Source organism: Antennarius striatus, chromosome 22 (genome assembly GCF_040054535.1).
Source record: "Antennarius striatus isolate MH-2024 chromosome 22, ASM4005453v1, whole genome shotgun sequence".
Classification (NCBI taxonomy): domain Eukaryota; kingdom Metazoa; phylum Chordata; class Actinopteri; order Lophiiformes; family Antennariidae; genus Antennarius; species Antennarius striatus.
In genome coordinates, this window is record NC_090797.1 from 13,672,501 (window position 1) to 13,922,500 (window position 250,000).

At 42.4% G+C, this 250,000-nt stretch overlaps 12 protein-coding genes, 1 long non-coding RNA gene and 1 other non-coding gene across 25 annotated transcripts; 7 read left to right on the plus strand and 7 right to left on the minus strand.

Annotated features, from left to right (window-relative positions):
* The first annotated feature begins 2,043 nt into the window (after positions 1-2,043).
* LOC137589593 (lymphoid enhancer-binding factor 1-like) lies at positions 2,044-4,574 on the plus strand. The gene is made up of 7 exons (XM_068307445.1): positions 2,044-2,581; positions 2,705-2,782; positions 2,928-2,995; positions 3,083-3,175; positions 3,434-3,584; positions 3,999-4,106; positions 4,245-4,574. The coding sequence occupies exons 1-7, from the start codon at positions 2,231-2,233 to the stop codon at positions 4,311-4,313; spliced, it is 918 nt and encodes a 305-aa protein (XP_068163546.1). The 5' UTR covers positions 2,044-2,230; the 3' UTR covers positions 4,314-4,574.
* A 12,963-nt stretch (positions 4,575-17,537) lies between these two features.
* On the plus strand, positions 17,538-19,379 carry LOC137589409 (uncharacterized). The gene is made up of 4 exons (XR_011034173.1): positions 17,538-17,565; positions 17,965-18,115; positions 18,993-19,100; positions 19,239-19,379. It is a non-coding gene; the product is annotated as an uncharacterized lncRNA (long non-coding RNA).
* Positions 19,380-38,694: 19,315 nt separating this feature from the next.
* Positions 38,695-50,705, minus strand: adm2a (adrenomedullin 2a). Its single transcript, XM_068307463.1, has 3 exons — positions 50,618-50,705; positions 49,976-50,294; positions 38,695-43,031 (listed from the first exon to the last, which is right to left on the minus strand). The coding sequence occupies exons 2-3, from the start codon at positions 50,071-50,073 to the stop codon at positions 42,620-42,622; spliced, it is 510 nt and encodes a 169-aa protein (XP_068163564.1). The 5' UTR covers positions 50,074-50,294; positions 50,618-50,705; the 3' UTR covers positions 38,695-42,619.
* Positions 50,706-62,649: 11,944 nt separating this feature from the next.
* sbf1 (SET binding factor 1) lies at positions 62,650-106,477 on the plus strand. Of its 5 annotated transcripts, none has more exons than XM_068307167.1 (42): positions 62,650-62,845; positions 80,729-80,814; positions 82,064-82,201; positions 82,893-83,030; positions 83,699-83,809; positions 84,930-85,007; positions 89,375-89,480; positions 89,887-90,019; positions 90,139-90,247; positions 90,464-90,577; positions 90,863-90,940; positions 91,188-91,301; positions 91,420-91,548; positions 91,895-91,993; positions 92,073-92,280; positions 92,940-93,052; positions 93,221-93,370; positions 93,684-93,752; positions 93,890-94,051; positions 94,243-94,508; positions 95,311-95,483; positions 95,564-95,637; positions 96,976-97,168; positions 97,270-97,397; positions 97,476-97,651; positions 99,041-99,177; positions 99,600-99,807; positions 99,891-100,087; positions 100,173-100,310; positions 100,399-100,494; positions 100,621-100,695; positions 101,093-101,265; positions 101,340-101,516; positions 101,630-101,731; positions 101,851-102,036; positions 102,426-102,552; positions 102,670-102,800; positions 102,890-103,237; positions 103,329-103,534; positions 103,653-103,740; positions 103,821-103,952; positions 104,233-106,477. In XM_068307167.1, exons 1-42 carry the CDS (start codon positions 62,791-62,793, stop codon positions 104,329-104,331), a joined length of 5,820 nt encoding a protein of 1,939 aa, XP_068163268.1. In that variant the 5' UTR covers positions 62,650-62,790; the 3' UTR covers positions 104,332-106,477. The 5 variants fall into 5 exon arrangements, with proteins under 5 accessions (XP_068163268.1, XP_068163269.1, XP_068163270.1 ...); XM_068307168.1 differs by lacking the exon at positions 84,930-85,007 and adding an exon at positions 87,683-87,712; XM_068307169.1 differs by lacking the exon at positions 100,621-100,695.
* ppp6r2a (protein phosphatase 6, regulatory subunit 2a) lies at positions 106,227-126,628 on the minus strand. Of its 4 annotated transcripts, none has more exons than XM_068307175.1 (24): positions 126,224-126,628; positions 123,256-123,425; positions 121,764-122,018; positions 121,367-121,553; positions 121,058-121,195; positions 120,778-120,843; positions 120,557-120,669; positions 119,975-120,088; positions 119,525-119,651; positions 118,773-118,925; positions 117,480-117,704; positions 117,327-117,391; positions 117,071-117,186; positions 116,910-116,995; positions 112,254-112,334; positions 112,067-112,164; positions 111,900-111,957; positions 111,632-111,759; positions 111,395-111,519; positions 111,161-111,305; positions 110,898-110,986; positions 110,669-110,825; positions 109,910-110,020; positions 106,227-109,610 (listed from the first exon to the last, which is right to left on the minus strand). In XM_068307175.1, exons 3-24 carry the CDS (start codon positions 121,988-121,990, stop codon positions 109,562-109,564), a joined length of 2,658 nt encoding a protein of 885 aa, XP_068163276.1. In that variant the 5' UTR covers positions 121,991-122,018; positions 123,256-123,425; positions 126,224-126,628; the 3' UTR covers positions 106,227-109,561. The 4 variants fall into 4 exon arrangements, with proteins under 4 accessions (XP_068163276.1, XP_068163274.1, XP_068163275.1 ...); XM_068307173.1 differs by having other exon boundaries at positions 109,910-110,023; XM_068307174.1 differs by having other exon boundaries at positions 110,669-110,828.
* Positions 126,629-127,981: 1,353 nt separating this feature from the next.
* Positions 127,982-132,639, plus strand: cbll1 (Cbl proto-oncogene-like 1, E3 ubiquitin protein ligase). 2 transcript variants are annotated; one of them, XM_068306784.1, is made up of 6 exons: positions 127,982-128,016; positions 128,855-129,040; positions 130,159-130,265; positions 130,912-130,995; positions 131,110-131,183; positions 131,343-132,639. In XM_068306784.1, exons 1-6 carry the CDS (start codon positions 128,004-128,006, stop codon positions 132,340-132,342), a joined length of 1,464 nt encoding a protein of 487 aa, XP_068162885.1. In that variant the 5' UTR covers positions 127,982-128,003; the 3' UTR covers positions 132,343-132,639. The 2 variants fall into 2 exon arrangements, with proteins under 2 accessions (XP_068162885.1, XP_068162886.1); XM_068306785.1 differs by having other exon boundaries at positions 128,855-129,019.
* An 882-nt stretch (positions 132,640-133,521) lies between these two features.
* Positions 133,522-142,877, minus strand: LOC137589231 (chloride anion exchanger-like). 2 transcript variants are annotated; one of them, XM_068306838.1, is made up of 19 exons: positions 142,691-142,877; positions 142,395-142,534; positions 141,730-141,840; positions 141,354-141,514; positions 141,108-141,272; positions 140,356-140,508; positions 139,944-140,026; positions 138,991-139,138; positions 138,661-138,774; positions 138,407-138,484; positions 138,204-138,299; positions 138,010-138,116; positions 136,205-136,274; positions 136,030-136,122; positions 135,852-135,947; positions 135,551-135,673; positions 135,119-135,173; positions 134,906-135,042; positions 133,522-133,870 (listed from the first exon to the last, which is right to left on the minus strand). In XM_068306838.1, exons 1-19 carry the CDS (start codon positions 142,816-142,818, stop codon positions 133,850-133,852), a joined length of 2,079 nt encoding a protein of 692 aa, XP_068162939.1. In that variant the 5' UTR covers positions 142,819-142,877; the 3' UTR covers positions 133,522-133,849. The 2 variants fall into 2 exon arrangements, with proteins under 2 accessions (XP_068162939.1, XP_068162938.1); XM_068306837.1 differs by having other exon boundaries at positions 135,551-135,760.
* A 993-nt stretch (positions 142,878-143,870) lies between these two features.
* LOC137589176 (chloride anion exchanger-like) lies at positions 143,871-159,830 on the minus strand. 2 transcript variants are annotated; one of them, XM_068306735.1, is made up of 21 exons: positions 159,649-159,830; positions 154,927-155,103; positions 153,739-153,878; positions 152,804-152,914; positions 152,533-152,699; positions 150,967-151,131; positions 150,731-150,883; positions 150,321-150,403; positions 149,205-149,352; positions 148,995-149,108; positions 147,786-147,863; positions 147,614-147,709; positions 147,427-147,533; positions 146,878-146,947; positions 146,364-146,456; positions 146,150-146,245; positions 145,354-145,581; positions 145,228-145,282; positions 144,732-144,877; positions 144,571-144,630; positions 143,871-144,247 (listed from the first exon to the last, which is right to left on the minus strand). In XM_068306735.1, exons 1-21 carry the CDS (start codon positions 159,663-159,665, stop codon positions 144,221-144,223), a joined length of 2,331 nt encoding a protein of 776 aa, XP_068162836.1. In that variant the 5' UTR covers positions 159,666-159,830; the 3' UTR covers positions 143,871-144,220. The 2 variants fall into 2 exon arrangements, with proteins under 2 accessions (XP_068162836.1, XP_068162837.1); XM_068306736.1 differs by lacking the exon at positions 159,649-159,830 and adding an exon at positions 155,433-155,709.
* Positions 159,831-164,152: 4,322 nt separating this feature from the next.
* slc26a5 (solute carrier family 26 member 5) lies at positions 164,153-181,946 on the plus strand. Of its 2 annotated transcripts, none has more exons than XM_068307476.1 (18): positions 164,153-164,359; positions 170,984-171,251; positions 172,319-172,458; positions 172,791-172,901; positions 176,021-176,196; positions 176,456-176,620; positions 176,910-177,145; positions 177,238-177,385; positions 177,856-177,969; positions 178,280-178,357; positions 178,468-178,563; positions 178,919-179,025; positions 179,495-179,564; positions 179,648-179,740; positions 180,194-180,298; positions 180,531-180,752; positions 180,827-180,881; positions 181,238-181,946. In XM_068307476.1, the coding sequence occupies exons 2-18, from the start codon at positions 171,031-171,033 to the stop codon at positions 181,387-181,389; spliced, it is 2,289 nt and encodes a 762-aa protein (XP_068163577.1). In that variant the 5' UTR covers positions 164,153-164,359; positions 170,984-171,030; the 3' UTR covers positions 181,390-181,946. The 2 variants fall into 2 exon arrangements, with proteins under 2 accessions (XP_068163577.1, XP_068163578.1); XM_068307477.1 differs by having other exon boundaries at positions 180,194-180,286.
* psmc2 (proteasome 26S subunit, ATPase 2) lies at positions 181,914-192,106 on the minus strand. The gene is made up of 12 exons (XM_068307478.1): positions 191,944-192,106; positions 191,623-191,660; positions 191,446-191,527; positions 189,003-189,102; positions 188,577-188,708; positions 188,398-188,470; positions 187,756-187,851; positions 187,476-187,640; positions 187,309-187,396; positions 182,793-182,995; positions 182,612-182,708; positions 181,914-182,183 (listed from the first exon to the last, which is right to left on the minus strand). The coding sequence occupies exons 1-12, from the start codon at positions 192,011-192,013 to the stop codon at positions 182,026-182,028; spliced, it is 1,302 nt and encodes a 433-aa protein (XP_068163579.1). The 5' UTR covers positions 192,014-192,106; the 3' UTR covers positions 181,914-182,025.
* A 253-nt stretch (positions 192,107-192,359) lies between these two features.
* On the plus strand, positions 192,360-197,929 carry dnajc2 (DnaJ (Hsp40) homolog, subfamily C, member 2). Its single transcript, XM_068307384.1, has 16 exons — positions 192,360-192,551; positions 193,396-193,586; positions 194,020-194,095; positions 194,197-194,295; positions 194,378-194,600; positions 194,726-194,791; positions 194,875-194,966; positions 195,136-195,257; positions 195,517-195,666; positions 195,750-195,838; positions 195,919-195,988; positions 196,070-196,257; positions 196,872-196,972; positions 197,072-197,182; positions 197,472-197,632; positions 197,767-197,929. Exons 1-16 carry the CDS (start codon positions 192,497-192,499, stop codon positions 197,833-197,835), a joined length of 1,863 nt encoding a protein of 620 aa, XP_068163485.1. The 5' UTR covers positions 192,360-192,496; the 3' UTR covers positions 197,836-197,929.
* Positions 197,855-203,891, minus strand: pmpcb (peptidase, mitochondrial processing subunit beta). The gene is made up of 13 exons (XM_068307385.1): positions 203,796-203,891; positions 203,339-203,476; positions 202,770-202,856; positions 202,489-202,618; positions 201,775-201,973; positions 201,572-201,651; positions 201,370-201,482; positions 200,459-200,602; positions 199,635-199,795; positions 199,173-199,258; positions 198,997-199,085; positions 198,493-198,568; positions 197,855-198,045 (listed from the first exon to the last, which is right to left on the minus strand). Exons 1-13 carry the CDS (start codon positions 203,877-203,879, stop codon positions 197,981-197,983), a joined length of 1,452 nt encoding a protein of 483 aa, XP_068163486.1. The 5' UTR covers positions 203,880-203,891; the 3' UTR covers positions 197,855-197,980.
* Positions 203,892-205,235: 1,344 nt separating this feature from the next.
* On the plus strand, positions 205,236-207,113 carry phax (phosphorylated adaptor for RNA export). Its single transcript, XM_068307141.1, has 2 exons — positions 205,236-205,336; positions 205,557-207,113. Exon 2 carries the CDS (start codon positions 205,564-205,566, stop codon positions 206,770-206,772), a length of 1,209 nt encoding a protein of 402 aa, XP_068163242.1. The 5' UTR covers positions 205,236-205,336; positions 205,557-205,563; the 3' UTR covers positions 206,773-207,113.
* A 19,853-nt stretch (positions 207,114-226,966) lies between these two features.
* trnas-uga (transfer RNA serine (anticodon UGA)) lies at positions 226,967-227,048 on the minus strand. The gene has a single exon. It is a non-coding gene; the product is annotated as a tRNA-Ser (tRNA).
* Positions 227,049-250,000: the final 22,952 nt, after the last annotated feature.

Here is a 250,000-nt window from a genome sequence, read left to right on the forward strand (position 1 = left end):
CTGCGTCGCAGCAGCTTCCGCATTCAGTGGTCACGTGGGCGTCATACGTCACTGGGGCCAAACATAGTTTGACAGCCATAAGAAACAATGCAATTCTAGACGCGATTAACACCAAAAGTATCATGGTTACCGGCGCGGTGAATGGTTTTGACAACAGAACAGCTAAAAGACTCGAAGACAAGGACCTGTCGTTCTTTAGAATACCTTCTGGGAAGGCATCGCGCTAAAAATACTAACGCACTATTCCGTCAATGGGATTGTCCATACTTAACATATTAGCATTGAGCTAACCGCCATTTATTACTGTAGTTGTTATTAATTCCACAGTGAATTTATTTGAAAGTCGCATCTTACTGCTGTTCTGTTGACACAACCGTTCACCGCGCAGGTTATTAATTTCACACAGTCCAATAGTAATAAATGGCGGTTAGCTCAACTTAAAATTAACTTTACTGTCCCTTTAAGTCTGAAATTGCTGTGAATTGACCAGAAGTTGCTTTGTTTATTGTTTATTTTAAAACTATTTGCAGAACAGCCTCAAAATTGAGGTTCAAGTCAGTGTTTTTGATCATAAAAATAAGAGTACTATTTACAGAACAAGTTTTTTATGAACTCAGAACATGAATATTCTTAAGTGTATGAATGAATATTTACACAACAGCCTCAAAATTGACATTTAATGCTTTTGATCACAATAGTATAGGAACTATTTACAGAACAACTTTTTATGAACTCAGAATATGAAGTGCATTAATGAATACAATGCATGCAATAGGAAATTATGAACTACAAAGTATGCATGAACAAAAATTGTCACACTCAACACAACTTTCAAAAAAAATTTTTAAATAACTCACTAGGTTTGGAACTAACTAAGTTTTGGATTATTATTTGACATAAACATTGTATTTATACTTATATTTATGTTACTATTTATTATGTTTATTGTTTATGTTTACATTATAAATAGTGTAAACATAAACACTTTTACACCGATCTTGTTCTACTAATTAAGTTTTTTTGAATTGAATTGAATTATGGTTTACAGTTTACCAAAAATCTGGTATTTCAAAAAATATATATATTTCAAAAGGTCAGTAATAAAAAAGGATTTTCATGACAGAAAAGTTCAAGTTAAGACAACTATCTTCATTTTTGTGCATGATACTTGGTCAGACCTCTCTTTGCTTGAATTTACTGGATCAATGTAGCTAAAGGCCATCAGGCAGAAGAAGAAGAAATATACATTAATCATCCATGCATGTTAGGAAGTTATTTATCCACTCTTTTTATATATTTCACACATGTATGCAGGTATGCAGGCCCTAGCACACACACACAATGAGCAACTTGTTTTGGGGGGGTGCCTTGCACAAGGGCAACACAGCAGTGCTCAGGAGCTGAACTGGCACCTCTCCAAATACCAATTCACACACCAAATTTTTGGTCCACAGGCGAGTCTTGAACATGCCACCCTTTGGTCCCTAACTCAAAGCCTAGTGAACTGATTTACCGCCACCTCTTAAAAACGTTTGAAGTCCCATCGAGGTGAACCTGCACAACAAACATAACTGGCCTACGACAATATATGTTCGAGTACAAAGTGTGTCATTAGTCATCAGTGGCACATTCACAAGGTTGGTTTGAACTAAACATTGTGAGAAACCCATCTCAGTTCAGCCTGTCCTTATTTACGTTGATCACATTCTGTTAATAATTGTAATTAATAAATCAGAATCAGAATAAATCACAAATGTGCTCCTCCACATATCCACCTTTTCTGCATGATACCAATGGTACAACCAGAATATCTACGTGTTCCTTCACATGTAACAGCATCCAGCACAGAAGAATTACAACCTTCTGTTCATCAGAGCTGTTCATTCAGAACAAAAGGCCTTTCTCACACTTTCTTTACTAGTGGCATCTTTTATACGTAAAGTCCAAACACGGTGTAACTATAGGTGTCACATAAATGTAGTGAAATGTACAAAATATCCCTGAATGAGCCAACTTTGGTATTTTTGTGTTTTCCAGGTATTTGGACAAAGTTACCGAAGAGCTTCTAGAGTTTATATCACAGATTGATTTAACTCCTCTGGACAACACACTGAACAACCTGGATGATACACCCTTGCCTCCACCTCCTACGCTCAGCGCTGCTACTGAAAAGGCTAAGAGTGAAGATGGAGAAGGTTCCAGGTGCAGTATATCAGAAGCAGCCAGCAAGATGTTGGAGCAGGGAACAGTGGATGTCACTGAAACACTGAACCTGTTGGATCGTTGGTTTGATGAGAACTTCCCAACAGCAAATTTCAGCGCTCCACCTCCCGTCACTCCACCTCAGAACATGTGTCAGGGTCCTACAGTGGATGACCCAACCGCAGTGACCATCAGTAGCCCTGCTGCCACAGAACCAGAGAACATGCTGGGCCAGTGGCTTGGAGAGGTCTTCTCAGCTGAAGCGGCCGGTAACTACAGTCCTGCTGCTCCTCCACAGCACCTGGAGGGTTACTGGTCTGTCTCCAACACCCCAACAGCACCAATGATTGGAAACATTTGTGCTGCTGCTCCACAAGCAGTGAGTCTGTCTGTCTCTGTGTCCATCCATCCATTTTCTTATTGTGAATGTTCTTTTTCCTAAGTTGAATTGGAATCCTATCCACTTGTGGACCTGTCACATCTTTCTGCTGCGCTTCCACAGCACCTGGAGGACAATTGGTCTGTCCCCAACACCCCAACAGCACCAATGCATGGAAACTTTTCTGCTGCTCTACAAACAGTAAGTCCATCCAATCCTCCATTCATTTTCCCACAGTGAATTTTGTTTTTCTTACTCTAAATTGTAAGGAGAGGTAGTCCTGTCCTCTTGTGGACCTGTGACATCTTTCCAGCTCGTTTAATCACCTGTTCTGTTTGTACATCAGACTCCAGACATCCCAGTGGGGAGGATCCCTGAGAGCTCGCAGTACTCCATGGAATTTGTTGGAATGCTGTATGTGACACTCACCTAAATAATTGTGATAATTAAAAGTCTCACACTTTGTTTCTATGATCTAATGTGTTTATTTTCTCTGTGAAGGAATGGGCTACCAGTGTACAGATACCCACAGGTTTTAACTAACTCTGTTGTTGCTGCTCCTCCAAAGAACTACTCCATATACCAGTCAAAAAAGTAAGTTTGTTCTGGACACTTTCATGCTGAAGAAACTTTTCTCTAGTGTTAATGCAGACTCATGTTCGTTCCTTTGATTTCTATTCATGCATGCATCTCTGCATGAAACATGATTCTAATCACTTATGAATATTAATGTCCAGTACAGCACAGACAAGGTTGACTTTGACGCATACTGTGTCGTTCAGTTTCTCCCTACGCTTCTGTGTAGCTCTGAGCTACACAGAAGCGTAACCCAAGCTCTGCCATGTGTTTAAGGTGTCATACTAGGAATCAGCATCGCAACCATCCCTATGTCAAGAAGCCACCAAATGCATTCATGTTGTTCTTGAAAGAGCAAAGGCCATATGTCCACCCTGACATCCAGCGCCAAGGGAGTGGTGTTGTGAATAAAATTCTGGGACAGAAGGTAACAAACTTTTAGTTCTGGACATTTGAGACACTCAAACTTGCTAAGCCATCTCATTTCTTCAGCATTTTATTGCATTATCTACAACATAAATGCTCCTACTGTAATCTACAGACTTCAAACACATTTGCATATACTTTAAAATGTGTGAACAAATACCAACAGCATGTAGAGTGAGTGTAGATGGAAGGTTCTGTCTGTGTCCATCTGCATTTGAAGCATGAATGATACTTTATTGCATCCTTAGTGTTTGTTCATGTGTTCCTGCTCATGTCAGCATTAGACAGCTTGACAGTGTGTGGTTGTGGTATGACTAACAGTGTTAGGGACAGAGAACACATTCCAGTGGACATCTATCTATATGTGTCTGTCCACAGTGGACATCTATCTATATCTATATGTCTCTGTCCACAGTGGACTTCTCTGCCAAAAGAGGAGCAGGACAAATATTACAGAGAAGCCTGGACAGCAAGAGAGGAACACATGAAACAGCATCCTGACTGGTCAGCAATGCACAATTATGTAAGTACACATACACACACACACACACACACACACACACACACACACACACACACACACACACACACACACACACACACACACACACACGCACACACTTTTTCTGTGCTGACATTTCATGTGTTTCTGTCTGTACAGGGTAGGAAGATGCCCAGAAATCGATGCTGTCGTCCGTCTTTCACCGTTCAGAACCATCCATCAGTCTGAATTGGTGACTCTGTAGCCCGGACTTTTAAATTGAGGGACTCTGGTATAATGATTTGGAAGAAACAGACAAGCTGGATTGCTGTATACTTCTTTTACTTGTGCAGGGAGCGCGAGTGGAAGGCAGGTATAATTAATGAAACAATAACCAATCGCAGTGCAGATCACTAAACAATGTATCAAAATAACAACTAATCAGTTCACTGCTCTAAAGAAATGTTCTAGCAACATTATATCCCTCCTTTAATTTAAAATGAAAATAAACTTACAGTTTTAGGGGTTTTTTGTCCAAAGTCTACGCAGATTCTGAACTGCTGCACATGAACAGAATCAAACCCAAATAGAGTATCTTCACATAAAGGCACAGTCCATTCTTTTCTCATGTGGGCCTTTTTTGGTTTTTATTGAGTACCAGGGTTGGACTGGCATGTCAGTTAACATTAGTGTTTTCCTCTTGGTGATCAGGCTCCTCATCTGATGAATCTGAAAGGTGTAAATGCAGATTATCCCCTCCATCAGATATAGTGTGATCTGAGCCAATTGCAACTGAAGATGGAATTTGTTTGAAGTGAGAGGAGTTTCTTGTCACTTCATGTCCAGATCGGGCAGCTATTATCATTGACCCTTTGACCTTCACGACGGTGTAAGGCTTAGCATGATAAAGCGTTGGTAGCTTGCTTCTGACCAGCTAACAGCAGAGTACAGTGTCTACTGGTTTGAGAACAGTGTACCGTGCTCTATTCCGGCAGTCAGCGTGTTCTTTCATGCATTTCTTGGCACAATGATTTGTGTCATGCAGTTGAGTGTTAGACATGAAATAATGAAGATGGGTAGGTTGATATGTAGTTTCCTTCTGTACAGTAACTCAGAGTCTGTTGAGTGGTTCCGTGAGGGGTCGCACAGTAGTTTCTGACAAAAGTGTCAAGACTTTGTTTCCAAGGGTTGACCTCCGAATGATTGGCAGTAATGGTCTTCTTCAAACTTTTCATAAAGCGCTCTGCCTCGGCATTTGCCTATAAGGTGTTATTCTCCTGTATTTGAAACCGAGGTATTGGCTGAAGTCTTTGAAGGGTTGTCCATTGAACGGAGGTCCGTTATCTGTTTTGACAAGAATTGGAATCCCAAGGGATGAGAAGATCTTGTCGAGTTTGGGAATCAGAGTACAGTAGTGCCTGCTGTGGACTTGACTATTTCTACTTCCGGGAAGGACCAGTGAAATCAACGCATACTTCTTGCCATTGACTTTTAGAGAGTTCAGACATCTTGAGTGGCTCCATGCAATTCTAAGTGATGGCTGCTTAGCATGGAATACGGTGTTGTATTGCTTTTTCCACCATGTCATCTATGCCTGGAAACTTTTTCCTTCAGGAGCTGTTTGGTTTTGACAATGCCTAAATGACCAGCTTGGGCTAGGCTGACAGCTTTGTGGTGGAGAGATGAAGGCAACACAATTCTTGTACCTCTGAGAAGGATGTTCTCATCGGTGTTGACTGTTAGTTTGTGACGCACACGGTACAGGGGTTTCATTTGAAGATGAGAGTCTGTTTTGTCCATTGGTGCATATTGCTAGTTTTCTGTGCTTAAGAAGTGCATTGCCTCTCAAAGGACTGCATCTTTCTTTGTGTCTTTTTGCACTTCTTCGAGTATCATTGCTTTTAGAATAGCATTGTCAATTATGAAGTTGACGTATTCCTCAGCCATTTAAGAGGATCTGTGCGGAGTGTCCCACTCAGTAGGGTGTCTCGACATGTAGTCAACAGGGTTATCCGCTCCAGCTTTGTACTTGACTGTGAAACTGTAGGGTTGTAGTCTGAGTCGCCAGTGTTCAAGTCGAGCTGAGGGTTTGGCTTTTGGGCTGTTAAATATGAGTTCCAGCTCCTTTTGGTCTGTGATAACTTAGAGGTGATACCCATACAGATATAGGTGGAAGTGTTCACAGGCAATCTCTGGAGCTTCTCTATCTGTGAGTATGGCTGCTCCACAGCTCTCTCAGTGAGTAGTGCTGTTCCACAGCTTTGATTTCAGCTTTTTCATTGCTTTTCTAGCAATGGCAGGCATTTTTCCGGGTGAATTCTCTCAGGGGTTGGGAGATCGAGGCATAGTCTGCATTTTCACAGCCTACAGCCCACCTACATTCCGCTGGTGAAACGGCTGCCAGCAACAACACGGCAGGTCAGGAGGTGATCCCTGGAAGCTGAGGAAACGCTTAGGGACTGCTTCCAGACCACCGACTGGGATGTTATTGTGGGCTCACATGGGGAGGACATTGAGGGGGCAGCTCAGTGTTTTACAGATTACATGAACTTCATTGTGGACACCGTAGCTCCTGTCAGGAGAGTCAGGTGTTACCTCAACAAGAAACCATGGGTAACCACCGAAGTCAAGGCTGTCCTGAACAGGAAGAAGCGGGCGTTCAGGTGCAGGAATGAGGAGGAGATGAGGAAGGCCCAGCAGGAAGTGAGACCCTGCCTGAGGGAGGCCAAGGAGGCGTACGGGAGGAAGCTGGAGAAGCAGCTGGGGTGCAACCAGGTGCAGGAGGTCTGGAATGGGATGAGAACCATCACCGGACACGGGAAAGGGCGCGGCACTGTGGAGGGGAATAGTGAACAAGCGAATGAACTTTCAATCGGTTCAGCTCCCCAACCACTCCCAGCTCCTCGTCCCAGGCCTCTCCCAGCCCTCCAGACCACTCCAGTGTATGTCTTGTGGTATGTCCTGTGGTGTCAGTATTTCTTTCTATCCTGGTGTTTATCCAGTATTTATTCATTATGTAATACCAGAGCAATGGATATGTGCAATTTCCTCCGGGAAATGCTAGATACTATATATACTATATATCTATCTATCTATCTATCTAGTCATGAACTGTATGTTGTCATACCCAGCAGACTGCGAACCTCGGACATGTTTAGGGGTGGAGGAAGGTTCTTGATGGCTTCTGCTGATCCTTAGGCTCTTCTAAGGATCTTTGGGTCCAACTCCAGTGTTTCAGATCAAGCTTGGAGAACATCATAGCTCCATTCAGGTCATGGATGGGGTCGTCACCTGTGGCATAATATGTCTTTCACGCTGTATTGCTGTATTTAGGAGGCGCATTTTGACACATATGTGAACTTTGTCAGGATTTTTCGTTCTTGGAGCGACCACTATCGAGGATACCCATGGTGTTGGTCCGCTAACTCGCTCAATGATGCCTTGTTCTCCCAGCTTGTATAGCTCTTGTTCCACTTTTCTCCATATATGGAACGGGATCCTTCAGTGTGGCTGTACTGTAAATACGGCTGCACTGACTGATCAACATGCAGCTTCACTTGAAAGTCTTTGAGCTTCCCTATGCCCTGAAATATGCTCTGGATACTCACAGATGATCTGGCTGGCTGATTGAACATTGGTTTTCTGTTTTCTGTTACATTTGGCATGAAAGATGACCCAGGAGCCTGACTCTCCCATCATCACTATTATGTTTACAGTGAATCTTCTTCTCTTCCTTTCAGCTTTTCCCTTCTGGGGTTGTGAATCAGTTGCCTCGATAAACATGAAATTTACAGACACAAATAAATTCAATTAACTTACCTTGCTGCCACTCTCGACTGGACCTAAACTCCTTTACTCTCCCGTTTGTTTCTAATGTATTTATCACTCGTTTCTCCCCCCGTACACCTTGCCGTTTCTGCACTAATTACCTCATTTTTACCTTGTGATGCTACGCGCACTCTGCGACCTTCCAAAATAAACGTCCTTTTCCACAGGAAATGGCAACATCAGAAAATAACAGGGCCTTTCAAAACAAAACTCTTAAATGCTTTAAACAGTAAATTGGGTTTATTTACAGAATCCTTTCGTCCCCAAACCAGACTCCCTCCAGGTCCTGGCTGCACCTAAAAGTTCTTTCCATAAAGATTATGAGTAGAACCGGTGATACAGGGCAGCCCTGCCAAAGTCCAACATGCACCTGGAATAGGTCTGATTTACTGCCAGCAATGCAAATCAAGCTCCGGCTTCGAACATACAGGGACCAGACAGACCTCAGCCAAGGGCTCCCATACTCCCGAAGCATCGCCACAAGATGCAACGATACCAATCGAATGCCTTTTCCATATCATTCATTCATTTATCTTCAGAACCACTTCATCCGCTGTCGCGGGTCATGAGGAGATGGCCAACCATTGAATGAACTTTAAAAGTATGTACATCAGGGTAGGAAGAAAGGAGGATGAAGCCATGCACCCATCATGAGAGGCCCAGGACACTACAGGCAGCCGGGGTAGGGCCTTCTACTCCCTTGCGTCAGGAGATTTCAATTGAATCTTTTTGTGATGTTGTGACTGTAGACAATGATGTCCCCAAGGTCTTTGCTGCGTTACCATGATAAACAATATGGTTGAACTATTTGCCACTACAATCTTTCACTGACAGGGAAGCTTTACCCGTCTTGATTTCACAAACATTTTGTGTCTCTGGGATAACCAGTTTGATAACCAGTCTTGTGATTAAAATGGCTACATTTTGGCTCAATTTTGTTAAACTAAAAAACAAATAAACACATTTTAGTCTAAAGAAATGTGATTGATGTGACCCGTAGTAGTACTTCAAACTTTGCCAGAAAACTTGAGCTGTCTAAAGTTGTGGACACAGCCCCAAAACTAACTCTCCTTTCGCTCCTTTGGCGAAACTATATGTAAGAGATGCCAATAGATGATTGGCATCTCTTACATCAGAAACCAATGCCATATCGTTGATGCATCTTGGTTCGACCAAGGTGAAATTACAGTACAAGTCATCAGGATGGCCGGGCTGTCTAAGGCGCTGCGTTCAGGTTGCACAATTGAGTGAACCTTACAAGTATGTACAACAGGCTAGGAAGAGAGGAGAATGAACCCATGCACCCATCATGAGAGGCCAAGGAGACCACGGGTAGCCGGAGTAGGTTCTCCACCTGATAACTTGCGTCGCCAGATTTCAATTGATTCCTTTTGTGATGTTATGATTGTAGACGATGATGTCCTCAAGGTATTTGCCGCGTTATCATGATACACAAAATGGTTGAACTATTTGCAGTATTTCACTGAGACGACCTCTAGCTGCCTTGATTTCACAAACTTTCTTTGTCCTTAGAATTTTCTTTAGATAACCAGTCTTGTGATGAAAACATTTTTAATTAATCTTTGACATGCCTCGCCAAATGTTTTTTCATTTGCATGTCATTCACAAGTTTCTCAATATTCTTTATTCCTGGCAGCTCAAAACTCAGCATCCTTCTACCAATATATTCACTATCTCTCCTCTGGACATGTCCAAACCATCTCAGTCTGGCCTCTTTGACTTTATCTCCAAAACCTCTAACATGTGCTGTCCCTCTGATGTACTCATTCCTGATCCTATCCATCCTGGTCACTCCCAGAGAGAACCTCAGCATCTTCATCTCTGCTACCTCCAGCTCTGTCTCCTGTCTTTTCCTCACTGACACTGTCTCTAGACCAAACAACATCGCTGGTCTCACCACAGTTTTGTACACCTTTCCTTTCATTTTAGCTGAAACTCTTCTATCACACATCACACCTGACACTTTCCTCCACCCGTTCCATCCTGCCTGGACACGCTTCTTCACCTCTTTTCCACACTCTCCATTGCTCTGGACTGTTGAGCCTAAGTACTTCAAATCCTCCACCTTCTTGATCTCTTCTCCCTGTAACCTCACTCTTCCACTTGGGTCCCTCTCATTCACACACATGTACTCTGTCTTACTGTGGCTAACCTTCATTCCTCTCCTTTCCAGGACAAACCTCCACCTCTCTAGCTTCTCCTCCACCTGTTCCCTGCTCTCACTCCAGATCACAATGTCATCTGCAAACACCATAGTCCATGGAGATTCCTGTCTAACCTCGTCTGTCAGCCGGTCCATCACCATAGCAACAAGAAGGGGCTCAGAGCTGATCCCTGATGCAGTCCCACCTCCACCTTGAACTCCTTGGTCATACCTACAGCACACCTTATCATTGTCTTACAGTCCTCATACATGTCCTGCACCGCTCTAACATACTTCTCTGCCACTCCAGACTTCCTCATACAATACCACAGTTCCTCTCTGGGCACCCTGTCATAAGCTTTCTCCAGTTCTATAAAAACACAATGCAGCTCCTTCTGGTCTTCTCTGTACTTCTCTATCAACATCTTCAAAGCAAATGCTGCATCTGTAGTACTCTTTTTTGGCAAGAAACCATACTGCTGCTCACAAATGCTCACTTCTGCCCTTTGTCTAGCTTCAACTACTCTTTCCCAAAGCTTCATTGTATGGCTCATCAGCTTTATTCCTTTGTAGTTGCCACAGCTCTGCACATCTTCTTGAAAATGGGCACCAGCAATTTCGAGCCCTGCTATGTAACAAACAGGCCTATTTAACAAACTGTAACAGTTATTAAATGGTAACAAATATGCTACTCCACCACAAAGAATCAAAATAATATAGGCCTAAGTTCAACATCATGTTTTCTCTTTCGAGTACGAGTCTCATTGTGTTCTTTACCCCCTTCTCCTGATGAAGTGTCCGGGTGAGTTTTCTGTGTTCTGTGCTCCTCATTTCAAGTTTCCCCTGTCTCGTCATCATCACTCTCTTTTTCCTGCTCGATTTCTTCAGCCTGGTAGACTGCACAGCTCTCCGTTGTGGCCAATGTATCCTGTCCTCTTTCATTCCTCCCAGATTTAATACCGGACAGACTGCCCGTTTTCAACCAGTTATGCATTTCGGCATATTATTGTTGTTGCTATCACAACAAGCTAGCACGTAGCTAGGAGAAAGCCAAGTGCATTTTGGGTATTTTTTTTTTATTTAAAATTTTCCCAAAACGTTTTTTAATTGAAAATTACAAATGATTTCCGTGAATGAATTTAAATATTTAAACTGTTAATCCTCCATTAAAAAGTGTTTAAATTATTTATTTAATTATTTATGTATGTCAAGGTGCTCAGCTGCCATTGTACTCACGCACCCCCTAGCGGCAGCTCGCGCACCACAGGGGGTGCGCGCACCACACTTTGGGAATCCTGGATTAGGGCATTTGCATGGAAAACGCATCTCTAATTTCAAAATTTTCTCAAGAAATTTCTTCAGCGTGTCCTAGGTCTTCCTCGAGGTCTCCTCCCATTTGGACATGCCCGGGACACCTCCCCAGGGAGACCTAGGAGGCATCCAGAACAGATGCCTGAGTCACCTCAGCTGATTTTCAAGAGAACCTCAGCATCTTCTTTGCACCTAAATTGCACCTAAATAAAATAAATTAATAGACTCATTTACCTCTGTCATTTTATCATGACTGCAACAGACTACATTTAAACTTAAGCATTGACTTATATGCATGACTTGAAATCTGTACTTTGACTGCCATAAAGCACAGCAAAGCGTTTCTTGTCCGTCATCATAGTGAATTGTCAAATCGGGGCTCCATTTTTAGTGGTGTCGCAGCTGTTAAACTGCGGGTCACCTTGCCCTAGGTTAACAAAACTAACCCTGGACAGCCTTTGTGAAATCGGAATCCCTGGTTTTCCAACTTCAGGGTAAGTCAACCCAGAACCACAGGGATTACCGTATTTATTCGAGTATAACGCGCAAAATTTTCTACCTAAAAAAGAACTCAAAGTTTGAGTGCGCGTTATAAACGAGGACTGGGGTGACACGCTTAGATGTGTTAGCATACAGTATTATTTGCGCAATGACTTATTGGTCGCAGATATCGCTGACCACAATCGCAAAACATTGAATGCAGCCACATCTCTCGACCCACAAAACGTCCATGGTCGATTTTTAGTAACAGTATCCAAATCATTTGCGTGGGCGATCTAAAATAAATACCGGTAATTCATGATGGCTCATGCGCATCACTCCTGCAGAGGCGAGGCGCATCTAAGGAAATGGTATTCAATAATCAAATGCCTCATCAGCAGACCTTGTCGGATGGTGTCATTTCCGAGAATTCTTATTATCCGCTGTGACGTATGATATTTGATTATTGATTAGCATTTTATTAGCTACGCCTTGTCTCTTCATTTCCTTTCCTCGCCTCGGCCACACTGAAACGTGAGTTACCGGTAAGCATTGCTGGTGTATCTGATGATGAATCGGACTTTGAAGGATTTTAAATACCGGTAAATATTGTTAATTTTATTTCGGTATTGTGTTCATAGTTTACGTTGTCAATAAATGATTTTTATCATGGACGCACGTGTTTAACAATGCTTGGCACTTACAATGCTTTGTCTGAGCCGAAAAAAAGTGAAACAAAATTTTATACCGATTTTTAATCGAAAATTAGAGATGCGCGTTATACACGTGTGCACATTATACTCGAATAAATACGGTATCTCAGGGTTTGTTAACCCTGCCTTTTTGAAACAGGCCTAACGTCGATATTTGTTGGCAGGAAGAGGAAGAAAATATCTCGTCATACCTGTGGTGTCCGACGGACCAGTGACGGCATGACTGACTGAAGACCTGGCAGTGGAGGGACTCAGGCTACGTCCACACGCATTTGGATCTTTTTGAAAACGCAACTTTTTTTCCTCGCATAGAAAATTTTTTTCATCCACAGGACAGCGTTTTTGAAAAAATCCGTCCACTAGTAACTGCGTAAGTGCTGTGATCAACACGTTTGTAAGCAGAAGAACTCTGTAACAACTCCGGGAATGACAGGAGAGAGGACTGGGATGTGGGGAAATTCACACCATTCCTCCATGAGGACGACCTCCAGCAGACCTGACGCAGACCTGGTGTCGGGGTCTTAGGCGAGGAATGAATGGATGAATAAATACATAAACTTTATGACTCAAAGAAAGAAAGAGACAAACAAATATTCACTGTCAAGGATGTTTATCAACGCTTCTTCGACGTGGAGCTGTTACACTTCAGAAAATAGACGGTTTTAACTCCGTCCATTCTGTTTGTATGTGGAGAGACGGGTTACACACACTAACGTCACAGCGGTTTTTGTCGCAGGGAGAGTCACCCACGGGGCCTCAGACTCATCCTCCATCTTTCAGGACTCCCACCAGTCGTCCTCTTGAAGGTCATCGGTAGAAGAGCCCAAACAAAGATTTTTGTTTAGCTACATGTCATGTATGTAATTTCCATTATGTCCGAGTCACTTCTACACACCTAGTGTAACATCAGCATCACAATCTTGTTCCGGTCAACTAAATCTGATTAACAAGAACACCATACTGTAATGATACTGGTAACTCATAGACATGTTAACAGTGATTCTGTATGCATATATTTCTTTTATGTGTGTGTTCATTTTAAGTGTCTACTTTAAGTATTAAATTGAATTTAGATGTACCTATCAGAATGAATGAAGTATGCAGCCCTGACGCAACTCCAACTTTATCCTTGTTGAACATTGGGCCCATTTTACAAAGCCCGTTTAGTGGAAAACCTGGGTGAGTTTACCCTGAAATCAGAGAAAACCAGGGTTTTCAGTTTCACAAAGGGAGGTAACTTAACCCAGAGTTACAGCAGTAACCCTGACCAGTTTCATGAAGCGAGGTAAACTGAACCTCTGGGTTTGTTACCGCAGTAACAGACTGAAGCTGAATTTGAAATGATATTCTCTTTATGACATTGTGCTGCAACCTCAGAATTGGATTATTAACTTTAATATTTATTTTAGGATTTCCCAATGTCATTGGCTGCATAGAAGGTACTCACATTCCCATCAAGGTACATGTCGATTGAATACTACAGTATTTCAACATTTTAAAGACTGCATCATAGATAAACTAACATCTGTCTAGATCATGTGTGAGGCTGCAGACTACATTTTCTGATGTGGAGGTCTGGGTCTGTTCCCGACTCTCAGATGTATGGTCTTATCTGAGCAACAGACTGTAATGTGGTCAGTAACCTAAAGATTTTCACAATAATTCACTTGTCTTCATTGTGTAATCCAGTCCAATGAATCTACTATACATTACAGGAGAGAGCCTACGTCACCTCAGGATGATTCCTGCTACCCAGGACGGCAGAGCAGTGACAGACACCATCTGCCAGAATCAGAGACTAAGTCACCATCACCACCATCACAGCGGGCAATAAAAACATACAATACACATATGCTTTGGTCGTCTTTACTTCTTACCAATACAAAGTTAGTTTTCGTATCCTTTCGATAGTTAGCGTTTTAATAGTCAACATGATTCACATGTGACCATCACCCTAACTTGTGCTGTGCTCCAGTATTTCCATGTCCAGATCTGCCCTCCTCATCTGGAGATTATGATAAACCATTTATGTTTTCTGTATTTTTTTAATAAGTAAATTCTATGAATTTCTTTAGCAGATAGATGGGGATACACGAGGAGACAGGGTTAGATGGAGGCAACTGATTCGCTGTGGCGACCCCTGAAGGGAAAAGCCGAAAGAAAAAGAATAGACTAGACTTTCTTTCTTCTCAAAATGTCCTCAAAGCTCAGTGTAATGTCGACCCAGAACCGCAGGTTTACCTCAGGGTTTGGTAAGCCCGCTTTCGTGAAACTGGCCCGTTCACTTCCATTCATAGCGCCACCTGCTGGCTTCATGAAAAATACGTGTCAGATTGACAGAAGAATCTTCCATCTCCTGTCAGTTGCAATGAGTCACACACAATTGATGGTGATTGGCTGATTCAGTTTCACCTGGTTTATGATTGGTGGACTCCACTTGACTCCACCCACTTTGACTGTATTAACATAACACCTGAAGTGATTTCAGTCAGTCAGTCATTCCACATCAGTGAGGCCAAGACATCTGTCTGCGAACGAACTGCAGGATATCAGAGCATCAAACTGGGAAAACTGATTAACTGAAACCTGATATTCATTTTGTTTTGAACAACACATTTGAATCACATCAACAAATAAACAGCAAAATAAAAGACAGTTAAAATTGTCAACTGACATGCAGCCAGTAAAGTAAGTCACAAGTCTTGTACTACTAATGTAAAATTAGTATATCAAATTAATATTCCTTCAAATTTACAGTTAAATGTTCATATATTTTATATTTATCGCACAAATTGAAAGATTTTCATGATTTTTGTCTTAATTTTGAGTATTATGGTTCACAGTTCATGTGATAGAAGAGTTTCAGCTAAAATGAAAGGAAAGGTGTACAAAACTGTGGTGAGACCAGCGATGTTGTTTGGTCTAGAGACAGTGTCACTGAAGAAAAGACAGGAGAAAGAGCTGGAGGTAGCAGAGATGAAGATGCTGAGGTTCTCTCTGGTAGTGACCAGGATGGATAGGATCAGGAATGAGTACATCAGAGGGACAGCACATGTTAGAGGTTCTGGAGATAAAGTCAGAGAGGCCAGACTGAGATGGTTTGGACATGTCCAGAGGAGAGACAGTGAATATATTGGTAGAAGGATGCTGAGTTTTGAACTGCCAGGCAGGAGGCCTAGAGGAAGACCAAAGAGGAGGTTTATGGATGTAATGAGGGAAGACATGAAGGTAGTTGGTGTGAGAGAAGTGGATTCAAAGGACAGGGCTAGATGGAGGACACTGATTCGCTGTGGCGACCCCTGAAGGGAAAAGCCGAAAGGAAAAGAAGAAGAAGAAGATGGTTTACATTTCATGAACATCAAAATCTGGCATTTCAAAAAATTTTAATACAATAATCCTTCGCGTATTTGTGCTTCAAGATGCCGGGCTTCATTACATTGCAGATTTTTAGTAGTTGGTCACGTGATGCCGTATGCGCAATGCTACTGGCTGACATCATGACTCACGGAACGCAGTGCACTCCTTTGTATGCTTGTAGGCATTCAGAGGAGAGGATGATGGTGGGCAGCTCCTACCTGGTTTGCCCCCAATGAATTGGGGGATGATGCATTGCCCAAAGGCAACTCAGCAGTGCTAAGGGGTGAACTGGCACCTCCAGTTCTATCAGTGAACTACCAGTTCACATAGCAAATTTTTGGTCCACAATCAGGTCTTGAACAGGCCCCCCTCCGGTCCTCAGCCTAAGACCTACTGGAATGAGCTATTACATATATTGTCTACGATAATATATGTTCAAATACATAGTGCTTCATTAGTCGTTAGTAGCACATTCACAAAGTTGGTTTGAACGAAACATTGTGAGAGACCCATATTAGTTCAGCCTGTCCTAATTTAGTTTAAACACATTCTGTTAATGATTGTAATTAATAAATAAAATCATAAATGTGCCCCTCCTCCCCAAATTCACCTTTTCTGCATGAGATCAATGCTACAACAACATCTGAGTGTTCCTTCATATTTAACAGCATCCAATGCAGAAGGATTACAACCTTCTGTTCACCTAAGCTGTTCATTCAGAACAAAAGACCTTTCTCACTCCTTCTTATCCAGTGACATCTTTTATTAGTAAAGTCCCAACATGATTTAACTACAGGTGTCACATAAATGTAGTGAAATGTAAAAAATATCCCTGAATGAATCAACTTTGGTATCTTTGTGTTTTGCAGATATTTGGACAAAGTGACTGAAAAGCTTCTGGAGTTTATCTCACAGGTCGACTGCAGAGAGTTAACTCCTCTGGACAACACACTGAACAACCTGGATGGTACACCCTTGCCTCCACCTCCTATGCTCAACGCTGCTCCTGGAACAGCTAAGAGTGAGGATGGAGAAGGTTCCAGGTGCAGAATATCAGAAGCAGCCAGCAAGATGTTGGAGCAGGGAACACTGGATGTCACTGAAATACTGAACCTGTTGGATCGGTGGTTTGATGAGAACTTCCCAACAGCAGATTTCAGTGCTCCACCTCCTGCCACTCCACCTCAGAACATGTGTCAGGGTTCTAGAGTGGATGACTCAACAGCAGTGACCATCAGTATCCCTGCTGTCAAGGAACCAGAGAACATACTCCTGGTAGCTGGTAGATACACTCCTGTTGCTCCTCCACAGCACCTAGAGGGTTACTGGTCCGTCTCAAACACCCCCACAGCACCAAAGTTTGGAGACTTTTGTGCTGCTCCTCCAGAAAAAGTAAGTCTGTCCATCGGTCCGTCTGTTTGTTCATTCATTCCTCCATCCATTTTCTTGTAGTGAATTTTGCTTTTCCTAAGTGTAAATTGTCATCCTGTCCTCTTGTGGACCTGTGACATTTTTGCAGCTCATCTAATCACCTGTTCTGTTTGTACATCAGACTCCAGACATCCCAGTGGGGAGGATCCCTGAGAGCTCGCAGTACTCCATGGAATTTGTTGGAATGCTGTACGTGACACTCACGTGAATGATTGTGGTAATTGAAAGTCTTGCACTTAGTTTCTATGATCTAATGTGTGTCTTTTCCCTGTGAAGGAACGGACTACCAGTGTACAGATACCCACAGGTCTTGACTAACCCTGTTGTTGCTGCTCCTCCAATGAACCACTCCATATACCAGTCGAAAAAGTAAGTTTGTTCTGGACCTTATCATCCTGAAGAAACTTTTCTCCAGGTTCAATTCGGACTCATGTTCGTTCCTTCATTTCATGTGTGTTCTGTTCATGCAAACATCTCTGCATGAATCATGATTATAATCAGTAATGGATATTAATGTCCAGTAAAGCATTGGCAAGGTTAACTCTTACACATGCTTTGTGTCGTTGGGCTTCTCTCCACGCTTCTGTGTTAACCCAAGCTCTACCATGTGTTTAAGGTGTCATACAAGGAATCAGCATCGCAACCATCCCTATGTCAAGAAGCCACCAAATGCCTTCATGTTGTTCTTGAAGGAGCAAAGGCCATATGTCCACCCTGACATCCAGCGCCAAGGGAGTGGTGTTGTCAATAAAGTTCTGGGACAGAAGGTAACAGACCTATAGTACTGGAAATGTAAGACACTCAAACCTGCGATGCCATCTCATTTCTTCAGCATTTGTTGCATGAGCTACATCACAAATGCTGCTACTGTTATCTAGAGACTCCAAACACATTTGCATATACTTTAAAATGTATTAACAAATACCAACAACATTCAGAGTGAATGCAGGTGTATAAAACTGTGGTGAGACCAGCGATGTTGTTTGGTCTAGAGACAGTGTCACTGAAGAAAAGACAGGAGACAGAGCTGGAGGTAGCAGAGATGAAGATGCTGAGGTTGTCTCTGGGAGTGACCAGGAAGGATAGGATCAGGAATGAGTACATCAGAGGGACAGCACATGTTAGAGGTTCTGGAGATAAAGTCAGAGAGGCCAGACTGAGATGGTTTGGACATGTCCAGAGGAGAGATAGTGAATATATTGGTAGAAGGATGCTGAGTTTTGAACCGCCAGGCAGGAGGCCTAGAGGAAGACCAAAGAGGAGGTTTATGGATGTAGTGAAAGAGGACATGAAGGTAGTTGGTGTGAGAGAAGAGGATGAGAAGACAGGGTTAGATGGAGGAAACTGATTCGCTGTGGCGACCCCTGAAGGGAAAAGCCGAAAGGAAAAGAAGGAAAGAAGACGCAGAGTGAATGTAGGCTGAAGACTGTCTGTGTCCATCTGTATTTTTAAGCATGAATGATCCTTTATTGTGAGGGTAGCATCATTAGTGTTTGTTCATGTGTTCCTGCTCATGTCAGCTTGACAGTGTGTTGTGTGATAACTAACAGTTTTAGGGACAGAGACCACATTCCGGTGGACATCTATCTATATGTGTCTGTCCACAGTGGACGTCTATCTATATCTTTATGTCTCTGTCCACAGTGGACGTCTCTGCCAAAGGAGGAGCAGGACAAATATTACAGAGAAGCCTGGACAGCAAGAGAGGAACACATTAAACAGCATCCTGACTGGTCAGCAACGCACAACTATGTAAGTACACACACACACACACACACACACACACACACACACACACACACACACACACACACACACACACACACACACACACACACACAGTTTGTCTGTAATGATCTGATGAAATTCCATGTGTGTGTTTCTGTGCAGGGCAGGAAGATTCCCAGAAATCGATGCTGTCGTCCTTCAGAACCATCCATCAGTCTGAACTGGTGACTCCGTGGACTCAGACGTTTAAATTGAGGAACTTTGGGATGAGAGACGACCCAGTAGCTTCACTCTCCCACCATCAGTATTATGTTCACAGTATTATGAATTGAACAGCTGTCCAGCACAATATCACTTTGTAATTTTTGTTTTTTATACTGTATGTCTATGTAAATATATGCAAATGTATTTTTTTCAGATTTATTAAGCGAGTCTTTTACTTCCAATAAATCTATTTTTTCATGTGTTAAATATAACCAAACTTTGCACTTTGCATGTGTCCAGTCAAATTCAAACATGCGTCAAATGTCCTCAGCTGGTATTCAGTGCCAACACAAACTAGTAGTTCTACAATTCGTCTGCCTTGAGATCTTCTAGTTGCCTTCCACACGGCAGACCATAACATTCTCATCTCTGGCCTGGAGACCAGTGTGGGGATGAAAGGTCCAGCCCTAGAGGGGTTCAGGTCTGACCTGTCAGGGACAAGTTTCACTGGAAGCCTTCATCCATTGCCTCGCCCCCTACTGGAGTCCCTCATTGTTCTATCCTGGGACATCCTTTTTACACTTCGTCATCTCCCATTTGGATTGGTTTTTTAAAAAAAAGCATGGCATGAATTTCCACTTTTATTCAGATGACTCAGAATCTTATACATAAAGAAATATCCCAGATCTCAAACGATTTGCTTCAGTGTCTGGTGGGTTAGGGGTTAGGATTAACACAAGGGTAAGGGTTAGATATCTTTAACCTGTTAAGAAAAAAATGAGAGCACAGGAGGAGTTGGGGTTTTTAAACTCCTCTCTCAAACCATTTGTCTTCCCTGTCAAAAATCTGAACATTGACATGAGTGTCCTTCTTCCTTGAGGTGAAAGAAGACTGCACATTCCTTCTGAGTGTGGCGTGGGGTCTTTTGGGTCCACCAGTATTTGTCTGAGGGTGTTGGCTGGTTTAAAATACACAGGAATCTGGTGTTTGTTGAAAATCCTCCTCGGTTTTTCAGACACTCCAGACACATGTGGTATTACTATGCTGTTACGCCTGCTCTCTCTCTCTCTCTCTCTCTCTCTCTCTCTCTCTCTCTCTCTCTCTCTCTCTCTCTCTCTCTCTCTCTCTCTCTCTCTCTCTCTCTCTCTCTCTCTCTCTCTCTCTCTCTCTCTCTCTCTCTCACTTCTTCCATGTACAAATTGGCCACAATAGGAGACACCAACGAGGCCATGGTATATCCATGTTTCTGCCTGTTGAAGCTTCCTGTCAAGAAGCCCATTGGTGAGCATCTGTTGCAGAATATTAATGATCTGACAATTTTAACAATAAGATAAGTTTTGTTAATTTTCATGCACACGTCTTTAAAATTCAGCATTAGCCTGTTACAGATTAATATTTAGAACCAATGCAATCACAAACTGCAACATCCCGCGACACCCCTGAATTCAGAATTTTACCCTGACCTACTTGCATAGGTCAAAGATCAAAGCTAGTGCTCTGACCTACTATCATTAATCAAAGCACTAGCTTTGATCTATGGTCTTACTTGTTTGTCTTTCTATCTTATCAGGCTCCTGGGTGTAAAAAAGTTGAAAGTTGACCTTGACCTAGTTTTCTCAAGGTCAAGGTCTTCATCTCATTTTCATCTCCTTTGACGGCCAAGTAATTAACTTTTTGTTTCATCTTTCTATCTGCAATGGTTGCGAAGATATTTGGTGGACACACTAACGGACGGACAGACAGAAGAACACTAGAACACCGACAATTACAAAACTGTTGCTTCACGTCCTCCACCTGACAGAGCAGTCGTCTTTACTCCTGCTAGGAACGGGCTTTGTCTAGCTGTTAAGAGCAAAGGAAGGTTACTAAGCAGTTACTGTTTTCACGGTGCACTACAGTAGTAACATGTAAAAGGTACAGCGTTGACAAAAATCAACAGTGTGGCAGACTTCACTGAACTCCAGTAGGAGCTGCTCAAGGCTTCGGGGAAAAATCCATGCAGTTACCTGAGCTTATAACGGTAGAAATGTCTTGAAATAGGAGGTGAACTTTATTGCACGCAGTTGACAGGTTAATAGTAGTTTATTGGTGCTTTGTCCAAACAGTAAAAGGATTTCAATGTTAGTGAGAGGGTGACAAGTGGAGATGAGGTCATATTTATACTTATTTACATATTTTCTTCTTCTTCTTCTTCGACTGATGGTCTCAAATATCTCGGTGTGTACCTGGGAGATGAGACAACAACCAGGAAGAACTGGGAGGGCGTCATTGACAAAATAGAAGGGAAACTTAAAAAATGGAAATGGTTGCTCCCCAGAGTGTCGTACAGAGGTCGGGTTTTACTGATAAACAACCTGGTGGCCTCACACCTGTGGCACCGCTTGGCCTGTATAGACCCCCCATCAGGGTTTCTATCCCAAATCCAGACCAAACTTGTTAACTTTTTCTGGGATGGGCTGCATTGGGTGCCTCAAGGAGTGTTGTTTTTATCAAGAGAGGAGGGGGGACAGGGCCTCATCCACCTGGCTAGCAGAACAGCCACGTTCAGATTACAGTTCATCCAGCGGTTTCTGACCGGACCAGCGGATCTGACGTGGAGAGAGGTGGCCAGCTGCATATTCAGACGTGTGAGTAACGTGGACCTGGATGCTGCACTGTTTTTAATGGACTCTAAGCTTCTAAAGTTAAATGGTTTGCCTCCGTTTTATCATGGTGTTTTTAAGTCGTGGGCCCTTTTTAAAAGCAGCCCAGGAAAAAGCTCTGACTCTTTGTTCTGGTTACTGAAGGAACCACTAGTGCATGGAGCCAGGCTGGACGTCTGCAGTGGAGCCACACCTGGTCTGTCTACAGCGCTTTGCAGAACCAGGACCGTGACCCTCCAGCAACTGGTAGACAACGTCAGGCCTGCGCTGGCGGATGCCCAGGCTGTGAGCTCCCTGCTGAACATCCAGTCCACCAGGGTGGCTCAGAGGGGGCTACAACTGTGGAGGCAAAGACTTTCCTGGAAGGAGAAAAGCCTCCTCCTGGACTATAGTACAGGGACTGTACCAGACAGCAAAGATCCTTTCCCAGAGGTCCACATCAGTCCCCTGTTTGGAGAACTGGAGGGTCCTCTCCTCGGAGATGAACGACAGATCAGCCTGCACACGGCCAACAAAAAAATACTGTACAAACAATGTGTAAAAGTGATCAACAAGAAAAACCCATGTAACAGAGCACCTACTACCTGGGCCAACAAGATGACGGGAAATGGACCTGACCCACAGTGGAGACTTCTGTACAAACCTCCCCTCAAGAAAAAAACAGCCGACCTCCAGTGGAGGATTTTGCATGGTGCCGTCGGTTCCAATGCTTTTATCTCTGTTTTTGCCCCTGCGGTGTCCAGCCAGTGTCCCTTCTGTCCCCTTCAGGAGACAGTCTTTCATACTTTCAGTGAGTGTGGGAGACTTGCAGTGCTCTTCACTCTTCTAACGAATGTTTTTAACTTGTTCAATGAAAACTTTAGTATCAGGAAATTAATCTACGGTGCTGGGTACAATAGATCGAATCAGAGAAAGAGGCAGCTTTTAAATTTTATTTCTGGGGAGGCAAAACTTGCAATTCATGTGACCAGGAAGAGGAAAATTGAAAACAATACCGTTCAAGAAGCAGCTACTGTTTTTTGCTGTAACATCAGATGTCGCTTAAAACTAGAATTTGGTTTCTATAAATTGACAAAAGACCTGAATAACTTTAGGAACATCTGGTGTTACAAAAATGTCCTATGCACTTTAGTTGATGACCACCTCACTTTTGCAAACTTCCTGTTATAATGCACTAATTCTTATATTGTATTTCCCTTTGTTTCTTGGTGTTTAATGTTTTTGAGTGTTTAGTGTTTTTGAAATTTCATCTAATGAAAATTTGTAAAATGTTCTAAATGTTCTAAATGTTCTAAATGTTAAATGTGATTGAAGTTTGTTTGGAAAAGATGTTCTGAGGCACTTAAATGCTTTCATCTAATGTAAAACTGCAAAATGTTTGAATGAGATTAAAGTGTTTTTGCAAAAATCAAAAAAAAAATTCTTATTCTTCTTCTTCTTCTTCTTCTTCTTCTTTTGTGGTTTTAACAAATGTATTCAATCTTTTAACTGCTGCAAAAGTAAACTGGAACAAAAGGTAAGCCCTTGCTGTTGGTGAATGGCATGGCAACCTCCCGGTTCTTCCTCAAAATATGTGTTGGAAGACTGATGGTCTCAAATATCTCGGTGTGCACCTGGGAAATGAGACAACAACCAGGAAGAACTGGGAGGGCGTCATTGAAAAAATAGACGGGAAACTTAAAAAATGGAAATGGTTGCTCCCCAGAGTGTCGTACAGAGGTCGGGTTTTACTGATAAACAACCTGGTGGCCTCACACCTGTGGCACCGCTTGGCCTGTATAGACCCCCCATCAGGGTTTCTATCCCAAATCCAGACCAAACTTGTTAACTTTTTCTGGGATGGGCTGCATTGGGTGCCTCAAGGAGTGTTGTTTTTATCAAGAGAGGAGGGGGGACAGGGCCTCATCCACCTGGCTAGCAGAACAGCCACGTTCAGATTACAGTTCATCCAGCGGTTTCTGACCGGACCAGCGGATCTGACGTGGAGAGAGGTGGCCGGCTGCATATTCAGACGTGTGAGCCACTTGGACCTGGAGGCTGCACTGTTTTTAATGGACTCCAAGTTTCTAAAGTTAAATGGTCATGGGTCCTTTTTTAAAAGCAGTTCAGGAAAAAGCTCTGACTCTCTGTTCTGGTTACTGAAGGAACCACTAGTGCAATGGAGCCAGGCTGGATGTCTGCAGTGGAGCCACACCTGGGCTGTCTGCAGCACTTTGCAGAACCAGGACCATGACCCTCCAGCAGCTGGTGGACAACGCCGGGCCATCTAATGTAAAATTGTAAAATGTTCTAAATGTTCTGAATGTGATTGAAGTTTTTTGTAAAAAATCTTCTTCTGAAGCACTTTAGTGCTTTCATCTAATGTAAAATTGTAAAATGTTTGAATGTGATTAAAGTGTTTTTGCAAAAAATCGTCTTCTTCTTAGCCCCGCTTCTTCTTCTTCTTCCTGCACTTCCTGCTTCCACAGCACTAGTGCATTGACTTTGTGAAGGCCATATTGGAGATGGATCCTAATAAGACGATCACACCTCAGAAAGTCCTCCTTTATCCTTTTTTTTTTAACTGTCATGAAACGACATTATTTGTGGAGACCAAAGAAATAGCATAAAAGAAAATTTTCTTCTCGCACTTCTTTTTCAGGATGGGGGAATAAATCAAGCCCCTGCTGCAGTTAAGACTCTACCTTCATCATCCCAGGAGTTCACAAGGAATCTGAAGTCAACAGAGCTGCAAAAACAAACTGTGTGTCTCTCTGTTTTGTCTCTCGGCCTACCAGGGTGCTGTGGACGTAGCAAAGATGGAGTTTAAGTCTAATCCTGTCTCAAAAAACATCAGCAAACCTTGACTTCTGTCCAACTTCTTGGAATCTCTTGTGAATCCTCCAGAAAGCTCTCCCACAGTAACACCACCCTCATTTTGTGCTGACTAAAATTATACAAAAGACGTGTTATTCTTATAAGCAGGCTCTAAAATTAATACCCGCCAAGGGGCCAGTTTCTGGTCAAACTTCTGTTTGGCCGAGGTTATCTCCAACGGAAACAGGTAAACATTTCTACCAGTGGTACATAAAACTACGTCTCTTAGACAGACACACACACACAGCAGACTGGCGTCAAATGATAGCCACCCTCTCTTTCCTTCTACGCCTCTGATTGGCTCTAACTCCAACACGTTTGATTTGGCTCATGTCACATTTGACGTATTTCCAAACAAAGTGCTATTTTTTTCCCATGTTCCTGTTGGAGTGTTAGAAGTAATCAGTCAGTAAAAACATTTGAACTTTAGCTGATTTTCACCAGTTGAAAAGATGATGTTTTTGTTACACCAATGCTGTTTAAAAGAGTCAACATGTCCCATGTGTTTAAAATAAGCGGGTCTCAGTCTGGCTCTGATGGTACCGAGCCAAGATGACCTGGCCTCCTGTCCCTGTCTGTTCTCCACTCCCTTCTTTCTGCTGAGGTAAATGGACATTATTCCTTCTGCAGAGACAAATTTAGCAGCAGCCACTTGTTTCTGTTGACTTGGTTGTAGGCAGCTGCCAGGATTAAAAACACTCTCAGAAAATATCACACCAAACCGACTAAAAACCAGTTAGAAGACTGAAGAAGTCAGTGTCTTCATTACTGTAAAAACACGGAACACAGTCTCTCTGAGGTCAAGGAAAGGACACTTGTTAAAAACAGCAGGACTGAGGACAGTGGAGGCAATAGCACCATGTAAAATCCTCCAGTGGAGGTCCGCGATCCGTTTTTTAAGGAGCAGTTCGTGAAGGACCCTCCTCTGTGGGTTGGGTTCCCCCAGCCAGCCTCTTTATCCACACAGTATTGGTTTTGTTTCCCAGTCAGTTGCTGTTTTTGCACTTTACACAGATGTGGTAACTTGTCTTCTTGTCAGCTCTGTGTAAAATCAGGGTTTCTGGGTTGATGATGGTGAGTAGAGGGCCAGGTCTCTCAGGTTGATCTCTGGAAAGTGGTCTCCTGGGTCTGGTTTGATCTTTTCCTTGCTGTCATCCATTAGTCGTCGTCTCTCCTCGTCACACAGCTTCCTCCTCCAGAGTTCCAGGATCTTCTTGGTCGCCACCCGGACCAAGTGCCGACCCAGCAGAGAGCCCAGGGACTCAGCATCACATGGTCCCACTCCCACTGCATCCACCAACTGCTGCAGGCACAGAACCCTGGAATTACACAGCGGCGCCATCAGGCCAGGTGTGACACTGCAGTTGAAGTCCAGCCTGACTCCATGGACTAGTGGCTCTTTTAACAACCGATGCACAATTCGACTTTTGGCTCTTTTTCATCAAAATGTTCTAAGACTTAAAAACATCTTGATAAAACGGAGGCAGCCCACTTCATTTAAAAAACTAAATAAAATCAAGTAAAAACAGAGCAGCATCCAGCCCCGGTTTGTTGGCACGTCTAAGAACAGAGTGGTCACATCTCTCCACATTAAGTCTATTGGCCATGTCAGATGCTTTTGAATGAACTGGAGTCTAAAGGTAACCAGGTGGATGAGGCCCTGTTCCTCTTCCTCTCTAGTCAAAAACAGAACCTCCTGTAGCACCCAGTGTAGCCCACCCTAAAAGAAATCTACATTTTCATGCTAGAATTTCTTATTTATTATTTCTAATGTCATCTAACTTCATTAGATGTTGACATGTCCTTCACCTGTGGCTACAGGAGGAGCGAGCCTCCATCTCAGCCACCAGAGGGCGTGGTCGTCTTTAAATCACCTCTAAAGGCTCTCATGAGCTGCTTGTCACTGAAACATTATGAGCAGCAAGAAGCAGTCGGAGCAGCTTCTCCATTCTGAGATCATGACCAACAAGAGATTCCTGTCAGAATCACACCGAAGAAATGAGATTTGAACTTGTCAAGTGATTGAAGATTCAAATCTGCATTATTAATATGCCATGACTGCATGAAAAAACATTCATATAACATTCATATCACTCTTTTCATATCTGTCTGTGTGTTAGATGTATTTGACAGTGTGGACATTCTATATGGTGAATTATGCTGAAAATTCAAGTAACCAATTTGGGGTTTGTCCACTCAGTTCACTATTTCCCTCAGTTGGAGAAATTCTTTCTGTTTGACATCACAGAGTTTGGTCATAAATCTCCGCCAACATTATTTAAATCACTTGGTTTTGTTCTTGAGAAGTCATTCAAACTGGCTGAATGTAATCCTTTATTAAAGATACTGAATTCTCTGAGGATGCAGCACAACTGATGATCACACTCAGAAACAAATCCTACTTACACTGCAGAGAAATACTATCGGACTCCTGCGTGCATCATTTGATATATCTCTACTTCAGGAATCATGTCAACGTCCTTATCAATAATCAATAAAACTGTTTTAAACATCCTTCCAGTAATCTGGGTTTAAGGTTGCAGGTACTTTGTTCCCTTGCTGCAGATTAGACAGAAAGAAAGAAAGAATTTATTTTCATTGAGAACAGGATAAGAGAGTTTCACTATTTATCTCCGTGTTTATATTGACTGATACAGTCGTAGAGTCACAGCAGACAATCCAGTCAGAAAGATTAAGTTTCATGACTTGTGTGAGAAAAAGTCTGAGTAGAAGACGTGTCAGACGGCACGTATGCGCTCTCCCTCTCTTTCCCTCTCTTTCCCTCTCTCTCTCTCTCTCCCTCTCTTTCCCTCTCTCTCTCTCTCTCTCTCTCTCTCCCTCTCTTTCCCTCTCTCTCTCTCTCTCTCTCTCTGAGCCTCTGCTTTTAGTTTGATACATGTAAAAAATTATAGGTTTTATTTGCTCAGGAAAAACACAACACTGTTGAAAAAATTCTACCATTGTTTGTTTTTGAGAGGTGAATTCCTTTTTGCGTGAATCTCTTTTGGATTTTTGCGTCAACGTGATTACCTTGTAATTTGGCTCTCTCTCTCTCTCTCTCTCTTTCTTTCACACCGTCTCCTGGAATTGGAGTTTTTGTTTGACGTTGGGAGCTGACAGGGGAAGCAGAGGTGGTGGGATGTGGCGTTTTTGCATCATCAACGTGTCAAAGTTCAAGTTCAACTTGTTTTGGAGTCGTTTGACATTTACACACCACTTTGGAATGATTCCAGAGGGTGAAGAGACTTGAACTTTGCTGCAGTCAACAAATCACTGAACAATTTGAGGAAATATTTCCACTTTCAACGAAACAGCTGTTAATGTCAAGAAAATCTGTCAGTATGTGTAGACTCAGAAAGTACAGAACCTTGAGACAGAACATAATGAATCAACTTATATCTCTCCAATAAACAGTAGGTGTGTGTTTGTATTTTAGCAAGGCAAATCTAATGAAGCAATAATCAAGTTATGGGATCTGGGTTACCTGCCCTGACTCTGAATTAGCATATTAGCAGTGTTGAGTAAATATTTAGACCCAGAGTGTGATCCCAGCTTTTCTAGAACAGACGGTGTCTGAACATGAAAGGAACCACTTGTTCTTGTAGAGACGAACTGGAATGAAATCAGTTTCTTGGCTTTAGATTCTAAAAATCTCCCAAAACCTTCACTGGTGTTTGTTCTGATGTTGATCTGATGTCATAACTGGGTTCTGTTCCACAGAGGTCATGAATGCAGGCATGGGACAATGTCAACATTCAGTGAATGTCCTTCATTTCTGGAAAACACTGATCCGGATTGTGTGACCTTTGAAGATTTTGTTGAACGCCTTAGTGTAGCATCGATGGTTCTTGTTCACCATTAAACTGATGGCTCTAACTTTTGTTCGATTATCTGATCCAAATCAAATTCAATGTTTACATTCAATGAAAGTGTTATAAACACACAACCAAAGGAAGTTAGACCTGTCTGACATCATTTTTTCTCCATTCCTTCTGGTACCAGGGCCGCCACACGACCTCGCCTGTGTGAGGTCACCAAGACTCACCCAACGCTTGAAGCTTATTTGTTTATCTTGTTAAGATTTTAGTTACTTTTTAATTTATTTTACTTAAAGTACCATTTTGGGTTTTTGATTTGCGATCCTGACACAGTAACACGGCCTCTCCTTTCCCGTTCCTTCTCCCTCATGCTTCCCTCTGTTCTCCCCTTTTCCTTGTTTTCCAGCCTGTGTTTCTCTCTAATATACATCTAATATACGTCCTCCTCTCCTGTTCACCTGCAGTCGAGCAGTTCTTCAGCTACTCCTGCTCCTCACCACTGATCAATCCTGAAGGTCCACCTGAACTTCCCTGCCTTCTTGCTGGACATATTTTAACCCCGATTTCTGGTTGTTAACTTCTTTCTTTGTGCTTCTCACTGATGTTTTCAGTCTCGACGTGGAGGTCTGTTGGGTTTCGTGAGTTATCTACTTCTGGAACGAGATTCCTGGCTGCTGTCAGCCCAGTAGAACATTTAATCCTTACTGTTTCTGATAGACCAAAACTTCTTTCCCTCTAAGTGAACTGTCTGAACTTTCTCTGTTGTATAACTTGGGTTAAGTTATTCTGATACAAAATGAACAGTTTCTATATAATTACTTATTGCAATGGAGGTAATCCGAGGTCATCACCTATTATGTTTGAATGAATGTGGAATAGTGGCGAGGTTAGCGCCTGTTTCTGCATTGTCAGGCTATTAATGCTACATGTTAAAAAAAAAAAAAGGAAATATAAACCGAGGAAGCTGAAAAATCACTTTTGATTTATTTCTTTAAACATTTTCCCTGTCTACACATTTATTCATTTCTTTGGACTGTTGGTGCAGTATTTCTATTTTAGGCGTCACCATAGCGCCATAACAGAGGATCCAGTCATCCACATCTCGGTGAGGCTGGTCCTGTTAGGAGACGACATGTCAGACGGCACGTATGCTGCTAGACCAGGCAGGAGGAGGAGAGGCGCAGTGTGTTTGTGATATTCCACACCTTCCTTATTAATTTCCATGATCTTCTTTCTCCATCATAGAGACCTACAATCCTCTAAAACATTTGTGACTTGTGCAGACCTGGGATCTCCAGTGATTTCTTTAAAAACACTCATTCTCAGCTGTAGTTTTATTAGATGAAGCCATGATGGCTAAAAAAATCATTGTCCTTGGGGGGAAAACCCCACATTTACGTTTGATGAGTTACAGTTTACATCAACAAGTTAGGGCAAATATTTCCTTATAATCCACTTCGCTTACCAAATGAAGTTGCATCTATGTCATTCTTCTTCTATTATTTACCTGATCCTTTTCTTCCCTCTCCTTAGAGCTGATTGGCCATTGGGCCTTTTACCATTTCAGTTTGCTGTTTGATGCATTCTTTAAATAGAGAACATGTAGCAATGCAGCATGGGAAACAAGGAGGTATAAACTGAGTATCACTAGATTTCCTGAATAGAAACATAAACCTAGATAGCCAACACTGACATGACAATAATTATTGTCTCTAAAGCTGCATTGATGAGAGTGGTTTGTAGTCTGCTACCAGGGCACAGAGCTGGAAATCTGCATTCATCCCTTATTTTCTTTTGGCGTGTAAAATAATGACTCGGAAAGTCTGGAGTCATCAGGAAAAAACCAGCGTTGAGAGAAGTGTTTTCATTCAATAATGAAGCTAACCCTTTTTCTGCAGAGGATTAGGGTTAGGGTTAGGGTTAGGGTTAGTAAGTGATTTCCATTTTTATTAAATGATTTATAAAATTCAGCTCACTTTGCATGAGCTCACATAACGGACTATTATTGATGGAAAAGGTTTGAAGCCTGTCATGTAAATCATGACGTGCTGTGTTTTATGGCCCAGTGCATTGCAAAGTGTTTCAGAAACATGTTCAAACTCATGGTGATGAGTTGGTTGGTGACCGTCCACAGTGGCTCCACTAGATCCTGTTGTCCTGAGTTTTAAATCATTCATGATTGGAAGCTGCTGCTCCTTTTACGTGTTTGGTCGAGACACACTTCTGGAGCTGTAGCACTTCTTCAGGTGGTGCAATTAATCTTTTCCTTATTAATAATGAATTCCTGAGCCTCCACATCCACTCGCTTTCAGGGTCGAACAACCAACCGAGGACCACAGATTTACTGTAGTTGAACACAACCTGAAACACACCTACAGATTACCACATTTACAGCATTTAAATACATACAGTTTTTAAAGGTTGGAAGTTGCATTCTAAAACATGATGTTCCACACATCCCTTTGTCTTTCTCTTGCTATGTATATTCTCTTATGACTTCTCTATTATGTTACATAAAAAAGCTATTCTGACAGTCTGGAATTCCTGACTTTCGAATGTTGTGAACTGTGTGACCCTGAAACCTGTGATTCTTGCAGACGTCTATGTTTGCACCATGCTATTACAGCTGCAGAGACGTGGGGCAGGCGGTTACCTCCCTCTCAGGACAGACAGATTAAGTCTGACAGAAGCGACGGTTAGGTCTAGATTTGAGCCGACTCCAGGGGTACCTCATTGGGGATGTGTGGATCTTTCTTTGCATCTACATACACAACTTTGACACGATGATCACAGGAGGTCACTGGTATATCACTACATCTCCTGGGGTGGTAGCATTGAAACCATTCAAATGAAATGAAAAATGACTCCAGGAATCCATGTCTGTGAGTACAGTGAGTCTGAATGAAGCCACCACCTATCAGTAGTTTGAACTTGTATGTTTGGATCGACATTCTCTGGGAAAGTGCATGACTTTGAGTGGATCAGTATAATTGCACCGTAGTTTACCAAGCATTGTAACTTTTGTTTCTTTCCAAATCCATGAGCTGGCTGCTCTCCTTAAGTATAGTAACACATTCTTAATTCTCAGAATTTAACCACACTGACGGCAAAAAGGTTAAATTAAATTGAGGAGTACTGATTTGAATACTGCTGTTAAAACATTATTTTTAAGAGTTCGATGACAGGCTTCCAAGACACCTTAATTTAGCAAGGTGAATGGAATAAAATAGCTTGGTTTAATTTGAGAAGTTTAAAAAAACCTGCTGAGCAGCTCTTGTAATTCAGTCTATTTGTATCTGTTGCAGTGACGTGCAGTCAGGGGAGGCAAATGAGGCCTGGCCTCACCTGCTATCAAGAAGAAAAAAAAAGGAAAATGGAAGAAATACATTAAATAGTTATATTTATCCATTTATTTCTATTTAACATAACCAATTTTAGATTATTTTTACTCAAAATCACCGAATTATCACATTCAACACTGCGGCAGCAGCCAGCCCAGCCTCACCATGGGTTGCACAATGGCTCGGCTAGCTGTGCTGGTAGCTAAACAGTGAGACCGTAATGCTATCTCTCTATATTTCGCTATTAAAATGTTCACACACGTTTGCTCTATGAACTAAATTTCCATAATTTAGCTAATGTATATAATGTACAGGTAGTTTTTTTGTCTACAGCTGCATGTGTGTAACGTCTTTCTTGAGTTGAGTGATCCTAAAACAAAGTGAGACATGCAGTTCTTCTGCCTCATGGTAGGGGGCGCTAGAGATCCCAGTGATTCTTCGTGGGACTCCTTGGCCATAGAATAAGTGACAGCAAGATCCAAGCTATAGTCAGCGAGTCAGGTGCAACCATTAATTTGTGTTTTCCGCTCTCCTTGCCTTACAATAAAAAAAAAAGATGACATATCTCTACTCTAATTTTTTTTCGCTGCTTGTGTTCAGAAGGAGCTGCACATAGACTTTATTTATAAGTAAACACAACAATAAACAAACATGTAGGAGCCAAATGATGCTTTGGGTCTCCTGTGGATAATTGGTCATGAGGTATAAATAGAAACCAATTGTTGGGCCATGCGAGGTCTTTCCACCCGGAAGCATTAATAGTTTTTTGACTGTTGATTGCGAATTGATTGCGACCATGAAACGCCAAACATTGAGATGTTTTGATGTAAACTATTGGACAAGTTAAATGGAAATTAAACAGAACATTCATGCAAAAGGTTGGCGTGTCGAATCTTTATTGAGGAAGCACATCAATAAAGATTTGAATGAGCTGAAGAATCAGGACTCAATTAAGTTATTGATTGGCGGAGTGAATCTATGTGATATGACATTAACCTCTAATGATACTGGAAGAACCCAGGAGGGATCTCTAAACTGTAGCATGTTTTGTTATGGGTTCTTCTTATACGCCACACGTTGTGAAATATCAAGCTGACATTTTACTAACATGTCGCCCCTTTAGATAATTATTTTACAAACAATTTACAGAATTACCGGACTACAAATTCTGAAATTTTAATTTCATTCATTCATTTATTTTTTCAACCCGCTTCATACGCTTGCGCAGGTTGCTGGGAGCCGGAGCCTATCCCAGCTTGTCTTAGAGCGTGAAGAGGGGAAATATGTTGTGTGTGCTGATGTGTTGCTATGGTAACATCATAAGGGCCTACATCATGCTGGGTAGTGTTGTAGCATACAGTGTAAACTAATCCCGCGAGATGACATTTTATAGAATATTCATTTGTTTGAAATGAGATATGCAACTATTTTAACATTTATGAACAGGTAAGGCATCAGTTCTCACACATTTCTAGGTTTCTATTAGTAATTCTGAATGTGCTCGCTGTAGATTGCAGTATTTACAAGAATACTCCATTAACTGAATATCAAACGTGATATCAGAACAACCAAGATGACAACCTTTTCTGCTAGTGGAGAAATTTGCCTGTAAGTCGTTAATTAATCTGTCACATTTTCGTAATGTTTGCAAAACATGATGACCAGAAAATAAATAAATGCCACATAAATTTACAGTATCAAGGAATCCTTGCTTCATCCCAGTGTCACATGCAGTTATCTAGTCCTGCTTTGGTTGACTTTATCGAATCGGCTGCCCTGAACCCTGCCTGAAATGCACCACCGGGCCACTTCCTATTATAGATGCGTTGTCCAGCAACTATTTATTACAAGACCTTTGCCAGGAAAGGGGTTTCCAGTTTTATGGAAAGTATTTAATGAAATGTCAAATGTTCAAGAAATGTCTTCAGCTGGAGCAATATTTAATTGAGAGAACAGCTTTACGTAATTGACATAAATCAGGTCTATAAATGTTTTCTGCCAACTGATTCCATGACAGGAAATATAACATCTATTGGATTGGATAACAATCTTTGGATTTCTGGACTATTTATCATGTTTATTTGCTAGATAAATGGATTCAGTGGAGATAGAGTGACGTCACATTTAAATATTTGCTTCACTCCTACAATGAAAGCAGATAGCAGACATTTTTTAGAACAAATCGCCAGAGATTTTTCTGCAACTCAGATGTGATGTCACATTTCCTCACCACCAATAGCAGGAACAAGACCACGCCACATTTTCTTCACCTTGGATTTGTAAACCAGCTCTTTTATTTTCTAAAAAAACGGCAGGATTTGTTATGAGTATGAAGCAAATAAAAGAGGTTTTGATAGTCATGACGACAATTTTTTGAAGATGGTAAGCACAAGGACAAGCGGATCAATCCTGAACTTATTGGGTAGTCAGAGCTTTATTCTAATAATATACTGGCTGTTTAGATCATGAGTTACACACTAGCAGCTCAGCTGGAGCTGAGACACCAAAAGCCTTGAGACCAATCTTATCCAGTCTTCCTTATACCTGAATGTTGGTTTGGGAAGTATATCTTATCTTTTCCTTGGGTTACAACCCAAACTGTAGTCAGCTGATGGATACCCATGCATACTGTACCATATGGCTGCAACACTAAAGTCCTTGATATTTCTGTACAGACACTGTTTCCAGCTGAGCGATGAGCCAGCTACAGTCACTTCCCTTTGGATAATCCGATCAGAGTCAAAACAGCTCAGGGTTAGCTGTACTATCAAGGTCGTATTCAGGTTGTCCTGCTGATAGCTAATCTCACATGTTGGACCACTTGCACTGCTGAATCTATCCTAAAGGCTCACAGTGTCGTAACTGGAGGTGTGGGTTTGACAGGTGCAGGTTGACAGGTGCAGTTGGAGGTCACACTGGATTTTGTGTAAAAACCACTTTCAAATGAGGAGGGAGATGTGTGTTGGGCGTCCTTGTGGGTAGTTGTGGGTAACAAGCACAGAAGAGGAAATTCTACAAAAAACATTCAAACCACTTCAGTCAACGATTCTCTTTACATTTTCATAGAAACAACCGTAAACTTTGTAAAAACATGAAGGCCCACTCTTGCCTTTAAACATTTTCAGTGTACTACCTGCTACGTAACAGTACATAGAACTTAACAGTGTTATGGATTACTTTCATTTTTTACTCCATGAACTTTAAGAGTAAAATATTCTAATTTTTAATCCACTACATTTTTCAAGATTTAGCTAGTTTTCAGATTGATATTTTTCATAAAACTGATCACTTTATGAATGATTAGCTTTGGAGAAGCTGCCTGACAAAAACTACTCTCACTGGATGAAGACAAACTTTAGCTGTTTTCAAAAAGGTATTTTAAACTACTTTGTGATCAAAAATGTCAAGCAGACAATGATAATATTGAGTTTGTTTCAAAATGTTCACAGGTCACACAGGTCATCAGTATGGAGTGTGAACTGGAGAGGTGTCAGTTCACCTCCTGAACTGTACGGGTGCCCTTGAGCAAGGAACCCCAAAAACTGCTCCCAGTCCACTCAAATAGGCTCCAGCAACCCCGCAAATGACAGAAGCAGGTACCAAAGATGAATGAACGAATAAAAGATGACTCAGATAAAATACAATGCCATGCAAGAATCTATAAACATAAATAGTACGGCCTTCACTTTGACGCGTTTATTAGATTAATTAATTACGCTGCATATTAACGCGTTAAAAAAATTAACGCAATTAATCTTGAGTGGCAAGTCAATGCGCAAGCATTATAAATTTGTCCCATTGAGGGACCCGTAGGCTGCAGTGACGTCGCTCGTACCTGCGCCACGAGTGAAAAGCAGGGTGACTGACGACAGAGATGGACGCGACACAGGAGAACCAGGCAGGCCCACTCGGACCTTTGGGCAGAAGGTTTATTTATCAAAAGAACAAAGGTGGCATTACTGGGTGGCAGGGGCTCAGCGGTAGAGCAATCGTCTTGAAGACTGATCGCCCAGCCATCGGTAGTCCCACCATGACATCCATGGGAGCATGAAAAAGCTTCTCTCCTTGGTGTGTTCTATTGATTAGTCAAGCACTACAATTTTGTCATTTCCTAGAATTAAAATTCTTTATTTGAGGGCCTTTAGCAGGTAAGAGATTAAAATGCGATTAATTAGATTAATGAATTACAAATCCTGTAATTAATTAGATTAATTTTTTTAATCGCCAGACAGCACTAATAAATAGTGATAATCAAAAATAGTTAATAATCAATAATTGTCATGATTGAAGAATGTCTAATGTACTCAACAAACAAAGGTGTTGTCAGACACGTCTTCAAAATTACATTATGAGTGTTTGTGAAAGCACACAAGTAATTTATCAATTCAGTCACTTTGCCATTTGAATATGTCTAAACCAACTCGTGCAAAATCTGTGAATATAACTCCATGTGACGGTACCGCTTCCTCCACTTTTGTGGGTCAAGGGGGTTGCTGGAGCCTGTCCTAATAGACTTGCAGGCACGAGGCAGGGGGCTGCTCCGGACACGTTATCTGTGCATCGTGGAACCACACAAAAGACGAACAACAACTCACGCACACCTCCGGACAAATTGGAACCAGGCAATCCACCTCAAGGTCATGTTTTTGAAGGTGGGAGGAAACTAGAAAACATGTTGAATGATGGGAAATGTGTTTGGCCCAGCTGAGTGCAGACTGGAGGGAACAGAACCTTCCAGCCTGATCGGTTCAAAAAAGATATTTACACTTTACATTTTTTTTGCTGCCGATGACGTCGGTTGGGATTGTTGCGTGATTGGTGCGGCTCACAATGGAATCTGCTCTTTCACTTCTCGTGAGTAACAGTCTGAATAGTTGCTGCATTCCAACGCTGTCAAAAGTACACACATGTGCGTTTAAACTTCATGGATGTTTCAGTGCACAATTATTTACCAGAGATACAGTGTTGGACTCAGATAGTTACATAAAGCCTGACCCCGAGCCTCGCTTGCTGGAATGTAAATGTTATGACAGTGGTAGGGTTCCATGTAGATCCAGACCAGTCTGTGGACAGGTACATGAGGTGGGGCCAGTATCTGCTTCCTGTCTAACATGGTCACATGACCATATCCTTCCAATCATTAACTGGTTATCCTTTTTAGGAAGCAGAATGAATTTGTCTTCCATCTGATCAATAAAGAAGAAAACCGACGGGCACCATGTTGAGATCTATTACCCCACTTATTGCATTTTGGGTGGCTTTAATCGTCCTACTTATCCTATTAATTTGCTTTTATGACAATCAGCTCTAATTCTTATTAAGTCCCATTTCAAGCAGCTGTTTTCAGCAGACACAACATCTAAATGTCTGACTCCAGACGACTACGATCAAATACGTTTCGAACTTGTCTGAAAAAAGGCTTCTTCCATATTCCATCACTATTTAAGCTTCAGTTACATCCACAGGAACGGAAACAGCACAAATCCATACCAGCTCGAGGTTGTTCCAGATAAATCACCAACATATGAAGTATCTGTAGGTTGGCATTTAATTGCATGTTGTGGAACATTTTACTGTTTGTGTTGAGAGTGTCTGTATTTTTTTTTTCCTAAGGTACGTGATCCAGATCTACTCTCCTGTGAATTTAAACAAGGTTAGATGCTGTTAAAATGAATTACGACCTGACCAGCTCTTCAGGTTTTCAGTGTGGACGCGATGTGCTTTTGATCGTCCCTCCGGTTTACGTTTTTCCACATGGAGAATGTTAGTTATTTATCTGGTCTACAGATGCACATTAAGCCGTCAGCCTGCAGATTTAAGGCCAGTTCTCCCTCTGGTATGTGACACAGTTTCTACTGGCTGACATCCATCAGCAGCTGACAAACTGATATTACGTAGTTCACGCTGCTGGAATTTGGGCTATTTCATATTTACATAGCGATAAAATATAAGAGAAAAGTGATATCCGGGAAGCACTGGATAAGATATAAACAAGAGAAAAGAGTGATCGTTCTTTATTTTTGCAGATAATTTTTTAAAACGGATCCTTTATGAGGGGCCTTAAGACAAAACTGATCCTCTCAGTTTGGGGTAGAGTCAGTCATTTAGAATTGCATTTCTATGGGGACTCACAAGACCATAATAATAATAAAAATGGTCACAATTGATGCTAAAGAAGTAGCTTGAGTTTGGTTTCCATGTGTCAAACTTTAAAAATATGGTAAATTACAGGTTTTTACTTCACCAGGATACAAACAGCTCACCCAGAAATTACTTTTTAGTTCCACCCAGTTTCCATCAGCATGATCGCGTGTGGGCGTTGTTGTTTTCAGGTGAGCTGTTCCTGATGTTAACCGACCCCCCACCCCCACCCACCCCCCTGTCACTCATTAACTCTGTCCATTCGTGTAACCTCTACCGTCAGCGTGACTGTCGTCAGATTGTGTCTCGATGACGTGTTTGTCTGCGTCTCCTTCACCGTTGACCTCTGACCCCCTCACATGTGTTTTGTCACGCAGTGACTGGTAATGATTGACTCATTCGGTCACAGTCATTTGATCAAGGGCGCAGAAACAGCGATGAGGGTGGAGTAGATTGGGAAGTCTGTAACTATTTACACGGTTCTGAGTTATACTATATATTTAGGTTTCTGTAAATATTGTAATGATTTAGGGGTAAGCTGAAATGCCTTTAATATGATTCTGGAATCTACAGTTAGGGTTCAAACGCAGAAAAGGTAGCAACATTTTTTCCTCATTAGGCGTTTATTAGCAAATTCTACCATTTACCACTTGTTTGTGGTTAGCAGCTCACAGAAGATCCAGTTTGAATCACTCACAGACATTATGTTCCACCCAAATATGTCTTTTCTTTTACAGACTGCAGTCTTTAAATGATTCCGCCCTTAATGACAGCTTCTCTTGTATTCGTGGTGAATCTTAGCCCATTCCTCTGCAAAAAAAGGTGTCCAGGTCTGGAATATTCATGGTTTACCTACTGCATCCACCTTCTTCATATCCCATCATTTTGTATGAAGTGATGTCAGGTTACTGCAAAAGCATCTAGAATGATCCAGAACATCTTCTGGAACCAAGACGTGGTAGACTTTGAGGTCCGTTTGGACTCGTGATCTTTCAGAAACGTTCAGACAGCTTCAGCATCCTCATGGATGGACACCTTTTCTTATAAGATTTCCTCATCCTTGATCAAATCCATCCAACCCTCTGCATGCTGCAGGTTTCCAGTGTCGAAAGAACCAAAGCAGCTGCAGAGCATCAGTGACCCCACCACCACCACCCCCAATCCACCACCGCCATGCTTTACTGGACGTAGGGGGTTCTTTCAGCATCACTCATTCCTCCTCCTCTCTACCTACCACTGATGTTTGGAGTCTTTACGAAAATGTAAACCTTAACAGAATTTTAGCTGCATCGATTTATAAATATGTCCTTATGAGGAATGATATTCAAGAGTTTGAACAATTTAAAAACGGCAAGGGTCGATATGATGACTGTGGACAAAAATATCATTATAAAATGTGTCTCTGGTTACTGCAAGCATCTAACAAAATGTGTGTGTGATGTTTGTAACCTAACATTTAATTATGGTTGAATTATCCTGCTGTTGTAAACTTTATACCAAAATGTTTCATAGTGTTTGATGAATATTTATATATATTTGGGACATTTTGGAGCATTTTTCTTTAAATCGTAATGTTTCTGTTATGCATGTCATATTGGGATGCTTACACACACACACACACACTTTTAAAATCATACTCCATACTCCATTACACTACAGTACAGCTCTTTATTTTACAGAGTGAGGGACATTATCAGTAACATTCAGACTACAGTCAGAACATTTTATTGCTATCATATATTTAATGGAACAGTGGAAACAATAAGATAAATAGTCTTTGGTGACATTCAAATATTAAAACATAAAGATAACTTAAATACATAACTTTGTTTAAATAGTTTGTGTGTGTGCGCGTGTACGTACACATCGTCAAATACAATCACAAATAATCTCAAATGCAACATTTACAACAGAAATATTATCCATATTTTCACAAATTCATAATCTTGAGTGAAATTCAAGACACTGTTGACACGCGTGTCTGCGTTAAAGTGCGTTCTTGTGACCTAAGGGAGATCATGTGACAAATCTACTGAGCTCTACCTGCAACTAATGGACCTAAAACTAACAGAAACATTCCAACTCTGCACTCATTCCTCATTGCAATAGAGATCCGTGAAGGTTCTGGATGTTTCTGCGGGGAGGTATTAGCGGTCGTGCACAGTTTGCTCACACAACTCTACGTGATGCAACATCCGACGTCAAAAAAAAACTACACTACGTAAAAACCGGTTGGCACTACAACGGCCCGAAACACAGATCAAACACAGGAGATAAGTGTCCTGATAGGCCCACGTATAGAAAGTGGGCCACGCGCACAACGTCGTGCTTGTGGAAAAGTAGATGTTGAAAAGCAGAGAGATCCACCAACGTTCCAGAGCATTTGGAAAGCCTTTTAATGATCTGTCATGAGACATCGATGAGCTCAGATACATCAGGGAGAATTTTGTGTTTCACCTCAGCAAGCCTTTGAACAGATTAGAGTTAAGAAACCACCGATTATCAGCTTGACTCCCCAGACGTCCCATGATTCAAGACAGGACAGAGAAGAGAGCCAGGATGGGGCTGACGGATTGAACCAAAAAACAAAAAAAACAAAAGAAACAAAGATTCACAAAAAAGCAACAAAGAAGGTATAAAACAATACGATTTTATAGTTGTGTGATTTGTCAAGTATTGCCAGGTATTTGGTGAGTATCAACTGCCGTTTTGTTTTGTTTTGTGACGACCAAATTTGAATGTTTGTGAAATTATACCCAAAATAACGTAAGTTAATACATTTAAGATCTACCGTACAGTCATAAAATGGATAAATATAACACTCAAACAACCTCCCTGCACGTTAATATCTGGATACGATATGGAAATAGAAATTCAGAATCATGTAGATATAATGGATCAGAACTGTGTTCATGGGTTTTATCGATACAGTTGCATATTTTAGTTTAAATTTTAAGGCCTAAAGGTCAGATTTGAGCTGATTTTCTGCTCAACAATTTTGTGAAATGCAATGGGCATTCCAGCACCTAACATTTTGGTCACTACGGTCTCATTAGAATCCCACAATGCAGCAGTACAGCTTTCACCTCAACAAGAGAGTTCCAAGTGTCGCCTACAGAAAAGCTAAGAAACAGTTGGCATTTCTACAGTTAATCCTCTACAAAATGATGATGATGATGATTATTATTATTATTATTATTATTAATAATAACAATAATAATAATAAATGTATTTAAAATATAATTTGCTGACTGACCTCCAGTTAGATGTACTGTACTATACATAAAAAAAAATCTCAATGTTTCTAAATGATGTGACAAAAACGTCTGTTTTGAGTCACAATATTAAGACGGGTGTGTGAGTGTGTGAACACCTCAATACTCCAATGAAAATAGTTTTTCTACATCTCCCTGCATCAACGCTGCAGTAAGGAATTGGCCCGCTGGCATTATATTGTTCAAACAAAGGAGATTAATGTTAATTGTTAATGGTAAATAAAAATAAAAAGATAAAAGGGAAAAAGAAAAAGAATCATTTTTGTACAGACTGTGGGTGGAGTCTGGATCCCCCCCCCCCACCTTCTGCTGCTGTGGCAATAGACATGACTGAAGCAATTACGTCAAGTTTATTAAACTGCTGTCAAACCTAAGTCCTGACTTGTGGGGAACTCATGAATCATGTGACAGGATAAATATTTCAGCCTTTGGCCACCTGCAGAGAAAACACCAGCGGTGATGTGAAGAAATCCTGATCCACTGATTCCAGGTTCATGTGTCCACCTACTGTGTTGGCCAACTGGTGAAATAAGACATGTCACTGGATGTTAACAGTCTTCTTTCTCATTTTCAAGACGCAATTTTAAGTCCTGACTCAGTGCCATGGCTGGTTTGAAATGTAAACTGTGCTCCTGGAACACACACATCAGGAATGTAAGCAATCGTAAAAAAAAAATGTGTAGGTAGTTGTGAAATTACCTTGGTGTTCCAATGTCGATTAAAAAAACAATTCCACAAAAAAAAGGGTTCACTGGGTCATTTACAAGGTCTTTGGGAACATGTTGGGCTTGTCGACAGTCCTGGTCTGAGTGAAGGTTATGATCCACATCAGGGGCTTAAGGGGTTGATCAATGAGCCGCAGGATGACCAGTGGGTAGGTCGGCAGACAGGACCAGGCCCTCGAATGATGTTGAGGACGAGGATTCGTTCTTATATTAACAGGTTTAAGACATGAGAGTGAGCTTGGCTTCGTTTGAACCATAAGACTTTTGATGAGACCTGAATGCCCTCCAAAAGGCAAAAGGTTCCCAGGATGATGTTGGAACACAAGTTGAGGGTCAAAGATGAATCTGGGTCTACAAATCCATCAAATCCATCTTAGAGACACATCGCAGTCAGTTATCAACCGAGAAGAATAAATGTCACTGTAAGCAGACAAGCAGGTGGACTACAACTCTAAAGCAAAGGCTACCACGAACACATCAAGAGATAAATAAATGGATATATAGACAGACTGGCTTTGGGTGTTTGAAGATGTCATATATCTCATCCGTAACTATGGGGACTTCTGGGATTGATGGGGGACGAATCTTCTCGGCCACTTTGACCGATGAGCTGATAGAGTCGATGACTGAGGTTCTGCACTTGGCATGTTCCCAGTACGCAGCCCACTCTCATCAGCTGGGCATGCTGGGGGTAGTGGTGGCCACGCGACCCCACGTGAGCATGGCGACGAGCTCTCAGTGCCCTCCTCGTCATCTCCGACGCAGCGGTGGGGCGTGCCCAAGTCAGACTCGGTAAGTGTCTTCTCACTCTTGAAGCCGGTCGGGGTCTCAGGAAACCAGGAAGCCACTTTGGAGACTGGCTGGACGCTAAGAACCGGACAATGTCAGTCTTGATTGCCGATGAAGACGTTTCATCTTCCTTCTGGTTGGGACGCCTGTTGAAAAAGTCCAACCTGAAGAGAGAAAAAAGACCAGAGTTTAAAAAAAGGTCCTGGAATTATTATTTATTATTATTTTTATTATTCATTCATCAAGTTTCAAACCACATCCAAAAGGTGTTTCAAAAGGTGTTCAGGTTCAGGATTGGATGTAGATTATTTTACAGGAAGAGCAGAGAAGGACTGTACTTTCTAGCGCTTAGACTTATAATGATTCACCGGTGCTGAGGTGCGATGGGAAGATTGGTTTCCAACTGGGAATCTGTGATATGGTATCATGTAGCTGTGCTAATATCACATGTCTAGCATCATGTTGTTGAACCGCTCCATGCGCTCTGTGTGCATAATGACAGCTGTGAACTTGGGCATTGCTATGAGCTAAACGCTAGACTTAGCGTGCTATCAGGTTCACCATAACTATGTTATTCCGATTTTAGCAAGCAAATGACGTTTTCCCACATCCATCATCTTTGCAAAGAATTTTAGCGTGCTAACAGCAAAATATGGTGATTGATATCTGCCACAGAGTTTATTAAGTTTCTGATTGGTCAACTTGATTCATGCATGAACTAGCCAGCAATGCAAACACTGTGCAGCAACTAATGTACAGGTCATTCTGCAGAAATCCGATTAGCTGTACACAGCAGTTGTGGGAAACCACGTCATTTTGTTTGCTATCTGACCGCCTGGCTCTTTGAACAGTCATTCATTCGTGTGGACACCATGCTCATCTGGTAATGCACCACATAGCAGTAATGGATACGTTGCTTAAAACAACATGTGCTTCCAGTGAGCCGTGTTCATTACATTACACAATCAAAACCTGCACTTCTCTACATTTTAATGCCCACCTGGGTTTCAGTGGTAGCCACGGGAGATTTATCCTAGCCAGCCATGAAGAGGAGAACTCTAAAACCATAAAACATTACAATCTCTGCTGTATTAGTTTTTGATTAGTTAACATCTGAGGTGAATTAATCTGCAAAAACCAGACTCTACGTTGTCTTTTTTGTTTTCAGATACTTTGATTTAAGTAAAGCTATTTGGACATTACAAACGTCTAGAATTACATGAACGCTTCCAAAATATCCAACCCGAGCTTCAAAGAAATGAGGAATAACATTGGAACTTGCACAAAAAGACGACCATATGTTATTTCTCATACCAGACTGTCTTAATATCCTGCTATCGTGGGTCAAGTCAATCCAGTGACACAGCTTGATTAATATTTTGCAGCTGTCGCTTCAAATATTGCCAATTTAAAGCAAAAGAACTAGTGTTTGTATCACTAGGTCTTTCACACTGCTGTCATGTGCATCAGTGTCAGCAGAATCATCAGCCACCTCCACCACAAGTATTTGTACACAGGAAGTTTTCCTTACTATCACAAGAAACTGATTCTAACATCATCCAGTGCCAGTACCAGATATCTTTCCTTTTCTTTCTGAGATTACAGTTTTCATAGCGAGTATTAGAACTGTTGACAGTGATTTCTGTGAATTGTTTGGAGCAACTCCGGATGTTGTTTCTATGAAGACAAGACCTTTATGTACAGTATTGTTCAAATATCACAAAAAAGTCCATCAGATTACACATGAGATTAAATGACCTGTTAAGATGAACAAACTGTGCAGAGCGGTGAACCAGTTTGTACAGGCTGGTCAACAAACACGGCGCCGACCAACCGGCCATCTGTTCATTATTTGAAAAAGACAGTCACTCTTCTCCACACATCCCTACAGCACCTTATAGAAGCATCTCCACGCAGTCAGTCATTCATCACATCCAAGTCATACAGAAAGTAATGAGAAGACTTTGTTATACATAAAAATATAATGAGATCCCAACACGTCAGGTTAAATATATGTGACCTTTGCTTTATACAGTCAAAGGGACAATATTTCATGAGCTTTGGGACAAGTTCTGTAAGACAGGAGCCACATTTGTTCTACTATAAATATTGTCTTTGATGATTGAAATACTAACTCATGTTATTTCACCATGCACACTCACACATTGTGGTGGGATTGAGACGTCTCATACGGCCCATGCTGCGGTGGGTTCGGTGCTAAAGTGTGAAGTCGGCTCTGTTTCTGGCTCACTGCTGCGAATCAGTGACAGTCTGTGGTACCCAGACCACAGACGGCGGCAAAGCTCTATTTCCAAAGACAGGACTTGGTGTGTCATAATGCCACATCACCAAGTTACACCCACCGAGTCTGCAGACTGAAAGCGGAATTTTAACTGGTGAGCTATTTAAATGGGTCACAAGGCAGCAGTGGTGGCCGTGGACTACATTTCCCCTTCCATTTGTGTAACCCGTCACGGCCCAGTGATTAAAGGGACACCCATCCTTCATCAATGAAAAAAAAACAGTATTTTCAGCATCAAGTCACGCCTAAAAGCCTTTAATTTTCTCAAAAACCAACAGTGCACCTTATAATCCAATGCACCTTATATGTGAAAACCATTTTTAAAATTGAAGGTGCGCCTTATAGTGCAGAAAATACTGTAATTGATATCCTTGGCTATAGCCACCTTTTCAGTTTTGATGTGTTGTAATGGTGCATCAAGCATTAACAATCACAATCTTAGTGACAAAAATGAGTTTAAATGAACTTACTGTCCATGGCTCTTTCTAGGGTGCCGTTAATACATTTGCATTTGTTCTTGCAGCCGGACATATATACCCATTAACTTAAATTTCACACCAATGACCTTCATGCAGGATTAGGTTTTGCAGGTCTGCAGTTTAATCTCCAATTCGCCCCACGCCCACGGGTTCGTAAGCACATCTGAAAACGTACATTCTACTGGCTGATAATAAAGATGTAAACTATGCATGATGACCTATAACTGCTTCACTCGACTGCCCTCAAGAAGTGTTTCCACTGCTGTGCTTTTTCCTCCATCGGTTAAAATTTCTTTCACTCCGCTGCATCCGATCTCACCTGACAGCTGAGTCTGGCTTTCAAGAGTCTAAGAGTAACAGAAATCTCCGCGACTGGCAGACGTTCAAAGACATTCAAGTCACTTTCGTCTGATCGTTCGTGGTGTTGAGGTCTTTGATGTCCTGCACGGCTTCAGCTTCAAACTGAAGAAAAATTCTTTTGGACTAAAGATGATTTCTAAGAATTCTACAGTTTGCTAAAAGGACAAGCTAATCCTTTTCTGTGGCCTTGTTGGGTAGCTGTCTCTGGTGTGTAGAATCAAACTGCTCCCCCATGTTGATAGCAGGCTCCAGCTGCCATGCCCTCTGGAGCCCTTAATCCTAATCCTAACCCTGATGAATATGTTCTACTTTACCCTCAAGTACTAAGGGCTGTCAACTAATAGATCAAATTTACTATGCATTGTCTGCCTACATCACAGGATTTAAGGTGCAGTTGTCGAGTTTTTAGAAGTTCCTTCCACTTAGTTGTGATTTTCTTTATGCAAGTGACACTAAAGCAATTTCTCCAACTGAACTAGTCCTCTTATGCCGTACATATGGGGTACTACTGTACATGAGAATTCAGGCCCTTGCAGCAGTAAGGGGGGGGGGGGACCTGCTCTTTAAGGATGTGAAAGTGGGATTTAGATCTTAGCCATTAATCCACAGTGGAATTCTTAGCCTGTGTGGTCTCAGCTCCTCCTCAGCTTCAGCCTGGTTCTGGTCAGATTGACCCCATGAAACCATTTTTATACCGTCTGTGTCTGAACAGTCCAGGATTAAATTCTTGTTTTCAACATGCAGCAAATTACAGGAGTCATGAGAAGAGGCTTCTACTGCGATGATTTACAGCAGAGGCAGCGTTAGTTTGACTCATCCAGGAAGGATTTAAGTGGCTTTCTGAGTTGTGTTCTTCTGATTTGTGTTCTTGTTGTTCCTTGACAAGGTGTAAGCATGACAGAAAAACATGTTTAGTCAAGACAACAGACAGAGCGGCCCAGCAGACATCAGCGAGGCATGAGGTCACTCCACGTGAGTGGGATTCAGATAAATATCATGGTCTGAACACATGAAGGCTCCACTGGTCAAATCCATGCTTACAAAACTGGGTTAACAATTTAATTTGGGGTAAAGCATGACTTTGCATTTGCACCACATACCCAGCTTTGCATGACTACAGAGGGTTGTGCGGTGCATGTGATCCCATGAATATGCAATGTGTCCTTGTTTGGAAAAAGCCGGTATTGTTTAAGTATCTCTTTGGGATTTTGTCATCTCCTTATCAGGAGACGTGGGGACAACATGGACACAAACATGGAACAGTGAAGGAATGACAGATATCTGAGCCTGACAGACTCAAACAGGAGAGAAGAGTGCGGTCATGTCTTTTATTATCACGATGTTGTTATCTGATGGTAACAGAACGGGGTGTGCTCTGTGCAGTTAAGAAAAGAATGAGGATTTATTGTCCTAATAAAGGTCAGACTGGACATTTATGCGAGATGAGGGAATGTTAAATGTGGGGACTGAAGCTGAAGAAGCGACTTCTCATCATGTTCGTATAAACTGGGAGCAGCTACAACACAAAAGGGGAACTTCATGACACACAAAGCTGCCAAAAGAATTTTGGATTAGGATCCGTCTCCAAACCTAATGTCTTTCCAAAGCATCTGGTTTTGATTAATAAAGGAAATGAATGAAAAAAAAAAATGAATCAACAGCCAAAAGGAGAAACAAAGTCAGCAAAACGTGATGTCCAATGGAAAAGAATAAAAGCATATGAACTAGCATTGAAGAGATATAGCACATCTTAATTACACTAATATATTTTCACTTATAAATCCAACCTATTGTTGCATCGGTTTCCTGGAGCCACGTAACGACCTTGACGCTTTGAGACGGAGAAAGTAATCATGGGGGATTACGGTGCAGCGATGGAAAGGCCAAAACACGGAGGAGCGTCCTCATCATCTTACTTCGGACTCAGCAGCAGGTGTTCACCATTTGGTCACACTCGCACCATCACCGCTGATCTTTTTTCCTGATGTTTTCTTTAACAGCCCTCCTCTGCTCCTCTGTAGGTCCAGAACTACGTGTGGTCTATGCATCTGATGAATATGTTTAAATTCTTTGGTTGACTCACTAAGATTTCCACGTGAATAGCTTTTTTTTTTTTTAGGTGTTTATCAACTCCTCAGTATCTCTGTTATGTCTCAACTAAAGGTAAAATGTTAAAAATGTGTTTTAGAGGTCTAAGAATTGCCCCATTGGAATGTATTTGAGCTCCATTTGTCAGAGGGAACTTCAAAACAACTTCAACCTGCTGCTTCTGTCCCACAAGCTGTGCATCCAAACCCCCCCCAGAAGAGGGCGGTCACACACCGACTCATCCACAAACCTCACTGCCCTCCATCGGTTCAGCTGCAGGCCTCTCTGACACAATGGCAGGCTCTCCTGTCTGCGTTGGACTGTTAGTAATCAAACTGGTTGTTTGCTTTCACTTCATGTTTTATGGAATTAAAGCTCTCTCACTGAAGGAATGGAAAATTACAGCTGCCAATTATTGCATAACAATAGTCCATGTTGGTATTTCTGGCCAGTATGCATGGAGACAAACTGGTTTTCCTGCCTCACTAATAACAGCCTTTCACACAGAATGACGGATCAAACCAAACCAAACCTCTATGAACAGTTACTCGTATGACAAATAGCAGGGAGAAGAAAAGAGAACCGTCATCCTGACAAACATTTGGATTGGTTCCATTAATACGGGTCAGATTTGTTGTGTTAGAGTCTAGCATAAGCACGTTTAACTTTAACGCACTTTAGTAGAAGAGGAGGAGCAGCTGAACAAGATGATGCCCTATTATAAAGTAGAATAGAAATTAAAGGAATTTTCATTTGGTTTCTGATGTTTTAATGAGTCATATAAAAACTGTGCTTGCCTTTTTATGCTCTCCAGCACGGCTTCTCTCAAGGAGAGATAGGCTCAAGTCTTTTATTGTGTCAAGCCTTTGACCTTGCAGTCTTCTTTATCTGCCCGACACAACAAATATCCTTTCACTTTTATACACAGTAATTCTGATTTATTAACTCAGGCTAAAGGATGCAGCCTTTCAGAAGCTGTGTTGGCCGACTGAATTTAAAGTCAGCAAATAGTAGTGATCTCAAATAATAAGTTTTAAGAATGTCACATTTGTGTTCTCTTGAATGTCTGCTCATTGAAAGACAATTATTCTACTTGAAAACTGCAAACATTGACAACAATTACTGGCTTAAAATAGCAAAAACCGACACTGTCTTGAAGAAAAACTTAAAAACATGCCCTTTAAGGTTATTTATACCATCTTTGTGTTCAGTCTTACATTTAAACAATGGAAAAAGACACATAATTCAAAGCTCAACCTGACAGATCAGTGCTGAGTTCAGGTTTGTCAGAAAATTGTAACGTTTTACATCGAGTGAAAATGACCTGATCTTATAGGTGAACATTGATCCTCTTTCACCCGATTTGACGTGATAATCACGAGGTTCTCCGTGGGGATCTGTGACGGAAACACGACCAACACGTCTTCACTCGTCATTGCCACGCTGCGTCTTTATCGATGATAATTGGGCATTGATAAGACCATTTTCACCGGAGTTTACCACGATCAGGGAACGCAGCATTAAAACTGCCTTAAGTTTGATCAAGTCAGCTTTGTGTTCCATATTAGAATGGGAAAAAATCCTAATACAGTACATAAAAGCGTTTTGAACTAAATAAAAAAAAAAACTAAAATATTCAACACGATCTCCAGCAGCCTACCTGTGTCATTACAGGATATTGACAGTTTATCATAGCAACAAGATTTAGTGTTCGGTTAAAATGACCATTAATTATTAATATCCAGATGCGTAAAGACGCGCGTCAGACGCGCGTGTGTTTTGGGTTTAAAAGTCATTTTTATCCAATCAGAGAGGAGGAGCGGTCCCTCATAACGCCGGGGCCGAGGCTGGGGAGGGGGGGGGACGGGACATGTCCTACCTGTTCCTGTCGGGACGCTCCTCTGCCGGCAGAGCCAGGAGCTGCTGGAGGGAAACCAGGCTGATGCAATACACCGTAAGCGGGAGAAGGGACCGCATCTCCGGGCTGGCTTCACTTTACACCCTTTCTGCAAAGGAGGGGTGACCACTGACTGGGCCAAGTTGAAATCCCAAGGGTGGGGGGGGACAAAGTAATAAAAAAAATAGTAGAAAAACTATTTTATTTTTTTTAAATGATGATGATGATAGGAATAAAAGGAGTCAGTGGCCCCAAAAAGTTGGTGCTTGGTTCAGATATCCAAACTTGGCAGTGGTGATTTCTGAGGAAAGTTTTGGAGACATGAAAAATAATAAATGATCAATTAACCCAAGAAACAAAAATCAATAAAAACTTCCTGAATTCACACCCACTGCATTCATTCATGTCCTTCAGTGAACTGGAACATGTTCAAAATCAATCTGCACTTGATCAGATCCTCTGCTTATGACACTTCATTAAATATTACACCAGATTAAGATATTTTACTGTAAATGTAAAAAAAAAAAATGCACCCGAAATGTATTAATTTATTAATCTAAACACTTCTGTAAACTTTGATATTTTATCAGATCTGCGCATAGCAAAGGTAAAAACGAGCCTTACCTTCTTGAATTACAGCTCAGAATCTTTCTATAGTTGTAGGAGTTTATTTTCTATGGATCCAAACGACTTGGTCAAGATCAGATTCTCCTGTGTGAAGCTGAGCGCCGCTGACATTGTGGGTTTAAATAGTGAGTGGGAGGAGTCCACTTACTCACTTGCCGGTGGGCAATTTAGGAGGAAAAGGTGCTGTGACATCTTTATCCTCCATGTTCAGGAAATAACCTGCACTGATGAGGCTGTAAACCACCCACACCTCTGTCATGTGATCCATTTGGTAATATATGTTATTGAAATATGTCTTGATATCAATATTAATTTAATAATATTAATAAAGCCAGTATCAGCTGTATAGTATATATTATTATTTTATTATTAGTAATATTATTGTTCGCAATAATGATAATCATAAAAATATATAGTACTTAAACTACAAAAACACATAATCGATACATACAATCAAGATAACTCAAAGCTTTATTTTTTATCAAAAATATCAAGATTACACAAGAGGAAGGTGACTCAGATAAGGATAAACTTTTTTTAATAGAAAATTCTATTTTAAGATGATATTCTGTGGAACATTTAACCACCTTTTACTTACATAGAACTTCTCCTGTCTGACTCAAATAGCTGCATTCACCCATTCACACTAAGGTTGGTTTAAGACGTTTCACCGCTCATCCAAGAGGCTTCTTCAGTTCTACCAGACCCAGGTGTGAATGGTTCTTGTGGTTTTTGGGGTTGGAGGCCATCGCTGCATTGGAGGTCTTAATCCTGCTCCTCTGCTGAAAGACATTTCCTCCAGTGTGACAGAAATGGCTTCTTTGACTCCTTTCCTTTTTGACTCCTGTCTTCTCGCATTAAAAACTGGGTACGGCCTGAGTCTTTCAGGTGAAGGTGGACTGAGTCGAGTCCCGAGGAGCTGGAACTCCTGTGTTGAACCAGACACATGTGTGGAAGCCTGTGGGTGTGAGTGGGTGAATGCTGGTATTTGTGAAGAAGTTTGAGTGGCTGGATCATAAATATATCAGGTTAGTAAAACTAGTCTTTACTTATCAGTAAATATGGGAAACATACCGAAGATTCAAAGACGATAAAAAGTCAAACTGCTGCAAGTTAAATACTGAAAATATGCAGTAAAGGGTAACGAATAAATACAAATACTAATATACCATAAAGTTTACTGGAAAATCACAACTGCAACTTTATGTATGCGCTGGAGTCCCACTGATAGCTCAGGATGCTAACAGTATAATAAATGCAGTACTCGGCTACATAAAGTACTTCATTCTATCACAATCAGCTCCACACATACTGAGGGGAAATGTTCAGTTTTCATGAATTTCTTGAGTAGTTTGTCTTTGAGGCCAAACCGCCCTCCTAGCTCTTATCACCGGCGTCAGCCCAGCCTGCGACACAGATAGAGAGAAACACAGGAATCTTCTCAGAATCTTTCGTCAGGCCCATCATGAAGCATCGGTGATAATTTCTCTGAGATGTAAGTTTTCTCCATGCTGTCAGTGAGAAACTGACCCTTTCCATTTGACCTTGTTCCAGCAGATGCAAGGAAAATATGTCGAGTCTAAAGATTAATACTGTATAACAATACTGTTAAATGAAACAGACGAATTACAAAAATAACAATAGTAATCTATAATAATAATAATTAGCATATATACTGGTCTTGTCTCACATGCTGTTACACAGTATTAATAAATATCAGTAGCCCTGCCAAAGAGGAGGAGATGTAAATGATTAACTGAGGTATCCCAACACATAGTTTTGTTTTGTTCCTCATGTGTGTATATTATTGTTATTAATACATCCTAATTTTCATTTTACATCATGTGTTGCTGTTCTGGAGTATTTCATGGGATGATCAAAAACAAGTTTTCATAGCAGTAATATGAAAAGGTATTCAGTCTGCTGTATGATCAAAAGAGTTTTGACATTTCAAGGTAGATGTATGGAAATCTATGTGTACCAGTGTTGTCAGTGATATTGTTTTAACACCCTGTAAATTCTTGAAATATACATTTAATATCTTAAAATTATGCTTCACATATTTTAAAATCTTAATTTACAGTAGGATCACCCAAAACCTCCTCGACACATTTCTACAAAACTTTAGAAGCACTTCAGATTTAATGTGGATTCAGTTGGACCTTGTGTAAATTATGTACTCCTAAATGTCAGCTTTTGAACATTCACAGCCATCAGAGCGGCAGCTTAGGGGCCCCCGTACAGGAGTCAAGGATAAGACAGGAAACACAAATTCTATGCAGAAAGTGGATTTTTGAAGTAGTTTCTATGATAAAGAACAATATAAATATCTACATTACATAGTTATTTTTGTATAGTTTTTTTTTCTTGAAACTTTAATACTGTATATTTTTGTATTTGTTTTAATAGTAAATTTCCAGCCTTGTATTATATTGTTCAACCATTATATCACCGTATTTACAGGAGATGAATTTAAGTATTTTTTTTCCATTACACCACATTCTATATCATACAAAATGCTGTGTAAGAATTAAAGTTTGTTAAACCAGTGCACCCTCAACATAAAACCATATAGGGGAAATTATTGGATTGTGCTGTTTACATTATTGGTACAACTTAAACAGCACAATCAATACAAATGATGAAGGGCATATTAGTATACCATTAATAGAGATTTCTGGTTATGTGACTGATTTTTGAAACCAGCTCTGGTGACAGTCCTGCTGCCCTGAGTCTTTGAGCTCGGTGCCCCGAGCCCAGAGTCTAGGGGGGGTCGTGATAGAACCAGAGGTCAGCATTACAATGTGTTATGAATTCCCCGTTCTAGTGGTTACTGTGCTAGTGGTTCGCTGTCCGTTGGTTTTGACCTTAAAGTGCTGTAATCCCTGCCCTGCATGTAATGTGAAGCATTGCTTGAGTTATATTCGCTCAGACTCATTGGTCGGTGATGGTCGCCAAAGTCTCACCCCCACCCCTATCGTCTTACGGGTCAGGTTCACTCAAGGCGTCCTTTGATCGTCTCTTGAAGTCTCTCTGTCGCTCCTTCCACCAAATTCAGTGAACGACCTACCAGTGGCTCACTAATCCGGATTTGTAATCAAAGAATGATAATTATTTTCCACCGCTCTTGAATATCACCTCACTGGGTTCTTTTTTTAACTCCTGAATCACAGCAGGGTGGGGCTCCAGTTGGGGCTTGATTCATTCATATTAAATATCGACCTTCACCTACAGCCCACAGTGGTACCTGTTGATTTAGCTGTGACACAATGATCCACCAAAAATTTCCCAATGCTGATAGCAACTCTTTTATCTCTCAGCCTTGGCTTTGGAGAGAAAGAGGTCACCAATTCTGACCTGTTTATGTAAGAGTTCTGCGCTCATGTGACAACAGCTGAATCGGGTCCTTCTGGGCTCTGAACTCAGGCTTCCAACCGGGTTTGATCTCTCAGTCGTGCATTAGTTTTACTTTTGTTTTGGTGGCAATTAGCAAAAAATGACTTCATACTTTACGAGGCCGGACAGCGCGGCGCAGGATGGTTTTAAAAGAGCCGCCATCTGCCGCTTTGAAGCTCGTCCAGAAAGGAAAGGTTTGTCAGCCGATCAAAGAGCGGAGGGACGGTGAGACCTGATTGTGTGTCTCTTGTCTTTGTGAATTGTTGAATGGGTGACTTGACCTCCTTTAAAGGTTGCATAAACAGTACAAATAAGCAGTGTTTTCTCACAGCTAGCAGACGGGTAAACTCTCACATGAATTCAAGTTCACTTTAAGACTAAATGTATGATGCTTGTTGTTGTCCATACAGTTTGTCTTGCACAATAATCTACAGCAAACACTAAAGGTCACTGTTGGATGTGTCGCACTAAAACCTCATATTGGCCCATGCTTGGGAAAAAAATGCCCTTTTGGATGCTGCTGCGGTCAATGAAATGTGACAAAGTGGCCTCTCAGGTGGCCTGGTCAACTTAACTGCGTGTTTAGTTCTCATTAGGCTGCCCTGCCCGTGGACGAAACATAAGGAAGTACTCTAAAAATAGAGTAAACGTGATGAAGCATCTTCTAGGGTACGCCTGGAAAATCTATCGGTCCCCATATGAAGTTATTATTATTATTGTTATATTTTTCCTGTATTATGGTTGAATGTTAAAAAAAATAAAGCTTAATAAAACCACATAATATATCAAGTTTACTTAATTATATAACATGTATTTTTGTTGGATATATCCTGTATGGCTGAAGTGAAATAAAGAATACATATAGACTGACACACGTAATGATTTAACCCTCAGGAACCTATTAAAATGTCTACAAACATTACCTAATCGGGTCACAAAAGGGCCTCATAAAATTGTTAAAAAAAAATTTAATACAGAAATCTTTTTTTCTTTGAGTGCATCAGATCTTCTTCATTACTTCAGACCTATCCATAGATATAAAGTTTATTATATATTTTTTATTATTACATATGTTTATATGGACTTTGCCATTAGAACCCTGTTCTTCTTCCAGTGGGAAAAAACACAAAATATGGAATATTTCCATATGCAGACAATGAAGATCATGTTTCATTATAACATGTCGGCATTGTTGTATATAGTAATATATATCATATATGTAATATATAAATATTATATATATATATATATATGTTTATAGTGTATTAAAAATATGTGATTATAATGAGAGTCAGTTGAACCATTTTTGACCATTTTAGGAATTGTGTGTACAAAGTGAACATTTTGCTATTCTTTACACTTCCAATGACAGGCATTAAGGAATTTAGAAAATAAAGATGAAAGAAAATTACTGGCAAAATTTTACATATTTAGCCTTTTAACTGACAGATTTATTGGGAGAGAAAGACATAAAAGCAACAAAAATGTCACCCTTTGGGCCCAAACAGTTCCCAAGGGTTAATTAAATTGCATTAAAGTTTTTAAGGACTGATTTTGTTGAACTTACGTAAAAATTAAAGATTTTTCTTTCATTCAAGGAATAGCAGTTTCTGTGGGTTCTTCCTTCCTCTTCAATTTGACAAACTTGTCGCTCCAAAATTGTTCGTAGGTGTGAGTGTGTGCGTAAGTTTTCTGTCTGTATGTGGCCCTGAGATGCACTGGTGACACATCCAGGGTGTACCCCACGTCTCACTCCCGTAGCGAGCTGAGATAGGCTCCGGAAACCCCCGTGACCCACAAAACGGGGAAGTAATGAGACTATTATGGTTGTCTCATTTTCAAGAAAACATTGGATGAATGAATGGAATTGCAATTTGAGAAGAACAAAAACCCTCAAAGCCCACATAATAACTTTTTGCAGAACTTTTCACGTGCCTTTCATGGTTCCCGTAGAGGATTAAGGATTAATTATGCTAATATGGAAACTTGGAGGGTAGGAATTTGGGTGGCATGCTGAGATGTTATTCTGCTCCATTCATGAAGGTATGATGTAGATGAAAGTCTGGAAAAATCCAGTAAGTGGAGCTTTAAAAAATATGAATATTTGTTTTCTGTGGATGATCAAGAACAGATGGACATTGTTGTTGAATTTCAAAGTAATATTTCTGTTATATATGAAATCCTATTCACCTCAACTGTACATAAGTAGATGAAGACTTGTCAACACCAGTGCAGACACAAACATCTCATGATGCCACAGCTGTTTTTATGTTTTAAAGGTTCACTCCATTTCAGTTTTCTAAAAACAGCTTCAGCACCTGTTCATGTTTGTACTGCAGTGATTTGGGAGTTTATTGTGAAATAGCGCATAAACAGCAGCCTGACTCCCATCTCGCCATGACTCCTGTCAACAGTTTATTTTTAATTCTAGTCATTCTTAGTGTTTTCCTGCACTAATATCTCCTGTCATTCCAGAGCCTTCTCCACCTCCCTGCACTCACTCAGTTCATCCCCCTCACCTGTGTCTCAGTCACCTGTGTCTCAGTCACCCATGTCTCAGTCGCCTGTGTCTCAGTCACCTGTGTCTCAGTCACCTGTGTCTCAGCCACCTGTGTCTCATTCACATGTTTCTCAGTCACCTGTGTCTCAGTAACCCGTGTCTCAGTCACCCGTGTCTCAGTCACCTGTGTCTCAGTAACCCGTGTCTCAGTCACCTGTGTCTCAGTCACCCGTGTCTCAGCCACCTGTGTCTCAGCCACCTGTGTCGAAGTCACCAGTGTCTCAGTCACCCGTGTCTCAGTCACCCGTGTCTCAGCCACCTGTGTCTCAGTCACCTGTGTCTCAGCCACCTGTGTCTCGGTCACCTGTGTCTCAGTCACCCGTGTCTCAGCCACCTGTGTCTCAGCCACCTGTGTCGAAGTCACCCATGTCTCAGTCACCCGTGTCTCAGTTACCCGTGTCTCAGCCACCTGTGTCTCAGTCACCTTTGTCTCAGTCACCTGTGTCTCATCCATCTGTTTCTCAGTTACCCTGTCTCAGTCACCTGTGTCTCAGTCACCTATGTCTCAGTCACCTGTGTCTCAGCCACCTGTGTCTCAGTCACATTTGTCTCAGTCACCTGTGTCTCAGTAACCCGTGTCTCAGTCACCTGTGTCTCAGTAACCCGTGTCTCAGTCACCTGTGTCTCAGCCACCTGTGTCTCAGTCACCTTTGTCTCAGTCACCTGTGTCTCATCCATCTGTTTCTCAGTTACCCTGTCTCAGTCACCTGTGTCTCAGTCACCTATGTCTCAGTCACCTGTGTCTCAGCCACCTGTGTCTCAGTCACATTTGTCTCAGTCACCTGTGTCTCAGTAACCCGTGTCTCAGTCACCCGTGTCTCAGTAACCCGTGTGTCAGTCACCTGTGTCTCAACCACCTGTGTCTCAGTCACCTGTGTCTCAGTCACCCGTGTCTCAGTCACCCGTGTCTCAGTCACCTGTGTCTCAGCCACCTGTGTCTCAGTCACCTGTGTCTAAGTCACCCGTGTCTCAGCCACCTGTAACCCATCGCTCCATCAGTCTCCAGGTTGCTAGTGACGGTTCTACTTTCCAGCATTCATGTTCTCTGCCTGAAAATCTACCGACTCTGCCTGTTGCCTGCTCCTCATCTGATTTGTTTGCCTTTCTTGGATTGATGACGTACTGTTTTGAATTAAATGTGGATTTCAGTTCTACACTCCTGTTGTGCTTTTGGCTTCCGTCTGAAGCGTGACACAAGCGTCCCTGCTTGGTTTACTAAACCAGTGAATCCTCCCAGCAAAGGTGAAGCAATCTGTGGCGGCTGAGCTGAAGGACTTTCACACACAAACACCTTCACCTGAAGGTCTGAGGAGGATCTACAGCTCCTGTCACTGAACATCTGCTTCCTCTTCTTATTAAAGGAAATACTTTTCTTTCCTTGCCATTTCTGGTCTGGATGCATGGCCACAAATATTGGAACACATTATCTCCTGCTCCCTATTAAAGACACATTTAACACCAACGTGTCAGACTTTTACTCCTGGTTTTACCAGTTTATTTAAGTGGGACCACACCTTCAGCACACCCTCCACCTCCCATGAACGGGAGCTTTTCTGAACTGACTGCAGTACATTTGCTGATACTTGCACTGTGCTTTCTGTTTTAAGGGGTTTGGGCTGAAGCTAAGTCAACATGTGATTCCTCTCCATCATGAGGCACCAACTGGTCATCTACTGATTGCTGCCCTCTAGTGAACCTCGTGTTTCATCAACAGACCTCTGCAGCAGAAAAGATGAAAAGGGTGATGATACCACCTCCAAGACACAAAGCAAAAATTAATTTATCCACATATTACGACTAAAAAACACATTTATGCCATTGTTGTATTTTAATACAAACACACAAGCCAACGTCACATCCTTACAAAGAGTCAGTGTGAAGTAATTCTTTCATTCTTATTTTTTTACTCTGGTGTTGTGCTCATCATCCTTGTCACCTCAAAAAACTTCATTTATTTAGCTTTTTTTCTGTAATCGTGTACAGCCGCATTCATTTTAGGGTTTTACCCTCTCAGCTTGACTGCTCACTAGTGTAGTTGTGTGTGTGGGAGGAGGGAAGTAACGTGACAGTGTTATGCCAGTTTGGGAAGGGAAATTGGGATTTTAGTGTGGGAAAGATGGTGCTGAAGGACAATAGCGGCTGATAACAGAGCCACATTTGCAGGGATGATTTGTAAAAAGGCATTTCTGGAAGGTGTCCTTCTGCACAAATCCAGGCCCATTAGGAAACGCTTTACCCAGTTTGTTGTGGAGGACCGGGACCTGCCTGTTCCAACCATTGACCTCAACCCCATCCCTCAAGTGGTGGTGAGCGTACCCTGACAGGGCCTTGTCTCCATGGCTTCATTAATAGATTAAACGGCCATATATGGGTGTAATTCAAGTGTAGACCATGATGGATTAACACTTTGCATAAACCAATAGTTCATGTGGATTTGTTTGCCTCCATTCTGAGATATTTCTAAATATCCTGACTATTTGATTGATTGAAAAACATGTTTTTTTATATGTAGACATTTTGTGAACATGGATGCCGCAATAAGGTTATGCCATATTTGTGTTTAAACAACAGAATGACAGCAACTAGCTGCATCAAGTGCGGTTCGCCACACAGCAAGAAGGTTCTGGGTTTGATTCCTTTGTGTTCCGTGTCTGTGTGGGTTATCTCCAGGTTCTCCAGCTTCCTCCAAAAACATGCAATTTATGTGAACTGATCACTCCAAATTGATCATAGGTGTTTGTCTTCTTGGTGGTGTTGTGATGCGTTGGCGATGCATCCAGGTTGTACCCACCTCTCGTCCCCGGAGGAAGCTGGATGGATGGATGGATGGATGGATGGATGGATGGATGGATGGATGGATGGATGGATAGATGGATGGATGGATGGAGTGTGGTGATTGCAAGATGAGGTCATTCAATTGAAAGATTCATCTAGTTGAAGCGAAGTGTAGCATCTAAATCTCATACAGCAGCGCAACATCGGGCAACGAGCCTATCCCAGTCTGTGCTGTTTTTGTTTTTAAAAAAAGCTTTTTTAACTTCTTTAAAGCATTATAAAATCGTAGATTTAACGTTACAGCTTTTTGCAATTAAAGTTACAACACAACACTTCTTGTTTAATGGCAGAAGAGTCGTAACTAACAGATGCTGTGGTCAGAGTCTTGGCTGTTATGAATAAAAACACATTGGCTACCGAGCAGTTTACTGTACACTACATGTAGAAACAACTGAGCTCCAGTTACAGTGTGTGTGTGTGTGTGTGTGTGTGTGTGTGTGTGTGTGTGTGTGTGTGTGTGTGTGTGTGTGTGTGTGTGTGTGTGTGTGTGTGTGTGTGTATGTGTGTGTTGTTGTATGTGGCCATGCTGTCAGTAATCACAATAAAACACTGATGTTTCCCAGTTTGGGATAAATAAAGTATATGTATCCATCTAGTAGTTTGAGCATCCACCTCTCTCAGCTTGTGATGAACTGATGATCATAACACGTACTTAGTGAAGTGTTTTCATGTGCTATGCTTCACCTGAGCTGAAAAGTTAATTAGTACTGGAAGAGCTGTGATGTGCAAGAGGGCTTCCAACCACTTCCTGGCTGATGCTCAGTCTACAGGAAATCATGTGACTGTTACATCCTGCGTAGAGTGGCTCTGATTGGGTTGCATATTTGAATCAGATGCAAGTCACTCGCCTTGTTTCTTCATCATCTTCTCGGTTTGTAACATTAAAACTTCAGAAAATGTGACAAGAGAATTGTCAAACTGCAAAGATGCAACACATTCGTATTCATTAAATTGGTTTACTAAGTTTGGGTCATTTTCAACTTGTGCTTCAAATATTTTTGTAGGTCAAACCAGCTAAAATCTGTCTTAGGGTTGGAATCCCTCTGATTCCTTTGGTATTGGGATTTTTTTGGCTGGAGTTAGGATTACTGCACAAAGAAGCTCTATGGCAAATGAACATTATTGATTTGTCCACACTTTTTTGAACAAGATATTTCTCACACATGTGATCTAAAAATATTTTTTTTAAAAGATGCACATTCTAAAACACGGTTGCATAATTCCAGTGTTGTAACCTCTGAATTTCCTGGAGCAATAACCAAAAGTATGCTTTGTGAACAAGAGCGAAGATCTGTTTCTGTCATAGATGCGATGCCTTTAATGACCCCATAAAACTTCTGTGGTCTCACAGGTAGTTAGCTACATGATAGCAACCTCCAGTTTTGATTGTAGACTTTTGATTGTAGACTTACTTTACTTTACAAGCTGCCCTTGTCTTTGTCTCTTTCTCCCCCCCAGCTGCCTGCCTTCCTTGGCAAATTATCAAGTGTGTTTCAAGGTTAAGATACAGTTAACGTCTACTGTACAAAAACAGACCACAGCAGTGACCTCAGTGCGACTCCCCTGAAAATAATGTGAAGCTTGAGATCTGTGTTATCTGAATTGAACATAGATTTGTGTTGTCAGGAGGAGCCATGTTTATCAAAGAGTTGTCCTTCACTCGCTCGGGCAAGTCTCAGATAGCTCTGTGAGAAAAGAGAGAGACAAATTACAACAGAGAGTTAAGAAAACAAAGCTCTTCAAGAAAAAATGTGACATCCTAAGCTCAGGATTGTTTTCAACAAGTGAGCGATAAGCACTTTAGGTCAGAGGTCACAGTGCAGGAAGTGTCCAAATTCTCTAGAGACTGTTACAGTGCTGACAGCCAAGGACGGACCTCATGGATGTGGACCATCACGCCTTCCTCACATCCCACTAACGTCTTATCTGAGTGACACTACACCATCATGCCAAGGTTTCCCCCAGTTCAATGTTTTTCTGGTAATGGTTTCAATTTTCCTTACTGAACGTGTTCTGACTTTAGAAGAAGGAGCAGAAGGAAACAGTGGGGAAAATAGCCGAGGCAGTAGAAAGATCAATATTGAAGTCTGGGATTTATTTCATGTGGATAACTTTGACTAATGCCATCATCAATTTAATCAGATATACCTAATTAGCAATTTTTAATGCTTCAATCTGTGAAAGGAAGATCCATTAATTTAAGCGACAAGTGAATGTGTGTTTAGTCAGTCTATGAAATTATTTTTATAGTCATTTTATTTCCAACTGGTACTGCAATGCAATTCTCAAGCAAAATTGTGCTTCGCACACTGTGATACAAAAGTGAAAACTAGACAGATACTCAAATTAAATTTTACAAAGAAATACAAAAAAAGAAGAATTTTAAAAACAAAGACTATAGTATTACTCTTAAATCGAAAAAATGTTTTTTAAATTATAGATAGAGCTTGCTATTTTAATAGCAAATTCCATAGTTTTGAAGCATGAGAACAAAGCAGTCTCATCACTATTGTTATGAAACACATGAGGAGGATTTGAAAGAAAATTACCGTAGTGATATAATTTACACATTAAATAAAAGAACAGATTTAATGCAGTGAGAAACATTTAAAAAATTTAGTAATCAATTTAAAATTAAGTGGATCTTCTTCTTCTTTATCAAACAGTTTCACACACAGATTGACATTATGATCCTTTTTTGTCTGTTTCAATCAAATCTTCCCAGCATTTTGAACTATCTGCAACTTTCTCTTTGATGTTTTTAGACAAATCAGAGAAAAGGAAGCAGTAATGATCTGGACTACCGTTAATAAAGACTTGCATCACGGTTTCAGCACATCTGAATTAAAAAAGTGTGCCTTCAGCAGTATTTCTCAGATGAAAAGGAATATTTTTGATAACCTTTATAAAAAGGAACTCTATAGAAAGACAGAATTTACATACATTATCAACATTTTCTTCTCTAATGAAAACCTCACCTTAATCCCCAATAATAATGTTGTTCTTCTGGGCTTCACTTTTGTTTAGGGTCCCCTATAGTTTGGGGCTCCAGGAGTCATCACCCCTTCTACGCCCCCACGGCACCCACGGCCCCGTTGGGTTAATTATACGTTCGGGTCAGACTTTTGGCCCCCGGGCTGGTTTGGCTCCTCACATGGGACATTCCTGTCGAGCGGCCCCTCCCTTGAAGTCCCTCAGCGCGCAGACGCGCCGCCCTCCGCTGTCAGGGCAGATTTGACAGTATGGCGGCGGGGTGCAGCTGGAAGGATGCTACTGTCGCCAGTGATGTATCTGTCGCCGGCAGGACCTAAATGGATTATTGTCGGCGTTGAAACAAGAGGATTTTGCAAGAAAGGCCTGACGCCGTGAGCTGGAAAAAATGGCCAGGCTCGCCGATTACTTTTTAGTGGTCGGTTACGACCTCGACAACCGAGGTGGGTGCCGGAGTTAGCCTGTCCTGCTAGCTTAAGCTAGCCGTGAATAAACGGGGAGGCAGCCGGGGAGGCGGGGACGGGCCGGGCCGCCGCTCAGCGCTGGGCGTATCCAAGCGGTAGCTGCCAGCGGTTAGCTGGATACGCTAGGCCGAGGACGTGTAGGCCTTACGGGATTAGTGTACTTAAAAGCTCGTCTGTCAGGTGGTAAACTGCAACTCTGGCGGGGGTAAACACTGAATGCACAACTCCGTTTCACTCCTTATCCTAAAAAAATCTTTAACTTTACACAAACTAAACGAATGGCTGTCTTGACAGCAAACTTTGGCTAACTTTATCTGCTAAAGGCTAACGCTAGCCCCGCTAGCTGTGTGTGTGTGTGTGGGGGGGGGGGGCTGGCTCTGTCATAAGGCGGATTTATTTTAACGTTTCAGTTTCGGCTGCATGTTGTCCTGTTGTACCCCCCCACCCCCATCCCCACCCCCCCACACAAACGTCCCACCTGTCGTAGCTAGAATCTGAATCGGGGCTGGGGGGGGGTTGACAGGACTGTGGTTGCTGAAGCCTGAGCGGTTGGTTGGGACAGCAAAGCCACGACCCCCCCCCCCCCCCCCCCCCCCCCCAGCGGGTCTTCAGTCGGACTGAAGTTGGGGAAATGTTTCCAGAGGAGAACCCGATGCCCCCCCCCCCCCCGGTGGAGGTCTGGATTCTTGTGTTTGTGTGAGTTTTGTGTGGATTAACCCAGATAGCTGCGCCCCTCCCTGAGCCCCCATCGGACGGAGCTGGGTCGCCTTGTGTTGTTGGGGTGTTTTGGACCGTTATCTGAGCCCCCCCCCCCAGCTTTGGCCCAGATCGGTGTGGTGTGATCATGAAATATTCACCCCCCCATCGGATGGACGCCGTGGAAGACTCTTTTACTCAGAGTGGATTTCTGCCCATGATTTATTCAGAGGACGCAAACTGTAGCTGCACAAGTCCTCCTGTGGTTAAAAGCCTTTATTGCTTGAACAACCTGCATCGCTTCTCCAATTGCATGAACACACTTCTTGCATCTTGCCGTACTTTTTTCTTCTTCTTTTTTTTTTTTTTTTTTTTTTTACATAGGGGGAGTGAATACAGGATGTCATAAAGTAGACGCTGCCAACGCTGCAGAAACCCAGCTTCCTGCTCGAACGCAATGCGGAGCGAGCCTGTAAAAAGCATCTGTGAAGCAGACATTAAAGCCACAATAGCTTTAATGGATCAAGACCGCCATGCCTTGTAAAACCAAACACTTAGGTCTGATGATGATGATGATGATGATGATGGTTGGCCCACTGCTGCTGCCTCACTGTTTGCAGCAACGTTTCGCCACCAGTTTCTAGGTGGAGGCTTTGACCTCTGTGTTTGCTGGAATGAGGTAATTTCATTCTTTATCATCATCATCATCATCTCCGTCTGCATTAATTTCCAAAATGCATTCTCCTCAAGTCCTTCTTCTTTTTCCTTTTTTTGTTTGTTTGTTTTTAAACTTTCTGTTACCTGTCTGACCCCAAATCATGTGACACAAAGCACTGGCACCACCAACATGTCAACGATGGCGCAGTTTGTCAGCTGATCATTTGTTCCTACACATCATGCATGCGTCAACTACTAATTCATTCATTCATTCATCGTCTCATAAAAATTTTTTTTTTTTTGGGCGGGATGTAGATGACCGCGCAAAGACGAATCAGTGTGTACAGCTGCTGTTTCGTGGGACCAATGTGTACACATGAAAAGGCCTCTTGTAATTATGATGCTACACTTCCATGGTGATTTGTGAATGTAGCCTGAAAAAAGATGGAGAAGATTTAAATGTTATGCATGTGGGTTTTCTTTCTAAAGCAGGCTCGACAATCTCTGAACATCTGTCGGTATCGGTTCATCTCTGGGAGAAAGCGTGGATTTATAGTCTCACACTTTAGGTTTTCAAATATTTGTACATGCATGTGTTAGTAATTGGTTGTATTTGAATATTTCCAGCATCGGTGCTGCTTTCACTAAGTTGACTGTTAAAGAAAACACAGGAATGAACGCTCCTCGATCAGAAGAATACCAGGAATTCTGAAGCGCAGGAGTGCTTCCTCTAGTGTTTAATCCTTCGTGCATCCTGTCTACGTGTGTGTGTGTGTGTGTGTGTGTGCGCCGCCGCTTCACTCGCAGAAATGTTCTGCATGCGTTAGTCGCTGACAAGTTTTCAGCTCTGACATCATCGCCGATCGAGATCGCGGTCTCCGACAGAAACCCGGTGGGCGTTTACACCCAGAACATCCTGATGGCGGAGCAGATTTTTCTCTCTTATACTGGTTCATGTTTAAATGTCCAATGACACTTATATATATCCTATATATATCTTTTATTTTGTCTCTTTTGCTCACACTGCGTGGACGTTGTATCGAACCAAGATGGCTGCTTGTGGGTTTGAAGAGTTCAGAGTTTTTGGGGTGTGGTCATTCTTTCAAGGGGTCTCTTGAGAAACTCCACAGCGTGTCACTGTTTTGACAGCAATTCCCGCTGCACCTCGGACCCACAGCTCGATGGACTGGCAGCCCGAAGTCCAAACAGGAAACGGGGGGAGAGGACCCCGGGGGGAGACTCGTGTTTAGAGCGAGAGTCCAGATTGTCTCCCTCTGCGTGTCTCAAACCCCAGAAAGGGGTGTGTGTGTTTGTGTGTGTGCGATTTTGTGAGGCAGTGCAACTGAGTAGACGCACACACACACACATACCCACACACACACACACAATTACACACAGGCACAAACATACAGGCTCCATTGTAGCTCCATCTGTTTGCCTCCGGCGGAGCAGTTTTAGGGTACTGCATCAGGCTGGAGCGACAACTCGGACACACACTGAAGCCTACCCTCTTCTCCACGCACACACATGCACGCACGCACACACGCACACACACACATACACACACACAGACTTCCTGTAGCCCAGACAAGTCACAACCATTTACAACATCTTAATGCGGCGTTGACACAAAGAAGTGGACGTATGGCAGACGAAGCCTGGGGGGTGGGGGCGGAGGGGGTGTGTTTACTGATGTCAGGTTGTGTCTGTCACAAACAGTGTTGTTTCGTGTTGTGTTGTCATGATCGGGCAGCTGTTTCTGTGTGTGTGTTGCTGTAACTTTGGACCCTGACAGTTTTATCGTACGGTAGTGATTTTTGTGTGGGTTGGTTGTCAGCTGCTGAACCAATTCTTACTCTAATCTTTTTAGATTTAACCTTTAGTTAAGAAAATGATGACTGACATAGTTTAACTGTAGATAATTGAACAAAGTACTGAAAAAGCAGCTTATACTTTCACCGCAATTCATGAACGCATAGGTTCTGATTTAAACAATAATAGTTTCCAACATGGATTATTTTGTCCCGGCATAATGATCAGAGTCAAATTTGTTCACCGTCCATCAGTACTGTGACTCCTCTCATATTTTTTCTGGGTGTTTGAAGCCATATTAGAAATCACAATGTCATGATTTTTCCTTGTCGGTCGTCACACTTACTTCCACATCTGAAGCCGTGTTTGATGCCGTGTGACGATGACGATTGAGGGGTGACAGGAAGTGATGCAGAACGTTCGGTAGATGATGTCTGTGTTCGGTAGATGATGTCTTAAACATCAAGGCTATAATTGTGCCCTGAGGTCCGATGAACTATTAGACATCTGTAAAACGTGATCCTTACTGGTGCTTACACCATATCAACTCAAGTGTTTGTTATTGTGGCTGGGCTGTGACTAATCCGTGTGGTGCAGGAGGAGGAATGCCCCCAGCTCAGAGAGATTCAGAGACCTTTTGAAAGCGAGACAAATTGAGAGTGAGCGATTGGTGGTGTGGAGTGGAGGAGACAGGAGTGTGTGTGATGCTGCCAGCAGTGCCTGCCTGTGGGCAGCCACTTCCTCCGTCGCCTCGGAGCAGGACTGCAGCCTTTCTGGCCCTCCAGAAATAGCCCCTTCACAATCTGCCTTTCATTGGGGGACGGGGACAGAGCGCCGCTGGGTCACGGCCGGGGCCGTGCCGCACTGATGCTGGTGTGTCTGCGTTTTGGCACGAGCTGCTTCCTTCGACCAATCGGGACAGCTGGCTGGATGTCTCCATGGCGTTGCTGTGTTAGGATGGTATTGTTTTTCCCCCCCATGTGTGATGAGGTTTTGGTCAGCGCCTGTGTCTCAATTCAGGGACTGCATCATTTGTAGGTTTTGTTTGAAGACCAAGGGTGTGTGTCTCCAACCTGTAATCTTACTATTTCTACCCTGCTTTTACCTCTGCTTCTCTGCTAGTACTCACACCAATGAATTGTACCTGTCAGTGTGTGACTCGGCTCTGGGAGAGATGGTTTGTGATGCAAGAGTTTGGACAGGAACAGACGTTGACATAAACAGGAAATTCTGTGCAGACCGGGACGTCTCATTTAACAAAAGTCAGCCCGGCCTCAGAAGCCTTTGTGTGTTTGGAAGGATGGGAGAAGCTCTGGACTCGTTCACGAACAGTCATGAAGCTGGAATCATGGAAGCAGTTCTTTGTTGATATCCTTTAAATGATCACATTTAAGCAGTAGTTCTCCGTGTTTAGAGTCAGAGTAACTCAGTTACTGACAGTCATTTAGTGGTCCTGAGTTAGCGTCTGTTTTCAGTAGCAGGAAATAAGCAACCACAGAAAGTTGCTTATGTTTATATGTATGTATATACATGTATATGTAAGTATACATACACATGTATATACATATATAAAATACACACCCCTATACCTGTGTAAAGGTACAGTTATCCCTTGTTACTCACGGTCAATGTGTTCCAGAACCACCTGTGGAAAACGAAATTCCGCGATAAAGCGGTACACTTCATTTTTTATAGTAATTTAAACATTTATGAAACCCTCCCCATACTGATATTAAACCATCTTATATCTGTATTACCTTTTCCCAAACTTTTATAGACTGTTTAAAGCACTTTTGTATTCAAGAAAAGTATTTCTTTAAAGCACGGAAGTGTGCTGCGTTCCATGCCGTCAGCCAATAGAATTGTGCACACAGTATCACGTGACTACCTACTAAAAATCTGTGATTAAGTGAAGTCGTGCATTTTGAAGCGCGAATTAGCGAGGGATTACTGTACATCCTTTAATGTTTTTAAAACAAACTAAATGTTTTTCTGAAAGAGGAATAATTAGTTGTTTGTTTAAGACGCCTACTTTATTTTCGCTTTGGTTTATTACTATTACTTGACACACACTGTTTCTATTCATTTAATCATTGGATAATGAATAGAATCATTGCTTTCTAAACTAACTGATTAATGCTGCCTTGGTGAATGAGAGGATGATCAATAACCTTCAGGTTCTGTGTCAGAACTTTGAATGAGTAGTTTTGGGATGTGACTGGTTCCTTTTATCTCTGCTGTGCTGTATTAGAATCGGTATTTGACCAGACTAGTGATGGATCTGTGTGTGATAAACGTCACTGCAGGACTCCAGACCTGCTCAAGCAGAGTCAGTTGTGTGTGTGTGTGTGTGTGTGTGTGTGTGCGTGTGTGTGTGTGTGTGTGTGTGTGTGTGTGTGTGTGTGTGTGTGTGTGTCACAGCAGTCTGTCTGCTGTTCTGAATACTTGTTATTCATGAGGAAGACGATGGTGCCCCAGGGCCCCAACACTGCCCTCATTCCTACCACAGAGATACAGAGGAGAGTGTGTGTGTGTGTGAGAGGCACACATGCATGTTCGTACACTGCACTTGTACTGTAATCCTCTTCTGTTGGCAGACACACACACACACACAATCACACACACATGCATCTCTCATATACTGAATGCTCAAATGGTAACCCAGTGTGTGTGTGGCATTTTTTTCCATGTTTGTGTCTGTTGCTAAATGCGATGCAGCACGAGGGGCTCCGGGGTCGGGGGGGGGGGGCTCCGGGGCCAGTCGTGTGCCCCAGATTTAGATTGAGAAATGCTCCCTGTGCAGTTTGTTCCCAGCAGCACATGGATCCACTTTTAATGCAAAGATGCGTGAAACAGACTGAAAAGACTGGAGTGAGATGAAGTTCAGCAACAGTAATCTAAAAACACTTATGGCTGTTTTATAAGCGTGTGTGTGTGTGTGTGTGTGTGTGTGTGTTTTTCGAGGGGGTGCTTGGGATTCCCTTCTCCTTGATGATTTGATAGTTTATCTGGAATTCAGGGAATGTCTGCCGTCCCTCTCAGGGGCAAAGACTGAGTCAGCGTTGCTCCATGGAGCCGTCGTTGGGATCTCGACCCCGCTTCTGATTTGGAGATAAAGACTGTAAGGATTAGTGATTAATGTGGTGACTTCAACATGCTTGTCTCCGCACATCTTTATGTTGAATTTTTATTTAAAATTGCAGGGGTTTTTTGGGGGTTTTTTGCCACTCCTTCATTCATTACATGTTCTTCATTCATTCATTCATTACATGTTCTCCCCACGCAGACACAGGGAGAACAACGCGGGACTTGAACCGAGAACTCTCCTTGCTTTGTGGCAACAGCGCTGCTTCTTTATTGAATATGATGTTTAGTCTGTTTGTGGGAAACAGTAATATTGGGTTTTAGAAACAGATATTTTTTAAGTTTACAATCAATGTAAATATAAGGAGGGAACTGTTCTATAAAGGTCAGCTGTGTTTTCAATCTTTGAAAAAGCTTTGAATCATTTTACTGTAATTTTCTTTATGATTTTTAACTGACTGCAGCACTGACGCTGTGTCAGTGGCTGCTGGGAGAAGATTAAGTCTTGTCTTCATTAAGTCGACCTCTAGGTCAAATCTTTTGGGGGGGAGAAGGATATTTCCTTCCTAAATAATTACTGTGGTTCCTCTAATCTTATGCTTAGACGGTGATTGGTTTGAATGTGCTAAATAAAGGATGGTTATTGGTTCAGAGCTGGTTTACTGTCCCAGTCGTTACAGTACATCGACCGTCCCCTCCCCCAGAGAGGTCTGTGTTGAATATTGTACAGATTGTTCCAAACGACCAGTCGTGGGAAATACGACCAAAATGTTAGTTTGATTGAATAACTTTGATTCTGCATATTGGTCTTTTTTTTTTTTTTTTTACCTTTTGTGTCCCTTTCAGTAAGAAAACAGACGGATTGAAATGCTGTGAAGATAGAAAAAATTCTTTAAAAAATTGCCCCAAGACAGTTTTGCAATATGTAAAATATTAGTTTGCAGCTAGAACCATTTTTGAAAAATACCCCAAACCTTTTTTAACAAAGACATGGATGTAGATGATGTTTGTCTTGTCCTTCTAGCACAGGGACAACTTTCCAGCGAGCACAGATTCGCACATGTATTTTTTTGTGTGAGTAAATAAATGTCACATTAACACTTTAAGTGCTGAGCAGGAACAATAACGACTTTTTTTGGGGGGGGGTCAAAAGGTCAGAAATAGATCCAGCCTAACCTCTCTGCAGGCCTCTCATGTTTTTTGTCCTGCTGGTCTGGTTGCTGTGTCGTTGTGAGACATTCTCACGTCTGTTTCACGGCTACCGGTTGCCCAGGCAACAAAAAGCCATTTCCGGGGACATGAGCTCAGTGAGTCATGCTGTGGTCGGAAAAAAATAGTTTTGGGTTGATTTGCATCTTAGCTCTAGAACATAGTAGTGAAGGAGGAGGTGGGACACGGGTTTAGTCGCTAATGTGTTGCTGAGTGCAGGAGGATCAGCTGTGATCCAGCAGCGGTGTGCATCCCATCTGAGAACATAGATTTATTAAGATATGTTAAAAGCTGTTGTTGCCTTCTAGGCACAACTACATGTGGTTTCTTTTTGACAAATCAAAGCCTCTTGTGTAACAAATAAATGTATGTAAGACATTTCGTGGGTTCCTCATTGTGCTCCCCTTGTCCACTTGCTTCCTAATGAACGGTGGCAGCACCACGCCCCCCTGAAGCCCATGTGCTGGTGATCAGGTGACTGTCATATAGAATTGACTGCGATGCAGCTAATGCTTTGTCTTGGCTGTAGGCTGTAGGCTTATTTCACGTTAAGTTAACCTGCCGCGTCTTCCTGACCGTACGGTTCAGGAGAAGCTCAGGATTTACTCCCTTATCGTCTCCCATCACTGCTGGCTGTCTGATTATTTTAACTCACAGTTGAATTTAGAAACTTTCCACTGTCACTTTTTAAAATGTAGTTGATGTAATCTAAATTTATGAAGAGATGAAGGTTAAATCTGGTTTGCTTGGGGTATTCAGGCTGATGAAGCAGTGATTGTCTCATGAGGCTTCATTCTAATCATTAACTTTATGAGATGAGAACATTTCAGCCTCACCAAGGGAATGCAAGAGACGCATCCCAAACTGGGAAATTAGGACTTAAAGTATTTGTTTTTTATTAGGTGGTGTGTAGTTGTTTTTCTGCATGTGCATATATTGTAAATACCCGCTTCTTCCATTTTTTTTGGTCGGGTTAATTGGGAACGGCCAATTAGCCTGAAGCGCATGTTTTTGGAGGTGGGAGGAAGCTGGAGAGCCCGGAGAGAACCCACACAGACACAGGGAGAACATGCAAACCCCGCACAGAGCGGGACTCGAACCCAGAACCATCATGCTGTGAGAGGACAGTGTTACTGCAGACATTATTGTTATTTTGCGATTTGCCAGACGTACATTCAGATCAATTCCCCGGTTACCATTCACAACTACTGATGCATGTTTCAGTTTCAATTGAAGTTGAACTTCAGATTCAAATAAAATTAGGCAGTCAGAGACTGCAACATCCCGCGACAGCCCTGAATTGAAAATTTTACCCTGACCTACTTTCATAGATCAAAGCAGTACCTTTGATCTATGGTCTTACTCACACTGGCCTTCTCCCTCGTCTTTCTATCTTATCAGGTTCTTTAGTGTACAAAAGTTGAAATTTGACCTTGACCTAGTTTTCTCATTTTTATCCCCTTTGCTGCCAGAGTATGCACTTTTTGTTTCATCTTTCTATCCGCAACGGTTGTGAAGATATTTGGTGGACTAACGGACGAAAGAACGGACGGACGAACACCGACAATTACTACAAACAGAATTAATGCAACAGACAGAGAGCAGTTGGAGGACAAAGCAGTGGAGGTTTACCGCAAAGGAATTACGGTACATAAAAATTAGATGAAAGTAAGTTAGAAGAAGTAAAGCTCAGCACAGAATTCTGTCCAGCAAGATTAACATGCTAAATGAGGCTAATGCTTTAAATCCTGAATTATTGATGAGGTGAGAACACAACACAAATGACATGTAAATATTTTATTATAAGGCACACTTTGGCAATGAGGTAGAGGCACAGAATTCACATGGACTTGAATGAAATCACATACAGCATTACCCATGCTTTGTTTTGACTTTTCATTGTTTTAAAAAAAATACACAGAAAAATAAAAATCAAGTTTACGTCATTTTACCAACCAAATATTATTAAACATAAAGTCATCAGTAAAGTACAGCACATAACAGAGAATGGTTATCTACAGTTTAGCCTTGAGACGAGTTAAGTCAATTTAGGTTATTTTTAACGGCGTTGGTCGAGGTAAACCCATACTGGATATTGTGTTTTCTTGCAGCCAGTTCCCACGTACTAACATAGTATTAAAGACCAGGATGTGAGTGACTCCAGTCGAGGTGTGTTCGTCCTCAGCGGAAGTTCAGTCCTGTGCATCTTTTACTCACAAACCCTTTTCCCAATGACTGGAACATAGCTGACTTGTGTTCTCCGGTCTGCTGAGTGTTTGATGGCTCTGGTCAGAGGAAAAGCGACCACATTCAGAAGCTGAAACAGAAGTGAGATGAACTAAAACTCTCAATATCAATCAACTGTGTGACATTTTGATTTAAGCTGAAAAGAGCACACCCAACCTTCCTAAAACATGTTTAGTCATTGAAGCTGCTTCCTCTCCTGGAAAGCCTTTCTTAATTGACGTGGGAGTTCTAGTGATGTTGGTGTGTGTGTTTGTGTGAGTGTGTGTGTATTTGAGTGTGTGGATTTCGCAGGAAGGATGTGAGTTGCTAAAGAGCTTTTACACAAAGAAAACGTCCGAAAGGCGATGGTTTTTGCCGAACACTAACCCCCTCCCCCTTTATTTGGTTCCTAAAAGGCAGCTTCTCAGCTGGCTTAAAACATGAACTAATATTTATGCAAAATTATCATATTTACTATCATTTAATATGAAGATCACATGTATTTAAATGCTTGGAATCACTCATTGATGGGCTGATCCCCCTGTGGGGGAGACTATTGAAGGTTGATTCTTCTTCTTCTGTCGTGACCCAATAAGGAGCCTCATTCCATAGCTGCTTCCAATCAGAATGACACACACACACACACACACACACTGCTTCATACAGCATTACAGTACTTACACGCCTGTCCTGTAACTGTGAGCTCCCACATGTTTGTGTGCTGATGAAATCTGTGTGCAATGGCAAACTGGGTGGATAGCAGAGAAAGTGCTGTCATAGGGTGTGGTGCGTGAAGTCGTAACTCTTCGTGTCCTCACCCGGAGAGCTTTCTAAACGTTATCTTAACATCGTTTGGTTGTGTGACCGTTGAGGCCTTGTTGGCTTCACCAGTATTTAAGTTAGGTTGCTGCAAGCCTGCCACGTGGCTCCTGCTGTGGATGTTGGCTCGCTGTAGTCTTATTATATGTCAGCAATAATTGAGTTACAGCACTGAGTTACTGACGGGAAGCCGTCATGAAATAGTTGGACCCCTTGAGCACAAAGCTCTGCTGTTAATTCAGTTCATCATTGTTTCATTTCTACTGAATGCAGACCGTTATGCAGGAGTGAGTTTGCAGCAGCACATGTCACAGCCACAAATCTGCACACACACACTGTGCAAACACACAAAGACGCAAGGAACCACAAAACGAACCAAGCTTTTCTGTCCCGCCTGCTGCTGCTGCTCCCATGGAAACCAGCCGGTGTCGTTTCATTGTGGGTAAGAAGCCTGCAGATGAACGGCTGTGGTCTGGTTCAGCTCACAGAGAAGCAACAAGCACACTTTCAACTCCGACTGCCGTCACTCGTGGATCACATGACCGGTCAGTCTTCTCACATCCTGTGTCATTCTACCAGCAGTCATCTGTGTATGGAGTCATCAGCAGCTCGAACACACACACTCACACACATACACACACACACACACACACACACACACACACACACACACACACACACACACACGCACTACTTGTGACCCACATTTCCTCATTCACATGTATTTCAAACAAATTCTGGTAAACTTTAAGAAAGACCTGGCATCTCAAAATAAGTTTTGTTGTAATCCTGGTGACCAATTTTGGACCAGGTGGTGTTTATGGGTGAAAACCAAACCTTGGCGGAGGAGATGTTCCACAGCGTTGGAGGCTGCTTGGCTTGTCTCTCTCTTTTCCACCTGACTCATTAAATAGATAGAAACACAGGAAATAATCTTCTGTTTTCGTTTTTTTGTTTTGTTTTGTAAAAGCATTTCAACAGGAGTGAATCTTTATCTGTGTCCCAAACTTGGAAAAAATTAATCTGGAAAGTCCTTGAGAAAGGATTTGAACCTGAATCAGGACAGTTAACTATTGTTAGTCATGTAGTACCGACTTCCCAAACGAGTGGTCTTTGCATTAACTTTAGATCCTCAGCGTTGATTGATGGTGTATAGGAAGTTAATTATTGGAGCCTCACTGCGTCACACCAATCCAACCGCAGTGTCAAAGAAAACAGGTCAGAGGCTTGATGGAAGGAAATTGTGAAAATGGAAGTCGGGTAACAAAAAGGAAATGTACAGTCAACCAGAAAATGACTCAGAGAGCTATTAGACGACAGTCTGCATTGACATGAAACAGTTTAAAGACTGGTTTGAAATGAACCCTGAATGTTGTGCGATCAGTGAATTATTTTTCCTGGTAAACCAGGAATCTTTTGAAGAATCCCAATGTGTTGGGTCTGCATGACAGTGTCGTTTTGGTTGTACTGTAGGAACTGTAGGAACTCGGTACACTGACTGTGACTCGCTGATTGTGTTTGCTGTGAACTCACGGCTGCTCTTTCCCTCCGTCCAAACCATGTCATATATAAACGGAACCGAAGCACAAAGGAGAACAGTAGCAGTTGTACTTTGAGTGTTTGGTGGGTTTTCTTCTTGTCAGGCGTTCAGAAATGAGAAGATGGTTTGGACATGTCCACAGGAGGAGAGATAGTGAATATATTGGTAGAAGGATGCTGAGTTTTGAACTGCCAGGCAGGAGGCCAAGAGTAAGACCAAAGAGGAGGTTTATGGATGTAGTGAAAGAGGACATGAAGGTAGTTGGTGTGAGAGAAGAGGATGCAGAAGACAGGGTTAGATGGAGGACACTGATTCGCTCTGGCGACCCCTGAAGGGAAAAGCCGAAAGGAAAAGAAGGAGAAGGCGTTCAGAGGTGCTTGAAGATGTCAACAGTGGTTCTTTTAGGCTATCGGTTTACATTCCAATGGTCAGTCTAACTTAGTTGCTTTTTTTAATTTTGGTGATGCAGTTTTACCCCACGATAGAAGTGTCAATGAAGTTCTGTTTGGTTGTGCCTTTTTAATGAGGGGAAAGGTCTGCCAGAGTTTTACCAGTAGAACTAGTTTTGTCCTGTAGTGTTTTTGTTCTTGCTGCAGATGCAGGGACAGGGTGCTTCATGTCGTACCCTGAGAGGGAAGATATTAACATCACAATGTGTATCCAAGAACTGACACACGAATGAAATACCAGTGAAAATGTATCGGAGCAGCTGTGCGTCTGGTTCTGGCTTTGACGATGAATCGGGCTCAACCTTTACTTTTTGGCTTGAACCAGAAATTTTTTATTCAAACAATATATTAAAATTAGTTGTCTTTTAACCACAAAGTGTAACAGTTTGTTACAGCTGAACACATTAGAAAACAACAGTAAGACAACAGGTGTATTTTTGTTTGCTTAGAATGTGCTTCATTGAGGATCCCTGGATCCACTTTTGTCTTCTTCAAAGTCCTAGTTTCTCTGAAAATGTTGTCAGTTTTCTCTATTTTACATTGTGTGCTTGCAGAATGAATTGGTTTTGCAATCTTCAGTTGGCGGAGAGAGATTAATATTTCTCCCCGTGCAGGACGGTCTTGCTACTCCAGGGTTAATTTGACTGCTCAAGTGATAGTAGATGCAACATTGCACACCCTACATGCAGCGTCCATGGTTATATCCTGAGTTTCATGTTTGAGGATATACATTGTCGGATATCGTAAAGAGGATGCAAAGGCAGTCTGACACCAAGCAGAAACGTGGGCCGGTATAGAGCTGCTCATCGCTAGTCGTTAAATTTTGATCCAACCTTCAGAGATTCTCATCATAGGTGTGAATTTTCTCAAGCTGTAAGATATAAGACACTTTAAGTGTGACAATGACTGTGGAAATGAAACCCAAGACTGGAATTGTTTATTTATAAGGGCAGCTTCATTCTGCCTGTTGGCTTAGAATGTAGCTAAAGGAAAAATTAGACTGCATACTGTTTTATTTCAGTTGTCCAAGGCTGACAATGTACTTTAAAGTTGAGTAAGGAATGTTCTTCCGTTAAATGCGCTCTGCTCGCTGTAAATCATGCTGGAGCATTGATCCACCTGCGAGTCCGTCAAATGTCTTTTGTGAATCATACTTCAGTCATGTTCCTCCAAACAAGACCTCAACTACTTGAGCAATTTTAGCCAAACGCTGATAAAAGTTTTTGTCTCACTTGTTTTACACAAAGAGAATGCCAAGTCTGTTTTATGCTAATTTTAAATCTAAAGAAATTGATCTGTCCAGAAATGAATCGTAGAAGAAAGGATTTTTTAACTGATCACAATGAAAGGGACATTAGAAAGGCTGAAGTTTATTGCTGTGGATATCAGAAATGGTTTGTTGAGCTGTTTGGTACATTGTGATTTAGCTACATGAAGTACAAAGCATCTTTCTGTAATTTGCTTTCCTGTAACCAAAGTATTTTAGCTCTATGTTGGTAGTAGTAACTGTGTGCCATGTTTCACCATGACTCGGTTATCGTCTCGCTCTGTGTTATCTTATTTCTGCATGAAATTGTATTTTTGGGTCAATCGGAGTCCTCCAGAGTTTATTCACGCTGAATGGATCTTATTGTTCATGCACACCGACATTGTGTTTGTGTCCAGCCTTGTGTCTGACATGTCTCTACATAAACCCTCCCCAGTGAACTGGATTTGGGTTGAGTTGAGGCTTTTTGTGACGTAATGACTGTTGGGAGCTTGTCACTCCTACTCTCATTCCCCAGCTCCAGGATGTTGGAGTGGATGATTGATCCCCACCCTGCCTTGCTATTGGCTGACGGTGTCACTGGATCCACCTCTGGGCGATCCACCTTTATGTGTCCTCATCCTCTGGTGACGTATTGTTACACGAGGTCTCACAGGGTAGTACGTGCACCGCCTTTCAAAATGTCTGCAGGGGTAGAGGGACGGTGACATCAAGTCCCGGCATGCTTCAGTGGTGGCCTACTGTAGGCGGTATTTCATCATCGTAAACCAGGGGGACAGGATACGTCACTTGTTCTTATCCCGTTGGCAGCAAACTGAGATACGTTCACTTTTTTTTAGTAATGTTTAAGTCATGACAGCCTATTAAACACTTTGCTGTGTAAATTGATCTACATGTATGTAAATTGCATTTTTATATATATATATATAGTAGCGGGAACCCATGGAAATTCCATGATAAAACAGTAATATCAGACTTGGTATTACTGAGCACACCCAACATAGTCAAAAATCAACATGGGGATGTTACGACTTTGTGTTGGCAAATCATGGATTGCGCTGTGCGGGCATTGTGAAGCCCGCCCAACTTCTCAAGGCAGGCATTGTGACGCCAACTTTCTTTCTCCAGGTAGCCTTCTAACTGGAGAAAGAAAGCTAACTAATGGTGAGACTGGGAAAGGAGCTAATGTTAAAGGAAAAGGCACCTGTCAAAAGAGCAAGTGGAAAGGAAATTTTAGAGAAGTGGTAGTTCTGTTAGCTGACTACATGAACAGAACTGTATGTAGTTACTTAAAGAGCGTTTTTGTCAAATGCTTGAGGTGCGTTTTGGATACATTGATTGTCCCATTCCAAACGGAAACCATAGCTGGACAGACTGTTGGTGCTCCAGCTAGTTTCACTCAGAATTCATTGCCGTTTTCTGTGTCATTCCTGCTGTTTGGACTCTGCTCGAAAGCATGAAAATTGTTGGAACACTTATGACACTCTGAAATTATGTTAACTGGGAAGTCCATGTATAGTTAGTGATGGGCAGATGAAGCCCCATGAAGCATTGACGCTTTTCATCCCAATCAGTTCCCTGTGGTTCGCAGCTTCATGAGGCTTCATTTGCTCTAGTACGACATCTACTGGATACTAACATATCAGGTGGCATGAGTTTGACATGTGTGGCATTTTGTAGAAGGCCTGTGAATAAAACTGTCAACAAAATAAGGACGTTTGCAAAACGTGTATATTTTAGTGATGGCAGTACACTGTGTGTGTACAAAATGGATAGAAAGAGTATTAGATAGAGTATAGACGGAACAAGTTTTGATTACAGCATCCACACGATAACACATACCTGATGTTTTCAAAAAACGTTTTCATCCCCGGATATCTGCGTTGTCATATGGACGAAAGGCATAACCGCCACAAAAAGCCTCGCTGCCCGATGCCTAACGCAATACTGTTCATGTGATCCCTTCTGGCAGATGCGCCGTGATTGGTTGGGCGTTTGATTAACAGGTAGTGGGTGGAGTTAAAGAGTGTGACAGCATGACGTTTTCAAGTGCGCTTGTTCAAATATATAGATGGGGAGATATACTGTATATATCTCAGTTAATGTTAACCCTGTGATTATATGTGCTGTCGAACATTGTGCTCAACATTTTCTCTCTTATTGCTTGAGGGAAATTAAAAATAGAACACCCAAGCTGTCGAACTGAAACATGACTGAATTGATAGATTTTTTTGTGATACCAGAACTCTTGAGAGCAGGTTGGTCCGACACAAAAAGGAAGCTACCTTCCTTGATGAGAAGGCTCGAAGAACGGGATGGACTCACTCATCTCGTTGTGTTTCGGGACCTGCCCTACTTTCTGTTTGTGCATTGTGTCCGTGTGTGTTTTATTTCCCTCAGTGAAGGCCCACAGGCTCTGCTGTTTCCCTTGAGGCAGTGTATTGCCAACTCATCAGATCTAATCTAAATGCTGTTGAAAAAGTCTCATTTGTTTAGCGGGGGATAATACTTCGTTTTGTGCAGTTTTCTACTAAATTTACATCTTTTTGTATCGGGAGGATGAGTGTGTTCTCTGTGCGAATGAATGCTGCCATTAAGCAGCCTGCAGGACTTCAGATTGAGTTAAACTGAAAGACGAGTATGTGTTGGTTACATAAGTACGTCTTTGCTGCATCATTGTGCCATTGTGATGAGCCAGGCGCTGTCCAACAGTGGAAATGACCTCATTAACCAGCTGCAAGTACAAAAATCCTTCCCGGCCGTGAATTGGGTGAAGGTTTAGCCCACAAAACATTAGTGGAACTTCACATCCCAACAGTGTTGCGTCATTTTCCTGGATAACTGAGTGAGATGGGGACTTGCTAAGGCAAGCAAACATTTCAAAAGTCATGCATCCATCCCTTTCTGTGGATCCACTCCATCACTGGGATGATGCACATTCTTCCATCCAGTTTGATGCTAATCTGTCCAGTTTAAGCTTGAACGATATCGTTATCTCACTGACGACGTCTTCCTGGATCTGCCTTGTTACCCACATTTCCCGCCACATGACCAACCACCAAGGGAGTTTCTGTGAAATCCAACTGATGGACAGACAAACAAACCAAACTATCTCCTCCACGGAGATGGAAACGACCCTACCTTAAATGTTTGGTTCAGTCAATCTCTCCAGAAGCTCTAAAAGGCCAAACTGATTTGGATGAGTGTCTTTTTAGATCCCGCTAAAGCAGTGATGTATTGTAATTGTCAGCGTTTGTTAGTTTGTCCGTCCGTCCGTTAGTCCACCAAATATCTTCGCAACGGTTGCAGATAGAAAGATGAAACAAAAAGCACATTAGTCGGGCAGCAAAGGGGATGAAAATGAGATGATGATCTTGACCTTGAGAAAACTAGGTCAAGGTCACATTTTGACTTTTGCACACTCAGAAACTGGATAAGATAGAAAGACAAGGGAGAAGGCCAGTGTGAGTATGACTGTAGATCAAAGCGAATGCTTTGATCTATGAAAGTAGGTTAGAGCACTAGCTGTGATTTTTGACCTGTGCAAGTAGGTCAGGGTAAAATTTTGAATTTGGGGGTGTTGTGGGATGTTGCAGTCTGTGACTGCATTGGTTCTTTTTCTTTTTGGTTGTAGTTTCCAAGCGAGATGTGTTAACACCCTCTTCACATACCTGCAGCATCTGATAAGATCAACTGATCTGAGCTCTCTATCTGTGCAGACGGTTAACATCGAGGTATGCACTGATTGTAGGTTCTTATGGACCATGCCAGAGAATGCATTGCGCCTGCATGTTGGATTTGTCTTCAGCTTGTGTACCTTCTTTATGTGGGTGTACAACCACTTTATATCTGCAGTGGCAAATATGAAAATATTTAAATAAGGTTTTTAATCCAGTTTTAGATCTCTGGTCCTCTGAAGGCTTTGATAGCGGTAAAAGCCAAATGAAGTCATTTTATATTTGATTTGAGTTTTGTTTTTGTTTTTTTTACTATTAGGAGTGAGTTTCAGTCTTCTGGAAAGGTTTTAGAAAGACTCAAAAGAGACAACAAGCCAGTGAATTCTGGGCTAACCTCTCCATCTGACCCTCTCTGTGTCTCTGCAGTGGAGGGCGAAGGTCAAGGTTGCATTCTCCAGCGGTTTCCTGAGAAAGATTGGGAGGACAGCCCTTTCCCACAAGGCATTGAGCTGGTAAGTTAACACTTACATGTTTCACTGTACATCAGAGGATGTAACCAGACTCAGCCCCGTCGGGGTTAGGGGCCCCCGTTCCCTAGGCTCCTCAGTGGGTGGAAGGAGACACTAGCTGCCTCAGTGATGGGGGGTGTTTTTTGTGTGACTATCAGTTATGTGTAACGGAAGCTTTCAAGGTTTTAGCAGAAATACAAGAGTCTGTGGGATTACAGTTGTTAATCTCAGATAAATTGTTATTCGTTTAATAGACAGATTCCTGCGGTTTGTCAGAGGATTAGGTTCAGGTTATTTATAGACAGAAGAAAACAGATCTTTGTTCCACCGGCAGTTGAAGAAACATTTCCTTTAATGAACGACCATAAAAAAATTTGACCCAGAAGAGTTGATAAGAAAGAGACTCGATGGATTCTGACGTCCCAAATAATATTTCTTTACCCTTTTGAAGACATTGTCTTAATTTCTAGGAAATAATCCTCTAGCCTGGATCGTGTATCTTGTGTTGTAGGTTAGATTGTAATCCATTTCATTTTCATATGCTTATTTAAATTTATTTGATGTTTTGGGAAAAGCAGCGATCATATGGGTATTAAAGGAGAAGAGGAAACAGAAGGAGAACCTACAAACTTGGAAGATAAATAAAGCTGCAAAATGCCAGTGTTCATGCTGGTTGTATAATTTCTTTTCTTTTATTTATTCGCCACACCTTAAAGGCTGATTGGTAAAAGAAATTTCTGACCTTTATCCGCTTTGATTTAGAATGTTGTGAAAGTGACGACTGAATATCACGTGTGTACACTGTTTGTACATGTCAGTTATACATCAAATGAGTAGCTCAGTGACTGTTGTGACAACAGAATGAATGTCATGGCCAATAAGAACACTTAAATATTGACATTCTTTTCATTAGTCAACATTACAACAGTATGGAATGTTCTGTTAGCATTCATGTTTGTCAAGTAAATATTTAAAAATTCCTCTTTGTCTTTAAACCAACTACATTGTGATCAGACGGTTGGTATCATAATATGATGGCAGCGGATGGAAAGTTTCAGTGCGATAATAACAGCCCAGAATGAATCAGCCTGAGGTCCTGGAGGAACACGTGACCCGCTGTTGTCTCAATACGTCACTTATTTTCATTTATTTCTCTTCCTTTCTTCCATCATCATCTGATTCTGACCCATCTTCCTGTTTCCTTCCGACCCCCACCCTCTAACCCTCCGTCCCCTCCCCCCGCCTCCTGTAGTTCTGTCAGCCCAGCGGCTGGCAGCTGGTTCCGGAGCGGCAGCCAGCCTCCTTCTTTGTGGCGGTTCTGACCGACATCAACTCGGAGCGTCACTACTGCGCCTGCTTCACCTTCTGGGAGCGTCTGGACGGTTCAAAGGTGAGCCAGACATCAACTGTTCCCCGTCTGAGTTGTTGCAGGTCCATCAGCTGTGACCTCATCCCTCACTGGTTTCATATTGAAGCCACAGGCCTGGTGCTGGCTTCTGTTTTTTTCTGTTTGATATGTTTTGTGCCTTGTGACGTGAAAACCAGTTACATCCTGTTTGCAAAGATATTATATTTAAAGTCGGGATTTAACACATGCACAGAAAGCAAGTGCTGTGGGAAAAAAACTAGCATTTCATCCAGGCTTCACAAATAATCTATTGTGCAAACTTCCACATTCTGAACAGTTTACACCTTCAGAAACAGTGGATTATAACGGGGCTATGATTCAGTCACAGTGACGCTGTTATGCAGATATGTGACCTGAACAAAGAAGCACATTTCATTTTAAACATGTTGAAATGTCAGCAATTTCCACATTTTCCCTCCACCAGAGCTCATATATGTTAAATTGAGCTGAAAAAACTCATCATTATCAGGCTGGCACACTTCTGACATGACTGACTAACATCGCCTAGTGAGCAATAATCAAGTTATAGCAAAGTCTCGAAGACGCTACTGAAAAATTCATCGTCTTCCGATTGTTGTTATAAATACTAGAATCTACACCGTACACATTCAGAATTGTTTAATAAAGCCTGTGATCATAAGTGCTGCTGTAATCGATCCTTCTCCTTGTTCAGCTGCAGAAGGCAGACACCGGTGAGGCAGATGAGGTGGATGAAGAGCACGAGGAGTCGGCTGTCGTCCAATCAGCTCAGGTCTTTGCCCCTAAGAGCCTGGTGCTGGTGTCCCGCCTGGACTACACAGACGTGTTCAGGGTACGATCCAGACGCCAAACATCCAGGCGGCAGAGCTCTGCTCCTTCTGTCAAGTCTGTTCACAGCAGCTGAAACACGACTGAACATAAACTCAATGTGATTTGAATTATTCTGCTTGTCAACCATTTGTTGTGTTTGTTTTTTTTAACTTTTGGTAATCAGTATGAATATCATGTATTGATAAAGAAAACCTTGTGTTGAATAAGTGCTGCTGACTGTTGGCTTCACCATAAAACACACATTTTTGCTGTCTATTTCCCTCATCTTTTTGAATACATTTCACTACTACTAATTTCGAGTGGTGATGATTTCAGTCACGTGAAACAAACCCGCTGCTGCCCTGTTCACTGGTATGCACAGCGATAACAAGGCATGTCAGTTGATCTTTGCTTACATTAGTGTGTGTTCCACATGGTGTGTCCCTGGATCCCCCCCCCCGTATGTCTCCTATACTCCATTCAGCCAACCCAAAACAATTTTATGCTGCTCACGTCTCTTTCCCGCTTTCAATGTGATGCAACGTCACATTAAAGATGATGAAATGAATTCTTCAGGCTGCCTTAATGCTAGTTTTTTAATCTTAAAAATGACACTGAAGGTTTTGCTGTCATTTCCATGTGAAACTACCTTAATGGTGACCTTTGACCTTTGTGTTGTCTCTCGTACAGAACTGCCTTGGGCTGATCTACACGGTTCATATAGACAGTCTGTCTGTCCCTTTGGAAACGGTGATTGGAAACCTCCTGACGTGTGTCATTCCCATCGCTGGAGGCTCTCAGGTAACCGCTGGCGTTCACCCGGTCCTCACAGCTCTGTTAGAGGTAGAGTAGAGAGATTAAACATGAGCAGCTCGTCGAGGGTGAGGGTTAACCGTGACGCTGTATCTTGTGCTCTTACGGCTCTCTCATCTCATGCCTCGCTCTGCAGCATCCAGACTAAAGTCCTTATAGAGAAGTAAAGCTTGGTGCAGCTTGCTACTAAACTCTTGTTTAGCATGTGCAGCTAGCCCTGACTGCTGGCGGTCATAAATCTATCCTAGCTTGGTGCAGCAGGTGATGTTTTGACACTGTTGCCATGCCTGTATTTCTGTGTGTGAAACAGCGGAAGGGTATGTAGGGTACCTGACACGTCTTTGTTCACGGATGATTGAATTTCTCAGCTAGCTGTCCTGGTAGCGCTCGTCGGTTTCTATGTTTATTTCAGAGCAGGACAATATACGATTGAGATGCATGGATAAGTTTTACTAAGCCCCGCACCGTTCTCACCTTTCATTACAATCAGTCCTCACTGCTGTACCCTCCCACCCCAACCCTCATGCCAAAACATGTTGGTCAGCCATTTGAACCCAATCTGAGCTCCAAACGGCCAACTTTAAAGATTTTATCAGCAACGTCGTGGAGATGTGGGCCTTGGACAGGACTGGGTGTTGCGGTGCTCTCCAGGGTGCTGATCCTGCTGGTGGCTGCAGCTCAGCTCTTTGCTTTATGGAGAGATTTAGACTGACATAAACATTAAATTGTGTTCCGTTGTTGTTCAATACCAGCAAAACAAATCCCTTTTCTCAACCAAAGCACGGACGCCGTCTTAATCCTGTTCATGTTCATTTTCCTGTAATCTGACCCGGACCTGCCTTTTGCAGTCAGTGCAGATAAATGAGAACGTGTGTAGTTAGTTCTCATTATGTATCAGGTACTTTTATTTTTATTTTTAACACTTTTACATAAATTAATGCCCTCAGAGGAAAGTTATTTCTTTCTGTTTCTGTTGTTCAGATATTTGTGGTCCCGACGGCGATGCTGTTCATTGACACGGTGTACGTTTCTCTGCTCCACCTCTGTGTTCTAACCCTTGTGTGTTATTTTTGTACGCCTACTGTACATTGGTTCCTCTGTGTTACAGATAAATGTGTCCCCAGTTTGTAGTTTAGACAGAGTTCCTCAGGCCCTGGCCTGTGACTGGCTACTGGCCTGTCTCCAGGTAACTTTACTCTTTTGTAAGCTCCACCAATCAACAACCAGTACAGTCTTATTGATTTTTGCTCCTCAAGCAGACATCTATTTTCTTTACTTTAAAGGAATGTGTTCTTTCTTTCAGTCATTTCAGATCATGTGTGATTGATGGCGCTTCAGCTACTCCTGACCTGCTTCTTGTGTGTTTTGTGATCAAAGAGTTTCTTCGGGATTCCGATTTGAATATTTCATTTCTTTTTCTTCCCTGGTATTTGTCATCAACTTGATTTGTTGCAGCTTTAAAAAGCATTTTAAAAATCACATTTTTCGTTTCCCCCGTCTCCAAACCGAACACACACCCTCCAAAGCATCGCTGTGCCGGTTGTAGTGCGGTTGCCGAGTGACCATATGGAACGGCAGATGGGCTCGTAGCAGGCAGCGCCTGAATGAGAGAATCAGATCTAATCAGTATTAACACACACACACACAGACCCAAACGTTACACTGCTCACCTCACACACTAACACACACGTGAAAACACAGGCCGGACCCAGAGCTCAGACATCATACTGATCATTTTTCTGAAATGTCTTCTGTGGCTCCGTTACAGATCTGTGTAACTCCTGGAATGGAATGTAAAAACAAGGCACACGGTCTCCTCGCGTCTCACTCAAACATCCGTCCATATATCGACACACGGCTCAGAAACGACTCTGTGCTGCTGCTGCTGCTGCCCAGCCGAGCACAAACAGTTCTCAAGAGGAGGACATGCCACTTGTCAAAGAGACAGCAAGCATTCCAAAAAGTGTTTAGTCACACATCAGCCGCTCCAAAGCGCTGTGGTTACACGGAGGGTCTGTTCTGTCCACACACACGGCAGCAGGACACCAAAATAATCTCAGAAAACAAACTGTTGGAGCAACACCGTCACACCTCAAACACAGTTCTGTTAGCGCATGCAGAGCCTCTACGCGGTTTTCTATGCACGTGTTATGTGTTGGTTTAATAGGTCGCGTTACAAAGTACAGGTGATGTCTGTTCCAGGGTCTTCATATTGAGTTACATTATTGTGTTCTGAGTTAAATGTTATTGTTGCACCCTCTGGATAAAATTTTTTGACTTGATAGAACCCATAGAAGTTTGCTTCATTTGTTATCCATCAGAGCCGTGGACCGGTACCGGTCCGCTCAGAAAGAATCCAGAACTTACATTATTTCTGTTTTATTTATTATCTGATTCTCAACGATGTTTTGCTGAACCTATGACTAAAAAGAAAAAGCTGCAAAATTCCAGTTTTTGTGCTGGTCGTATCGTTTTATTTTGTTGTATTTATCCTCCACACGTTAAAGGCCGGTCTGTGGAAATATTATGTGACGTTAATCTGGTCTGTGACACAAAAAAAAATTAGGGACCACTCTAGTACTTTTACAATATATATAGAATATCAAGAGTGTGTTAACTTCCCATCGGTTTCAGGTCGAGCGGAACATGTCGACCTGTGGGGTGATTTTTCCTGAGTGGTTTTCATAACCCCGTCTGATGTGAGGAGTGGGAAATGGTTCATTGCAGGAATAGAGCAAAGGTCTGTGCGTGTGTGTGTGTGTGTGTGTGTGTGTGTGTGTGTGTGTGTGTGTGTGTGTGTGTGCGTGTGTGTGTGTGTGTGTGTATAGTTGTAGAGTTCACACACTTCACGCTGTTAGTTGTGTGATTACTGCATTGTAGGAAATGTAGTTTTTGGTCACAGTGCATTTGTGACCTATTTACTGACACATTTTCAGGTTCTGGTACAGTCAGAATCCGTCTTAACAGTCTGTGGATCCTTCAGGGCGGAACCACAGACGACCCACGTCAGACTGAGTTACACCAGTCTGTTCGGTTCGAGGCCTTTGGCCACTTGATGTCTTTTTTTGCACACAACCTGCAAACGTGGCGCTTATCCTGTCAGTGTGAGAATTGATTATAGGGCTGAAGGTGTAAGTCATGATATTGGTTTGAGAGTTCTGTTGTTTAAGCGGTCAGGAGCTGATGGTGTTGGAAAACCCAAACCCTTATCAGGTTTCAAGCTTAAAAGTAAAATATGGTTAGAAATGTCTTCATCACACTAGTTCTGTAGTAAAAAAGTGGTTTTTTAATCACAATTTAATATCACCCTATAGCACCACGTTACAACGTCTCATCTTTAACAAATGATTGACTGTCAGATCAACAGCGACCGCCGCGAGCAAAAGTGTTTCCATTTGAATCCGTATTATCAATACTATTATTGATCATAATTTTATTATTGGCCTTATTGCTGTTATATGACATTCTTATTTGTTTACATCGTATCTGTCTCTTTGTTTGTTTGTTTGTTTGTTTGGGTTCAGGAGTAAACGCTCCATTTGTTCTGCTGAATGCTCAATGATGGCTTTTCTTTGTTTTGCACGTGTCTCCAGCTCTCATCCCATCATGTTCTCACCCAGCCTTCGTCCTGCAGTTCATCTTCATCATGTCATTGTTTGTGCAGCTTCCTTTTGTTGCCATGGTGATGCATTACTGTTGATTTGTTGTCAAGTTTGGGCATCCTGTGCCCTCATTGCTGTTGTTTCTAACCTGTGTCTTATCCTGCCGGGTGTGTATGTGTGTGTGTCTCTGCTGGGTGTTTGTGTGTGTGTTCGTGTGTGTGTGTGTGTGCGTGTGTGTGTCTGCTGGGTGCTTGTGTAGCCGGGCCAGGAGGAGAGACAGGAGAGTTTGGTACGACAGCTTGTCTTCATTCTCCCCTCGTCACCAATCAGCTTCAGCTATTTCCTCTTCCTGTCCTCCACCCGTTCCCTTCAACCACTTCACACACACACACACACACACGTCCTGTGGCAGGAGAGCCAATCAGAATGCTTTGACACAGATTCAATATGTGACCCTCAGCTAATCATTTTAATTTCTTTAAGAACATCTTTGATAGTTTGGGCTCAACCTGGACTAGAATGATGATCCCTCCCTTTAATTATTACCCTGAACTTGTGATTAGTTCACTTTTTTATCACACTGTGAACACATAACATGAATTAAAAAAGATTACAATGCTGTGATATAGTTATTTGCTTATATAAGGTTGTTAAGTTTTATTAATGAACACTATTTGTAGTGTGAAGTTCTCATCTGAGCACATATCTCGGTATAAATATGCAGCGTTCTGCCTTTCTGGTTGCTCACAGGAGTTGATGACAAACACGTTAAATACATAAATACATTTCTTAAACTTTCAATAAATGTGTTCATAACCTGAATTAGCTTGTTGCTCTACGCTAGAAGCCTTTAGCCTTTTGTTTTTGAGTCCTCAACCTTCTCAGAACCCGTGATTTTTCCGTCCACCCGTTATCGTGTTCTAAGTCACAAAAGACCAAACGGTGAATTGAATTGTCCTGATGATCAGATGATGGATCACAGTATTGAATCAATAACAGCTCGCTTGTAGTTGCTGCTGCTGCAGGGAGCATGAAATATAAGCTGCACCTGTGCCTCTCATCTTTCCCAGAGTCCCCAGCGTCCCGACTGGGTCGATCTGAATCACCGTTACCGGTTTGTGAAAGAAAGATCTACGTACATCTAGGATACCTACCATTAAATATAAATACAGATAATCCATAAGTTTGTTTTCATGATGCACTAAGAAAAAAAATTTGTGATAAAGTGAGAAAAAGTCACTGAATTTTCTTTGTGAACAAATTGTGTTACCCCAAATGAACGAAGGCGGCGTGTTACACGATAAATGGAGACGTGTTCGCTCGAGGAGGTCGGGTCATCTTGCCTCAGATGTGTCATTTTGTCAGGGACACAGTAGATTCAAGTGGGACACAGTTATTAGACACAGCGGGGCTCGACTCTCCTGTAAAAATCAGCATTTGTGCTGTTTTAAGATCCTCAAAGACACGTCAGCCCTTAAACTCAACAAGCCTCTCCACAGGGGCAAATTTACAAATTTACCCTCAGGACTGATTTCCTGGCTTTAAATCAATCCGATCAATCTCCTTTCTTTCTCTGCTCACACTGAACTGTGATGGAAAAATCATCTGCATGACAGCTGCCGTGTGTGTGTGGTGTGGTGTGTGATCCCGCTCTGCCTTGAAGACTCACTGACGTTGTTGTTCGGGGGGGGGGGCTGTTGGCATGGAGCCCGCCCGGTCCCATTCACGTCCTGATCGGCTGGAATGGCTTGTGTTTGACCCGTCATGTACTCGCTAAGCCTCTGGGATTGTCCATCGCTCTGTCGCTGACTCACGCCGCTCTCTGGACACGCCTCGCTGATTAAACCGCCCTGATTTTCACTGGTTTCTTCGCTTTTTTTTTTTTTTCTCACCTCCCTTTTTTTGCAAATTGTCTTTTTTTTTTCTCTCTCCCTGTCGCTCTGATCCACAGAGGACGATAACGTTAGGAGCTGGAGACCGGCAAGTAATCCAGACCCCCATCGATGACTCCCTTCCTGTCAGCGGCTGCAGCGTGGCCCAGCTCTTCAGACAGCTCGGTACGACCGCGTCGAGCGCTGGCGGGCTGCTACCAGCGTGTGCGAACGGGGATCAGACGGCAGGAGTTTGGTTCAATACTGAGTTTAAAATCATGTGACGTCACACGCAGGAGAAAACTGACATTTTCTTCACTGTAAACTCATACAAGACATGTGATATTTGAAACTTCAACACTTAAATAGATGTAAAAATGTAGCTGATATCAGCCTCCATTGCTAACGTGTGCATCAAAAGCTTTAACGTCTGCATAACCAAAGACTTTAAAAGTTCCAACCCCCACCCCGGATGTTTCAGGGTTCAGTAAAACTAGATGTTTAGATTCTCTTACCTCCGTCTGACGACAGGTGTGTGTCGGTCCTGATCTGTGTGTGTGTGTGTGTGTGTGTGTGACCTCCTCTTCCTCAGGTATAGTCAACGTGTTGTATCTGTTCTGCGCCGCCCTGACGGAACACAAGATCCTGTTCCTGTCCAGCAGCTACCAGAGGCTAACGGACGCCTGTCGGGGGTTGCTGGCCATCATGTTCCCCCTCAAATACAGGTTGGGTTCGACTCCTTCCGGGTTCTCTGATTTTAATTTTAAGAGTCATGTGATTTGGTGTTGAACGGGTGCAGCGTGGCGCCGCCGGCGAAAACCTCTCTGTTTGTGTCTCTTACCAGCTTCACCTATGTTCCCATTCTGCCGGGGAAACTGCTGGAGGTTCTGAGTACCCCCACCCCCTTCATCATCGGCGTCAACTCATTCTTTCGCTCGGAGACACAAGAACTGGTGAGTTCACGTCACGACAACACGATATTTCGTAACCAGCGGTTACAGATGAGTTTACCGTCAGCTGTGAGGCAGGAGATCGGAGATCTGATTGATTATCAAGTCCTGGAACTCCAGGAGCAGCGTTTGTGTTCACGTGTAGGGCCAGATAATACATCTGGGCTGATGAAAACTGTGTGTGTGTGTGTGTGTGTGCGTGTGTGTGTGTGTTTTCAGTTGGACGTGATCATCGCTGACCTGGACGGCGGCACCGTGACCATCCCTGAGTGCGTCCACATCTCCCTGCTGCCGGAGCCTCTCCTCCAGCAGACCCAGACGGTGCTGTCCATGGTGAGAGCCCTGTGAACACACACTGGACACACACACACACACACACTGGACACACACACCTTAACAGACCATTCTGTGGTTCTCTGTACAGAAATATAGCGAAACGAATTCCTGTAACGTCCTCAAGTTTTATTCTTTTACTGCCTTTAATCACGTTGTGTTTAATGGCGGTTTTATGACACTGTTTACACAGTCTGACCACACCTCACTGCTGAGACTCCATTCAGTTTAATGAGCGTCAACATTTTGACAGTGATCTCTTTCCGTGTTTCTTGTTGGTTGTAGGTTCTGGATCCAGAGCTGGAGGTAGCTGATCACGCCTTTCCTCCATCGTCCATCCAACCCTCAACGCTCAAGATCCAGGTAAGGAGTCTGAAGCAAAATGTTCGTATCTTCAACCACAAACCGATTAATAAACAATTAAATTTAAGTTAACATGATTACATGATGAAGGTTTAAAAGAATAACTAGATTAACACGCATGTCCAGAATTCTTCAGGTTTTCCAGACCCTGAATCCAGTCGAGTTCTTCACTTGTGTGTCCGTGTGTGTGTCCGTGTGTGTGTGTGTGTGTGTGTGTTGGCTTCACCTGGACTGTTGTGTGTTTCAGGATAAGGAGATCCGGGCGGTGTTCCTGTGGCTGTTTGCTCGACTGTTCCAGGGCTACCGCTGGTGTTTACACATCATCCGCATTCACCCGGAGCCAGTGATCCGCTTCCATAAGGTCTGGGGGGTGTGACGACTGTTGGGTCAACTCTGACCAATCCTCTGTCGGTGTGTGTGTGCGTGTGTGTGTGTGCGTTGAGTTTCCTGACTGAAGTGTGTAACCTGTGTGTCCACAGGCTGCCTTCCTGGGTCAGAGGGCGCTGACAGAGGATGACTTCCTGATGAAGTTGCTGGATGGGATGGCGTTTGCTGGCTTCGTCTCGGAGCGAGGGCCTCCCTACAGAGCCACGGATCTGTTTGATGACGTGAGTTCGGTTTCCCATCAGCCCCTGTTGACCACAGGATGGAGTTCAATGGAGAGACTTCACTTCGTTTACATTTGATTTCTTCCATGCTGTCCGATAACGCGTTGAATGTCTAAAATGTAACAGTTAAATGTAGCCGTCGGGGTCTGATCCAGTTTAGATTTGATGGAAAGGGATTTCTGGGCGCTGATGATGATGATGGCGCTCTGCTTCGTCCCATTCTGCCTTCGTTTAGTAAAGGGTTAATTGTCTTCGCTTCAGTGGAGTTGATTTAAAACTACATGCTTCAGGTATCAGGTTGATGTTGATATTTAAGATGACATTTCTTTTTTTTTTTTGTCAACAGCTGGTAGCCAATCACGTGGGGAGGATACGGAAGGAGGAGGCGTGGCCACACAAAGTCCTCAACCACGTGAAGGAGCTGGCAGAGCAGCTCTTCAAGAACGTAGGTTCTCCAGAGGAACGGACTCCTGTCTTTCTCCAGGCACTCCTCTGTGACACTCTTCTTCACTCGCCCCCCCCAGGAGAATCCGTACCCCGCGGTGGCGATGCACAAAGTGACGCGGCCGTCAGAAAACAAACTGACCTCGGCTCACAATCAGAAGTCTTTCCCTGCGCTCGACGAGGTGGGGGTGCAGCTCTTCATCGACCACGCTGCTGCAAAACTCAAGACTGCACCGCCTGTGGTCAAGGCGGAGCTCAAGGGCATGGTGCCATCTGGGCCCCCACTGGGTGAGCTGGGGGGGGGGGGGGGGCAAGTGAACTGTTCATGTTTAAATTAAATGACACGAGCTGCTCTGTGGGCCCAATGTGGCTGCCCTATGCTCTACCAGCTTCTTCTCCATGAGGATTGATACATCAGAGACCGGATCTCGTTCTCCTAACTTATATATAATTACAGTATTTTCCGCACTATATAAGGCTCACCTAAAAGCCTTTTATTTTCTCAATTTGTTATAATACAATGTGCCTTATATATGACAAAAGTTTTAAAACAGACCATTCATTGAAGATGAGTTCTCAGATGCGTTTTATAATTCAGTGTGTCTTATGTACGAACATTACTTATACACAGATAAAGTCTGCATGTCTATTGGTTGATAAAAATATGATTTCTTATAATTTAGGGTGTTTAGGGATTTTTTTTAAAGGCTGGAATGGATTAAAATGATTTTAGTTATTTTTAAATAGGGAAACGTTTGACTTACGAGCTCAGTCACAGAATGGACTAAACTCAAAATGACACTGTATAAGAGTGGAAGAAATAATTCCCACAGGGATCAATGTAATATATATAAAAAAAACTCACCTGTGTGAGCTCAGACAGCCTGCCTCTCAGTGTGTGTTGAGTGGGGTTGATGCAGTGATGAATGAGTGTCTCGTCTCCACAGGAGACATCGTGGACAGGAATGGGAACGTGATGGCGAACAGCGCCCGCAGGCTGGAGGTGGTTCGGAACTGCATCACGTACATCTTTGAGAACAAGATGCTGGAAGCCAAGAAGGTGAGAGCGACAGATCCCCGCACGGGACGCGCCTCACCGTGAAGTCTCCTCCATGGTTTTAATCATCTCGTCTCCTGAAAATGTGTTCAGAATATCTTCATTTCCACGCTCCTGACTTGTTCTGCGGTGGGGGGCGGTTGTAATCCTGGGTTGTCTTTCTCTGTTCAGCTAATGCCGGCGGTGTTACGGGCGCTGAAGGGTCGGGCGGCACGCGTCTGTTTGACGCAGGAGCTGAATCAGCACGTCCTGCAGAACCGAGCCGTGCTGGACGACCAGCAGTTTGACTACATCGTCCGAATGATGAACTGTACCCTACAGGTGAGCCCGCAAACGCCAGGACATCACTAGAATAAGGAGGAGAGCTGATGACTCTCCACGTCACCAGGGAAAGTTTTGGCCTGGCAGGAAGCTCTGATCCTGTGGTTCGTCCCAAACTGCAAAAAAAATCAGCGCCTGGAACTAAAAAAAAGAGACTTCACCCAAAAAGAAAAATGTAGTTTACACGTTACACACTGAACCTACTGATGTGCATGTGTGCTGCTTAACGGTGAAGCATCACGAGGCCACGTTTAAAGCAGGTTTGACTGAGTGAACAGTCAGTAATAATAAACTTGTGGTGTGTTTCTATCAGGACTGCTCTCACATCGATGAACACGGTATCGCAGCTGCTCTCCTCCCACTGGTCACAGCCTTCTGCAGAGTAAGTTCATCACCAGCGCTTCAGCATAAGAATGGTTTGATGTTCACAAGAAATGATCTGGTTTTTAGTCTGGTGTATAGATTCTAATTCTTGCTATTCAGGATGTCTTCAGTGTAGTTTCTCCTTGTGCTCGACAGAAACTGGGCGCAGGCATCACTCAGTTCGCCTACAGCTGTGTCCAGGAGCACATGGTGTGGACCACCATGCAGTTCTGGGAGTCCATGTTCTACAGTGACGTCCAGAACCACATCCGAGCGCTGTACCTGGAGACGGAGGAGGGAGAGCAGCAGAATCACTCTGTGAGCACTGAACTGAAACAAGACAAATGAGGGTGTCGTGTTTTGTAAAAAAAAAAAAAAAAAAACAGTTTTCTGTGGAAAATCTCCCCACCTGAGCTTTTAGATGAATGAGTCAGCCTCCCACCCTGCTGAGCAGATTGTCACTCAGGTTCTGGAGATGATTAATGATACATCTTTGATTGTTTTGTCAGGAGCCGCAGGAGGTGTTAGCCGGCGGGAGGAAAATCAGTGCCTTGGAGCTGGCGTCGGAGCAGAACCGGCTGTGGCCGACGCTCAGCAAAGAGATGCAGGCGGAACGCGTGCAGAAGGAGGAGAGCACCGTGTTCAGCCAGGCCATCCACTACGCCAACAGGATGAGCTACCTGCTGCTGCCGCTGGACACCAGCAAGAACCGTCTGCTGAGGAGCTCCGGCCTCGGAGACGTGGAGAGCGTCAGCAACAGCTACGTCACCAACAGGTAGCCGCGGCAACCGTCAGAATGAAGGAAGGGATTAGACGTAAAACAGGGGGCTAAGATAAAGGAAGCCCGTCTTGTGATCAGCTTTTCATTCTGAGATGTCATCAGATGAGGCTGTGAAACAACTGCAGTATTTTCCGCACTATAACACGCAACTGAAAGCCTTTAATTTTCTCAATTTCTTATAATCCAAAAGTTTTAAAATAGACCCTTGATTGAAGATGAGTTCTCAGAAGCGTTTTATAACCCAGTGCGCTTTATAGTGTGGAAAATACTGTACTTGAATTAGTTTCTAGTTCAAAACGTTGCTGAACATCTACGATTAAGGCAGCTTTACGTATATCTCAAGTTCATGTCATCATTACACAATTCCACTGAATTTTATAAATACAGTATTTTCCGCACTATAAAGCCCACCTTCAATGAGTGGCCTATTTTAAATCCTTTTCATATATAAGGCGCACTGGATTAAAAGGCGCACTGTCGGTTTTTGAGAATGAGGCTTTTAGGTGCGCCTCATAGTACAGAAAATGCTGTACTTTCCTACTTTGTTTTCATTCCTTTAATATCTTAACTCAGATCTAAGTTAACTCACTGGCTGACAAAGACGTCTACAGACGTCCCGTTTTTCAACGTGGAGGGGCTAGGGGACAGTCTGCTGGAGCACGTCGGTGAAAGTCAGGCTTCTAATCGTGGTATTATTAGCGTCATGACGACTGATCCGGTTACGGAACAGAGGACGTCGAATTAGAGAAAGACTGTATTTATTCCTCCCGTTCTGATTGGCTCTCTGTTCTTGCAGTATCGCGGGCAGCATGGCTGAAAGCTACGACACGGAGAGCGGCTTTGAAGACGCCGAGAGCTCGGACGTGGCGAACTCGGTGGTGCGCTTCATCAACCGCTTCGTGGACAAAGTGTGCAACGAGAGCGGCGTGACCAACGAGCACCTCAAGGCGCTCCACACCATGATCCCAGGTAGGCGTCCCCCCCCCGCTTCCCCACGTCCGTTTGAACCGCTTAGAGAGGGATCCAACCGTCAGTCTGCTCCTCCACAGATATCGTTCAGATGCACATCGAGACGCTGGACGCAGTCCACAGGGAGAGTAAGCGGCTGCCCCCGATCCAAAAGGTAACCAATTCCTTTTTTTACCTTCCGCTGGACAAAGGCCTTGCAGAACCGCGGCCGCTCCCGCCCACCCCCCTCTCCACCACCAATCCCTACAGCTCAGCCTCACAGTGTCACGGCAGGTACGTCTGTCCGCCAGAGACAGAACCGTGTGACTCACAAGCACGCCTGAGCAGTGCATGCTGGGGTGATTGCTCTCCCCCTCGTTGTGCCGTTCAGTCTGCGAGGCCCCCCCCCCCAGCCCCGCCAAGCCGAGTGCCTTCATTGTTGAAGGGTGCTGTCAGTTCTGTGAGCTTGAAGTGACGCATTTTTTTTGTCATTTTCACTAAAGACGTGAGAGCGGAGCGTCCCGCTGTCTCCGTCTCCTCCGCTCTCACAACGCGCCATCAGCGTTTTTTCCGGCATGTAAAGTCGATGTCCTTGTGGGTGTGAGAATGGGGGGGGGGGGCTGAGCTGAAGCGTCAGAAACAATCGTGTTCACTTCCCACAGAGGAAACCCGGCCCTTTTCCCCACTTGCGTGTCCACATCTGGATCGCAGGCGTGTGTGCATGAAGTGTTGTGCAACAGATTGGTGATAGTTGTCATTTTTCACTTCCTAGCAGAGGTCGAGTTGCATAGGAAGCTCTCCAGACCCCCACTGAAGGGACAGGAAGTGATGTCAGGGGACAAAAGGAGTCATGTTTCAGCTCAGTGGCCCACAGACCTGCTGTCCCAGGACGGATTAAATGAATCACGCCCGTCCAGAAACGTGTAGCAAACTTCTAAATTATTCATTCATTCTTTTTCTTTGTGATATAACTCCTGTCAGCTCCCCAACAACTGATCTGTTGTACAAAGAATCATTTCCAACGTGTGGGTCCGGCCTTCTCACACAAACCTCAGCATGTTGTGGAAGCATGAACCTGAAGAGTGATTTGATTTTTATTTGATTTTTTTTTATTTGCTCATGTTATCTCAACAGCAGCGTGTCCCCATTTCACAGATGAGCAGCAGTAACCAGTATCATCTCCAACATGATTTAAGGTCGCCCCCCCCCCCCATCTGTAAAAATTCCACTTTAATACCTGAGAATAAGCTGTATAAAGTAAGATAATGAGGTTATTTTGAGAAAATTTACCGATTCCTTTCTGGAATAGAGAATAAAATGATGAAAAATATTGACACTAGTGCCATATTTATGAAATCAGAATAAAACGCAGTGAAAGTCAGATGTCAGCGTGTAAATAAATAAATGTTGGGGGGACTCTTGCCTTCTGTTGACAGTTGAACATGAGCTCCACTCGGGTCGTCTGTTCTTCATTAATCTTCCTCCATCGTCTTCTCTTTCTGTCCGCGTGCAGCCCAAGCTGCTGAGGCCCACGCTGCTGCCCGGCGAGGAGCTGGTGATGGACGCCATGCGGGTCCATCTGGTCCCCGACGGCCGCGAGGAGGCGACGGGGCTGATGGGAGGTCCGCCTCTGCTCCCCGCCGAGGGCGCCATCTTCCTCACCACGTACCGGCTCATCTTCAAGGGAACGCCCAGTGACCCGCTGGGTGAGACACGACGCACAACGCCAGAAGGATCCGAGCTTCTCCTCGCATCCCTGTGGGTTTTCCTAAACCCTGATCTTTGTCTGCGTGTCTTCCTCCTGCAGTGGGCGAGCAGGTGGTGACGCGATCGTTCCCCATCGCGTCTCTAACGAAAGAGAAGAGGATCTCCGTCAGCATCCCCATGGACCAGTACGTCCAGGAGGGGCTGCAGCTCCGCTCCTGCACCTTCCAGGTACCCCCCACCGCCCAGCGCCAACATTTCCTCTGCTCTCTGTACTCGTCTCACTGTTCTCCTTCCTCCTGACTGCAGCTCATGAAGATTGCGTTCGATGAAGAGGTGGCGTCGGACCTGGCGGAGGTTTTCAGGAAGCACATGCACAAGCTGCGCTATCCTCAGCACGTCCAGGGAACCTTCGCTTTCACCGTGGGACAGAGTGGAAAGATGGTGGTGGAGCACAAGACCAAGGACAAGAACCAGTCACTCAAGTAAGGAAAGGTCTGAGAAGAAGGAAAAGGTCTCATGCAGGAGAAGGTGGCACCGCCATCAGCATATTTACCCCATTTAGAGTTCTTCATGTCCTGCAGTACCTCGAGGTACGAGTGGAATCTGTTCATAAAATAACTAAAATCATTTTCCAGCCTCGTAAAAAAAGCCCCAAACACCCCAAAATTATAAGAAAAACGTATTTCGATCAACCAATAGACTGTATCTCTGTATAATTAATTATATATAAGTTACATGAACAATGATAAAGAATGGAAAGAAAAGCAAAAGTCACGAGAACACACCAGCTACCTCTTTACTCCACCGACCAGAACGAGATCCGGTCTCACTGATGTATCCATCCGCCGACACGCGAGGGAAGGAGATTCCTGTTAGATCATTGTGTTGCATTCACATCTGTAATGTCAGCTCACCTCCCCAGCCACTGCCGAGGTGCCCTTGAGCTAGGCGCCGTCCCACCTTACAAGCTGCTCATTTTGGGGGCGCACCCCGAAGTAGCGAGGTCAAGCTGATGAGCATCACAGCAGCTCCTTTTGGTTTACTTCATACTATTTCCCTGGTTGACCACGCCCCTCTGTTGTGGGTCTACGTCCCCAATAAGGACCCCCCCCCCACCCAAGTTTAAATAACACTGAACCAGTCTGCTGTGAGTTGTTGAACTCTGTTTGGGCCAGTTTTAGTACAAAATGTTGGGTTTCCATAATTGTGCGTCTACGACTCTATTCTTAGATGATTGTTGGAGAACCCAACACAAACACACAAACACACAACTAAAGTCTGTGTTGGTGTGTGAACACGTCAGTGTTAGTCTGTCATGATCCTTTCTGGGATTCAAACCTAGTCTGAGTCAAAGTGAGCACAGGAGGAATTCTTTTTTGTTACAAACGTTCAGCAGCCTGACTTTGGTTTTTCTGATAAACGATTTTGAAAATACTTCAGCTTATTCAGAGTCGTAGCATCTTACCCTCCGACCACACACTGACTCGACTCTTTTGTGGGGAGTGAAAGGAACATGAGCGAAGTCTTTGAATAATTCATCAGTGGAAAACGTGGCGGCCGTTTTATTGGCTGTAGTTCCCGTTTCCTTTGCTGCGTTTGTGCTAAAAACGCTCCATTCAGACGCATGAAGTCCGACCGTTGCGGCGCGGCGTGCTAACCTCGCTGCACGGCTGTCAATTATTCACCGAGATGTTCGCCGAGTTAAATCGGCTCATTGTGAGCTGGAGTCTTACGCAGCGTCCAATCTAAATGCGTGTTTGTGTGCTAAAGGGATACCATGTGACCGAATGGGGTGAGCTGTGGAATCTGCACAGTGACGCATTGTAAAACTGCCCCCCGCCCCTCCCCAACCCCCCTTTTGTCTTTGTCAGGACGCTTTCCAAAAACCTGGTGAAGACCGCCAAGAAGACTATTGGCCGGCAGTATGTGACCAGGAAGAAGTACGCCCCCCCCACCTGGGACAATCGGAGCAGCTTCCAGTCCGAACTGGACGAGGACGAAATCTCAGGTGATTCAGTTCAAATGGGGTTTTTTTTAAATTGTGGCTTTTATTTTTTTTATTTGCACAAGGAACAAAAACATTGTCTCAAGATAGAAAAGTTGTCTCACGCGAGCACGAAGGAAGGAAAAAAGAAAACCTCCCTTTAACAGGAAGAAACCCTGAGCAGAACCCAAGACTTAAAGTGGGCGGTCATCTGGAGAGAGAGAAATAAAACAGAAATGAACACATAAATTCAGTATTTTCCGCACTATAAAGCGAACCTAAATGCCTTTAATTTTCTCAAAAACCAACAGTGCGCCTTATTGTGCGGAAAATACTGTACATTTTAAAAAAGGACCTTGTATTGGTCCATCGTACGCGGGGGAGGCGGTCCTTTCTTCTGCGTCTTTTCTCATTCTGGAGTTCCTTGTTTTTTCTCTCCTCCACAGTTTCGGAGGAGGTGGAGCAGAGCTCCCTCACCCTTTCCTCCACCATCCGCTCGTCGGACAGACAGACCATGAGCAACGTCGTGGAGCGCGCCTGTTGTCGCGACTACCAGCGCCTCGGTCTGGGCACGCTCAGTAACAGCCTGACGCGCTCCAAGAACGAGCCGTTCAGGATTTCGACCGTCAACCGCATGTACACCGTGTGCAGGAGGTGAGGCGACGCTCGCCACATCGACACGTGTGTGGGAAGTGTGTGTTTAACGCCGTGTGTGTGTGTGTGTGTGTGTGTCCCAGCTACCCCGGCCTGCTGATCGTGCCTCAGAGCATCCCGGACACGACTATCCAGAGGATCTGCCGCTGCTACCGCCAGAACCGCTTCCCTGTGGTCTGCTGGAGGAACTCGCGGACCAAAGCCGTGCTGCTGCGCTCCGCCGGCCTCCACGCCAAGGGGGTGGTGGGTTTCTTCAAGTCCCCAAACGCGCCTGCTACAGGTAAGGAAAACGCCGTTCGGTCGCTACGCTAGCCTAGCGCTGCTGAAACGTTAGCCGAGGTGCGCTGACGGCGTCCTCTCTGCAGTCCCCTCCCAGGCCGACTCCACCAGCCTGGAGCAGGAGAAGTACCTGCAGGCCATCATCAGCTCCATGCCCTCCTACAGCGAGAGGAGCGGCAGGAACACGCTCAGCGGCTTCACCTCCACACACATGAGCATCTCAGGTGTGTGGATCAGCCCACACACACACACACACACACACACACACACACGCCTCATTAGCGCTGCGCTGACTCGCCCGTCTGACATCAGACTCCTCAGATAAACTCCGGCAGCCCAAGATCGGCGCTCTGATGAAGCAGGTGATGGGCGCCAAGGACGACGTTCCTGGAACCTTCAGCAGAGGAGGTGAGACTCGCTAGTGTGTGTGTGCGTGTGTGTGTGTGTGTGTGTGTGTGTGTGTGTTTGTTGAAACCATCCTCCATCCAGTGTGTGCTGTTGTGTTTTAACTGGCCGTCTCTCATTTGACCTCAGCTCTGGGTCAAAGGGCGAAAGTCATCTCCCTCTCTCAATCCAAAGCGTCTGGCAAGGCCAGGAATCCTCCCAGAGGTACAGTAGGCCCCGCCCCCTCCACCCCTCCTTCCTCCCTGCACTCCTTTCTAACCAATCAGATGTCGTCCAGAGTAGCGTCCTTGTGTTTGCCATGGTTCGTGGTAGCGTTGTGTCATTAGTGGACTAATGGTCTTCCTGCGGTGTGTGTGTGTGTGTGTGTGTGTGTGTGTGTGTGCATGCTGTTTGATTCTTCTTCTCTCTGGCGACGCTCTGAGTCGGCACCGAGTCGTCAGAACGTACCAAACTGGAGCGGCTAGTCCTTTCTGCCTCGTAGCCAAGCATGGCTGCTAGTCGCCGCGGTTAAACAGCCCGTCGGGACTGTTTAACGGGACGAGGGGATCCACGCCGGCGTTTCCTGCGTCCTCTTGAGCGCCTTACTTCCTGTGTCCCGTAGGGAAGTGGGGCAGCATCCGCGGCGGCGGCCGTCCGAGTGCCTACAATCCAGAAGTCGGGACGCGCCTGGCGGGGAAAGAGTCTCCGCAGCCCAACGGCGGTCCGACCGAGGCGCTGTTTCTCCGCCAGCACAAAGCCTACCTGTACATCATCGGAGACAAGGCCCAGCTCAAGGTACGCAGCCACACGGCAACCGAAGGGTTAACGGCGAAGAAGAAGAGGCGGGACCTAACGCTGTCTGTGTCCAGGGGGGGAAGCAGGACTCGTTCCAGCAGTGGGAGGTGGTCCCCATCGAGGTGTGCGACGTGCGGCAGGTGAAGAACAGCTTCAAGAAGCTGACGAAGGCCTGCGTGCCGAGCTCCGTGACCTCTGACCCCAGCATGAGCTTCCAGCGCTGCCTGGAGGACTCTGAGTGGATGGCTCTGGTGGGTTCTGGGGCGTCGTGTGTTTACAGTCTCCTGGCTCTGAGTGTTTGTGACTTACAGCGTGTGTGTGTGTGTGTGTGTGTGTGTGTGTGTGTGTGTGTGTGTGTGTGCAGCTCCACCGTGTGCTGCAGGTCTCCGTCCTGGTGGTGGAGCTTCTGGACACGGGGTCGTCCGTCATGGTCAGCCTGGAGGACGGCTGGGACGTCACCACTCAGGTGGGACACGTCGGAATGTTAAAGACGGAGCTGCTCCCAACGAAGCTCGGTGTGACACTGTGTGTGTGTGTGTGTGTGTGTGTGTGTGTGTGTGTGTGTGTGTGTGTGTGTGTGTGCAGGTGGTGTCTCTGGTGCAGCTGCTGTCAGACCCGTACTACCGAACGTTCGACGGCTTCCGGCTGCTGGTGGAGAAGGAGTGGTTATCGTTCGGCCACCGCTTCAGCCACCGGGGGGCGCAGACACTGGGGAGCCAGAGCAGCGGCTTCACCCCCGTCTTCCTGCAGTTCCTGGACTGTGTCCACCAGGTGGGGGCCGCACTGACGCTTCAGTCCTTCCTCTTCCTCTTCCTGTGGACGTAAACAAACGCAGTGCGGCGTATGTTTATCTCTATGTCCTGTTTTGCTGGTCAGTGGCGTTCTGCCGTACGATCACAGACAGGAAGTGTTTTCATTTAGCTTCCAAATGAAGCTAAATGCCCCCCCATTTAGCTTCAGGGGGGGGGGGTCCTCTGAAGTCACACAGACGGTTATATAAAGACGAAGCTCTCCACACGTCTGGATCGCCCCCTTGTGGCAGGATGCTAGCAGAATGTCGTCAATAGCAGGAAACGTGTCGTTCACCATGTTGTTCATCATGTGTGTGTGTGTGTTTGTGTGTGTCTGTGTGTGTGCGCCCGTGCCCCCCCCCCCCTCAGATCCACCTCCAGTTCCCCATGGAGTTCGAGTTCAGTCAGTACTACCTGAAGTTCCTGGCCTACCACTACATGTCCAACCGCTTCCGCACCTTCCTGCTGGACTCGGACTACGAGCGCATCGAGCTGGGTAAAGACACGTGTGTGTGTGTGTGTGTGTGTGTGTGTGTGTGTGTGTGTGTGTGTGTGTGTGTGTGTGTGTGTGTGTGTGTCTGTGTCTGTTTCTGACGAGCCATCATGTGTGCAGGAGTGCTGTATGAGGAGAAAGGCGAGAGGAAAAGCCCCCAGGTGTGTAAGTCTGTGTGGGACTACATCGACAGGCTCAGTAAGAAAACCCCCGCCTTCTACAACTACATGTTCTCCCCCGAGGACGACGAGGTGAGGCCCCCGCCGCACCGATCGGCTTTTTCTTTTCTTTTTTAATTGCCCGTCACGGACGCGTTGAAACGCAGCGGTGGTGTGTCCAGGTGCTGCGGCCGTACGCCTTCATCTCCAACCTGAAGGTGTGGGACTTCTACATGGAGGAGACCCTCTCCGAGGGCCCCTCCTACGACTGGGAGCTCAGGGGCCGGCAGGAGCGCGTGGCGGAGGAGACCGCCGACAAGCCCGACTCGGGCGGCGGCCCCAAGTCGCGGCGGCGCGTGGTGTGGCCGTGTTACGACAGCCTGAGCAAGGCGGCGCCGGACGCCATCACCAAGCTGCTGCACGACCTGCAGAGCCTGGAGGCGGAGCTCGGACAGACGTCGGAGAGGTGGAGGGAGACGTGGGATAAAATCAAGACGGCACAGAGGTCAGAGGTCAAGCTGGAGAGCAAGGTGGGAGTGGACTCGGCGAATATTTGTCGTTTATAGGTTTTGTCGCGTCGTCATTTGGACGTTTTTGTTTTTTTTGTCCTTCCCTCCCCAGCCGTCGTTCTCCAGCTCCCTGCTGATGTCGTCCAACCTGAGCCACCAGCGCCGCTCTCAGGGCGTCTACCTGCAGGAGAGCGGCGTGGGCTCCTCCATCAACTTGGCGCTGGAGTGCGAGGCCAGTGCCACGTCCACGCCCGTCGCCGGGCGGACCATCAGTAGCACGCTGTACAGCCAGTTCCAGAGCACGGAGAGCGAGAACAGGTCCGCAGCGCCGCCCAGAGGCAGTCTGGGAAACACCGGAGTGTCACGCGTCATTGTCGGTGCAGCCTCCAACCAGCAGAGGGCGCCGAGTAATTTTTGGTTCTGATTTGTCCCGCAGGAGTTTTGAAGGCATCCTGTTCAAGAAAGGGGCGTTGTTGAAACCATGGAAACCACGGTGGTTTGTGCTGGACAAGACCAAACATCAGGTGAGGAAGAAAACACCCCAAATAACTTGATTAGAGCCTAAACACACAGTTTATAACTCTGTTAACCCCTCGCTGCCCAGCTGAGGTATTACGAGAGCCGACAGGACAAAGAGTGTAAAGGAGTGATCGAGCTGGCCGACGTGGAGTCCGTCATTCCAGGAACGCCCACCATGGGAGCGCCCAAAAATATAGAGGAGAAAGCCTTCTTCGATGTGAGTTCACTGTGTTTAAAAGCCAGCAACCTCCGAGTACGGTGTCACGTGACTACCAACTAAAAATACACAATCTAGTGAAGCCGCACATCTTGAAGCGCTAATAAGCGAGGGATTACTGTACCGCTCACTGTAAAGGGATGGTTTGGGTTTAAAGGGGAGGTCCTGCCTCTCTGGACAGGTACCTGATGTCTGAGGCGCCCCACTCTGCTCGTTCAGAGCAGGAAGTCGCTGACACAAACCGATTCCTGCGTCTAATCCACTTCCTGTTCTCCTCCAGCTCAAGACGACCAAACGAGTGTACAACTTCTGCGCCCAGGACAGCCTGAACGCCCAGCTGTGGATGGACAGCGTTCAGAGCTGCCTGTCGGACGCCTAGAGACGCCTAAGGGAGACCCGAAGGACGTCTCTGCCGATTGGTCCCGGCTGGACGGAGAAGGGGAGGGGCTCCCAAGAGCTCTGCTCCGTTGGCTGGGATTGGACCGTTAGCGTCACGTCACGTTTCTGTGTTTTTGTTATAAAAGTAAGAAAAATATGAAAAAAAACAAAACGTCTCTGAAGAACCACTCGCTGTCATCTCACCAAGTAACCGCAGCCTCTCGCCCCCCCATCCCGCCCCCCCCTCGCCCTGTCAGCCACACGACGCGTATTAAAGCGTGAGGCGTCCCGCAGCTCGGACCAGCATGAAGATCTTTCCAGACCCTCCAACTTTGAACACAAACCTGAGGATCCCCGTGCCTCTCCAGCTGGGAGGGGGGCAGACGGACTTGTGTGTGTGTGTGTGGGGGGGCCCTCAACGGTTCATGAAGGATTCCTGTTGTTCCTTTTTTTGTTTTGTTTTTTTGTTTTCCACAATTTTAAATTTTTACCAGAAAGAGATCAACGGTCGTCGCCCGTCCTCCGCAGGCGACGGCGACTTACTGTGAAAGACGAGAAGCAGTCGTAGAGATCAAACCAGGAAGATCAGTCCGTCAGGAGTGTGAGCGAGTCCCCCCCCCCCCACGAGTGTGAGCGAGTCCCTCAACTCTGACTGAGAGTGTTTACAAAAGTAGATAACACTTCCCTCGCTGCTCCGGTCCTCCGCTGTGTTTCAATCCCCCAACAACCACTAGTGACGCTCAGAAGGAAACAGGAGGGATTTCAGTACAAATCTGTTGGTCTATCGCGGTGTGCACTGGTGACACTGCAGTTTTTTGGTGGTGACTCATCACTTTGAGCTCCAAGTGTCAGAAACTGGATGTTGGTCCAAAGGAAATTCAGGTGTTTTTTCCACCCATGTGTGGTGACATATCGTTGGGTCATGCTAACGCTGCTCTCACCTCCTCCAATCGGTTTGAAGAAGTCAAAGTCTTTTCTGACAAAACTGTAATAAATATGTGTGGAAATTATTTGAAAAGCATGTCTCCCAGTCCGACGTATGGCCTGTTAGTTCCTGGAGTGAAATAACCTGGGGGATTAGCATTTAAACCCAATAATCTGAAGAAAAAAAAATCAATCCAGGTTTTTATTGATTAACATTTCATGACAGTATTCATGTTTAAAAGGATAAAATATCCAGAAAGATTTTAACTTTCCCTCAAGATCTAAAACAGACTCGAAGCTGTTTGTCCCTCGCCTGCTTCCGTCCTCTGAGACGAACAGGCTCCGCCCACTGTTAGCTGTGCTGTTAGCCACTAAAGCTAAAGAGGTGACCAGCTATGCCGAAGGCCGCCATCTAGTGGACGTTGATGCACTTCTGCTTCAAATTCTTAAAATTATAATTAAAAGTGCTTTATTTTAAAATATGTAATTATGCAAAAGACATGAAAGCATGACTTCATATTTTGAATAATCTGATAGATTTGTTTGTTTTACCCACAAACTTTTTGTTGACTTTTACCTCATCAGAAAAAAAAACTGACAAGTTTGAGGATCCCCGATTGAGACGTTTAAATACTTTCTGCTCCGTTGAAGTTAATTTGGAATGTTTCAACTCTCAGCCGGATAAAATCTTTAATATCTCTTAGTTGCAGGATAACGAATTTTGTCAGCATTATTGTTTTTTTTTTGGTTTTTTTACAAAATCATCCAGTATTTTTCCATCGCGTTCCCCTTAAGGCGGTGAAGGTAAAGTTAGCACGACTCACTGGCCACCTCCCACAGCCTCCATTTCCCAGCATGCTTTAGTTCAAGCTCTGTCTGGTTGACGTGTCGCCTGGTGTGTATTCCTGTCCTGTCTACCACACACACACACACACACACACTCAGCCCTGCTTTGTAAGATAAGGTCTACTGCTGTCTTTGTTGAACATAAAATTTGATATTGTAGATTTTTTTTGTGTCTAATAACTTTTTTTGTATATACTACTCCAGATTTGTATGTAACGTTTATGGTAGTAATTTATTTAACTTGTCCTCAGTAAGAAAGTTCCTCAAGCACCACTTTATTTTTTAAATTAGGAATTCAATGTGCCATTTGTTTATTTCTGTATTAATGTGACTAATGCTTTTTTTTAAATGTACAAGTAAACCATCAATGTCTTTTTTTTTTTTGTAAACGTGGTTACTTACTGTGGAGTGTAACGGTCTGTTAGTGGAAGACGAGGCCTCTGGGACGACTCAACACACACACACACACACACACACACACAGTGTTGGGACGCTCTGGACGAAGGTTACACTCACAAGAAATTTCAAACATTATGAAGTCTTCCTGGTGCTGGGTTCTGCTGCGGTCGCATAGGAAACATTTCACACTGAATGAAAACTCATTATTACCAATCCATAGAACGTCTGAGTGGCTGCGGCGTTCTGCTGAAAGACTAAAGATGAGGACTTGTCTAAAGTTTGAGACACTGAAGGAAAGAGCTTTTAAAGTCACAGGGGTTAGAATGTGAAATATGCAACGAAAACCAACATTATTCACATTATTCAAGATGTTCCGGAAGAGCGGTGTGTTCCCAGATAGGTCTCCAAAAATCTGCGGTTCTGTATCAGACGGACTGAAGGGACGGCCAGAACCCACCCGCATGAAGACTCCACCCCAGTTTCAGTCCAGTTTACTCATTTTTTGTCGTCCTCTGCATCAAAACACAACATGATCCTTTGTATTTATTTTTTTTTTTCTTTTTTTTTTTTATTAGGAATGACTCTGAGCCGGTCATGTTGTCAAAATCAAGTCCTTCTAGGTTTTTTAGAATCCAAATAAATATGGGTTTAAATGTTGCTCTGTGTTGGTGTAGAATGATTAGTTTCACGTCAGATAACACACATTTTTTTATTTTGTCTAGATGTTTGCAAAATATCCGCTACAGTAGAAATAAAGCATTTAGAAATGTTCTTCATGGGGCGCTCCTGTAGCTGGGACGTAAAGGAACAATTCACCCAAAAAAATGCAATCTTCTCTCCCCCCACCCCCCCAAAAAATGGGTGAAATATTGTAATAATGCATAAAACATTTCAAAGTCTTCCCAACAAACGTTGCTGAACTAGATCCTGAAACAGATGGGGGGGGGCTTGTTTATCCAACCAAAGCGAAACTACATGAAGAAATCCAAGCCTCCAGAAGCGTCATCTGGTGTTTTAAACAAGTTCCCATCGTCCTGTGATCAGGATCAAACTGCAGGCCGACAGCTGGACAGCTGTCTGTCCAACAGGAGGGGGCGAGGAGACAATGATTGACCTTTTTTGGGGGTGTGGGGGGTGTGAATCCAGGTTTGAGCCCTGGACTCGGCAAATGCCAACAAAATCCTGGAGGATTTCTTTTCATTCTTGTATTTGAAAAGGAAAAAAAAAAATCACCTGTAAATGGAGACGACATGAGAAAGACGTTTTAGTGATTCTGTTCCTGGATTCTCATGGCAGCAGTCAGCAGAGCGATCAGCTAAATGGAACCCCACCCGCCAGAGAGCTGCAGGATATGATCCTTAGCTGGTTTCCAGCCATCACTTGTTGTTTTATCGACCTTATTAGCATGTTAGCAAATATTTAGAGCCAGGTGTCGCATCCGGAGACATCATCTCCACCTGACGAACGCACATCCGATGCTCCATCATAACAGAGCTGAAGGTTTCTCGGAGAACCGGCGGCCTACTCTGGTTGCCATGGAGCTGCACAGAAGCTACGACATTCAGGTTTTAACCCTCAGAATCCAGTGACCTCACGCAAACGGAGATGAAGGTTCCTCAGCGACACCCGAGAGGCGACCGAAGGCGAGACAAACAACCAAGAGGAGCAAAAGCCGAGTTTCTGGTGTTAATACGGTCAAACCAGACACTATAATTTATTTGTTGAACGACGATCGAAGAACCTGATCGAAGAACCCGATCACTGCTGGATGATTTCAGGAGGTTCACCAGAAGCCAGCAGCTCTGAACAACCTCCAGCTGTCCTGTGTCCAACCTGCTGCTCAGAGAAATGAATAAAGACAAACCCGGCAGCGTCACTCCAGATGCCCCTCTGCCCTGTGAACGAGTGCTCAGAGGAGGGGGGAGAGGGGGACAGATGGGGGGGATGGGGGGCAAGAGAGAGAAAGGAACGGACCACAGTAATCTCAAGATCGCTTGTAAAAATTACTTTTAAATGTGGATAATATTTGGATATAGGTAGATAACGTTGCGTTGATTTAAGAGAAATAGCAATAAGAACTTAAAGGTCAATACAATCAGAAGGTCTGAGCTCACTAGCTAGGTCAACAGAACCGCTTCAACATGCACTAGAGAGGAATTTAAAAATCTGAGATCAAGTTTAGATTATTTATCCAAATGAATTTGCCAAAATGAGTTTTTCTGATGCTAGATTGATTTTTTTTTTTTAAAAGATACGCTGATTTTCATTTTCTTAAATAAAAATGGCTATTATTGCACATGAGCAAAGAGACAGTAATACTATTGGAGCTCTGTTCATCCTCCTCTTCCTCCTCCTGAAGCACTTCCAACACATTCAGAAACCTGGAGATGTTCGCCAAAAAAAGGTGTTTCCTCAACAAAAAAACAAAAAAAAATAACGGATGTGATGTGTGTGAGCAGACAGACGAGACGGCCAGCAGAGATGAGGTTTGGACACTTACATTTGTGCTATAACGTACAGTAAATGGCTGCATAAGTGCTTTTTCTTAAGCTTGAGAGAGGGAAAAAAAAAAAAAAGGATTCATTGTTGAGGCATCGATAAAAGTTTAGCCTGTGCTATCCGTTCAGGGGCGTCTCCTCCCTCACGTCGGGGGATTCCAACAGCTTTGAACAAGCAGGAGAGAAATCTTCGAGGACATAAAAAAATAAACGATGATGATGTCCGCCCCCTCCCTCCCCTCCGATTCGTTTCAAAGATCGCTGCTACATTAAAACCGCACTTTTTGTGTGCAACATCGGAAACGAAGGCTTAGAAGAGGATTCCTCTGCGCTCCTCCGGTCGGTCTGTCGGATTTCTTCTTGTCTTTTTTCTTTGTTTTGTTTTGTTTTTTTTACACGGTCCGTCGCCTCGTCGTCGGTGTTGATTGGCAGTGTCCAGGTCCAATAACGGGGCAGAGTGATTCAGTAAAAACACCGTAGCTGCAGTGAGGTTATGTAGGAGAGTCACTCTGGAGGAGGCTGACAGTCGGCGGCGGCGACGTCTCTTGACGGCGACGCCGGCGCTCAGACCGGCCCGTTGACCGACACTTCCTGGGGTGGAGGCGTTTCCTCTCTGTGGGGGGAGACACAGGAAAGGATCACGTACACACTGAAACAGAGGAGGAGTGTTTCCTGTGTGTGAGATAAACGAGATAGCGCTACCTGTAGCTTACCCTCCGCTCACGACTGCTGAGTCATCACAATCTGTGTAATTTTTAATCTGCGGCCAAATAATCCAAAGATTCTTTAACGTCATGAAGGACAAAACTTTTCCTATGATGTTTTTGTGGACGATGCGTCAGATTCGTTCAGAACGACTTGAAACGGTTTCAGTCGTGATCAGAACCTGGACGGCGTCGACGAGACACTTACTTCCTGTCAGTCTGCGTGGTTTCAGGCGAATCCTCAGGGGGCGGCGGCGCTTCTGACGCTTTGGGAGGATCTGACAGAGACAGTTTCTCCAGAGGCAGCGGATTCTCCTCACTGCTGGGGACACACACACACACACACCGTCATCACTCCCATCGACCCGTTAGCCTGTTGGCTGCATTCAAGCTACAGCATCTGAAAAACTTGACGCTACAGGAGGCGCTGCGTCGTTTCTAATGGCAACAACTCGCTGTTCTGCTTCAGCTGATTCCATTAAAGTGCCTTAAAACATGTCAAACATTAGAATTCACGCAGCAGTGAAAATAAAAAGGTGTCGTCATGTGACCTGTTTGGTAGAACATATGCTGCTGTACAGGAAGTCCTCAAGATATGAACAAACGCACACCTCCATATCTGACTGCTGTAGTTCCGCTTTCAGCCACAACCCTCGCAGGGGCAGCACCGCGCAGCCTCAACACTCGTCTTCCCCTCTTTGTTATATTTTGTTTTTTTCTGCGAGCATCTCAGAGAGTCAGGTTTCCAGAGGTTGGAGTCTAAAGTTAGGTTTTATTACGGTACTACAGTATTTTATTTATTCTGTGTTGTTTTAATGTCCTGTAATTGTTCCTGGTCAGTCTGAGGGAATAAGTACTTTAGTATTTAGAGTAGTAATTACATTACTTTAGTATTTGGAGTAGTTATGACATTTAAATGACACGTGGCCTCTGATTGGACCAGAACACAAACATCCCGCCCACACACCTGCTGAGGTCAGCCGTCTTGTTGCCGGGTACGCCGGGAGCGCCGGTGGCACTTTTGTCGTCTTCCTCGCTGTCCGACCCCCCGGAGGAGCTGCTGTCCGACGCCACCAGGGGGGCTTTGTTTGCTTCTGCTGCTGGCGAGGCGCCGGCGCTAGCATCTGCTGACAACAAAAGCAGTAAGTCGGTTAGGTGTCTCTAAGGAAGCGCGGCGGGTTTCAAGGTGAACTCACCACTCTTGTCGCAGTTCTGTTTGGCTTGTTGGACTGTGACGGCGCTGCTCGTGTCCACAGGAGAGCTGCACCTCAGATCAGTCTCTGTACTGGAGGACATGAAGACACAAAATGTGTCACAACTTGGTTCACAGAATAAGTTCCTGTTTTGAAACATTGACCTTTCAGCGATAGTCTTGAGACTGATTTTTAAAGAGGATCACTCAGTGACAAACATAAAAACAATCTTCCTCCATCCATTTTGGAGTAACTGTTTTTCTCACCCGGAGAAAGGCTGGAACTCAGTGAAGTTGGCCCAGCCGGTTTCCTGCGCCTCTGGCCCACTCACATGTGAGCTCTCCCACCCTGCTGGGGTTTGGGACGCTGCAGTTCCTCTTGAGTCCCTGAAGGTCGCCGTCCAGCCTGGACCTGCAAACACAAAAAAAACCTTTTCAAACTAAGACAAGAGCTTCACACACATACACACAAACACCATGACTTCCTTCCTCCCACACTACCTGAATCTGATCTGTTCTGCTCAGACTCTTCATCCTCGTCAGATTCAGAGCTCCGGTCCCGTTCCCTGCCTCCGTTCTCCATGCTGCTTCTGGAGCATCCATCTGAGGTTTGTGAGACTCCAAACCTGAAAGACGAGGAGCACGAGTTGAAATGAAACAATAGGACCAACAGAAAAACAAAAAGTCAGCTGTACCAAAAGAAAGCAGGTATAAACTAGAAACAATCACAAGGTTTACCTTGTTCTAGATTTAGCATGTGTTGCATAGTTCATCTCCTTCTCCTCCCAGATGTCCTCATCTTCTTCAGCATCATCAAACTGGTGTATTCTCTCTTTACAACAGGCTTCGAATGCAGCTGCATTGGCCTATGAGCAGACAGACAAGTCTCAAACAATTCACCAAAACTCTCAACAGCAGCAGCTGCGGGACACAAAGAGCAGCAGGTCTTCTGTTCACATCCCAGTAACAACTGAAGGAGCTGGGACATTACAGCAGCTACACTTACACTATTATCATCAGCATCTAGGTTGAAATTTATTTCAGCAATTCGGTCAAATGTGGCACTGAGGAAAGAAGAAAAGCTGTTAGTCCACATCCTGTAAGGTAAAGAGACTAAAACACAAATACTGAAGCAGTGGAGCAAATCCTTCATTCAAGGCTTGAACCACTGACTTGATATTCTCGTCATGCTCGCTGAACTCCTCGTCGTTGAATCCAAACTGATCCACAAAGTTGGCAGTCATCTGTTGGATCTGGTAGTCAGAGAAGGCCTGGGAGAAGAGCGTTTTTTTTACTGTGATGTTATACGACTAAAGGAGGGTGACAAGAAGAAGCGACGGTGGTGACAAGTCATCCCTACCTGCTGCAGAGACAGGTCGTTGGGGAAGGGGCTCTCCATGTCGTCATCCTCGCTGGACGAATGCATGTTGTGGGTGCTGACCTGCAGGAGGACACGGGTACACGTGACGAACTGTTCCACTAGTGAACACTGACTGGAGATAGAAGAGGAAACTTAAGAGTAACGGAGCGTAGGCTCTTATCTGTCCGAGGTCAACCTGACCTGTGGAATATAGAATACAATAAAGCCCTAGATGTTTATACACACAATACTTTTGTGAAGTGAAACGTTCAAAACCGTTTCTCTGACTTAACACGCTCAAAGATCAGACTGGACCATGGACCTGGTCTACAGAAAACACAGAATCTAGAAAAGTTGTACCCAAGAAGAATAAAGTTCTGTTGGTCACCACAAGATCTCAAACACAAATCCGACCCGCAAATGAATTATCTATTTATCTATCTATATTATCTATTTAATTACATCATGCTTCAAAGCAGTGATATGTTTTAACTGTCAGTGTTTGTGTGTCCGTCCGTGCATTCGTTAGTCCACCAAATATCTTAACCGTTACAGAAAGATGAAACAAACGGCACATTACTCGGGCAGCAAAGGGGATGGAAATAAGATGATGACCTTGACCTTGGGAAAACTAAGTCAAGGTCAAATTTCAACTTTTGTCGACTCAGGAACCGAATAAGAGTAAGACGAGGGAGATGGCCAGTGTGAGTAAGACCATAGATCAAAGCACTAACTTTGATCTATGAAAGTAGGAAAGCAGCTTCAACAGGGAGCCCCAAACTTCCCTTTCCCCAGCCACATCCACCAGATCTGACTGGGGGATCCCAAGGCGTTGGGATCACTGGCCAGTGTTGAGATATAATCCCTCCACCTGGTCCTGAGTCTGCCCCGAGGTCTCCTCCCAGCTGGATGTTCCAGGAACACCTCCCTGGGGAGGCGCACCAGAGGGATCCACTCCAGATGCCCAAACCACCTCAACTGACTCCTTTCCACGTGAAGGAGCAGCGGCTTTACTCTGAGACCCTAGCGAACAGCAGTGTTTCTCACCTTATCTCTAAGGGAGACACCAGCTATCCGCCTCAGAACACGTTTCTGCTGCTTGTATCCGCGATCTCGTTCTTTCGGTCATGACCCATCGCTCACGACCAAAGGTGAGGGTAGGAACGAAGATTGTACGGTAGATGGAGAGCTTTGCCTCTCGGCTTAGCTCCCTATTTGTGACAATACTTCAGTAAAGCGACTGCAATACCGCTCCTGCTGCCCCAATTCTCCGTCCAATCTGACGTTCCATTGTTCCCTCACTTGGAACAAGACCCCAAGATACTTAGACTCCTTCACTTGTCGGAGGACCTCATTCCCCACTCAGATTTGGAGGTGCTGGTCCGGTTTGGCACTCAGCTGCAAAACCGGACCAGTGAGTGCTGCAGGTCACAGGTCGATGACGCAAACAGGACCACATCATCTGCAAAAAGCAGCGATGCAATCCTCAGCCCATCGAACTGTAAACCCTCCTCACCACGACTACGCCTCGATATCCTGTCCATGAAGATCACAAACAGAATTGGTGATAAAGCGCAGCCCTGGCGAAGGCCAACAGCTACTCGGAACAAGTCTGACTTACTGCAGAGAACCCGAACGCAGCTCTCACTTTGGGCTTACAGGGATTGGAAGGCGCTGAGGAGAGGCCCCCTCACCCCATACTCCCGCAGTACCTCCCACAGTATATCCCTAGGGACCCAATCACCCAATCATACGCCTTCTCCAAGTCCACAAAACACAGACTGGATGGGCTACTCCCAAGCCCCCTCTAGGATCCCTGCGAGAGTAAAGAGCTGGTCCATTGGTTCACCAACAGATCAGAATCCACATTGTTCCGCCCCAATCAGTCGGTCTCTCCTTTCCAGCACCTCAGAGTAAACTTTCCCAGGGAAGCTGAGGAGTGTGATGCCCCTGTATTTGGCACACACCCTCTGGTCCCCCATTTTTTAAAAAGAGGAACCACCACCCCAGTCTGCCACTCTTTCAGCACTGTCCCAGACTTCCACGTGATGTTAAAGAGGCGTGTCATCCATGACAGCTCCTCAACACCCAGAGCCTTCAGCATTTCTGGGTGAATCTCATCAACACCCGGGGCTTTGCCACCGTGAAGTTGTTTAATTATCTCGGTGACTTCGCCCAGAGAGATTGACTCGAATCCCCCATCATCCTCCAGCTCTGCCTCTGCAACAGAGGACAGGTCAGATGGGGTAGTTGGATTCAGGAGTTCCTCAAAGTGTTCCTTCCACCGACCGACAACCTCCTCAGTCGAGGTCAACAGTGTCCAATCCTTCCCGTATACAGCTTGGATGGTCCCCCGTTTCCCCCTCCTGAGGTGCCGTCTGATAGTACTTCTCCGTGGCCTCTTCGAACTCCTCCCACACCCTCTGTTTTGCCTCCATCACAGCCAAGGCTGTAGTCCTTTTGGCCTGTCGGTACCCTGCAACTGTCCCCAGGGACAGTGAGTATCCTTGGGGAACATACCCCTGAATGCCTCCTTCCTCAGTCGGACAGCTTCCCTGACCACCAGGGTCCACCACGGTGTTCGAGGGTTGCTGCCCCTTGAGGCACCCAAGACTTTAAGACCACAGCTCTCAGCTGCAGCTTCAGCAATGGAAGCTTTGAAAATCAACCATTCAGGTTCGATGCCCCCAGCCTCCACAGGGATGCACGAGAAGCTCCTTCGGAGATGTGAATTGAAGGCCTCGCGGACCGAGTCCTCCTCCAGACGTTCCCAGTTCACCCGCACTACTCGTTTGGGCTTACCAGGTCTATCCAAAGGTTTCCTCTGCCAACAGACTCAACTCATCACCACATGGTGATCAGTTGACAGCTCTGCCCCTCTCTTCACCCGAGTGTCCAGCACACACGGTCGAAGGTCAGATGATACGATCACAAGATCGATCATTGACCTCCGACCCAGGGTACTCTGATACCAGGTACACTTATGAGCATCCTTGTGTTTGAACATGGTGTTAGTTATGAACAATCTATGACTACCACAGACGTCCAACAACATAACACCGCTCGGGTTTAGATCAGGGAGGCCATTCCTCCCAATCACACCCTTCCAGGTGTCTCCATCATTGCTAACGTGTGCATTAAAGTCCCCCAGGTGAACAAAGGAGTCCTCTAAAGGGATCCCATGAAGGACCCCCACTTAGGGACCCCAAGAAGGCCGAAAAATCCGAGCTGCTTTTTGATGGATACCCACAAACAACAGTCAGAGTTTTCCCTCCCACAGCCTTAAGGCGTAAGGAGGCGACCCTCTCATCCACCAGGCTAAACTCCAACACAGCAGCGCTCAGCCGGGGGCTTGTGAGTATGCCCACACCCACCCTGCACCTCAAGCCTGACGCAACTCCGGAGTAAAACAAGGTCCAAGCCCTATTCAGGAGTTTGGTTCCAGAACCGAGGCTATGCGTGGAGGTAAGCCGCACCAGATCCTACTGGTAACGCTCCACCTCCAACACAAGCTCCGGCTCTTTCCCCATCAGTGAGGTGACATTCAACGACCCCCTGTTGTCACTGCCACCCATATGGCAGTGCACCCGACCCCATCAATCTGCCCTGCAGGTGGTTGGTCCAGAGGTAGCAAGCAGGCCTCGGTTCATTACTCATAAGCCATCAGAGCAGAAATGAACTACCCCTCTCTTCAAAAAACATGGCTAAACGGAAGATGAGCACTGAGAACAGGGGGTTTCAAGCTTGGTGGGAGTCAGAGGACATTTTCACCGAGGTAAAATGCAAACCTGTGTGTCTTGTGTGAAGAAAGTTTGGCTGGATTGAAAGAATATAATCTAATAAGGCACCATCAAACATCTCAGAAACACACAGAGAAAGACATGATTTTTCATTGAAGGAAGTTCATTTTTGTCTGTGTGCCTGTTGAAAAATGTTTTCATTGGAAATTACTGACGGAGCCTTTAAAAGTATTGTTTTATTAATTTAATAAATAATATACAATGTTAGGTATTGGTTCAAGACTATATGTGCAATCATTTTAACATGTTTTAATGAACATTTAACGAGTTCAATTGATTGAACGGCTTGAAGCATATTTGTTTCTTGGCCCTCTGTGTATTTGACTTTGACATCCCTGGTCTAGAGGCAATCATTGAGGTCTATGTTACAGGTAGACCTCAGTTTACGTCGAATCAGCTACTCTCCAAGCTAAACTGACAATACTGAACTTTATTTATGAATGTATTTCATGAATAAAATATTTGGTTAATATGAATCTACTTGAAGCTTACAAATTTTATTTTTTAATATACTACAGAAAAAAACGTGATTGTCTTGTCTTCAACAGCTTATTCCACATTGTGGCTAACGGGGGTTGCTACAGGCTAATATTATATTTTTATGTTATATATATTATTTGCTTTTAATGGTTTACTGGTGATTTTATAATTCCAATATTTGTGGACTGATGTTAAGTGGAGTAAAATGTCAAACTTGACTCATTTTCAATGTCAGGTTGTTTTTTTTAAAAACTGATGTATAATTGAGAACGACTTGACTCGAGGTCTACCTGTATTTTTTGATGTCACAACAAAAGGAGACATGGAACTAGCGGAGCCGCGGGAACAGCTGCTCTGACACTGAACAGACTCTCACCAGCTCCACCGTGTTTCTTCTGTTGGTCTCTCTCAGGGTCTCGTCCACGAAGCTCTCCCAGCGTCCTCTGCAGTCTTCTGGAAGCTCTGCGAAAACAAGAAAAATCCTTTTCACTGACTCCTCGGTCACAAGAAGGACTTCCTGTGACAGTGCGTGATTACCTTTGATGAGGTCAGCGATCTGGGCCTGTACTGGGCCTTTCTCCAGGTTCAGGACGACCATGTTGGAAATCCTGGTCAGGTGACCCATGTTGCCTCTCCTGGTGCCACCCTCAGCCCTAGCATTGACAGAAACATGAGAAACAGTTAGCTTTACATTGGAAACGAAACGTATATTGTTTTAATCAGGCATTGGATGTCACAACTACAACATGAACATGAAAAGGGAAATTTGGGATTGGAGTGAAGGTGATCTTACTGTATTTTCTCGTTCTCCTCCCAGGCATCAAGGATCCTTTGTACAAGTTTACACTTCTGGAAGAGCTGAGGGTTCAATGTGACACAGAACCAAGGTAAGCGTAGAAACAAACGACAAACAGCAACAACACAGAATGCAACCCTGGCCACCTACATGTGCCACAAGGGCATTGTGGACGGAGGTCTGTGGCTCACTGGTCCCGCCTGTCTCCACGGTCTCCCCCTGCGCCTCAGGGTTCAGGGCTGCAGGCTTCCCATCGTGGTTCTGGAGGCCTGGGCCGGGTCGCTCCTCTGAGGAAGGATGGTTCAAGATAGCTGCAACACACAGCTCCACTTGGAAGTGCAAAAAGTTGTTCCAGGAGTATTTGAAGAACAGATCCTATTCAGAGAGAAAAGTAAAGCAAAGACAGCGACATGCAGCAGATGAGTCTGTTCATGAGCATCTGAACTAAGAGGAAGTACAGTCAAACAACAGCAGGACTGTTGGAGGCTGTTCAAAGAGGAGTAAGCAGCTGGATCAACTGTTTCCACTAAATATCAACACAGAACTGGACTAAATTAAAATATGATGCCACCATCAAAAGGATCATTTCTAACTAAAACACTAGAGGGCAGGAAAACCCCAGCGTAGCAACTCTTTTGTCTTCCCCACGGACGAAAGAAGAGGCTGACGTTTCCCTTGAAATGTTATGCAATTCAGAAAATATTTGATACTCAGGTTTAGAGGATTCGAAAAGTGTCACATATGGTTTCATGAGAATAAACAGCAATTAAGGACAGCATTCAGTAGTACATGTATCTGTAGTTGGTGCTTCTAGGGCAATAAAACAGCTCGACATCATTCCAGAGCACATTTATCTCCTACAACAACCAATACAACTGATTGATTAACTATTAATGATGCCGTGAAGAGATCTAAGCCTCTCTTGAGGTTTCTTTGCTCACTGATGGTTCAGATCTCCATTAGATATTAGTGTTGACTGCATCGAGTTGTGAAAATAAATAGAATGATTTAAGTTGAATAGATCCGATGAAGTCCTGCCATAAATCCGTCTCCACCCTTGTAAGTCCTACGTTCTGTCCCTACATGTTGTTACACGAGGGCAGGAATGGAGGTTTTGGTGAACTCAACACAAAGCTTGATGTATGTGTACGACCTCCTCCAAATAAAGCACACCCACTGCTCTTTGGTCAGGAGGTGTGATAAGGTCATCTCTGCTCCCACCTCACGTCCTACCTCGTGTAAACCTGATGCAACTTTTTTATTTTCTATTTCACATACATCACCAAAAACATAACGCAGGAAGGCACTTTTGTTAAAAAAAAAAAAATAAAAAAAAAATATATATATATATATATATATATACATGAGCAGGTTTTTCTCACTATGTGCTCGATAATTAAAAATCGGAGTTTGAAATGTTGAGTCAAGTCAGGATTAACCCACCAGTAGTAAATCCATGGTGGAAAGATTACAGAGCTCCTGGCAGATGCTGGGGTCACATGTCTGCAGCAGGGCGGCCACCAGCCGGGCCACATGAAGGCGGGCGTTCCCCAACGGTTGCTCGAGAACACCTACGGTTGTCAATATTGCACTTTTCTACAGAGGAAATGAGAAGCGCATGTCAGCCAAAATGCTTTTGTTTTGACATCCAAACACAAGCTGCGATGCTGTAACTGAACTGCGGACTTGTGTTACTGGTTCAAGAGTTTATTCACCATCAGGGAAAGGAATGTTTTAATGAATGTGCGTGTAAGACAAAAAACAGCTTTAGAAAAAATGAATGAAATACTTGTTATAGATTATAGCGTCTATCAACTTATATAGCATAACCTTGAAATAATATGTTTAATACCTTCTGTGACTGAGCACACAGATCAAACATTTCCCCATATAAAATATACTATAATAATTTTAATCTGTCTCAGCCTTGTAAAAAAAACCTCTACATTATGAAGAAAAAACATTTTTTTAATCAACCAATAGACATGCAAACTTTTCATATGTATAATTAATTATACACAGGCAAAGTTACATAAACAATGATATGGTCTAAGCTGAAACTCGGATTTTTGCTTGTATGTCGAACAAAAATGTGGACAGAGCGACGGCTCATAACTCAAAACACTCGTATGTCGAGCTTGTGTCTCGAGGTACTAGTTTATCTGGAGTATACATATGCTTTACATGTGAATTACCTTGGGGGGGTCCAGAAGAAGCTGCTGAAAGTCCTTTAAATGGGGCTCAATGGCATTTAAAATACTGCTGTTGACAGTGTAAGACCTTTCATAACCCTGAGAATACAGATCCATCAGCCCTTCCAACCTGGAGGGCACAAGACAAAAAGTGTTTCTGTTTACATTTCTACCCTTCATGTATTGGTAGAAGTTTTCAGAATTTTTTTTTTTAGTTTGACATTCTGATGTTGAAATTTTTGATATCCATCAATTTATTTCTTAACTCAACTGAAATGATCAAACTATTAGTGACGGTGTCATCATAAATATTTCCACTACTTTCTTGACACATTTAAGAGCAAAAACAAGTCAAAGTTATAATGCAACAGAATGAGGATCAAAATGCAGATGAACCGCATTCACTTTGCTGTCGGATCATGAAGGTTGAACCCTGAAGAGACCCGGACTCACCCAGACCTCCTGGTCTCCAGCAAGGTAAGTAGCACTTGAGTTCCGTTAACGATTGAGGCCTCACTCCTCTCGCCCTCAAACATGTTCTTGAGGAGTCCTGCTACACTCTCCTGTCTGAAAAATAAATGTTCATTTAGGGGAAAATCTGACATATAAAAAAAAAAGTGTTCTCTTCTCAGCAAACCTGTCCAACTTGTCTGCTAAGGTAAAGCTGAAGCATCGGAATCTGTAGAAAGGTGTGTAAAACCAGGCTGAACACGAAGCAACACAAAAATCAATGTGTGTCAAACATGTGTTTGGAGACAAACGATGACCTCAGACTTGAAGGACTCCACCCGAATGAGAGATTTGTAAATCTGGTGTAACAACAGCACAGGAGTGTTTCAATATGTGTACACACCCTGCTTGTGTGGGCATGTCAGAGCACACACACCAACGCAGTGGAGCCCATCCTGACCATGATGAAAACAAACACCTGTTTATCTGGCGGCGCTGATCACAGCAGGACAGATGGGTCACCAAACCCGACTGGTCTGGAGGAAGTTCTTAAAATGTTCAAATCAACAGGTATGATAAACTTACGACTCTAGAACAGCCAATAGTGGGTCGGCCTCCGTGTTCTCTTGCATCTGATTGGCCTGGTCTCGACTAAGGCGGATGACGTCACAAAGCGTTTGGGATGCGTTTGATTGTCTCTGAAACATCAATCGGAATTAACAGATGAGTGTCCGTGCCATAATGTGTACAGAAACAAATCACCATGACAACACGACGACAGCTCAACGTCCAGCAGCAACACTCACCTCCTCATCTTTACCAGTATGGATCAGTTCTGTGAGCCTTTGTACCAACTTCTCTTCATTCAGCCACTGGGGGAAAAACAATGGGAGGTATATTAAAGGCCACTCTCAACTTGTCAGACGTTCATTACGGCTGAAACAATTCAAAGAATCGTCTACCCTGAAAACTTACACTGATTATTGGCTCATTTAAGAACTTATTTAAGATTTTATCTTTTTTGTGTAGCTACTGCTCAGCGTGATTCCAATCCTGATTCAATTGATATACTGATCAATAACTTACATGTAGGACCTCCTGTCTCAAGGGGGCAGGCTCCACACAACTGATGAGGCGAAGCAGCAGGTCCATCATAGCAGAAGCATCAATATGTTTCAGCACCAGACCAATGAAGCCTTCCTTTTTCTTCAGAAAAGTAATAACCTGAAAAACAAAACACAGTGCTCAATTACGGGGTAACATGTGACCTTTAGCATCGCTGGATTCCAAAACATCACACTGTTCTTTTGTGCTAAATGCCGGTTTTTCTATGAAAAAACAAAGGTTGGAAGTGGAATCAAATGGTTGCCTCAGCCGTGATCTTTCTTAGCACACCTGTTCAGTTTTCCTAGCAATGAGATTGCCGATGGTTTTGCTGAAGAAGCTGGCCAATAGCGGGTTGAGGGGCGGGTCCTGCTCCAGGAAGTGATAGAGCATCTCAAGGAGAGACTCATCCGCGCCCAGCTTATCGTTTATAATGGACACATCTGATGTCAGGAGCTCACAGGCTATGTTGGGAAACCTGATACAAAAAAAAAACCAAGATGTTTGAAGATCTGAGCACTCAATATGTTTAAAAAAGTTCCATACATCTCAAAAGTATCAAATCCTATTGGAATACAAGACACCATACAGTGAGTATAAACACACACACACACACAGTTGCACTAATGCTAGCACACACTGTGGACCAATCAGAAACCTGCCACTAGTCCCTGTCTGCATTTCTCACTTAAAGCGGCTCCTCTCCTCCAGGTCGGCGGGGGGCTCCGTGGTGATGAGGCTGACCAGCTCCTGCATGCAGTGATCCTGGGAGAGGAAGAGAAGCAGCCGACGGTTTTGGGCTTTGCACTCCTGCAGGACATCGTCCTCCTCCATCAGCTCTCTCAGCGTCACGTCTTCCCTGTCCAGCAGCTGGTCAATGTGGGAGGTGGTGTGCAGGTCGAACTTCCAAAACATGATGGCCGCTGGGACGGGGGACACAGCCCTGGGTCACAGGGAAGCAGCGGGTGACAGGGGGACAGCAGTGGGCAGGAAAATGACAGGTATAAAAGGAAAGAGAAGAGTGGGTGTTTAAGTGGGAGAGAAAAATGAAAAGAGAATGTCGACGAGAAGATTAACCGATAATACCTGGAATCCAAACAAATTACACCCCGTACAACTTACCAAAGAAAAGCAGCCTGTTGCTTAAACAATGTGTTAAAATCACAATTATTGGAATTACATTAATACACAATATTTCAATTTATGTTAACTAACGCAGAACACTTTGGTCTGATAAGGACTTCAGAGAAAACACTACTGGAAAATTGCAGTAGCAACACCAGCAGACAACAAACTGTTTGGATTTTAATGAAAGAGTAAACCTCCTTTCTGCTTGATTTATGCATGTGGTACGGAGCAAATAGCACTCTCATGATTTAACACCATATAGAATAATTTTTAAAAAATTTCCAACGTAACAGTAAAACATCTGATATTTGAAAAACCAGCAAGAATTTGTTTTCAATGACAGTTTCTCAGTTGTAAAGAATGTGGAGGGACCAACTTGTTAACCCATTTTTTACCAACATCATCCCGCTGTCAGACCACAGTATGTGACTGATTCATGACTGTAATGTTAATAAATAAGCATGTTAAAAATAATTCCCAGGACTACAGGTACTAAAATGATGGAAATCAATTGGTTAATTTAATCCTGAAACGGTGGCAGATTGAGACTCACACACAAGTGTTTCTCTGTAGAGACGTTTTCAAGTTGTCCGAAAATTACTTCAGAAACTTTCATGATTCAATCAGTGTTTGTTTCTTTTATGAGCCATTTACATCTGGCAATAACTACTACTAGCACTATTAACAATAATAATAATATCATCAAACAGAGGTATTTCCATAAAGGTTATCATACATGTTGCAGCCCTAAAGGACACCCAAACATTATCAAAATGAGTGAGATTGAGGAAGGACTCGGTAACAGAGGATAAACCTGATGTTGTGACATACCTGAGAGTTAATTCATGAAGTCAAATAATTATTCTAACAGTCAAAATCACAAATGTTCACCAGGCCTTACAACTCAATTATATACATGATCATTTAGTAAAGCTATTTATCTACAACAAGGACAATTGTATATATTATAGTGCAGGTAAATGTTGTCACATATCAAGCAGAAATCAAATATGTCAGATGTTAATGTCACACAGCAAAGCGCTCACACATACCAGTGGATGAAATGTGGATAACTTTAATCAGACCTCCCCCACGGACAGGCAGGCATTTGCGTTTGTGCAGACGACAGAAAGTGTGGTGAGGCCTGGCATTTATCAGCATGGGTCTCCTCTTAACAGGCAGGCCTCTTTAGGAGATGAGACGCGGAGAAGCTCACCATAACCTGCAACACAGAAGAAAAGCAGACATTATTCATCTACTGTGCAAGAACATTCAGGAAGAAACAACCTTGTTAATATTCAGGCACAATATTAATTGCAAAAAAGCTGAATGTGTAGATGATGACATATGTTTCAAAAGATTATGAAAATGTTCTCGTGTCAAATTAGATTGTGAACGTTCTCATAAGGCTGCAAATAAAGTCTCACAGGCATCAAGGGGAAAGTTAAATACTTAAAGAAAAACAATTTATCACCATTCAGAGATGACAAATGGCTAAAAATTACTTCAATCACAGCAAACAAACATTTTGTAAAATAAAAAGTATTGATTGATCTTTACTGATCTTTGATTCAAAGGGCAGCAAGTCCTGTTTTGTTTAAACTGGTTCTTTTACTTTGTATTTTACTTAAACAGGCATGTACGAGTGAGATGATCAAAATGACGTGTGTTTTGTTGAACTTTTTAAAAAAAAAAGTATTCTAAATAAGAAAACAGGGATCAAAATATAAGTTGCAGAGAAATGTGAGTAAAGCAAGAAAAAACATATACAGGTTCAACAAAGAAATTGTGTGATGGACTCAATCTCTTATTAAATTCCAAGACATCAGGTGTCAGTTTAACACAATGGATGAAATGTAACTGAAGTTATTTGAAATCATGTTTGGGAACATCAAAGTTCTAAAGTTTATAGTGAGTAAAACATAGAATCACGGACTGAAGACCCACATTTGTTGTACTGGGTCGTCTCTTAAGTGATAACAACGTAAAGCACCCGAGCAACAAATGTAATTATGATTCGCATGCCTGTATCCATGTGGTGTGAACACAACAGCGACATTCATCAGGAGGAAGGCAATGACATGCTTCATACTCGGTGTATTTTGTGAACCTCTTATTTCATTCAGTCAATTGCTCAACTTTTAGTCAACATCAACTTCTCGTGTGTCATCTGCACCACGGAGATTTTTAGAAACCCGTTATGAGATTGTGGCAAATGTAAAACACATCCTAAAAGATGGAGAATGACTGTTTAATGCTTTTGTGATCATGCGAGTTTGGTAGATGTGTTTTTCCTTATGTGGTTACAGTGGTAGTTCATCATCAAAAAAACAAAAAACACCCAAAAAAAACACATCTTCTAGCTTTGTTCGAGTCAGCGTGTGTCTAGGAGCAACACGCTATCAAGAGTTCATCATAGAAATAAGACTGAAGGAGGAAATATAAGTGATTCCACCGTTTTCTTTTCCTTTTTTTCAGGAGGAGAGCCCTTCTTTGCACATGGTGCAGCTGCAGCGCCCATCTGGCATACATTTACAGAGTACACAAGTGCAATAATAACCCGTTGAACGCTCCCCATGGACACGGAGCAGGAAAGCAAATGCTTGACTTTACATCGAAAATAGAACTCACCAGAGGCAACCTCAACAAAACAACCTACTGGCAGTTAACAGACAACGAAAAGAGGAACAATGGCACATAAAGAGCATATATGAAGAGATGCAAGTCAAAAATGTTTTAATTAGGCTCGTTAAAAAGTAATGAAGTTTAGCTAAAAGAAACTGCACTTGTACATTCTTGAGTTCTACGTTACTTGAAGTCTGTGAGTCCAGTTGAAAATGATGGCAAATGAATATATATTAAGTTATATAAGACAGCCAGTGCAATCATTAAATTGCAAACCAAGTCTATAACTGAACTTTTTAGAGGACTAACTAAATAATCAGTTTTACACAGCTTCTTTCTGCTTACATGTACTTAAATGCACTGAAGTTAAAGGTGGGTGAAAAACAGCGATTTCTATATGTAAACAAAGCAGTCTTCCACAAAAGCACTGAGATAAAGGTGCTAAATCAAATCCCCTTACTGATTAACTTTGGTCAGGCTAGAAAGAAAATAACCCATCGCTTTGGACTTTTAAAAGCTGTTTTGTACGCATCTAAGACTGCTACAGATACCTAGGAGTGCTGTAATATTTGTTAGGTATGTGGATCTCCATTCATTAACACGTCTAACAATGAAGGAGACACTGATGAGCAGCTACAGAGCTGTAAACCGAGCCGCCGTTGCCTTGGCGTGAGTCGAACACCCACTGACTTGTAGCAGAAGCTCAGATTTCTGTTTACTTCACCAGCGCACCGAACACACCGCTAGCAAACACTACACAAGACAAAAAAAACGACTTCATGAAAGCACACTTAATCCACAAAAGAGTGTTTTAACCATCGAAAGTCTCTGTACACATTAACATAAACGGTGTTTCGTCAAGTTTACAGCACACGGTAGTTTGTCTTACCCAACTCCGGACAGCAGGACACTCCTTAGTTAACTACTTAACTCGTCTCGATAGTTAAATAGACAACATAGATCAGAGTTGTGTTATTTATATGTTTATACACAACTCAATGAAACTACAGCTCAGCGACTATTTTATGATAACTAGCGTTGACTGATAAAACAGCTAAACATTTTGCTTTGTCAAAGTTATTCGATTAAAAAAATAATTTGTTTCGAACTGAATATTAATTAACAATATTTTCAGACACACACACACACACACACACACACACACCAATATATCAAGTTAGCAAACATTTTAGCTAACGTCTACATTAGTTCCTCCTTTTCTCTGATTAGCATGTAAGCTAATTAGCTACTCACAGTTAACACGTACCGAGCGGTTAGCAGCTACCGTAGCTCCACAACTTGGGTTCAACTTTGTCGATGAAGTTAACGTTGGATATGGATGCTAACGCTAGAAAATGTCACAAAGACGTGATGTTCCTCCCGTCAGAAACGTACCTTTGATTAGAAATCCGTTGGTATCCCTTCTGTCTGTGTTATATTACTGGCTGGGTTTTTCGTCAAACTGACTGCTACTAAGTCACAACCTATACAGCTAACTATCACCTAGCTGTCAGCTAACACACGTTAGCCTGTGAGCTAATAGTGGTTTGTTTTGAAGACGGTCAGTCGGAGACAGCACAGGCTACTGTTAGCTAGCTCAACTTGGCTAACGTTAGTCAAATGTGGTCTAGAAGTCCATCAAATGAACACTTCCCCACCATTAATGTTTGCTTGACACTAATAGCAACACCTATTATACATACACAGTGTATGATTCGTACTCACACACAAAGTAATTCAAACGCGGGGCTAAGTTTAGCATGCAAAGCAGGAAAAACTCAGTCATATTTTTCAAATCAAAATGGCGACGGTGCTACGAGAGTGCGCAGTAGAGCTGAAGTGTGGACGCGCGTCGGCTCCAGGCGCAGCGCAGCGCAGCGGGCATGGCGCAGTGGAGTGCGGACTTATGCGGCAGTGCGGGACTCTCATCTTTAAATATTCTATTCTCACATTTTTGTACTGGTAGTCACATTTTAAAGGTCTTAGCATTAAATAAGTATTTCTAATAAACCATCCAACAATATACCACAACACCAATAAAAATATTTTGTGAAGATTTTTTATAAAGTTTGTTTGTAAATGTATTTATTTATTTATTAAAACCCATTTAAAAAGGCAATGAAAAGTTTTTATACAGATCGAATACAATGGTTAGGTTGTTTATCCAGTATTATTCGTTATGTAATGCCTGAGCAGTGGATATATACCATTTCCTCCGGGATTAATAAAGTATCTATCTATCTATCTATCTATCTATCTATCTATCTATCTATCTATCTATCTATCTATCTATCTATCTATCTATCTATCTATCTATCTATCTATCTATCTATCTATCTATCTATCTATCTATCTATCTATCTATCTATCTAAACCCAGCTTTGTTTGTGGCTGAGCCTGACCTCTAACCCTCAAACAATAATGAGTTAATAGAGGTATATCTATATTTCATTAGGTAACATAAAAACTTGTTGACATGTACATTCAGTTTAATACCTCTACCTTAAATAAAAGGAACTATTTAAATTGTGTGAGAAGCAGTTGAGCATAGCTGACTTTAATAACTTGGTAGAGTAGGTTGACAAAGAGAGGCAGATTTTCAAATGTTTTGGTAAAGCAAAATGAGGGCAAACAACAGAAGGATATATGAATCTTTGGTAATTTGATTTCTGTTCCAGGGTCTGGATATCAAGACATGAGAAACGAGTGGTTATTTAATTATTAATTTTGAAACATAAAAGCCAAAAATTGAATACAAAATAGAAAGGCCTCTTAAAACCTAAAACTGTTTGATATAACCTTTTTTTATTCCAAATTGCACAGATTATTTTTTTATGAAAGAGCCAAAATGGAAAATTCTAGCCACTTGAAAATAACTCGTTTTCAAATGCACTGTTACAACCCCATCCATCCATCATCAACCGCTTATCCGGGGCCGGGTTACGACCCCACAGATTTCAAAGCTTTTAGAAGTGATTACATTTCACACTTCAGTCATTTTCAAACTACGTTCTCGGTTTTTCTTTCCTTTACATGGCGACTCCATTCATCGTCTCGTTTGACAACTGCGACTTGTCCACTCACTTTATTTTCCTTCCTATTCACTTCCTCCCTTTCCTCTCCCTTCACTTCCTCTACTCATGTATCCCACAATGCATTGCGTCCACTCTGGATCATGGACCACAGCGGTAAGTAGAATGGCTAGTTGGGCCGACTGTGGTAAACTTGTCATTGTGATATTTGTTTCACAACGGACAACACGGTTGTTGTTGACTCATCTTTTCTGATAAGGACATAACGTTCTTTTGGCACATTGGTTTGCTACGACATCTTACTATCTTCTCCAGTAGCATTAAAGCTATCACGATACAGGCTAACGACAACGTTAGCTAAACGCTGGCTAATGATTTGGGAGCACTTGAGTTCACGAAAGTTAATAATAGCTATCAGTCGATGAACTTCCCACGATAACTTTTAATGCTCTGCAACAAAATTAGGGCAATAAATGTACAAACAATGTATCTACCCAATCTGTCGGTTTGACGGCAGCTGCGAATGAGTGGGCGCGAATGCTAATTGCCGGAATGCTAACCGAGCTAGCGTCAGCTAACATTTAGTTAAAATGTATGAAACAAATGAGTCGAACGGCGGATTTCAGAAGATCTTCCGAAGTATTTGTGTCAAAACCTTAATATTCTCATCGCAGGCTTTGAATCCAACTCGCTAAAGCTATAAAGAATCACATTAAAGGTTTATGTAAACTTTAAAAGTTGAACTGATGTTCGGACTTGAAGTTTCATATTGGACTGTACTTTAAAATTGGTCATTAAAAGCATGTCAGCATAGCCTGAGCCCAATTCTTTAAATAAATATTTCATTAAAATGATCAGTCTAACTGAAGCAATCTTTGAATGTAAGCTTTTACTTGAACGGATGATTGTTTATGAGAATATGCACAGCATATCTAATATAATGTGGTGATGCCGAAATATATTGATTTCCATGATGACCTGTTTTCCCCAACAGATAATGATCTTCAAGGAAGCGATGGCTCTGGGAGTTTGGGTGGACCAGATGTTCGCCGACGAATCCCCATCAAACTCATATCCAAGCAGCCCCTAAGGAGCAAACCTCCGCCCCGCATCCAGAGACCCGGCAACAGACCTGGTAAAATTGAGACTGGAGAAGATGGTAGGCACAAACCACTTTCAGGCAAGCAAAGCAAAATATCTTTTCTGTATTTTTTCTGTATTTTTTGCATTTTAGTGCACTGTTGGGTCGCACATATGAACACATTAACACAATGTTGTCCCTGTTTTGCATTGCCAGGGCTTTCCAAGGCATCACAGAGACATACCAATTTTTGAATACCGTATCCATTATGCTTTCATTGCATTTAAACAGATGTCAGAGTGGAATAAAGGCCCATTATGCCCAGAATGAAAACACTGTCTGCAGAGACTACAGTCAGTAACATACCAGGACTGTTACCACGAGATTTTAAGCACTTCATTGACAATAATCTCAGTGGGATGTAAACTGTGCACATTTAAATATTATTGTAAATTTTACAATAATTTCCTGTATGTAGCATAAACACTCTGTATGTATGTAGTCCTATTATATTACATCCAGCTTCAAAGCAGTGATGAAAATGTCAGTGTTCGTGTGTTCATCCATTCATTTATCCTTTAGTATGTCCACCAAATATCTTTACAACCGTTGCAAATAGAAAGATGAAACAAAAAGCACATTACTTGGGCTGCAAAGGGGATGAAAATGAGATGATGTACTTGACCTTGAGAAAACTAGGTCAGGGTCAAATTTTAACTTTTGTACACTCAAAAGTGTACAAAAGTGAAAAGATCTATGGTCAAACCTAGTGCATAGCTTTGACCTACCCCGAAAGGTCAAAGCTATGCATTCGTCAGGTACTCATTTCAGGGTACCCTGACGTACCCTTCGTGGGATATTGCAGTCTGACTACCTTGTTTCTTCTTAGTCTTTATCCTGGAATTAAAACCTGGGATTTCCTTAACTAGGCAGTTGTGTGGAACAGGTTTATAATGATAAGTTAATATTTCATATATCAATGATGTCATCATGAATCGCAGTGCAGAAGAAAAGCAGTAAAAACAGATTGTTCAGATTATACTTGGAACTTTACTAAATTTAGTGCAAACTCGGCAGTTTTGTTTTTCTATAATATTTTTAAATCGATTGCCTCACAGCAGATTGAAATGCGATCAATGTTCATATTTAATCTATGACATATATGTGTCTTTAATACTTGCATTGTATCTTTAATACTTGTCTCTATTGTGTTCCAGATAACTTTGGCTTTAAACAAGAGGAGAGATTTGATTGCGGCGCTAAAGCCGGTGATGTGTTTGCTGGTCAGAGGAGATTCCCCCAACAACTGTTTTGGGACTATAAGGTACCTGACTGTTTGTCATAAACAACAAAATGCCTCAATAATTTAAAGTCTTTATTTTTTCTACCTGTGAAGGATGGTGATGTCATAGTACCAGATTTTGTTATTACGGTAACTTTAATTGAAATAATTAGTATTCAGGATCAGCAGCTCTATGGAAGGAAGCCCTGAGAATTTTTCAAAATTAAATAAGAAGATCACACGTTTTCATTTCAGAAGCCAAAACTGGAATAGAGTATTCTTTTTGGAAGTAAAATTAAAGATTTCTAAACAAGTAGTGTTTACCTTTTGTATATCACAATGGAGTACAGTATGTAAAAATATAGCTAATGAGCTTTAATATTATAACCATCAATGACAGGCGATTTAGTTCATGTTTAAATTGTACGCCTGATGTTTTGCTCTAATATACTTCATTTTTACGTTGTGTGTGTGTATGATACATTTTGTGCTGCATTTTATAGGATTCTTACAATTACAACAGTGATGTTATTAATCACAGCATAAATGATTAATCTCAAAATCCCCAGTGAGAAAGTGACATTTGTAAACTAAAAGAATGAGATAACAGAAAAGTAATCAAATTGTTGATGCTAATTTCATCATGGTATTTGTATTTAAGTGTCTAATTACTTTTTTCCCCTTACAGTTAAACTTGATTGGGGAGAGGGACGAAGTGCCCATCCACTTTTGTGATAAATGTGGTCTTCCTATCCAGCTTTACGGGCGGATGGTATGTATTTTCTGGGAACCTTTTCGCAGCTCCAGTGATCATGAAGAATTCTGTGACTTTGGAAACGGACCGTTCTGTCCAGACTTTCTCAGATGTTCCTGTTTATCTCCTTAGATCCCTTGCAAACATGTTTTCTGCTATGACTGTGCTTTGCTTCATGAGAAGAAAGGAGAGAAGATGTGCCCTGGGTGAGCTCTACTAGACATTCAGATATGATATTGTAATATCTGAGTTTTAAAAGCATTTTTTTAATAAGGATTAGAGTATTTTAAAATATTAGCTGAACCTGAGAAATCCATAAAATGTCTTTTTGGTCTTTCCTTCATTAACCTTCCCTCTGCTTCCAGCCTCACCTTGTATAACTGCACAGACCCGGTGCAGCGTATTGAACAGTGTCAGCGCGGCTCCCTCTACATGTGCAGCGTCGTGCCAGGGTGCAAGCGCACCTACCTCTCCCAGCGTGACCTGCAGGCTCACGTCAACCATCGCCACATGAGGGCCACCAAGTCTTCAGCAGGGCGCCAGGAGCCTGTGCACCTACCTCCTGCATCTGAGGTCCCCGAGCGGTTCCGTGTGCCTCCCCCTCACCTACCCAAGAACCATGTTCACCTCCCCAACCCCCTCCAACACAGCAGTCACGACCCGTACAGTCAGCCACCGCCACCCAGCGCCCACGAAGCCCCGCCTCCTGGCCCTGAGACATTCCGCATTGCCACGGTAACAACTCGTAAACACAGCAATCTTATCACCGTGCCCATCCAGGATGACTCCTCTTCCTCTCGAGACCCCCACCCGGGTGGGCCAGCACCGCCACCTCACCACCACCCTGGGGACTATCCCGGCCAACCGCCCGTAGTGTCTCACGCTCACCACATGATGGCGCCACCACAACCGCATTTTGTGCCTCCGCCACCCCCACCGCCCCCTATCAGCCATCCAATGCAGCACCCACCCCAGGCGTCTGGGACACCACACATGGTGTACAACCAAGCCCCTCCCCCCAACATGTCCACAGCACCCCCACCAATCACCCCTCCACCTGGGCACATCATGAGCCAATTGCCCCCCTATATGAACCACCCTCCTCCAGGACCTCCACCGCAACACAGCGGCCCCCCAGTCAACGCCCCACCGCCTCATCATTACAACCCCAGCTCCATGCAGCAGTTCCCTGAAGACCAGGGTACCCTCAGCCCCCCCTTCAACCAGCCAGGAGGCCTCAGTCCAGGGATGTGGCCTGCTCCGCGAGGGCCTCCGCCCCCGCGGATGCAGGGCCCTCCCCCCCAGGGCCAGATGCCCGGACCACACCACCCGGACCAGGGCCGCTACCGACCTTACTATCAGTAAACTGCCAGCTGGGTGGGGGGCGGTGGCCTGTGTCGTTCTGTCTCATACCACTTGTCTGAGTCATGTGATGGTAGACCTCAGGGTTACAGGAAGTAGGACTTTTATTTTGATAAAACTGCCCCAAAGCAAATGTGTATGTGCTGCACACTTTAGTTGAGTACTGAGCATCCTGCTGAGCATACGATTGATCTGAAGAAGAGCAGGAATGCCCCTTTTCTAGGTATAAATATCTGTATATATGTCAACTGATTTCACACATATGTACTGTACCTTTATGTCAATAAATTTTTAACAGCTGATTTGCATCTCGTCTTTGTTGGAAATGACAGATCAGCAGCCACTAAGTTTGCTTCGGAGGTTAAAGAAGAGCAGGTAGTATTTTATCATCTTTGGTTTTATAAGAATGCTTTTATGATGGGTTTCATGAAGGAAGGTGTCCGATTGCTTTCAGATGTAATCAGGTTACTGTAAGTAGAAACAAGGCAGTCAGACTACAACATCCCGTAACACCCCTGAATTCAAAATTTTACCCTGACCTACTTTATAATGGTGGCAGCATTGAATTCTCTATGTACTATCGAGTATTTGGCTTTTAATTTCATATTTTTACTTAAAGCAACATAAGCTTGCCTCCATGGCTGCATATCTCATCAGGTTTCAGAGATGTGTACCTAAAAAGGTATAAAAATTAAAATTTGACCTTGGATCTAGTTTTTCAAGGTCAAGGTTGTGATCTAATTTTCATCTGCTTTGCTGCCCGAGTAACATGCTTTTTGTTTCCTCTTTCTATCTGCAACGGTTGTGAAGATACTTGGTGGACGGACAGGTGGACGTTCATTCAGCTGTGGTTTCTTTTTTTCAGGGTTGGCCTCGTGCAGATTTCAGTTTTCAATCCTAAATACCCAGAGGTGGAACAAATAAAACTTCATCTGACTGATGTCAGATTCACCATTTCTTTTCTGACCAACTCAACAAACAAGTTTTGGAACTAGATAAACTGGTGCCATATTAACAGTGGGCAGGTGTGCCCTCAATGTGAGCCTAGGATTTCAGTGTTGACGTATTCTCTTTTCTTACCTATCTGTCAGCTCTGGAAGCTGCACCACAGTATATAATTCTGTCTGAGGGTTGTACTCTTGATTTGTGTTTGAACGTTTAAGGAAAATGTTTCAAACCCTGTAGACATTTAAAAAAAATCTATTTCCTACAGACCTGCAGTTAATTTTAGATACACATGGTTGACACATTGAGCAAGATAAACACCATTTGTTGCATTAGAAATTTTTAAAAACTTTAATCTTCTGCCAGAAAATGGAAAACCAGATTCAGGTCATGTTACAAAGACTTGATTAAAAAAAAATCACCTGATCATCAGTGGACAAAATCAAAGACTAGAGGAAAACATGGTAAACACAGTCGGGTTGTGCAGGAAATTGAAATGGTTAAGAGTACCAAACAGTCTGTGTGTTGTGAGCTGGAATGTTTTACTGACAGGACAATTGCTCTTCTACAGTTTGGTATTGTTGAACTGCAAACAAACAGAAAAAAGTCAAATGAGTTTCAGAGTTGTAAAAAGTACATGCAGTTAAAAAAAATCCAAAGTTATTCGGCCTCACTTTCTAATCTGAGAGCATCCAGTTGAATCAAATACGTTTTACAAGCCATTTGTGGTCACCTCTTACACAGAAGGAGTAAAGATAAGAGTCAGGATTAGACTTTACATTCTTTTCAGAAGAGCTTAACTGTAGTAAAACATTTTAATAAAATTATTGTCATGTTTATTATAGGACCTTAAAAAATCCAACCCCATCTGGTTGAGCTTAAAAAAATTAAAGGCAAACAAAGTTTTAAGTCTCAGACTCGAGTTTTCATGTCTCCAATAGTCTGGTAGTCATTTGAGCTGCTGTTTTGGCGCAGATAGAATTTGTTCATCTTTAGTCTTCCAAATTCGTGAGTCCAAATTTAATTTTCGTTTGCATTAATAATAAGTTAACAATAAAGAAGAAGAAATGTATTTTATTAATCCCACTTGGGGAAATAATTTTTTCCACTCATTTCCTAATTTTTGACATGCATATGCATATATAGTATGTATGTATGTATGTATGTGTATATATATATATATATATATATATATATATATATATATATATATATATATATATATATATATATATATATACACACACACACATATACATGACACACAAATTCTACACAACTGTAGCAATGACATTTCGTGAACACATTCCTTCTCCCTCTGAGGATACAACTGGGATTTCCCCTGTTAATGCCTTTCAGTTTGAGTTGACCCTCTGCTGGACACAACTCTGCGCCTTGTCGTCCACACAGTGGTTTGACTTCAATGTGAAAATTCAAGTAAAAAATAAAAATAAACAGGTTGAAAACAAAGAAATACATTTTATTTGGATTTTTCTAGCATCTTTCATGCCTCTCATCCAATGATTTATCTATCTATCTATCTAAACATGCAGGTCACTGCACTGAGGCTTTTGAGGACTATTTAGATACTAAAAACGACATGCTTGCTAGTTTTCCTTACCACCCTGTCTTTATGTCTGTCCCCCTTTTGTTTCTCAAGTGCATGCAGCATGGCGTCATGAAGTGTCACGAAGAACATGGAAGTCAGAATCTCTTGATCGAAGAATTGACAGCTCTGTAGTTTCTCCAGGATGTAAGCTGTTAGCACATGAGAACAACGTTGGAAGGGTTTCGAGACAATGGTCGGGATACTTCATATAATAAAGAATCTTACCATCACACGATGCAATGTAAACATCTACGTCAATACGGAGAAAGTCTCTGATCACCTGTACAGAATGAGGAGATGAGTGAGAAACTTTCATCAGATTGTGAATCAGGTTTTACAAAACTTTATAGAGGGTTGAGATACAGGACAGCTACAGGAGTGTTCACTTTGGGAGCCAGTGTGCACTCTTCTGAGTACATTTATAGTTAATCAATTGTTGATTCATTGAACAAAAGAAAATAAATTAGCACATATGTTTTTAAAAAAAATAATTCTTAGCCCAAATAGCATTAATTGATATGAGATTTTTGAATAAGAATGACTGAATTTTTGAGATTGGTGTCGAGATAGATGAGATTGGTGAATATTTTTTAGTTTTGGTCTGTTGGGGAATTTGAAGATTGGAAACCATGAATGATCCCCTGAACTATTACATACTGTCTTGAGTCCCTTTATAGCAGCAATGTCAAGGAAGGACACAGCAGAGAAGTCCAGGATCAGGCTGTGGATGTCCACCCTGGGAACACTGATTCCATCGGGAAACTTGTCATTCCAATCCACCTGGAAAGGAAGAGCACTGAAGTCAATGGGCCGATCGAGCTCCTCCACATCATCAGTTTTTTGGCGGTATACATCTTCAACGCCTTTCTGTTTTGCAAAAGTAGAAAATGATATTTGAAGCTGTTGAGACAAAAAACATTGAAGCAGTAGCAGCTTCTTTTATTTGTTGAGGTCTCACCTCGGTAAAATCCAAATGTTCACCCTGACAAAGTTTCTTGATCTTCTTGAGAGCTTTGTTCCTCTTCCTCAAAACCCTCAGAGGGTTAAACCCAACCTGGAACAACCAGTTGTTAATATTGTGATCCTACGGTTCGCCTTTAGTCTGAGTCGAGCATTAAAACCGAGGCGATCCTTACAGCCGCTGTGAGCTTGTCCTTGAAGAAATCAACATTGGCAAAGAAGATCGGTGAAGGGATCCGGAAGATTTTTACTCCCCTTGGTTCAAATAACTGAGAAGGAAAGAACAACAATAAAAATGGGATCTAGAGGAGTGTCACAGTTGGCTTATTGGATCTCACTGGACATGCTTACATGAAGATAGTCTTTGCTATCTCTGTAGAGATCTGTCCCTGGGATGTTAGCCAAGACGGCACAGCGGGGGCTGGAAAACACCATGAAGGTTTTACATCAGTACTGATCTATGTAGGTCAAGGAGTGGGATCTGTGATAAGAGATTATCATCTTTAAAATATACCTTTTAACATAAATTACTTTTTTCAATGATATAAACACCAAGGGTTGTTTTTTTATTGTTTTGTTTTACAGAAAATGTCCTCTTGTCTCTTGGATGGTCGGTAAACACGATAACTTGCTCTCTAGGTCGACAAAATACAATAAACTTTCGTCTAAAATGTCTCTCCAGAAGGGACAACACACAATAAAGTGGCATCTGAAATGTTAAAAACCTTAATGGTAGAACATCCCACTGGCCTCATGTGCTTTTATTATAGTTGAATAACCTTATAACTTCTGAGTCATATGATAAAGTAATTTAATCCTAACAAAGCTTTGTAACAATATCACCATAAACACATCAAAACTTTCTGAGCGCTGATGACTCACTACATAAGGACACGTTTGTCCGTTCGTTAGTCCACCAAATATCTTCACAACCGTTGCAGATAGAAAAATGAAACACACAGCACATTACTCGGGCAGCAAAGGGGATGAAAATGAGATGATGACCTTGACCTTGAGAAAACTAGGTCAAGGTCAAATTTCAACTTTTGTACACTCAGGGACCGGGTAAGATAGAAAGACAAGGGAAAAGGCCAGTGTAAGACCATAGACCAGTGGTTCTTAACCTGGGTTCGATCGAACCCTCGGGGTTCGGTGACTCGGTCTCAGGGGTTCGGCGGAGACGGAGGTCAAGACAAAACACACGACACATCGTGCTGGGTGGTTTGCCAAACATACACGAATCACTGTGTACGTTTGATGCATCGTGTCAATTCGTGATGACACGCCCCCTTAGCCATCACTGGCTGCAGGTGATCACGTGACGCTACATCGATTAGCCTACCTGTGCTACATGGGATTTTGCGCACTCAGTAGTCGATTTATGCCTGTCATGATGGTACGTCATCTGATTGTTGTCTTAATATTTTAATTCATAGTAACTATGTTGAGCAAAAAAGAAAGTGGTGGGACGAATATGTATAACGTGAATTTACATGTACTGTATAACGGAACCTGATGGGAGTCAGCTTTTTGCATGACTTGAATGTCAAGTTGAGCAACTCCAGTCTCGCACTGGCAAAAAAAAAGTAACACTTCCTTTATTTTTGCCAGTGCAAAAATAAAATGGTTAACCCAGGGTCCTTTTTAACCCAGCACATATACAGTACTTATGTCTTAAATTTGAAAAAAATAAATAAATTCTTTTCTTTCTTTTTTTTTACTAAAGAAAGGTTTGGTGAGTGAGCATAATATGAAACCGGCAGGGTTCGGTACTTCCAACAAGGTTAAGAACCACTGCCATAGATCAAAGCTAGTGCATAGGTAGATCAAAGCACTAGCTTTGTAATTGTTTACAAAGCTAGTGCTTTGATCTACATAAATAGGAATGCACTAGCTTTGATCTACCTATGCACTACCTTTGATCTATGGTCTTACTCACACTGGGCCCTTTCCCTTGTTTTTCTATCTTATCCGGTTCTTTCTATACAACTATGCACCAGCTTTGATCTGTGGTCAAAGCTAGAGCAGAGCTTTGACCTATCCCGAAAGCTACGCATTTGTCAGGTAGTACTTTCAGGCTACCCTGACCTTCCCTGAAAGTAGGTCAGGGTAAGTTGCGGGATGTTGCAGTCTCTGACTGCCTTGGTTCTAGTTACAATTGAGTCCTGAAGACGACCGTGAGCAGCTCCACCCCTAACCCCACCGCCAGCCCAAGGTCCAGGCCCAGCAGGCAGGCACTTACACATGTCAACACCCAAACCACCTGTAAGCAAACACCTCAGGTAAGACACTGCACACAGGTCACATCCCAGTAAACACAGCACATCTCAGGTCCATAACGAACACCTACGCAGTCTGGTTTGTCCTTCCTCCACAAGTACGGGACTTCTCTGAACTGCATCAGCATGCCCTTCAGGTTGATGATGACTAAGGCACCCAGGACGGACTGTGGTGAAGCCAAACATTAGAGCTACATACATCACCACCGATATGTGAACCAACATTACACCAAAAAAAAAATCCGTCTGTGCCACCATCAGAGGTCAGGCTCACCCGGGGCAGCGGCTCCAGCAGGAAGCCAAGTGCTAAAGTTACAATCATGGCCATGAGGGCTGAGATCAGACCTGCAATCTGCATAGAGAAAAGTTCATGTTTCATTTTAATGATGTCAACGATGGAAAATGATGTAACACAATACATAACAGATCACACACTTTACAGCAAGCCTTTTGAAAACAAAAATATGAGTGTTAAAGCATGTGTGAGCCAGTGTGACGATACTGTAAATGACGTTTGTTATATATGACCTGCGTTTTGCCCCCGGAGCTCTCCTGCACAGCCGTCCTGGAGAGCGCTGTGCTTGCAGCAAAAGACCTGAAGCTTGCACCAAATATGTTGCTTAACCCGAATGCAATGAGTTCCTGGGGACGAAAAATTAATAGTAAGGAAATGTCATCTGATTGTCTGAGTTTTCTTTGCAAGATAAAAGCAACACTCAGTGGAATACTGTATATTAAAATTCCCAAACTGGGAAATTATCATTATATCATCATTTATTCTAGCTGGCTTTAGATCAGAATCTCATTAAAACTTTTCAGAGCCACAAAAACATGACAGTGCTAACACGTTAAACCCACCTGGTTCCCATCAATGATGTAATCGTGCTTGATGGCATAGACTTTGGCCACAGAAAAAGCAACAGCAAACCCGACTATGGCTGTAGGGAATGCCTCCACGGCGCTCTCTTGAAGGATCTGAACATTGGGAGCAAAGGGAGCCTCGTACCTGAAAGATGATTGTGCTCAGTTTTTTTTTCTCTGAACACTTTTGACTAAAGTGTATCCATTTTATGCTGTTTTGTACTTTCTAATCAAAGATGGTACATTTCCATCCGCTGTAGCTTTCTTAAATTCTAAAAACTTTAAAAATTGTATAAAAAACATAAACAGATTTAAGGAGGAAAAAATGGATCATTTAAATATCTTTCTAGATTATATAGGAACAGTATACTCTGTTTATTCTTTTTTTTTTTTAATTCAGTTTTTTTGGATTGGATTTTAATTTCTGAGTGAACAGCTTCCATAACCTTTTCCGGTACTGCATCCATTCAAAAAACATTTTCAGGACCCAACTATTCAGGAATTTGTTTCAGTTTATTACTGTTCAAAGTATTTGATTAAACATTACAGAAACACCAAAGAATTGCTTTAATGTCCCTGTAATAATTTCCTTATTCCTGATATTTACTTGAAAATTAATCAGCTGTTGTCAGAACAAAGTCAACCTCAGCTAACTAGCAGCCTAGCCACATTTAACACTGACTAGTCATTGAAGTATCAGTAACAAGCTAATTTGGTCATATGTGATATCAATCTGTTTATAAAGAGCACTGACTTTTAATACTTGACACACAACAAAAAAAAACAGTAATCACCCTAACCACTCCAGCATAAGTTTTAATTCATAACTTTAATTCAGTTTGAAATATGTTTAAATTGTTGAATGAATGCTTTTACTTCTGTAAAGTAATATTGCTTCTAGCAGTCAATCTAATCATGATCCTGGTTTACTCGCAGAATATTCAACGTACCCTTGAACCATCTTGCCAACAACTCCGACACCGAATGTCATTTTGAAGTTGAAGCCGTAGGAGGCCCCACATGCTATGACAGTCTGTGAACAGAAGAGTCGTGTGTGATTTATCAGCTCCTGTTCATCATGGCTGGGTTTGGGTTAAAGCACACATGTAAATCATGAATGATGTCTGCAGGCTGGTTTTACGGCTTCAGGCTTTATTATGATTTACTGGTAAACTGGCCTTGTGGTAAATCTACATGTCTGATGAGAAAAATGTTTTCCCAGAAGCTTTTCTCTGTCGCCGTGTTTGAGTTTGAAGTGAGGAGGTGGTCTACCTTTTTCTTGAGGAAGTGGTAGTGATGTCACATTTACATGATTTGTGGTTAATTAGAAGAACTTAGAAGGAGAATGAAGATCCTTCTCACCGAGATAGCCTCTATTGGGATGGGAACAGGCAGCTTGGCTTTGTAAATTTCATTCAGTTCCTTCACAGCATACACAGCCAACATGATCAATATGGACATCACCAGGTCACAGATGTTGGTGGAGGAGATCTGGGCAAATATTTTCTCCAGGGTCTATGTCAAATAAGAAACACAATTGTCAGGACTTTGAGTCATATGGCAGCATACTGGTTGTTACACCTCTGTGGGAAATGGCACAGTCTTATTCATAATGTTTGTCATGGGTACGTCAGGAATTCAGATGAAATAAATGCCATGTAACTATAAATATTCTTGACTAATGAAAAGTTTAGTCAAGAACTTGACTACACTTGTAAAATCATGCAATTATTTTACGTCACCGGGGCTTGGAAAATGTTGGCTAACCTAAAGCTAACCTTTGTGCATGTTTAGTGCTGAGTGCAAAGACTTGGTTGCTGTTAGTAGTAAAGTACCTACTGTACATTGAATATCATAGAGGAATATAATCTTATTATTTGTCTTCTGAGATAATGTATATGTATATTTCTAAAATGATGAATGTTTATCATAGACAAATAGTTTATTTGGCTCCAGGCTCTGAAGTCTGTGCAGTGATTGGTTGAATACAGCGGGTGGTGGGTGTTTTGTTTTTCACCTATCTGGATTGTAACTACATTGAATCGACAACATTTTCCCGTCGGCTGCTTGTAGAACAGGTCCTCGGACCACAACCAGGTGCATTCTGGACTCACATATATGATAGACAGTGGACCACTGATGCCTGGGACGTCAAGTCCCAACACAAACTTGAGTTGAGACACCAGGATGTGGACGGCAGCTGCTGTGGTGAAGCCGGACACCAGAGTGTCGGACAGGTACCTGACAACAAAGCCCACCTGTAGGACACCCATGCCAAGCTGCATGGATCAGAGAAACCAATAGATGAATAGATGATTGGCTGGAAGTTCTTTCTGAGAATATTATTATGCAAATGGGACCTGGAAAATTCCCATGAGGAAAGTCATAGAAGACGCCACCAGGACCCTTTGCTGGTCTCGAGAAAGGCCCTCAAAGTCGGTGATGTTGGCCGGCGGTCCGGCATCTGGGACCAGGCGGATCACCACAGCCCCCACCATCAGGCTCAGAACTGGGAAGGAGCCTGAGGAGGATGACAGATGAGAGAGCGCTCTATGATCAAAAACCTGATTTGCCGCTTTGGGACTTTGAATAGGACAAATTTGAGAGTTTTTCCCACAACATAATTCATTTAAAAAAATTTTTAGATAGTATTTAGTCAAATGTGATGTAAATTCTAATTAAAATGTGTTGTTTTTCTGTTTGATTTTAAAAGGCAAGAGAAAATGCGCGACTTACCTACAGATAGGTGTCTTGAAGTGCCAAAGATGAAGTATACTAACACTGGAAAAAAAGCCGTGTAGAGGCCGTAGCTCGCCGGCAACTCTGCCAGCATAGCAAAGGCCAGCCCTGAGGAGGAAACCAACAAAACAACAAACAAACAAACAAAAAAACAAGACAAATATTCCACAGATAAATAGATAAACACAGATAACTCTTCCTTAACTGTTGTTAGAGGTTATTTAGCAAATTCATGTTGTGTTTACTAGATGGTCATATTTTATATGACAGTTGTTTTTATCTTTCTGGTGGGTCAGATCTTGCACTTCCTGGTGCAGTTTACTGATTCAGTTGTGGAGATCAATTTAAGTTTTATCTCAAGTCAAATTTCTCAAACACATTATTGATAGTGAGATTTAATATATGAAGTTAATGCATAAACAGGGCAAATTTAAAATTTAAAAAAATATAGATAAAAGACAAACAATTCAGAACCAAGTCATAGATTTATATCCTCAGGTAACATTCTGCAAAAAAAAAAAACATCTTGTGGTTTTTATACAGTTAAGTAAAGGTAAACACAGAGGTTTGGATGTGTGTGTAGCTGGTATCAGTACTATTCATTTGTGCTCTGACTGTACCAACAGCGGTCGGACTCCTGATATCTCAGGTCTGCTCCTCACCCTGCATGATGGCCACCAGTCCAGTGCTGATCCCAGACACCACATCCCCCGGCAGCCACTCTTTAAACCTGTAGATCTTCATCCATCCGATGATGGGCAGAAGAGACAGCGTCGCATTCTTGGCACGTTTTGAATCACAGCTGGATTTAGCAGAAATCAGACGCTGTTACCCTCTGACATCTATCATAACTAATTTCCCTGTTCTATCAAACGCTCATCAGAAATCTGATTTAAAATCTTGACATTTAAGTTGTGAAGTCAAACTGAAGAGCCAGACGTCTGCAGGCTTCACCTACGTCAGATACTGTTTCATATGGTCCAGAAGGGTTTTGCGCTTCCTGTAGATTTTCTCATGATCATCGCTGAAGCTCTCCTCAGAGTACACAGGTCTGGCAACGGCATATTGTTTCCTAAAAGTCGACATCCTTACGTGTTAGCTGACTGAAGAACCTAATCCCAGTACAAGCATCGAAGCACATTAAGTTTTTAGGAACAGGTTTCTAAAAGAACTTCCTCATGCTGCGCTGTGCCTCTGTGTCTTATCTGAGATCTGGTCTGACAGCTTTTCTCATCGCTGTTCAATCATTGACAGGTTTATGATTTATTGTCTCTTGTCAGATCCAATTTTCTTTCTGTCATGTTCAAGCTGTGATTGTAGATTGTGGACAGACTTGGTTTGGTTTGATTAAATTCAAAAGATTCCTATTTCATGTATACTGCAGGGGCTGAACATGAATTTTTATTTTGAATTATTGCCTTCATATACAGATAGTTGACACGTCTCCCCTCCCTCCGAGGCGGTTTAGACTTTCCTTAGAGGGAGGAAAACAAAAACTAGGTCATAACCTCTGTTATTATATTATATGTGAAACATATATTATAGAAAAATGGAAAAATTCTGTTTTACATATTTCCATGCACCAAACATGGGTTAAAAAGTTTTTGACTAATTTCTACTTGAAATTTTAATGCAATCAAATCTGGAACACTATTATTTACTGTAATGAACTGAAAACTTTAGTGTAAATTAAAGGACGTCTTGGGAGGGTGAAATAAAGATGTTATGACATGATCTCCACACATTAATGTATGTTAGGAGGTCACACAGCAGATAGGGAGCTTTTCTTTTAGTGTCCTTGGGAACACGTTTTGTAATGTTCTTGGAAAAAGCGTACTGTTGTCCTAAAGCACGTCAGTCATTTTTTAATTTAAAAAAGTTGTTACTAACTCGGAATCAGTTATAGAATGACCTGGTTAAAACGGCCTTATCTGAATTAAATGCAAGCAAACAGAACTGTCAGTGTTTCGTATGTGTACTTTCGTATTGACACTTTTGTCAGACAATGTGTAACAAATGCGCAGCATGCGCTGTTGCCTCAAAGCAAGACGGTTCTGGGTTTTATTCCTCGTACGTTCTCCCTGTCTTACATAGAGGGTACATTAATAAAATGAAGTAGAAGCAGCCCTGAAGGTTTATCATATTTATTTAAATTCTTCTGCGACCTCACTTTGATAGCACTCTGTCGACACACTCATCGTCTGACAGTAAAAAAAAAACCACATCTCATGTAAAATACACCACAGCCAAAATTTCTACAGTCACTATAAACAGTATAAAACAATAAGAGCATTTGTTTTCTGAGATTCCAGCACAGACTGTATATGTAAACGTTGATTGTCAGATGCAAACAGTTAAAAACAGTTTCTCCTCCATTATTACATAATTACACAGCATGATCTCTACAGATCTATAAAACACGTTTGTTTTTTTCCTTCGGTCTTATGGGGGGTTTCCTCCAGGAAGTCGTCGTCTTCTCAGTCACACGTTAGAACCTGGTTTCTGTAGCTGCAGCCTGAGTGAGAACAAGGAGCATTGTTACAGAAATACATGCGTGGATTCTGGAATAGTGTGAAACACATCCTCTGGAGGACCGTCGGTCCTGCTGAAAGCAACACCAGAACCTTTTTCCTCTGTTTTCTGATGTCAGAAATGTTTTCATCTTTCGACGCAGTTTAATGAAAAGATCCTCCTCCCAGCATTTATTTCTTCATTGTATCCCATTTAACTAACAGACATGTCAAGTAGTAACGATCGCATCAGTCGGTCTGGATTCAGTCTGAGAGCTGTGACAGATGACACTGATGACAGACAGCAGATAGAAAAGCTCATACATACGTTTCTTTCTCTGCTCCTCAAACTGCTTCCTGGATTATGAACTGTAACTGTTGTTGTAATCTGCGGGACAACATGAAGATGTCAGATTTCTGCACACAATCGCAGCGCTAATTAATCACAGATACATTCTCCTAATGGAATTGCACGGTGCATTTCTTTACCATGTCGTTGCCAAATTTCTTCTCTGTAGATTCAGGATGTTTCTCAAGGATGTGCAGCATTGCATCGTGCAGAGTCAGGTAGAACATCGATGGCTGGACTTCCTCATCAAAGAAGCAACAACTGTGCAGTTTTTCCAAGATGTAAGCTGGAGAGAAGTTGGAGTATTTCAGGTGGAGGTGGGAGATTTGAACACGTGCTGTAAACTCAGCAGAATCAGATCTAGCTCTCGTTCAGGGACCAAGGAAGGAAGAGGACTGGCCCATCTAATGTTACTGTATGAGTGTATAAGAGGACACCGATTGAGACTGCAGTGTTGGGTTGCATCATGTCCTTACTGGGTTTTTTTTCTATAAAATAACTTGTTATTCAAAATTATTTTAAGACATCATAAAAAAAACAGATCAACAAATGATATTACAATGAACATAAACCAGCATTGCCAACAGATTTGATAGAATTAAATAGTGAATTTTTCACTATTCAATTGGATCTTACTATCACATGCCACGATGTAGACCTCGACTTCAACTCGGATCAGCTCTCTCAGCATCTGTGAATGATTTTAGACGTCAATATCAGCCAAATATGGCTTCTGCTGCTGCTGCGAATGATAAAACTCACAGTTTTGAGTCCCTTCAGAGCAGAGATGTCCAGAAAAGAGACAGCAGCGAAGTCCAGGACCAGGCTGTGGACTTCCACCCTGGGGACGGCGATGTTAGCAGGAAGCTCTGCATCCCAGTCGATCCGGATGGGAAGGTCCTTGAAGTCAGTGGGCAGGTCCAGGTCCTCCATGTTGCCCTCCTCTTCTGTCTCGTTGATGGATCCACATGATGTGTTCAGGAAGCCTTTCTGTGAAAGCAGAAAAGCTTTTCAGACATTTTCTTGCTTGGATTTGGTTCCACAGAGCTGCAGCTCATCCCAGTAGGTACAGGAATATACCAAGTCCATCACAGGGGGACATGTGACACAGAATCAGGCTTTCCGATGGGTGGGGGTGAGAAAGTTGACAGTTTATAGGTAAGGGACCAGCATTCATGTCATGACCCGTTTACAAACAGGTATGTGTTGTATCCCCACTTTAAAAAAAATCAACTTGTATTCGACTTGTTTCCCAGCTGGAAATGCTGGTGTGCTTTTTGTTTGAGTGTCTTTTTTACTGTCAATGCCAGCTTAAGGTGATCCCAGTTTAATTATGGGACTCAAATGTCACAATAAGTAAACACACACACACACACACACACCAGATCTGGATCACCACTAACTCAAATTTCCCACTCGTCCTCTTTATCATGTTCCACAAGAACATTTCTCAGGTTCTTATCTGATGCATAGACCAGCCTTACCAAGGAGTTCTGACATCCTAAAGATGTTACCAGAGTGAAGGTGTGTATAAAGGAAGAAATCAGTTACAACTTACTGATGTCCACTGCAGGTCTCCCTTCTTCAGTAGCTTCCGGATCATCCTCAGTGCTTTATTCCTCTTTCTCAAAACCCTCAGTGGATTAAATCCAACCTGAGACAAAGTTTTGAGATGGTGAAGTTAAAAAGATAGATGAAACTGTGTTTTTTAAGTAGCTGTTTTGTTTTTTTAAACCGATTTCATAGTATCTTTCATCGAAGGCTGTACTCACAGCTTCCACCAGCTTCTTCCTGAAGAACTCAATGTTGGCAAAGAAGAGCGGTGATGGTATCCTGAAAATCTTCACTCCGTCCGGCTCATATATCTATGAGATTCACAAACAGTTAATCCACATTTGTAAGGGAGGTGAAATTAAAATTCCTGTGCAACGATGCATCCACCTATCAATTGCAAATTAATGAAAGCACCAGTTATCTTAACTTTAAACCTGATTTTATGCTACATTCTCCTTGGATTGTCCCTTTCAACATACTGCAACATAGAACTACGTTACATGTGAGCAAAAAATCCAAAAACATTTTCTGCGTCATGACGTCAAATTCAACAAGTGGGGACAAAAGTTTCTGAGTTTGTGTTGAAGTTGTGTTGAATATTCCCAGTGGCAAATTATTTTCCTGATTACTCAAAACCACGTGAACACACCACTTTGTCGTTGCATCATGTAACTGTCAGAGAGTCCAGAATGCCGTTTAAACAGCTGAGAGCGCACGTCATCATCCACTTACATTGATGTAGTCCTTCCTGTCTTTGTAGATGTCGGTTCCTTTAATATTCGCCAGTAAACTGCAGCGAGGGCTGGAAGCAAAAAAACAAACACCATGTTTGGTTTGACTTTAAACATGTTCACCTTAATGAGTATCCCCATCTTATACATGACCCTAAGAGCTATTATTATTATTATTATTATTATTATTATTATTATTATTATTATTATTATTATTATTATTATTATTATTATTATTATTATTATTATTTATTTTTTTTTTATTTTTTATTATTTCTTGGAATTTAATTTGAATTTATACTAAAGACAGCACAGCTTGGGTTGATGGGAGTTAGTTTGCAAATAGTAGGTCAGAATAAATGTATTAAATCACTATGTGTCTGCGTCAAATGGAATGTCAATCCATTTGTGTCTGGTTGATGTCATCTAATTCTCGATGAGACTCTTGACTGGTATGTGGAGCGCTAAGAGCTTTCAGCAAATCGTGAAACAGGAGATGAAGATGAAGGAGAGGAAGATGATGAAGCGAGGAGAGGGTGGTGATGCTTACAACTGGGCCCTGAGGACAACAGTGATCAGCTCAACACCAAGACCTGCAGCCAATCCAAGATCCAATCCCAGCAGAATGGATGCGATGCAGGTGCCGAGCCACACCACCTGGACAAAAGTCGTACAGAATAAATGCTTAAATGGAGATTACTTGTTGTTTAAACCTTTCTTCATGTGTGACAACTCACAAGGTCTGGTTTGTCCCTTCTCCAGAGGTATGGGATTTGTCTGAACTGCATCAGCATGCCCTTCAAGTTAACGATGACGATGGCGCCCAGCACAGACTGTTCAAATAAGGGGGGACAGATCAGAACACACACAGTCCACTCCGCCATTGTGGGGTCAGAGTCTCCGGGTTACCTTTGGGAGCGGATCCAGTAAGAATCCGATGGCCAGCGTCACGATCATCACGATGAAGGCTGAGAGCAATCCGGCCACCTGGGGGGGGGGCAGTGGTTTGTTAATGAACAGGAGGAGAGGGGGTGCCATACGTCAGAACCTGAGGCTGCTGAGGAAACGGGAGCAGAACGTTCCTGCAGCCAATGGGCCCCCATGTGTTACGAACAACAACGTGTCTGTTTATTCCTCATACAGTGCATTGAAAACAAACCTAATTAAAATAGGTTTCAGCTGTATGCAGGCTTCACCGTCCTGTTTCAGTCTGGTTTGTCTGATCTTCTGGTCGGAACACCTTAAGACAGGAGGGTCAAACTCATTTTCATCTGCATAACGGTTGTCCTCAAAGGGCCAGATGTAACTTATAAATGTAACTAAATGTAACTCAATTTATTGTAAAATAAACGTAACTACTCCTTAATGTTAAATAACTCTGAATTTATCACTTATTCAAGTTACAAACATTACAGTTTCACGCAAAAAATATGTTTCTCTGTTATAACATAACTTGTTAATTTGTCAGATTATGAAACCCAAATAACTCCATCAATCAAGGATCAAACTATCCAAGAGAATAAAGAAAAATATCATCATATCATAGGACGTTAACTTTTTTCAAAACGTTTTTGTCAAAGTTAAAATGTGCTTAATTACTGCATTGTGGGAAATGTAGTTTTTGGTCAAAGCACACTTTTGACCTATTTGTTTTTAGACACTCAGACCTTTTATTCTCTCGTGGGCCCCATATAATGATGTGATGGGCTGCATTTGGCCCCCGGGCCTTGAGTTTGACACATGTACCATATGAAGTTGAATGAAAAATGTCTGCTTTGGTGTTCCACATCCATGGTTAATATAACAATATAAATTAAAAAGTGAAACCAAACCTTTGTACAGTATTTTTATCTAAGAATTCATTTTGTTGAACAAAAACAAGAAAGAAGGAATTTTAACCATTAATAACACGTCATCCACAACTTTTTACTACACAGAACCATCAGCTGGGCTTCACTCTTTACTGTACAAAAATCAAAATACAAAAAGTACAAAAATCCATAACCAATCAACCCAAAGCCCCATTTCTACATCAACAGATGGTTTTGGCTGCTTCCAAATGTAACCGCCGAATACATCATACTGTTAACCCAAACATCCATTTCTGTTGTGGTTTACCTGAGTCTTTCCACCTGTGCTCTCCTGCACTGCACTCCTCGAAAGAGCCGTGCTCGCCGCGAAGGACTTGAAAGTAGCTCCAAAGATGTTGCTGACCCCAAAGGCTATCAGCTCCTGCATTCAGATCCACATGGAAAACGTCTTATCTAACGCCTGATTACATCTGCACAGTAGCCTCTTCCTCTCGTAAATTACACTTATTTTCCATACCTGGTTTCCATCTATAGTGTAGTCGTGTTTCACAGAGTAAACTTTCGCCACAGAGAAGGCAACAGCAAAGCCCACGATGGCCATGGGAAACGCTTCCACTGCAGTTTCCTGGAAGATCTCCAGGTCTGGGGGTACCGGATTTTCATACCTGCAAACAGACGCTGGTGTGTTATGTTTTAAATATTTAGCGCTGACACAATTTGAAATCTAATCCACTCATTAGAGATCCAGCTGGTAATCGAGTGTCATTGCGTACATTTCCAATGCTATAAATACAAAACTTTGAAAAATGTCTTTACAACCCCCCCCTCCCCCCAGACTCCAAATTTGTTAATAATTGTTTTGCATTAACAGGTTTTCACTTTGTTAGTTGCTGCATAAAGTAATTAAAAACATCCATCCGTTCTTGTGGTTTGGGTTACAGCTGCTTATCTGCGTTGTGGGTCACAGGTCTGCTGGAGCCCATCCCAGCCGGCTATGGGTGAAAGGTGGGAAACACCCCGGATGAGACGCCAGCTCACTGCAATGTGTAAATAAAACATGTTTACCCAGTTTACTGCTGGGTGAAGCCTCCAAGACAGAAGGATGAAATGTATTCAACAGGCTTTTTTTGTTTTTTAACTTTTTTTTCCCCCCACACATGTCATTACAGCAGACTTCACCACCTTCATCTCATTGGCAACATTAACGACATCCCTAAAAAAGGGCTGATGGGTAAAAAGCCGTCTGGATCGTGTAGTCCCCGTCCCCAGAATTCCAATTAAACACGTCTCTCATCACAAAATATTTTCAACCAATTCATACATAAAATTTTATCATTGTGGCAGAACGACTGTCAGTGAGACGGTCTACGATTGAGCCGTCTGTGAGACAGTGAGAGCTCTTAAACAAACAAACAAACAAACAAACAAATAGGGATGGATGGATGAATGGAAGGTAGATAGATAGATAGATAGATAGATAGATAGATAGACAGACAGACAGACAGACAGACAGACAGACAGACAGACAGACAGACAGACAGACAGACAGACAGACAGACAGACAGACAGACAGACAGACAGACAGACAGACAGACAGACAGACAGACAGACAGATGAGCCTCATGCGTCTTACCCTTTTGGAATATGACCAACAACATCGACACCAAATCTCGTTCTGAAGTCAAACGCGTATGAAATTCCACACACAATGATGGTCTGGAAAGGAGACGAGGCGGTGAACACTGATTCATGAACACAGTCGATGTGAGAGATATTTACTGATTTATTTATTAACGGCTGGTTGACAGATCGTCAGCTGTCTCCTTAGATCGACATGATTTTTTTTTTCTCTTTCTTTTAAGAGACACAAACGACCTAATAAATCAGATCAATCATTGCTATCAACATCTCGCCACACCAGCACAGCCCTAAAATGTCACAAGCAGATAGAGCTATCATTATCACTGTTTATATTACCGGCAGGTTATCGTATCCTCGACTACAGGAACAGTTACAAGGATGGCGTTGTGCAATGCTACTCACCATGATAACCTCTATGGGGATGGGAACCGGCAGCTTGGATTTGAACCTATCGTTGAGCTCCTTCACAATGAACACCACCACTATGATGACCAAGGAGATCACGATGTCACAAACATTGCTGGAGGTTATCTTGTTGAAAATGATCTCTAGGGTCTGAAAAACAGGATGACGTTCAGGTCTAGTGGATGAACGGCCTTGTCTCACCGACCGCAAGAGTTCTGAACTCTCATGCTCACATATATGATGGAGAGCATCCCGGTGATGCCTCGCACTTCAAGTCCCAACACAAACTTGAGCTGAGACACCAGGATGTGGACGGCAGCTGCCGTGGTGAAGCCGGACACCAGAGTTTCGGACAGGTACATGACGACAAAGCCCACCTGAAAGACGCCCATCGCCAGCTGGAGGAGACAGGGACATGGTGATGATGATGAGGTGTTTGTGTCCGCGTGCAGAAAGGTCAGAGTCTACAGCAAGACCTCAGGTCTGGATCGACGGATCAGTCATAAAACGTTACAACCAATGTGGCGTTATCATTATTACTGTTTATAGGGCTAAAATAATAGCGTACACTTGAAAGAAATGGCCTTCCACTCGCGGTTGTGTTTGGATGCACGCATGTTTTTATGATGTGTATGAAACAAACCATCATGTTTTCATAATGCAGATGATAAGATGAAGGTCATGTACTGCAAAATTATATTAATATGCATTCAAGCGCTTGTTTGTGTGAGGAAACTAACAAGCAATGCAGTGGTGCATTAGTGTGTGTTAAGCCACAACTCTGAGAGCTTCTGAGAGCCATTCAAACGTAACCCAACTAGTGTCTGATCGAAACCTCTGGGGTGTGTTTGATCCACATAGGGTGGAACAAATCCAAAAAAACAAGAAAACTGACCTGTTTTAACACATTCATTAAAAAAAAAAAATTATTACAAACTGATACCTGTGATGCTGTTTTCACAGCTGTATGCTAAATAACACGCGAGAGTCAGTAGCTGGTTAGCTTAGTTTAGAATAGTGATTTAAAAGTAACCAGCCTGACTCTGTCTGCAGGTAACAAAAGCCTCAAACTCTGAAGGAAGTAACATTTTATACCTGTTTTCCTTTGTGTGAAAGCAATAATTTGAGGATTTACAGAGAGTTATTCCTGGACTACAACCGATTCCCTGCAAGCCTCCTGCCTTTTTATTTTTAGATTGTAGTGGAAATCAATCAATCAATCAACTTTTATTTATATAGCGCTTAATCACATCTGAAGACATTTCAAAACGCTTTACAGATAGAAAGCCAACAAAGCCCTCCAGAGCAAGCATAAGCGACGGTGGCGGGGAAAACTCCCTCATTGAGGAAGAAACTCCGAGCAGGACCCAGGCTCTGGAGGGCCTGGGTCACCATTGTGCCACACAACTGCTCCAAATTGTTTTGCTCCATGTAAAAAACATTTTGACGTTGTGATACAGTTTTAAGGTATAATCATTATTTTTTCCATCTATTAATGTATATAAAAAGGCCTAGAAAGATTATTTATTTATTTGTATTCCTAAATCAGTTTAGTTAGAGCAATAAATAGTATTGGTGTTTTTATAGAACTGGTATCAAAACAATTCTGATACAAAATAACAAATGTAATATTAACCTTCAAACACAAATACAAAACTTAAAACAGCATCAACACAATGTTTAAATGTTCTAAGGAATAAAATAGATTTACACCACAATATGCCTAAAAAAGCCACCCTGACCTTGTCTATTGAACAATCCCTGCTGTTCCAGCACTTTGTCTTGTGAACGTGTTTCACCTGCATGATGCCGACGAGGAAAGTGACAGACGACGCCACCAGCACCCTCCGATCATCCATGGTAAGGTTTTCAAACGCCGTGATGTTGATGCTGACGGGCTGATCCCCGTCCGGGACCATTCTTGTGACCACACTGCCGATCATCATACACAAGACCGGGAAGGGGCCTGTGAAGAGGAGGAGAGAATGGGGGTGGGGGGCAGATGAGATGTGGCTTCAGGAGAACACAGGGCCAGAAACAGAAACACACACACACACACACCGGCCTCACCTACTGAGATGTGTCTGGAGGTGCCCAGGAAGAAGTAGATGACCACAGGGAAGAAGGCAGAAAACAGTCCGTACCAGGCGGGCAGGTTGGCCAGCAGACAGTAAGCCAAACCTGAGGCGCACAAATACTCTGTTATACAGCAGCACAGTGGCCTCACAGCAACAAGGTCATGGGTTCAAACCCCAGCGTTCCCAACACGGGAATGTGTAGAGTTTACATGTTTCCGTGTGTGAATGGGTTTTTTTTCCGGCCCCCCTCCCATCATAAGGAAAAAACATGCATCTTAGGGACATTAGGTTAGTGTCGTTGAAGCAGAGGCTCCGGACCAACACTCCACACACAAAAAACTGTGAAACCTATGATTGTTACGTGGAACAGCAACATTTGAGATAAAATCCCCTATTCTGATGTAAATTGTTGACATATTTATATTCTTCAGTGCTGAGATTGTCATACATTATTTGTTAGTATTTTATGAAGAAAAAGTTTCCAATAGCAATGCATGTTTGAGGTTTGCCCCACCCCTCCCAAAAACATAAAATAAAATAAAATACTATAATCTGGTGATATATAAATAAGTTAAACTTGTGTAACTCTTACAAACACACGCCGTGTTCCAATAAAGGTACAGTTTGGTGCACAATCTGTGCAGATTTCATCAAATGCTACTTAAGGTGTCCAAAATACATTAGATAGACCACTGGTTCTTAAATTCTGTCACTCTTAAGACTGAAACCCAAATTTAATCGGGCATCATGGTCTGATTTTTTTCCTGGTACCAACCAAATTAAAAGTGGTTTTTTTAATTAGGGCAATAATTCCAAAACCCCAGACTAACAGAGTTTGTACCTTTAGATACTTGCATGTTGCTGTTATATTATTGCACTTTAAAAAATTTTTTTTAACTTACATTCAAACAGAGAGTCGCTGCTTACCTTGCAGAACGGCTACAAGTCCAGTGCTGACGCCGGACACGATGTCACTGAGGAGCCACTCTTTGATTCGGTAGATTTTCATCCAGCCGATGATTGGCAGCAGAGACAGGAAGACATTTTTTGCTCTTTTGGCATCACATCTGTAAAAACACAAGTATTCATGTTAAATAGATGAATTTAAAGAAGAATCTCTACTAAACCTGTACTTCAGTTTGTCTGGTCCTTAAAAAAACAACTAAAACATAAAAATAAGAGCGACTGCAGTGTTTTCAGATGTTTTTTTTACATCAGCATCAGCCGGACAAGGTGTATAAATCACAACTAGATAATAGCCGATCAAAAGTAGAATATATAAGAAAACTGACTGATAGGGAAAATAAAATCAGTACAGCAACAACATCAACAATATTAATAATAAGTGGTTGTTTGTCTATGTGTTCAACCACAATACACTGCCTCCAGCAGGTTGATGGCCCGCAAGGTGAAAAAGTGGCTAAAAATGCAGGACAATCACGATCGTCTTGTCTACAAGAAAATGTATATATGGATATTAATGATAATTAAAAATAATAATTTTTAAAAAAATTAAAAAAATAATAATAATGAATGTGAAACAGGGTCTTTTCCCCAGTGGTGTTAATTTTGCAACAATTTAAATTATTTAAATCAATTATTCCCTGTGGAAGTCAAAAATTGCTGTTAAATGTAAAATTCTGAGAAATATTTTAATGCATGTGACAAATCATTTGAATTTTACTTTTTGCAAGTTTTTGCAAAACATTTTCATCTGAACTCTATTTTATGTCTGTGAATGTTTATCAGTATTACAATCAACCATAAATATGTACACATGAGCGATGTTTGTCTGACGAATGTTCATGAGACGGTTTGAAAAAGAAATCTTTGCTTCAGTTCTAATCAAAAGCAGGTGGAATTCTTTGGTTATACTTTGAGCAAACAATAATTAACTGTCACAGGGTTTTATTCTGCTCTTTTTTACCACTGATCAAAGTGGAGCAGAACAAATGTTTCATTTAATAGAGTGAGACAAAATCTGCTCAAATAACAAGGAAGACTACTTTTCCCAGAAGTTCATCGTCCTAACATAAAGAACAGATCTTAAGGGTTAATGCCGCTCCAACCACAACTCAAAGAGCAGACAGGAAATTAAAGTGAAAGGATTCTCACGTGAAGTACTGAATAACGTGTTCCCAGATGGTCTTTCGGTGCCGGTAGATCTTCTCGTGCTCCTCAGCAAAAGAGTCTTCTGAGTAGAGCGGCCGGGCCACCACGTACTGCTTCGCTCCTGGACGCATCATCTGGCCTCTGCTGCCTGGAGGACCGCTGCGCTCTCTGTATGTGGCTCTGAGAACCATTAATCACATTAAGGTCCTGTCTCGCTTTTGAACATCACTTACCAACAACATCAACAGCAAGCAACAAAGGTCCAGATCCCTGAATGCAGACGGAACCAGGCGAGGGCCTGTGCCGTCTCCGGGGATCTGACACATTGGATTTGAGCTGAGATGATTTTTTTTTCTAATCTTAACCCTAAAATGTCTCCCTGACTTTTCTGAGATTTCGTTATCAGTGCCTCCAAAGCATTCCAGCCTCGTATGAGGATCCTCCTCAATTCACATTCACGCTCAAAAACCAAAGCAAAGTAAATTTGTGCAGAAGCTCATCCCACATACCTGACAATGTCACAAATCCAAACTCCCCGCCGTCTCTTCCTCGTCCTCCAGCTCCTGAAGATCAAATGTGACCTCAGACAGCTCTGCCATCAATAAATGCCACCTCTGCTGCTTATCACAACTGTAATTATTAACAGCAATCGCGATGAAGCCCCTGTTTCGCACAAATGCTGGATGCCTGCCTTATCCTTGACCATTGTTCTTACTGATATCTGTAACCTGCAACTTACAGTGGAGATTTTCCGCCTCGAAGAGCATTTGGAATATGTCGTACTGATGGGCTGGATAGGGAGGATGTGGACAGGACAGACGGGGCAGGACAGGAGGGGTCATTGTTATGAAGTGGAAATCAAGTAGCTTTTCAGGATGGGAAACACTGCTTGAGGTCGGGTGTAGAGTTCTGCCACGCACTTCACGAGTAAAAATAGTCTGGACAAGGAAAAAGCTGCAGAACGTGAGAGATTTACTCCAAACTATCATCCAGCGTGTCATAAAAAGGCGAGTAATGATCAGATTCCCTATTAGTGTGAAATTTAAAGACACCAAATATTAAGATTCATGAAATATTGTAAAACTGAACCGACCTCTTCCACTAAACACTGGATGAAAGAGAGAAATAATGGAAAAGACGGCTTCCTTCAAAACAAAGCAACGCCAAACAAAAAAGAAAAAACAAAACAGAAAGAGTGTGTGTGTGTGTGTGTGTGTGTGTGTGTGTGTGCGCGCGTGTGTGTATTTGTGTGTGTTGGGTTGAGGGGGGGGATTCCTTTTCTCACTAGTTCAGTGAAATCTTATCTGAGTGTCTACTGAGAATTAAGTGGAAGTAATGCCTGGTCCTGCTGTTTGTCCAGGATCAGGCATAGTTCAGGTCAGGCTCATGGGAAAAGTGTGTGTGTGTGCCTGTGTGTGCGTGCGTGCGTGCGTGCGTGTGTGTGCGTGTGTGTGTGTGTGAGTGTGAGTGTGTGGTGTGATTCTTATTGGGCGGTCTCGGTCAGCCTTTGTTCTTTCACACCATGCTCCGTTATAAATAACAGCACACAGATTATTATCTGATAAATCCTGGAATAATGAAACGCTATCATAACACCAAGGTCTACAGCTTTCCATTTGATGTGTAATTATTTCCATTAATAAATTAGTTGAGATGATGCAGTACAGCTATAACAATAAGACGGGGGCATTATGTTGTACGTCAATAAAAGTACAACGGAACGATCAGCAGTGTATTCAAACTCAAACTGATTAACTTGATTGTTTTTTTTTTAATAGACTCATTCTGAATATGATTCCATCCATATTGTGGCTCCTGAGTCCAGCGGCAGAACATCTGACATACGGAAATTTCTCCAGGTTCTCCAGATGGCAAATTCCCCTCACATGGTTTTACAGAGCCTTGAACCGCTCCACATATCTGCCTGAGAATGACCTGTGAACTTTCAGGTGACAACATTGAACTAATTTTATAGCAAAATGATCAAATCAGGTGATTTTTTTATTTTATTTTATTTATTTTCACAACTTAAAGAGATGTGTTGCCACATAAAATCTAGAACAAGATGAAGTAAATCTTGAAGCGTTGTTTTTGAATTGTTTTGTAATTAATGTCAAGAAGGTTTAGGAAATTATCACATTCTGTCACTTTATAAGAAACAAGGTTTTACTTTCATTAATACATTTTATGAATACAATTTTGAGTTTCATTGTGGTAAATTTAAGATCCTTGACTCACTGACTAAAAGTCAGCAAATATCAGCATTTGTCTTTAAAATTTAGATTTTTTTCTTATTTGTGGAATCTTAACACTAAATTAGAGTATCTCTTTAAATAACATAAAGTAAAACCAGAATGAAAACACTGGCAATAAAATCTTTATGCTCTGATGACCAAAGTGCATCTGAGGACAAATAAAAGAGGAGAGCTGTAAAACTCATCATCAGGTTGTTTTTATCATACAGTCAGAGAGTCAGTTCTTACTTCATCATTTCCATCTTCTGAGTAACACAACTCAAAGTAAATGATCTCTCACTGCATGACGAGAGAATGTCCAGTGTACCAGTGTCTTCTCATTACATACTAAAACAATCTATAAGTACATACGAGCTCATAGAGTCAGTATATGCTTATAAAAATGTGTTCGTTTTAACTACAATATAATATTATTTCGTTTTAACTACAGCATAATATCATATTAGCATGCGGTGCTAATAATTGTATATTTTGTGTATTATTACATCCCGCTTCAAAGTGTTGATGTATTGTAATTGTCAGTGTTTGTGCGTTCGTCCGTTTGTCTGTCAACCAAATATCTTCACAACCGTCGCAGATAGAAAGATGAAACAAAAAGCACATGACTCGGGCAGCAAAGGGGATAAAAATGAGATGATGACCTTGACCTTGAGAAAACTAGGTCAAGGTCAAATTTCAACTCAAGAACCGGATAAGATAGAACGACGAGGGAGGGAGAAGGCCAGTGTGAGTAAGACCATAGATCAAAGCTAGTGCTTTGATCTCAAGACCATAGATCAAAGCACAGATATTTTTTTTATCCTGAGATATTTTTGCACATATCTTAGGAACCAGATAAGATTAAAAAAAATACGAAACAAAAGGCGTTATATTCAGGGAGGCAAGGGAATGAAAATTAGGTCACAACCTTGACCTTGAAAAACTAGGTCAAGGTCACATTTTCCCTTTTATACCTTTTTAGGTACACATTTGTGAAACCTCATTACAAATAGAATGCACCAGTTATATGTTGGATCATGGGTCTTTTATTAAATGAGTCTGACCTATGAAAGGAAGTCAGGTTAAAATGTTGGATTCAGGGGTGTCACAGGATGTTGCATTCTCTGACGGCCTAATTTTCTAGTTTCATTTTGTAAGATCTGCATGAGTCCTGAAAACAATCTGGTGTGAAGTGATGATCCTGCAGACATCACTCATCAGGTCTGTGGAGACTGTCAGGATGTCTGTGTTGAATAAAGTCAACTGGACGCGTAGGAAAAGCTTGAAAAGGCCTCATTAGAACTGAAGAATAAAGCTGACTTTATTCAACATAGAGATCCAACTAGCCCAGCCAAACATGGTTGAAACCACTTACTACAAAATTATGAATCCATACTAATGTTACAGCAGCACCACTTGAAGGTAATAAAACTGGATGGATGCTGGAAATTATTTCAATGAATGTATTCTTGATAAATCAGCAACAGGCTGTGGTTAAACTATTTAGTTTCTGTTAGTTCAAATAGATCTTTATCTCATTAAAGAACTGCTATCACCAATATCATTAACATTATCTCTGTTCTACACCAGACTATGTTCACATTATCAGGCTGAAATGACTCATTTTCACTTTAACTTTACACAAATCTGATTTTCTTGGCCTTTGAGGTTTCCAAATCAGATGTGAGACATTTCATTTTTCTTCTTAGAATGGATGCATATTAGATTCATGTCCATATGACATGAATGACAACAACAAATAAACTATGAATGAATGAAAGACAAAATGAAACAACCGGAGAGGACGGGTGGTGAAAGAAACCATGAGAGAGTCATGACAGAGTCAACATGAACCACACAAGGTCCCTGAGCCGCCGGTCGTCTGATTAATGACACGGGTGCTTCTCCTTATCCAACATGACTAAATGGCTGCTACCAAAAGAATGAAAGCTTTGTGCTACATAGAAAAATCTTTTGGGACAGTATTAATATCAGATAAAACTCACACGGACACAGTTGTAATACTGCAAATATGCTCACATCTGATTTACAGTTATTAATAACGCCTTGCAACTCTACTTATATGGTATTTTTTGTCCAGAGGGAGAGCTATAACATAAAACATAAGATCAAGTTCAGGATAGATCCTCATTCAAATTTTTGTCCATTAAAATCTTTGATTGCAACAAACATTAGCAACTCAGGCTAAAAACATGAAAGGTGTTTTTTATGGCACAGACTTTAAACCCATCACGAGCCATAAACAGCGACAGCCACCCGTGGAGATAATTCCGGCAGACAACAGAGCTATTTTCCTATCTCACATCTGAGATTGTGGGTGGATGTAATCAGAGATTAATCATAATGCTGACAGCAAACATCAAATGCATTTTTTGTCTCCAATAACAATGAAACTCTAAAGTTTAAAATCCTTTGCATCAATTGTTGAAATTTATTTGACATGAAGATGCAAGATTAAAATGTGACTTACTGGTGCAGAAAAGTCATGAAACAGTCAACAAGTTTCTTTAAAGTGTAGCTTTTGAGGTTTCCCCTCTTCTGGAACGTTGGTCAGTAAAAGTTGAACAGGTATCCCAACAAAAATGAGACTTCACACGTCTTTTTGAGCTGGTGTGAAAAATCTGTTCATTGGAGAATGTCGGTAGCTGTGATTCATTCTATCGAGCGAACATGACACAGAACTTCACCGTCAGTGTTTGAGAACAAACTACTGTTAGCAAAACAATATCAATGTCTGGTATGGTCCAAAGTTAATGTGAGCAAGGAGAAATCAATATCAAGTGCAAACAATAAAAGTAACAAAGGTACAGTAGTTTCATACACAACATAATTCTGCCAAAATGTCAGGGAACGTCTGCAAATACAACTCACTGCCAAGAAAGCATAATATTTAGCAAATGCAAAGAATTTCTTCATAATACTTCAAAATCAGTGAGAAACAAAACAAGTAAGTCATTAATGAATTTAGGTTTAGCTTACATCAGGTAACACAGGCTAGTAGTAATACTAATGACGTTCATCTGCCAGTATGTTATTAATAAAAGTTGCATTTTGTTAATGTTAATTCACCAGATTTGATTTGTAGCAGGAAAAATGTGTTGTTTCAACATGTTTTTTCAGCTTCTTCCTGAACAAAAAAAAAAAAGTTTGTCGGGTGTCAACACCTGTCAGTATGAAAAATGTCTTTTTTTTGTTTACTGTTTAGCATGCTTTTTTTTTTAAACTTAAATGTTACTAAATATGTTGTTTTGAACAAAAGATGTAGACACTCTCTAATTTGGACATAATAGCCGCAAAAAGGTAATCGGAATAATAAATATTAGAACAGGGAGGAAATTAGAAGTTCATGCATGCGGTCGTTACAGGAGGACAAATGGTGTTTCATCATTTGGCTTTCGTGTGTGTCCGAATCCTCGACACACACACTCCACTTAAGTGGTGTTGCAGGAAGCTCCTGCTTGATGTGGTTCCTTGAATAACAGAGATGATTGATCTCAGGAATGTCTACAATGATGATTCATTCACAGAAACCATTAGTCAGAACAGACACATACATTTACCCTTAAAACAGACATACAATTAAATAATTTTGATGTTGCAACCTCTTGGTGTCAGTTAGTTTCATGGAATTTATTTGACAAATACTGTTCACTTGGGATTATGTGGGAAAAACTGTAAGAAACTAATAAAAAAAGCATAACAATACAAAGTTATGTTTAGAGGCCTGAATTCTGTTCGACAAATGAAACGATAACAGATGTTTAGATGTTTAAGGTGAGGGGATATTCATGTCTACACCTACTTGATGACGTCCTGCGTATTTGTGTGTGCGTGTGTGTGTGTGTGTGTGTGTGTGTGTGTGTATGTGTGTATGTGTGTGTGTGTGTGTGCGTGCGTGCACGTTTTTACAGCCAGAATTAACTACTTTCAGACACACACTCCACCCTTGGAGCTATAAATCACAATACAAAAGAAGTGTTTTGGGAAATGGTGCATAAATCCTACCAACAACAATTATTAAGCTGAGAGTTTTGTTCTTCATGTCTTTAATACCAATGTGTATATTTATATGTATTATGCCTGGAAAATCAACATACAGTAATTGTTTGAACAACTATTAGAAACAACTTTAAGAAGAGTTTTATCATGAGGAAGTGATGCAGATCAAATCTGTAATTTAATCAATAAAATGATCTATCTGCTCCCTGACTGAAGAAATAAGCTTCCTAGTGGTTCCTTGTGGTAGCAGTCATTAGATACTATAATATGTAATAAGAAAGCACTGATGTCTCACCTTTAATTGTATTACCAAAATTACAGCTTGTGTTTCTTAAACCTTTAATGAATGCATATATTATACAAAATTACTCCCAAATGTAAAAGACTGCTGAGTTAAATATCCACACTGAGTCTAATGCTTCTGAAATTCAATCACACGTCAGGATAAGGGCTTCAGTGTTTGGCTCCAGCTGCATCCTGGGTAAGAAAACTGTGATTTAAAGGAGTTCAGTCATATTGGAGTGTTTTCAGCAAGCTTAGAATTCAGAGGTCAAAATCCAGTATTTGGATCATTAATCATGAGATAAGGAAATTATACATTATAAAGTAAATACAATGGTCATTTTCCTGGCACAGTTTACTCACCTTTAATGCTAACAGCACACATCTGTAAAGAGGATGTAGTTTTTTGTTGTTGCAGATTAATTCAATGCACAGCCCCCACTGATCACTATTGTTTCTGGCAGCACACATCTGCTGAATTACTTACCGGAGATGACAATGCGATTAGGCCAAACTAAATATATATCAAAGTGAGGACAAAAGACAGGAAGTGCTCCCACCCGGTGAGCACTGGCGCCGTTCAGAGGCCTCAGATCGGCGTTGCTGCCGAGATGCGTGAACAAGGAGGAAAAAAAAGAATGCATGATAAAAAAGACAATGCATTCCAAGGTGGATTATTAATATTGAGATTCAGTGAAGTATATTTACTGCTTCTTTCTGTGTTCTGACCTGCCATGACATTTATCATTAATGAGAACATTTCCTTCTAGTGGGAGTTCATCAGGATGAGGATGGAGAGTCATCAGAGGACTGGAAGGTCTCACAGATCTTGTCCAGAATTTTTTAAAACATTTTTACTTTTGATGTATTTTGGTGATGTTTCTTGTTATTACTATGAAAGCATTTATTGAATCTTATTATTTTATAATTGAGTTCATTGGCGTCTCCAACGTCCTACCATCAATTCATTGATGCCATGCTTACATGCAGCACAGCCAGATCGATCGTCTTCAAAAGCTGCATCATGTGGCTTTCTTCACGTGTTTTCCATCAAATGCCTGTTCAAAACACAGGTAAACTATGTTAGCGTCTTCTTCTGCGTATTATCTGTTCCAACGGTCGGTCTCGCTTTTGCTGTTCTGCTGGAGCCCCCCCCCCCTTGGAGGCCATTAAACATTTGGAGATTAACCACATTCGAACCATACTGCTGGTATGTCCTTCTTCAAGGTATTTGTCACAAGATCAGAAAAACACACCAGTTTCCAGATTCAGGTCAATGTGTTTTTAGGTTTATTTAAAAGTCAAGGGTAATTTATTCATCTTTTTACAAAACAAGGTTGTACAGTGGAAACCAGCCCTACTTATACACAAAACAAACAAGAAAACTTGAGGATTTATGTTGAGAAGTGCGTAAACAAATCCTTATTCCTTCACTTTATCATAACATTTTGGATACAAAAACATCAAATTTCTTGTAACATAATTTGAAAAATAAATAAATTCAACTTTCAATTTATACTGAAAGAAACAGTTCATCTGAGGGGCGAAAGTTAGAGAAGAACTTTTTAATCATTCTTTCAACAGATGCTGAAGGCAAGGTTTCCTTTGTTAATTTTTGAGTGTCATACAGAACAAACAGCACCAGAGGGAGCCCGTGGATTCTGACGGTGAAAACATCACTAAACTTTCATCATCCAGCGCGTTGACCTCCTCCTCCTCCTCCTCCTCCGCCACTCAAAGATCCACAGACATACAGAGCTCTCACTCTGACATGAGTTTACGAACACTTGATGATGGGATTCCTCCATAGACTGAGGTCAGGCACGTGTTCGACGACAACATACCGATGTTGTTTCTGTCCCTGAAAAAAACTGGACAGTTTATATTATTCCATCAAAAAAAAAGCAAACAACTGCGTCGGTGGAGACTAAGCTATAGTTGATAAACATGATAGTGTAAAAGTGCAAAGTACACGTTGTCACTCATAAGGCGGCCGGTGAATGTTTGTTGAAACATCATTTATACCAATTAATCATGAACAAAAATATGTGAAACAATCAACAGGCATCGATGTCAACCAATGAAAACTAACTTCTTTACTTCATACAAAACCAGTTGCTCTAGAAGAGGCAAAATAAGAATTTAGCTATACTGTATTAGGAAAACTGTCATACTTCATATCAGTAAAGACGTGTTCAACACTGGATAGTTTTGGTTCCTTTTAGTTCATAATCCATAAATACTTTGCATTTTTTATTTATCCAATGGAGGACATCTTTTTGAATTAGCAAAAAAAACCTGTTTTAAAAAAATTCATGATAATACAAAAAACAAACAAACAAAACAAACAAAAGCCGGGAATAACTTACTGGGTGTCTGTATGGTGACACGTCTAATATGGAAAGTATTTCTGCTCCCAGCCGGAAGACCTTTTGTTTCAAACAATATGCATGCACAGTACAGGAACTTGCTGAACAAGTCTGTCTCCAACAGGCAGTACATATATCTTTTAAATAAATGCATCTACTGCATTAGTATTTGAAATATGTGAATACTGTGCTGTCCTGGCTGTAACAAAGCGTTTAGAACTACTGCGGCCTGCTTTAAAGAGCACAGCGCATGCGTGAGACTCCAACAGTCGCGTGCGGACCGGAAACAGTGAAGGAACGCGAACATTGAGTGAGTCCTCTTCTCGCACGGAGCAGCTCTGGGCCGTCACAAGCCCCTGCCGCCGTCCCTGAGCGACATTGAGCTGGTTAAAGTCTAACTGACGGACGCGTCAATCTATCTTCAGACGGCAGCATCCCGGGAGCCGGAGGACCGAGGAGGAGAGGGTCACAGCTAGCATCTTCACGTTATAGCGTCCTGTCCTGGCCGAGGAGCGGGGGACACTCCCACAGGTACCGGATGGGTAATGTGTGGACGGACGTGGGGTTGTCCCCACGACTGAACAACACGGCTCGGATGGAATAGAAATGATTATTACTGATTGTTACCGAGTCGTTGTCAAGATGTCGCTAGCGAACGGGCGTCAGAGGGGAAACGGGGGCTGGGTTGTCACCGAGATTTATCTTGTGAGAGCTGTTGATAAAAACATTATTGTTATTTGTTAAGGCGTGCAGGTGGAAGAAATGACTTCTTGGAGTGAAAAAGAACTAAGATGTCAGCCGTGTTCTCTTAACCTCTCCATCTTTTCGTGAACAACCTTTTAGCGGGTCACACAGCGGAACGACGGCCGACGATGAGCACCAATGGGAAAGTAGAATGGAAAAGTGACGTCATACATCCTACAAATTAAAAGCCTCTTTTACACAGAGAGTAAGAGCGTTATAAAACAAATATTTAACACCCCACTCGCTGTTAGCTCTCTGGGTAAAACATTTACGGTGGCATTGGATCTCATTAACACAATCACACTTTTAAATGCCAAACAGTTTGTGTGCGAAACCTTTTAACTTTTGTTTGGCAGCTGAATTAGTCAAAGCATCAGTCCATTATAACCTCTCCAGTGGTTACAACACTTCTGATATAATGATGTTTTTACGTCGATGTGTTTACATCTCTGTCTATTGACAGGATTCTTCACAAGTGCTATAGTTGTAACTATACAAATCTTATAGTAGCTGTTCTATGTAAAGACACTCCTGTATATCTGAAGTTACAGCCCCCAGGTAGAGAGAGCTACTGTCTGTTGTTTTCTCATTTTCCATGAAATAAGTGAACTTCCTTCACATAGACTTGAACAATATCCTGACGTACTACGTCCGTCCATCTCATTTGATGCCCAATTTGCATCACAGGGAACTTTTAGAGCAAGTTTTTCAGTTGTGTTCTTTTTGGAGAATAGTCCTTGTTCATTTGTACCTTTAAGATACCTGAATACATGTTGTTCCAATTTTCTGTATTCTGTTTTCCAATTTTCCACAGTTGGTTCACGAAAGTGTTGAGAAAGTTTACCGACAACAAAGTTAATGTCAGGTCTGGTACATGTGGATAAGTAAATCAAACCTCCCACTGCCTCTCTGTACTCTTGTTTCAACTTTTCTGCATTTTCTGTATAATCCAGTTTTGGTTCACAGGGAGTTTATCTCTGTTTACAGTTCTGCATTCCAAACCTTTTTAATATCTTTCTCACATATCTCTCTTGTGACATTCTGACTTGTCCATTTGTTTGTTTGAAATGTATTCCCATGAAATGTTTCAATTTTCCCAACTCTTTCATTTTGAGCCTTTGAGTGAGCATCCTTTTCACCTCATGCATTGCCTTTTCATTGTTAGCTGGTAGAATAAAGTCATCTACCCATACTATCAGGATTAGCTTTTCATCATGCCTTTCCCCTGTATACACACAATGATCTGCAGCATTTTGCACAAAATCATTTTCACATAGATATGTGTGTAACACAGTATTCCAGTTTCTGCCTGATTGCTTGAGTCCATACAAAGATTTATTTAGTTTACATACCAGTTTTTCACCTGTTTTTGATTGTTTCTCATAACCTTCTGGTTGCTCTATGTAAATCTCCCAGTCAATGGATGCATGTAGATACCGCTGTCTTGACATCCATCTGATGCAAGAACAAGTTCTCCTGTGCTGTTTTCTGCATGAGAATTCTGACACTTGTCATGTCAGCTGTGGGTGAGAATGTCTCTTCATAGTCCGTTCCTTTATTCTGGTTGTATCCTCTAGCTACAAACCTTGCCTTATATTTGTCATTTCCGTCTGAGCCCATTTTAAGAGCATAGACCCATCTCCCTCCTAGAGCTTGTTTACCTGGTGGCATCTGGGTCAGATAAAATGTCTTATTTTCCTCCAGTGAACGCATCTCATCATCCAAAGCGCTTTTCCACTGTCTTCACTTGGATGACAACATCGCCTCTTAGTATGTTGTTGGTATGTCACACACTGCTCAATAACAGAAATAACACAAGTATGTAATTCGTCCATGGTGTCATCTGTTTCAAAATCTTGTAGATAGGCTGGTTTGTGTTTTGTTCTTTGTGGATTTCTCCAGATCAAACTTTCAGCATTAGCTTCTGCTTGTTCAGTCCCTGCTTGCTCATTTGAAGTCTCAGTGCTCTTTTCTGTAGGATTTTCCAGTTGAGCTGTTTCTTCCTTTTTCTCTCGTATATCACAAAGTGCATTATCTCTGTTTTCATTGTCAAATCCTGCTTATAAGTCTGCAGTCTGAGTTTCCCTTTCTCTACTTGCTTTGTTGGAGAATTTCACCAACCTGTGTTTTTGAACCTTTTCTGTGTCAGGATAGTATACCAGATAGGCTGGGCTATTTTTATCGTAACCTACAAAAATGCCTTGTTCACATCTGGAATCTAACTTGCCCTTGTCATGTATGTATCCAAAACATGTTAATCCAAATTTTTGCATTTGTGATATATTTGGTAATTTTCCTGTCAGTAACTCGTAAGCAGTTTTCTTTGTTCATCTGTTGTAACACCAATTTCTTACATGGGCAGCTGTCTGAATAGCATAGTTCCACATTGAGTCTGGTAACTTGCTCTCTAACAGTAAGCATTTAGCCATGTCATAGAGAGTTCGCCATCCTCGTTCTGCTGTGCCATTTTGGTGTGGCGAGTAAGGTGCAGATGTCTCGTGTCTAATTTTGTTCCTTCTGAACAACATCTGAAAGTCTCTATTGGTAAACTTGGTGCCGTTGTCTGAACGTATGCACTTGACCTCACCGTAGGGTGATACGTCAGCTAAAAACCTTTCTGTAGCAGGTACTGCATCACTTTTTGACTTGAGAAAATACACTCGAATTGCACCTGAATAATCATCGGTAAAAGACTGTGTATACTTGTACCATTCCTTAATTGTTGTTTTCATTGGGCCTGCCAGGTCTGTATGTTTAAGTTCTAAGGGCTTCTTTGCTTTATTGTCTGGCTCCCTACTTCTCGTTTGAGTAAACAGGCCTTGTGTACAGATTTCACACATCTGATCTGACTTCACTGCACTTCCCTTAATGTCCATACCTTTTACTACACTTTGAAGTTTGATTTCATCCTGAAAATTACAATGTCCAACAATCTCATGCCAGGTTTGTATATCATGGCACACCTTACACTGGTCAGTATCATTAACAGTAGATAGGTAATACAGCTTTTCATATTCATGAATGCTAAATCTGTTACCATCCTTGGTGACCATGTTACTGTCTCCTCGCTTGAAGGTTACTGTTGCTCCTCCACCAGTAGCTCGTGACACTGAAAATATGTTGTGAGGGTATGAAGGCATATACAGAGCATCACGCAGCTGTGCTCTGCACTCTCGTCCATCGCTGTCCAGGAGAAGTATCATCGCAGTTCCTCTGCCTTTGACCATTCCACTGCAACGTGTCCCATCAGCAAGATCCACTGAATGTGTCTGGTTGAAAAGTGCTGTCAAAGTCTACAAACCTGTTTGTCATTCATGATGTGGGATGTTGCTCCTGCATCCACCATAATGCCTTTGATGTTTACTTTGGGGTTTGAATCATCATCTTTGGCTTGTGTAGCTTTGAAGAGGTAGTCATGTGCTTCTTCATCTATGACTTTTCTTCCATTGTCCTGTTTATCTTTCTTTTTACACAAGGACTCTTGATGTGTGTTGCTTGTACAAAAGTTGCACCACACTTTTCGGGTACATTTCCTTGCTCTATGTCCTTTTATTCCGCACCTAAAGCCTGTCATATTTGCATCTTCAGCTTTTCCTTGGTTGTTGGTGTACTTCTTTTGGACATTTCTCTCATGCTTTGCATCCGTTTTCAATCACGTTATCTGTGGTCTCAGTTGTGCTCATTTTTATGATTTCTCATATATTCGTAATCTTCTTTTGAAATCGGCAAATGTCACATTATCCTCATTTTGCGTTATATGGATAGCTAGTGGCTTGTAGGGATCTGGTAAACCACCAAGAATCATGGCTATGATAAAACCATCACTGAGAGTCTCACCGGCACCACGTAGAGCTGTAATCAGGTTCTCTGCTCTGATGATGTAGTCCGTAGTTGACTCGTTGTCTGCCTTCCGCAGCTTTGTCAAGGATGTGTACAGGTTTATGATATGGGGTTTGCTTTTACCTGAGTGATGTTATCTCAGTATTTTCAATGCTTTTATGCCGTCATCTGTAGCATCGTGTCTGATTAACGACAGGCTTTTGTCGTCAATTAGCCCAATCAACTCAGCATAGCAATCTGGATTCTTTATTCTGTCTGCTTCTCTCTGCTACTCACTAGCTGGTTCATGTAAAATAGTTTCTTTCAACTTTAGAGTGTGTAAATGTCCCAAAAATCTTGTTTCCCAAAGGTTGTACTTTTCTTCAGATCCATCGAAGAACATTTGCGGTGACAGGAGTCCAGAAGCACATGTTGCCATTTTTCTTTCTGCGTGCTTAAATTTAGCTGGTACTTTGCTAAATCAGTTCGTTAGCTCGAGTAATACGTCTCTGTTACTTCTTAGAATATGCACTAACGTTCATTTGCTGAGCGTCTGTAGTAAGCTCCGTCTAATACTTAACATTAGCTTTACCTCCGTGACTGTTAATATTTGTTCGGCTTATATTCGCCCTTGCTCACCTTTCATCCTGTCATTCCGTCGGCTCAATGTTGCCCATGTGTCTGGGTTTCTGGGCCCATAACCTGTTAAGGCGTGCAGGTGGAAGAAATGACTTCTTGGAGTGCAAAAGAACTAAGATGTCAGTCGTGCTCTCTTAACCTCTCCCGGGCATTTTTATTGAACAACCTTTTAGTGGGTCACACAGCGGAACGACAGCTTGTCTATAAACACCGATAAGAAAGTAGAATGAAAAAGTGACGTCATACATCCTACAAATTAAAAGCGTCTTTTACACAGAGAGTAAGAACGTTAGAAAACAAATATTTAACACCCCACTCGCTGTTAGCTCTCTGGGTAAAACATTTACGGTGGCATTATATCGCATTAACACAATCATACTTTTAAATGCCAAACAGTTTCTGTGCGAAACCTTTTAACTTTTGTTTGGTAGCTGGCTTTGTCAAAACATCAGCGATCATTTGGTCAGTAGGGCAGTAGTCCAATATAACCTTTCCAGTGGTTACAACACTTCTGATATAATGATATTTTACGTCGATGTGTTTACATCTCTGTCTTTTGACAGGATTCTTCGCAAGTGCTATTTTACCCTGGTTGTCTTCGTACACAGTTGTTTTGGCATAGTTGTAACTATCCAAATCTTTTAGTAGCTGTTCTATGTAAAGACACTCCTGTATAGCTGAAGTTACAGCTATGTACTCTGCTTCACAGGTAGAGAGAGCTACTGTCTGTTGTTTTCTCATTTTCCATGAAATAAGTGAACTTCCTTCACATAGACTTGAACAATATCCTGATGTACTACGTCTGTCCATCTCATTTGATGCCCAACTTGCATCACAGTAAACTTTTAGACCAAGTTTTTCAGTTATGTTCTTTTTGAAGAATAGTCCTTGTTCAGTTGTACCTTTCAGGTTCATTATATTTAGAAATTCACAAGTAAATATAACATAACCACGTTTCCCACTTTAAACAAAAAACAGAAAATAAAAAGTTAGCATTGCTTAATTATGTATATACAATCTTATTTTAGCTATCTAATACCAACAGGATGTCATTGACGAAAAAACCCCACGATACATCGTTCGTATGTGCTTGCCTCTAAACGTTACTGATTTATTGTATTTATACATTTGTTTTTACATTCCAAACATTTGCAAAGGGATTGGGATGAAATGTTGTGAGGAGATGAGCCTCGGGCCAGAGGGGCCCCAGGCAATGAAGGACCCTTCCCCCCAGTATATGAATGGAATGTTATATATGGTTCTGTACTTTAACATTCCCATAAGTAATGCTTAAATCAGTCTTCTAGGTAATGGTGGAGCTCTGTGTCAGATAAAGTCAACTGGATTTGGAAGAAAAGCTTAAATGTGTTGCATCTTAGAGGCTTTTTTCAGTTCCAGAACCACTCCACACTCTGGTTTGCAGTGGTTGTTTTGGATCCCCAATGAACTGCACCTACTTGCACCAGCGGATGGTGCAACATAGGACAGGATGAAACGCCTCAGGGTAGCTGCACCTGAAGGACAACGGCCATTCGTTTGGAGATAACTATGTACATAGCTTGGCCAGTGACGACATCAGGTTTGAGAGAGGGGTAAAAGAAGCTGTCTATGTCAAACTGTGAAAGTCATCACTCAACTGAGATCCACATTATTTGTATGATAGTGCAAATGACAAGTTTGTCTGATTTGCTGTTTGATTTGTTGGCGTGATTATATAGAATGACTTCGTTGGGAGAATTTATCTTGGGAACCATTCAACCCCATTAAGGTATTATGTGGATCAGAGTCCACCAGATGTATATAGGGGGTAGTCTTGCCTGTATAGTTACAGGTCTTTGAGTTTGATTTTGGATAGGCCTAGATTGACTTAATCCCTGCTGAGCTGTTCTACTTTGAATGTAAATTTAATTACTTTAAATGTTCTTTGGTTTTTTCCTTTATCTTTCATTGCAGTGTAGAAAAAATTATTTGGAGCTGAACATATATGGATCAGGACACTGATGGAAGGAGAAACAATGTCGGAGAATCACGTTGTCAATGCCATCAGCCCTCCTGCCTCTGTGAGAGAGCAAGAAGAAGCTACAGCTCAGGTGGACGCAGAGTCTCAGCTGATGTACCGGATAGAGCGTCCTGTCTACAATGAAACGCTCATCAGGTCACGTCTTCTGCACCGTAAAGAAAAGTCCAGCTCCCTCAGGCAAAGGCTGGCACAACACTTCCGGTAAGTTGAACCTGGGTTGTTCAACTCAGTATTTCTCAAACCAAACAGTTAAAAAAAAGAACAAGGTAGTCGGAGACTGCAACATCCCATGACATCCCTGAATTCAGAATTTTACCTCGACCTACACATTTTCGTGCCTCTATTTCAATAATGTTAATGCTTGAATTGAAGTATGAAATTGAATTAAAAAAAAGAACAATTATGGTTTTCATTAAATTTGCCAAAGTTGATTAAACTAAAATAAAAACAGCAAATCACGTGCTTACTGAAACTCAATTTTCTTCTGACTAACAAATGAATGCAGCTATAGTCAACCATTAATGGAAGACCACAGGTTTGGATGTGTTTGCGCTGAGCAGTTAAACTCATTTAAAACACTTGTTCAGAAAACGTTTTTAATGGAGTTAATGTTTCAGCATTCAGCTGCCAGTCTCTACCACAGTGATGTAGTGATGGGGCGGTGAAGTCCTTGTCTGAATTGGTCTTTTCTGTAAAAGTCGGTGTGAACATGTTCATTATGTGACTCTAATCAGTGACTTTAACTTCCTCAGAATAACACGTCCATTTCTCACAGGGATTTTGTTGTATAAGAAAATGTTTACCCATAAATATGGTGCTACATTTATATGTACACAAGTGCTTAGATGGATGTCAGGTGACATTTTCAAAAGGAAACATGTTGGATCATATCTGATCTAAACAAGTTTGAATGAGTAGAAGCCACAGAATCAACAAACACCTCTTCTTCTTCTTCTTTTCCTTTGGGCTTTTCCCTTCAGAGGTCGCCACAGCGAATCAATTGCCTCCATCTAACCCTGTCTTCTGCATCCTCTTCTCTCACACCAACTACCTTCATGTCCTCTTTCACTACATCCATAAACCTCTTCTTACACCTCTCTCTCTCTCTCATATGTTTTGGAGGGAGTCATAATCTGCAACTGAGGAGCAATAAGATTTGAGTGAAAGTTGTCCTAAAGGGGCTAAAAAAAAATCAGAATTAGTTTACTATTTAATACAAAGTGATTTAAAAGCTGATCAGAAATTAATCCATTGATTTCTTTTCACAGGTGTTCATCAGCAAGGGCCAGGGCGGCGGTCTTTAGCTTCCTTCCTATTCTGACTTGGCTGCCGTCCTATCCAGTCAAGCAGTACCTGTTGTCAGACGTGGTCTCAGGTCTCAGCACCGGCGTCGTGCAGCTCCCCCAAGGTCAGGGCCCAAAGGCTTGTTCATATGCATCCCTGATTACACATACCGTACGTTTTGGGCTCTGTCGTTTCTTCTCTGGAAGAAGGGACACCTACATGTTTGCCTGTTCTGATGAATGAAGCCTACAGGGTCATGTGTTTAGAGGCTTTCTACAGTAGTAAAGTCATGTGGCTTAAATGTGTGAAAGGCCAGCTGCCGGCGCCTGGGACTCTGCTTTTGGCTTCACACTGAGTCTGTTTTGACACGTCTGGGACTCTGAGGTTGTAATGTAACCTTTTTGCTTCTGGGAACATTCAGTTTATTTACACCTGCCCTTGTTCTCTGTCCTGCAGGCCTGGCCTATGCTATGCTGGCAGCTGTGCCTCCAGTTTATGGCCTGTACTCCTCGTTCTACCCAGTCCTGCTCTACACCTTCTTCGGCACATCCAGACACATCTCTGTAGGTGAGAAATAAGAGGTTGTAAATATCCTGCGTCCTGCTGTGTTTGGTGATCGTCTTGAAATGAAACAGCAACGCCTGAAGGATAGCTCACATGTGTTGAGATTAGTTTTATGAGTTGTTGCGTCAAGTCATTTTGAATTACTTCCAGCTGTTTTATAATAAGAAACTTGTGAAAAGGGTGTAAAAGGTGACACGACAGGAATGTGATGATGCAATACACACTCACTACAGAAGTTCTGATTGAATAGGTATTTCATGTTATCTGCTCAGTCTGTACAGAGAGAGACTGATGACAACACTACACAAACAAAGCATAAACTGTGTCAGAATGAAGGCATAATGTTATACCCCCGGGGTGTCAGTACTTTCACACACCCCTGACTTGATGACTGTACTGTATGGGATGTTGTGCTAATCCCTGTGAGCCAGCGCCTTCAACCGATCTAAAGACGGATGTAAAGAAGCAGCGTTGTTCATGCGGTTTGCTGTTGGACCAGTGTTGAGCAGCAGTGAGCGCTTTGACGTTGGGACTTTTGTGCTAACGTCACCGGGTGTTGTTGATTGGGTCACAGTCACAGAAGCTAACCTTGAATGATCTGATAGCTGGGCGTGGCTGTCAACCCTTAACTTTAATTAACACACTTTGTTTTTATTGTTGCCTGTGAGCCCATTGAAGAAGGAAACGGTTTGAATAAGTGAGTCAACTTTTAATATCCCTGCTGAAATTTTTTCAATGTGCATACTTGGCTAATTTCATTACAGTTTGCTGACTTCAGTGCACATAAAGTTTTACCTGTGGCCTACACGTCTGTACCGTAGTCAGGAGGGCTAAATCTGCTTTTGATGAAGGAAAATGTGAAAATGAAGTCACTGAGTTTGTACCATTTTTGTCAGATGTTCTAAGTAAAGTTTTTGTATTCGTAGGAATCCATTGTGGTCTAAAGCAGTGGTTGACATCAGAAGTAGTCAGTCAGTGACCTTTATAATGTTTCAAGTTCCTCCTTTTGGTCTGTGCCAAGTCCATGGTCAGCTAAAACTGTCCACCAATCCACTGCTGGGGGGTACGTTACTAAAGGGTAGCATCTCCATGATCCCTCTGACCGTGTTCCAGACCGGCCCTGGTGGGGGGACGGATCCTTAAAGCTGCAGTACGGGACTTCTTGTGACAACAGAAATCCTCGTGACAGTGTTCTGACGTTTTAGACTCCAGCATGTTATTATAAACAAGTCGGTCCTTTAATGATCCCCGAAGCGAAATTACTTTTTTTTACTATCCAAATAGTCACACGTATGACTTCCTCCCACCTCCAAAAACATGCGCTTTAGGTTAATTGCACATAGTGTGTGAGTTAATTGCACTTAGTGCGTGCGTGGTTGTCTGTCTTTGTGTAGCTCCACGGTGCACCGGCGTCGTACCCGGAGTGTCCCCCGCCTCACACCCTAAGACAGCTGGGATAGGCTCCAGCTCCCCGTGACCTGCTACGGCGGATACAGCAGTTCAGAAGATGAATGAATATATACGTATATATATACAGTATATATCTATATATCATGCAGAGCCATATACACACAAACACACACATGCCTGCTGGCATGCTGATAATTATTTCCTACAACCTGCTCTGTTTGCCAATGTGTTTTTTTGGTAAACCAGTGTTGACTTTGCTGAGACCCACATCACAACCGGTTTCCTGCAATTGAAGATTGTCAGGCATTTAAAAATTGCCCGTTGTGTGAGAGTTAGTGCGTGCTTGTCTGCGTCTCTGTGTGTCTCTGCGGTGCACTGGCGTCCCACCCGGAGTTTCCCCTTGCCTCACGGCCTCAGTCAGCTGGGATAGCCTCCAGCTCCCCGCGACCCGCGTACAGCGGATAAAGCAGTTTTAAAAGCCCAGGAGTATTGCAGATTATCTTGTGTTTAGTTTAATCAACATTGTGTGAACTTCTTTTGCAATGCTTGAATGCAGTGAGGGTTCTTTTGTGTGGAGGAGTCACACACTTCAGGTTTAGGATCTGATTTCACTCACGTGATAACCGTCTCCTTGGGTGTCGACTCTAAGCAGTCAGCGCATCTGAAAAAACTAGTACAATAAACTGAAGCTCAACCTTTTGAAACAACGATCTGATCTGAAGTGACAAACAAGAAGTACGTGACTTCATTTCCTTCGCTGTAACTCTGACCTGATCAGATGTTGCTCTGGAAAGGATGATCTCTAAATGTCTTGAGGAGACACACACATTCACCACACTGTATAATAGCTAACCTGGATTTAAGTGGGCCAAAGGTGATGTTCACAATACTTAAATGATGGTGTGTGATGAGATGAATGTGTTTGGTGTTGCTCTTCTGCTTTTCCTGCAATGATTCTTGATATTGAAGAGAGACTGTGTGTCTGGGAAACTGGTTAGCTTCATGAGTCAGTTCAAAGCTTGTTCTAATCCATTATTATTATTATTATTTCAATATTATTACATTATTATTATTATTATTACTACTATTGTTATTATTATTATTATTATTATTATTATTATTATTATTATTATCCCAACTGGATCAGAGTCACAACAGAACAGCCCAACAAAAACAATAATCCCAGACTGATGTTAAAATATTTTAACCTGTTTTTAAGACGAAACCTTTGGTGTGTCCTTAACTCCCTTTAAGATGGGTTCACGGGGGCTGTTGGGTTAAATGATGTCAGAAATAAAACACCAGTCTCAGTTATTTAAGGTTTTGTTATACCATAACTATTAAAACTCAGGCTTGTCTAATGTTTAAGACTGGATTCTTAAACATTGATTGTTATTTGAGACCTTTTTGGTTATGAATACACAGTGGACATAGAAAGAGTAGAGCTACAGACACCTGTCAGTTGTATTTCTGTTCTGTTATATATACTGTGATAATGTACACCTGCATGTAAATGGACCTGGTAATGTATTTCATGGGTTACATCACATCTGGACCCAAACGCCTTCACCACTGCTGAAGCTGAAGGACAGGAACAGGTGCTCCCAGTAGCGCAGAACCGTCAGGATCAGACCAGTGGTTCCATGACGCTCTGCAGGTCCAACCTGGAAACATGACGTCATCAGGTCTGACATGAGACTGTTGATCTGCAGGTACTTTTGCAGTGATAAGCCTCATGATTGGGGGCGTTGCAGTGAGGGAGGCCCCCGACTCCATGTTTTTGCTGCCTGTCAATGGATCCAACACGTATGTGCTCAACGTAGAGGCTCGAGACGCCCGGCGGGTGCAGGTGGCCGTTGTGCTCTCTACACTGGTGGGAATCATTCAGGTCAGCCTCACAAAAACAATCAGTTCACCTGAAATCCGTTGTTCTCCTGTCTGCATTTCGTGTTTAGTTTTGGTATATTTGGTTAAATCATCACAGTACAGTGACAAAACTCTGAATCTCATGTTCAGAAATCACTGTGGACCCAAGTTCTGTTGATACATCCACATCTTGAGTCAATGTTTGCATTTGACACAAAGCCACCTTGTTCTTTTTGGCCCTTACTGTTTCATGCTGCCTTATTTCTTCATGCTTCTTTCAGTTTCTCTTAGGTCTTCTCAGGTTTGGTTTTGTAGCGATCTACCTCACTGAGCCTTTGGTGCGAGGCTTCACCACAGCAGCAGCGGTGCATGTGGTCGTCTCTCAGCTGAAGTACCTGCTGGGGGTGAAAACACAGCGCTTCAGTGGACCTCTTGCTGTTATTTATGTGAGTTTTCTCACAAGTATGTGTTACCATCTTTTAAAAAAAAATCAAAAAATTGTAAAAAAAATAAAAATAAATAAATAATTGTGCACACACACACACACACACACACACACACATATATACTGTAATTCTTTTCTCACATTTTCATTCCTTCGTTTGAAAATGAATCCAAGCTGACTCACTGATGTCACAAATAAGGAAATGAAATCTAAGAAATGCACGTCTAATCACAGAATTAAAGAACCTCTATTCTCATGTTATTCCTACTACACTGTTTCTCGTTTCCCAGAGTGCTAAGGCTGTGCTCAGTGACATCGCCAACACCAACGTAGCCACTTTCATTGTGGGCCTTCTGAGCATCGTCTTCTTGTACGGGATCAAGGTCCTCAATGAGCGCCTGAAGAAGAAACTGTCCATTCCCATTCCTGGGGAGATCTTTGTGGTCATCGTGTCAACCGGCGTCTCCTACGGCATGTCGTTAGCCAGCGGCTATGAGGTGGACGTGGTCGGGAAGATACCAACAGGGTAGGTCGATCCATTCTCATTTTCTTAATGTGGTCCAGATGTTGTATTTTAAATATTCAGGATGTACAATGTGTGATATCCTCTGTCCTCAGGCTTCTGCCTCCCACCATCCCACAGTTCTCCTTGTCACCCATACTGGTCACAGATGCCTTCGCCATCGCCATCGTCGGGTTCTCAATGGGAATCTCACTCGCTAAGATCTTTGCCCTTAAGTATGGCTACAAGGTGGACGGTAACCAGGTGAGTCTGAAAATATGAAGCTCTTCAGCCGAGCAGGTTAACCTCACATCACGATCGTTCACTTTAAATCAATGGTTAATGTCTGATGTCTCTGAATCAACAGTAACTACAGTGACTGTGCTGTACATCCTGTACTTTCCTCTACTTCCTGTTTTGTGGTGTTACACGTCACAGAGGTTACTCATGCAACAAACATTTCTTGATCTATTTGACCTTTAAACTTTTGATGAACATTACACTTTTTTACTTCCTTACTCTGTGACACTCCTTGAAATAATAGTTACAAATTACTTCAAGGTGCCCAAAGCAAATGTCCACCTAAAAACAGATTTTGACGAGGAAGTATCGATGAGGTTTTCTTCACTTTCTTGCATAAAAACAAAGTTCTATCATTCCAGCGGTGATGAAGGAATGAGTGAAGTCCTGATGTTTGGTGAACCAACATCTGAGCACCAATGCTTGTGTTTCAGGAGCTTCTCGCCCTTGGCCTGTGTAACTTCATCAGCTCTTTCTTCCAAACATTTGCCATCACGTGTTCCATGTCAAGGAGCCTGGTGCAGGAGAGCACTGGTGGAAAAACACAGGTAAACACACTTGTGATTACACAAGCAGGAGCTGACAGAAGCTCCGCCCACCCTGAGACCAGCAGGAAGAAGACAAGAGTGATACGAACAAATAGGAAAAACAAAGAAATCATTGATACTGATAAATCCTGACAGAGAGTTCAGTTGATCACTGAGAAATGTGTCATCACGGTGTCGTCACGACGACGTGGCGTTACGCTGACACCACAGCGTTACAGCTAGACTACCTGGATCAGTCGGTTACACTTTGTAGGACGGTTCTCTGAGTGAGAGTTCACGCTGATGCCATTAACGCCGGATCTGTGTTCAGATTGCAGGACTGCTGTCGTCTCTGGTGGTGCTGCTGGTCGTGGTGGCCATCGGCTTTCTCTTCCAGCCGCTCCCTCAGGTGGGTGGAGGTGATGAAGCAGAGCCTTCGACTTCCTGTCTGCCCGTTCTCCATCACAACACCAGAGAAGTCAACTTTCTCTAATTTCTCCGTTCTGCTCTGTGTCCCAGACGGCGCTGGCTGCCATCATCATGGTGAACCTCTTGGGGATGTTCAAACAGTTCAGAGACATTCCTTCACTGTGGAGGACCAGCAAGATCGAACTGGTCAGTCTGTTAAATTAATTCTAACACTACAGGGGTCAGAGATCATCATGAAGCGGCACACTGAAGGCCTGGAGCTGAACCAGGTCCTGTTCTGCACTTTGACCCCTGGGATTGTTTTTTGATCGGTCTTCATCTGAATCGGTGCTGATTGTAGTGAACTTCTGTTGTGTGGTTGTGAAGCTGGGCGTGAATTCGTAGTTCTTTGATGGTTCATGTGATTAAACAATAGATGATTGTTGGATTACATGTCGCTTCTCTTCCATCACTGACAGAACGTTACTTTTACGATTGTCTGGAACAGAGGACGTAGTTTTTTTGCGTCCGTGATCAAAATAGTTTCCTTTGTCTGTCTCAGGCCATCTGGCTGGTCGCCTTCGTAGCTTCTGTGCTGCTGGGTCTGGATTACGGGCTGCTGGTGGCCATGGCATTCGCCATTTTGACAGTCATCTACAGAACGCAGAGGTATAACTGACAGGAAGTGTGTTTATTTGCTCGGATCACATATTTTGGTATTTGGTTTGGATAAAGATAATGTTACAGAAGTCATATCACAAGTAGGAATTTTCCATTTTGTTGCACATTTTCTGCAAATTTGATGAATGAAAAAGGACCTCATAGAAAATCAGAATTCTTATGGTATTTTGAATTCTCACTGGAGTGCTGAGAAGCTTTTATCAAACGATGACGCGGGTGGATCGTCTGATTATAAATCTGATTAGCTTTTATCTCCTGTTGTTGCGGAAGTCATTCAACAGTTGACATCATTAAAAAATGCATTCTCTCGCTCATTCCCTTCCATAATATAGCAGTTAAGACACCCAAATAAACTGTTGGGTGTAATATGAAACAAAGGTTTTTTTTATGATCAAATGGAAATAAAACAGGATGCACATGTTTGGTTTGTGTTTAAACTTCTTTCCTGGTTGTCCAGCCCAAAAAGTTCCATCCTGGGCCACGTTCCTAATACGGGGCTCTACTTTGATGTGGAGGAGTATGAAGAGGTGAGTGTGTTTGAAAACCTTAGAGTCTGAACACAAAGACGTCGAGTCTGTGGGTCTGAGTCCTGTTGCTGCTTCTGTTCCAGGCGCACGAATACGATGGAATCAGGATCTTCTACTCCAACTCGTCGATCTACTTTGCTAACAGTGACATATATGTGAATGCCCTCAAGGAGAAGGTAATGTCAGCCTGTGTTTGCTTTAAGTGCTGTATTGTATTTGTTGTGATCAGTCCTTTATTAATTCCAATTAATCAATCAATCGATTGATCAACTTCTATTTTTATAGCAGCCGTGACCTGTGACCCGGATGTGGATAAACGGCTGAAGACGATTACTGATTGTCTCGTCTTTAAGAATTTGAATGAATGATGATCATTTAGATCAGAGTTGGTTAAAAATGCCTGTTTGATGGTTACCTTAGCAACAAGACTACAAACCTGTTTTTGTTCAGGTTTATTACAGAAAAGCCTGATCTGTTTTCAGAGTCATAAGTCTTTTGACTTAAAGGACAGATAAACCTGCAATTTGTTGTGTAATTAATGATTGGCGTTTATAATGTGAACACAGTTCATGAGCTGTGTACCTGCTTGACCCCCCCCCCCTCCCGTGTCCCTGGTGATGTGTTCACAGACCGGAGTCTACCCCGAAAACTTACAAACGGCCCAGAAAGCCCAGCAGAAGCTGCAGAGGAAGAAAAACAGCAACCAGAAGTCTCCACTGAAGGTTTGGGCCACAGTGAGTCAGTCAGGTTTCCCAGGGTGCTTCAGGCCTGTGTGTAGTCACCCTGGTTAATAGTGCAAACACACTTGATTTGCTTGCCAGGCTGACGTGTAGCTAATGATCGGTTACATAGTTTATCTATAGTGAGCAGTATAATTCATGGGTCATGTGACAGTGAAGTGAGTTCATGACTTCTGTTTCAGTCTGAACAGTCTTGTTAAAGACTTCATTGTGTGACGCTTTCCAGTATGACGAGCAGGGAGTTACCCACAAAGCTTTGCCCTCCGACCACATGATGCCGGAGCAGAGAAACGGCCGGCTGGAGGACGGACACAGCTGCTCAGACGCAGAGGAGGAGCAGGGGGAGGAGACCGTCGTCCTGGAAACCCTCTGCCCCGTCCACTCCATCATCCTGGACTGGACGTCTGTCTGCTTCATCGACTCGGTCGGAGCCAAAGCCGTCAAACAGGTTCCGTCTCGTTCCTGCAGCAGCGGCGCCGTCGTGACGCTCAGGGTTTGACCTCGGTTACTTTGTTTCTTCAGGTCATTAAGGAATTCTCAGCTGTGGACGTTCAGGTGGTCGTAGCAGGATGCAGCAGTAAGTTATCCATCTGACTTCACGTAAAGAAACTTCCTGGAACTCAAAAAATGGAAACACAAAAAATACTTCCTGTTCCTTATTGAACCTGAGTGGGAGGATCAGAGTAGAACCCTTTCAAAGGAGTGGATCTAGTCTATTTAACCCTGGAAGGTATTTTCTTAAAATACAATTAGTGGATCTTGATGAAAATAATCTGGTTTATTTAGGGGGATGGTGAGTGGAATCCGATGCAGAAACCATCTGGATCCAACAGATTAAAGGTTTTATATTCCTACAGGTTCAGACCCAGTAGAACTGGGTTATCGTGAGGGTTTCCATCTGGTCTCACTGGTGTCTCTGCTTCCATCTCCCAGGAGCTCTGCTGTCTGAGCTGGACACCTTACAGTTCTTCACTGGGGTCGTGACCCCAGAGATGGTGTTCCCCACCGTTCACGACGCTCTCCTCCGCTGTCAACACTTAAACTCCCAGCGGGCGGCGGCTCATCCCGACAGGTCGACCTGTTGAGGGGAACCGAGGAGGTCCCACCCGCTCCTGTCGGCTCCAGCATCAAGGGGAGATGAACTTTAGCGCAGCTGACTATCTGTGACACTGGAGCTGAGAGCAGCGACACCAACGACTGAAGCTTTCTTCCAAACCACATTCCCTCAGATTGTCTTAGCGGATCGCTGCAATTTCTAAATCACTTGTTTCAAAATTATGAATGCTGTACTGGTACGTTGAGAGTCCAACTAGTGTAGGAACTGGTGTGGAGTGTTGAGGCTGCTGGTCGTCATTTATTGTTACTGAACAGTCGTGTCTTTAAGGATTATTTCTAGGTGTTTTCATGTGATTGTGTATTTAAACAAAAGCACTATCGTTGATCAATATATGCAGTATTGTATTTGGATTGCTGTAATATTGTATATTCTCTTGTGCACATTTAGGAACCAGTGTTTATTTTTTGATGTCTGAAGTTTTAGTTTTGTTTCTGTAACCACAGGAGGCCTTTAGGAAATTTTGCACCATTCAACAAAACAGTGAGTCTCAACTCTGGAATAAACTTTATTTTTATGGAACAACGATACCAGTTGGATACGACTCCTCTGCTGGCTTTGACAGTAAAATGCCAGCTCACACACACACACACCAACACACACACACTCAGTTATAGGTCATGTATCTGGGGGTGGCGCTGAACTTGGCATATGACTTGATGACCTTGTTGACGGCCTCCAGGAAATCTTTTTCCGTGGCGATCTTCCGGCGGGCTCTGATGGCAAACATACCCGCTTCGGTGCACACGCTGCGGATCTCAGCGCCTGACAGGAAACATGAGATAGTGCTTACGGGGCAATTTTCAAGACAAACAGGAAACACTGTGTGCAAGTCATGTAGCAACATCTAACACTTCCAAATATTTAGGCTTTGGGTGGGATTATTGTCACGGTTTGATAAAGGATGTTAAAAAAATTAAACACAATCAAAGGTTCAATTTAGACAGCTTTATCCAGCGTGTGGTGTCTACAGCACTGAGATCGGAAGCATCTGAACTTTACCTGACCTGATAAAACAGGATTTAAAAAAGTTCACTGATTATTACATAATTCAGTTAATGCAAAAAAACAAAAACAATCAGGTAATTTGGATTCATGCGTTGTTAGACTGACAAAATCATTCTTATAGCGCCCTCTGGTGGCCACCACACATTTTCACAAGTTTCTACACTGAGACTTGTTGCCTGTCTTACCGGTGCTGTTGGGACAGAGGCGAGCCAGCAGCTCAAAGCGAATGTCTCTCTCCACACTCATGGAACGAGCGTGGATCTTGAAGATGTGAGTGCGCCCCTTAAACACAGAAACCAAACATGAGGTCAAAGGTTCATAAAGGAAGTGCAGTGAAGGGTTAAACACACTGCTGTTCAGACGCACCTCCAGGTCAGGCAGGCTGAATTCGATCTTCCTGTCCAGACGTCCGGGTCTCATCAGCGCCGGGTCCAGGGTGTCGGGCCTGTTGGTGGCCATCAGAACCTTGATGTTGCCTCGAGGGTCGAATCCGTCCAGCTGGTTGATGAGCTCCAGCATCGTCCTCTGGACCTCGTTGTCGCCGCCGGCCCCGTCGTCAAAACGAGCGCCTAGCAGGTGAAGAACGACAAACCTTCATCGTCCTGTGGAGATCGTACTCTGCTTACGTGTCCTATGAGGATCATCATTTTGTAATAATTCGGTCGACATATTTTCAAGGTTTGCGTAACAGTGGACAGTGGTCCCTCGATTGTCGTGGGATTTACGTTCTAAAAACAACCGGCATAGGCAAAGCAGTCAGGTTTATTTTCTACAATTATTACAGATGTTTTAAGGCTGTAAAACCCCTCACCACACACTTTTCTAAGACAGGCATTAACAATTTACACATTTCTCTCATTTAAAAAAAAAACATGCAAAATTGCACCAATGAAACTGCGAGGCTGTGAATGATAAACCGCGTTACAGTGAGGGACCCCTGTATCCTGTTACTGCTGAACTGCATATTATTTGCAAGGATTTGAAATTTATGTACATGTAGTAGTAGTCGTACAGTATTTTCCGCACTATAAGGCGCACCTAAAAGCCTTTAATTTTCTCAAAAACCAACAGTAAGCCTTATATTACAGTGTGCCTTATTTGTGAAAAAAGTTTTGAAATAAGACATTCATTGAAGGTGCTCCTTAAAAACAGATGCACCTTATATATGAAAAAGGTTTAAAATAGGCCATTCATTGAAGTGTGCCTTATAGTCCAGTGCGTCCTATAGTGCGGAAAATACTGTAAACAGATAAAAATAACATTTTGCAAGTAATTTTTTTGTACCTAAATTCCAAATGTATTTTTAAATTACAACATGGCGCCGTGCTAAGTGGCGACTGTTACAAAAACAAATAAACACACGGGAGCTACTGTATCGTTTCCCCTTCATTTTTGTCCTTTCACCTTTGTTTTTTACTTCCTGCCGTTGCCAACCAGATTGGTGACGACCTTCTTATCCTTTTGAAACTTTTTCTGGACATATCCCCAACTTTTTTATTCGTGTGATACCCATGGCAACCGGTGAGCGCATTGTTTACACCCGCGACCAGCTGATCGCGCTACGCCCACCTGGGCCGCTGCCCGGAGTGAGGCCAGACATCCCGGAGGAGCTGAGGAGGAGGCGTCGAAGCCACAGAGCTGGGGCAAAGCTGAAGGCGAAAAAGATGAGGTTTCATCCGGCACGTTCCCCATTATTACGGGGAACGTGAGGTCTCTGGGCAGTAAGGTGGACGAGCTCGCCGCGCTGGTTAAAACCCAGCGGGAGTATCGTGAGTGTAGCGTGACGTGTTTCACGGAGACATGGCTGCACTCGCACATCCCGGACGACAGCGTGGCGGTACCCGGCTGCAGTGTTGTTCACGCGGACAGAGACGTTATTAGTAGCGACAAGAAGAAGGAGGGGGGATTGCACTGTATGTGAGTGAGAAGTGGTGCAATCCGGGACACGTGCACGTGAAGGAACGTCTCTGCAGCCCGGACATCGAGCTGCTTGCCGTGGGAATGCGGCCATAATATCTGCCTCGGGAGTTCACGTCGGCGTTATAATTGGTACCTTCACCCCCCCCCCCCCCCCCCCGTCAGCTGACGCACCAACGGCATGTGTCATCACCTCCACTGTCGCCAGGGTGCAGACCCAGCACCCGAACGCCTTCACAGTGATCACCAGTGATTTCAACCATATCACCCTGGACCGATTGCTGCCCACATTCCACCAGTATGTGGACTGTCCCACCAGGAACAACAAGTCTTTGGACCTGCTGTATGCTAGCACCAAGGATGCATACAGCACGACAGCCCTTCCTCTCCTTGGCAGATCAGATCACAACCTGGTCCTGCTAAATCCCTGGTACGTCCCGCTGGTCAGGAGGCAGCCTGTCCACACCAAGATGGTCCGTAAGTGGTCTCAGGAGGCTGCTGAGGCACTGCAGGCCTGCTTTGACTCCACGGACTGGGATGTGCTCTGTAGGCCACATGGGGAGGACATCAACCTGACGGACTGCATCACAGACTACATTAGGTTCTGTGAGCACACCACTGTGCCAACCCGGACTGTACGCTGCTTCCCCAACAACAAGCCATGGGTTACAAGTGACCTGAAGGAACTCTCAAATAAGAAGAAGAGGGCTTTCAGGTCTGGTGACCAAGGGGAACTGAAGAGAGTGCAGCACGAGGTCCGAGACAAACTGAGGGAGTGTAAGGAGACCGACAGGAGGAAACTGGAGGCCAAACTCCAGCAGAACAACATGGGGGGCGTGTGGTCGGGAATGAAGAAGATCAAAGGGTGCTCAGGGAGACAACGACAAGCATCAGCGGTCTAGACAGAGCCAACAAGCTGAATATTTTCTTCAACAGGTTCAGTTCACAACCATCTGCCTCGCCCTCACATCCCGACCCCCCATGCTCCCCCTCCACTTCCATCACTCCTCTCTCCACCCCTGTTGGTGGGCAGTCCTGTGCATCACCTCCCCACCACCACCACTTCCTTCATGGAACCAACACCCTCATGGAACCAACACCAATACCCCCCCACCAGCACCCTCCCCACATGTCAGTGACTACGGGCCAGGTCAGGAGACAGCTGGAGAGACTTCACCAGAGGAAGGCACCCAGACCTGATGGTATTAGCCCCAGGATCCTGAAGACCTGTGCCCCCCAACTGTCTCCAGTCATCACACACCTCTACAACCTGAGCCTGAGCCAGGAGAGAGTCCCGGTGTTGTGGAAGACATCATGCTTGGTCCCTGTCCCTAAGAAGTCGGCCCCATCGGAGTTGAACGACTACCGACCAGTTGCCCTCACGTCTCACCTGATGAAGGCGCTGGAGAGGCTGGTCTTGGCCGGCTTGAGGCCTCAGGTGAAGGAGTTGCTAGACCCCCTACAGTTTGCATATAGGCCCCAATTGGGAGTTGATGATGCCGTCATCTACCTCCTGCAGAGAGCCCATTTGCATCTGGATGGTGGGGGAAGCACTGTGAGAATCACCTTCTTTGATTTCTCCAGTGCTTTAACACCATTCAGCCAAGGCCGCTGGGTGAGAAGTTGTGGGGGATGGGTGTCGACACCTCCCCCGTCTCCTGGATCGGTGACTACCTGACAGATAGGCCACAGCTTGTCCGTCTGGGCAGCGTTCTGTCTGATGCGGTGGTCAGTGGTACAGGAGCCCCTCAGGGGACTGTGCTGTCCCCTTTCCTCTTCACACTGTACACAAACGACTTCCAGTTCAACTCCCGAGTCATGCCACCTACAAAAGTTCTCGGATGACTCGGCAGTTGTTGGGTGTATAAGTGAGGGGAGGGAGGGGGAGTACAGGGCTGTGGTGGATGACTTTGTGGAGTGGGCTGGAGCCAATCACCTGAGGCTGAATGTTAGCAAGACCAGAGAGATGGTGACCGATTTCAGGAAGAAGGGGAGCACGCCACAACCGATCCACATCCTAGGAGAGGCTGTAGAGGAGGTGGAGGACTATAAGTACCTGGGTGTCAAGATCTCTAACAGACTGGACTGGAATTCTAATGTCGATGCTGTCTACAAGAAGGGGATGAGCAGACTCTATTTCTTGAGGAAGCTGAGATCTTTCAACGTATGCGGCAAGATGTGGGAGATCTTCTACCAGTCTGTTATGGCCAGGGTACTTTTCTTTGCCATGGTCTGTTGGGGGAACAGCATCAGAGCCAGCGATACCAACAGACTTAATAAGCTAATAAAGAAGGCTGGCTCTGTGATTGGCTGTAGTCTGGACACTGGAGGCCGTGGTGGAGAGGACGACTCTTAACAAACTTTTATCCATCATGGATAACCCCGCTCACCCTCTCCACCACACACGGGACAGACAGCGGAGCTCGTTCTCCAATAGACTACTACAGCTCCACTGTCGAACAGAAAGGTACAGGAAGTCATCCCTGCCACAAGCCATCGCGCTGTACAACAGCTCTGAAATATCTGACTGAGTCCCACCACCAGTCTGATGTTTTGGTATGGCTTCACTAGATCCTGTGTATGGCCAGAGTGCCACACTTATTTATCTATGACTAAAGGCCTACCATGCTTGGGTACTGTTGTTAGTATTGTTATTATTATTATTATTGTTATTATTATTATTATTATTATTAGTCTTAATATTGTTAATATTTTTTCTGTTAATATTATTATTATTATTATCTTTCCCTGTCTTATTTTTCCACAATGCACATTTTCTGTATATTTTCTGTAATAATTCTGCGCTGCTACTGTGACGTCTAAATTTCCCAGTTTGGGATAAAGTGTATCTATCTAAATTCAGTTTATATTACGGATAACCCTCTTCTATTAAATGAACTAACTCAACAAAAGTACCCATTGCTTTTTCTTTGATGTGGCTTCAAGCGTTGAAACACAAACCTACCTCCGATGGCATCGATTTCATCAAAGAAGATCAGACAGGCCTTTTTGGTCCGGGCCATCTCGAACAGTTCTCGCACCATCCTGGCGCCCTGCAAGAGACAGCAGCAGCCGTCAGGACTCTGAACGCCGCCGCTCTCCTTCCTGTCAGGTGCGTCTTCGTTCTCTCACCTCTCCCACGTACTTCTGCACCAGCTCAGAGCCGATGACTCTGATGAAGCACGCGTCTGTCCTGTTAGCCACAGCTCTAGCGCACAAGGTCTTCCCCGTGCCGGGCGGCCCAAACAGCAGCACGCCTTTGGGGGGCTCGATGCCCAGGTTGACGAACCTCTCAGGCTGTCGAGTGGAGAACAAAAACATGAATGAAGGGCAGCTTGTGGATAAACGCTGTGACCCCAGAAAGGCTCTGGCTGTGATCAGGCTCCAGAACCCTTCATGTGTGAGTGCTCACGTGGAGGAGGGGCGTCTCCACCACTTCCCTCAGCTTCTCAATCTGTTCCTTACACCCACCAACGTCGCTGTAGGTCACATCCGGCTTCTCCTCCACCTGACAGGAGAAACAAGCATGAGCAACAGAGGATCCACCAACAAGAACAACTCAGACATTTGCACTTGAGTATTTCCATTTACTTGTATTCCATCACCCTCTTAAAAAAAAAAAAGACAAGCAGTTATTTTAATTTTTTACAAAAATGATTTTTCCTAAATCATCAGCAAATGTTTCAGTTTTTTGTGTTTCCTGTAAATTCTGAAGAAAAAAAAAAGACAGGCAATAATCTTAAGAATATGTCAATTTGAAACTTTTCATTCATTGTGTTTAGCAAACAAATTGAATTTTTCGCCTCTTTTTATTTGAAAGAAGAAAAAAAAAGGATATCAGATCTGAGAATCAGTTAGGCTGATTAATTTTCTACCTTTAAATGAAACTCTGGTTTTATAGGATGTGAGAAATGGAAGAAGGCATCATTGCAAAAAAAGGGGTGGAAGCCAGCTGTTTTGTCCAAATAATAACAGGAACAACTTCTGGGAAATGTCAAATATTCCTTGGATTTCTTGACAGCAGTGTTGTAGTCGTAACTGGGTGGATTCAAACCTGCATCATGGTGACGGTGGGGTCAATCTTAGGAGGCAGAGGAATATGGATCTGATACTTATTCCTGTCAACCCTGATAGAGCAGAAAACACACATAATTTAACAGATCGTTTTAACACATATTTGACAGACATTTGTATTTTAAACGACATCTGAGACTTTGAAGTGTTCTGCCTCACCCGACTCTCATGCCCTCCTCGATGTCAGTCGGTGCCACCTGGTCGCTCAGGTCCACCACAAACTTGGCAAACTGTTTGACATTGATGATGTATTTCGGGTCCTCGGAGTCTGCGTTGATGATCTTTGTACATCTTAGGAATACAAAGAAAGAGAAACACGTAACGCTGGAGAAACATGAAACCAAATGAGTCTCTCATACTATAAGGGGACCCAGTAATTAATATACAGTTTTGAAAACATGATTGAAACATTTCAAATTTGAAGGAGGTTATTATTACAGTTTTTGACAGAGGTTATCAGGTGAATGTAGTTATAATCGTGAAAAAGATGACAGCAAATAGATTCCATTCCTGTAAAAGCCATGACATTGTGTCATTCCTTCCCTGAGCGTGTGACACCAGAGCAAACACAGCGGATGTCTTTACCTTGCTACCTGCAGAGGCTGTTCGCTCTGCAGGGTCTGTTTGTCAGCAGCCAGATCCCAGAGCGCTGGTGGAGCCAGGCCGGTGTCCGACTCCTTAATGCCTGTCAGAACACACACAACCAGGCATCAGAGCCAAACCTCTAATCCACTGGTTTACAAAGAAAAACACACACATTTATCAGCTGTTGGGAAGAGCCACATCAGTTTAGATGATTAGTTTTTACTTATAGTTTTCATAGATCTCCGCAACAAATATTGCGAGTGTTGTTCACAAATATAACACAAATTTTTCTGACTATTGCAGTCCCTAAATGATTTGACCATTAACGTCCAGTGTCTCTAGTTCTCTATGGAGACCCTTCAGCTACCACTGCAGACATGACAAAAATCCAGAAACCAGACTCTGGCAGCATTGCTTTTGTGAGGAAAGAGCTGAGCAATTTTAGCTCATTCTTCACACAAAAAACCCCAAAAACCCCTAAATCATCAACAAATTGTTCTATTTTTTGTTTCCTGAAAATTCAGAAAAAATGACTTCATTTTAATCATTTTAAGAATGTGTCAAATTAAAAAATTTTACTCCACCAGAAAAGAAGCAAAAGCTTTCAGGTTTGTAATATTCCTAAATTTATTTTTTTGTGTGCGTGTGTTTGTATGAACTGTGTGCTGCGTACTCAATGACCCAATAAAAATTTATTCTTGTCATTACAGGTATATGCCCCAAATCCATCCAACAATTTCTCAAATTGGGTGAATTGGTCACATCAAATTGTCTGTAGGTATGACAGTGAGTATAAAAGCTTGTCTATATGTGTGTTCCTACAGTTAAAAAGAAGTCAGCTGGACAGAGGACCTTCTCCTATCGTGCCACTTTCCTGTGGAATAATCTCCCTATAGATATTAGAAAGTCTGAATCCGTAGATATCTTTAAATCTTGACTCAAGACGTATCTGTTATCTCTAACATACAAGTAATATCGGGGGTGGCAGTCTCAATGTTTAGGTTTAGCCTAGTCCTGCCGACGAGCTGTAGGATTTCTTAGTTATGCCCCTGCCTCCCATTAATCCTCTGCCATTCTGGTCCCTCTAGCACCACTCTTGCCCCGGTTCTATCTCTCTCCCTCCTTCTCCTGTTCTTTCTCTCAGGCCTCTGTGTGGTGGATGATCGGCAATCGGCTACCTCTGTCTGCTTCCGTGGCTGGTAATATCAAAAGCTGCACAATGGTCCTGTTTCACCATCCACTAGGGGAGTCTGGTTTGGTTCTGCTGTGGTTCTTGGCAGGGTAATCTTACACTGTAATTTTTTTTAGAACAATGACTTAGGCACTGTTTGGTCTGTCCTCAGAGTGGTGGATCCTCTGCAATAGGTGGCCTCTGTGTGCGTCATCGGCTGGTGGTCACTCGCTCTACTGGATGGATCAGCGTGCCTTTGTCATACATTATTGTTATTGTTACTGTCAATCTTATTATTATTGTGTTGTTAATCTGTACATGCGATATCTATTATCCATGTCTGTCCACTCCTGGAAGAGGGGTCCCTCCTCTGCAGTCTTCCTGAGGTTTCTCCCATCCATTTTTTCCCCTGTTAAAAGGGTTTTGGGGGGAGTTGTTCCTTATCCGATGTGAGGGTCGTACTGCTCGCAGTGCACAAAGGTCAGAGGAATATCATCGATGTGCAGATTGTAAAGCCCTTTGAGATATTGTTTGTGAATCTGGGCTATATAAGAATAAATAAACTTGAAACTTGACCCTGCAATTTTCTGGTGACTCATCCAGGGTATACCCTGCCTATTGTGCATAGCCAGCTAAGGTTAAGCTCCAGCATAACCCGTTACCCATAACTATGGATAAGCGGCTAAGGACAAGATGATTAAGGAATGTCTCATCTTCAGGAAGATGAATGGACATCCAGGCAAGCCCAAGCCCCATCGTTCTTACAGGAGGAGATGTTTTCTTTTAGATTGCCTGATCCTTGACCTTCTAAACGCTACAGAACCATAAAGCAAAGCAGCTCCACTGAGCTCCCACCATGCTTCACTGGAGGTAGCAGGTTCCTTTCAGCATCAGCTTCATTCTTCCTCCTCCAGACACACCGCTAATCCAGAAACCCCACAGATCTAACCTGGTTTCATGGGCTCCAAGAACAACAAAACGTCTGTCTTTTCTAGATGGCTCAGTAGGAGTTGAAATCATTTGAACACAGACAAAATCATATAAAATAAGTCTATGGAGGTTTTAACAACTTCTGATTTAGATGTGGTTCTTACTGAAGTCATGTTATGAGGGTTGGAATAGTTCTGAGCTTGCCATCGTCAGTAAAAGGATTTTATGTTTAGTCTGAAAATAAAACACACATTTGTTGCATTGAGCCACTGAAGATGTTGACTGACTTGGTTACTGCCAACAAGTGATGGATGAGGAGTTTCTCCTGCCCGGATCGCTCACCTGTCAGCTCGTTGATCTTCTTGAGGAGTTGCTGGATGTCATCTTCCACTTGCTTGATTTGTCTGGAATAGGTGCTTTGACCCTGAACAAAAAGCGTCACAATAAATTCTCTGATTAATCTGATTTTAGTGATTTCTAAAGGAACACCTCAGAGAGTTGAAGCTTTAATAAACTCACGTATGTTTTCAGCAGAGCGATGTCTCCTTCATCCAGAGCTGTGAGGATGAAAACGATACCGAGTCATCATCACCAGCGGGCCGCTAGCAGCGACGAACGAAGCGAGGCCGCTTATTTCTCATTCCTATTTCATAATATTTTACAGCAAGAACCCTACATCTTTTAGAAACCAAATGTTAACCCACGAAAGGAATCAGAATCGGGAAAATGGACAGTTTCTTTGACGAGTAGCGTAACCGTTAGCTCAAGTGGCTAATGCCGACGTTCGTTCTTAGCAAATTATCGTTTTCGAGAATATAATTAAATATGAACAGTGATTACCTCTGATAGGAGCATCATCCTTATCCTCTTCTTTAGTCTTCCTCTGGTCGTCTCCCAAATAATCAGGCATGTTTAATGTAGAAATGCACTGTTTTTCATAAAAACACAGAGCTTCGTCAATCAATGTACCATTACACAGCAGCTTTGAGTTTCCGGTACTGTGTGTCCTTAACCGGAAAAGGATGCCGGAATTTTAATGAGGATGCACAACCGGTTACCGATATATATTTCTTATTTTATAAAAAATATTTTCAATGAATTCCAACATTAACATAAATATTTTAAAGTGTTATACATTCAAATGTGAATTTAATAGAGCATTTGCGTAGAAGTAGTGATCGATGAAATGCCTTTTTCGTGACAGCGGAACTGAAGAATTACAGTCGCGACACGGAGCGATTAGCGGCGTAACAGCGCAGAGCTCGTTTTGGGACTGGCTCCTGTGGAGAGAGGCCCATGTGGTGTGTTAGTAAGCCAGCCAGAAACCCCAGCACTTTAGAAAACTGTTTTCTGATCGTTTCGATAACTGGATGTTTGTGTAGCCTCTTCTAAGATGTTGTTAGAAGCGGTGGACGGTGATGAAACGGTTGTCTTCACTTCTGCTGCCGGTAAGTATTGAAGGAGGCCAGAGGAAGGCAGGTTAGCTAGCACAGCTAATTTATGAAGGCAGCCTCTACCCTGAGACATGAAGCCAGACGGCTGACAGGTTGGGTTGAGCCAGTATGGGGTCTTCTCAGACCACTGAAGGACATCATTATTTCTAATTCTATGGATTGGATTGGTTTCGGCTCATTCTTTTTGTGTAGCATGTAGTGAGCTAACTGCTCCCCACTCATTTTGTCCCTGCAGTGATTTCTTAACAGTAACTTGTTGACACTTTTTAATATTTAACACTCTGAAATGTCAGACATTCATTACTTTTACATAATACCTGGGCATCTGGTGTATTTCCAAGTAGTCTGACCAATGACAATTTTGTACAAAGAAATGAGGTTGTAGATCTAAATTTTTAAGGAATATGGTTAGAGGTTCACCAAATCATCCAGGCAGGTTTGGTAGTTTTTTATGTAACTTCGGTAGATTTTTCAAAGCATGGTCTAGTTATGTTTTGCCACATTGAATAGGTGAAATATTACCTATTCAATAAAACTAATGTTGTCTCTGGATCAGCGTGTGTGTGTGAAGTAGTATCAGAGGTAGAAGAGGAAACATTTAGTGTAGTTTGATACTTACAAGTTAAGATTTTTAAGATGTCCCACTGATTCTGTCTCTGTCACAATTCTAAAAAAAATCAATGAATTCTAATCTGTTTTGTTTTGTTTTTTTTAGAATTTTCTTTATTAAGTCTAATGTTTTGATCAGCATTAGTCTAAAAACACCTAAAATCCAGTCTGGTTCCATATCGTGGTCTCAGTGAGAGGCAGTAGTTCTCACCGCGCCCTCCTCCCGCAGCCTCTGTGCAGGTCCAGGTGGAGCCAGTGGGACGTTGGTTTGAAGCCTACGTGAAGAGGAGAAACAGAACCACATCGGCCTCCTTCCAGGAGCTCGAGGATGAGGAAGAGTCCGAGGAGGAGTCTGAGGATGAGGAGTTCCAGCTGGAGGAGTACCCAATGCTCCGAACACTTGACCCCAAAGACTGGAAAGTAGGTCAAAATCAGACACGTCACATTCGGAGAATGTTGTATGTCCTGCGTCTGAAGATTTGTTTTTTTAATTTTCTTTTTAAATCTTGGATTAGTTGAAGAAGTGACATTACCGTATTATGATGAATTATTCAACTGTAGTTACAGCTTTTCTTCGACTAAATCTTCCTCGTATTCGCTTTTCACCAGTGTGACCACTGAGAAGACTATTTATCGATTAATGTTCAATCTTCAACATCTTTTTGTGTGACCAATACATTAAAACGCAAAAACTTTTCAGTTTCACCAATTTATAGACCTAAAAGGACTTTTAACATTTGAAAGGCTAAGATTACAAAAAATTAAGTATACATACATACATAAAAATGTATTTGTTTTTTGACCTAGACTGTGTGTTAATGAATGTGAAAATCCTCTCTTACTTGCTCCTCAGAATCAGGATCACTATGCCGTCCTTGGGTTGGCTCACCTGAGATACAAAGCCACACAGAAGCAGATCAAAGTCGCCCGTGAGTATTTCTCTATTTTTCTTTCTCCTTCTCTTCTGTATCATTTCTGTCCTTGGTGGAGATACCTGGCATCAGCTGCGCTCTGTTGTGCTTCTCTACAGACAAAGCCATTGTGCTGAAGCACCATCCCGATAAAAGGAAAGCTGCAGGAGAGCAGATTGTAGAGGGAGACAACGACTACTTTACCTGTATAACTAAAGGTGTGCAGCACGGCTTGTTGCTCTCGTCGGCTCTGATGTTATTTCCGGACACACACACTCACTGTTCGCCTTTGACCCTCAGCTATAGAAGTCCTGTCAGATCCTGTGAAGAGGAGAGCCTTCGACAGCGTGGATCCGATGTTCGACAACGCCGTGCCTTCAAAGAGCGAAGGCAAAGAAAACTTCTTTGAAGTGTTTGCTCCTGTTTTTGAGAGGAATGCCAGATGGTCCTCCAAAAAACATGTGCCCAAACTCGGCACAGCGGAGTCATCTTTCGAAGACGTGGACAATTTTTACTCCTTTTGGTGAGTAAGAGACGTCTGACTTGGGATACATCACTGTTTATTTAATAGATTTGTTTTATGTGTCTTAAACACACAAACACGAGAAGAAAAGGTGTCTTAACGCAGAAGATGTTCATGTGTTACAGGTATGACTTTGACTCGTGGAGGGAATTCTCATACTTGGATGAAGAAGAGAAGGAGAAGGCTGAATGGTGAGCCTGTGGGAGTTGACATCTGTTCATTAAACCGAAACGCTCTTCAGGCGATGTTTGGTGACGGAACTTTTGTCTTTCAGTCGAGATGAGAGGAGATGGATCGAAAAGCAGAACCGAGCTTCGAGGGCTCAGAGGAAGAAGGAGGAAATGAACAGAATACGAACACTAGTTGGTACAGTCAGACTCGTCTCACTGCAGTCAGTCCATCTGTTCTGTTATTCCACATTAGACTGAAGCAGGGGGTCATTATCTGGGGTTTATATGGAGCACCAATCTGGTGGGGTAACACGGGGTGGCGACTGTCAGATCAGACTCTGATGAGTGTCCCTTTGTCCCTCCAGATATGGCCTACAGCTGTGACCCTAGAATAAAGAAATTCAAAGAAGAAGAAAAAGCCAGGAAGGAGTCAGAAAAGAAAGCTAAAGCCGACGCCAAGAAGAGAGAGCAGGAGGAGAAAGAGCGAGTGAGTTCTCTAAAAACATGGGTACCCGTGTGCGGTAGGACATGAGGTCGATCCACGTCTCCTTACACATGTATGTAAAAGAGAACAAAGATGTGAATCTCACAACTGGTTTCTTCAATTTACTAATTGTTGTACATATTTATCCACATCCGACCTGAGCTACTTTTTATCATCTATGTGCCATAAAGTAAATCTTGAACTTCACCCTGGTCAGGCTTTCACTTTTTTCAATACTTGAATTCATTTTTGCGTTTTCCAGGCCCGGCAGGCGGAGCTGGAGGCGGCTCGCTTGGCGAAGGAGAAGGAAGAGGAAGAGGCCAAGCAGGCAGCGCAGCAGGCCAAGAAGGAGAAGGATATCCAGAAGAAGGCCATAAAGAAGGAGAGGCAGAAACTCAGGACGACCTGCAAGGTTCGATCAGAAGCTCTCAAATCGAGTCAGAACTGGAGAACCGAAGTTTCAGTTTCTGTCGTCTCCACGCGCTTCCTCCACAGAACTGGAACTACTTTGCCGACAACGAAGCTGACAGCGTGAAAATGATGGAGGAAGTAGAGAAGCTCTGCGATAGGCTGGAGCTGACGAGGTACGGTCAGCAACGTCATGTCGAGCATCCGAGCCTCAGGTTGACCGGTGGACGTGTGTGACCGTGTTTTCTCCTCCCAGTCTACAGTCTCTCAATGAAATCCTGGCCTCGGGCTCCAGAGACGACAGCAAGGCCGCCGTGGAGAAGCAGGTAAAACGTCTCGCACCGCCGTCGGTTGCAGGACGCCGCAGCCTCCGCGGTGTACGAGAATAGTCATGGTGCTGGTTTCAGGTGCAAGAGGTGAACGCTCAGCTGCAACGGGAGAGGGAGGCAGAGGTCCAGGCGAGGCAGGCGGCTCGCAGCGCCGAGCAGGCCAGCGGAGGGGGAGGAGGAGGAGGAGGTGGGAAGGGCTGGAATGAGGAAGACCTGCAGCTGCTCATCAAAGCCGTCAACCTGTTTCCTGCAGGAACCAACGCCAGGTAGGTTCCAGCCGGAGGAAGAACCCAGACAAGCACCGTGGGCACGGAGGGAAGAGGGAAGGAGAGGTGTGACTAAAACAGATCCGTGTGCAGCCGGCAAAGACGGAAGAACTGCATCATTGTAGCACTGATTCCACATTTTTGACAATTTTCTTTTGAAATTTAAGATGAACTGTACAAGAAAATTATTATTTGTGATTCAAGTCACACATACAGTGTATGAGTAATAAGCTAGAAAAAATAGTCTCGTTAGATTCTGGAGGTGAAAGTGAAGTCGGTTTTTATCATGAAGCCACCAAACTGCTGCATAGTATCCAAGTATTATCATTACAGACAGTTTGAGATCTTCTGTTACCTTTCAGGAACCCGGTTCTTTGATCCAGCAAATATTTCTGTAAATTGATCTCGTATATTTACGTCTGGTTTCCCACCAGGCTTGTTTTTGAAGGAGTTCGGAGGTCAGAAGATGTCCACGTTTTAGAATTTGAGGCTTTTTGCTGCCAATCTTACAAGAAGCGTGTGAATGTGTGATTAATTGCGGTAGATCTAACAGCTGACTGGATATGAAGGTGGTTTCCTTTGAGATTGTGCATCTCTGTTGTCCTTCTTTGCAGATGGGAGGTTATCGCCAACTACATGAACCTTCACTCCACCACTGGCATGAAGAGGACTGCCAAAGATGTCATCAATAAAGCCAAGAACCTGCAGCGGCTAGGTGAGCTCAGAACCCCGTCTCGCTCTAGGTCTTCACAGCTTCATTCTTTTTTTTACCTGAAATTTTGCTTCCGTTCTGAAACTTTTCTTACGTCCACAGATCCGGTGCAGAAGGACGAGATCAACAGAAAGGCCTTCGAGAAGTTCAAGAAGGAGCACACCTCAGTAGCGACGTCCATTGACAACGCCGTGCCCTCAGAGAGATTCGATGGTGAGTCCGTTCACAATCACTGGCTGGTGACTCTGATGATGTCAGCAGTTTAGAGTGAAGCAAATGTTGGAACAACTTCACAACTACAACATTTTTATTATTGAGAAGCACCAAATTATTTTCCTGCTAGCTTGATTGGAGTGAGGTTTCCGTACATGTGGATATATTCATATCAATCCTTTTCAGTGTTCGCTAACGTTACGGCCTGACGATGCTGGTCGGATTCTCACATACAGCTTACTGACATTATTCTAACTCATGGCCGCCGTGTGATCGTGTTGTTCCACAGGCGCCGGTGGTGATGGTAACGCTGCCCCCTGGACCACAGAGGAGCAGAAGCTTCTGGAACAAGCCCTGAAGACTTACCCCGTCAGCACCCCCGAGCGCTGGGAGAAGATTGCTGCTGTCGTCCCAGGAAGAAGCAAAAAAGACTGTATGAAGAGGTACAAGGTGAGGAGAGGGCGGGCTCGGGGTGTCAGGAGGGTGGAGGGCGTTCTGATTCGTATCGATCAGACTTTCTGGTAAGCTGGTGTATTTCAACAGCATCCAGAATATTCTAACGCTTCTCCCCGTTTGTCCGACAGGAGCTGGTGGAAATGGTGAAAGCCAAGAAAGCTGCACAGGAGCAGGTGGCAACCAAGAGTAAAAAATGACAAGAGCCACAGAGAATAGTATCTGTTATTTTAACATTATTGTGTTGGTCTTTATTTTATAATAAAAATGGGGAAAAAAAACTTCAGATGACAGTTAAATATTGCGTGTGTGTGTGTGTGTGTGTGTGCTGTTCAGCTGCTGTGCTCAGCTTCCCGTCCAGAACATTCCGCTGTGGATCTGCTTGTATTCTGGCAGCTGTTCAATCGGACCTGGGAACAGAAAGCAAACCGGATTACGTCTGGATTCACTGAATCCTGAGCACACTTCTGGAAAGAAACACAGGTCATTACACAGTGGTCTTAGGTTTGTAGTTCTGGATTAATCTGAATCTGGAAAACTTTTTCCTGATATATTCTGAAATCCTCAGCGTTTACTGTTAAAACTCCATCAGAACCAGCGGTTCGGTGTTACTGTAGTTTCCTGCAACATCTTGATGTTCAAGTTGGGGAAACAAATTCTTTCATTTTCCACGCAAACCATCAACGCTGCTTTCTTCAACAAGAACGGAACGGTTCACAGAAAATGTCGATCTGATCAGCTTGATTCTTAATGTCTGACCAACAGAACATGTTGAACTCTGTTTCCATCTGATATCAGGATGTCTGCTCTACTCATCCATGTTACTCTAAGTCCACTTGGAAAAATGTGAAACTAACCAACGGCTGCGATGGCGGGGGCCTTGTTGAAGATGTACTTGGTGCACACATCCTTGATGGTCTTTGCATCAATAGCCTGTTGAGAGCAGGAGAAAATCAACATCCTTTAGTCCATCACACACACACACACACACTTCCCACTGAAGCCTTAAAACTATTACAATTCATGAACTGGAGCAAAAGCCCCTCAGACAAGTACATATTCCTACTCCAATGATAAGATTTCAGCAACTGAACCATTTAAATGAAAAATAACCACCAGGTGAACAATGTGGACACTCGGATGGAAAAGTATTTCATCAGGAAACCCTAAAAAAATAGTCCCTTAGCTGAGTGAGGAACAATCCCAGAGTCTCATTGATGAAGCAAAGCACAGCATTCACATTAAAACAGCACGTGTGCACAGAAGCTAAAGGTGGCTGGACCGAGAAATAATGTATCCGGCTCACAAAACTGTTTCACTATGAATACCGCTGAAAATATACAATAAAAATAATGTCTCACATCGATCCGGGCCTCCAGCTCATGCAGAGGAATCCTGCGACTGTAGCACAGCATCTGTCTGCCGATGTCCTCGCAGATGGGGGTAGATCCTGAGGACAGCGGACAAACAGCGGGATGACATGAGGAGAAAGAACTAAACTCCACGCCCCCGGCTCTCTGATGTGACCCACGCTTACCGTCCAGATGCAGAAGCATGTTGGTCTTCAGCAGATTTTTGGCTCTGGCCACCTCGCCCTCCGTCACGCTGGTGCAAAGAGACATCCTGAAGGGGAGCAGAGAGAAACAACGTCCCACCAGACCTCAGCAAACGTGGAGTCGCTCTGGTTAAGTCATATTTAGGCCACGCCCACACGTAGCCGGGTCTTTTTGAAAGCGCATCTTTTTTCCTACAGTTCCACACGACAAAACAGAGTTTTGAAAAGGCATTTTGCGTGTTCATGTGGATGCTGTAACCGAAGCCTTTCGGTCCAGGTACGTCTTGCCTGTGATGAAAACGGCTGTGACGTCGTGTGGATGCAAAAAAATTTTCTAAACAGGGGAAAAGAAGATGCTGCTAAGTGTGGACATGGCCTTACACCCGCTAGTAGACTGTAGGTGCACAAACACATTATCCGCTTTACGGTGTGTCATTCACCCACCATTCCATCCGTGTGAAGTGCATCATGTCTTTAATGGTGCTGGGTTCACACACCATGTAGAGCCCCCACAGGCCTGTGTCTGTGTAGCAGGTGTTGAAGGACTGGAAGCTGTGGCACAGGTTCCCCTGACACGCCATCTGGGCCAGTTTACTGGACAAATTCTGAGGATACAGCGGACAGAAGACGGACACTTCATCAGAACCAGCAGACTGGACCACAAGAAACACATTTTGTCATTATGAAGCCCATTTTTTTTCATTCATCATTGTGCACCACTTTTATTTATAGAGTATTTAATAAATATAGTTACTGTATATGTTTTTATTTACTAACACCTGTATTTCTTTGACTACATTAGTATAGGGTGATATTTTCACTATCATCATTCACTTTACATCCATTTTCTGTAGCTTAGGTGAACTGGTCACACCTATTGGTCCACGAGTGTGAGTGTGTGTGTGTGTGTGTGTTCATTCTTGTGGCCTTGCAATGTGTTTGACGGTTGGATGGATGATGATGAGACGTCAAACTTTTAGAAATTTCCAAAGTATTTTGCACTGAGATGACGTTTAGCTTTCAGGTCACGGTCTCACAGTTCTAGTGTGATCCTGACACCTGATCATGTCATTTTTGAGCTCATTTATCAATAAAACACGATTCAAAGCAAAGACCTGCATAAAGACACATTTTATATGTACCTGCTGCTGTAAATACAAAATGCCCGGACTCTAAAATGTTGCCAGAAACCTACAAATCTATGAAGAAATATTGCAGACTAGCTGGCATAACTCAAAATGAAAGTCACATGACTTTACAACACTCACCACGCCTCCAGTAAATGACCGGTCCCAGTTTCCGATCAGCGTGTTTGCTACCATGAGTGGGATGGTATCAGGATGCGACCATCCGACCGCTTCCACTGCGATTGCGATGTGAGCCAGAGGCATCTTGTCGTCACGGACACGTATCTGGAGCAACAGCATTCAGTCATGGCTGATGTCACCTCTGCATCGTCACCCATCAACACTGTGTTACCGACACCATTTCTTTGTTCATCTATCAATGTACTTGTTTCATGTTTTGAAAAAATGACCACAACCGTTACATTTTATCAATAAAAACTCTTTTCTATAACTTAAAAGATGGAGTAAAACCCCTGAAACAAACCTTAACTTCTATAGTAACGGCTCGTGGTTCCAAAAACAAACATTTTCAAAGAAGCAGTAGCACTGAAAGTCACTTAGATTTGTTCAGGCATTACTGAAATATTATATCACAAACAAAAATTCTGTGCGTTTTATTTGTGCCAGAGAAGCCTATTAAAATGCTGTACAGCTGATTTGTGATTCTTCTTCCTGGTTCAACATCAGTATATTAACGTCAAACTGCTCAATATACAGTTATTATCCACAATAGGCAACAATTATGAAATACTATTTGTTGTTTGTGCTTGAAATATATTTTCTGAATATTAAAAGTCGCCATCATTCAAACAACAAATTAATAAAATCAAAAAGAAAATTGTAATTGCAAAGTCCTATTTCTTTGAGTCAAGCGACAGCCGTTTCCAATCATGCTTCAACAGGTTGCATTTGGTGGACATATTGCAGCCGTCTAGATCTGGTGAGTTTATTTTTGTCTGTTGGATCCAAATCCATCTGTCTTGCATTGTGTGGTCATCATGAGTTCTGAGACGAGCGGGACTGAAATGAGCGGGACTATCCTGTAAACTCACCTCGCTCCCTGTGAAGTTGCATGCAGGAAGTGCTGGGGTTTCACCTTTACATCTACCAAGAAGTTTTCCAAAATGATACTTGGCCAAATCGATGAGGTCATCGTGTGAAACTCCTGAACACAGAAACACGACAGAAGGTCTTGAAGCTCAGAGACTCCTAATGATGTCACTGTAAACAGGGGAAGAGGGAAATGGGCCTGACCTCCAGCAGCAGCCAGCACGATTCTGGGGCCTTTGTAGTGACTAGTGATATACTCCACCAAGTCTCCTCTGTTGATTGTCCTGCAAATAAATGAATACATGACTTATAATAAAGGAAGCCACATCATGAACCAATTCATTAGAATATATCTGCAAGCCAACTGTGTCCAGTACACCCCATATTTAACATCATTATGTGCTTACTTGATGTTCTCTGTGGGGCCCAGGATGGTCCGGCCCAGAGCTGTGGACTGGTACGCAGTAGCATGCAGGTAGTCAAAGACCACTTCCTGCAGATTGGTCTCTACTTCCTGCATCTCTCTGAGGATCACCCCCCTCTCCCTCTCGATCTCTGCCTCACCCAGCGTGCTGTTTTGGATGATGTCAGCCAGGATCTCCACAGCTGGGGGAGAAAGAAAATGGTAAAGGTTACACTAAAACGTAAATCATGAATTGGTTCTTCGTTAAAAAAAAGAAAAGAAAAAAAAGCCCTTACACTCAGATATTACAGATGCAGAGTGTGGTTAATAAAAAATAAATGTTTGGTAGATGTATAGAAATCATTTCTAACTTCAAGTGATGAACATAATATTTTTCCCCACATGTAATCTACGGTGTGGTTTTGTGTCGTTTCTGTTCATGCCGAGGGGTTTGGACTTAAAAGTTATGTGTTTGTTATTGTAACTTTATATTATTTTTCAATTTCATTTCAAAAATGATCACAAAGTAATTAAAATTTATCATATTTAGATGTCAGATAAAGCAATGGATTAGTGGTTTTCGGGAATACGCTAATGCAGAAAAGTCTGGCACTAAATCACTGAATGTCTGAATTAGGTGTATTTAGCTTGATGAATCTTAAAATCTAAACATTATGCATTCGTTCTTACACTGTACTTCTGCCCTGTGCTGAAGTACCTCTTGGAAGATCTTTGGAGAATGCTTTGGCGTAATACACAGTTTGCTCTCGGGACGTGTAGGCGTTCAGATGAGCCCCCATGTTCTCTATCTCCAACTCCAGATCCAGTTGGGAGCGCTTCCTGGTGCCCTGTGGCAGGCAGGGAAGACACACACAAACGCACACACACACACACACACACACACACACACACACACACACACACACACACACAAAGTCCAAACTGTGTCTACTGTCCAGTTAACAGGTGCAAACTTTTTGCGTGCTGTAGACATCTCACCTTAAATGCCATATGCTCCAAGAAATGTGCTGTGCCATTATTTCTTTCATTCTCATAACGACTGCCAGCATCTATCCAGAGGCCCACCTAGAAGAAGTCAGAGGTATCCACATATTAACATCCACACAGCATGGATTTACACGTATATACTGTATACACATATATACGTATACTAGAGGCAAAGCTATGCCCTGTGAGGATGGAGCTATGATCTCAATTAAGTGGTAGTAAAAACCTTTCTCATGTACTTTATACAGTGGGATTGTAGTCTGAATGAATTCACGACAAGTATGTTAGAATTTCACTGGTTGTTAGGACATTTTATATCGCAGAAACCTATAAAACAACCACAAGTTATTTCGTTTTTTTGTCATTCCAAAAAAAAAAAAATGAACACAAAATATTTTAATTTTACCAAGTTAAAGCAAATACATTGCATGTGATGAGTGGTTGGTCATGACAATCATTTTAATTTGTGTCTTGATTATTTTCTATGATTTTGATAAAGATGGCTCGGTTTCCATGTGCATGATGAATTTCGTTAAATGTAAGAGTGTGATTCGACTTACTGTGCAGGTGCTGAGCCCAGAGTCTTCAGATGCAACGCGGAGGCCGTTTTCTAAAGTCGTCACCTTAGTTTCAGGAACATTGAGAAGAACCTGCTGAGCAGCCTGAGTAGCTAACAGCCTCTGTGGTCCGACTGGGAGCTGCAAGTGGACGACACGCAGAAATCCGCTAGTCATGGTGAAGCTACAGATTTAGGACACTGACGTCAGCACTACTAGGCAACAGGATCCAATGTGGTTTAATTAAAAAAGCCCCCCCAAAAATATTACTTTTAAAAGTCAACTAAAACTAGCAGCATGTGTTTGTGTCGCAGCTATTAGATAACACCAAGTACTAGCAAAGTCATCCTGACAGGCCACACCAGAAGGGGATCCACCGCTAAATAGCACATAAACTATTATTAAAGAACTGCATCAGAAAGGTGACATCAAAAACATCTCCATAAAGATATATTCTTACCCTCACTAAAGAATTAGGTCTCAGTAAATGTTTTTGTAAGAAATGTCGACCGGCAGTCGTGAGGCGATGTAAGGACGCCGCCATGTTGTTTATTTGTCAAAAAGCGGATGTGACGTTTACGAAGACCGACCAGTAGAAAACAGTTCCCCTCTAAAACATGCGTTAAGAAAATAAAACACACAAAACACTTCATATGCTAGAATATATATACATATATACACATTTTATATATATATATATACACATATATATATATATAAAATGTGTCAGAAATGTATATATATATAAAACAACGTGAAAATATTGCTACAGAACATAGATATAAAAAATTGAAAACACTGTCAGTGAAAAATAAAATTTTACCATTAACTGAAAATTAAAATACTACGACGTCATAAAGCCTCAATTTTGGCCTTTATCTTTAATCTTATTGCAAAAACCCCCCACTGTTATATATTGTGAAATCTTTTGATATTATTACTATTGTTAGAAAGAAGAAAGAAATACACTTTAATGGACCCCTTGGGGGAGTTATGTTTAACTCATGGTTAGTATGTCAGTAACATGCATATACTGTATGTGTGTTACAGGCCGCTGAAACAACCACACACACCGGGGCTTTTAGACATGCTGTAAATACAAGTCGGAGGCAGGGTGATGGGCAGCTCCTTCCTGATGCGCCCACAATGAGCAGCTTGTAGAGAGGATGATGCCTTTTATACTGTTTAGATTTTATTTTATACTGTTTATATTTTAATACTGTAATATTTTTAAATTTTATACTGTTTATATTTTTAGTTATAGTTTAGTATATAAGTCCTGTTAGTGCTGCATGTGCCTGTCTGTTAGTGTAATGTATGTCTTGTGGTATGTCCTGTGATGTCAGTGTTTCCTTTTCTCCTGGTGTTTATCCAGTATTATTTGTTAAGTAATGCCTGAGCAGTGGATATATGCAATTTCCTCCGGGATTAATAAAGTATCTATCTATCTATCTATCTATCTTGCTCAAGGACTGACAATTCCCACCACCAATTTTACACTCCAAATATTTTCGGTCCTCACTGGTTCTTGAGCCGGAAACTTCCGGTACCCAGTCTGAGCTACAGCTGCCCCAAAACGTTTCATTTCTATACCGGGATACAAACCCGGGTCATTTGGGTGAAAACCAGGAGTCCTAACCGCTAGACCATATGGAACCAATCAATCATTTGACATGGGACCAATATATTATCATCATTTTATCATTTTTATTCTGTGTATTTAACTGATATAAAATAATTGACTAATTAATCAACTAACCCTAACCCTAACTAACAAACTAACTCTAAGAGTTTTCGTTGATGGTTAATTATGCTGTACAGTATTGTTTGACTATGCATTTTCTTTTTCTTTTTGTCAATACATTTATTTTGAAGGTGCGGAAGATGCGGAAGCTGGAAGACGGAAGTGTGTCGTTATCCTCGCGGCAACACTCGTTGGCGGGTTTGGAGTTTGTTGACTGACTATTGACTGACTACCCATCACGCTTCAGACTAGAAAAGGTACGCAGAGCTACAATACCAGTAAACGCAGAGAGTCGCTGCTATTCCGCACATTTAAAGGCGCTGCTGCGTCAACAGGAAGTTGTTCAGTCGTTGCTACGTGGATATCAACTTCTGCTAGCGGCTAATGGTAGTTAGCTTCCATTGCTAATGTCTGTCCAACTTGAGCTGATGCACCAGAGCAGCGCTCTTTAGCCTTTATCTCTGCCCTGGCTTCCAGGTTAGAAATGGCGGATGACGGTGAATTAATGGACGGTGATCTGGAGGATGGAGAGCTCTCCGGCTCCTGCTCGGATACAGAGATGGGGACCGCCGCAGCGGCTCAGACTCGCTCCCGGGATCCTCCTGCTTTCATCGGCCACTCCTTCCAGAGCAGAGCCGCTGCCCAGACCACCGCCACCGCCTACCGCAGCAGCGGCCGGGCGGGGGCGTCCAGCGACAGCGACTCATCGGACGAGGAGGCGGTCGTCTGGCGCGGGAAACGACAGAAAGTGTGTCACGCCCCCCCGCCACCAGCCTGCTCCCTGCGGGCAGGACCCACACCCACGTCTGCTCCTGGTGCACAGGCAGGCCGCAAGGTGAACAACATCTGGGGCTCTGTGGTCCAGGAGCAGTGCCAGGACGCCATCGCTGCAGAACTGGACATATTTGGCATGGATGGTGAAGTCAGTATGTCCAGTAGAAATGTGGAGACTTATAATTATGTGCTGGCGCGTAAAATGATGGCAAAGAATAGGGAGATGCAGAAGCAGGTGGATAAAACAGGAGAGGTGACCATGCTGGACGCCGAGCTGGATGAGTACATGAAGGGGAAGAACTCAGAGAGGCCGGGAGGCGACGCAAAGAGAAAGAGGCCAGTTAGAGAGAGACTGGGCCCCATGGCAGAGATGGACATCAAGGGCCGGTGTGAGATCACGGAGGATGACCCCGAGGATAAGGTGGCAGATGAGATCGCGTACAGGCTGCAAGAGCCTAAGAAAGACCTGATAGAGCGTGTTATAAAAGTCATAGGGAATAAAAAAGCCATAGAGTTGCTGTGGGAGACGGCCACACTGGAGGAAGGCGGTGGCGTGTACACCATGGATGGGAGCAGGCGACGGACGCCTGGTGGCGTTTATCTCAACCTGCTGAAGAACACACCCAGCATCACCAAGGCTCAGGTCAGGAAGATATTTTTGGAGGAACAGCAAAAAGATTGTAAGAGCAAGAAGGCCGCCCAAAAGAGGAAGCGGCACTTGTTGGCGAAGAACATGAAGCAGGCCATCGACACGCTGAACCTGCAGGAGCACGACGACGTCTCCAGAGAGACGTTCGCCAGCGACACCAACGAGGCCTTGGAGTCACTGGAGGAGGCCGTGGAAGGGGAGCAGGAGGCTGGGGGGGGCACCGATGAAGCTGCGGTGGTCTACAACTGTGCAGACCTGGAGGTCTTCTGAGGGCTGCCTGCTGGAACTCTGGGTGGTTGAACTAGGACAGAACATTTTGTATGGGAATTAAGATCGGTTAAAACACTGTTTAAAGACTCTCTAGTAACTACAGAATTGCTCCCCTACTGAGTAATAAAAAATAAAAGGATCACTACTTCTGTTCATGCTCTGTTTTGGCTTGAACAGCATTGATCTGGTCCATATGTTACCATGAACATAAACACAGGGTTGAAAACTAGAGGTGAAACATTTGTTGATTTTAAGATGTTGTTTCCTTTGATTCATTTTCATATGAGATAAAGAAGTCCTGATTTACTGGATGAATTTGTGTGGAAAGTCAATAAAGATGAGTCGGGTAAAATTATTCACAATCATTTCTTTGCATACAAGATTTCACAAAGCTGCCCACTGCAGGAAAAACACCAGATTAGACTAATAAAACATGATAAAAGTAATCCGGGTTCATTCAGTCTAGTTTTAGAACATTTGATCCAGATCAGACTGGTTTGTGTCGGATCTATTGGGATGTTTTGATCAAGAATTGTTGATGTCACCCTTGATGGTTTTCTTTATTGGAACTTCATTTTTTCTTTCCAAGAATAGTTTTACCCAGATCAGAAGCTCATAGTTTACACTCAGACATGTCCAACATGTTTTCTTTCTGCACAAACTGATAAAGTAGCATGTCTGCCCCCAGTCATCACTTAATAAGATAAAGCTGAATGAAATCCTATGTAATGCCAATACAGGTAAAATTTTGTGTACTGTATGACAGAAATACTTTAGGGCCTTAAATATTTCTAGGCTGAATATAAATATGTAACTGTCCCCATCCCACGACGGGAAAGAATTTTTAAATAGAATTCTAGATTCAGATGATGATCTCAATCAAAATATTTTTTTTGAACATGTAATAATCAGAAAGACAAACTGATGCAATAGATAGATAGATAGATTAATAATCCCGGAGGAAATTGCATAAATGATTTGCATCAAGTTGTGGTCAAAACTAAACATCATCCACCACTTTCCAAATAAACTTCAGAATTTTTTAAAACTAAAATTGGTTTAACTGCCGAGTTAATACTTGCATTTGCACTGATTCAAATGAGAAAAAGGATGATCGATCTATTTGAAAACAAACTGATAAAGGTGCAGTATGTCATTTGTCCACCAGATGGCACTAAATGTGTACATAAATGATCATCAAGTTTAGAGATGATCATTAAGTTTAGATTAAATTTAAAGGAAGTAATGAAATACTGAAAGTAAATGACAGTGATACCTTGTCTGCACAGATGGCCGCATTCAGTACAATATGTAGTGTATGAATATTATCACAGAATACACTAACAGGAATTAACCAATATAACAAAGGTTAATCGTATATTCCAAAAAGAAACAGACCCATTCAAAGTGTCTGCAGATCCTGCACATGCAGTTATTGTCCTGAACAAGAAAATTTCTTCTTTTCTGTCACAATGCTGTATTACAGTCAGCAGCAGACAGAGGGCTGCTCCATCCACACACCAGAGGAGGATTGACCAGAGCTGGAACAGGGAGTCCATCTTTTTCCTGCATCTCTACTTGCAGGTACCAAAGGCAGCAGGTGGGAGGCAGCAAAGGTATTGGTGGTGGGACGAACCTCAGTGGCTCGTTGGGTTTTTAATGAGGATGTTTTGTCCTTGAGAAGAAAAAATTTACTTTATCGATCCCCCTTGGGGAAATTATTTTTTCCACTAATGTTTATTCTATATATTTTTTGACATGCATGTGTGTTTGTACAGGCCCCTGAAACAGACAAACACACACACACACACACACACACACACACACACACACACACACACACACACACACACACACACACACACACACACACACACACACACACACACACACAAGCCTGTAGACATGTTATATATACAGTGGGATGCAGAGTGGTAGGCAGTGTTGCCTTGGTGCACCCCAATGAGCAGCTTGTAGGGGGGCAGTGCCTTGCTCAAGGGCAGCTCAGCAGTGCTTAGCTGGTCCCTAGCTGAAGACCCGTCTGTCCCTAGCTGAAGAACCTCGGCTGCAATGAAAGATTTTATTTTCAGTCTGTTTAGTTGGTTGTACTGAGATGTTGGTTTCCAGAGGAATGTTTCTCCATATTAACATGAAAATAAGAGTATTTATCTGACACCTCTGACTATATTCTTCTTACACATTAAATTATATACAGTACTCTATGTATGTGTGCACTTCCCAAAACACAATAACAATAAATCATGTAAGATTATAATATTATTTGTGTATCTTACCAATAAGTCCCTGGAAACTGGCATGTGTGGTAGCGTCACACAGTGAAAACAAAAATGGACTACATAAAGTAAAATAATAATAATAATAACAATAACAATAACAATAACAACAATTATTATTATTATTATTATTATTATTATGTGACATTACTATAAAGTAATATATTACAGGATATCTTCATTACAGCAATAAAACCTTATGTCATAAAATTAGTGTTCACGTTATCACATTACAGCATATTATGAACTACTCTCAATGGTAATTCAGGTAATATTGTGAAACATTTTATGTTAAAACAATAAATTATCGTGTTATGATGTGTTTTACAATTCAAACACACAAAAAGAAATATACTGCCATTAAAGTTTTATGTTATAAGTTGATTGAACTGTTTGAACATAAAAAATATATTGCATTTATAATCTTACACATTCCAACAGGGCCCCAACCTGCTTTTTCCACTTGGTAAAGAGTCAGAAAAACATATATGTAGTTTTTACCAACAAAACAGAGAAATCATGTGGAATTAAAGGGAATAAGTTAAGTGTTAATAAATTTAAAATTCTGACACTAAAAGTTTTATTAACATATTTTTTTTTCATATGAGGGCAATGAAATAAGCTCTACAACAAGAACAACAACAAGAACAACAAAAAAAACAACAACATGTCCTCCTTTATCCTCCAGTAGAAAGTAGAAACAAATTCCTGGTTGTCCTCTGATGGGTTCTTCTTCGCTGCATGACATCAGTTCTACATGCCTAACAACTAAAAAAAAAGAAAGAAAAAGCTTTCACCCTTTATGGTGTAAGTGATTATATTTGGAAATTTGATTTTAATACATGTCATTAAAACTTTTGAAAAATGTTGCAACAGAAATAAAAGTTAGTCATGTGCTCAAATAACACTTTAATGTTGACTTTTTGAATTTCAAAGTATTTCAGCGAGCGCCCTATGAAGGGTTACCTTGAAATATGAAGGTTCACATAACTAACTGGTAGTTTTTGTGTAATTCTGCAAACAAACACAATCATAAATACGCTATTCTCCTTACAGTTAGGTTTTTAATTAGACAAACGGTTTTGATTTAGTTGCCTGTGAATCTAAATGAAAGCATACGTCCCCACAGCTCCAGGGACAATGAATGCCTTTAATGGTGGCGGCGCTTTATCAGCTGGAGTGCCTTAGAAATGATCATTATCTCTGCTTATGGCTGCCACATGAAAGGCCCTGCGTCAAGGCAGAAACGTGTTTGATAATCCCACCACTTATGGCTGTTTTCACATTTGCAGGCGGATGCAGCGTCTTTGATCAGCTGTCAGTGGAGACGTCATGATTCCAGGAGACAGTAAGCGGTTTGCTGGAGGTGCAGAGATCATCTTCCTGCGATCAGGTTTTACTGCTACCTCATCTTGACACGCTCCAGGTTTATTTTATTTGTCACCAGTGAAGAAGAAGAGGCTTCACCGTTTATGTAATGACAAACTGTTTGCATTCATACTCATGCAATCACAGGCTGATCAGAGCAGCGCTCCAAGGGGGGAGTGATGTTCTACCTTGTCTTATTCATGTGGAATTTTTTGCACGCACTCTGGTCTCAGGACTTCTGTATCTGTCACCTGGCAACCAACTTGTTGCCTGGATACAACATGCTGTTTCTTATTTCTATTGGATCAAACAAGACCAGGGTTGAAAGATTTGTATCTTTGGGCTGGGTGGGGGTGCAGCACAATGTCAGCATTCAGAGAAGCTGTCAATAGATAACCAGCAAAAGCAATGCATGTGTGTTGTGAGGCTTATCATTATTCCGACAGACACACCTCCTGGAGGTTCGTCATGTGGTGTCACGGACGAGCAGCTCATCGCCTCGCGTGGCACAAACCAGAAAATCAGAGGAATCGGCACAACAAACTTTTCTCTTCCTCTGATGATTTCATAAGAAGAAGCAGTCTAAGTTGACCCGTGCCCCCCCACCTGCTGACCGATCTGAGATGTACTGTAGACAGAGCATCCAACCACCACAATTAGGTGACAGATCCCAAGTCAACAGGAGGGGGAGAGATGCAATTTCAACCCATCTTTCTCTCATTTGTTCTCTCAGCTGCAGCAATTGGCCAGATGTACAGCACTGAAGGCGGCTGGATGACATCATCAGAGTGGGGGGTGGGAGAGGGGGTGACTCATCATTTCACAGAAAGCAAGGTGACCCAGTTGGGAGGAGAAAAGAGACGGTGGATCATTCATAAAGTGTGCCAGGACTGGTGATGATGTCACACCCAGGTTCCTCTTTTACGGTCTGATCCAGGCTTTACACCAGTTGCATTTTTAAACTTAAATAAATAAATAAATTATATATATATATATATATATATATATATATATATATATATATATATATATATATATATATATATGTGTGTGTGTGTGTGTGTGTGTGTGTGTGTGTGTGTGTGTGTGTGTGTGTGTGTGTGTGTATGTATATATATATATACATACAGTATATATTTATATATATATATATATATATATATATATTAAAAAAACAAAACCATGAGATAAGATGAGATGAGATAAAATAAGATGTTCTTCATTAATCCCACCAGGGATAATTCTATACGTAATTTAAGCAGCATAATCCAACTCTATGGAAGATCTCAAATTCATTTGGAAATAGTTATTAACAACCATAACCTTTGAACTAAAAGCAGGATTGATTGACCTGATTATCATGTCAGCCTCACATCTGTTAGCATGTTAGCCCTCAAACAGCCACGCAAACAGTTTCTGGTAAAGATTTGAAGCTCTTCTTTATCCCACGTCATAGAAAATGAATGGATTTGTGTTTGCAGTTCTTCATATAATATTCAAATTCAAAAAAACTTTATTTGTCCCCAGGGGCAATTGAAAGGACATAATGCAGGGTTGGTGTAAAAGTGCAGACACACAGAGTAAACATGAACAAATATATGTGTTTATACCATGCCACATACTCTATAAAACTTAACTACAAAACCCACAGTTTTGATTTTGACTTTGTCAGACCAAAGGCCAGGCTAACCAGCTAACTAGCTCACCTGGAGGCTCCTGTTACGGGACTGATCACATTCATGAAGAGTCAAACAGTCGTTATAGAAGATTTTTGTGCCGGTTTGTCGTCTGAGTCCTTGAACATGTGAAACAAATGAAAAACCCTATTTTTTTAATGTTCATATTATGTACTGTATTGATGCAGCAGACCAAATAATATGACAATCCAGTCAAATGTAGCATGAAATTGATCATAACCTGACAAGAAATCCTCACATTCACCTCAAATTAAGTTCCATCCTTTCAATCCGAGCATGAAATTGATGCTAGTGGCCAGAAACAAAAGATGGGGAGAATAAAGTGAAAGTGATGGCTTCCTTTGTGAAAATAACGGCACTGATGACATGGACTGAAAGAATGATGGATGTTTCATAAAGTCTTGTATATATAGTCTAATTGTCTTCCAGACATAATGACAAAAGTGGATGAGAAATAAATCAGGCAGCACAACGGCGTGACATCGCAGACAAAAATAGCTCCATATACCAACTGTACAAAACGTGTCAAATATATTCTGGGTGAAATATATTAAAGATTAACTGATACGTTATTTTTTCTATGCTGTGAAATAAGAATAAAATGAAAAAAAGAGAAAGATTAAAGCTAAACTGATATGGTTATATTAGCAATTAACACGAGGTATCACCAGATTCTTTTCCCCTCAGCTCAAGACAAGGACTCATGAAGAACAATTATTAGCACATTAGTACATTAGTACATTATTAATCCATTTCAATGGGGAAATTCATTTTAAATTTCCATAGACATCCATCCATCCATCCATCCATCCATCCATCCATTCTCTTCCATCGGGTCGCGGGGGCAGCGGCTTAAGCAGGAAGCCCAGACTTCCCTCTCCCTAGCCACTTCGTCCAGCTCCTCCAGGAGAATCCCAGGGCGTTCCCAGGCCAGCCGGGAGACATAGTCTCTCCAGCGTGTCCTGGGTCGTCCCCGGGGCCTCCTCCCGGTAGGACGTGCCCGGAACAACTCACCAGGGAGGAGTCCAGGAGGCATCCTAACCAGATGCCCGAGCCACCTCATCTGGCTCCTCTCGATGCGGAGGAGCAGCGGCTCGACTCTGAGTCCCTCCCGGATGGCCGAACTCCTCACCCTATCTCTAAGGGAGAGTCCGGACACCCTACGGAGGAAACTCATTTCGGCCGCTTGTATCCGGGATCTCGTTCTTTCGGTCACGACCCACAGCTCGTGACCATAGGTGAGGGCAGGAACGTAGATCGACCGGTAAATCGAGAGCTTTGCCTTTCGGCTCAGCTCCTTCTTCACCACGATGGACCGATACAGAGTCCGCATCCCTGCAGACGCTGCACCGATCCGCCTGTCGATCTCCCGTTCCATTGTACCCTCACTCGTTAACGAGACCCCAAGATACTTGAACTCCTCCACTTGGGGCAGGATCTCATCCCCAACCCGAAGAGGGCACTCCACCCTTTTCCGACTGAGGACCATGGTCTCAGATTTGGAGGTGCTGATTCTCATCCCAACCGCTTCACACTCGGCTGCGAACCGCTCCAGTGAGAGTTGGAGATCACGGCTTGATGAAGCCAACAGCACCACATCGTCTGCAAAAAGCAGAGACGCGATACTGAGGCCACCAAACTGGACACCCTCAATGCCTTGGCTGCGCCTAGAAATTCTGTCCATAAAAGTTATGAACAGAATCGGTGACAAAGGGCAGCCTTGGCGGAGTCCAACCCTCACTGGAAACGAATCCGACTTACTGCCGTCAATGCGGACCAAACTCTGACATCGGTCGTACAGGGACCGAACAGCCCTTATCAAGGGGTCCGGTACCCCATACTCCCGAAGCACTCCCCACAGAACCCCCCGAGGAATACGGTCGAACGCCTTCTCTAAGTCCACAAAACACATGTGGACTGGTTGGGCGAACTCCCATGCCCCCTCAAGGACCCTGCGGAGGGTGTAGAGCTGGTCCACTGTTCCACGGCCAGGACGAAAACCACACTGCTCCTCCTGAATCCGAGATTCGACTTCCCGACGGACCCTCCTCTCCAGAACCCCTGAATAGACCTTACCAGGGAGGCTGAGGAGTGTGATGCCCCTGTAGTTGGAGCACACCCTCCTGTCCCCCTTCTTAAAAAGGGGGACCACCACCCCAGTCTGCCAATCCAGAGGCACTGTCCCCGAAGTCCACGCGATGTTGTAGAGGCGTGTCAACCAGGACAGCCCCACAACATCCAGAGCCTTTAGGAACTCCGGGCGGATCTCATCCACCCCCGGGGCCCTGCCACCGAGGAGTTTTTTAACTACCTCGGTGACCTCAACCCCAGAGATATCCATAGACATATATGTCTAAAAATACACACAGAGTCAGCCATGTTGACGACTCAAATGTTGATTAAAAAAAGAGAGGAGTGATGATTGTTCATGTGAAGCTGATTTCTAAATGATGCTCTGGTTCCAAGGTAAAGGAAAAAACATTTTATCTGAACAAGGGCTCCAATGTCAGCAGTCCTTTCAGGGATGAAAGACACCATTTTTATTCTAATGGTTTCTTCAGTGACGCTCCTCGTGGTTTGACGTTGCTTCCTTCTGCTGCCGACTATTCCAGCTCTACTTCTGACGACTTCTTCACAAAGCTGGTGTGACGTAGCTACAGACAAAAGCTCACTCTTGCTATTCAGGCACATCGTGGCTTAACATTGATGCTGTGAGGTGGATCGCCCTTGATTTGAATTCCACAGCAAAGAGTTACTGAAGACATGATGAGGCAGCTATGAGGGGGTGGAATCTATTGGGCGGAGCTCAACCTTGAGTTCATGTCTGTTTTTTCACTTGCTTAAAGGAAAATATTTAAATAAGGCTTTATTTTATGATTATTATTTCTTACATGGGTAGAATTCAGGACAATAGCCCCCAGCATTATCATTATCTTCATCCTGAAAATGTTCAGGAAATCAAACCCAGTTTAGTGCTTTTCATATTTTGCATTTTTCACCAGGACCTACTGGATGTATCTGCACTTCCTCTTTCTCTGCCTGTTATTTATGTGGTATACATTTGATGGGTCTTTATATTAAACCAATAGAACCAGAGGAAGAAGTGGAGTTGAGTGGAAACTCTTTTTGTCTGCAGGAGGAAATGAGATTGCTTTTTAAATAATCCAAATTCTCCTCTGCAGCCAAATAAATGAAGGTACACAGTTTTAATTAGAATGTCTGTCAGAAGAATCGTACCTGAGGCCAAACAACTAAAAAAGCCCTTTATGTACAAGGAGCATACAAAGGTGTAAACCACATATGTTAAAGTCAAGGCCCGGGGGCCAGATCCGGCCCTTGAATGAATTATATATGGCCCCCTGGATAGTATTTAATTACTATTAGCACCGGCCCGAAGCCACAGCCATTGGTGTTGGTAGCCGCTGGTGTTTTGCAGCGGTAGCCAACAAAGTCACTGCAGCAAAAGGGCCTCGGCTTCATTATTCATCAGCAGTCAGAGCAGAGGACAACTTTCAGCTACCCCCTCCCTAGAAACAGCTAAACGAAAGATGAGCGCTGAGAAGAGGGGGTTTCAAGACAGGTGGGAGTCAGAGATCATGTTCACAGAGGTAAAAGACAAACCTGTGTGTCTTCTGTAAGGAGAAAGAATATAATCTAATAAGGCACCATCAAAAGTCTCAGAAACACACAGACAAGATAAGATTTGTCTTTGAAGGAAGTTCATTTTTGTCTGTGTGTCTGTTGAAAAATGTTTTCCCTAGAAATTAATGACAGAGCCATAAAAAATATTGCTTTATTCATTAAATCATTAAAAAATATACACTCTTTGTTCAATAGGATTTTTTTAAGTTTTATTTTTAACATCACGTTTATTCATAAAAGTCAAATTACAAAAATAATCACGTTGTCACAAAATCCAAAACAGATTCACATAAAGAGGATTTTTAATACTACTGTGCATTTTCTGAACAAAGACACATCTAACCTTTTAACATTTAGCAAACTAAAAAAAAGATAAAATTAAGAAAAAAATCCTCTCTTCTACAATCATGTCTTGTACTTTTTTCCTTATTTTTCTCAATCTATAAAACTCTCGGTCTGTAAAAAACCGGCTCATCACTACTTGTTTTACTTTTCATATAAAAGCTGATGCTATCCAGAAACATGTTTAGGTCAGGGAAAATTTTTTCTACTTTTGCCCTCGAACCTTTTGTGTCTTGCAGGAATTTTTTTATCTTTTGCAAATCCTATTTTTCTGTTACGGCCTCTTTCAGACTGTTGTCGTTTTCGTTCTCAGAGCTGCTTGTATCAGGAGGCGTCTCAGGTGTTTCTTTAGCAATTCTTTTCGCTTTATTCATTCTTGTGTTAGTGTTTTTCCTTTTAAGAGCTAACTTTAATAATTCCTCGTCTATCACAATATCATCCTTGTCCTTCTCCAGGAGAGAGAGAAGGGATAGAGGTCAGGAGACGGACAACAAGTCTTTTTTTTTAAGAAGATGGAGACAGAATCCTGGACACCCATAAAGTACAGGGAGACAAAGCAGATGATGACATGACTTTGTCTGGGAAAAGTCTTTAGTTTGATCAGATGTTAGCAATGTGAGTAAAAGGTGTGAAAGCATTGAAAATTTCCTGGGAATCTCTTCAGCAGTTTTTGTGTAAAGCTGTTAAAAGTCAATGAATGAATAGACAATGAATGAATGAATCAATCAATCAATAGATGAATGAGTGTATTTATTCTGATTTAATGTGCAGTAATGAAGTATTTTGTGCTTTTAACAGTTTACTAGTGATTTTATGTTTCCGATATTTGTGGCAGACCGATGTTAAGTTGAGTAAAATGACAAAAACCTGATTTTTATGTTGCCATGTATTATTTCTCGATTATCTGACTTATAATCGAGAACGACATAACCTGTAATATTACTATAGAAAAACAATAATAATATTTATTGTTAATAAATAACCTGGATAAATAAAGGTTAAATAAAAACCAAAAAAGACAATAATAATAAATCCTTCTTAAATGATGAATAAGCATACATGCTGGTGCTCTTTGCTTTTGTAATAAAGATGTTTGAATTATTCTAAAATCTGCTTCTCACGTCTCGCTCCTTTCCTGTCCACCTGTTCAACCGTCAGCCGTTCTGTCACGTTATTAATATCTACTGGTGTGAACTGTGTGTGTGTGTGTGTGTGTGTGGAGGTGGTGAGGATTGAAATGTGTGAATGAGGTTCTGACAGAGATCTGAGGACCTCTGGCTATGCTCACCGGCTGCAGCGCTCATCATGAAGCAGGACAGACACGTCTGAATGTCAAGCAGGCTGAGTGACGGCTCGCCAGGAGAACACGGTGTGTGAGCGATCATTTGCATACAGATAGTGTGTCTATAAGAATCCATGATGGATGAGCAGAGCCATCGAGACTCCATGACTGTGTCTGTTTTATCTTTGCTACAACATCATGGGAACGCGTGGCAGACAAATCTAAAGGACACAGCAGCCTGATACAAATGTTCCTCTGAGGCAGTTACGTGTTCCACAGCTTCAGATGAAGAGCTACAAATTTTCCGCATAAGCAATCTTTTATTTTTCACTGATTACTGTAGAATGGACGTATTGGGATCATCCACATGGGTAAATTCCAGCATCATCATTCACAAATCAGAGGTATGAAGCTGAGTCGACCCACAGAAATGTTAGGTTCTGGCTGTTGAAGTGTGAAGTGTTGGTTGTTCTGATTGTCCTGTCAGCTGCGGGCGTGTGACGACCACCTGTAGCTGGAATTCACAAAAATATTAATGGACATTCAATTATAAATCAAGTATTGATCCAAGAGAACTTCACTCTGTACTCACTCTGTCTGGAGAAGACAGATACCTGAAGGGGAGTTACGTGTGGCATTTAAAGCACTGACTCGTCATGAGTTTGGTAGGAAGAGGATGCGTATTGACTCATTTCAGAGGGACCACGTTGTTTCCATTAGACTAATTGACCGTACACCCCGATGGTGTGTGTCAACATTCAATGACAATGAGTCATTGAACAATGAGTCCTACGTCATCCTGAGAATTATTGGCAGCCAGTGCTAGAAAGTAGACAGCAGTTAAACCCTGACCTCCTGTGTATGATGGGATTATGTAAATACCAACGCCCTTTACTGGAGCCGGAATTAGTAGACGTCTGGATACGTGGAAAAAATTACAACAAGACCTTCAGCAGGAGACCGACAGCATACCGATTGTTTCTGGGTCTGTAAGATTGTTCTCCAAAGAGCCCTTGAGCTTCTGTTGGTGTACAGCAGGAAAGAAAAAATGTCTTCAGTTAAAGATAAAATTATTACAACGTGAAGGTTAATTATTATTATTATTACAATGGACATGATTTTAACTACCTTGATCAATGTGTTAAAACAGTGCATCTCAATGCTATTACTTACATTTAATGAAACATTACAGTTGGGCGTGAACACGCTACTGCCACCTACTGTAGTGGATGTGCAATGACATTTTATTCAGATAGGGAAGTGAGACAGTAGTTTGGATGTTCATGCACCCCCCCATAGGGGGCATTCGCCACTATTACAGAATCACTGTGATAAAATACATTTTAATACACACCTTTATACACTTTAACTTTACCATATACAGTGGTACCTCTACTTACGAAATTAATTTGTTCTGGAAGAAATTGCGTAAGTAGAAAATTTCGTAAGTAGAGACGCGTTTTCCATGCAAATGCCCTAATCTGTTCCAAGCCCTGAAAAAATTCTGACATAATGTTTTATAAAGCATAAAAATGCATCAAAACATGTAACAAATACATGTTACGATTAGATTATTACACAATAAATGAGAGTTGTGCATAATGTAAAAAACAAAGAATAGAGTAAAGAATAAAAATGATGGTCATTTACCTTTTAACTGCTGTCCTCATTGTTTTTTTCCCTCTTTGGTTCATTCGCTCCTGCCTCACGATGCCGAACAACAGAGTGAATTCCAGTCCTCCTTCTGAACTTCTCCAACCACCCACGCAATGCCTTAAACTCCTTAAACTTCCTTTTGTTTTAATAACATGGCGATTGCAGATGCATTACGGCCATATTCTTTGGTGAGATCAACCAAACGCATCCCTTGTTCCTGCTTTTCTATTATCTCTTGCTTTGTACGGGGAAAAAAACTCTTTTCTTCATGTTTTCTTTTCCTCTTTTTTCCGTCAGTTTCTTGGGGTCCATAGTGAATACTCTAAAAGTTAATATATTTACGTAAAACTATCAGAACACCTCACTGGTCGAGGGCTGAATGAAAAGGACCCTGCATAGACACCGATCTAGCTCCACACAGAGGTCCCTCTTAGCCAATGGGATACCAGGAAGATACTAGATAATAGCCAATGGCAGAGCAGCTATGAGAATGTTGCGTTCAGGAACCTGTGGGAGCTGCGAGTATCAGCCGATACTGTATTTTTACCTTTCGTAAGTCAAAATTTCTTTCGTAACTAGAGGCAATATTTTCCTGTTGAGAAGTTTTGTAAGTAGAAAATTTCGTAAGTAGAGAAATTCATAAGTAGAGGTACCACTGTATTGGTGGAATGCTCCACGACATTAGGGCACTGTATTTGTCCAGATGAATGTGGTTGGTCACGTAAAGCTGGTTAATTTTAAACATGGTGCTGTTGGTTCTTCGTGGTATAAATGTTACAAAGACAGAAAGGACATTACTGTCAGCCAACAGCTGACATAGCGTCACCAAATCAACGTCTCAATGCAGGGAGAAGGCGGGGTGGGAGGATGATTGGAGCATGAATGAGATTTTCACAAATAGCAGATAGAAGAAGTTAGAAGATAATTAAAAAATAATAAAGTTTCTTAAACGTGTCACCAGAAAGCAGCCATGATGTAGTTGAGACTCCTGTAATAAAAGATATCAAGCTTTTTATTAACATGAATGCATTTGCTGATGGTGAATAAATAAACTTTCATCTGAAAACGTAACTTAGTGGCAAAATATGTCACAGTTAAATATTTGAGTTGCTCATAAAGTAACTGTTCAATAAAATTTTAAGGCTGAACCATCAACCCCTTCCTGCATCAGTCAATCAATGAATGTCTTTTCTACTGTTCCTGTAGTTCTATATTTAGTGAGAAGATCTGTGTCGACCATGAATTAAGGTCAATCAATATTTTTTCAGAACAGACTCTGCTGACGTACATCATCTCTGCAGATCTGACAGTTTCCAGCCCAGTGGTCTTTATTCTAAGTAGCAGCTCCGTCTGAATTCCAGAGCACAGAGTACGTCTAAACGTTCAGCACGATTAAGGGTTCATTCCTCATATGAAGTGCTCCTAATCTTTGCCACTCCTCTTTTAAATATTAATTGGCTCATTAAATCACTGCCAGCAGGCTGACACCAGTGTGAGATTAATAAGATCCATGTCTGCAGTGTAGAGAAAAACTCCTATCCCCGAACTAGACGGGAGTTTGACTGAGGTGTAGGGTTGTGATAGTCAAACGCAGCTTAGAAGGACTCAGACAGTCACACTTTTATTAATCAGTAAGACAAATAGAATCCATGTGCTTTACTAAGAATAGACAAAAGAGTTAGAATGGTGTTGCAGTGTGTAGTGCATGTTCTCATGTGTGGGTTCTCTCCGGGTTCCCCGGGGCTTCCTCGTATCTCCAAATACACGTAGCTGAGGTGAATTGGTCACAACTAGGTGTCCGTATGCGTGTGTGTGAGGATGTGTGTTTGTCTTTCATGTGGCAACGTGGTGAGCTGTCGTCTTAGTTAGGGTGTACGTGAGCGCATCGGTCTATAAGGAAGCCAGATTAGCTGTCAGTCAATGTTCCTTCACTACATTCTCACAAGTACCTCTGATTGCTTTTGTTTCTCCCACAGAAAAATGACTGAAAACCCATAACAGTGAGCAGGAGCTCAGAACGCTGTACAGGATAAAGAACTGATGTGTCTCCCTGTCCAATCATCATGTGTTCAATGTTATGATACTCATTTAAAAAAATCATGACTAACTGAGAATTTTTAATTAATGTTCTAAAAATTCTTTTTCATGCCTTCGTTCTGATAGATGGAACAGTTTTTGTAGCACGAGACCATACTGTAGAACACGTGTCAAACTCCAGGCCAAATGTGGCCCGCCACATCATTTTATGAGCATAAAAGGTCAGAGTGTCTAAAAATAAATCAGTCACAAGTGTTCTTTGGCCAGCACTACATTTCCCATAATACAGTAATTAAGCCAATTTTAACTTTGACGAAACCATTTTGCCCACACCTCTGGAATATGATTATATAAACAAAGCATATGTTCCTAAGCATATGTGTTCGTATTTTATGCTTAAAAATGTCATACTCATCTGCTCTGAGACAATTATTTTAGACAGAAATCAAGTGAATCATAGAACCATTGCATCCTCAGTGATGCGCCAACAGCCAATCCATTTATTGTGACAATATTTGCATATTTCTGTAGCTGAGGCTCCTGTTGAAAAACAGGTGTCACGATTCAATGCACCACAAGAATATTATTTGTGGAACGGAATCATCTACATTTCTAGTCATTATGCCTGTGATCGGTACGCAAAACCATCTCTAACCACAACCAGTGAAAACGCACCACTTCAATGACATGTGAGAGATGTGGAAGTCTTCTTTCTGTGGATCAATGCTCAGCACTGCATGAGCCACACATCTACCCCTCAAAACACACAGCAGTGTGTTTACATCAGCATATTCCTGATGCATAAATTAGCACCAAAACATATCCCGAGGCGAGAAGGAAAAGTTTGCAAGTGAGAAAGTGTAAAGAGATGTTCTACATCAAAAATGTGATATTAATCACTCTATTAAATTAATAAGACAAACAAATTGTAAATAATCTATTATATGATCTTTTATATAATCTAAACATTGAAGAAGTAGAGGAGGAAAGTGTGTCCGAAGGAAGAGAGAGAAGAGGAATGCCAAGAGTATAGGACTGAGAGTAGGGACGTTGAATGTTGGAACTATGACAGGAAAAGGTAGAGAGTTGGCTGACATGATGCAGAGGAGGAAGGTAGACATACTGTGTGTCCAAGAGACCAGGGGGAAAGGTAGCAAGGCTAGAAGTTTAGGAGCAGCGTTCAAGTTGTTCTATCATGGTGTAGATAGGAAGAGAAATGGAGTAGGAGTTATCCTGAAGGAGGAGTTTGTTAGGAATGTCCTGGAGGTAAAAAGTATCAGAGTGATGAATCTGAAGCTAGAAATTGAAGGTGTGATGTTCAGAGTTGTTAGTGGGTATTCTCCACAGGTAGGATGTGAGCTGGAGGAGAAGGAGAAATTCTGGTTGGACTTTGATTTAGTGATGCAGAGCATGCCTAGAAGTGAGAGAGTTGTCATTGGAGCAGACTTCAATGGACATGTTGTTGCAGGAAACAGAGGTGGTGAGGAGGTGATGGGCAGGTTTGGTATCCAGGAGAGGAACGCAGAAGGACAGATCGTAGTTGACTTTGTAAAAAGGATGGAAATGGCTGTAGTGAATACTTTCTTCCAGAGGAGGCAGGAACATAGAGTGACCTATAAGAGTGGTGGTAGGAGCACACAGGTAGACTACATCTTGGGTAGACGGTGTAACCTGAAGGAGATCATTGACTGTAAAGTAGTGGTAGGTGATAGTGTAGCCAAGCAGCATAGGATGGTGGTGTGTAGGATGACTCTGGTGGTGAGGAAGATGAAGAGGGCAAAGGCAGAGCAGAAGACGAAATGGTGGAAGCTGAAAAAGGAAGAGTGTTGCATGACTTTCAGGAAGGAGTTAAGACAGGCTCAGGGTGGTCAGGAGGTGCTTCCAGATGACTGGACAACTACAGCTAATGTGATCAGGGAGACAGGTAGGAGAGTACTTGGTGTGTCATCAGGAAGGAAAGTAGATAAGGAGACTTGGTGGTGGAATGAGGAGGTACAGGAGTGTATACAGAGAAAGAGGTTAGCCAAGAGGAAGTGGGACACTGAGAGGACTGAGGAGAGTAGACAGGAGTACAGGGAGATGCAGCGTAAGGTGAAGGTAGAGGTAGCAAAGGCCAAACAAGAAGCTTATGATGACTTGTATGCTAGGTTGGACAGTAAGGAGGGAGAGACTGATCTATACCGGTTGGCAAGACAGAGAGACAGAGATGGGAAGGACGTGCAGCAGGTTAGGGTGATTAAGGATAGGGATGGAAGTCTATTGACAGGTGCCAGTAGTGGAAAATGAGAGAGAACAAAGACTAGAAGAGGTGACTGTTGTGGACCAGGATGTAGCAAAGATTAGTCAGGATGAAGTGAGGAGGGCATTGAAGAGGATGAAGAGTGGAAAGGCAGTCGGTCCTGATGATATACCTGTGGAGGTATGGAAGTTTCTGGAGAAAGCTTACGACAGGGTGCCCAGAGAGGAACTGTGGTATTGTATGAGGAAGTCTGGAGTGGCAGAGATGTATGTTAGAGCGGTGCAGGACATGTATGAGGACTGTAAGACAGTGGTGAGGTGTGTGTAGGTGTGACAGAGGAGTTCAAGGTGGAGGTGGGACTGCATCAGGGATCAGCTCTGAGCCCCTTCTTGTTGCTATGGTGATGGACAGGTTGACAGACGAGGTTAGACAGGAATCTCCATGGACTATGATGTTTGCAGATGACATTGTGATCTGCAGTGAGAGCAGGGAACAGGTGGAGGAGAAGCTAGAGAGGTGGAGGTTTGTCCTGCAAAGGAGAGGAATGAAGGTTAGCCGCAGTAAGACAGAGTACATGTGTGTGAATGAGAGGAACCCAAGTGGAAGAGTGAGGTTACAGGGAGAAGAGATCAAGAAGGTGGAGGATTTTAAGTACTTAGGGTCAACAGTCCAGAGCAATGGAGAGTGTGGAAAAGAGGTGAAGAAGCAAATTTATTAAAATTAGTATTCATTTATTGTGAAAACAATTCCTCAGTTTCTTTTTTAATTCAAAGGTCCCTGTATATAAAATCACACAGCTTTTAAGTCATGAAATAAATGACAGCCTTTCTTTTTCATTAGTTAATTGAAACAAACTGGATGTGAGGTCATGTGACAGATGGCGTGCGGTAAAAGCTTTTAGGATGATGTAGTGCTGCTTATTACTGACAAGAAAAAAAACAGTGTTTAGTTCAGTATTATATATATTGAATTATATTATCTTCCCTATGCTTCCTATTAGATGTACTGCCATGAAACGTGACATATTTATGAAGATCCATTTCAGGATGGCCTGTAGTAACCTTTTGTCTAGCAATAACAAAAGAATATTTCTTACAAGTGTGAGTTCAAAAAGTTATTCCAGAGAAATTTTCTATCTTGACTCACATTTTTTTTTGTAGGTTTTGCTTCACTGAACCTTCACCAAGCAAATGATTTGTCATAATGAGAAGTCATATTAAATAAAGAGTCACATTCTCTTTCTAAAAAAAACATTTTCCAGTAAAACATCCATCCTTTGCCTCGTAAACAATTGTAATCCTCTCATCTATCAATCAATAAACCTGAATTTATATAGCGCTTAATCATATCATCAGACATTTTGAAGCGCTTTTACAGACAGAGAAACCCAACAGAACCCTCCAGAGCAAGCATAAGAGACGACGGCGGGGAAAAACTCCCTCATTGATGAAGAAACTCCAGGCAGGACCCAGACTCTGGAGGGCGATCATCCGCTTTGACCGGTTAGGTTGCTATCCCAGTTGGCTACCGGCAAGAGGCGGGAGACACCCTCGATAAGACGCCAGCACATTGTCGGAATGAGTACATCAGAGGGACAGCACATGTTAGAGGTTTTGGAGATAAAGTCAGAGAGGCCAGACTGAGATGGTTTGGACATGTCCAGAGGAGAGATAGTGAATATATTGGTAGAAGGATGCTGAGTTTTGAACTGCCAGGCAGGAGGCCTAGAGGAAGACCAAAGAGGAGGTTTATGGATGTAGTGAAAGAGGACATGAAGGTAGTTGGTGTGAGAGAAGAGGATGCAGAAGACAGGGTTAGATGGAGGACACTGATGCGCTGTGGCGACCCCTGAAGGGAAAAGCCGAAAGGAGAAGAAGATGACATTGTCGGACCACATGAAAGGAAAGGAAAGGAATTGAACATGGAACCTTCTCGCTGTGAGGCGACAGTGCTACCCACTGCTCCACTGTGCCACCCCCCCAAATAAAACATTAACAAGCCTAAACATTGTTAAAGCTTTAGTGCTTTTTCTGGCTGTATTTTATTTTTTTGTTTTTATATATTTTTGGGTTGCTTGACTCCAAGTGGAATTTTCGCCCATTCTGTGAATAGTATTTGACTCAGGGGTTTCTAGTCACAACTCAAAGAAAATCTTCAAAAAAATAATCCCACAAATCTCCTATGTAACGGAGCAGAGTCCTCCATCTGTAGGGATTTAAAATCCACTGGATCAAATTCAATAAAATTTCACACGTGCGTTGTGGGAATCCTAAGAGGTTCATCACAAAAATGTATTTTTAAAATGTCCATGTTCAGGTAAATTTGAAAATTGACTATTGTAATTCTCTTATATCATAAAGATTATGCTGTAATTTTTTATAACTGTCTTCAATATAATACACCTGACATTGACTCTTTGTGTTTTACACTCATTCTTTATGGACAAAATGGGAATTAAATAGAATTTTTGTATTTTAAAACTTCCATAATTTTGCAGATTGAACACTTGTCAGAAATCTATATACATACAGTATATACAGCTATCTGCCATTCTCTCTTTCTGTCTCTCTCTTTCTCTTACTCTGTCCTTATCTTCATTGCATTTTTTTCCACTCAACCAGTCAAGGTGGATGGCCGCACAGAAGAGTCTGGGTCCTGCCCGGAGTTTCTTCCTCAATGAGGGAGGTTTTCCCTGCTGCTGTCTCTTATGCTTGCTCTGGAGGGTTCAGTTGGGTTTTTCTGTCTGTTAAAGCCCTTTGAAATGTCTGTTTCCATGATTAAGCGCTTTATTAATAAAACTTGATTGATTGATTGATTGACGTTTATAAAGTCATAAATATGTAGATTGAAGCTGTGGTGACATATTAAATGTGCAGCCCACAAACACACGAGCAGTTAGCCATTTTCTGGCCAGAAAAACATTGTGTGGTGCGTAAAAAAAACAAGTAACACGAAAACAAGTCCAGATTCATTTCTGTTCGGTTCCAAAGCTGCAGACATTGTTAGGCTTGTCAGCTGTCACCCACCACCAGCATCACGAGGAAGCCTGCATCTAGAGATGACGGGCCTCCACGCGTGTGGAGCTGCTGGCGCTGCAGCGCCGCGATTGGATGCGCCTCCCTCAACCTGCTTCACTAATGTCGCTCCCTTAGTCTCGAGGAGCAGAGTAGAAAATCCAAAGTGACTGGAATTATGTAAAATAACACACTGCTAGCTTTTTATAGAAAGGACCGCCTCCTGTTGGCATGGTAACTGGCCACCCTAATTGGCCCCAATTTCTGGTGGCATCTACCGAGGCGTTCCACTCCTCACTGTCTCACGTGTGCACATCTGGATAATCAAGAGGATGACAGACAGGTGAATGAAACACACACACACACACACACACACACTTTCACCTCCTTGTTACTGTTAGCAACCTCCTTTCTGCCCACCATCAGCAGCTCGTCTGCCTCCATGTAGCTTTAGCGTTTGCCCTGCTTGTTTGAGGCTATTTTCTGTCAACCACCTGTGGGGCCACTTTCTCACCTATGATATGATTTTAAATGTACAGCACACAATTATTACATAGACATATATATAGCACACATATATACATGATCCCAAACTGGGAAATTCACAAAAAGCATCATGCCATCGCTGTGAGCAGGGTTCGAACCTGCGCGGGGAAACCCCATTGGATTTCAAGTCCAACGCCTTAACCACTCGGCCATCACAGCTGCAGCACACAATGTAAAGTTGATCTTTTCCCCTCATGTGACAGAGACTGTTTTTCTAACCACCTCAAAATCATGAAGTTTTTTTTTATCGTGTGCTGATCTGAGACACATTTGGGAAATCCTCCCGATCAGGTGACCCCACATGCACTTCGTTTTTTTTTTTAAAGCACAGCTGTTTCTTACTGTTGCTATGGCAATAGGCAAATATTTATTCACCTGAGATTGCCAGATATAAATCTGGCTCCGTGGAGGATGATTAATCACATTAAAGGGAAGAAAGATGAACGGGATTAGAATTTTGGAAATGCATGAACTCACTCGAACAGGAATGTGATGGAGAGCAGATGGAGTGGACACCAGAACCAGAACCAGATGAGACATCTTTCATTTTACTTTCCTTCATATTAGTGTCACATACACATTCTGTTCATATTCGGTTGACAACAGTCACCGTCTCCTCAAACCCGTCTGCCAGCCGCTCCTCACACATCAGTAACAGTGATGCACTGTAGCGTCTTTATTTGTTCTGACAAGGTAATACGTGGTCGTATGATTTGGCAATGCATTCTGGGATGTTGAATGAAACAAATGCATGCTCTGGCCATTCGAGATGACGCTCGCTGTGAAATCCTTCCTGCATATGAGCGAAGGGAAGCTGCTCAGAGGTCCACTCATCAGGTATTCTCAAACCCAAGAAGAGGGGATGTTGTCTTCCTGAGATTTGCTTCAACAAAGTAAGTTAAACAAACAGCAAACAAAACTAAACATGCATTTATTGTTTTATAAAACAAGCATTATCCTGTCTTTTTGAATGGTATTCAACATGAACAATAATTTATTGTTCATTTTGTTCATATTGTTCACAGTGGCGGGCCGTCAGGGCCAGCAAAGCCTTTTCTGCTGGCCTAAAACATACTCAGTAAAACACACGTATTCATAAATATTTTTAAATAAGCATTTAGTATTATTTATCTTTATAAAAAAGATTTTTCCATTTAAAAAGTTGGATACAATTTTTTATCAAATCATATTTCAGCTACCTAACGTTGTCAGGTTCCATGAAATCTGTCAGATCTTCAGAATGCACAGCGATGGTTCTGCCTGCTGTAAAGAATGGACACAGCCTGTTCAGTGTACAGCGTTGAACCAATCAGCTCGCAGAGTCGCAGACCTTAGGCCCTTCATGCAGGTCCTGTTTAGAAGCCCTCTAGAACGCTGACACCTGCTGGTGCAAAGGAGTCATTGCAGGGCAGTCGCGGACAGCGTTGCTGCTCGGACACACTACTCAGATGGTTTGTGGAGTAAACCAAACTTGATACTTCAAACCTAACTGCTAGGTTAGGTTTTAATTGTCATTCTGCGAACCTGAACCAGGACATTCGAAGCTACCCACGATGGCTGAAGGAGGAAAAGAGGTAGATCTGGTCATATATTAGAACATCACGACGAGTTTAATGAGGACACTGTATTTTCTGCAGATGGATTTAAAGCACGTCTGGAGGATTTTGAGTTTTGTTTTTTACTCAACACATTCAATAGGATTTTTGAACATGCTGATTGTGCTTTTTGCAATACTACAGACAAAAACGTTGGATGTACATTTCTGCTTGACAAAGGTGAACAAGTTATGTCACTCAGTTTAGCAAAGAGAAAATTCAGTGACATACAGTGATACCTCTACTTACCAATGTCTCTACTTACGAAATTTTCTACTTACGAAATTTCTCAGCAGGAAAATATTACCTCTACTTACGAAGGAAATTTCGACTTACGTAATGTAAAAACACAGTATCGGCTGATACTCGAATCTCCCACAGGTTCCTGAACGCAACATTCTCATAGCTGCTCTGCCATTGGCTATTACCTATTACGTATCTTCCTCGCATCCCATTGGCTAAGAGGTATGCCACTCCACCTCTGTGTGGCGCTAGAACGGCATTCTGCACTCGACCCGTGAGGTGTTCTGATAGTTTTGCGCAAATATAATAACTTTTTGAGTATGTATTCGCTATGGACCCCAAGAAAGTGACGGAGAAAAGAGGAAAAGAAAAGATGAAGAAAAGAGTTTTTTTTGTCTGTACAAACAAAGCAAGAGATAATAGAAAATCATGAAAAAGGGATGCATTTGGTTGATCTCGCCAAAGAATATGGCCGTAATGCATCTGCAATCGCCATGTTATTAAAACAAAAGGAAGTTTAAGGAGTTTAAGGCATTGTGTGGGTGGTTGGAAAAGTTCAGAAGGAGGACTGGAATTCACTCTGTTGTTCGGCATCGTGAGGCAGGAGCACATGAACTAAAGAGGGCAAAAAACAATGAGGACAGCATCTCTAAAAGGTATATGACCGTCATTTTTATTCTTTACTCTATTCTTTGTTTTTTACATTATGCACAACTCTCATTTATTGTGTAATAATCTAATCGTAACATGTATTTGTAACATGTTTTGATGCGTTTTTATGCTTTATAAAACATTTATGTCGGAATTTTTGTGGGTTTTGAATGGATTAGGGCATTTGCATGGAAAAAGCATCTCTACTTACATAATTTTCTACTTACGTAATTTCTTCCGGAACCAATTAATTTCGTGTGGCGGCTCGAGGACGGATTTGGAATTGAGTTTACTTAATTGTAAACTGTCCTTTCATTTGTAATAGCCAACAACACCACCTTGGGAATTTCGCCCAAGGAGATAGTTTTATCAACCCAAACAGTTTAAGACACACAGGTTCGTTCTATTCGATGAGGGCATGAGACGTGGTTCCAAGTTCAAACAATTACATTTACTTTCAACAAGTTTTAAGAAATAAATCTTTAAAAATTTACCACACACACAGGGAGGGACAACATTCTTCAGGTGCTGAGGCTCATCGACAGTGCAGTGGTTGTGGAACACAAAACGGGATTCCCAGGGAAGAAAAGCACCCCAATCACTTGTGGCACACACGAACACACACTCAGTGAAACACTCAAATTCGGGGATCACAGCACACCGTAAGAGGGAACCACTACCAGGGCACCAGGAACCTCCACCGTCTGCTCTCAGCAACTGAAAAGGTGAAGAACAAAAGGGAATTAGTGGGTCACACACACCAAAAGGTAACCAAAATACGAATCAAACTAATATTAATTACACTAAGCAATAAGGGTGGCAGCCCCCCTCCAAATAACTAATACAAAGTAACATGCGCTGCCAAACCAACAAAATAACTCAATAATTAAACCCAAACCAATATTCAGTGAAACGGACAAAAACAAATGTATCAAACACAAGGAAATAAATTAAGTACTTAGAAAAGTAAAGGAATAAAGCAATGAGAAATGATTTAAGCCAACTCATGGAAACAAATTCAGACAAAAATATATTTGCCCACGAACTTAAACCAAAAATGAAATGAAAAAAACCCGAAAGAAAAGAAGAGAAACAAACAAGAAGTAACTACAACCCAAAATAACCCCACTGATCTCAGCCAGTCAGTAAGATTGTGTCTAAAAGCTGGGAGAAAGTCAGCTTTACATTAACAATGTATTTGGTCCAGTCAGATGTGCAGCTTTAACAAAGTTCTTATCCTTGAGATTCCCTGACAGGGACCGACTCTAGGCCCGAGCTGGGTTATTAGCCATAGCTTCAACGATCTCTAGAGCCGCAGACTGTATTGGTGTCTAAAAGCAAGCCCAACCAGGCAAATCAGTGCAACAATACTGAATGAGCATTACTAGCAGCCACTGCCAACATACCTGCACAGGTAACAGCGAGAGGGAGGGAATGACAGGACCCGAAAGTGACAAGGACGGCCAGAGTAAGAGGGAGGGGAGGCCGCCAACACTCCCTTTTGCAGAGTGCCACCATGAGGTCATTGGCTGACAGTGACTCTACACAGCAGCTCCTAATTACCCACAGATGAGACATCATCCTGCCACATTCGTAAGTAGAGGTACCACTTGTATATGAAGAAACGGTGCGCGTCTCAGGTGTTCCAGCTGTGCTCAGAGTCCGGGGCGCAGCGCAAGAAGATCTGAGTGCACACTACCAAAAACTCCATGACAGCATTCTGGACAACAAGATACGGAATCGATTTTAGGACCATAACATGTTGATGTTTCTCTCCTCGACCCCCAGCACTTTTACACTTAGAGGGAAAAAAGCAGCCTATTCCAGCTTAATGCAGAGCCATGAAATACTGTTTGATTTTCCCTGACCTAAAACGGAACTGTCTGTAATGTAGGCAATGGCTGATTTTGAAGGGAAAAGTCCCGCTGATCTCCTTCATTTTCTTCGGATCAAAAATCTGAGTAAGAGTATAGGGCAAATTAACGCATTGGCCTCTTTGGCTGTACCATCCCTGTGTCCACTGCTTCTGCTGAACGTTCATTCACGGCAGTGAAGCATCTAAAAGCGTATGCCAGAAATAGCCTCCATGTCCAGAGAGCAAGACTTGCTGATGGATCTGAAACGCAACGATAAATTGTTCGACAAAGCCATCAGCCATGAAAGTTTTTTTGAAGAAAGTAAGAAGGATGGATTTCATTTTTTAATAAAGAGGCACTGTGTGGCTCCACGTTGGTGAGTGTAAAAATTGTACTTGTATTCTTAAAGGTTTTTGTCATGTTTATTAGTAAAGTCATTGGTAACAAAGTTAAATGTCAAAAATACGAGAAAAAAAAATTGATTTTAAATGCTCCGGAAATTAAGTGTTGCTTGATTAGGGTGATGTAATGTATATGTGTGGATTCTCAAACCCTGGTGTCATACTGATGTTATACTGATATTAGGATGCGTGTTTTAGGTAGGAATAAATATGACATCACTGAAGGCCTACGGTTGAAATGCACGGCCCTCCACTGACAATCAACCAGTACAACCTCACGTGTTCTGAAGGTGACATTGCTTCCTCTTCCCTCCTCCTCCATTCTCACCTCTCCTCTTCTTCCGGAGTGTTTACGACCTTTCAGCACCTTGTAAAACTCAGTGATAATCTCACATTTCATTTCCTATTTGCCTGAAGTGTTGTTGTTGCATGACTGATGAATACCCGCAAGATGCAGCGCAATAAAGAATTACAATATGATGCAAACGACACTCCTTTTGGGTAACGTTGTTGTATCTTATTGTCTTTACCTCCTGGTGTTTTCCATTCTAACCTGTTTGTGCCGTTCTTGTACGTCTCTGCTCACAGCTGTACATTACAGTAATGGACTGAAGAGACGTCCAGATGATCCACCTCCGGGCTTCTTCACCGTTATCGACACGATTATGCTAAACGTCCCTCTAATGTAATATCACAACATGTTATTCCAGCACATGAGCGGCACGTGTTTTACGTGTGTGTGTGATGTGTAACGATGACTTCTGGGCTACAGCTACAGTTTAATACTTTCACTACTAATGAATAGGAGATCTCTATTTCTGATGTATTCAATGTGACAGATTAACCAGACTTCAGATGAGATTAATGCCATTGATTGCGGTTAGCAGTACTAGTTAGCTATTAGGTTAACACACAGAGCAGGCATTTGGCCACTAAAATACATTTTTTAAAAAACAACGATGTCCTTTTAAAAGTTATTCTCACTTTTTCTCACCTTTTCCCTCAGAATGTTCATTTCCAGTCCCTTTTCTGTATTCGGTGATTACGGCTTAATAATAAACCTACCATTTTGAAACTTACTCAGGTGAAACTTTCATGCTGTGGATGAGATGTATTAACACTCAACTGTAATCTCAGTATTCCCTTTGTGTAATTGTGCAAATATTTTCCTCCAGTTTAAAGTGTCCATATTTTTTCATTTCCTTCGGCCTCTTGTTGGTATTGCTTGTTTATTTGTTTTTGATGCTTCCTTTGCTGCTGTAACTCTGACAGATTCCCTGTTGTGGGACTAATAAAGGTTTATCTTGTTTTACAAATGTAATTGAATTCTTTCCGGGGTTAAAACAGAAGCAGCACTCAGGCAGCTGTGACACTAAAACGTTTCATTCGAAACCTTATGAATCTGCGTAAATGACTAAACATACGGGTGGCGCGGCGGCACAGTGGGTAGCGCTGTTGCCGCACAGCCAGCTGGTTCTGGGTTTTAGTCTCACTCTGTGTGTAGTTTGCATGTTCTCCCCATGTCTGCGTGGGTTCTTTAAATCAATAAATAAAATGTGTGAGGATGATCAAATAATTAAAAAATGGAACATTTTTGAGAACACCACTTTTCTGTACCATCACAGCCACCCTGTCAGATAATCATTGTTTCTTGGGAGCGTCAGTTTGGTTGGTTTGCTAAAGATGGATCCATAACCACTGGAAAATACTGTCATTAAACTTCTTCGATCTTATTATTTCTTTTCCGAACCAGAAGACAGCTTTAAGTTTTGCTGCTCCAGAATTACAAAAGACATCAAGACATCAAGGCTCCCACTAACGATGAAGGACTTTTCATCTAATAGTGTTTAAACTCACTGCTGTGACTTCTAGCGATTCTAAAAAAACATGATTGTTAACATTTCCCATTACAAGTCACGGAACACCATAAACCTAATGTAACAATTGCGGTAAAACCCCCCAAAAAAACAGTTGAAGATTAACGTTATTTATATTGATTAAATCATCAACTTTTCTGTTTCTTTGACCAGCTTCCACCATAATTAACATTAATAGATATAGTATGTGCTGATTATAACTTTTTTGCAACACAAAAAGAACACTTTATAATTTGTACATGTCTTTATGTCCATCCATCCATCCATCCATCCATCCATCCATCCATCCATCCATCCGGTAGAAAATGTCCCTCCTGGGCCACCAGAGTTGGGTAGCAGTCTGCTCCTCCTACCAATCAGCCAGAAATTGGTACACTATGTCACTATGCTTCCTTTCTGGCTAGGAGTTGACTGCTACACATGCTGCAGTAAGTTGTCTTCTGTTTTTTATGTTTATGTGCTTTGTATGTGTTTTTAGATTTATTTTTGTCATATGTTAGGTTCTGTTCAGGGGCTTCCCTCATGCCCACACAGGTGGATTCCTGGAGAGGATTGTTCCACAGGAGGTAAAAGGACAATTCCCTTAGTGTACAAATTGGTTTATTTGGCAGAGGTATTTAACCTGTCTTTTTATTTTAGACAGACTACCACTGCTGTTTTGTTTTTGTAGTTTGGTATCATTGTTTTAATTTATTTTATTGGTTAGGCTTTTGTGCCCTTTTATACTCCTTGATTTTATTCTAGGCTTGTATTTTCCCCCAAGACAACAAACAGTACTGTTGCAGCAGTCCTGCTAGCTTTTAACATGTTTTTAATTGTTCTTTCTGTTGCATGAGTGCTGCGGGGCCGGTGCCAGGGAGCTGCTTTGGACGGTGGAGCCATCGGTGGTCGGGGTCCCTCACTTCAGCTCCACACTCCCCTTAATTTGTGTGTGTAGTGGTTTTTACACAGCCTTCACGTTTTACACTTTACCCCTTGTCTTTTTGGTTGTTTGCTGTGTGAGTGTCGGGCACGGAGCTGGGTGAGCGCTCGATTGGCTCCCTAATTAGTCATCCCAGCCGTCCTGCAGTGCTCATGCAGACCTGATGGGTCTGATGGGTCTCTTGGCATTCTTGTTCTTTTTACTCTTTAATAAAGTTTTTAGTCTTGGGAAGAACTTTGTCTCTGCCCATTATTGGACCGTCACTTGTCCAATTTTTTCTAAATATCTGTGGCCTGTTCACCAACTTAAACAAATCTTTCAATTTGGTTATTTACTCTTCCTGAACTTTCTGAGTTCTCGGTTGCTTAGCAGCGGCTACATTTAGATTATAGTATCAAAACGATGAATAATCAACATTTGTCCTTAACAGAAATGATTAACGCAGGTTCAATACATTTAGTGAGACCAGCTCAGAGATTCTGATGTCATTATAGCTGCTTGAAAGCAGGAGCAGCAGAAACAAACGAAGTTGCAGGATTAATGTCCAGAGGGAAGATGGTAGCTGACCAAGAACCTTGCACATGAGAACCTTCCAGTGGTTAATATGAAATTCATATGAACAATTTGAACTTTTTAATCACATAATTTTCATCTCTAATCTTGAGATACAATTAGCAACATCTACCGCTCAAACACATTAAGATCAAATCCCTCTTCATTCTATTCATATAATGAATCTCACGTCCACTGCACATTTTTAAATTTTTCAAATTTTATATACCTATTATAGTCCCTGAAGGGAAATTAAGACAACGCACTCTAGTATATTTGTTAATATAACGCATTATATATATATATGTATATTATATATACTGTATATGTCTAAAGGCCCCTGTAATACACACGAACACACACAGGGGGCCTGTAGGCATCCAACGGGAGGTAGAGTGGCGGGCAACCCCTTTGTGGAGCGCCCCACATGAGCTACTTGTGACGGGGTGCTCTGGAGGTGAGCTGACACCTCCCCCTGGGTGTTTTTGGACGGGAGTGGGACTCGAACCGCCGATCTTAGAACATTGGACAACCTGCTCTACCACTGAGCTACTGCCGCCCCACGTACACTTTTATCAGCTGTCATTGAATGTTGTCTCTTCATCAACCCAACCGAGAAGGAACATTTAAACACATAAGATCTGTAGATAAATGGTGTCAGGATTGAGGATCTAAAGACCATATGTCCCTACGTAGACGTCTCGGACCTATGTCGTGTCGCTGGTGCTGCTGCTTTGTAATGATGGATTCAGCCACTAGAACGGAGCGGCTGCTAAATGTTGTGAAGCAAACTGTTAGGCATAATAATGATCTATGGGCTCAGTCGTCACACGGACGCTCCAGGTAATGAAGTAGAGAGATTTAAAGAAGACCTTCAGATGACTTCCTCAGCAGGGGACATGTGGTAATAGACCTAGATGGGGTAATAAAACAAAAGGCGGAGAATTTGCAGGGATGGCGACTCTACCATGGTGACATTTGTGTGCGTTTGTTGATTGTCCTCCAGAGGTGATGACATTCAAACCCATAATATTCAGCTCGAACATTATTTTCTTGCGGACTTGGACCGTGCACAAGGAAAGGTAAAAGGCTGTCACTGTGGGTATGAATATAAAGGTTATATGAATGATAATAGTAATCATCAGAATAATAATTTAAAGTGATAATTTACTTTTTTTTTAAAGAAAGGGAGCGCAATAAAGAAATCTGATCATTTGCATTTGAAGCTGGTAGTTAATTGTGATCAACCATCAGATTTTTAAAAAAATGTTCTGTGTCTGATGTTTGGACACCTCGGATTACTCAGTCAGAATTCTAAGAATTCACACAAAGGCCAGCTCTTTATTAAAGTTTTATTTATCATGATTTAAAGGTCTGCTGGAAAGAACAAAGAAGACGAGCAGAGAGAAGACAAAGGTCAGAGAGTAGCGGGTTATATATGAGATGTACCTGAGAGGGAAATCAATCAATCAATCAATCAATCAATCAATCCTTCCTTCCTGCCTTCCTTCCTTCCTTCCTTCCTTCCTTCCTTCCTCCCTCCTTTTCTTCCTTCCTTCCCAATCACATTATCTCGTCTTCAGAGCCTCCAGAATCCAGAGTCCAGCAGACTGTTATGGAGCAGAGCAGCTGTTAACAATCTTACAGCCCTGGACTTTAATTCATACAAAATAGCCTCAATTTCTTTTGATTTAATCTACAGAACGGTGGACATCTGTGGACACATTCTGCCACACATGCTGGCATTTCTGAAAAGGTCAGTTCAAGGTTATTGTGGATAACAGAAAATAGAAAGGATCAAGAGAAGAACTAGGAAGTGACATCACAAGATGTAATAAAACAGATGAAGGTAATCAGGTTACATTACGTGCACGAGGAGTAATTAATTGGCTTTAATCACAGATAGTCACACTACCAGATCCGATAATAGCACAATTATCTTCCTGCAGGAAGTGATGCACCCCCATGTGTTTCTGTTTCACGCACGCAGACAGCTCTCTGTTTTTACAGTGCCTTGCACAAGTATTGGCCCCCCAAGAACTTTCTGACATTTTGCTACATTTCAGGCTTTAAACTTAAAGATAAAAAACTGAAAAAAATTTTCAAGAATCAACAACATGTGAGACACAATCGTGAAGTGGAACCACATTTATTCAACATTTTGTATTGTGTTTACAGATAAAAAACTGAAAAGTAGGACGTGCAAAAGTATTGGCCCCCTTTGAGTTAATACTTTGTACAACCTCCTTCTGCTGCAATCACAGCCGCAAGCCTTTTTGGGTATGTTTCTATAAGTTTTGCGCATCTTGAGACAAAAATATCTGCCCATTCCTCCTTACCAAACAACTCAAGTTCCTTAAGGTTGGATGGAGATCGTTTGTTCACGGCAATTTTCAGGTCTTTCCACAGATGCTCTATTGGATTGAGGTCTGTGCTTTTGCTTGGCCATTCTGACACCTTTATATGTTTAGTTTTAAACCATTCCATTGTAGATTTGAATTTATGTTTGGGATTATTGTCCTTTTTGGAAGGTGGACCTCTGCCCCATCCTCAGGTCTCCAACAGATATTCTGCCAGAATCGCCCTTTATTTGGCTCCATCCATCTTCCCAGTCCCTGCTGAAGAAAAGCAACCCCAGAGCATGATGCTGCCACCACCATGTTTGACGGTGGGGATGGTGTTTTCAGGGTGATGTGCTGTGTTACTCTTACGCCAAACGTAACATTTCGCATTCATCCCCAAAAGTTCAATTCTGGTCTCATCTGACCAGAGCACCTTGTTCCACATGTCATCTGTGTCTCCCATGGGGCTTCTTTCAAACTCCAGACGGGCATTTTTATGGTTGTCTTTCAGAAATGGCTTTCTCCTGCCACTCTTCCATAAATGCCAGATTTATGCAGAGTACGACTAATAGTTGTCTTATGGACAGACTGTCCCACCTCAGCTGTGTATGTCTGCAGGTCATCCAGATGATCATGGGCCTCCTGGTTGCTTCTCTGCTTAGTTTCCTCCTTGTTTGGGCGGAAAGTTCAGAGGAACGGCCAGGTCTTGGTAGGTTTGCAGTGGTTTTATGCTCTCTCCATTTTGATATTATTGCTCGCACAGTGCTCTGGGAGAAGTTTATATATTGGGAAATCTTCTTGTATCCCATTCCTGCTTTGAACATTTCCACAACTTTATCTCAGACCTGCCTGGTGTGTTCTTTAGTTTTCATGATGCTGTTTGTTCTCCAGTGTTCCTTTCACAGACGTCTGAGACCATCACAGAGCAGGTGCGTTTAAACTGAGACCAAATGACACATAGATGCACTCGGTTTGTCATTGTTAGTCATTCAGGTCAACATTGGATCTTTCAGAAGTCATCAGGGAACTTCTGGAGTCGGTTAGCAGAGCTGAGAGAACAGGGGGCCAATACTTTTGCACGTCCTACTTTTTAGTTTTTTATCTGTAAACACAATATAAAATATTGAATAAATTTGGTTCCACTTCACGATTGTGTCTCACATGTTGTTGATTCTTTAAAAATATTTTCAGTTTGTTATCTTTAAGTTCGAAGCCTGAAATGTAGCAAAATGTCAAAAAGTTCTTGGGGGGCCAATACTTTCACAAGGCACTGTATGGAAAGGATGCTTCATAATGTTTCTTCTCCTTGATTTTTCAGAGCCCTTCTTTTTGTCGGTAATATATTTAGAAAAATAGGTCTCTTTGCCTTTATGCCAAGTGGCTAAAGTACGGCTAAAATGTGGCTAAAATTTATTATTGAAGTGCTTAAATTCATTTTAAATCCAAATGTTAAGACCTCACGTTATGAGATAATCTGTGTCAAACGTAGGACAGAGTTGGAATCAGACACCTGTAATCTGACTCTGGCTTTGTGTCACATGTCACATTTCCTACCAACCATCTGTAATCTGAATGTGTCTTCTTGAGTCATCTAAAGCGCATTCTTCTGTTTTCTGATGTTTTTCCTGTCTCTGTTAACAAACACAATGCCAGAGGCAGTGAATTACATTGCTTTATGAGTGCCAATTTATTCTCATGAAATCATGATTTACTTGGCGTCAAGCTTGACACTAGAATTAATATTTCAAACCACGTCAGTGAGGCTACTTTGGTGCCTTTACTTTTATTATCCTATTCTGTAACTGGAAGATTCCTCATGTGATTATTGCTTTACCTCTAAGTCACAAAGTCACAAGAGAAATCTGTCTCCACTGGCTGCTGGAAGAGGTCAACAGAGGGTAGACAGATAAGATGGTTTCTGAATAAGTTTGCCTGAAATCTGAATTTAATCCTAAGAAAGAGCGTCTTGTTCAGATTAGTGGGAGAGGGTCATTTTAGGGTAGGAGGGCAGTCTACTCCTCCACGCTCTGCGTCCTTCTTTAGATATGGGGCAGGAATATCTCAAGAAAATATGAATTAATGGATTCAGTCTGAGTCAAAGAAATCACTTTAAATTAAAAGAAATATTCCTGAACAAAAAAATTTAAAAAACTTTGACAAGCAAACAAGACGTCCAACACAAAAATCAACAATTCTATTTGAACAATGGGAGAAATAAGTAACTGCTGCTGCATGGTCTGGGCTAATGCAATTTTCTAATTGATGAACTGATTAAATTATCCTGATAATGAGCACGTAGAAGCAGATCTAATGACCTCTGCAGGTAAAGGGCTCTAATCGGAAACCAAAAAATAACACAAATGATCATTCCTTCTGTGCTCAGAGAAAAATCATGGAACTCATAAATACATCCCTTCACAAAAAGACTCACGTGGCTGAAATAAATTGTTAATAAAATAAAAAAAAGATCATCATTGGGAAATGTTTTTTTTAATCTATATATTTTCTTCTTTTTTTTGTTCCATCACACACCAACAACATCGATGGCTGCATTAAACTAGAAAAGATCAAAAGGCATTTGAAGCACTGCAGAGAGGCTATTATTTCAGCCTGGATGGGAGGACTGAGAGAAGAAAGGAGTGTGTGTCAGTGTCAGAGCTCCTAAACCAACCATTATCAGCACTAAATGCTCCCAGTATGAGCTGATGTGTGTTCTGGTGGAAAACACACCAGCCCCCTTCACGCTGAAGAGATGGCAGTGACGTCATCAGACACCATTGGCCTTCTGGGACGCCCCCCCTGAGCCCTGATCAATTTGGTTGCCCCCTGGGGGCATGAATCATTAGGTGCACAAATTGCCCCCACCATCTTTACTGCATCTACATGTCATGTTTCACATTCTGACGGGTGTTTCCCTGATTTCTATCAAGGTCAAAGCTACAGCGCCTGAAGGCAGATGAAAGCAGAGAGGAAGAGGAGGAATCAGAGCTGATGTTGAGTGAGGAAGATGGGAGGGAACAGAATGGGATGCCGGAGGAATGACTGAAAGGTTCGTGATGAGTCTGATTACACGTGCGAAATAGAGAATAAGCAGAGACGGGGAGAAATGAAGAAGAAGGCTAAAGGAGTGGGAGGGAGTGCAGTCGCTAACAATAGGTCCACATTGTGTGCAGCATTGTGCTAAATAATGGCTGGTGATTGAGAAAGATAGACGGTATAATTGCTGTTTGTGATGACTCAGACAATGAGACACTGATGCTATGCGTGAGATGTGTGGGTCGTGATCGGGGATGCTGTTTTCCTCTCTGATCCAGTTACTGAGACGACTTCTCCAGGAGAGGCTGAAATAACAACACTAGAAATTCATAACAAGACCAATAATCCTCCTTGGAAATTAGACTTTAAACACAGGTAGATGCTCTCATCACATTTGATCTTCTACTCGTTTCATATGAACAAAATTAGGGAACTAATTTCCGTCAGTATCTCAGGTTGGTCTTTTTGCTGATTTTCTCTTTCTTCAGCCTCCTCCAGTATGAATGTTATGCTATGTTATATTTAGGATTATGGATTTTATTCTTGAGGTTATGTTTGTGAATTTGACTGAAGACATAAAGCAAATCAAGCTACAGAACCAGAACCAGGAAAGAGTTGCTTATAGGTTATGTTGTTCAGGTCAGTGAGTTTTACACTTGTCAACAACTGACAGTCAAGAAACAGGAACATTTGGGCATCTTAGTGCACAGAATGATGAAGACGTGAACCAAGACCACTTCGCTGTTGTCAGTTCTGATTATCATATGCGTTGTACCAATGGAAGAGGCTAAATTTAAAAGTTTTTATTGCTTTAAAACAGTTACAGATGCAGAAGTGTCCATTTTAAAGTTTAAATGATTGATACAAACTGTAGTTTGTTTAACAGCAAAAAGTATTTCCTCACTGGTCCATTACCAATGATATGGAGTAAATTAAGTTTGTATATACAGTGATCCCTCGCGCATTCACGTATCAACAAATATGACTTCACCTCATCGTGGATTTTTAGTAGGTAGTCACGTGATACCATTCTAGTGCATTCTATTTGATGCAATTCGATGCATTCTATTGGCTGACGGCATCCGGAAGTGTGCTCTGTTCTGTCAGTCTCGGACTTTCGTGAGACACAGTCTATCAGAGTGTGGGAATAGGTAATACAGATAGAAGGTGGTTTAATATCAGTATGGGGAGGGTTTGTAAATGTTTAAATTACCGTAAATAAATAGATTGCGATCTCGATCACGGATTCCTCAGTCGCATGTGGTTTCTGGAATGCATTGACCACAAAGATCGAGGGTGCACTGTGTGTGTGTCTCTCTCTCTCTCTCTCTCTCTCTGTATATATATATATATATATATATATATATATATATATATATATATATATATATACGTATATATGTGTGTGTGTGTGTGTGTGTGTGTATATTTATTTATTTTTATTTTATTTCATTTATTTATTTATTTATTTTAACGCTGTGGGTAGATGTTTTTATAATATAGTAAAATTCATGATTAATTTGGGGAAATTCGTCCGTCTTTTATTTTGAAACCTGTCAGGTACACTGTGGGTAACCCGAGGCAGGAAGATGCTGACATGCCGTGGGTAAGTTAGTCCGATGCAGGCTCCGTCGTCATAGTGTCTTAAAGTATTGTTTAAATGTTTTACGTTGGTTATGACTTGTCTATATTATGTGATTGTGTAATGCTGTAATAAGTGTGTAGTAGATCAGTCGGATGTATCGACCCAATTTGTGCCTGTTTGTGTCCGTTGTTATTCCCAGGAATAAAAACATTGCATCCATCCACCTCGACTCCTGAGCCATTCTATACCGACCAAAAGAACAGAGTACTGAACAGAGTACTGTGTGTGTGTGTGTATATGTATATGTGTATATATATATATATATTTATATATATGTGGAGTTAAAAAGCGTGACAGTGTGAGGTTTTCAAGTAAGCTTATTCAAATATATAGTTGGGGAGATACATATTTGTGTGTGTGTGTGTGTGTGTGTGTGTGTGTGGGTGTGTGTGTGTGTGTGTGTGACATGTGACTAACCAGCAGCGTGTGCTAGAGTGGACTTATAATTTCCCTACGAGGATTAATAAAGTTGATTACATTTACAGTTTATTGTAGGAAGTGGAGCTAGACTCACCTGAGTCCTACTTCTGATGGTTTGCTGTAAAGGTGTCACAAGTGAAGGCTGTAAAATTAACCTGTTTGGCCCTTAGACACACACACACACACACACACACACACACACACACACACACACACACACACACACACACACACACACACACACACACACACACACACACACACACACACACACACACACACACAGTTTATTTGTGTGTTTTATTCTCCACCACTATGGCTGATTGGAAACCTTACTTTTCTCAATAGTTTTATACCAAAACGACTTCATTCACTTACGTAATCCTTTTCATATTCTCTGCATGTTTTGTCCTCAGCTTCTGTCCTGTTGCCACAGTGATCTATGAGGGAATGGATGCTATTTGAAGGGCAAAGGAGACCGTGTCCCCATGCAGATTGACCACCACTGTCCTTTTGTCCTCACCTCCTCTTTTTTCATTCAGTCAGACAAACTAAGTTGTCTAAAACAACTCCTTCACATAAAGAAACCTGGGTGATGAAGAAACAAAAAGTTATTTGAGAGGTGTGTGTGTGTGTGTGTGTCCATTACGTAACATTTAAAATATGTATACATGATATAAATTAGTAATTTGAACTGAAGTGAGAAAGTGTCAGACTAAGAGCATAGATTCTCTGTTACATCCATCTATGTCAGTGGTTCCCAACCACCAGGTCATGACCTGGTACCTGGTCACAGGACATTAGATACCGGGCGGCACAGAACATTTGACTTTATTTATTTATTTATTTAACTGATTTTTTTTTACCATTCTAAAGATGTTTTATTTTGAAAAGGGACGTCTGTGTGGAATGACGCACAGACTTGTCCCACTTGACAGGTGCCGGTCATGTGACAGGTTACTAGCCATTACCCCTAAATTAAGCGCCCACAACTGCGCCAGTGTTCTGGATTAAAATCAAGGCAGATTATCCTGAGATCGCCCAAAAAGCAGTGAAAACCCTGTTACCATTTCCAACATCTTGTCTTTGTGAAGTGGGATTTTCTGCAGCGACTGTAAAGAATACCAAACAGCGGAGTAGACCAGACGTCCGGAACACACCTCAGGTGTAAACACTAATCCTTATTATTGTAATTATTACTATTTGATTGACTTGTTCATCCTTTTATTGGAAATTATCAATATTTCTCCTACGTTGAATGCACTGATTGTTATTCGCTACTCAAGCAAAACTTGGTTTTTGAACGCTTTAGACATTGAACAAATTGGAATTTGACCAAAAAATTCAGATTTTTTTTTTTGTATTAGAAGTCTAACAAAATTTGGAAGTCGAACGCGAATCCTCCTCCTCTCCCTCTCCAATATTCACGTATGCCAACTGCTCACCACCATTTCATCTTTATTGTTCTTATGCTTTAACTGTAATTTGCTTTTTATTTTAGTTTACTGTATTCAATAAATTTTCACTTACGGTAAATCTCATCAGTGCAGTCACTTCAATCGGGTTTTTAGTATACCAGTAATTATTTTTTACAATTATTTCGTTCACAGAGATAATGATTATCAATTTATGAAGAAAAGGTTGTTTATTGTTGATGTCTGCATTTTACATAAAAGCACTGCGGATGATTTATTATTAGACTACAGCTGACCTGACGTCATTAACGATCATAAAGTCCGGTCCGTGAAAATATTGTCTTAGATGAAACCGGTTCGTGGTGCAAAAAAGGTTGGGGACCGCTTGTTATGAGAATTTTCATTCAGCACGAGCACGAGTATTGACGAGTTTTACTCGTGTCGTGCTCGTACTTCTAAAACATGCTTTATCATCACCGGATACTCGTCTGACACGAGTACCCGGCTCAACCCTAATGTCCTGGTTGAAATAATCGGCCATGTTGTTCATTTTGATGCCTGAGGTGCGAGCCGGCGTTCTGAATGAGCTGGTTAAAGATGACCATTTTTCTGTGTAGAGACTGCATGTTCTCTGTGGGGGTTGTGGCAGAAGGTGGACCTGCAGGACAATGGCGGCACCCATTTGTTCATATCTCCAAAACTTTGTAAATTGAATGTTTGTATGTTGATGACCACCCATATTAGCATCTCACATTTTCTACACCATCTGCAATCTGCTCCTAAGGACTGACAAAAGCAGACAAACTATAGGCCAGTTAATTTTCTTTAGTGTTTGGTCTTTATTTGTTATTAGTAATGCTGCAGAATTTAGTCTATTGGCTTTTATTACAATAATAATAATTTTGTCTTGCCTGCCATAAAAACACATTAAAAAAATGACATGAAATAAATCATTTCGACAACGTTTAAAAATAGTTGTTTCCACATCATCGTCAAACTTTTTTTTGGCAGTGATTAACCAGACGGTACCTAAAGAACTCAAAACTGAATTCTCAATCCCAACCACAAAATTTATCATCGAAGGCAAAATGCATAGATACACCATCAACACAACAAGAGGTGTGTACTAGATGGACTACTCCACATGCAGGTACAGGTGGGGTGAAGTGTTTTCCTGGATATAAAAAGACTGCTCTGTGCACTGTCAACGTGAATGCTCGCCAGCAAACATGGTGCCAGATGGCGTCCTCCTGACACATAGCTCACCCATATGTCAATCCGCAGTAATGACTCCCATCAGGTTATCAGGAGGGAGAAAGACAGTCTCCAACTCATCAAGGAGACACTGGTGCTGTTGATTTTACACATTTGACTGATAAGGAACAATTTCAAACATAGAAATGAAAGATTAATATTGATACTCTGGTTTTCAGATGATGGAAAAGAATATTTCTTCCTTTTGAATGACTGATCAGGAGGAAAGAACCTTTCCTATGGTTGATCAGCTCAGTTCAAATGTTTGATTGTTTCATTTGTCATTTCTAGCAGCAGACAAGGACAGTCATTTGTACCACATGTCATCTTGGTCTCTACTGGTCCGTTGCCAAGTCTGCCAGTACACATTTGGGTTCCAAATGTCCCTTTTTGCTGTGAGCACATGTTTCACACTGGAAGGACTTCCATTGTCAGATGAAAAGATAGCATTTTCTATGGCTGAAGTTCTGCTGAAAGCTCCAAGGACAAGTCTTTGTGCTGTAAGAGAAAAATCTCGGCGCCTTCAACTAAAGGTTAACAACGCAAATTCAATATGTCATGGTCTCCATGGATACAAGATAAAGACTTTTTATTAAAGCCATACAGGAGAGTGACTAGAGCATATTCCTTTCAAGCATTATTTTTTCATTTTATCTTTAATTTATTATTTGTGATGAGGCTACTGTAGTCCTGATAATTATAAATGAATGAAAGGTCATGAAAACGTGACTTTTAATTTCCACGAGTTAAAAGGAACTGTGTGTGCTGTCATAAATATATTTCACCACTCATTCAGGACTCAACAGTTTTTGAGAATTTAGTTATTTCTGGAGTTCTGCAGTATTGGTACACTGACGCATGAAAGCAACACAGGAAGTGACTGTTTTTTACACAACTGAACAGAATCTTTGCTCAACTCCTAAACTCAAGTCACCGGATATTAGACTTGAACCGATAAATGTGTTTTAAATGATAAATGTGTTTTATTTAATAAGACATGAATGTTGAATATTCTCTGAGAGCTTATAATGTCCTGTAATGAATTATTAGGTTAAACATTTAAGAACACAATAGTTTTTGGTGATGACAAACACAGAGTGTGATGCGCTTGAATGACTGACTCTCGACTTCACTGATAATACATTTCCATCTGAAGTACTTTCTTCACTCAACTTCTGTAGAAATGTATCATGTTTCAAAAAGTTTGGTGGAGTTAATTCATTCAAAACTCTAACGCTGTGCTCATGAATACATGTAAGGGTTGATCTCAATCCGCCAACATCAAGAGGCTTGAACTCCAGCAAATATTCACATTTCCAGAATCTGATCAAAAAATAATCTTCATTCATTTTTTATTTTCTCTGAGAAGTCGTGGCCATTTTTACAGCACTCAGAATGAAAGTACGTCACAGCTCGGCAGCTGCTTTGTGTTGCAGATCCTTCAGATCAGAGTCATTGTTGCGTACACAGAGGTTGCTTTCTCTGCTTTTGAGATGCCACCATTTCAGCTCTGCAATTCACCTCTGTGCCTGTTGCCAAGCAACTCCTGACACTTTGGGGATGTGGAGTGAATGCAGGAGCTGCTGTGGTATTTCCACGCTTGCCTTCAACTGTGCACCTTAGGTTTTCATGTCGCCCACATGCAATAAAAGACATTCTGCCTATAGCAATGTATAACTGATGTTTGGGTGAGTCTTACAGAAACCACATGGGGTAGAATAAGTGGAGCTGGAGCTGCTTGAGCAATGCAGAAAAAAAACAAACATTTATGAGCAAATAGCAAGTCAGTGAAGCAATTTATACAAAACACGTATTATTTTGGGATTCAGTTTCATAGAGGCAACTGTGGCTCAGGAGGTGGAGGTCATCACCCTATGACGCCCTGAGTTCATGGAGCAAACGTGTTTGAATATTTTAATGGCATCATTTAGAGAGATAGCATTACGGTTTCACTGTTTAGCTACCAACACAGCTGGTCGAGCCATTGCTCAATCCATGGTGAAGCTCGGCTGGCTGCTGCCTCACTGCAGGTCTGTTCTAAGTATTTCAGCGGTTGTGAAAATTCAGCGATTTTGAGTAAGAACAATTTAAAATTGGTGACGTTAAATGGAAAATAACTTCATAATACACTTCACTGGATAAATATAATTATTTAATTTATTTCTTCCATTTTCCTTTTTTTTTTTTTTTTTTCTCCTCATGATAGCACGGGAGGCCGTGCCTCACCTGCCTCCCCGGACCGCACGTCACTGGTCACAACGGTAGTTACATTGGTGTGTGTGAGTAAATGAATGGTTGGTGCTGATGATGCCTCGCATGGTCCCCTCTGCCAACTATGAATGCATCTGTGATACAGCAGACACATGAGTGCATAAGTGCTGTGCAAGTGCAGCAATCTTATCAGCGTTATAGCACTAGTAAGAGGGTGCTGCAAGTCATTCTGTTTAACTTTTCAGCATCAAATTCAGAAAAGGAATATTTATGAAGAAAGAAATTGGAACTTTAAAAATCTTTTATTTGCCTATAAATTAACAGATCTCACATTCTGTTTTTAGTGACACATCCAAGACTTTTTAGAGCTGGGTTTGTAATACATTAAATTTCCTTAAATTAAGTTATTTAAAAACTTAGACAAGCCAGTGTTGATGAATAGATTTTTTTAGCATTCTGTTAGGGATAAACTACTTATAAAAATATCATGTGGTAAAATTTCAATTTTACATAAAAATATTTGCACCAACCATATCATTTGTGTTAAAAGCTATAAAGATTTATTGAAAGCCAAGGGTCCTCACTGAGGAAATCTTCCATGTGTCCATTCCTTGGAGTTTTTTTAAGGATTCTGTAGAATGTTTGGTGTCGGACTGGTTCTTTCCCCCTCCACATAGAAGTTAACTGACAAAGTTACCCAACCTACAGCTGAAATGTCTCAAATCTTACATAGTTCTAAATTGTTCTCTGCACTAGCATTCTTCAAAATTCAGTTTTCTCTATTGCTATTTCCTGTTGTCAATGATTTTGAATGCCTGCGCAGTGAGGGTTATTTTCCTGCTGGGGAGTCACTCATTGGCCAAACTCAGCTTCACTCTGAAGAATACGAGTCTGTTGTTACCTGCTCTGGCAGCTTGATGGATGTAGCGCGGCATTGCTGCTTGAAATACTTTAACACTGTCTGCTTGAGAATTCCACTGGAAAGGATGGACATGTTCTCTGTGCAGCCGGCCTGATATGCTGTGCACTACATTTAGGTTAGTTATAGGCACACTGCTTCATTCAATGGCTATATTATTGAAAAGGTGCACAGAGATGCAGTCTGGAAACCACATACTAATCCAGGTCAGGATAACATGGTCACGTCTCCCCTGGAAAGTAGTGAGCACCAAAATCCAACACTACAGACAGAAGATGCTACAGCTAGCCTGCATTAGTCCAACACCCCATGAGTAATGCTGACATTGTCTCAAAATTTCTTTAAATAGCTTACTTGGTATTTCCAAGAAACATCAATCGGTCTGATTACCAGAATGTGTAATGGCACTACGTGTTCCTGCAAAACAGATCTGAGTAAATGTTACAAATGACGAAAACGTTGATTGTTGAATTTCTTTTTTTACATTTTAGCTAGATGTTGTGACTTTGCTGTGATTAAAGTCCATTAGCTCCAGAAATAAAATACATGTGACTATGGTCCAGTAAAAATTATGATTTCCTTTGAAATAACTTTACTGGAATGATTACAGTTTAGAATCCCTCCATCTTGTTGGTCAAAATATTAGTCTGGGTTGCTACAGAATTTGTGTTTTCTGAAATTAGCTCGTTTTTCTGATTCTTAATGTAAAATAATGTGAAAAAAGTTAAGTAGTTATGGGAAGCACGGTGGCACAGTGGGTCTAACACTTCAGGAGAAAGCAGGAGAACTCTTCATGGTTGGTCTCTGTGTCCATTGGCCCCCTGGTTTCTCAGCTCAGCTAAATGACTCCAGAAGTTCCCTGATGACCTCTGAATGATCCAGTGTTGAAAAGGCTTGGGGGCGCCAATACTTTCGCAGGGCACTGTACTTAGGAGTATCCTCAGTTTCTATTTTTCATGGATGGATTTCTTTGTAAATGCTTGTTTGTCTTTGTAGAGAAGTTTACATTTCAATCACACTTCCTGTTTGCATGCTGCCTATCCTTAACAGTTGTCACACTTTTATTTTGTAATAACACATGAAGCCTTAAAGGGCTTAAAGTAACTTGAAAATGAGAATTTTCAACACATAGAGGAGCGATTAATTCTTTTGTGGAAAGGTTATCTGCCAGTTGACTTTTCATTTGACTTCTGAGCAGGTCAGAGGTCAAATGTGCTCCCACGGTGTGATACAGTGACAAATGTGCTGATCTTGTCAGAGTGAATCTATTTTCTTTTAATAATGTGCAGTCACCTTTCCTTCATTCACGAGCAGACAAACACATCTGACAGGGTCCTGGCCCTGAGGAACACCTTGGTCAGGTGTAGGCAAAGCTGACAGATTGAATTTTGGCTTTCTCCCTACAAATAGAATCTGTTTGACCCTGAACGTCTAAGAAATACTGTGTCTGTCTGTGATAGGTAAGCATGCAGATGGAAGAGATCGGACACTAAATGATTTCTTGTTTTCATTTTCTAGGTCCTTTTATTTTATTTTATCATCAGTAAGTGGGACAGATAAAAGTCCTGCTTCTCATTTCTGTCTATGATTAGGTTTAGTCCTAACATGAGTTTTAAGTAAAACAACAGTTCTATCACCAAACTGCCCCCCTCTTTCCCAAACTGCTGCCTCTTCTACCAACAGTTGGGGGGAGACTCTCCCATAGGCGATGTGTATGCAAGTTACTGCATATGACATATAGTCATTGCCCCGTATTTCCATTTTATTTATTA

What these genes read in the sequence shown, in the direction of transcription:
- slc26a5 (XM_068307476.1), top strand. Translation starts at nt 171,031, where the DNA reads ATGGAAGGAGAAACAATGTCGGAGAATCACGTTGTCAATGCCATCAGC. An exon ending in CACTGGTGGGAATCATTCAG is followed by an intron (nt 176,197 to 176,455) that starts GTCAGCCTCACA and finishes TGCTTCTTTCAG; the next exon opens with TTTCTCTTAGGTCTTCTCAG. An exon ending in CACTGAAGGTTTGGGCCACA is followed by an intron (nt 180,299 to 180,530) that starts GTGAGTCAGTCA and finishes GACGCTTTCCAG; the next exon opens with TATGACGAGCAGGGAGTTAC.
- adm2a (XM_068307463.1), bottom strand. Translation starts at nt 50,073, where the DNA reads ATGCGGTCCCTTCTCCCGCTTACGGTGTATTGCATCAGCCTGGTTTCC. An exon ending in GAGCGTCCCGACAGGAACAG is followed by an intron (nt 43,032 to 49,975) that starts GTAGGACATGTC and finishes TTCTCTCTTCAG; the next exon opens with GTTGGACTTTTTCAACAGGC.
- LOC137589231 (XM_068306837.1), bottom strand. Translation starts at nt 142,818, where the DNA reads ATGTCGACTTTTAGGAAACAATATGCCGTTGCCAGACCTGTGTACTCT. An exon ending in TCCTCATGGGAATTTTCCAG is followed by an intron (nt 141,273 to 141,353) that starts GTCCCATTTGCA and finishes TGATCCATGCAG; the next exon opens with CTTGGCATGGGTGTCCTACA. An exon ending in GTTGGCAAGATGGTTCAAGG is followed by an intron (nt 139,139 to 139,943) that starts GTACGTTGAATA and finishes ATCATCTTTCAG; the next exon opens with GTACGAGGCTCCCTTTGCTC.
- dnajc2 (XM_068307384.1), top strand. Translation starts at nt 192,497, where the DNA reads ATGTTGTTAGAAGCGGTGGACGGTGATGAAACGGTTGTCTTCACTTCT. An exon ending in TTGACCCCAAAGACTGGAAA is followed by an intron (nt 193,587 to 194,019) that starts GTAGGTCAAAAT and finishes CTTGCTCCTCAG; the next exon opens with AATCAGGATCACTATGCCGT. An exon ending in CTTTACCTGTATAACTAAAG is followed by an intron (nt 194,296 to 194,377) that starts GTGTGCAGCACG and finishes TTTGACCCTCAG; the next exon opens with CTATAGAAGTCCTGTCAGAT.
- cbll1 (XM_068306784.1), top strand. An exon ending in AACTGTTTTGGGACTATAAG is followed by an intron (nt 130,266 to 130,911) that starts GTACCTGACTGT and finishes TTCCCCTTACAG; the next exon opens with TTAAACTTGATTGGGGAGAG. An exon ending in TCCAGCTTTACGGGCGGATG is followed by an intron (nt 130,996 to 131,109) that starts GTATGTATTTTC and finishes TTATCTCCTTAG; the next exon opens with ATCCCTTGCAAACATGTTTT.
- ppp6r2a (XM_068307172.1), bottom strand. Translation starts at nt 121,990, where the DNA reads ATGTTTTGGAAGTTCGACCTGCACACCACCTCCCACATTGACCAGCTG. An exon ending in TTGCTAGGAAAACTGAACAG is followed by an intron (nt 121,196 to 121,366) that starts GTGTGCTAAGAA and finishes TTTGTTTTTCAG; the next exon opens with GTTATTACTTTTCTGAAGAA. An exon ending in ACAGAACTGCGACAAGAGTG is followed by an intron (nt 110,829 to 110,897) that starts GTGAGTTCACCT and finishes TTTTGTTGTCAG; the next exon opens with CAGATGCTAGCGCCGGCGCC.
- LOC137589593 (XM_068307445.1), top strand. Translation starts at nt 2,231, where the DNA reads ATGTTGGAGCAGGGAACAGTGGATGTCACTGAAACACTGAACCTGTTG. An exon ending in GTGCTGCTGCTCCACAAGCA is followed by an intron (nt 2,582 to 2,704) that starts GTGAGTCTGTCT and finishes GCGCTTCCACAG; the next exon opens with CACCTGGAGGACAATTGGTC. An exon ending in ATGGAATTTGTTGGAATGCT is followed by an intron (nt 2,996 to 3,082) that starts GTATGTGACACT and finishes TTCTCTGTGAAG; the next exon opens with GAATGGGCTACCAGTGTACA.
- pmpcb (XM_068307385.1), bottom strand. Translation starts at nt 203,879, where the DNA reads ATGGCGGCGTCCTTACATCGCCTCACGACTGCCGGTCGACATTTCTTA. An exon ending in CGTGCTGGCTGCTGCTGGAG is followed by an intron (nt 201,483 to 201,571) that starts GTCAGGCCCATT and finishes TTCTGTGTTCAG; the next exon opens with GAGTTTCACACGATGACCTC. An exon ending in CCCCGCCATCGCAGCCGTTG is followed by an intron (nt 198,046 to 198,492) that starts GTTAGTTTCACA and finishes TTCTGTTCCCAG; the next exon opens with GTCCGATTGAACAGCTGCCA.
- phax (XM_068307141.1), top strand. Translation starts at nt 205,564, where the DNA reads ATGGCGGATGACGGTGAATTAATGGACGGTGATCTGGAGGATGGAGAG.
- LOC137589176 (XM_068306735.1), bottom strand. An exon ending in GTTGGTCATATTCCAAAAGG is followed by an intron (nt 149,353 to 150,320) that starts GTAAGACGCATG and finishes GTCTGTTTGCAG; the next exon opens with GTATGAAAATCCGGTACCCC. An exon ending in GAAGGGACAAACCAGACCTT is followed by an intron (nt 147,534 to 147,613) that starts GTGAGTTGTCAC and finishes ACTTTTGTCCAG; the next exon opens with GTGGTGTGGCTCGGCACCTG.
- sbf1 (XM_068307167.1), top strand. Translation starts at nt 62,791, where the DNA reads ATGGCCAGGCTCGCCGATTACTTTTTAGTGGTCGGTTACGACCTCGAC. An exon ending in GCTCCACACCATGATCCCAG is followed by an intron (nt 95,484 to 95,563) that starts GTAGGCGTCCCC and finishes GCTCCTCCACAG; the next exon opens with ATATCGTTCAGATGCACATC. An exon ending in AGGAGAAAGCCTTCTTCGAT is followed by an intron (nt 103,953 to 104,232) that starts GTGAGTTCACTG and finishes GTTCTCCTCCAG; the next exon opens with CTCAAGACGACCAAACGAGT.
- psmc2 (XM_068307478.1), bottom strand. Translation starts at nt 192,013, where the DNA reads ATGCCTGATTATTTGGGAGACGACCAGAGGAAGACTAAAGAAGAGGAT. An exon ending in GAGGAGGGCATGAGAGTCGG is followed by an intron (nt 188,471 to 188,576) that starts GTGAGGCAGAAC and finishes CTGCTCTATCAG; the next exon opens with GGTTGACAGGAATAAGTATC. An exon ending in TGAAATCGATGCCATCGGAG is followed by an intron (nt 182,996 to 187,308) that starts GTAGGTTTGTGT and finishes TTCACCTGCTAG; the next exon opens with GCGCTCGTTTTGACGACGGG.